Raw genomic sequence first — 271595 nt, 5'->3', positions numbered from 1 at the left:
ACCATTTGATTTCAGACCCGTAAGACTGACTTTATGCGGTGATGGGTTGGTCGAGATAGTCATCTTTGCACTTTGGTGAATGTACCGTTGACTCGCCACCCATTCACTGCTTCCGGCCAAACTCATGCTATGGTTTGACTCCTAGGACGAGTCGGAGGTTTCCAATTCCAACCGTTATCTTCAACTATTTGCAGCTTTCCTTTGACAGAATCCCTATCTACAAAGCCTAGCGGGGGATGCATCTTATGACTGAGTGGTTGTTGAATATCAAATTTCCGCTTGAATACATCATTGCTGATGAGTTTTCTCCTAATCACATTCAAGTATGTAGATTTTACACGGTGAACTATCCAGCGAGCATTAATACAAATTTCAAAACAGAGAACCTGACAATGTCATTAACGAGTTAAAAATTGTAATGCTTCCAATTTTTTTGACTTTCTGTGCTGAGATCAACTGGGGCTCTCGACTATGATATGGAATTATGAGCCTATTCATTATTCAGTGACAACGGTCATACATCAAAATAGAGGATGCTACCCACGAAGACTAGCCTCGGCCAACTTATAGCGTTACCGATGAATCAGACTGAGACGAAAGTTCATTCTTAATGAGATTTCCGACCCCGTAGTTAAAAAAACCGACCGACTACTCAGTCTAGCATGCTATGTGTCAAAGAACACAATACCCAGTGCTTCATAGTGCATCTAGTCTCATGAAGCTGATTTGGAGGGCCATCTCCCACTCATGACGGTAGAACTCATCTCGCAAGGCCCTAGGCCCCCTACTCGGAGCCGTAGAAAAGTGTAGTGCAGAGCACAGCGCAGCTAGTGGCCCATCAGTAAAACGGCAACTTTCTGGAGAAAATGGATCTTACTGACGCATTTTTTTAGTTTGCGTTGCAAGATAGGGAGCGTTTCTGGCTTCGGACTCAGCACATTAAACATGTCATGGCAGTACATGATGCATGCAGAGGTGGAGGCTATAGCCAGATGCTATTATCACAGTATCGATGGGAATTCCATAGCTGATATTTTGCACAGTCATACTATTTTACATATGCTGACGATGGAATTCTATATTCCTTGATTGGATGTACCAACAGGGCTTGGCTAACTTCAAAGCTCGGTCTGACTTTCAGTATTGACAAAGACTAGTAGAAAACCGGATAATTTGGATCCCAGCGTGTTTCTTGGGTTGTTCGTAAAATGTCCCCAACTGACTTTATTAAAGGAAAACCTAAAGTTTTGCTGGTTTCTCGTGGGATTTCTATCATTACATGAAACAAGATTCCCCATAGCTCTAAGCCCAAAAGTTTGAGTGCTCTAAACTCTGCTGTCTAACCGAAATGGGGCAGCAACTTGGTTGAACTAAATACAGCCGTCAGCTTCTCCAAATAACCAGAGTCGGGATCTTCCTCGGTGTGGAGGTCATCCTGCGTCCAGAGAGCGTCTAGCAAGTTCCGTATGTAAGTGAGCCCTCGATCGGGATTGGTGTTTTCAGTATCCGTGATAAGTTTCAATACGCGTAGCCTCTCGCTGTCTGTCCTCGCCTCGCAGCCAAGGATAAGCAACGGCAACGGTCTCTCACAGGTGCCTATATGCTCCATCATTTCCAAGCCCTTGACCACTAACACAGACATCTCGGGGGCCTGGATGAAGTCCTGTCCCGTTGCACGGTTCAAATACACGAGCGTCGAAAGCCGGTAAACCTCTGCTTTGGCTGCGGCTCTTTCGGCTTCGTGGTATGCCGGAATCCACGACGTGGGGATTGCAACTCTTTCGACCTTCTCTTTCAGGCGCCGCATCTTGGCTCTGTACTCGAAACCATGCGTTGTGGGGTCCCGAAACGGTCGAATCGCATCGACCACTTCGGATAACAAATGGAGAGGCTCAAAGAGTTGTTCAAACAGGAGAGGCCTGTGCACATGGATCATACTGGCCTCCTTATCATTCCTCGACCATACGTCTGATGGATATGTTGGTTCCACGTCATTCCGTAGCGTACTGACGCATGCTACCTTGTGGCTAGGTTGCGTGGAGTGGCGCAGGCTGAACTGGGCGAGGATCTCGTGATAGTATACCCACTCTAGCAAGACCGGAGCGTCTGCGTCTCTGCAAAATTGTTCTACCGTAATGCTATTGATGATATTTCTTGCGGCACGGAGATAGCATAGCCATTGGTTTGGGGAATCTGAGTTTTGCTGAGTCCAGGACGTCAACTTAGCATGGCGGTTACAGGGAAAGCGAAGGTAAGTTTACGGAACATCAAAATTTCCGAAGACTACATAACAACGGACGAAAGAATGGGGAAGTAACAGACCTCAAACATGCAGAGAGCCATCATAGCCGCAACATGGTGAGCCGCAGTCTGGACCTCTAGTGCGCCAGTGGCAGAAGCGGCAAGAGCACGAAGCGCAGACAGCTTCAATTCTTCTGCGCGGAATCCAGGACCGTATCTTTGCAGGGCAGCCACAGCCACCAATGCACGCTGCGCAGCGCCACCAGAAAGAGTGTCACCTGACGAGACAACCCGGAGCAGAACTTGGCCAAGTGGCTGGTTGCTAAAAGTTGACAGCTTGATTGAGACGCTGCGCTGAACTGATCAATTCCACAGTTAGCAGTTTGATTCATGCGGTGACGAAGCCCTTCATGCGTCGAGATTAGCTTACAGAACTGGAAAAGATCCTTTTCTGTTGCAGATATTCCGGACAATGACCAAGATAAGGCATATCTTGGGGTTGAAGTGATAGCGCTGCGCCTCATGCTGAGGTAATGGTACACCTCAATGTCCCAAGATGTCGCGTTGATCATGTAAAGTGGTTTTGACCCATGTCCATGCTGCTGGAAGCTTCCCGGACGGGAAACGACTTGGCCGACGACGGAACGCTTACGGTCGCCATCTCGCGGCCAGGATAAACGCAGCCCGTAGCCCTGGCAGATCCGGTTCGATCGAATACAGCTGGAGCACCTGGGAAGCCGGCGGTCACAACTAATCTTACGGTCTGAGCAAGTGAAACTCAATTAGCTTAGTTTTTTGTATGGGGATATGAGCAACACCTGCCGGGCATACCTATGCATGTCCCGCATCGTTTCTTCGATACAATGGGTCTATCGACCCCAGTCTCTTGTTTCTTTGTCGGCCCCATTTTGATCGGACATCTAAACAGTGAGAGGATAGGAAGAACAAACGATTTGGTGTTTCGCAAAAAGTTTCCTGAGTACAACGGAGGGGGGTATCGAAGGTGATTTCTAAGCTGGTAGGTGAGATTAGTGCTTACAGCCTCATATTGTTCCCCGCCCGCATCCGGTACTTGGCTGGGGTAATGTGGCATCTAATTGGTACGACCAAAAACAGTGCTTGGCAGCATCTAGCCTCTAGCGGAGACCAGCAACTATTTGCGAGGTGCGGGAATCAGCAAGGTTCTAATTCAGGCGCCGGCCAATAGGGCCTTGCACCAAGCCGAGAAGCATACTAGATTCTGATAGGACGCAACTTGTACGATGCATCTTTTTGCGAAGCTAGAATGGATCCGAAGTCCGCAGAGCGTCAAGTATCACAAGACTTCGGGCAAGTTCTGCGAAGCACAGGCATCATAGATTATCAATCAATTTTACAGGCATAATGATCATACGACAGGCATAATGATAGTATGGAAAGGTAGCTGCCAGATGTGTATATAAACCTTTGGCTCTCTACAAGCTCGTATTTTGTTTGAACCAGTTGCTCAACACGAACATTACAGCGACGATATCGAAAAGACTTCCCTGCAAAATCAACGCAAGAGCCTTGCATCAAAATACAAAATGCCTTCATACCTCGTAACTGGTGTAAACCGCGGTATTGGTGTAAGTTAAAAGAAGTTTTCTGTTTCAAACCGGTACACGATAGAAAATCTAACATCGTCTGGCACAACTAGTGGTCGTTTCTCCGCCAGATCTCCGACGACGCCAATAACACTGTCATTGGCACCGTCCGCAATAAATCGTCGATTGAAAAGAAAATTGCCGATGAACTAGGGGACAGGCCCAATCTCCACATCGTGGAAGCTGAGTTGGCCAGTTTTGACAGCATCAAGGTAAGCCAGAAAACCTTTGAAGTTGACGTCGGGGGGTTCTCCAACGCAAAGGGCTAACTCGAGTTATACAGGCCTCTGTCAATGAAGTTTCCAAGATAACAGGCGGCAAGCTTGACTACATCATTGCTAACGCTGGGCTGATCTCGGACTGGTCTGCTTATGACCCCATTGGCAAGCTGTCAGTCTACCTTGAATTATTGTTGCTATGTTGCGCATGTTGCATTACGTTAATGGTATCGTCTAACAAATTGCATTTACAGTGGCGAAACTCCCAAAGAGCTGGAAGAAGACCTTCTGCAGTGCTTCAGGGTCAATGTTGTCGGCAATGTTCATCTCTTCAACCTCTACATGCCCCTTATCATTCAAGGAAATGCCAAGAAAGTCATCGCCATCACCTCGGGTATGGCGGACATTGATCTCACCAATCAGTACCGTCTTGATGTTGGCGCGCCTTACTCCATCAGCAAGGGCGCTTTGAATCTTGCTGTTAGCAAGTTTCATGCCCAGTACGCTGATGACGGCGTCCTCTTCATGGGCATCTGCCCTGGATTGGTCGACACCGGCCATGATGCGAATTGTAAGTTCACAGAAACAGATGAAATTGAAATCCTAAGCATAAACTGTAGCTGACAACCACACAGTGAATGAGCACCAAATGAAGGGCCTCATGAGAACTGGTGCCAAATTCAATGAGTATGCTCCTGGCGTTAAGCCGGCAACTACGGAGGAATCTGTCACCGATGTGATGAAGGTCATCTATAACTCTAGCCTTGAAAATGGGCATGGAGGCGCCTATATCTCTCACTTGGGCACCAAGAGATGGTTGTAGGCTCTGGGGGTAGCAGGAATATGTCCTGGCAGTGCACAATAGAAATTGGGGGGGAGCGAATGTTCTTCTATGTTAGCGTAGTCACTACAGAGATGACTAGTACAAGAAATTTGAGGTTTTTGATCAAGGTATCTGACCATAATCCTCTCCAGCCAGTGTGACCGCTTTCATTTGGTTTTTTGAGAACTACATGGATCCACTCATCGATTCTTGCTTATCCCAATTTAGTGTTCGATTTGAAATATGTCAGCACTTTAAGAAATTGAAGTCTTTCTCAAAGAGGGGATCGGCAGGTTCAACCTCATCGACAGAACGAAAATGCAACATGGTCAAGATTTTGATAATCTTGTCAAAATTAAAGAAATGCAAATAAAAAGATGTGCGGTCATTGTGTTCAATAGGAAGCATTTCGTATGTTGTAATAAGCTCAGGACATGACTCGCGGTTCATGCACCTGATCAAAAGAAGATTCTTTCGACTCGCATCGCCACCTGCGATGCCAAGCCAACCATCCAACTACACTCTCCGGGGTAAACCAGTAGTAACAAACGTCATGAAATACCTCGCGCCACACCACATTAAATTGGAGAGAATTAGACAAGACACAATGAGCCCATGGACCTAGAAACTGGGTCAAACCAGATTCGCGCCGCCAAACCAGCCGGAAAAGGGGCCTTGGGTCCCGTGCGGGCCAAAAGTGGATTGAAAGACGTAACAAGAACTGCTGAATTTTCGTCCGCCGTCCGATTTTCTGGCGGAGGTACCGCATCCAGTAAGCCCTCCTGCTTTTAATCGTGTCAGAAAAACTGGTGCCGCCGACGATGTTCTCGCCTTGGGGGTCTTGTGGCGTGGCGAGGACTGCGAGTGAGTCAATCCAGACGGGAGAGATGGGAATGTCGTCCCTTTAAAGCAACCTTCCCTTGAACATATGCCGACGAGAACCGTACCGTATCAACACAGAATCCGGGGCCCCTCAAAGTTAAACGCTGCATGCAAGAGTTGTTTCTCCACCGCTCTGACCTGCATTTCATGTCGCCCTGTTGAATTCGCTCTCGTTTCTTTGGCCGCTCCACCGAGCGAAACAGGTTCCACCCTCTCCGCGTTCCCGGAAGCCAACTTGCGAGGGAATCGCGATCTGGCCCAACCGCCAGTCCACACCAGTCGGCTCCTACCGATCTGTACCCCGGATCATCCAACAAAGTCATCATGGGGAACGAGGCTGAGGCGATGAGGGCGCCTGTTGACCCCGAGCGCCAGGACGTGCCCAATCACCATCTCGGTTCTAAGGGCGCGGACCGTGACAATGAGCAAGATTCGACTGCGCCGCCTGCGTTTTCCAGCCATTCTGCTGGCATCATGGAGAAAGAGGAAGGAGAACTGATCGACTTCAAGACACTACACTGGCTGTGAGTTGCCCAATCGGGCACCCGTCACACGTGAACCTGCTGACATCAGTAAAGACAAGGCGGCATCGTGCTCGTCGCAGAGACTGTCTCTTTGGGAATTCTGTCTCTCCCATCCGTCCTCGCTACCCTCGGTCTTGTCCCTGGTGTCATCCTCATCTGTGTAATCAGCGCCTTGGCCACTTACTCCGGCCTCCTTCTCGCCGAATTTCGCAAGCAGTATCCTTTTGTCCAGAACTTTGGTGATGCGGTTGAGTTGATTGGAAAGCCTATTGGTATGGGGTCTGTTTTCCGGGAAGTCTTCGGATGGGCGCAGACCATCCTCCAGGTTTTCCTTATGGGAGGTCACATTCTCATGTGGACGATTTGCATGAACACCCTCACGAACGGGACCACTTGCACTGTTGTCTGGGCGGCCGTCGGCATGTTTGTATTCTGGGTCTTTAACGTGCCAAGGACCTTGAAGTGGACAAGTTGGATGTCGGCAACATGTAAGTTGATGCCATCATTGCTGGTCTCCCTGGATAAGTACTGATCCTCTCGAAGCTTGTGTCTCCATCGTGGTCGCCGTTTTCATCACAGTCATCGACGTCGCCATCGAAAAGCCCATCGGAAGTGGGTCAATCGAAGTCTTCAAGTCGCTCGGGTTTTCTCCTGCGTTCCTCGCAGTAACTAACATTGCCGGTGCCTTTTGTAAGTGGCTGCTGTCCACACGTCATCTGATGATACTCAAAGTCTAACAATGTTTCTTTTTTTAGCAAGCCACTCTATTTTCTTCAGCGTCATCGCCGAGTTCAAGAACCCCGATGATTGGCCGAAGGCGCTCGCCTTTCTTCAAATCACGGACACAACGCTCTACATCATCGCTGCGGTCATCATCTACGTCTACGTCGGGCCGGATGTTCCGTCCCCAGCGCTGTCTGCGGCGGGTAGCGCTACTATCCGTAAGGCAATTTGGGGAGTCGCGATCCCCACCATTGCTATTGCTGCTGTGATTTACGCCCACGTTGCATCCCAGTACGTCTTCACGCGCATCTTTGGCAACACCAAGCATGTCGTCAGAAGAACGAGGGTGTCTACTATCGCTTGGCTTCTCATCACTCTGGGTATCTGGGGAGTCGGCATGGTGATTTCCGAGTCCATCCCGGTGTTTAACAACTTGCTGGGGCTCGTTTCCGCCGCCTTCGCCAGTTGGTTTTCTTTCGGACTGCCAGGAATCTTTTGGCTTTGGATGCACCATGGAAACTGGTTCACCAACTGGAAGCAAACCTGTCGATTCGCTGCCACATCATTGCTTTTGGTCGTGGGAATAGTCCTGTGTGTTCTTGGGCTCTGGGTGTCCATCGAGGCTATTGCGACCAGTGACTCTGGTTCAAAGCCGTGGACTTGCGCTAGCAATGCTGCCGAGTAAAACATGTAGCTATTAGGGGGGAAAGGAGATTGGAGGGCAATCTCCGTGTAACAATACCATGTGATGTTTCCTGCAGACAGTCGCAAAAAAGCCGATGTGTGAAGAGGCAACCAAGTGACATAGGGCGGGCAGCCCAGCTAAGAGCAGAGACTAAAACAATACGGGACGACCTGGCTCGGTTACAGCGGAACGGCCCAGGTCTTTTTTGGAGCAGAGACAACCGCAAAACACGATCTGCTGGTGGCGGTGAGGCTTCGGGTTTCAATCCCGAGACGCCTGGCGTCACGTTGTGTCCGAGACAGCCTCTTGTCTCGTTCGGACCCTTTTGGGTTCGTCGGTTGTTTTCTGTGTATTATTCTACCCACTTACTGCACTATTGGCGCATTAGGAACGGAATACAGAAGAGGCGAAGTAAACCAAATACAAACACTTCAATCATCCGCCACACAGCCTGTATGTCTGTTGAGCATTGCGACCCCGACGCCATTGTAAGTGTCTCATACAGCGCACCTCAGCCTGAAATCAACTACATAAGACAAAGTACAATACACCTCCATGACACTAGTTGGAAATGGGAATGCATCAAAGGGCTAATCAAAAAAAGTTAGCTCAAAAAAAAAAAGCTTGCTCAAAACAATAGCAGGATCTGTGGAAGTAGATAGTCAATGTAAACAGGCTACCATGAAATCTATTGAAAGCCATTCGACACACTCACTTGATCACTGCTATTGTTGACTGACGTAAAGCAAAAGTCGCCAAGATTAACCGGTAAACTTTCCTCGTGGTGATGCGAGATAAGAATGTTTAATGAGGTGGAGAGACTGTCTGGCACCATACTATTTAGCCCGAAAGTTAGCGAAAGAGGCTTATAAGAGTCTGGTGTCTTGACCGTCCTGATTGAGAATTGGTTTTCGTGGTCGGCACTGTCCTACAATCGCCACAAGACGTGCCGTGTGCTGCTAGAGCAATAGACGAGATGGTTTCGTACTGGGACCGGCAAGGTCTTGGTTCTCCCGCTGTGCTCCGCATCTTGGATTGCGATCGTTGGCATCGTTACTTGATGTGTTTTCCCAGCTCGTATGTCTTCGGGCACGGCCATTTCACACAGGGCGAATGTGAAACTGACTCATATTCTTACGCGCATAGCCCACTTTCAGCTTTTATGTAGGGCGGCGGTTTTTCTTATTGCAGTCTGCTAGTGCAGATAAGATACGAACACCGGAACACTGGATTCTCGAAAGATCATGAGATCATGGTTAATGTACGGAATAAATTCATTAGGCACTCTTGTAGGTTAACTATTTGACTACACATTATTTGCAAGAACAGGCCCCTCCAGCGACAGAAAAATCATGACTTCATTGAGGTGCGCGCGTACGTAGGCAACCCCCTATAAACAAGAAGTTGGGACACATATGTGCAATGTTCCGGCCAGGAGACCCTCGGGGCTTGGTCGATTAAAGCTGCGCAGGGCAGATTTAGAGGACGAAGGCAGCGATGGCGGCGGCGATGCCAGCACCGGAGAAGGTGATGAAAGAAGCGCCGGCGGTGACGACGGGGCGGGAGTTGCCGGTGCCAGTGCCGGTGGGAGTGGAAGAGGCAGCGGGGGTGCCGGCAGCAGTAGCGTTTCCGTGGACGGTGGTAGAGCCAGTGGCAGCAGGGACAGCGGCCTTGGTGGTAGTGGCGGCGGCGTCGTCGACAGTGGCATTGGGGTCGCAGGCGGTCAGCTTCTCCTGCATGGTGGTGAAGATGCCGTTGAAGTGGGCGATCTCATCACCACCCTTTCCTCCGGCGGGGAACTTGGTGGAGATGGTGACCATGAGGGTGTTGACGTTGCTGCCTGTAAGAAGACGTCAGATATCGCGCCAATGATTGCTGCTAGGAAAGGCTGTTACTTACCGACTTGGGCGACCCAGGAGAGGGCGGTAGGGCAGGCGTCGCTCTGAGCAAAGATGGGAACCTTGCTCTCGAGGTCGACAAGGAGCTTGTCGCCGGCAGCGTTGAGCTGGTCGGAGAGGGGCTGGAAGGCAATGGCCTCATCGGTGCTCAAAGGCAACATGGCCGCAGCGTTGTTAGTGGCGTTGCGGATGATTTCGAGCATAGTGGCCGAGGCGTCCTGAAGCTCGGTTCCGGGGCCGCCGGTGTAGGCGAGGATGGAGCCGTCAAGGGACTGGATGCCGTTGAGAACGGTGGTCATGATGGTGTTGACCGTGGTGAGCTCACGAGCGCACAGGTCGGCGCTGGGGGCCGCGATGACGCCAGCGGCAGCGAGAACGATGGTGGTGAAGAACTGCATTTTGATAGCTGAGCGAGTGTATCAAAGAAAGACTGGTAGCGAATGTTGCTGAAGAGCGTAAGAGATGATGTTGAAGGCTGAAGGCTGTTGTGTGGATGCTGAGTGCTGTTCTGTTAGTTCAAGATCGGCGGACGATGTGCAGAGCTTATATATCCATGCGACTGTGCCGTGTCGATCGCTTTGACTTGCTTACTGGCCCCCTGAGTTACCCCAGATAATCTTAGCTGGTAGTGCCATCCTCACGTGTATGGATAATGGCCACAACAGCTAACATTTCTCAAACCGCGCCGGCTGCTTGTGCTATTTTTTCTGGTGCGGTTCCTTCCTCCTCTCTAGCCTTGTGCTTGGACGAGCTCAACATCTGAACACAATCCCATTTTGCTGCACGACAAATGAGCAACCGTGCGTGGTGAGGCAGCCACGGAGCGCGCTAGCAGAGCCGTTTCTTTTTCTGAAGACATAGCGCGGATCTTGTTGGATTGAAACAGGAACGCGCCATTTTCCTGCACGCCTCCGAATCTCCCCGCCGAGTCAGTTCTCAGAAATTGGGCGGGCATTTGCCTCTCGGCACTAGCATGCATGCAAGTCTAGCAATAATAAGCTCTTCCTTGCAGGCTTCCATGTCGAGACACTCGAGGGGCGGCCCAGGTGTCAGGGCCAGCCCAGCCATCCCAAGCCTGGCAGGTGTCCGGCCGAACAGTTCAGAAGGAATGCCTTGATAATTCGGATGGGTTTTTAGCTTACGCAGGGGCCTCATCAAGTACCACCTTATGCAACACGGCACTGGTCACATCGCTTGGCTTTGCAGGTTCTCGGCCTTACGCCGCTCAGGCTGTTGTTGTCGGTACGGTTGTTATGGGAGCGATGCAAGGAACCACAATCAATTACACACGCATCCAATCCGCATCGGGCGTGTTCCATTTGTCATATCTGGCAATTCTGGAAATCTCCCTTGCGCAAGAGTTGTGCCCAAACGTGGTTGCCCGGCTCGCGACTCGATTAGTGCGTTTGTGCACAGAACTTTCAGCCGCTCCCGCGACTCAAACTCGCTCCTTATTTTTTCCCACCACGGATCAGCGATCAGGTATCAGGAGTACGGCAGTCAATACTAGCTTCATAGCGCTGTCTTGCGGCTGAAGCCAACTCGGTGTTTCCTGAGGCAAGGCTAGCCACTCGCCTCTACCAACGTATGGCCAGAGCTGGGAATCGAAGCCTTGCGAGGCTTCTGGACCCGTCTAAGACCAAGGGCTGGAGCCTTTCACGGCCGCAAAGAGAAAATGGGCGACTCCCAAACGCTTCATTGCCTCAGTATTTTGAAATCACTGTCTTGAATACTTCTGGCCGGATCCAAAACAAGAAGGAATATCCCCGATTATGTGCTGAAACTAGGACTTGGACTTCAGTCAAACTTAGTAACACATCTATGCAGCTCGGCAAATGAATCAATCTCGGAAGCGAAGGAAGCTCCCTTGAGTCACAAATTAAAATGATCGCTGGATCGACTCTTTGTCGTACTATGATTGCCGGGTGCTTCTGGTGAATTTTTCTTCTCCATCGTCAGCCAGTTGACTTGAATGGACAGAGAGCACAGGCAGGAAAATTTGTGTAGAGCGTGCAGTCGCTTCTTAAATTCTGCGGCAGTATGGCATGAATGTGTTGAGTCGGAATATTCGCCTTGTTTTAGGGCCTCGAGGGAGTGTATGGCAATCCAAGCAGGGTTGCGGAGCCAGGCTATTATCTGTTCTAAAATACGACCAGCTGAGTGAGGTGCGATAGTATCTAGGAGGAAGCCAGGCTCGTTAGATTCAGTCGTGTTTTACCCCCTCTGTGGGTATGATCGTTCTTACGCTTCTTTTTGGTAAGTAAATTTAGGTAAATTTCGAGTGAAGACTGTTCAATCATGGCAACCCATATCCAAAATACACGAAACCGATGCAGCATTTGAAGAATACAATTTTAGGTTTGAAGCTCAAGGGATAAATAGATGCATCGGCCTGGTCTCCTTGGGAGCAAATCGATCATTTCTCGGATGATAATATGAATGGCTTTCTGGAATTCGTGATTCTGGGTGGCTAGGTGGTAGCCAATCAAGGGCCCCTGTCTTTGTCTTTCGACAATGGCCCGACTCTTGCGGGGCAATCGTCCAACCTTGCAACGGATAAAGTAAAAAAAATCGCGGGGAAGGGGGGCCACCCAGCAGGGTTGCATGCAGGAGGCAGATAAGACGCATACATGGTTTGTTGATTTCTCACAGTCAATTTGTTGAGATATGGGAACAGAAAAATATATTTACGATCGTGAGGTTTAGAACATACGTGTGACTTCAGATGGGACGCCTCGAAAGGGCGATGAAAGCAGCAAGGGAAAGGATGTTAATAGAATATAGTTCCTTATCGTCGTACGAATTTATTTACGATATTTGAGTCGTGGTAATATGTCATCGTGACTATTTTTTATAATACACGTCATATTGAACAAGTCCCAACCGATTTATTAATCCTCGTAAACCCGAGCATGAAAAATGCAACAGCGTCGTATTGGCGAGATGTCACCTTCGTAGTTCATCATCTTCTACTTGAAATCCCTGGGAAACTGATTGTGACTGATGAAAGCCAAGCTTAGTTGGGGATATATAGGGTGTGGGTGTAATACGGAATCGAGTACCTAGGAAAAGCCATGTATAGGCTGTTGAAGGTCGAATTTGTCTCTAAAGACACACATCAGACTCCAGAAGAAGCGACGGAATCATGATTGAATGTACTTGTGGTTGTCTGTTGCTGGCAATTAGCTGTCAAACAGGTCCGCAACCACTTTGTCAACCAACTCAGCCAGTTTCAACATGTCTATCGTATAAACAGTAAATTGTCAAGATGTCATACATTGAGCTGTAACAATGCTGCGCCATTCTGTGATAACTTTACGTTGCCTATTTCATATTCTTGATAGTTTACAAGCATCAAACACTATTTGAATGTTCAAAATACTTAAGAAATACGTTTCCAATAAAATATATTTCACCACGTATTAATTCTGGAATACCAGCAGCACACATAGCAAAGTGGGACCATTTCAATACAATGGGGTACCAGATCACATTCAGAAACATCCAAAGAGCAGATAGTATGCATTAACAGGCACCTTAAAAGACCGGAGAGAAAGGAATCGGTTGTACAATGTGAACTCCCTCATTGCTGTATAAAATCGCTAGTCACCAAAATCGGAAGGTGGGGACGATCACGTGGCAGAGCCGCCAACCTAATCAAGGACTACAGGAAGTAGTAGCGTACCGAGTACCAGTCACAACAATCATCATACAGCGGAGGAAAAGGAACATTTAACCCATTACATAATTCTTGACTGCACGTTAAGAGCAATCAGAAATATCATTTGCATTGTGGCCGAGCAGGGCCGCCTGCCCAGCAATAATTTAGCTTCGAGCTATGGACATGATCAGTCAAATGTGTACATACGAGTCCGAGTTGTCTATACTTCATGATTACAAAGTGTGCGTGGAAATTCTCGCAACTACTTCGTACAGAGAGACAGTAGAGCAATGTAGATTCCTTACAAATTGATTACCTGCTGACCGGGGACACTCACAACAGTCGGGTCAGAAGTGCTCAGATAGGTGGGTTGTGCATGCGGGACCCCGGCGAATGGAAGTCTGCGATCTACCCCATAAATCGGCACTACCATCTATGCGGCCGATGAAGATCATTGCATTGCGACCGCCTGGATACAACAACATCACCCACCACAGGAGACACGCACCGTCACAGGAGTTGATGGCACAGTTTCACAAACAAGTTAGCCTCCAGCAGAGACCACCATACCCGCCCCTCCCCCCGGGGGGGCACTGGACCCGGCCGCAACATTTCCGCAGGACCACAGCAATAGCCCTTCCGGGGCCCCACCCACCCCTCCTTCTCCGTCAACACGGTCCTGTCGATGCCCGGCGACGAGTGGAAGCACCAGAGCTTCTAGCGGAAGGAGAAACCCCCTGGGCCGTGGGGCCAGAACGAGCCCGCGGTAGTCATGGAAGATGCAGCACGGACACGGCCGCTCTCGCAAGGCCACTGCATTGCGGGCCGGCCGAGGAAAGCGACGAGATAAGCGTTGACCTGGTGTTCGGACGAGTGCGTTCAGACGGGGCGGCAGTGGGAGGGGGGAGAGGACGTGTGCGCATTACGGCTGCCGCGGGCCGCAACGTCCTTGGCGGAGGCAACAACACCACCGTTGGCTTTGGCATGCAGCAAGATTCACGTAGCACAGCGCTGGTTGTTTTTTTTGGTGATTGCCAAGAAGGCCCTGCCAGAATGAACGAAAGCTTGTCGCGGGAGGATGGGTTGGGGATGATGGGCCGCAGAGGATGCGGCCGGCGTGGGGAAGAATGTAAGTGCCTTGGCAGTGGCAATGGCCGAGGTTTGTTTCTTCGATGCCAAGAAGAACCACGCCTTCAATGGAGATATGCCGGATTTTTACCACATATTCATTTTGGTCCTTTTCAAGCTGCCTCGTTGCAACCCTGATCAGAAGACACAGGAAGCTCGAGAGCCACCCGGTGGCGAGGGTCAATCATGGACGACACCCTCACGCGGACCAGCTGGGACCAATCTGCCGATCCCGCATGGCCCGCCGGACCACCGCCGCATGTCTTGCTCGCCACCCTCCCATGCCGCAAAGCAGCCGCCCTTGTACAGCAGAAAGCGGCAATCAGTCCGGCAGCTTGCTATGCTATGGCACCCCCCCGATCATTCTAGCGTCCCAACTGAGTGCGAAACGGCCTTGGTGCGTCGCAAACGGCGCCAACTTATTATCGTCGGAGGGCTAGTCAAGTTAGCTCGCGAGAGCACACGGGCCGCCGTGCTCCCAGCTCTATTGATCCAATGAAGGGGCAGCGGTCCCAAAACCCGCGCGAACGGTCGAGGCGCAAGGACGTGGGGGGAGGGGGGAGGGGGGGGGAGGGAAGAAGAAAGAGAAGCGGGCAAAAAAAGAAAACAATGGGGACAAAGAGACAAAGAACCTAGACCCTGGAAATGGTGAGTGGGAAAAAACAATGAAGGCACGGAATGAGAGAGAGCAAGAGAGAGAGAGAGACCGATATAGCGCGCGCGTTGCACCGCGCTGCAGCACGATTGCTTTTCCATCTTGCCTACAGAATTATCATCAACGAAGAAAAAAAAAGGTCGAGCAATTTGATACCGACGGTCTGGATAAGTCTAATTACCTCTAGACGTTCCAGCCTCGGCTACAGCCAACCTGGCTGCACCGCCGTTTCCAACAAGAAGAAAAAAAACTCTCCCAAGGATCCCGACGCCTTCAAGAACAGACGGATCTTGTCGTGGCGTTAAGAAACTCACCCAAATGCCAAGGGTGGTGATTGATGGCTGTCTTTCCCTCCTTGCCCTGCCAAAACCCAAGACCCTCTAAAAAAAAAAAAAAAAAAAAGGGACGAAGAATTCAAAGATTAATTACTCTCCCCCCTCCATCTAGCGTCTGTGCTTTTCCTGCGCCGGCCACGACGGGAGGGCGAGGACTTTCTTACCCGACTCTCCTGATTCTGGAAATTCGACCCGCTGAGATTGCACACCTGCCCGCCCAATGTGCTGGTCCGGCGAAACATCCGGCATTTGAAATGCATCGTGTTGAATCATGTCGTTTGACCTTGTAACGCACCATGGCCTGATGCTACCCTCCAAAGACAAATTCGCACTCTGCACGGCCGGCGATTTCCGTCATCCTACACAAACAACGCCACAAAAGCGCCCAAATCTCCCCCACGCCCAAGCTACAATCCCCCTGACCGCCATTGTCTGCCCGTCGACATGGCACGGATCCCGGGGTCTGTGTTTTCAGCCGTTGCATGCAGTTGAGCTGAAAACAAAAGCCTGTGGTTGCCCGGCGTCGTCCGAAGCAGTGGGTCGACCACTGAAAAGTGCTCCAAACTTGAGCCTCCTATGGTTGGCTTCATCACAGGTATCGTGGCATCGTGACCACATCTTCGACCCCCCAGATCATTACCACCCACTCCTTTTTTCTCCAGATTCATTTAGAAGTACTCCTGCAAGACTCTCTCACGCTACCCATGGGCTTTCTAACCCCGGGCCGGAGGTGAGTTGGAGAATAAACAATATCAATATTACCGCTGCGCACTACGCTAACAATTTTTCTTGTCCAATTCGTTCACTGAATCATAACCCGTCAATTAATCATGCATTTCTTCCCAAGTCACATTTCCTTAAGGAAATCCTCAAACTCCGTCCTCGTCTTCATGTGGTTTGGCACCATCATCTCCTCCAAGACCGACGCGATGTTTCCCAGTGCATCGAGCTGATTTTGGTCAACTAACATGCAGACGTAGTGACGCCGGATCATATCCTCAGTCCACCGATCCGCCGGGTCCGAGGAAACCAAGTCGCTGATTTGTTTGAGGCGTAGCGTCAAGTCGTCTAGGGTCGTGGGATCGAGGCTGCTGAACTCGGCGTGCGACAGCAGTCCCATCTGGGCACGGCCAAGGTCGCTTTCTATCCATTCGGAGCCGTTGTTTGTCAAGGCAAGCGATGCAGCGTTGAAAGTCGACCCCAGAGATCGAACGACATCCGAGACTGTGTCCGAGGCAGATTGAGGGAGAAAAGCCTGGCTGGTGGCCAAAACATGGACCGTCTGCTCGATTTGGTCCTTCAAGGCATACATGGCTTTTCGCACTCTCGAAAGATTGTTTGTGGGCCGTGGAATATTGCCTCCTCGACTGGGACCACTGCCTACGTCGTCAATCTCTTCAGTTGGAAAAGTCATATTCTTCGTCCGATAATCGTTAAAGTCACTTTTCACGGGTAAGCTGGTGATCAAACGTCTTGTGAGGCGAAGGAGTAACACTTACACCTGTATGATAGGCAGGAAGTCATCCATCTGTCTGGTATGGTCGGAGAGCGCAGTTGCCAACTTTGCCAACGAAGACCGAACCTTTCTCTCCTCTGCTCCACTGGGGTGTAGACACCAGAGCTTGCTTTTCTTTCGAAGCTTCGACAGAATGCTTCTCAGAGACGACATCCACAAGGTAAGGCTAGGATCGAGCGGTATGTCCCTAGCGTCACCCATGGGCTTCTCCCATTGAGTTGCATACTCGGCGAGGATGGGAAGTAGCTCATTAACTTGGACCATCAAAGCCTGACAGTTGTTGCTGACCACTACCGCCTGATCGAACCCAGCAAGTTCCCTCCTGGTACGGTTGAATGTCTCCACGACATAGTCTCCAAGGGATTCCAGGGTCCTGCTGATAGATACAGGGTCGGTTGAGGACTCGCTGAGGTCTAGAGTTTCGCCCAGAGTTTCTTCTCGTTTGTTTGATGACTCTGCGTCCGCGTTGGGGCTTGCTCCCAGTGTAAGACCACCGATATCTCGGGTTGTTTGCTCAACGTCTCTCGAGACCCATGGCTTGCTTGCTGAGGTCTCGCCCTCCTTGGTTGTGTGACCAAAGCTCAACCCTGCAGGAGTTGTAAACTGTTGGCGACGGAGCGGTGCTCCTAGCAAGTCGAGAATACGTGAATGCTGGTTGGTGGCTTCAATCGTATTGGCCGAGGGTCGACTCGGTGTAGGGTGATATATAGGCGTCCTGATTGCCTCCGTTGCCCTACAATTGTTGGAGAAATATACCGGCTCGACAATGCCTCTAGCATCGGCTTCGCCTATTGGAGAGGCGTCCCGGAAACCTTGACTTAGGTGGGTAGTCGGAGGGGAGTATGGTTGGAAGCTATTTGAAGGTAGTTTGGAAGGGCTCGATGATGTTCGAGGAATTGACTGAGGTCCGATTTCGACATCAGATGGTACCGTCGTGTAAAGTGCGTCGAAAAGACGTGTTTGCGGGTCCTTAGTTCGTCCGATCTGTGGACGAGCAGATTGTCCATCGGGGGGAAGTGATGCTCGATCATCTGTGTAGACGGGAGGGGGCTCAAGGGGTGGTGAGGACGACGACGCATTCGGGGCATCGTCTTGCTCGTCGTCTGAGTTCGGCAGCGACACGACGGAGTAGTTGTCAGCGACCTCTTCCCAGTCATCATCAAGTGCCGGTTTGGCAGTGCTATGGCGTGTGGCCATGGTGACTGCGTGCTCGTGGCTGCTCTGTGACAGCCTGAGTGATTATGGAGATGGGATATACTGCTGGTGGTCAAGAGATGATGATACGATGGTGCCAGATACTGGGGGCTGACGATGCTGAAAAGGTCAGTCCTGATGGTGGGCGGGATGAAGAAAAGAAGTGTGGTGTGGTAGTACAGAGACGAGGTCGGACATCCAACGAGCCGAGGGGGAAAAGCAGAGATGGTCCGCACAAGGCAGCCAGGGTGCGTGCTGCTCGGTGCGTCCTGTTGAGGTGCGTCTTATCGAGGTGCTTCTTGCTGACGAAGAACGGCAGAAAGAATGAAAGAGATCCCTGGAGTGGCTGCTGAGGCGGCGATTTGAGCTGACGCGGAGTGGTCGCCAGAAGGTGCAGCCTGCTTTAGCGTAGGACAGGCGAAGAAAAGCAGCCGAGTACCTGAAGATGAGGTACCGTCGAGAGCCTCAGGTTTGATGGAAAAATTGATGCAAGAGCAAGAGGAGCCTAGCCACTGGATGGACGACGGTACCTTCAAAAGTGCCCGGCCAAAATCAGGCTAGGAGGGCACGAGAGGTGAGGCGACCTCTGCTGACTGCCAGGCTGCAGCTGCCCCTTGCCCAGAGCTTCCGTTCGTTGGCTGCTGGCTGCCGAAGCTCGAACCTATCAGTGAGCTCATGCGGGGTTCCTGCTGCCGATTATGCCTGTTTTCGGCCATGGAGAACCCCGCCGGCCTGTCACCCTGTAGATCCCACCCCCCGTCGCAGAAGCTCCTGGGCTGTGCTCACGCTCGCTTAATTGTCCGTAAATCTTATCGGAGACGTCTCGCGATAACGATAAGGCACCTCCAAACACCTAAATGCTGGGGCACACTCAACTTCATACTGTTGGGGTCGGTCATTTGTCATCCCGTCTTTTTCCCCCCCCAACATATCACACACACCAATTCTCCTTGATCATGATTGAGCTGTACAGTGTACGGGCGATACAGCAAGACCACCAATTCTATTAACCCTAACCTATGTGTCTGCTTGCACTTGTAATCCTACTCTGTCTGACCTCGATCACGATGCAAGGCGTGAGAGGAACCCCATCTAAACTCGCTGTCTCGCTCTCAGACCACAATTCTTTATGCCCAAAAGAAACAAAAGAAAATGGTCCCAAAAATCATAATGGCAGTAACGTTTCCATCCACGCCCAAACAACTCTATCGGCGTTGTGGACTGTTGGAGATGGCTGCGACTGCGACGCATCCAGATCCCAAAGTACCCTTGCCATATCAGGACCCCGGTCTAAATATTGAGCCGTTATATCCAATCTGCAACTGACAGATGAACCGTCTATGCGCTCATGATGCTATTCTCGCTCAGCAGCTTGCCGGGCCTTCTTCCAACCATGACGAGTTCGAGCCCGTTCTTGATAGGCGGCTCGCCGCGAAGCAGCAGGCCGATCTCGCTCGGGTGGAACCAGTTCATCCACACCATGACGAGGAACATCAACGTGGCATCGAAGATGAACACGTACACTTCGTTCGTCATGAGATGGCCCTTGTTGCCTTGCAGGTATTCAATGACACGGAAGACGCTTCGAACCCAGATCAAGACGCTGGTGACGTAGAGCGTCAGCAGGTAGTAGCCCCAGCGGATGTCTGGCTGGTGAGACTTCGCCGTCGGCATCAGGACCATTCGGCGGTGGAAGAGAGCGGCGGTGACGATGAAGAATCCGAAGATGGCAAGTTGCGTGAAGAGGCCGACGATGATTACGTTCTCTCCAATCTCCATCATGTTGTTGCCACTGCCAGCAGCGGCCATCATGCCACCACCTGAATTCAGTCAGCAAGTTGAATGACGGACAAATCTTGGGCGCAACAATGACATACCGCCAGATTGGAGCAGGAGAGACACGACGTCGCCGAAAACGAAGACCTTTGTCAACCAGCGTCTCTTGATCAACGCGTGACCCTCTCCATCGGTCAACTCAATGATCCGTCCGAGTATCATGTAGATGGAGGCTGCCATCAGTGCCGGCGCAATGAGAAGCAAGACATTCTGGATAATGTACGGGCCGAGAGTCCAGCATCCTGGCTCCTCCTGCGTGTTCTTTGCGCGAGTCGCATACCCGATAACTTCGCCTACATAGCCAATGACGTTAGTCCACGAGCACAGCTCAGGGTTTCTGATTGACTTACACAGTCCACCGGCGACAAAAGCCGTCATGTACCATGTCTTTGTCTTCACCAGTTGGAAGACATGGAGCGAGGTGGTGAGGATGTAGGCGATACAGAAGAAGATCGCCGCTGCTGTGGAAGGCTTGTATCGATAAAACGACCATTCGGCGTTTACATAATCGGCAACGCACTCTCGTGCCATTGTCGTCAATCGTCAAGTGCCACCTGGGACTCGTTGAATTGTGAGGAAGTCGAATCGGCAAAAATGGGAAGGATGGAAGTTCGAAAGCGAAAATTAGAGAAGCAAAGGATTCGAAATGAACGTCTGAAATGTGGGCTTTGTTGACGCAGGTGGTCTGGGTTACTTATTGACTGAACAGGGACAAAGGTAGAACTGTCTGTGGCTCTGCGGAGCGGAACAGGTTATGCTTATGTTCTCTTCAAGGATGGCGACCCACGTGTAGGATGCATCGAAAAGGGATAGAATTCAAGCCTGACGCCTGCCGCCTGCGCAGGCCATGGCTGATCTTACTGGCAAACGGTAGGTCTCGATGTCTTGCGTAGGGTTGGCTAAGAAGATTGATTGGTTTGCCCTAGAGCCCGAATATCACTGCGCCACGGGGCTCCATCATTCCGAGTATACGTCCCGATGGGATTCGGTGAGATGACAACGACCCGGCCGTACCGCCGTATCCTGTACGGCACCAATCATAAACAGAGGAGTACGGCTTGTGCATTTGTACGGGGCGCAGCGAGTGACGAGAACCGGGGCCGGGTCGATCGAACGCCCGGGAACGGTAGACCTCATATGGTAAGCCTCGGAAGACCCACAAGGCGCAGACGAGGGCCCCGCTATTGCGAGTATTCGCTTTTGTCTCGTATAGCGTGTTCCGTATTGGCTCCACTCTCAACTCTAATTCCCCGTCCGCATTCACTTTTATTGAATGCGAACCCGCGGGTTCGTACTCCCTTTTCGCCCAGATTCCTTCTGCATACCAGATAGACTCACTCGATCCGGTCGCCTATCTCCAAGATCTGGTACGCGAGGGCGGAGATTCCTTCTAAAACCCTGGACGGACGATCCTCCCCCCCTTCGAGCATTGCAGACTCCAGTCCCCAACCACCCAATGGCAACCCGTCGCTCCCATACCAAGTCCCGCAGTGGCTGTCGAGACTGTAAGCGTAGGAAAGTCAAGGTGAGTGACACTGCCGTTACCCGGCAGTGGGCGTCGGACACGCGCCAAAGGGCTCCGCCCCATCTACTCCGACCGGAGCGGCAAGCTCGACCTGGCCTCTTCCAGAACGAATTCAGCTTTGGGATCATGCTCACCAAACGCGACAGTGCGATGAGGCCTACCCATCCTGCTTCAACTGCAACAGGCACGGCCTCGTCTGCAGCTTGTTAACCTCGAAAAAGCCAGCAGCCAATATCGCCCTGCACCGTTCTTCTTCCACGCCATCCACCGACGACCAAGGCCTAGACATATGCTACAAACTCCTCGATGTGGCTGTGGACCGAACCAAGATTCCACCGCCAGCGCCGCCCATCGACTTTTGGGGTCACGGCTTGGAGCTGATGCACCACTTCTCCGTGGTCACTGCCAATTCCACCTCGATACGTCCTGACATGCAGTATGTATGGCGCGTCATCTTCCCGGAGATCGCATACGACTCCCCCTTCCTGATGCACGGCATCCTCACATTGGCGGCACTGCACAAGGCGCATTTAATACCTTCCGAGAGGGAAAGATATATCGAGCTCGCGACGTCCCATCAGAACTCAGGCCTCGCGGGCTTCCGCGCCCTGCTGCACACCATCGACGACGGCAATTGGAAACCATTCTTTTGCTTCGCTTCTATCGTGGTCTTTTACGTCTCCTCCCTACCCGTATGTATGGACAGCGAGGCGAAACCAGAGTCGGACATTTTCAGCATTTTTGTCTTTATACGAGGCGTCAGGGTGATTCTCGAACCCTTTCAAAAGCAACTCAAAAACACGATTTTTGCCCCGTTATCCTACGGCGTATGGATTATTGAGGAGGATGACCCCATGTACCTGTATGTCGGCCATGGGATATCTACTCGTTAACTTGGTTCGCACTAACCAGCGACGCACACAGACACCCGGCTTTACACCGCTCACCTCTACCACGAGACGTTTTCGAGGCCCTGAAAGACCTGTCAACCTTCTTCCAGGAAACCGTGGAAGAGCACCGTCGGGACAAGTACGCTGACGCCACCAAGGAGCTGGAGAAGGCCGTTTACCTCATGGCGCACGCCGGCGCCAACATCGAGTTTGGCATGGTCCTTTTCTGGCCCTACATCATCTCGGACAGCATCATAGCAGACATCCAGGCCACGACCCCGCACGCCATGGTCCTGTTGGCGTACTACGCAGTGTTCCTGCGCATACTGGAGCCGGGTTTTTGGTTCATGAGGGGCTGGTCGACGAGGCTCTTCGCCAAGGTCGACGAGCACCTGGCGGGCCACCCGGCATTTCTCGAGGCGGTGAAGTGGCCGAGGGAACAGGTCTTTGAGCGTTATGCTCAGTAGTGATGCTCTCTTTCCGGCTGTGCGCGACATGCGCCTGTCTGCAGGCTTGGGTGTGGTCTGGATCACCGACAAACCATGCCCTATGCCTGGAAGTGTCCCCAAAAACTGCGCGACCTCCCGGACCACGACCCAGAAATTGGCCATCAAGCGGGATCGAACGAGCCTTGGTAGGATTTCCTCGCCTGTCATCACCTCACCGAGCCCAGCATAGCCTCATATGAAACACGGCGTTGCTAAACAAATGGCGGCTGTGACGTAAATTTCACCGGCTCATCTCTATTAGAGCGCATGAGAATATGATCCATTGTCCCAGACATCGAATCGGAGCAAACCGCAAGATAGATCCGGAAGGAAGTACGGAGGAGGCTCGGCTGGGTGGGGTCAGTCCGGCACCGGATCTCGACCCCACTCCCGACCACTCGAGGTCGGATTCGGGATGCGCGGCGAGGACCTCGTTTTCCGTGGATAAGACGACACCGAGGCAAGGATGCCGCCCGCCCTCCCGCCTCAAAGGTCCAAAAAGCTTTTGCTGATGCCACTCTGCTCTAGAGGTGGCACGGCTTGTTTCCCGGCTCTTGCCTGGAAACCATTTCCCTCGACGCACATTCACTGGCCGGGGAGCACGTGAATGACAGACACAAGTGCAGATATGATGTTTGAAACGACCGGCGCATTCCAAAAGTGTATTTTTTCTGCATTATGCAAGCGGCCGCTGAGACGCAACGCCGTAAACACTTGCCGAGCTGGAAGTGTCGGCGATGGGCACTTGATTGTGCTTATAGACAGGGGCGGTCGAGCCCAAGAGCCCTCACATCAGAGACCTGGTGGATTTGTAAAACAAGAGATCTCTGCGCTGCTATTCTTTGTTAGACAGCGTCATTGCCAGACGGGCAATTCACTCGAACCACGTGTATTTTATTGTTCCAAGATAGTCTTCTTTCTTCTTTTTCTTCCTTTTCACCCTGAAATCAGCGTCCATTTAGACAGCATATCTTGGATTCATCGATTGGGACGGACGACTTTCTGGCCTCTGCTTCGGCTCACGGCCCTGGCGTGTATCGAGAAAGCAACCCTAACCCTAAATGCCTAGACTCTCAAGAGATCTTTTTTGTTCTTTTTTGCTCAAATTTTGCTTGTTCCGTGTCAAAATGTACTGGATGGCGGGAAATCTGATCATATAGCTTCCATCAAGAATCCGAAACCACGGCTTGTTCCATGGTTCCTGCAGGTCTCTGTGAAATACGAGATACTTGGTTTTACCAGTTGAGCTGCCGAGATTCGACCATGGATTGGATTCATAGATCGTGCTACTCCGACGGTGCCGCCTTTATTTACCGTGAGGCTTTGCAACTGACATATTCGTTCCAGAGACTCCGTCGAGACTACCAGAGATTAACGGCCAAAAGCCGATATAGACTTTGAACTATAAACGCAATAAACCGTCAAGTACATTGAACACTCAAGTACAGCGAACTAACAAACGCATCAACCTGTTAAACCAGGTGAACTGTACAACCAATCCTTTTCAAATCCGAGATGGAAAACTGTATTGCTTCCGTCGGCGCTCCACACCAGAGATAACTTTCTTTGCAATTAATACACGACAAGGAACCCTGCAGGTTCCGCCTTCCTCACATGACAAAAAGGTGACACACAAAGACTGGCCGCCAGCATCGGACACTTTGAGGGCCATCGTCCCCAAACCCGAACCACGGCGAGCAACTGCAGGAACGACTACAAGAAGCCAACTGCAGGGCGCCGGTCACTCGCGAGCCAAAAGGGCGGTCAGCCCCTCGAGCTGTGGGAAACTTTCGCGCGCCGGGCAGTATCTGGGGTTCCTTCGGAGCAATCAGCGCGCCGCAGGGGTAACACTGCAGTAAAGTTCCAAACTATAATTCCACCCGCAATCAGAGAAGACGAAGGAAATGAGATATGGGCAAGTACGGATGGGAACGCAGTCGGCCCGGCCTCGAAGCTACCGCAATGAGAGAGTATCCCGAAAAACCAGACGGCAGTTGCTCGTCCTCATGGTGGCTATCCACCACCCCCCCCCATCGCTCACTCTATCGCCCTCCTGTTCGTCTTATTTCTTTAGAATCCCGACAAACCCTACAAACCCCCCGTCCCCAAATGTTACCCTGATCGCCAAGGTATCCAAAGTCAAAAATGTCACCGAGAATCTGTACGGCGCCCGGAAGTCCCGGACACGCTGTGCTTTCCCACAAGCCCATTGCCAAAAAGCCATCTGCTGCAGGCCGACAAGAAGGGCAATGCGAGATCCAGAGCCCGCATATCCTCTATTTACCGCCCCCACCGCCCTCCTTCCCCCTGTGTGATGGGAACTCTGGAATGAGAGAGAGGATTGACAGACATTTGAAGCCCTCCCGCTTGACGCTAACGATGCTCCCCCGTCCCTCCCCGCCGAGCGTTGATCTCGATGGGACCCCCTCCCTCACCCCTTGATTTCCTCTTCTGGGAGAGTTTTTGAGATATTCAAACATAGGTACTGCCCCAGCAAGGTCGCCGTCCATGATGCCCATGCCCACCCCACCCCTTTCGATGGAATTGTAATCAGACATGAGAGTCTCGAGTTGGCACAAGCTCACCGACTGAGGCGCTCTCTTTGCCATATTAAACCCCCTTCGAACCCCCCTTTCACTGTGGTTTCTGCAAGTCAAGAGAGGACAGCGGATGTGGAATGACAGGATACTTCTGATGTTGGCCGTAATACAACATCTCACATATCACACACGCCTTCTTCAGAGACATCTCATCTATAAGGAGCCCCCTCCCCCACCGCTTCTTTCTTAGCCAGAGATATACTAGCCACAATATAGGAAGCCGTTGACACTTTAAGTGGGAATGCGCACACGCATACACCTACGCCCCCCCCTGGGCCAGCTGTCCCTACAGTTCCCTCGCATGCATGTGAGACGCCGCAAGATCATCGAGACATCACAATCCGCAAAGCTGACGGAACTCCCTCTCTCTCTCCCCGGTTCCCTCCCATGCGGATGAAAAAGAGAGAGAGAGAAAAAAGGAAACCCGCGCTCTCTTGATCCGGTTTAAGATGGGAGGCGCGGGATACCTAGACCAAGCCGGGGGGACTTGTTAGAGGCCGGAATGCACGACGTACCGTGACTTTATGATGATTTCTTTTCGTTGATTGGGCTTATTCAACGTGGGAATACCCGGGAACGGCAGCGATACTCGGCCAGCAAAAGGTTCTTCTGTCGCCAGCCTGCCTCCCTATGCAGAACACAGGAGACAAGAATACGAGCCGCTCCGCAAAGTAGACTTCTAGGAGGAGAGACAAACGTCCTTCATTACCAAGCACCCAAGCCCCTCCCCACCGGAAGATATCCGCCGGGGCCGCGCCTCACGAAAAGGGAAAGAGAAAAAAAAAGCAAAGAAGGGGACGGCAAAGTCGCCCATTCACCTGCCCCTCCACAGCCTCGTCCCCTTCCAGATACTGTCGAGCAGATCACAATCTCCAGCATTTCAGGAACGGGGCCGGAAGCAAGAGCCTAAACATTGTGCGAATGGCGACGTAGGCAAGGAATGGAACGCAGAGTGGGATGATTCACTGGCCGATTGCCTCGGGGGTCTTCTTTTTCTCGTACCCGGGAACGACAACAACAACGACACCCCCCTTCTCCTCCATCGACGATCGAGGTCACTGATTTACTAGTGCAGAGAGCGGATCACCATCCTTAACCGTCTGACATGGACAAGGGTGGAGGAGAAGGGGGGGGGCGAGGGCTGGGAGGCGGCTGCTTGTGTGATTTCACAATGATCTCATCAGCATCCGGGGGCGGATTGGCCCCCTTCTTGTTGTGCCTGATATTCCTGTCACACGCTCCAACTTGTTTGGGACGACACCTCTAGCCCCTTTTGATTCGTTACAGAGGGAGGCAAAGGAAGAGAGAGCGAGAGAGAGAAAGTAGAAATGACGGAGACAACCTTCCGGGTGTTGTTGTGGTCTTTCGCAGCAGGCAGGCAGGGGACGAACCGGCAACACTGTGCAGCCGAATAGGATGTGTTGCGGCCCGAGGGCGTCCAAGTCAGCAACGGTCATAACGACGCCATGCCGGGGCATACGGTCTGAACGGTGAGAGGTCACTTATCCTCCCCCCCAAATGGGTCCCCGGTGAAATTGCTTTTACGCTCCACGGAGTTTAGACAAGCCTTTGGCTGGCCCGGCCCTCCGCGGAGGGGCGTTGCCAAAGATGGAGCGGATGCCGAGAGGCCCTGGGCGGGAACGCTGAGAAGCTTCCGGTGGATATCATTCCGCCGGCGGGGAGTGACCGATCGCCTAGCTGTCCGTTCTCTCCAGCCGCTCGGGTTCGAAAGGACGGCCCCTGGGCAAAATAAAAGGCCCTCTCCCAGAATCTCTACCGCCGACTCAGCCTCGGATCCGACAGGCGTAGGCCCGCGGTGTCGGCCTCATGTGAGTTGTCGCGCACATGTTCCAACCGCAGCTGGCTCAGCCAATTTGTTAACCACTAACCCCCCTTCCTGTTTACAACGTCTTTACTGCCCTAGCTTTCTTGGCAGGTAACTTCCTTTTGGCATGAACGCGGGTGCACACACAACTGAAAGCCTAAACTGTGGAGCGGGTGTCCGTACCAGTAGTAATTGCGACCTGACCTGATAATTTCCCATAGTCGTCATTCACGGGGAGTAAAGAAGGTGACACCTCATGTAGTATAATGTAGTCAATCAGTCTTCAAGGGGAAAACCCTCCCGTGCCCGCGCCCTGCTTCAGAAGGGGGACGATCACTTGAAAGTGGATTGTGTTTTGTGTGAGAGAGTCAACGCGCGCGTTGGTGCCCAATGATCGGGCTTTCGTTGACGCTTCAGGGCCATGACCAAACCTGGTTGCCAAACGTCAAGACTAAAATTGCTCGAATTTCGGAATGAGACTCCAGCAGAGGACCGGCCGTGAGCTGGTTGGTCGGGAAACAGATCTAATCTAGAGATCCCGGGAAGCAGGTGCATTTTCCGGGGAGGGGCAAACAAGATGGGTAACCCGCCCTGACCACAATGACTTCATTGTGGGCATTTGCAGCCTTGCAAATGTGGAAACGCTTCTGGCTAACGGCCCCGGGGCCGGGAAGACCCAGGGCACACGGGTTGTAACATGGCAACCAACCTGCAACGGTCGCAAAGGGCCGGGGGATTGCCGGCCAAGGACGATCTCAAGACGTCAGGATAGCCAGGCTGCGTTTCAAAGAGCCAAGTTCTCGAAGTGCGTCGCTCACCAAAACCGCCCAAAACGGCTCATTTGAGAAGCCGATTCAAGGTCGTTCGTCTCGGGATGGCCATGGCCAATCATTCCACACATTCACAATGGCAAGCCACGTGCCAACTTGAGCTCCGTAGAGGCTCTTGGCCACACATCCTGCGGCAGCGTGTGGGAAGGCATGCCGGTCAGACCGTCGAATGACGTCAATGGTTGCTTTGCATGATGTTGGAGCTGTTGCGGGATTCTCTCGCAATTCGGCGCGCTTACAACTTGCAGCACTAGAAGGAAAGACGTACCGGTACTGTGTGGCATGCGGCGACCACCGGGGCCCGTTCCTAATAGGCACGACGATCACATCGGGGTGGCGTTCTACGCACCGGTACTGGGCCCGTAACTGTGATGTTTGTGGTGAAAGGACGTGTCACAATCTCGACCGAGTCAGCAGGCCTGTATATCAGGTTGAGGTCGGCTTGCTTTGAAATCGCAGTGGGCGTAGGACGGGCTGAAATCCAGGCAGCGAATGCCATTCATGCTCTACTGCTGATTGCCATGTCATGCGCGCCGTCCAGCGCCTGGTGGAAAGAACCCGACCCTGGCAGAGGCGGACGCCCCTTGGCCATGGTGTACTCAGAACTCACCTTGCCCGTTGCGCGCATGGGCCAGCCGAAGCAGGCCAGGCCAGGTATAGCTGCAAAACAAGAAAACCCCCGGACTGAACTAAGCACCGGGTGTAAGTACCGGGCAAGGGCTGAATATGGGCGTCCGATCAAAGGATCACTGCGGGCTGGCTAGCGTTCTTGCAGGAATGCCCCGATGCGAAACACAATCATCGTCGGCCGAGGGGATGTCTCGTAGCGGGACGAGGCTCGACGTTTGGAATAAGTGAGACGGATGCATTCAGAGGCGTGGTTGGTGGTATCGGCAAGGCAAGGCAAGGGGGGACAACCAAGGAGGGTGGCTTGTGCCTGTGGCGTACGCTGCAGAAAGGGTCCAGGAAATGGCAAGCGGCCACTGGGGGCAGGCATGCCAGAGGAAGGCCAGGATGGATGACGAAAGAAGGCTGCCCGAGCGGGGGCGGGGCCTAGGCCAGTCCACGAGGCGCTCATGGCTTTCTGGTGCTCTGCGCGCGGAATGTTGCAGGCGCGAGCGGGTGTCTTGAACAAGTGCGCCCAGCTAGCTACGGGTGAGTAGGGCCACGATCTGATCGGGCTCAAACCTTGGTGTTTGCCATTTGTCAGATATAGCCAAGGTGAAAGGAGGAAGGGGGAAGAGGGGGAGCGTCGCGGCCGTAAGGTGAACAAGCCGAGCTGCAGCTAGGAACGTTGGGGTTGGGGGGAGACGCGTGACGGTATGAGTGCGCGGCTGGTAAATTTAAGTAGGTAACGAACGCATGGCCAGCCAGTAGTAGAGGAAGTCGGCCAAGTCAAAAATAAATGATGATGGAGACGACCCAGCCAGCGAGGTTCCTGCGTCGGGTGGATGACGGCGGGAGGGTTCGCGTGGTCTCGCATAAGTTGCGCCGCTGAGGATTCAGGAGTTACTGGTAGTGTAGGCACACGACGTAGTCTGATACAAGGTAGCACACTGTATCCTCATCGGCATCGGCTCTGTATTGGTAGGCCGGACGGACAAGAGTTCGTCAGTGAAATAGACGTGGCGTGTGTGGCTTGCACATCGTCGCGCATCATCATTTGAAGGCATGTGGTTAGTCGCGGGGTGTTTTGGTACAGCGGGCAAGGTGATTGGCTGGGGTGATGAGCAGAGGGCGCATGCATGCGGTGCAATGATGTGGGAAGACGGACAGACAAGGACAAACAAAACGGCACTGGGCGTTTTTGGGGAAGACAGTCCGGTTTGGCAGAGCGAGAGAGACGGGCGATGGAGATGGAGAGCGAGGGAGAGAGAGGGAGACAGTGAGAGAGTGTGAAAATGGGTAATCCCTGCAAAAAAAAAAAGACATTTTTGGAGATGGGCGATTGTTGGGATGTCCCGGACAGGAATGAATCATGGGCTCTGACTGGCGCCGAGCCACGACGTCTCTGCACCATTGCTTCTATGCAGGCCTCAGGCAGAGAGCGGGCTCGTCATTACCCAATGGTGCAGCGCGGTGCAGCGATTACATCCCTGCAGGAAGCGGATATGACGAGAGAGCAGACGTCATAATGGGGGCCCCGCCATCCAAGCGACTGGAACAGGCTCCGATCCTGGAAGGGATGTGGATGGATGGGTGGAGGGGCTGCTATGATGCTGTGGTGTACGCAGTAAGCACCCTGCCCTGCTCTGCCCCAGGTCCCATGCCCCATGCTCCCCTGTTGCTTGCTCCTGGCTTCCTGGCTACCGGCTCGTGGGCAGCTGGCTGCTGCAGCCAGCTGCCCAATTCATGGAAAATGGGAAACACGGGCCCGGCAGAAGACGCAAACGGGCGGTTTTGCATGCTCAGTCAGCCCGGGACTCCCGACCTGGAACTCGGACTTGCTTCTGCAGCTCTTGTTTCTGCGTCCCTTGCTGGTACGGTATGTCTACCTAGCCAGGCTGCCAGCTGGGCGTCCTAGACGGACATGGAGAGGACGCGGGTGTCGGATACTATGTAATATGTATATACCGTAGCGTGCACTGGATGATGATGACTGGACTGCGAGGCAAGGGTGCCGCCGGCCCGCCTGCCTCTTGCTTGCATGCGAAGAATGACAGGGCCGAGCCAGAGAGCAGTGACACCGCTGTCAGAGGCACGCACACACGGTGCCGGTGCCGCGTCGAGTGTCATCCCAATCCATCAATGCGAGTAGCGTGTGCTGTGGAGGGTGGCCGAGGAGGACGCTTCGGCGCCCCTAGCGCAGCGAGCGCCCCTGAGTCTCGGTTCCTTGGCTGGATGGTAGCGGTAGTGGGCGGCCCTTTGACGACAGATGGGCCGCGAAGCAAAGCACCGTCGGTCGGCTGCGTGCACCGCACACTGTACCCGTAGACCGGCGAGAGAGGTGCTGTCGTTGTCCGTCTTGTTGTCTTGCAATGCCTTATGTCATGACTCTCCCGACCCCGACCCTTGGACCTGCAGAATGTGAGCCAGCAAGCGCAGATCGGGACTCGCCTTCATTCCCGCGGATATTCAAACGCCAACGGAGCCACATCCATGACCCCTTGCTTGCTTCTAGCCCTGTCCTGGCGTGGCCCCCTCCCTCCCCGCCGGGCCTGGCTTCCTGGTGCATGCCAGATGAGATGGGGGGGTGTCTGGGGTTTGCGAACTCTGCCTTGGGACGAAAGCAACAGTCAATGGCGGTAGAAACGGCCGTCTTGGGCCGAAAACGTCGTGATCAGATCGTGGCACGAGGCAAGTGGATGGCCTGGAGCGTTTTCTTTGCAACAACAACAACAATAACAAAAGGGCGCGGCTGGTCAGGAATTCCTCGGCAAAGCAAGGCACACCCACAGGTACACCCACAGAGACATGGAGAGAGGGAGAGAGAGGGAAATTCATCAGCGCATACTGTGTCCCTGTGTAGAGAAAGAAGAGTACGGGTCGCAGCGCTGGAGAGCAAGGACGGACAGAGCGCTCGTCTTGCTATCTAATTAATTGGTTAACGAATTACTTACCTGACCGCCTTCGCCTGTTCGTCGTTGGTGAGCATGAGCTAGCATTTTTAGCTGAGCTTTTGAACCAGCCCAGACTCTCTCATTCCTGGCTGTATCTATCTCACTCACCTCTCACCTCGGCCATTCAGCCGTTCCAGCATCCAAGAAACGGCCCGCTCTGGGGCGCAAGTGCGAGTGCAAGTGCAGGTAGGTGCATGTCTACGCCCGGTTCTACGCAGCCCACCACACCCGACGAAAGGAGGCAGAAAAGAAAAAGAAACCATAAAAAAACTAGAGCAGGAAAAATTTTTTTTGGGAAAAAAGGAAGGAAGAAAAGATTCCCTTTTCCCCTACGAAATTCCTGCCCATAACTGCATCGTCTGTGTGCTGGCTGTATTGTAGAATTGTGGTCTAGTGTACGTGTGCGTACGTGTTGGTAGTGTACCTATGCCTATGTAGGTACTCGGTCCCTGTGCGTGTGTTCTGCGTCCGATGTCCAAATCCACCCCACTGATGCCATTGATGGATGACTGTGGACTTTCTGCTTCTGCGCCGGCTTCTTCGTCTGCTTCTTCTTCTTCGTCTCCTTCTCCTTGCTTTTGCTGTCGACAAGCCACATTTCGTGCCATTGACTATCCCACCCCTCCCCTCCCCCCTCCCCCTCCCTTCCCTCTGCCCACTCCTCGCACAAACATAGCTCCAACAACGCTACCGGTCCATTACACACACTACCTTACCTATTACTACTGCTACGGCCACCACCACTACTACCACCGCACGTCCTCCCCTCTTCCCACCTCTGTCATCATCGCTTGCCAGCATCCCCCCCAAACGGCGCCAAATCCAGTCCTTGCGCACAGTGCTCCGTCATTGTCTACCCTTTTTTTTTTTTTTCTTTCCCTCCTTTTGCATGACCCTGCCTGTCGACCTGAACCTTCCACACACACCCCCGGCCAATCTCTCATCTCCCACCTTGCTTGCTCGGTAGCGTCTTTCAAACTCGCTTGCTTGCTTGCTTTGGCTTGGTCCCGTCCTAGACAAACGTGCTGCAGCCCGCCTTCCCGCCCGATCTGCCAGTTCCTTCAACTTCCGTCATCCGAGTCCACGTTGCCCCTCTGCCAACATCACCACCACCACCGCCGCCGCCGCCGTAGTCCACAAATCCCTCCTCCTCGCACCAATTTCTCCCTCTCGGCCGCTTTTCCCCCTCCCGATTCACAAAGAAGCAACCTTGCATCTCATCTCGCCCGCCGACTCGATACGCCCAATCCTCTCTCTACCTCCCGTGATACACACTCAATCAATCCACCACCACCAACCACTCTGCCCGCCCGCCGCTGCATGTAAGAAAGAATACCTTGCGCACAAAGCAAAAGGACATTTCCACGACTCGTGCCTCGCCTCCGCATTCATTACCAATCACTGCAAGAGTTCCCCCCTCAAACCGGGGCAGCTCGACTGATTCTATTCTCCCGCCCGCCCGCTGCGACCTGCGCTCCGTTGACACACGCTCGCGAATACCCTCACATCTCGTCGTCGCTCCTCTCGGCGGCCCCAGACTATCGCCATGTCGACGATACAGCAGCTTAAGAACTTTATCCGGCACGGTACGATAATCCCTCGTCCCTCTCCCCTTTCCTCTTCCAGTCCTTTCGCCCTCGCTAGATTCATTCGTGACGGCTGGCTCTTGCCCAGCCTCGCCCTGCCTCGCTCAATCCGCCCTTCCTCGTCTTCCAAACGGTGCTAATCTTGTTTGACTGCAGGAAAGCAAGCCCGAGCCTCCAACAATGACGACCCGGCAGCCAAGCAACAACACTCGCCTCCCCAAAAGGCACACGTGGGCATCTCCGAGCCCGCTTTAAACGCCGCCGCACCAGCCCAACAACTGCCCGAGGCCTACTCGGTCGCTGGCGATGGCCAGAACCGTGCTGCGCAAGCCGGCCACGCTGCTGCCCATGCTGTCGAGCCGAACCAGAACAAGACATCGAAGTCGAGTAAGAACATTGACAACACCCACATTGCCAAGCTCATTGCCGAGGAGAACGAGAGCAAGAGCAAATTCCCCAAATACCCTGGCTTGGAGAGGTGGAACTTGGTCGAGAAGATGGGCGATGGCGCCTTCAGCAACGTTTACCGCGCGCGCGACACCACGGGCGAGCATGGCGAGTGCGCCATCAAGGTCGTCCGCAAATACGAAATGAACAGCATGCAGGTGAGTTGACGCTTGGGTGGTTACGGCCGCGACCATGATTTTCTCGTTGTTTTTTCAGCATGCAGTTGTTCTTGTCTTTTTTTTCTTCCAATCGCTCCCATACCAACCAAAGCCAAACTTAGGGAAACAAGCATTTACACCCGGACTTCAAGAAGGTCCCAAAGGCTGCAGAGGTGCGAAAACTTTCCATTTTTCATTTGTCTTCTCGTTGGGCCATCTTAACTACTTTCGACGTTTATGTTGCTCCGTCATTATTGTCGCTTTCGAGGATGGCTCTCCATTTACTTCTTGGGCACCGTTACTGACCTCCGAGCAGAGAGCCAACATCTTGAAAGAGGTGCAAATCATGCGGCAACTTGACCATCCCAACATCATCAAGCTCATCGACTTTTCCGAATCGAGACAGTACTACTACATCATCCTCGAGCTGGCGCCTGGTGGCGAACTCTTCCACCAGATCGTCCGCCTGACGTACTTCAGCGAGGAGCTCTCGAGGCACGTCATTGTCCAGGTCGCCCAGGCCCTAGAGTATTTGCACGAGGAGAGAGGCGTTGTTCATCGGTATGTCCATGGAGCTCGAGCATTTCCCGTCATTCGGGCGACCCCGCTGTGTCTTTGACGCTGTGCGGGGATGCCTCGGTGGCTGAGGGGCCAAGTCCTTCTCAGCACCTCCCCCCCCCCCCCGATGACGTAATTTCTGTCGTGCGGCTCGCTAACGCATCGTTGCAGCGACATCAAGCCGGAAAACATCCTTTTCAGCCCGATCCCCGTGGTGCCGTCAAAGACCCCGAAACCCAAGCAGCCCGGTGACGAGGACAAGATCGACGAGGGCGAGTTTATTCCGGGTGTTGGCGCTGGTGGCATCGGCCAGATTAAAATCGCCGATTTTGGACTGTCCAAGATTGTCTGGGATAACCAGACCATGACGCCGTGCGGTACCGTCGGCTACACCGCCCCCGAGATTGTCAAGGATGAGCGGTATTCCAAGTCCGTCGACATGTGGGCCTTGGGATGCGTCCTCTACACGCTTCTGTGTGGTTTCCCCCCATTCTACGACGAGAGCATCGAGGTCTTGACGGAGAAGGTTGCCAAGGGACAGTACACGTTCTTGTCCCCTTGGTGGGATGATATCTCCAAGTCCGCCCAAGACCTCATCTCGCATCTCCTCACCGTAGATCCCGATAAGCGATATACCATCACCGAGTTCCTCGCGCACCCTTGGGTCAAGGGCTCTGGCCCGACACCCCGAGACGAGAAGAAGAACCAGCCGGACATGCTTCGCGCCTTTGACGCAACGAGAATCGCCGATGGCGACCGCCGCTACGATTTCCGCTCGCCGGGAGCCGTCAACCTTCGTGAAGTTTTCGATGTCGGTTACGCTGTTCACAGACAGGAGGAAGAGGCCAAGCGCCGGAAGCAGGTTGGCACCAAGTCTGGTGTCCCTGCACGCTTCATGAACAACCTCAACGAGGAGTCGGATGAGGAAGACCAGGAGATGACGGACGGCAAAGAGGCGGAATACGTCCACAAACCATCGCAGGCCACGCAGGCGCTCGAGCAAAGCATGCGCAATGCTCAGATCAAAGACCAGCAAGAACAGCAACGCGGACGCGAGCGCGAGCGGCAGGCCCCTCAGAACGAAAAGGGCTACGGCCAGCACTCTGCAGCCATCACGGCTGCTGCTCGGCAGCAGGTTAGGGACCGGAACCGGCAGAAGGGAGCTTTTGAGCTGAGCCTCGACGGTGCTACACTGTTGGGTCGGCGAAACAAGCAGCCTCTGGCGGCGCGAGCTGGCGGGGCGTAGGAGCCTCGAACTCCAAGCAGCAGCCCCCCAAGGGGGTTAGATTGCTCTTACGCGAAACCTCAAGACTACGAAGTAGACTAAGAAGGAGGTACTATGAACCATTGTGGGGTTTCCGGCGTACAGGTTAAAGGGATGGCATACCTCGGTCAAGTGATCGAGGACACTAGCGCAAGTCATGAGACGGACGTCGTGGATATCCAATTGTGTGTGTGTCAAAGTTGGGTTTTTGTTTGTGATGATTTCTTATCGGACGGGTTAGCTACGACTTCCATCTCCTTTTGCGGCATCATACATATATAGGCCTGGAGTTCATTGACAACGGGAGACCTAATTCCTCAATGCAACCAACAATGAATGAGATTTGCAACACGGTTCGACATTTTAATAATTCCTAGAACTCGCTTTCAGCTGAACCCATATGTTTCCATCCTAGGAGTGGGGAGCTTCAATTGATGATTTTGCCGTGCGTGAACTGATAATCTGTGCCTCCCCTCACTGCTTCCAACGCGGCATATGAATGATGTCGAAATGACTCGGGGTCACTAACCCTCCATGGTTCGGTCAATACATCAGATCCACTGATGACTGGAAAGCCTAGTCTAACCAGCTTTCCATGCCCCTCTCTCTCATCTCTCACTTTCTGCAGTGACTGCTGGCGTACTTGCCCCCCGTTTTTTCATGCGTGGGGCTCCTTGCTTTTTCGGCTGGTAAATACGACATTCGATGGAAGGAATCCTTAGATGTATTGAATCAAGGAAGGCATCGGTCTAGTCTTTCTGTTCATCACCATTGAGGAGAGGATAAGTGGTTGCTTGGCTTGACAGCGAGGTTAAATAAGAGCCCCCCCCCCCTTCCGCCCTTTTCCCGTTGACGCGGCCAAAATGCCTCTGCATTGGAGGGACAAGTGTTTGGGTATACGGTCAGTTTCATGAGAACTGATGGCTCACGCGAGAGGATGTCGATGTCGAGTTTGGAATTGGCCAGGTCGTGGAAAGTCGTGATATCCCCCTCCAGCTTTCGTGACTTGCTGCTGCCTGCCCAATGTCCCTGCCAAAGGAGGGTAAATGCACTTTCAGAATCTCGTTTGAAAAACTGCCAGCCAACACTTTACGGCCTGCCAAACAGCTTTGGCTATTCAGCCATGGCTCTTTCCCATCCTGCAAGTTTTATCGACTGCCCTTGCAGTCGGCTCGACACAGCAGCAATACGGTCCGCCCTTCCACACTCTCTCTGTTGTGCTTCTCGAAAACACCCCATGAAAACAATCATCTGTATGTTGTGCCGGCAATATCACGTGGGCACACTCTCCGGTAGCGGCTCGTCGGGCTGTCGCTGGATCCATTCTCGAGGTCGTCTTTCGTAATTAGACCGTCCGGTCGGGTGGGCAGAATCTCTCCGCGGTTGTCGCCAACCTGCAATATTTTCCCTTCAGTCTAGGCCCCTGGCTCCCTGTTAGCTCGTCTGGCTTGCTTTCCAGCACACGTTCCCGTAGACTCAGTCAGGTCAGTGCTGATGTTGTTTGTACAGACCTCAAAAGCTTCGGCTACTCGTTTGGCCGAGGCAGCCCGTCCGCTGCTCTGGCCCACGATCAACTTCGTAGGGGCGCCTTTCGCTGGGCCCATGCAAGTACCATGCAGGTCACCTCAGGGACGACACTTTCGCGAAAGTCTGCCGAACTAGACGAGACCATGTCAGAGGCCCCGGCGCCCCCGGCTGCATTCCTCTGTCTTGGGTACAACCCCGCGTCGAATACACCGCTCCCGGGCCAAACGGATGTCGGCAGGCCAAGACACATCCCCCTCCTTCGCCATCCCGAACCAATGCCGTTTCGAGATGCACAATTGCTGAAGAAGGGCGGAACGGCCCGCGCACCGGAGATAATCTCGAGCGGAGCTCACCGAGTGCATTGCTGGGGTGTCCAGGGCCCCCCATGGGTCCGATCGGATCTCAAGTCACGATCTCAAAGGGGCGCGCTTGCCCCAGATGGCGCAATTATGGGGTACTTGGCGCGATGCTCGTGGAGTTGCGCAACCGTTGCTCTTGAAATAGGCTCGTATTTCCGACGTCGACTTGGATGTCCAGGAGTTTTGGGGGCTTGAGATTTTGGACAATGCCCTCCAAGATGCACCTCACGATGCTGCGGGCTCGTCGCCCGGCAGTCGGTTGGAACCCCAACGGACGGGCGACAGCATATCCCTCGGACCCTGCTTGTGTAGACGTCAACTTGGCACCGCAGCGCAATGTTCGACTATCCAGCATTGGGGGATTTCACAAACTTAATCTTGACCGCTTGTCAACTCTAGCATTCTCCCAGAGCTCTGTTATACCAAACCCCATAGTGTGCGATGGGAAAGCAGCACGCTACATTTCTCTCTTGCCAGCCGACGGTGAACGACCTCGATTGATGCAACTTTCAACAATCAATTTCATTCAACGGCGGAGACACAGTGACTATCGACCTTATACGCCCAAGAAGCCATCAAACTGCTAATGGATACGATACGGCGTTTTGCACTGCTTTGGACATTGCCTAGACTGCACAACATCGAGACAACTCTAACCAAGCGAAACATAGACATATACTTCGTGCTACAGTGGCCAAATCGCTGTTCCGATTGTCTGTCAGCGAAAGATAAATCTGGAGGGATTTGATGCCTACGCATCTGATTGAGTTTCACCGACTTGGGTCAGCTCGACACTCAGCGGTGGCTTTGCATTCTCTATCCAGCACAACCGAAACACTCGCCAACATTGATTACTTCCCTCCTACCGAAGAAAGGAGTTACTTCGATTCCACCAGTTTTGAAAGACAGACAGACGGCTTTAATTCACAAGAGAGTGTCGAGAATGGTCACACGGCGCAAACGACTGAGAACCTTGATGACCTGCATTGATAAGAGCCTAATTGGGTCTTGTCTCAGGAACCCGGATGGCCTACCTTGATGGCCTCCCTTCGCACACAAAATCGGTCTCCGCCATCGCCTTCTCACCAACCATGGCTCGCGATACCGCTGGAAACGAGCAAGATAGCCAGCACATCCACCAAGCACGATCCGGTCAGGCGGCAGGACTCAGCGTCGGCGACGGGGGACGGATGCTGATGGACCGTTGTCTTGATGAGACAATTCTTGCTGGCCAGCTCGCGTTGCGTCCCCTTCTCACTGGGGAATGCCGTCTCTCCCTTCCACCGCCATTTCAACGTCCCAGGATAGAGAGTTGGTTGAGCACATAAAAGGGGCCCATCGTCCTGTCTCTTCCACTTGGCACACTCTTCTCGCCATCTCTTCATTTGTACACCCGCGACACCTTCAAGCTGACCAGCCCAAGGTCTGTCACCTGGCCACCGAGGGAGGCGGCGAGAGACTTGTCTTGAAGAGATGGAGAAGAGGGAGACGACATGCACACTGTGTCAGTCTGGGTTTCGTCCCTGTCTACTGATTCCTCATGATTTCCTCTCTCGGAAAGTCGGCTTCCTCGGCTGGGGCAAAGACTCTGAGAGCCCCCCACGGTAACGAGTCACAGTTTCTCATTCTTGTTATTTCCCTCCCTCGCCTCCTTTCCCCCCCTACTCACCGGTCTCTTCACCTCGAGACCGGGGGTATGAACTGATTGGGCAAACGGCCCCATCACGAGTTGTACGGCTTCGCCGGCGGCTATTTCGATGATTGGACAAACTGCACCGTTTAGCTAAGAGTTATTCCCTTCCTTTGTTCACAGAACATCCGATAGGGATTTTACCAGGATTCTTCTTCTCTGACAAGGTTCTTTTGATGCTCACCCAAGGGCGGAGCCGAGTAAGAGCTGAGGATTGGTGGAGAGAGCCTATAGTTTGGCCGGCGAGACCCCAGCTCTGAGCTGTCCTCCTTTTTTGAGGCTTTTACTTCACCATGACGATAGGTGACAAGGTCATCCGGCGTGGAGTTGTCTGCTGTCTTTCCTATCTTCCTCAGCTCTTGTGTCTATTCTTTGCATCTGTTCGGCAACGTTGCCTAGTAGGCAGACGGATCCCACTTGGATAACTGCTAGCCCCGTCTCTGGCCAATACGGGATGGCTGGGTCGCATCACCTGGAATCCCAAGTGCGGCATGGTACAAACTCTGTTTCGCGCGGGTGCCGCTGCCAAGCGCATCACAAGCAGATTTCCCTCTGCGTCGTCCTACATACATTGTTCGTGCATACACCATGACACACACGTCCAACCACGACGAGCAACACCGCCTCCGGCTTCCTCAGTCAGGCGCTGTGCCCCCAAAGCTGCCATCCCATCAATCCACCCGACAGTCCACAATCCAGACCGGCTCTGCCCACCATCCCACGTCCTCCATAGGCCGAATGTCTGACCGATCACGGGCGGGGCTACCCCGTCTAGCCCTTTCCGTCCACTCAGTAGTCGGCGATCGCTCCAAGTCACATCCATCATCCCATTCACAAGACCATGGCGACCATGCACGCTCCATCCTGTCGCCCTGCCACGGCTCGCCATGAATCTCGAACCCTCGCGCGTGGATGCCCAGCCCGCCTCACCTCGGTCCAATCATAGCAGCCTGTGCCCCCCGTTGTCGGGTGGATCCATCCCGAACGTGGCACCCTGCTCACCAACATCCGACCACACATGTCGTCGAGGCTTGCACCCGTAGACTCGGTTCCAAACCCCGCTTCCTTAACGGTCTGAACCCGCCAGCTCCTAGACCGCAGGCACCTATCTATTATGGATCAATCCATGGGAGTGCCAGCCTGATGCGGTAGCACACAACAGCCATGTCAACAATTTACCCCCAAGGAAGCTCGCGCGGCATTCGCGGTTTGCCTCTTCGAGCTATCCTGGGCCATGACGCCTCTTTCGGAGACGCCCGTCTTTCCCAGTAATCGCGAATGAAATCGCGCTTCCTCGTCAGATAGCCGTCTGGCACCCAGCTGACTGCGCGTGGGGGATCCTGCTTGACGGCTATATAAACCCCAGGACATCTCTGGATGTTTTGAGCTTTCTTCTTCATCCGACTCATCAGCTTCATCACTACATTCCAATATCAAACCAAACACTCAAGCTTTTTCGCTTAACCCAACAAACATTATCAAAATGGCCCCCTGGTGAGTGGCAGCCCCGCAGTCTTCTGCTCCAAAAAGAGTCGAGAGCTCAAGAGCCCGCGAATTTCCCAGCTGAGATTCTGGTCTCTTGAGCTCCGCAAATGAGAGCGAAGCCAAGCAATTCCTATATTCGGCGACGGTGCTAACTTGACTGATACAGCTCCTGCTCGTCTTGCGGTGCTAGCTGCGCTGGCTCCTGCAGCACCTGCTCCTGCGGCTCTTGCTCCGTAAGACATCCCATCCCCACACAACCATGACCGTGATGGAACCGAGCCGCTGACAAGATCTTCTCCTTATACAGCACTAAATTCAGCATGAACGCTTCTGCTCCCGCCACACTCTGACAACCTGAAAGAGGCTCGCTCGCCAAAATCCGTCAACCCTCATCCGAGCTGTGTGCCCTCCAGTCCATAACATGATCGTCGTTATCGGGTGGAAAGGATTTTGAAGGGACGTTGACATTGGGAGAGGGGTTTAGATTGCTGGAACGACAGGTTTGCCAACAACTGCCGAAACGGGGGGGATCCTCCTTTCATTGTGGAGAACGGCACGGCATCCACAGCATCAACCTGTCAGTACAGCATTTGTTGGTGAACTCTTGTCTAGAGACGAGGTTTCCTTCATTTTATTTTGACTTTTATTTATTTTGATCACCCTCGTCTCGTGGTAGGATAGTTACGTTTTGATGGTAATATGACAAGACACATAAGTACATTTTTGAGATGCCGAGAAATATAATGGGAATCGTACTTGTTTGAGTGATGATGCTATTCTTGATTCATTCGGCATTGTTTTCTTCTGCGACTCAAGCTTGTTATTTTTTGGGGGTGGGGGGTATGTCCTGAGATGGGATGGGATGGGCCAGGTCGGGTTGAATAGGATAAATAAGCCTTCCCCAGTTCTCCGAGAAAGCCAAGTTTGCGCGCGTTGTGAGGGGCACGAGGAGGGGAACGGGCAGGGGCAGGGGCATGGGGACAAAGGGTTTCTCCAAAGGAACAACAAAGCTCGGGGAGAGCTCGTGAATCGAATCAGACCTCGCCCTATCTCTCCCCCTCCCCCTCCCCCTCCCCCTCCCCCCACTTTAACATATACAGTACGTCCGTCGGGGATTGTGGTTCATGCGTGTTTTTTTCTTTTTCTTTTTGGTCCCGCACTAGAGAATTGGCGGGTGGAGCTGTCCGTGTTTGCCTGCCGGTTGTCTTTGGGCGTGTGTGCGTGCTTGCGTGAGTATTTTGTGTTTGTGTGATTGGGTCGGAGGGGGGAGGAGTTCGTGTCAGCTGACTGACTGACGGGGTCGGAGGATGTAGTAGGAGGTGCGGGTGTGTGTGTGAGTGGGAGGGAGGGGAGGTGAGTTTTGGGGGATGGGCTTGGACTTGCCGACTCGGGCAAGGCGGCGGCGGCGGCGGCCTTCTTATTGTGTGTTTGGCTGGGGCTCACCTTTTTTTCTTCTCACTCACTCACTCACTCACTCACTCCCGTCTCGCTCTCTGCTTCTCTTTCCTCTCTCTGCAAAAGGAATGCAGTGTGGGGGTTTATTAACCAAAGTAAACTTTGAAGAGAATGAGGGCGGAAGGTGTTTGTCTGGCAAGTGGTTCGTCCCATAACTTGCCCGACGGCTGTTCATCTCCAAAAGAAACCGGGATCTTCCTCGGACGCTTGCCTGCTTACATTCGTCGGGGTCGCGCGCTTGTGGTTTGTTTGTATATTTTGTGTTATTTGCCTTTGCGATTGGTTGAGGACGACGCTTGTCTCTGGAAGGGTTGTATTGGAGTCGCTGGCTGCAAATGGCCATTGGGGTTTACTTTTGCCGAAGGGGGTCGGGGAGGGGAGAACGCCAGGCAAGCAATAGAGTGTTGTCCTTTTCGAAAGCAAAATACACCTTTACCCCAACTACCGATGTCAAAAAGATTGTTTTAGTGACGTTAATTGGCTGCAAATGCTTTGGCCTCTTATTTCATACGTTTACCACTACCGGTACAATCGATCTAACGAGGAGCTCCTGAGCTCAGGCGGGGGAGGGGGGACGGAACGTAGTCGGACATTGATCATGTCGAGATTCCCGCCCCGATGTATCCGACAGGATCCAAAAAACCAGTTTCAGACTCGAGGAGGTGAACAAAGTAATAGGGTACGAGAAAAGCGGAGGGACGGCGGTTGGTTGGTCCGCTGTGCTGGAGATACCGGGAACCAATGCAGACCAACACAGTCTGCAGCGAGACAAGATAAAAGAAAAAGAAAAAAAGGGAGGAAAAGCTACAAAATCAAGTCCATGAGACAGAACCCCGGCCTTCCGCCCCGAGGTTGCAGCGTGGGCTCAATAGCACCCGCCGCTGTCGGGACTACCTATTCATCGAACATTTTCCCCATCCTTTTCCACTTTCCTTTTTTGGTTGTTATCCTTTTACGGCTTTGTCCCGGGGAGCCCGTTCTTCGGCGCCCGGGGCCTCATCGGAGCTGTCTAACTTCCCAGCGAGCAGCCGGCATCAACATGTTTTGCAAGGAAGATGCTAGCAACGACATAGATGGACGGGAATGAAGGGAGGGGCCGGAGCGGGACAAGGCCCCTTGGCCAAAGTGCCGATAAGGCTGGAGACGGAAGGCGAAAGTAGCGCATTCTCACGTACTCGCATAGCCAGTCGCAACCCCGAGCTTGCTTTGGCCGTGTTGCCTTGCTGTTGATGCCCGAGGGGGCAGTTCTGGGTCGGACAGAAGGACGGTTCCGGGCGGGCGAATCATTCGGGGGAGCATTCTGGTTTGGAGGGGGCAGGATGCTCGACATGTCAGCATGGAACACGCAAGCCCGCCTCGCATTGGGGAGGGGGGATCATCGACTTGGCAGGCGTTCGATTGGCGGCGTGGCCTGCACCCGCCGCTCGATCCGTTTCGGCTTGCAGTGGGCGACGCGACAACAGGTTGCTGATTTTTGCTTCGGAAGGGGCTTTGGGTGGGGGGATTTGCATCCGACGGCACGGCACGGGGGGGGGGGGGGGGGGGGGGGGGGGGCCGGTTTGGTTCGTCCTGTGTTTTATTCTATTTATTCCGCTGTAGGTCTAGAACCGTCGACATTTGAGACGTGGCTCTACATGGTGGCTTTTTTTTCCTTGGCGTTGTACAGCATGGATTCTTCACAGCTTCGGACGGAGCCTCGATTGGACGGCTGGGTAATGCCGCCGTTCGTCGGCGTACGCAAGCGTTGTTTGACACATGGTGTTGTGCCCATTCACCGTCTGAAGACGGCTTCCGATGACGGCGGGCTCCGCACCGCGCTGGCGAGCGTTGCTGGGGGCCCAAATGGACGCCTAACGGCCCAAGTTCTTCCATCATGCGGAGTTGCATGCTGCAGAGTCGCGAGTAGACATCCTGAAAGGATGACACGACTTGTGGAAATCCGTCAAAGGCTGGGCCTCGGACGGACCTTGGCAAGGCTGAACACGTCGGTCTAACTGAGCCGCGATGAACCTTTGTGTTGCTACGCGAGCATGGCTTTAGAGGCATGCATGGCGTCGCAGTTGCCAATATCAATTTCTCGTCAGTCGAGCGGCATTGCAACATGTTGTCCGCTTGCTACTGGGGAAGCCAGTATATGCTGTATAGCATCTCTGGCATCAGCCGAAGCGCCTGTGTCGGAGCTACAATTCAACATGGGATTTGGCGTCCCCTCAAATCGAAGCAACAAAACGGATACGGCGTTGCGATGTTAGGACGGCCAGATAAACACGCTGAAACACATCCTATCCTATCGACATTCATGCACCGTGCACTCAAAGTTGCGGGTCCCGGGAATTACTGGCTGTATGTTTCCGCCTTTGATCTACCCTATACACCTTGTACATGATGCCCGTAGATTTGCTGGTCTATATGAATATCAGAAAGAAAGAAAAAGTTCCTTTTATCATATGCTACTTTGTAGAGAGCCTTGGAAGGGGGTGGGTTGTTGCGCTCCGACTGTAGTTTCTGAGTTTGTTACACATTCGTCCCTCGTGCGATTGGAAAACTAGATTGTGTCCTGCCGCAGCCCGCCTGCCGTGCTGTATGTCCTCTCAAATCTCTGATCAGACCTCCAGGCTACTTATAAGAAAGCGAAAATGAAAGAACTAGTACTGGGCGGCGATGGTTGTGCATGCTCCCCTGGGCGTGGCTTACAATGCCTGTGGCGGTATTGAACCCGGTCATCTTAGTCCTGTTCAAGTATTTACTGTTGGATAGATGAATTAGAAACCACGGCATGACTGTCTGCTACTGGGCATGAAGGGTGAAGTAGGACCCAACCAATACGGTGGCGTTCCTTTGAGCATGGAATCCATTGAAGCTTGTCGGCAGTTGAACTAAGGTAGTTCGCACAAGAAACTCATCTCGGCAATTAAGGATACCAATATGCATCTATGAGAGAATAGCCACTCATACGTAGTTTAAATGCCATTTCAAATCATCTGACTAAGACCAAGGTATGAGCCTCATTCCTCAAGTTCCGTGCGGTTAAAAATACTTGTTCAGCCGGTAGTGTAAGGCCTGCTGATATGAATTGAGTATTATCCGGACAATGGCACTCTAGAAACAGAGCCTTTTCCCCGACAATAAATAGTACTCACCTTGCCATATGATTGAAATGAAATGCCTCGGGTCGAATGACTAAAGTCGTTTCTGCTACTGCCGCGCTTTACAAGCGAGTTTCTCACTGCTGGTAGTAATGCAGGCTGGTAATCCCATTACTCAAGAATTTCGGCCCGTATCCCCAGAAAAATAACGTTGAAATCAATCCAATGCAATATGTAGCGTTATTTTCCCTTTTAGCCGGCTTGAAAAAGCCAAGCGGTTGCAACCTCACTCTATGTCAACCAAAAGCAGAACTTGTGTCACAGGACGGGATTGGCTGCAGATGCATACAATGAGTAACATCGAGCTCGAAAACTCTTCTCTTCTCGCCTCGGACATGGTTTCATCTGAATGCTGCGGTTCTGGTGCCTGACAGCCTTTGGAAATCCTGAAAGCTTACTCGTTAACCGGCAGGGTTCGATCCTAGTTGAGTCTATCAGAAGACCAACTCAGATTGACCATTACGGCTATGGGTACTTTGTTATGCTTAAAAAGAAGTCGGCACATAAAAAATACAGGCAATGGTCCCTCGAATCCATTTGGGTACTCTGGGAATATCTTGCATTTATAACTTGCGGGGAACACCATAACGTAAATCTCATTCCGGCTCAACGGCAATGTAACCCGATGCGGCTTTGAATAGGCACGGCAGAAGTTCCTAAATGAAACCGGGGCCCCGTTCGGCTCTTAAGTCAATGGCTTGGACCATTCTTCATCCGTTGATAAAACGAACGATGAGCCTGGGTCCTTCTCCTTTTGTTGTGTGATTCATTTACTTACGAGGTTGCGCAAATCGTAAACGTTGATACCAGAAACCTCAAATCGTATTTCCAGTATGCTGGTTCCAAGCATCCCGGCCGTTGGCCTCGTTTTGGCCTTGGCAAGCCAAGCTATCGCTGGCCCGTACCCGCGAGACAGAGTCGACCAGTTGCAGGATGCTGGCCTGGAGAAGCTCAAGACGTATCTGGCGCAACACCCGCCTAAAAATGGATGCACAATCGAGAAAGCCATCAAAAGGAAAGAATGGTTGGTTTCAAGTTCCGCATTGTAATCCAGCTTTCAGACTAATGACCCAGGTCGTCGCTTACACTGGATGAGCGGAGGGAATACATCTCGGCTGTGAAGTGTCTCGCCTCGACGCCCCCGAAATTCTCCTCGTCAGTCGTCCCTGGATCAAGAAGCCGATACGATGATTTTGTGGCTACACACATTCAGCAGACGATGAGTATCCATGGCACTGTAAGTTTGAAAGCTGACCATGCTTTAAAGATGTGTATTGATCTGGCTCGGCGTAGGCGAACTTCCTGTCATGGCATCGATACTATGTCTGGGCCTACGAGAAAGCGTTGAGAGAAGAGTGTGGGTACAAAGGCTACCAGCCGGTTAGTCAATTCCTCCGTGTTTATGGCCTTTGGGTATAATCAGCACTAAGGCTTTGCAGTATGAGCATTGGCCCTACTATGCCTCCGACCCCCTCAACTCACCAGTTTTTAACGGCAACGAGACAAGCATGTCCGGGGATGGGTCCAAGGTTGCCCACCCGGGAATTGCCTTTGGCAGCTTGACGATCCAGCCAGCAAATGGCGGCGGCTGCATCATGAACGGGCCATTCAAAGAGTACGTCTTCGCTACATTTGCTCCGCATGTGCTTTTTTGCATCGCCGAAACTGACGTGCTGGGAAGCTTCAAAACAAACCTCGGCCCGGTGGCTCCGGTTTTGAACGACGTGCCGCGCAACCCACGCCAGGACGGGTTGGGATACAATCCTCGTTGCCTCCGTCGCGACATCAACCCCAACTCATCCAAGTTCACATCCGAGGCCTACACGTACGACCTCATCACTCAGAACCGCGACATCTATTGGTTCCAGACTGTGATGCAAGGAGAGGCGCAGAAAGGCAGCCCCGGCGTCCACGGCGGCGGACATTTCACCATTTCTGGTGATCCTGGCGGAGTGAGTCGCGCCGTTCAGGCCTACCGCCTATCATATAGGGACCAAGAGCCGCGCTAACATGGCCAACTACAGGACTTCTACAACTCACCAGCTGACCCGGCGTTTTGGCTTCATCACGGTATGATTGACCGTACTTGGTGGATCTGGCAGATGCAGGATCTCAACACTCGCTTGACGGCGGTGTCTGGCACGACGAGCATGGGTGGCTTCGGGGCGCCCAATGGCACTTTGAACGATGATATCGAGTTGGCCGTCAACGCGCCAAAGGTGAAGCTGGGTGACCTGCTCGATACGATGAATGGGCCGTTTTGCTATATTTATGTTTGAACTGGTAGTCGGACTCGACCTTTTGAAGGTTATATGGCAGCATATGCTTTGCCTTTTGGCCGTATCCGATGTCACATAACCTTTCCTCGGCTTCACAAGACTATGTCCGTCTCTCTTACGTGGTTCACTCAATAGGAAATTATTGAGCGTTTGGATTGGAATGTTATGCCGAGTATTTCAAGTCACATGTGTCATTTTGCAGAATAACTACAACAGAAGCAAGTGTTGAGTCGGCATTTGTCCCGCAAAAGTAGATCAGCCTGCATCAGGTGACATGTGCGGTTTTGATTCAATCTGTTGAAACGTTTTAGATGCAAATTTCAAAGTGTCCCCAACTTGGTAAGTCTCAAAAGTGGCATGGAGTGATTGCGGTGATCGATCGAGTATGGGAAAAGAAAAGGCATTCTGAACCGTTCGTGCTAATAGCACATGCTCTAGAAAGACGCAGCTTCTGCTATGCTATGCGAAGTTACACGGAACTATATTAAAGATTTTACTATATAATAGACGGGAATGAAGGCTGACGTTGTCAAGACTGCATCCTGTGCCAATCATTGCCATGTTTCAACGTGCAACGCTCAGGTGTTGGGATACGTTGGACAGATGCTGCACATTGAGCTGCGAGCCAGATGAAGGGCGTCATTTGATTATCGACATACAGGTACATAAAATCATTGATGCTTTTGATTGAACTATTCGATGTTCCTTGTCCGCACCTGGATGTGGTGCATCAGCTTTTGTGCTAAGTGGCTGCCATGGGTGACTAAATCAGGACCATCGGATGTCATCTGTGACGAAGCATTATAGACTACCAAACTATACCCTCAGTAAGTTCAATTATTTTCTTACGTCAAAATTGTTCAGTGGTGACTTAGGACCATTGCGTCCCATAACTAGGTAGCCACCCTGGCGGTTCGCCGAAGACCGTAGGCCTCAGACTGTGACCCGAGGTTCCTCGCGAAGAGTAACAGTTCCCCGAATGCGTAACCGAAATCAATACCTACCCTGTCGAGTATGGCTTTTCACTACGCGTTCTTTGGGCTGCTTGATCGACGCTGCAGTCTGTGGTCAGAAACTCGCGGCTGTTTGAGATGGTGTACCTGTGAGCCAGGAGACGAATGACAGGGCCTAGCTGGAGCAACTTGGTTACGCTATCGCTGACCCCTAGATTATGAATGGAAGGGTCATCTTTTTTGTCATCACATAAAAAGTGAAAAGTAGACAACGGATTTAAGGGCAGCTTCGGCAGAGGTTCATTCCATACTGTCTGGGTTGAATAGGATCAGCAGCTGAGACGGGACCAGAGGACCTAGTCTCGCTTGAATTTTTACGTATATTGCTTTGTCGGTCCGTCGATGACGTCCAACGCATCCTAAAATGTAGTTCACATGTCATCAGCACACGATGGCCGTGAATATTTGATGAGGCGTGTCGCTTTCGAGAGTCTAAATAGGAAGATTCTAAGGACGGGAATTTATCAACCGTCAGCATTTACCCCGAGGTTACTCGTCATATTCAACAAATTTGTCACCTTGGTCACGTCGTTGTGGAAAAGAAGACACGAGAAGGCGGGATGCAAAAGTAACCTGACTTTGAGCCGCCAAGCGCGAAGCGCCGAGCCTCACCAAGAAGCGCCCAGCGCCAGGTGGCCGCAAGGTCATCCAACAATCCCTGCTGGCCAAGCAGTCCCAAGAACACACAAGAACACAGGCGCCCTATGACAATGTCCGACCAAGACAATTCCTCCTTGGCCGGTTCAACGGTGGTCGTCACATCGGCAGCGCTGCCCGGCTTAACCAGCCACGCCGCCCTTGCTCCACTTCCACCTAGCGGAAAACAACAACAGGACCTGCTCCCTCCGCTTGGCGCCGAGGCTGCAGTGACACCGCCGTGAAATACGGGCTCCTCCGCCGAGAGTCTGAGGGCGGGCCACAAGCCTACTTTGACGACATTTTGTCCAATGACGACTCCGCTATCCGCCGACGGCCCTGGACGCCCAGTCACTTTGTTAAGACACTAAGATTCTTGTCCAATATTCGCCATTCTGGGCAGTCCACTCTATTTCTCTGGGCAGGTTTTGGCCGCCCCCCCTTATTGACAGTTACCTGACAATCTGTTTGCCTCAAGGAAGTAATGTTGTACCAGTTTCCCATACCTAAGCCCTCCCCGCGCGTATTGCGCGCTGTTCCCCGTGGTCGTCTCTTCGTCCCGTCTCCCACCTGTCGCCATCTCCGCCCGCCGCCCAAAATTTTCTTGGCATTCCGGGGAACGACATTCTACTTGACCTCAAAGCATTGACATTCAAAAATATGATCAGCCAACTCCATTGCAGTATTCGATTGAACTCGGAGACATGGACAGTGAGCCAAGCTACTTGGCTACTCATAAATCTCTCATATGCCACAGCAAGGAGAATCTGCTCAACTCCACACTCTCACATAGATACGGGTCTCCCAGGAGATTAACACTTACCGCCGTCCACTTGCGAGCTTCCATCTGAAGGCCTGTCACGGACCTCTCTGAAGCACTATAGACGCTGACATCAACCCCAGACTGCCAGCCAGCCATCTTGGCTTAACTCTGTGAGGTTTATGCGGTATCCGCCGTCTCCTTGCCTTCAGCCAGTTTCAAATTCTTCAAGGTCCAGTAGCGGGAGGTAAGACGCGTCCCTGCCCCCCACGGATTTTCGTCACGGAAACACCAACAATGACAAGCGCCTCCCTGACGAGACTTCTCGATGTAAGACACCTCCAGCCTAGTGTCCGAAATTGACCAGAAGGATGGCAAATCCAAATCTCGACTCGTAAGCAATGGCGTTTCGCCAGACGACGTTGCGACTTGGTGAACCAGACAGCGCCGCTCTTGGCTCATTCTTTTTTCTCTCTGACCCTCTTTCCGAGTGGGAGGTGCAATAGCCGGTGTCTCCCACCTAGGTACCTGACCAGGCCCTGTCTTCCCGTGCTTCTCCGAGGAAACCGTTCATAGCCACAGGTAGCAATAATCCGCTATCAGGATCTACGGGGTGTACTTGGCTCTGAATCAGAAGCGTTTGTGATCCATATTCCATTTCCAAAATAACATCCCCCCCCCGCGATCTGCGGCCAAGACGCTCCCTTTTGGTCCGTGGCCAAGTGCGTCCCTGGTAAACATACCACTGTTAAATAGACCGACTCTCGGCGCTGAGGAGGAATCACTCGCCCTTCCCGCCGCTCACCAGACCATTATCCATCAGCAGCGCTGGGGTACCGGGTGACCGTCATACCACAAGGAGCAAAGGAAACGTCTATGTCCCTCGTCATTTCAAGTTTTTGCTTTCTGACTTCATATCTTGCGGGATTTTCTTCATTCTCTAGACACACTGTTCATAATCCTTTATCTTCTCTTTCAGAACCTGGTTGAAATCTCTTGTCTTTTTTCTTTCCCCCAGACATTACAAGCATTCATCGTATGAGCACCAGCTAAAGAGATCTTCCCCCTACTCAAAGCCCTTGCCGGCCAAGGCAGCATACCTCATCACTCACACACCACGGCCTCTGGGCACACGGAGATCCAAAAGCTTGGAGGTGAAGCCACAATCAAACAGCCAAGATGCCTACTCTTGATCCTAGCGAACTGAATGTTGTGCTTGCCGTCTTTGGTGGGTACCCCAAGCCTTAGACCATTTGACTCTGACTAATCGTTGCTTTTTTCTGCAGGAGGGTTCATCATTCTCTATGGAATTCTCTCTGTGAAGATTAAAAATGCGTGGTACTTGGGCGAGGCCTGTAAGCTGTCCCCTGACGATCTATTTAACCTGGCCACTCTTGCATTGAAGATGCAGACATGCATCCTGACAAGCCAACATGCGCTGATATGTTGCTTCTTTTACAGTACCGGCCGTTGTGTTGGGTATTTGCCTTGGTCCAATAGCGGCCAAATTCCTCGATAGCGAGAGATGGGGCTCGGCCGTTGCTGGCCAAACTAATGACATCACTCTCGTACGTATAGCCACACCAGGTTCTCAGACGTAACATGGGAACACCGGGTTGTGGGCTATTGTACTGACTGGTTCTTCGTTTCATAGGGCCTCATGAGAGTTATGATTGGTATCCAGCTTGTCATGGCGGGCTACCAGCTTCCCGCGAAATACCAGAAGAACAAGTGGAAAGACATGCTCGTTCTCATGATCCCCATCATGACACTGATGTGGTTGGCTACCACCATCTGCATTCTTGCCACCATCCCGAAAGTAACCCTTTTGGGAGCCATGGTCATTGGATCCTGCGTCACCTCGACCGACCCAGTCTTGTCCCAGGCTGTAGCAAAGGGTCCCTTCTCCGACAAGTATGTTAGACGCTCATTGCGTGAGATCATTTCTTCGGAGGCCGGTGCAAACGACGGGTTCGGGTTTCCATTTTTGATGCTTGCCACATATCTCATGCGGCACGCAGAGGGTGCTGATGTGCACTCCGACGACTCGACTTTGCATGCCGTTGCCCGGACTCTCCTACCACGAGCAGGAGATGTTGCCCGCCAGGGCGGTGGTGTCGGTGTCGCGCTTTCAAACTGGTTCCTCGAAACCTGGCTGTACTTCGTTTTGATGAGCATAGCCTATGGAGTCGTGGTGGGAACGATGATTAGGTTTGCTCTGAAGTTTTCTGTCAAAAGGTAAAGTCATCGGGAGACAGAAGAGGCAGCGCAGCGGCGCTAATAGAAATACAGGAAGTGGATCGACTCCGAGAGCTACGTGCTCGTGCCAACCGCCATTGGTGTAAGCAGTCAGAGAAGGAGAAGATCTTCCAAGTCACTAACACCTCAATAGCTCTTCATGATGGGCACATCTGGAGCCATCGGAACCGACGATCTTTTATCCTGCTTCGTCGCTGGCAGCGCCCTCAACTGGGATGGAGAATATCTAGCCGAGGCGCAAAAGCGACACGACGAAGTGAACGCTAGCATCGATGTGCTTCTCAACTTCGGCGGTTTCATCTACCTTGGCACCATTATCCCGTGGAGCGAGTTCAATTCCGACATCACCGGCATCAGCCCTGGCCGCCTCTTCGGTCTTGGTGCGCTTGTCCTCGCTTTCCGTCGCATTCCCGCCGTGCTTCTTACTTATAAGCTTATGCCGAACACTATCAAAGACTGGAAAGAAGCACTCTTCATGGGATACTTTGGTCCAATTGGTGTTGGGGCTGCATTTTATGTTGAGCACGCCCGTCACTTGTTCCCCAAGCTCGACGAAGCAGCTGGGGATAGCGAGGTGACCGACTTGCTCCGTGCGATAGGACCAGTAGTTTACTGGCTTGCGCTCTTCTCGATTATCGTCCACGGACTTTCAATCCCTATTCTCAGCCTCATCTACGAGTACATGGGCATCCAGCCTATTCAAGAGGACCCCGTACAGCTCAGACGCCGGTCAGTCCGTGTGCCTCCACCTTCAAATGCTGTCGAGGCCGGCAGAGACACTATTATAGCATTCAACCGCTTCTCACGACCGAACCTTTCTACCGAGTCACTGTCCCACATGGGCGATGACGACTCAACCGTGGCAGATGAGAAGATAAGATACCCCGATCTCGAGTCAGGTCTACAGCAAGCTAGACAAAATGCCCAACTATCGCCTCGTCGAAGCTTCAACATCCCACGAATAATCCCACCTCGCAGCCTTAGTCGGCCACGAACGAGCGCTAGCCAAATCAGGTTCGACCAACCGCATGTGACGCAGGACTGATGATATGCGGGAGGGTCAGATGTCGCAGAAAGGATGAGAAAGTGAGGATTGGGCATAATTAATGCCAGATACCCTTGCAGCGCTGATTTGCAACAGCAATTATGTGTTAAGGTCCGATTGGAACTTCAACATATTCTCGCAGTCCAGTCATTACCGATGATCCCTAAAGTCGCTCGTTATCACTTCGAAGATAGACGGCTGTCTCGCGTGGATCCGGCATACCACAATGAGGTCAAAATTGAATAAATACTTTAAAAAAAAAATTGAAACATGTTACCCTTGATTACTAACACTTATATGCTATGCTCCTAGGAACTTTTATCCTTGATAAAACTATCCGCTGTCCACCCATTGACCTTGGAGTATGCATCAAAGCTAGTTGTTCCATTCAACACTTCGTAAGCCTTCTCCCGAGTACACGAATCCTTATTCGCAATGCACCCGGCAATTGCCTCACCTGCATTTTTACCTTCATACCAAGCGCCTTGTAGAAATCCAAAATACTGTGGATGAGTTGCCTCGCCAGCAAACCACAAGTTTCCAAGGTTGGCGCGCAGGTTCTGGTGCATTTCCAGGGTCAAGGAAGGCGGCCAGTTTGAATATGACCCGAATGCCCAAGGCTCCAAACTCCACCGAGGGTAGAAGAAATCAATGGGATCAGCGATATTCTCTCCAAACATGCGTCGTAGAACAGTCATAACTTGTTTCTGTGTAGTCTCGAGGTCCTGCGACTCGACTCGATATGCCTGTTGTTCAACAACTGTAACGAACAAAATACCGGAGCCAGGTTCAAATTCAGAGTGATCAAGCGACTGAAACAGTGGGAAGTAGCCTCGCTGCAACGAATCAGCATACAAGAAGAACTGGGTACCATGGTCCCAGAAGATATCGCTCTGTCGAAACTGCATGAATATTTTCGTGTAGGTGCCCATCGTCATGGAGTGAATAGCGGTCCGTTTCCACTTTGGCAACTCCGGCGAGAAATTTACCACCTCTTTTTGTAGTACACCTAATGAAAACGTACAAACGGCATAGTCGGCTACTATGCAGCTATCGTCGTTGTTGTAAATTTCGACCCCTTGGGATGTGTAGGTGATGTCCTCTACTATGGTGTTAAGTACTAATCGGGTATCGTTCTTTAGTAGAAACGTTGATGCTTCTTGTTTTATAAATGTAGAAAAGCCACGGGGGTCATGTACGAAATTGTTTTCCTCGGCCCAGCGGTAGAAGGTGGTGTTGAAGCTGACGACCGAGTATTGGTGGGACGTCTTCTCGGGCGGGTTCGCATACTCAAAGTCCATAGCAAGCCATTCAGTGGCTTGGGAGAGCGGATCATTTCCAGGTTTCCAGTTGGCTATAGAGAACCCCGCACGGGCACTGTGGTCTTGGAGGTTCTGGCGGAGAGTGTAGCCAGCGTCTTGTTCATACTGCCGATAGGCATCTTTGTACTTTTCATTCACGTCCTCGACATCGCCGGAGTCGACTTGCCCCTTCTCGGTGAATACCTTCAGGCTTTCGAAGTCTGAAAAGGTGTTGATGATTTGGTGTTTCTTTGCCAGAGTCCAAATTGGGTTCTCTTCGGTTGAGCTATTAGTGCCCTGTACCCTGTTTATGCATGTCAGTTGCCTGTTCATCATTTGCTCAGATGGATATCAATGCTGCATTACCAGTTCGCGCCCAGCTCGACGAAGTACTTGCCATTACCATCAGGACGGTTGCCGAATGGACGATTGAGCACACGTCCACCGATTCGATCGTTGTACTCGATAATGACAAAATCAGTCACGGATGCATTGGAGAGAGCCTGCGCCGCGGTAATCCCTGCGGTCCCTGCGCCTAGTATGGCCACTTGTGTCTTTCTGCACCGAGAGTTGCTGTTTGAAAAGCTTTCTGGTCTTGGGGCAGCTTGAACGGAGACAGTTAGCATGGCAATAATACCAGCTATCCATTTCAGTGTCGACATAGTATACGTCAAATGCTACCCTATAAGGGTCTTAGAATATATGAGTACTGGATTTTTAAATGTGGGAAAAAAAGAAAGAAAATAGTGGTCATGGGGCTGGGAGGCTATGCTTTAAGCCTTCTCTGTTGTTATACATAAGTAAAAAAAAATCTTGAAAAGTTACAATGGAGAGGCAATGTCTTATTAATAATTATGAAGGGCCTCATTTGTTTTCCAGTGCATTCTCTTACTATTGTTTGTTTTGGTTGATTTCGGTAATAAATTTCAACAGAATGCGAGGTTTCTCATGAGGTATGGCGTAGAGAACCTCAGCTGAGGGTGTTGGATTACTCAGCCAGAATACAGGGAGCTGGCCAGCAGCAGCAGCCGGCCGCGGCAACGGCCGCGGCAGCGGAACCCGGAGATCCAACCTCCGGGCTGGCAATAGTGATATCTTCACTACTGCTGCTGCTGCCAACCTACCTACTCTTCTACACACAAGACAACAGAAGAATACAGCACCAGTTTTGATCCTTTGATTATGTTCGATTACTCCCGTACGGGTACCCTGTGATTCCAACAGAGGGTTATCTTCCGAAACAGAGTGGGCGTTTTAACTCGTCCGGCACACCTCGAGGCGGACCGAACCGCTGGAAGTAAACGACTAGTGAAGTTTCGCTGAGTTTCTAGGCAACATTCCATGCTAATCTGCCAGATATGACAAGATCTCGGAATAAGCCCTGATTCATACCTGGGCTCTTGCGCTGCATACCACACAATTCTGAGTCTAAATTCCAGTTTTGGGTCTGTTTCGGATCAGCTTGGACTTTCCGGCAAAATATCAATTCAAAAGATTATCATGTAGAGATAGAGAGAAACACCAAATAATTCTGGGCAGATCACTGGTTTAACGGATCGAAAAAGATTTCGCGGCTCACCGCGCATTTTTGTATGTCTCCAAAAATGCTTCAGTTTTGTCTCGGACCCAATTGACTTTACATGTTAGAGAGAATAAAAGACTGCTCCTTGTGTGGTAAGGGAAGACTCATGAAGGGTAGTTAATGAGATACTAGATATATGTCATTAGATTTGATGTAACCAAACGGATGCTTTTTACCGATGCATTGATTTGCGACAACAATTCCACGTTAAGATCCGATTGGAACTTTGACATGTTCCCACAGTCCAGTCATTACCGATGGTCACCAAAGTCGCTCGTTGTCATTTAAGAAGTGGACGGCTCTCTTGCGTGGATTTGGTATACCACAATGAGATCAAAATTAAAGAGTTTTTTTAAAAATGAAAAACGAACCTAAGTCGTGGGCCATGAGATGAATTGGGACAGCGCGATGCCATTTCAGTCTGCGGTGGCCTGCCATCGCCGGACTTCACAAAGCTGAAAGAGTGGCAATTGTCGACCATTTGGGCTCCGGGGACTTGGGCTTCTCGATTACCTGAGTTGGCTGTCGTCGAGGTCGGAGAAAGGGTACTTATTGGCGTTCCCGGAATCCCGGCATCTAACTTCATTAGTCTTTATTTCTCTTCTTTGATAGGCTCAAGCCACGTGCAGCAACGTCTCTGCCCAGATACCAGAGTAGTCATTATTAAAATTGACATATTGGCTTTAGGCCACCAGTCGTAATAAATTTCTTGGTTTATAGTCTCATAAGGTAAGCACGCTTAAAACCGGACCCTCCGTCCCTGGAACCTACTATCTGTAGAGAGTGACTAGCCCGAAAGGAGAAAAAAGGTCATCAGGGCGAGTCATGAATCAGTGATGGGGATGGCGAAGGACGAAGAAATGACAAAATATGACAACACATCAATCAATTTTAATCCATAGAATTTTCATAAAGAGTCGGCATTAACAGCTTTCAGTTTTACCTATCGCCGGAAATGGTCTCTAAAGCGTACGGTGATTTGTAAGTCATATCTTCACAAGTAAATGCTCTCCTGCAACGGATCCACAGCGCCGTGTTGACTTCTTAAGTGAGTTGACTACATAAGTGAACCACTTTCCTCTCTTGCTTCCACTCGACTTTAGAATCCAACTCCTCAATATCGCACCATTTACCCTTGTGATAATAAGCAAGTGTTGTTTCTCATCATTATTTCTTTGAACCCCTCGCCTACGCAATCATGTCACGCTACGCTGAATCCCACGCTAAGCCAAACGGCCCTGGCGACGCGCGCCCAACAGCCCTGCAAATCATCAAAGACGAGGGCGTTGAAGACAAGCTCAAAGGCGAGGTCATTGTCATCACCGGTACATCTTCTGGCATCGGCATTGAAACTACTCGCGCCCTGGCCGCCACTGGCGCCACCCTCTTTCTCACGGCCCGAGACGTCGCCAAGGCCAAATCCGCTCTCGCTGGTATCTTTGAACCTTCCCGCATGGAGATTATCGAGATGAACCAGGCAAGCTTCTCTTCCGTCCACGCCGCCGCCGCCGCAATTCTCGCCAAAACCTCCAAGATCCATCTTCTTGTGAACAATGCTGGCATCATGGCCATTCCCGACCTGCGCCTAACCGCCGATGGCCACGAACTCCAGTTCGGCACGAACCACCTATCACACTTCCTATTCTATAAGCTCTTGGAACCCGCTCTGTTCGCTGCAGCCTCCCCCGAACTCCCGTCCCGCGTCGTCAATCTCTCTTCCTCGGCCCACAACGTCCACGGGATCAATGAATCCGACAACTACGACTTCCAGAAAGGCGGCTATGACGCCAGTGTGGCCTACGGCCAATCCAAGACGGCCAACATTTACATGGCCAACGAGATCGAGCGTCGCTATGGCTCGCGCCACCTACACTCCACGAGCGTCCATCCCGGCATTGTCCAGACAGGGCTAACCCAGCACATGCCTCCGGATGCCTTCAAGGGGATGGAGTTCTTATACCCCACCATGAAGAGTGTCGAGCAGGGTGCTGCAACCTCGGTGTGGGCGGCTGTCAGCAAAGCATGGGAACATGCAGGCGGCAAGTACCTTGTCAACTGCACTGTGGCAGAGCCGTACCAGGATGGGGATGACAAATTTTCTGCGCTCGGGTATGCCCAGCACGCCTATGATGTGGAAAAGGCGAAGCGGCTATGGAGGGACTCGCTTAAGCTTGTAGGATTGCCGGATGAGGAGTAGGGAACCAAGAGGGACTTAGCTCTGAGTATGCAGTCAAACTTATGATTTCCTTTGATAAAAATATCCCCATGAATCGTGGGGCCATACAATTCGTGATACTCTTGTGATTAAATGATACCGCCATTGCCTTACGCGGCGCCTATTTGCTAGACCGTGGTGCCACCGTAAAACTCCATTAGTCTTCGGGTCCTGTAAGCTTTATTGCACCAGGGCAGCTTGCTTTTCTCTCTCACACATACAGAACCAGGTTACAGCTTTGATTTTATTGCGTCGATTTTCCACTCACACGGGCATCCTGTGATACTGAAGGAAGTTTACGGAACCGTTTTCAGGGTCGCCGTTGGCCTATTTAAAGCTAAGGTATAATCCATGGTTAACAGTACTATAAGAATAGTTCCTATTACCCGTTTGCTGGCCATCTTTCACTTTCTTTGAGATATATTTAGCATAACGGCTACCTTGTCGGCTTGGAGAGACGCATAGGCTCCTCTCCTCTGAACAGTCTCCAGCGGTTACTAGCTTCAACTAGATCATCGCATCCCTCCACTACCCACGGCCACTTCGCAACAAAGCCGGGGGTGGCTTCCCAGTTTCGCATGTCATGCGGTTCGCCCCAAACAATAAGTCCCTTGCGGCCCGCAGTGACCTCGTCCTCATCACGTCCTGCTGTGAGGGGCAGTGTCCGCATAGGTTTGGGGTCGGAGACAGTGATGGTAATGGGTATACGCTGCCGTTTTTGAGCTGGTGTGACACTCATGAGCTCACCGATGAGATCTTGTAGCAGCTCCCAGTGATCGAAATTTCCTTCGTGCCTTATAAGATTGTCACGGACACATGGGAAGGGAAAAAGGTTGATCCACAGGGAGTGTAAGCGGGTCTGCTGGAGGTGGGTTGGAACGAGGGAAAAGGGAATATTGGGGTTCAGAGGGTAGACGGATGTGTCGTCACGGTACGGTCCGCTGATGGGACAGGTAGTTGGGGAGGGAGGTTTATCGGTCCACCCTGTGAGAAGGGTGTTGAGCGTGCGCTTGTTTGAGACGAAGGCGCGAAAGACATTGTATTGGACAAGATGGAGAAGATGATCCGCTGAAAGGGAGAAGACGAAGGACGGGGGTGTTAGGGACTTCTGGGCATGGACCGCGGCGGTGGGCGGTGGCCCTCGAAGGACACAGGCCCGTTCAGGTGTGAACCTTGATGCTCTGCCGTGAGCGTAAGGTGGCCGGGGGGAGACATGCGTGGCGGTTGGGCCTTGAGATGCTGAAGAGGCGTCTTGGGGGGGCCAATCATCAGGTTCGTCGAGGCGCCAGCGCTTGACTTGGAATAGGGGCGACGTCTGAACAAGTCCCGGGTCTTGTTCCTTAATCCGCAGACCTTCAAAGCTTATGAGCTCAGCATGGATTGAGACAATGACAGAAAGACTCACGGTGTGCTCTTTGGTTCCTCCGGTTTTGAAGCTTCCTGCGCTGCTTGTTGGCCCTGGCCTCGGCGTCGGCGTCGAGGTGGTTGGGATGATCGCCGACCCTGTCCGCTTCGCCCTCGCCTAGGGACGGAGAAAACACAATAACGGAGTCTTTCATCATTCTTAATTGCCGGGCATCTAGTTTGTGTCGTTGTTAAAACGTACTGGTAAGCAGTGAAGAAAGTAAACCGACCGGGCCTAGTCTTCAAAGTCGAAATGTGTCGTGCACTTAACAACGTCAATCAACATAAGCTAGACAAGGGTACGCACCATGCGTGCGTGAACCCTAGTCTGTGGGATCAGCTAGACTTAAGAAGGAGAAAATGTCATCGAGCGAAGCTAGGACAAAACCAAGGGGGCTTCGGGCCGCTTATTAAACTTTAGTAGAAGATACACTAGGCCGAAAGGGGCTAAAAAGTCATCACAACGAGTCATGGGTCTGCGATGTGAATGGTTAATGGCAGTACGGAGTATGAGGATCATATCAATTGATCTTGTCCGTGAAGCATCATTCATAGAACGGCATTAATTCGTGGATTTACCCCTATCGCCGGAAAGTCCTATGGCTCGGATGACACGGAAGCTAAAGTAAATGTGGGATAGTAACAATGTCATTCCGCTTGAAACCTGAATAGGCAACGCGATATACAATTACTGTTCTCTTTTTCTGATGCCCCACTGTCTTGAAAGGGGCACTAAAGAAGGTATATGTAAAATGGAGCTTATTTAGACTTTTGATTTCTTACTGTATACAAAATACAGCTTAGAAACTGCAGTGGCGAAGTTAACAGCGCCAAGAGTATCTGCTACGAGTGTATGCATAACCCCATTATGATCAGTTGTCGCAGCTTACCAAGCAGGCTGCTCGTCCCATCCATGCCCCTTGAGGGAAAGTCAAGTCAGGCACCCAGGTTGACTGCAAAGTTTCCAATTAGCTGATGTTAGATAATAAGGAGACCATCCTGCCGCATGTTCAAGTTAAATAGACGGCAAGCCCAACGTCTTTCAATTATTCCACTGCCTTCAACCACAATCCATATTTCCCTCAAGATTTCAAACGCTCGCTTCATCATGGCCTCCACTCCATCTTCTTCAGACATCAGAAAGTCAATCAAGGTTACAGCTGAAGCCTTCTTGGCATCATACGAAGACGGTGCAACTCAGAACGACCCCGCCATCATCAATCGCAACGTCACACCGGATTGCACCCGCCACCTACTTCCTTTATCAGTGCCTGAGGTCCTAGGCCTGCCGGCAGACTTCAGCATCGACAATGCGACATTCCAAGAGGTCTATGCGAAGGATATAAAATTCCTCAAGTTCCGCAACGGCGTCATCTCGAACTTGGTCATCGACACTGATGCCCGCCGGGCTGCGTTCACGTCTGTCTCGGAAGTTTTTGTAGTCAAGACTGAAGAGACGTACCCCTTTGAGTGCAGTTTCACCTTGTACTTCAATGAAGATGGGTCTAAGGTGAAGAAGGTGATTGAGTTCCTGGATAAGGATGGAACTTTAAAAATGGCAAAAGCTTCGAGTGTATAGATAGGCTGTTTCGAGTGACATGCATCCTTGAGATGCATCTAGCCTCCATCTTGAACAAGAGTTTCAGCGGCTATTGCTGTTCGATTTCTACAGCAAATTTAGGTTATTCGCATTCGTTTCTTGCATTAATCTAGTTCTTTACAATGCTAGTGAGTGTATTGGGAATATTTAGGCTGAAGTTCAACTTTTGAGTCCGTCTCCTTTCGAGTTTAGGGGGAGGGGGGGTTGTCCACGAGAATGCGGCCAGTCGCTATCCCAGAGACTCTACCAGGAGCTATCTAGAGCGCTTGATTAACATAAAGTAGTAGATGCTGAATTATATCAAACCTCGCGATCCTTACATGCTTAATCTGTGTCTTTATGCTAACCAATTATGCAAAAGTGCCAATATATCGAATCTGTTGGAATCACAGGTTACCCGTAAGGGAGTAATCGAACGTAATCAAAGGATCAAACTGGTACTGTATTCTTCTGTATATCTTGTGTTGTAGAAGAGTAGGTAGGTTGGCAGCAGCAGCAGTAGTGAAGATATCACTGTTGCCAGCCCGGAGGTTGGATCTCCGGGTTCCGCTGCCGCGGCCGTTGCCGCGGCCGGCTGCTGCTGCTGGCCAGCTCCCTGTATTCTGGCTGAGTAATCCAATAGGTTTCAAGTAAGTTGATTACCATTACTAAAGTGAGTAATAGAATCTCTAAGCCCGGCTGCTGCTGCTTCCTGCCGCTTAACCTCCTGGTCGTATTCTAGCCGGGTAACAAAACAGACTGTTACAGTTAGATATCCGACAGTAGGGTTTGTGTTAACAGGCGTTGAGGTTGATACTAAGAGCAGTGGTCGGACGTGCTGTAAGTTGTTGGGCTAGATCTAGGCTTCAGAAGGTATAGTGATTAATCATACAATCGACAAGGTCGGGGTACTAGTAATAGCACTAATAGAGGATATTAAGAGTTATATAAGAATAAATCACAAGTTGATTACTAAAGAGCTATAGAAGTCTAATCTCTAGCCTACCTGAGTTTATTCTATATATAAGTCCTTAATTACCCTTTAGCGTAATCTAGTAATCGTTACTGTAGGTATTCTATAATTGCTTATAGGTCTACTTTATAAGCGCTTATACATGCTAAGCTATAATTGCTTATAGATTCCCTACTTAACCGATTATTATCCTTATCTTATCTCTATGTAACTTGTACTATAGTTCTTTTGTATCTAAGTGAGACCTGCTTACTCTTCGTGCTTATATCCTGCTTAGCTGCTAGTTCCCTAGTGGGGTGTACCCTAGTCGGTTATGTTTGTTTCTAATAGGTTGTAACATTAGGTTTCTCCTTAAAAGGTCTAGTCCTTTAGACTAATATAAGTAGGTTGTATCCTTCTAGGTTTAGAGGGTTACTAAATTTTGCTATTGTCTTTAATTATGCTGCTAACAACATGTTGGAAGAATTTATAATTCCGTCTTCTAACACTAGTGCTGTTTACCTCTATCGTCTTTATTATTCCTTACGGATTACTAAGGAAGGTATTAACGTTATACCTTATACTTATTGTCGCTTAAAGGGGTATTATTACAAGATGTTACCTAGATCCTTAATTTACAGTAAGTGCGTTTATTCCAGGAAGACTATAAAGGTCTGTAATACGTTAGAAGATGTAATTTACACCTATAGGTTTTTTTTTTAAGGTCTTTTCGTTCTTTTTCTTACTGATTTTTCCTTATAGTTAAGCGTTTGCTAGTAGAGTTATATCGTCTTAATACTAAAGAAGAAGCTACTAAGGAAGTGTTTTATAAAAGAATAAAAGCTTTATAAAAAGTATAGGCTAATATAAATAAAGCGCTTGTAAAGTTGGAGTATATATAAAAAGAGAAGTAAATAGTTTTTAAGAAGGGTTAGGGGGTGTCTAACGTAGTAGGTAAGGATCCTATAGTAGAATCCTTTAAGTCTCCTTTAGCTTAAGAGGTGTAGTCTACTAGCGCCTTTAACGTAATTAATTAAGGTGCTATAGGTTTAGATAGTAAGCTAGCTGATTTTAACTTTAGTACTCTTAAAGTGCCTGTTAGGAGTATTAGAGGTTCTTAATTAGTTTCTAGAAATTATCTTTATACTTATAGCCTTTCTATTTAATTAGGTATTATTCTTTATTATCTTCTATATAGTAGTTAATAATTTATTTAACTTTATATTTTAGTTCGTTTAGTTCTATAATAATATAATCTTCTATATAAGATCCTTATAGTGCTGGTTTAAGGAGTAAGATGTAAAAAACGGGGTAGTATTTTATTATATCTAGAAGTTTAAGCTTATAGTTAACTAGCAAGATTTTTTTAAGAATTTTAAAAGGTCTAAGTTTTTTATAATCCAACTTATCGTTTAGTCGTTTTATTTTAATATTTCGTTATATAAGATACACGCTATCCCCCTCTTTAAAGGTTAGTCCTTTAATCCTTAAGGTGTTAGTATATCTTTTTATTTATTATCTAACGAATTCTAAGTCTTACTTAACTTTATTTTAGATCTTATAGATCTTAGTGATATCTACTACAGCCTTTAGGGCTTATAGTCCTGCTTGTAGTTTGCTGTATATAGTAGGTTGGTAGCTATAGTTAAGGTAGAAAGGTAAGTTAAGTATACTTTCTCCTATAGCACTATTATATATAAATTACGCTAGTAGTAATAGTAATATCTAGTTGTTTTAATTATAGTTTATATAGTATTTTAGGTATTATTCTAATATCTAGTTTATTTATTCTATTTATCTATTAGTTTATAAGTAGAAAGAGGTTAATAGTTTATAATCTACCTTAAGCTGTAAAATTAAAGATTTCTAGAACTTAGATGTAAACAGTTTATCCCTATCTAATATAATTTCTTTAGGTAATCTATAGTTACTAATAATATATTTTAAGAAGGTATAGGCAAGTTCTTCTACTATACTTACTTTAAGGTATAAGATAAAGTAGGCGTACTTAGTAAGTCTATCTACTATAACTAGTATACTATTATACTATACTTTACTAAGTAGTTCTTATAACTTAAGTAGTTTAATAATAAAGTCTAGTAAAATTAAGTGCTATGCTTTAGGTAGTATTAGTAATAGTTATAGTTCTCTATAGGGTTTATAAGGGCTGTTTTTACTTTTCCTATAGAGTTTATAGTCTTTAATAGCTGCTGCTACTTCTACTCTAGTAACACGTTTATTATAATATTATTAAATACGTTTAAATATTTTAGTAACTCCTTAGTAACTATATACTAGTATACTATAAATCTTTATAATTACTTTACTTATTATTCTACTAGTTAAGCTGGTATTAATATAAGTACTAATTATTAGAAGCTTCTATACTAGTATAAGGTCTCCTTATTAGTCTTGTTTAAGGATTACTAATATTTCTTTAGGTACTAGTGTTTTATAATCTAGTCTTTAGCTTAAGGCGTCTGCTTGCTTGTTTTCTATTCCTTTAACGTATATAATCCTAAAATAGAATTTAGATAAGAATTCTAACTATCTAATCTATTATTTATTAAGGACTTTTAATATAGTAAAGTAAGCTAGATTCTTATAGTCTATATAAACTTTAACTTTATGTTTTATTTCTAATAATTATAGTTTCTATTTCTTAAATGCTTTAATAATTACTATAAGTTCTTTATTATAGATTTAGTAATTTAGCTTAAGTCTACTAAGTTTTCTAGAGAAAAAGGCGTAGGGATGTAGTCTTCCTTCTTTATTATACTACCTAAGTTATCTATTAATAGTATAGTTTAAGGCGTTAGTTTTAAGTTTAAAAGGTTTAGTAGGGTCTAGAATAACTAAAACTAGTTTTAACAGCACTTATTACTTAATTTCTTAAAATACTTCTTTTTACTCTTCTATCTATTAGAAAGGAGTATCTTTTCTAGTAAGTTTAATAAGTAGGTTGATTTTACTAGAGTATCCTTTAAGGAATTATTAGTAAAAGTTAATAAATCTAAGGAATACTTAGATGTTTTTAACTGTTTTTAGTTGCAGCTAGTCTTTAACTACAGCAACTTTTCCTTCTTTTATATAGATTTCACCTAAAGTAATTATAAATCCTAAGAAGTTGACTTTCTTACTGTAGAACTCTGTTTTTTCTAATTCTACTAGGAGTTTAGCGTCCTATAGTTTCTATAATACTTTATATACGTATTCCTTATAGAGTTCTAAAGTAGGTAAGAAGATAAGGATGTTATCTAGATAGACAACTATAAAGATATCTAGAAATTCTTTTAGAATATAGTTAATTATAGTTTAAAAGGAAGTAGGTGCGTTTATAAGTTTAAAGGGTATTATAAGGTATTTAAAATATCCTTTCCTTATATAAAACGCTGTTTTCTATTCTTTACCTTCTTTAATCCTAATAAGGTTGTAGGCTCCTTTTAAGTTGAAGGCTGTAAACTATTTAGTGTTATACAGCTAGTCTCTAAGTTTTAAGATTAAGGGTAATAGGTAATAGTTTTTTATAGTAATTTCGTTAAGTTGTTAGTAGTTAATATAGAGTTGTAATTTTCTATTTTTCTTAAGTATAAACAGGATAAGGTATCCTGCTAGTAACGTTAAGGGTCTAATATAGCCCTTTTTTAGGTTTTCTTTAAGGTACTTATTAAATACCTCTCGCTTGGTTTCGTTAAGCCTATATATCTTGTAAAACTTTAGGTGTATCCCTTCCTTAAGGGGTATCTTGTAGTTATAGGAACTATATTCTAGTAATCCTGTTTCTAGTTTTCTAGTAAATAGTTTGTAATACTTATAGTACTCTTTTAGGATAGCTAAGAGTAGATTAGTTAGCGTTTTAATTTCTACTGCTACTAACATCCTAACTAGGTCTTCTACCCTTCTAATATATATAATATATCTTTATTTAGAAGTTACTAAAGGCTTGTTTAAGAACTAGCTTTTATAGTGCTGCTTAGTAACTAAGTCTTCCTATTAGAGTTAGCTTGTTCTCTAATTTATCTATAGGTTGTGTTTTTATAACTATAGTATCTCTAGGATGACGTTTATATCTCTTATCGTTATAATATTAAAGCTAAGTTGTTTATATTAGCTATAGGTAACTAAAGGGAGTTACACTATCTCTAAATTAATAGTACCTCTACTATACTTAACTATTACTCCTTTAATATTACGTAGCGTATATATATATTACTTCTTGTTCTATAGTATATTTAATTGGTTTACTATTTCTAGTAATATAAAGTTTCCTTATATACTACTATTAATTACTATAGCTACCTTTTATCTATTAATAAGGATTTTAATCTTTAGGTGTTTATTATTTCTACTTATAGTAGTATATAGAGACTTAGTTGTTGTAGTTAGCTATAGTCCCTTTATAGGTAACATCCTAAGTTTTTTACTAATCTTTTAGTATCTATTATAGCTTATACCTTAAGTTATAGAGGGCTAGGTTGGCCTTCTTTTACTTCTTTTATATATCTCTAGGCAGCTGCCTTAAAAATATAGTAGACCTTATACTAGTCCTTTTTATAGTTTTCCTAGTATAGGTTACTACCGTTAATATAGTATATAGGGTATTTAAGTAAAGGGGTAAAGGTTGTAAGTCCTCCTTTTATTCTTATAAGTACCTATTTAGGTAGCTGTTAGTTTAGGTAGATTTCCTCTCTAAGATAGACTTTAAATCAGTAGGGAAAGAATTAATAATTATGTTTCTCTAGCAGGTAGAAGGGGTATTCATCCTATATATATTCTATCTAGAATATAGTGTAGTAATACTAGTATCCTGGCTGCAGGCGTTTATAGTTGCCTTTAGTAAGGTGTCTGCTAGGGAATACTCTCCAGCCTGTTAGTAGAATTCTATAGAATTAGACTTCTTGCTTATCGTTATAAGGGTTAATATCCTTCTTAGTAATCTTAACGGGTATATTATATTTATCTTCTTCCTTATCTTCTATTTCTAAGTATTTATTACTAAGGGGTTTATATTAGTAGTTGTTAGTATATTTAATAATTTCTTATTATAGTTTAGGTTGTAGGGTTTCTAAGTATATACCTATATATTGTTAGTTCTAAAGTATTTCGTCTAGTTGCTTTATAGCTTTTCTAGTAAACCTAAAGCCTATTATAAGGGTTTTAGTTAGTTGTTCTTTATTAGAAATAGTATTCTTTTAAGTCTATAGGTATAAGTTGCTTACTTCCTCTAGAGTAAGGGTGTTTAAGCTTAATGTAAGTTGCCTGTTAAAAATAGCTATTACTATAATTCCTTTAATTTAAGCTTCTTCTTCCTTATTAGGTTTCTATAGGAAGTTCTAGAATTTAATAGCTTCTTCTTATATAGCCTTCTAGAGGTTGTTTGTAAGTTGTAACTATTTTAGAAGGCTTCCCTAGGTAGAGATTCTAGCTTGTAGTCGGCTTTTAATAGCTTTTAGAGTATCTGTTATATATAGCTTGTCTAGCTGTATAGCAGCTTGTTCTTTTATAATAACTAGCTTTATAATAAGTTTTTAGTTTTCTTCTTTAAGTTGTTAGATAAGTTCTTAGTTTTTATCTGTTTTTCGTTTAAGGAAGCAGCTCCTAATAGCTAGAATCTTGCTTATCGGTTTTAGGTATCAGCCTAATTATTCCTTACTATCTTAATAGGTGGTATAGTTGTCGTTAAAACAGGCTGTCTAAAAGAGTTGTTTATAGGGTGTTTCCTTTTAGGTAACTACTGCTTTATAGGTAGGTTTAATAGCGTCTATAGTAGTAACGTTTAGTCCTCTAGTAGCGACGTTAGTATACTTAGTTTTCTTAAGTATAGGTTGAAAGGCTAGTTGCTTAGGTTGTCTATATTCTTACGCTATATACCCTATCTAGTTGTAATTATAGTACTTAGTATTCTTTATATCCCTAAGGGGCTGTTTATTATTATAAATACCTACACTTAGGTCTATTAGTCTACTGTAGTACCTATAAGCGGTACTCTATTATAGTTAGTTAGGGTTTTAGAATCCTCTCCTTCTGTTTTAGTTGTTGTTTCTATAGTTAAAAGGCGTATATTTTTTAGATGTATTAGCAGGAGGTCTCCTGTTTTCCCTTTATTCCTTATAGCGTTTATACAGCCAGTTGTTAATCTTAATAGTAAGTTTAATATATTCTAGAAAGTTATTAGGTCTATTAAGTTTAATAATTTCGTCTTTAACGTCGTCCTTAAGGTTCTAGTAGAATATAAAGATCTTAAATTCATCCGTTAGGTTAAGTCTAGCGTTAAGTTGTTAGAATTTAGTAGTATAATATATAGCTAATTTAGTTTGTTTAAAGCTAGTAAGGTCTTATTCAGCTTGTTGTTTTTTATCTAGGTTTTAGAATAAAGACCTTAAGGCGTCTTTAAAGCCTTAAAAGCTTTTAAACATGCTTTAGGTCTTACTAGAATAGTATTCTAGCTGTTCTGTATTAAGGAATTCTTCTTAAAAAGGTTTAAACCACTATAAGGCTTATCCTCTAAGGAAGGTGGTAGTATAGATTACACGCTTGATTCTATTATAAAAGTTCCCTTTATAGAAGCTTTAGTAGTTTTTAACCTAAATTAGGAATCCCTTTAGGGTCCCTATAGTTCCGTTATAGGTAACAGGTGAGTTCAGCTTAAGTTTCTTACATCTGTCTGTAGGGGTAGTAATAATATTAGCTGTAGCCCTAAGGGTCTAAACCTCCTACTAGAGTACCTTAGCTTAGTCGGCCTTAGCCTTAAGTAGCTCTATACGTTGTATAAGTTTATTAATAAGGTTCTAGGTGGCAGCTAGATTATTATTATTACGTCCCAGCTTAATATAGATCTATTTATAGACTTTACTAGTAATAGTTACTTCTCTATTAGTATCCAGTTTAAGTTCCAGTAGGAGGTAGTCTTCTATAGTTTAATCCTCAGTAAGTTCTTCAGCCAGGCTTTTAGGTCTAACTAACGTATTAGAAGAGCTAGGGGTAGGTAACTTAGCTAAGGTATAAGAAGATATATTTATTATGTTTTACTATTTATTAGTATTAAGGTTAACTTACTAAATAAGAGTAATTAAAGTGTTATAGTTAGATATCTAATAGTAGGGTTTATATTAACAGGCGTTAAGGTTAATACTAAGAGTAGTAGTCGGACGTACTATAAGTCGTTAGGCTAGATCTAGACTTTAGAAGGTATAGTAATTAATTATATAATCAACAAGGTTAAGGTACTAGTAATAGCACTAATAGAGGATATTAAGAGTTATATAAGAATAAATTACAAGTTAATTACTAAAGAGCTATAGAAGTCTAATCTCTAGCCTACCTAAGTTTATTCTATATACAAGTCCTTAATTACCCTTTAGCGTAATCCAGTAATTATTACTATAGGTATTCTGTAATCGCTTATAGGTCTACTTTGTAAGCGCTTATATATACCAAGCTATAATCGCTTATAGATTCCCTACTTGACTGATTATTATCCTTATCTTATCTCCACGTGACTTGTACTATAGTTCTTCTGTATCCGAGTAAGACCTGCTTACTCTTCGTGCTTATATCCTGCTTAGCCGCCAGTTCCCCGGTGGGGTGTACCCTGGTCGGTTATGTTTGTTTCCAACGGGTTGTAACACAGACCTTCTCGGCAAGATATCAATTCAGCTATATCCTCTAGAAGTAGGAAAGGGAAAAACTAGATAGTTGTGAGCAAATTACTGGTTTTATTGATTGAGTAGAATTCAAAGCTTATACAATGGAATTTTGTACGTAAAGTGTATTCGAAAGTGCTTTAAATTCTTGAAATCTTCCCTCGGGCTTAACGCTATCAACACGTTAGAGAGAATATTAGACTGCTCCTTGCGGGTTATTAAAATAGTCATGAAGGGTACGCAGAAAATGACTAGATATATGTCACTATATCTAAAGTAACCAACTCGATTTATTCACTCCTCCTCTGAGGCCTGTTGGGTGTATTGGCGCTGTCCTTGGACGAGTGAGTTCATGGCATTCGGATTGCTAAATCAATCTTGGCGAAATCCGACCCGCGAATACCAAGTTTGATCCAGCAGGACATCGTGAATGGTATAGATTTGTAAGAATCGACTAAACAATTGTTTTGACGTAAATTTGTTGACGTGCAGGTGTTATTCGTCTTGGGTGACAATCCAAGCAAAGTTGACGAACAAGAGTCAATCATGTGGAACGTTAAGGTTGACATAGATTAGTCCTGAACGCATCACAACATAATCAATTTTTAAACCTGTGGAAGAGCTGACGTATGTATTATTATTCTGTACATTGAAAGATACCTGCAAATCAGGCTATTGCCGTGAAGGCTCTTGTCCGTATATTCCATTTTTACCACTTCTTGGGTGTTGGCATTTCCCATGAGTCCACATGCCTCAAGCCCAGGCGTTCCAAAGCCCTGTCCTGAATAGGTTTGAACACAAGGACTGCTCTGTTAAACCTCCATCCGATGACCGGAACCATGGCCCCAACCATGGCGTCAAGAATAAAGTGGTTTGCTGTAGCGACAATAGTGATAAACATGGCCAGTGGCCAGAAGGGAGCAATGAGACGGAGTGGCCGGTGAGGCGAAAAACGGCAAATGCACCACGCAAGAAACAGAGCAGTACCGCAGTGAAGACTCGGCATCGCGGCGATGGTCAACTGAAACTTGTTGTGAGTCCAAGCATTGCCCCCTCCCTTTGCTCCGTGGAGCACGTCCTCGAATCCATACTCGCCGGGCAGAAGGCGTGGCGGCATGCAACGCCAAAATGTTACGATGACAAACGCAATGGCATTATCGACGGCAATCGTTCGTCGAATCTTCTGGAACGTCCCGGGCGGTAGAAACGTGTAGGTGTAGATGATGAAGCAGATCCCCAAGCTGATATGGAAGTAGTAAATCTTGGCCAGATATGGCATCAACCATGGGATGCTCTTAAGGACATATTGCTGTACGCCAAGTTCAATATCCAAGCCAAGGCAGTGCTCCAACTTCAAAATGGAGATGGCGTGGTCTCGAGCTCGATCGAAAACGGCTTGGTTGCCGGCTATCATCCTCGCCGAGAATGCGCGGAGAAGCTGGTATACCCTGCCAAGGTGGTCAGCCATGCAAATCCAACCAAAGTAGTAAAAGGGAGGAACCAAGGGCCTTACCAGTATGTCAAGTTCCAGTACCAGATCTCAGACAGAAAAGGGAATGTCCGATAGAATCGTACAAGCACCCTTTCGTTGATGCGGGACGTCTTCGCGGCTTCTTCGCGCATCCCCGGCTTGAGGAGCGGAGAGGTGGGTCGTGACGAGATGGGGGAATCCTCCGATCCACGCTCGCAAGAGTCTACGTCATCGTCCCGGAACTGCCTACGGCGGTTGATGAGGGTACCGACGGTAAAAGCGAAGACAATGACTAAAAAAAGTGAAGAATTAGTATTTGTCTAGGACACTTGGGCAACATTAGGGTAGCATTTTGGTCTCAAGGAATGGTTGCCAGTCTCCAACGGGAAAGGTAGGGTGTAACATACAAGCAGGTTCCACTACATTTCTCAGTGCAGGTAAAGTGGAAGCCATGGCTAAGAGCAAATTCAGACTACAAGGCTGTGAAAAGATCGGCCTGGTTACCTAAGGGGCATCCGGTGTAAGTCGATGGTAAAACAGAGAGAGAAAGAGAGAGGCCAAGGGCGGAAACCGTTCTTGTCACGTACAAGAAAAAAGGAGTGGACAATCAAAGCTTCATACCAAGACAACGCCAAATCTTCACGCATGGGGGCATGCTCGGAAAAGGGGGAGGAACGGTGATGCTAATAAGAACTCTGGGCGTCTACGAAGAGGTAGCCGGGCGGAATAAACCCACATGGGCGGATGCGTCAGTGCTCTCAGCATTAGGACCAAGCATTGACAGATCGGCGCCCTGATGGTGGATATCCCATCAGCCTTGGACACACGCGTAGTGTAACCGCACAGAATCGTCTGATAGGATGAAGGGTGCGTCGAGAGGCGGAGCGGTATTGGAGACACGACTGACATCCCAGTCGTTGGGCTGGGCGCAGGAAGGGCACGCGACCAAGTACACCGAGCCATCTCGACGCGTGGTTACGCAGAGGCGCCCAGCAAACCCAGTTTTCAGTCTGCTGCGGCGGTACCTGCCCGCCCGGTCTCCACGTCCAACCACTGCAATCAGCATCAAAGTGACGGTGGGAAACGAAGGTGGGATGTGGGAGAAATTGGAGCTTTCTGTGGACCTCTACCGTTTCACCCATCGAATTCATTGGGTGCAGGCCGGGCCACTTCAACTCCTTTTCTCGGCAGCCGGATGAGGCGGAATTAATGCCAGGGCCAATCCTCGGACGCCAAGTCGCGCCCGGCAAAAGCCATGTAATCAAAAAGGAGTATCAAAAACCAACAGAGTGTTTTCGATCCACATACGGATGGTTTTCATGGGATTGTGGGCCCATTAATTAGATGTTTGGACTCTTGCCATTGTCGATGCAGGAACTCAATCGGGGTTTTCGAAGTTTGCTGAACTCGAGTCATGCCTTTGAGTAATTAATCGCCCCAAGAATAGGAGAACTCCCGCGCCTGTATTTTATCGCATGTTCCAAATCCAACATCTGCACACCACGCGTCCGAGCACGTATGCTAAAAATGTCGAAACATTACGCTCCCAGTTCACAGTAAAGAAAAGCCTTTCCCTTCGATCAAGCTAAAGCTTGTGTACTATACTATCTCACACAGCGCCATGGCCAACGACAAACTTTGTTTGCTTGGGACGAGCTGCAGGATCGACAGCTAGGCCAAAGGTTGGCATGCAGCGCAGCCACCCTTGGCGCCAGCTAGCCAGCACAGCAGTTCGGGTTGTCGACCAGGTTAGTGACTATACGACGACTGATACGCGGCTAATGAGGTCATCGGGAGTGCTGGCTGATGTGAGATCCCGATTATATCATCAAAGTGAAGCCCTATAAAACCCTGAGCGCCGGGATATCTATATCTGTAACTTGAAGCATTGGGGGTACGTGTCGTCATGATACTTTTGATCAACCGGACGTGATTGATAACGTCAGGCGAAGTAGAATATAGATGTATATGCAGCCAGAATCTCTACCGAATGGCTCGGACATCGGACTATTTAATGTCTGCGGGAGGAGCCTGGGCCTAATTATTGGTCCGTCGGGGCCTCATTACATCGGGGGCCGGGATCTCAACTCCCCGGCCTCGGCCGAGGTTCTTGTCAAAACAGCGCCAATTTAGTCACAACCCGGCGGAATTCATATGCTTTTAAAGCAACCCTAGAGTACCTTTGACAGGATTCTTGGCAATGGTCCGTGCCCGTGTAGAGCAAAAGCATGCTATTGTCAATAGGCGGCCATTGAGTAAATTCACGGCTACGCTAATGATGGAACAGTCCGTCATCATGCCGCCAAGACCGCTTCAATAATTCGGATAGGCCGGATCTGACTGCCAAGAACGATACCAGTCCTCAGAGCTCTTCTTCGTTCTCCTCAATCTCTTCGCAGCTGAAGCCCTCATCACTATCGACATTCTTGCAAAGCCATTTGTCCAGAACGACATCCTGACTGACGGGCGTCACGGCAAAGTTCTCGACAGTGAGGTTACTGCACCCGCCAGCCCCCGCGCTGCACCGGAAGAAGCCCGAGCTGGGCACATTGTCTGCAATGGTTCCGCTGAAGTCTTTCCAAACAACGTCCGCAATCTTGAAAGTCGATGAGTCGCACGACTCACCCGCATGGCCAGAGTAAGACTCGCATTGGGTGATGAAGAGAGGCTCACCCCTGGTACGGTCAAGTTTGATATCCTCCAGAACAATATTACGAGCGTATCCTGTTCCGCCCCCGCCTCCGTTTGGCGGATATCCGATCTGGATGCCGGACCACGTCTTGAAGTAGCAGCCCCGGAGAGTGTTGTGCAAGGTCACGTTTCTAGCCAAAAAGTTCTCGATATACTCGTATTGCCCGACGAATTGCCCGATCGATCCCATGGCTATACCGGTGCTCCCCCAAAATTCGCTGTCAAAGATAAAAATGTTGCTTGAATTAGCCTTCACAGCGATGGCGTCGTCGCCATTCACGACCACCCAACGCCGGAATGTGATGTTGTCCGAGTACATGGTGTCGGCACCGTCTGTATTGAGCGAGTTGTTCTCGGTGGACGACGTGCTGTTTACATAAATGTCCTCAAACACCAGGTTCTTTGAGTACATGATGTTCATCGTCCACATCTGGCTTTGGACGAAGCGAAGGCCCTTGACGACGGAGTTGGAGAAGTCCCGGAAGTTGATGTTCATCGGTCGATGAGGCATATTGGACCCTCCCTTGTTAAGATCGTACCAAACCTGGCCGTTGCCGTCAAACGTGCCGATTCCATGGCCTTCCCATACTACACGATTTCCGCCAAAGTGCCAGACAGTGCTCTGGTTCTGGAAACCGACGGGCATTGAAACTGAAAGCCAGTAGTCGGTGTCGTTACTCCAAAGGAGTCTGCCACGTTGATCAATAACCACATCGTCTAGTTCGGTTGTGACCATGGGCGAGTTGATGTGGTAGATTGGCCCAGAGAGCACGATGATACTCTTTTTCCGGCATTTGGCGTTCAAGGCGTCCAAAAGGGCTGGCGCGTCGTCCCCACCATTTGCGCTGGGTTCGACAATACAGAGGCTTCGTCCTTCTTTCTCGGCCCTTTCAGCCCAGTCGCCTGCACTTGGGATATTGGACCTGGCGATGGGAATTTGAGAAGCTGTTGAAAGCTGAAAGTTTCCAAATAACGCAGCAAAGTACCCGGCTACCGATGCGAAAGTTGCCAAGTCCCGCATGATGGATGAGGGGAGTTTGGGTCTGGAACCTAATGACAAGCCAGGGCGATAATGCGAGCTTTGCCACTCGCGAACAGACTGCAATCGGAACTATAACAACGTGATATGAGACGATCAAGAAAATATCGAGACTTCTGATGCTCTGCCTCCCAAGGGCACTGTTGACTACTGATATGGATGAATATGTTGGTCTGGTTGTCGAGTAGTAATTCATCGACAGACGTTGTTTCTGTGAAACGGGATACTGCATCAGGTGACGAACTTCAGGGGTTACAGCCGCCTACAACGAATGACATGCGCCAAGTATGGCGGGGTATGGCGTTAGGGTTCCCTTGTGGCGCCTCAATAGCCGTTCCCCGCATCCATTACGTCTTCTCCCTGCACGGTGTCCTGATGCTCTGACCTCGAAGTTCGGCATTTCAACGTTGTTAACATCGAATCACGGTAGGTTCTTGCAAGGAAATAGTTTTCCTCGTGGTTACTAAAAATGGAAAGAGTTTCCAGCAGCGTAGAATAGTATTTACGGGAAAAATACTGGCCAGTAGGCAGGTCCCGGAGGTTACAGTGAGACATCACGAGACAGAGGATCAGGTGCAGCAACGTTACATGATGGGTATAGACCGGGAAAGTGGAATGAACCCCCTATTTTACCTGCCGTTAATTGTTTGCGATTATGCATCCTCGTTATTACCGTCCATTGACGCAGTTCGCTTGGAGTCTGGATCGGCGGATTGCCAGGTCAGCCAACCCATCTTCAAGGCAGACCTACTTCGTAATGTAAGTGCGCTGTAACCGTACCAAGATGTTCGCAAGAAGTCAATATTATATGGACTCGAAGTAATTAATAACCTTGTGATAATTTTAACTTATTCTTGACTGCTTAACCTAAATTATTTGGTTTTGGTCGCCTACGCCATAGTAAAGAGTTTCGGAAAACCCACAGTTGGCTCGCTGATGAGCTTATGAGAGTTTATCAGACGGCCGCTTTGTCTTGATGGATTTAAATGCAGATAAAACACCCGCCAAAGCTCTTGGTCCGAGTGCTTTCTCTGGATCTAGTACCCTGTTCTTAGCCGCCTTCTTGCTGTTGGCAAACAAGTACCAAAGCCCAACAGTGAAGAATGTCAAACCAAGCGTCACAACAAAGTAGATCCAGAGATAGGGTGACACAGTCTCATTGGAATCATCAGGTATCCATTGAAAGAAAGTCATCGAAAAGAGTGACTGTCACAGTTAGCCTCCATCCACTGCGTAGAGTGAAGATTCTGTCACGCCTCTACTTTCACTTACCGCCACAAATGTAGCAGGGAGAAAAATCATCGTCAAAAGCGCTATAGATTTCATCTGACTTCCATCCAACTTTGTAGATATCGCTATCTCCATGTTTGCTTTGGTATGTGCCTATCAGCTGCTGTCAGTAATGTTTTCACAGCGACTCAAGACTGGTGAAGATGGGAGTTCGCACCAATGATGTTGCCAAGGTCATGCCTTCCATAATCATCTCACATTCTCGGATCTTCTCATCATAGTCGCATATAATCTCCCTTAGTCGTTCTTGTATTCTGACACCGGAATCTCGTGCCTTGAAATTGAGCTCGCCGTCATGGCCATGCACTAGGCCGGGCTGCACATTCCATCTTGTTGACAACTCCTCTGCGTGATCCACCATTTTCATGAGCTGTTCTTTCCAATTGTCCAACCCGTTCTTCAAGTAGTGGATCTCTAGCCACGGATCGATTGCATGGCGGGATTCGTCTTCTCCAGGCTCGATGGTTTCCCACTGAGTTCCGTGTCTGCTCAACGATGAAACTGTTTTGAGAAGGTCTTCTAAGCCTCTGGTTACGAGTCTGATCTGGCGCTTCCGCTCGATCTCACAAAAAATCCCTATCAAAAGTAGAGGATGGCAAAGACTGTCTTCAGCACTGCCCAATCTTCCACTGATTTCTTCCATTACTCGATCATCACATCCAAAGAAGATAGCGTGACTAGACCTAGTTTGTGGAAAGTAAGTCATTGACAAAGCAAGGTCACCAGGCCAATCGTGAGAAGAGCGACAGTTATAAACTTTCTAGTTGTTAACATAGACATATACTGAGTAAGCTTCATGGAATTCATGAACTTACCTAGCGCGGTCTCGCCTGGATCACCCAAGGCCACATGCGTCCGAGTAAAATTGGCATGACCACGATTAATGCTTCGAACCAAAGACCCATGGATCGAAAAAGTACTTATTATCTTGTCAAAGGTCGTTGGCGAAAACGGCATGTAGGACAAAAGCGCCGGATTGTGTGATTCATTGCTGATGTCTGTTTCACGCCGTCCCAATCTGACTGACAGTTAACAAGTCTCAGGGCCGCGTTTGACATGATTGATACGAACATGACAGCAACACCACCGCCGATTTTATGGTTTTTGATTGTTTGAAGATGGTTCTAAATGAAATTTTAGTCACAACAGGGGATCTAGATGAAAGAACAAAGCAAAATGCGCTCACCTCGCGAAACCATTCATCCCAATCCTCGTCTTTCGTGAGATCCTTCGAGTCTCTTTTCTGCACCATATGTCAGTCAGTAAATGTGTATTGATATCATTACATCTCAATTCATAAATACCTCGTTGACCCCTGTTATAGTGACAACCTTGCTGGATTTCAAGGCGTGTCGTAATGTTAACCTGTCCTTCGGACTAATATCTGGCTTGCTGCGAACCCAGTCCATTTTCTGGCGTAAACAAACAATATGATAGGATGTAAGAGGCAAAATTGAAGTCTGAATAGTCAAAGTTACATTATCCAAGAGTTTGGTTGCTGTCAAAATTCCCGGAGCTTCTTGGATTCTGAGAGTGTTAAAGTTCGTCGTCCAAGATCAGGCTATTCTCCGCTGCGGCACCGCCGGCAGGCTCCCGTTTTCACACAGCTGGCGTCCTTGGGCATTCCTTGTAAGCCAATAAAACCTCGGTGAGATGCCTAGCCCTGGTTTTCCGCAGCAGCTGAACAGGTGACACCTCAGTTGGCTCTTTTTGCGGCTGAACACTCCGGCGATACGCCAATGTAGAGGGAGGTTACACACCTGCATTTTGGAGGCACCCCTTACCGCGAGCGACCCAATAAAACCACAGCATGTCTCAAATTCTCTGTGCAGGATGGCGCAGCACCGGGCAAGCTTGGGCCTTTAGACTTCCAGATTTATAAAACATGTGACAATATTGTTTTCTAGGTCAGCCTACTGGTCAGCCTTGGGTAGACCACGGCATATTAGGCGGGCCCAATGTGGCAAACCATACCTTCACAGCCTGATGTAGAGCTTTTCTCCAATACAAACGATAGACGTAATTGAAAACCTCTCTAATATTTCACATACTCGGCATCTTTCTTATGGTTCAACGTTGTCTTGCAGCCCAAACCTCCACTGGATGCCAGCATGCCTTCTTCGAAGTCTACCCCCGTAACGAAGCTCGTCGAGCAGCAAGTTGCCATCGCCTATGGTGACAGGTCTATGCTCAACGATGAACTTAAAAAGATTTTCAATAACGAAGAATACAAAATCAAGGTGCCTCTTCGGAGCTATGCAATTAATTGAGACGTGAAGTGCTGACGGGAAAAGATCAAATGCGGATATTTTCATTTGCAAGTTCCCCGAGAACTTACGAGAGTCCGACCTCTATTATTCCACCTTTGATGCATTCGGCTAATTTATAGACAGGAAGAAGTTGACACTATTAATGAGCGGATTCGATGCCACTACCAGGATCGATACGAGGAGTTTTGATGGTGCTCTCAACGTTACAGGGGAAGAGTAAACATCTGGACATAAAGCCAAATCCCATCAAATATGAAATTCATGCTTTATTAAGAATTAAAAATTGTGTGCCGAAATTTGAAGCGATCCTGGGTATATGAGCATAAAAAAGCTAACGCCCTCCAATATGCGACACTAGAATATATCCTGATGTTCTTATGCATGAGTGTGTTCCCTTGATCCTCCCAGACAAAAACACCACATCTGACAAAATTTGTTTAGAACACCGAGGAAACCTTTGAACATAGCGACTGGCCTTGTCTTCCTACTCTTTTGGGGCGAAGGACTTCCGTTCTCTCCGAGAGCTCCATCCTTAACTTTAGTGAGGGCAGTGTTGAGAGCTTGCTCAGGGTTGAGAGTTTCAAGTGCTGTGATAACTTGAATACCGTTGTTGTCTGTGCTTTCTTTCTGGGCAGAAACTTTTCGTGTCGGTTCATCTCCCTCCGGTAAAGTTGAAGAATGATGGCTTTCGCTATAGAGCACGAGGGGCTTTTCTCCAACCGAAAACCTAACAACTTGGTTGATCTTGGGGGAAGTTTCCGCAACAGAGAAGTTTCGTTCTTTTCCCTTGTTTGACCTCAGGCTTGAAACGCGGGATGGCCCTGATTCGAGGCTCTGGCGCGGACTTTGCTGAATAGGTTTGTCAAGTATCGGCGCCTGGTGATGCTGGGTGTTGGTATCTGCAATACGCTTGGGGTGGCTACCATAATAAGGTTGCGGAGAAGGCGATCTTGTTTTCCGCGGTGCACTAGCCGTGCAGTATTTCTCATCCTCATGACAGCGCTTGCACATTGCGTCTAGCTTTTCGACCACAGAAGGACATTTGGCTCGCTGTTGAGGATCTGGCATGAGAAGGGATACCAGGATGAAATCCAACAGTTCGTGGAGGTAATCAGTGCAGTTGATATCAAAGTGAAGACCATCAATCCACTAAGAGGGACAATCTCGATTAGTATGGATATGGGAGAAAGCTGCTCGGTTTGAATCATCACTCACCCTCAGGACGGAGCGTTTCAGATAAGCAGCATTCTGTTCAATAGTGAAAAAAGTGTCTTCTTTCAGTTCCACGACTTCGCTGCTGCTGCCATCGCGGATTCGATGATCGGCAAACGTGTCATTCACCGCATCGGAACCTTTCAACACCCAGGTGATAAACTCGAGGTAAAGACAACCCAGAGCCCACATATCATATGATTGCGAAATCGAGTCTTCTGGCAAGTCGCATTCTGGTGGTCGGTACGTTGGCGTTCCATAAAGCTCTTTGTTTGGAATTCCAGACCGGGAGAGTCTGCTGTTGAATTGAGTGAGGCCAAAATCTGAAATCTTTAGGACACCACTAAACTTATCCAGGCTTTTGGGATCTTGAAACCAGAGGATATTCTCTGGTTTGATGTCGCTGTGTCTCCCGTATGGCTTTCGGTTGGAGGACGAGCCTGAGTCCACAGCAAGGTTCTTTGGGTCGGAACTCGATTGATAGTGATGGATTTTACTCAATCCAACAGCTAGACCATGGCATTGTCCCGCCATCCAGCGTGAGAGATTGCCGTCAATCTTGGGCTTTGGGTTTAGATCCCAAAACCTCCTAAGATTGCTGTCGGCCCAAGGAAAGATCAGGTGATAGCTATTGGCATGCTTATACGTTGCCAGAAGCTTGATGAGGTGCTTGTGCGAGTTAATGCTGAATCGTTTCAATGTGTCGACCTCTTGCTGGAATGCAGCTTCGTCGGATGACATTAATTTCTTAACCGCAAAGGATGGATTCTCGCCCTATAATTGCATGATTTAGTTGCGAATGTTTCCCAACGCTGTAGAATAACAGAATTTTACCTTGGGGGAGTCAAAGTTGTGATGAGCCTGGTGAATTCTGACCCTGAAAACCGTTCCATACCCACCCGACTGGGATGTTGCAAGTTTTCTCTCGTCAGATTCGATGAAGGGAAGCAGAATTTTGGTCTCCAGGGGGTAGTAGAAAACCTTATTTGCCTTGTCTGGTTTTGAGAAAAATGGCGAAAGCATGTACCACTGGTATGTCTCAAAATTTTCGATTGCTACATCTTTCCAGCCATGGAATGCTCTGATAGAGGTCCCGTTTTTGCGAGAAAGCCGAAGATCGCCGCCAGTGCGTTCTAGCTCAAATGGCAGGTCTTTGTCGCTCAGATTCTCAGCAATGAATTGTGTTATCGCCTCTGGCTTTTCAATCAGGAGAAGAATAGCGAATAACTTTCGGCCAGATGTGTATTTCTCTCCAGAGGTGGACCTTGACCCCATGTGGTGTTTTTTACACACAAAGTCGCTGATCTCCTCGAAGCTGACGCCATCGAGCTGCTTCAAGTCGGGTTTTGAACGATGAAGTTCGTCGATAACTGACTCAGGTGTAATGACACTGTCTAGGGCATCCAATGGAAGGAAGAACCCCTTCTCCTTGTGTGGATGATCAATGGTCTTTGCTCTTAAGCTCTTGCGCAGGCTCGAAAACTCCAGGTCACCGTCTATCGACGTTGGTTGTGATGGTTCATGGTCCTCAAAAATCTGACCTGTTTGGCCAACCAGATGATCTTTGTTCTCCTGAGTTAATACTCCACCAGGAACGGTGTTGAGACGTTGGCTTAGTCCATAATCGTGAACTGTGCTGCTTCCTTTTGATTCGTCGTCGTATTCAGACGGTTTCTTCCGGCGAACATCATCAATTACTCCAGTATTAACTATATCAGGTGTTGTCACAATGATTTCAGGTGTATGTTGGGCTTCACCAAAGGCCGGCACGAAATTTGTATTGCCTCCGCGAACTGCAGCCAGTGGAGGCGATGCTTCTGGCCGAGCTCTCTGAGCTCTTTTGTACTCTTCAGTAGTATCCGTTGGCACCTGAGAATATTGTTCAGTGCGTCCAAAAACCAGGAAAGCTCATTGTTAGTTAGAAGTACTCACGAAATCCAAGGTCGCGGCAGCATGCCCGTTCGGCTGTGATGACGTCGGTTGCTCACGTAATTTGAATCTGGGATGCAATTCTTCTGAATATTCAGAGCTAGGATAAAGACTCGTGCTTGCTCCATTTACAAGTTCTGAGTGAGAAGGATCTTGATGATCAGCCATATTGAAGTCGGCTATTGATCTTGTCACTTTCCCGGATGCGGGAGGCAGGAACGCGTCAAAGAATGTCATGCTTGTGATTCAGCACTGAAGGGCATTCATAAAGTACTCGAGGGTGATCAATTGAATGTGAGAGCCGCAAAAAATAGAGCCAGGCTGCCGAAACGCCGTGTGCCACCGGCCTAGCCGGGGGATGTGTGATCAGTATTGGTGGTGGCGATGCGCTATTGCTGCAAGGCAATGAGGGTGGGCAATAATGCAGGTAGACACACTCCACTAGCAAGACCAACCAGGCTTAGCAGAAGGTGGTGTGATGGCTTTCATTTCCAGCCTTGCGTATGTTCCCAGCGCGAAACAGATGGCCAGTACAGCAAAACCTTTTTTTCGCATAGAATTGTCAGGTAGTGTCAATCATCACTAAGAAACGTTGCGAAAATAACCATCCCGAATAGAAGAGGGACCTCTTCCGCATTTGCAACGTTTGTCATCGCGAGTTTCATAGGTAACACATGCTCTAATGAAGGGGAAACCAACCGGTCCAAGACAACAAACAGTATAAAGCCCGATTCAACAGCCCGCCTTCCGATTGTCCGTCTGTTTCCTGGAAAAAAACTTTAACAGGTCCTCTACCTTTCCCTTTTTTCTTGAGAATCAAAGGCAAGATATGACCCCTATATTTTACAGCTATCTGTGAACCCTCAGCCTCGATGGCTCGAAATGTCTTACCTGTCAGACTCTAGATGGAGCAGGAATTTTGGCATGGAACCGAGCCCCCACATCACAATGAACGCGGATGCAAGTTATCCATGCCCATGAGTATCGCATGGTGGAAGGAAAGATTGTCACAGGAAACTCATTCGGCATGATGGACATGCACGCATTAAATGGTCTGCGGTTTAGGGCCAAGAAAAGGATCAGGCTGTCCCTGATGCTAGATGAGCATCTCTGCATCCACCTCCGGGTGTCGATCCGTCTGACAAGAGTCCCAGAGTCCCCAACTTCTTCCGCACCGAGCCCTAGAAAGGTTAATAAAAAGGCCTCCTGGAGCTACCTATCGTTCAATTTATGGCCCCCAATTCAGCTGTACACTTGGACCAAAGACACGGTCTTGCGTGGAGTTTTTCCAGTTCGCCATACTTAGCCAGTGACTGCGGCTGTCGATGCCTGACTTCCTGACACGCCCATGCCTGAGACACATTATCCCTTGTCCACCCACACCGCCCAGTTTTGGCAGGAATGGGGTTTGAAGAGATAAGCCACAAAATAAAAGCTGGCAAATCACGGTTTATGGCGCCCAACCATCTCGAACGGAGATACGCGAATGAAGCGGAGTCAGGGCAGGTGGCGTTTGTACAGCCGCAAAGTCGATAATGCCTAACGAAGCCGGGCAAGTCAGCTGCCTCACTGGCTTCGAGCTGGTTGCCTTTCCTGACGTGAATACCCATGCATTTTGACATCGGAAGAAAAGGGGAAGGTGCCACCTTATCAACAGTTCATGTCATTCTTTGCGACAGGTATCTATGTATCAACTGGACGTCATTATGTGGCGTTTGCGGATGGGATTGTTGGTGTGGTCATTGAGACGCCCCTCTGCCACATGTACCACTCAATTGTGCCGTCAGGCAGATTTCTCAAGTGACCATTCCGCTAGACACGCTTTGAAAGTCGAGTGGTTCAATGTTTCGCATTCCTGGCCACCTTGCGTGGCCAGACTTTTCGATCCCAAAATCATGAGGCTTCAATGGCATGTTATCGATGTTAGCGGTTAGTCAAATTGGGCTCGTGCCGAGCGGTACTGCCTTGTGCGTCTGGCTTGACGTTGCACCCGCAAAACCCCGGAGCGGCTGAGCTTAGTAGATGTAGCAACCGGATTTATAAATTCCGATCATATCTCCTTTTCCCCTGTGTTAACAGCCTCACAGACTTGCAAGCTTAACCGGACATTTCCTCTGACGCTGCCACTTGCTCTGAAGCGACATACAACTGAGCAGCCAACTTATACTGTCATGAGCATCAATTGCGAGGTCCCGTTAGAAATAGAAACAGGTCCGACTTCAGATATTTGTGTCGGCCAACAAATGGAGGTGAAAGTCATTCACGCTCGATACATCAGAAATCCGTCAATATTATCTCAGAACCTTCGGAGTCTGTACGGGCCCGGAAACTTCGCCATAGAGGTTTGACCCTCCAAAAATACAGATGTGAAAAATGCTAACATCATCATAGATGCGCCATAACGTTTTCTCGATAAAAACCCCTCGGGCGATCCCTGACGATGTCCTGCAACCAAACTTACGAAGTCTAACAAAGGACACAACGGTGCAATTATGACCTTGACATAAAATCGGTTAAAGGGTTCAATGCTGCGGTATGAACGGGTATGGGAGACAGTATTGGGAACCAACATGCATTCAATTTGCACCGGGCTTGCTGTGGCACCTCTCTTTGATAATGTGTCCCATGATTTTCATGTCGTGTAACGTATTAGGACTACTCTCTTTCAGAAGCCTAGATTGCCCCGAGGAATACGTTTTGGAGTTTTATTGAACGTCAATCAACATCCTGATCAATTAAATGATGAATATTGAACCATAAATTCGGCATTTTGGGCCAAATTTCTCCCATTTTGGAATATTTGAGTGTTGATGTGCCTTTAGTATAGATACCCATCTTATTGAATACAACCATTGATTGAATTAGATAGCAATGCCAGGCGTATCTATACCAATATGCGACCATGTCTATATGTGTAGCTAACTGCTTCTCAGTTCAATTTTCCGTATCCCAATCTACCTCACAATTATGTTATCCAAGCAAAGCTTTCTTCACAATGTCAACCTCCTCAGCAGTTCCGCAAATCAACCCCGCTCTCCCATCACAGTCCACTGAAACCTTTTCCAAAATTGGTTTACCATCTTCAGGATCAATAGCTTTGCCTCCGGCGCACTCCATAATCAGGGCAATCGGGTACAATTCATACAGGAACCTGAGTTTCGCCAATGTGCCTGGCGAGACGGGTGAGACGTATACCCCATGGCCCTTTACCAGAGCATGCACAATATCGGGGACAAGTCCACCGCAGTACCGCAGCGTGTATTTCTCCCTGATGAACCGCGTAATCAAAGCGTTGTACTTCTCATTGTCCGCTGCGTGCCGGAGGTTTGCTGGTGCAAAGTACCGGGTCTTGAAGGGACCATCGGCCAACTTCACGACGGAGCGAATAATTTCGCAATCAACAATACCGTTCGGGCCAAATCCGACCTCGAAGCATGAGGAGGCGGTGCCGGGGATTCGCAACGCCACGATGGCGGTAGTCCGAGGTCCGATAACACCCATGACGGCTGCAATCTGCTTCTCAGCCGGCGACTGGCCCACCGCTGTCCGCCCATCCCAAATGCCGACGATTGTACCGACGGTCCAGTTTGGTGCAATAATTGAGCTACCGTCGAGGGGGTCGAATGCAACAGTGTATTCTTCCGCAGTTGCAGGGGTGTCGTTCGTGAGTGGCCTCGCGGGCTTCTCTACGGGGTCTTCTTCACTGCTTGCTGTGTATATCGACGGGCATTGTGCGATAGCCTCGCGGACAACGTTCTCGGATAGGACGTCGACATTGAGCTGATCATCTCCAAAAGAGTTGGCAGTTCCGGCCAGGGAAACGTGTTGGGAGGCATGCAAGGTCTTGGCAACGCCTGTTACGGCCTCGAGGATCGCAGGGATCACCTCCTCGCGAAGTGACTTGCGTTCATCCTGGGGAATGACACTTTCCAAGTATTGAACGAGGGCTGATGACGGAGACATGGTGAATAGATTGTGGTGTGAAGATGGCCAAAATTGTTGAGTCAGGACGTGCGTGAATGAGCTATTTTAGAACAGAAGTTGAGAGAATTTCGGATGGGACGCTATGTCTCAAGCGGCCCCCACACTCACTGAGCACTCTTCCCCTTGATCCACCAGTGAAGATCCTGTAGTGTTGGCCGTCTCAAACTCTATCTCACCTCTCTCCCCACGTGGAGGCCGATTCCAGCAGCAGGGGGCTACCCAGCAGCCAAGGAATTACCTCTGTTTTTATCCTGACTCCCTGTTACAAGTTTTGTGTCCCTTCCAAGATCATCCTAAGAGCTCAAACATCCTATTTGATGCTTCCATGATTTTTATCGAACCTTGGTTTTGTCTTATCATAGCCCCAACATGCCCACGTGCTATTCTGGTTGGTTGGCTGTCTTATCGTATCTGGCAGGTTGCCGATCCTTACGATTGCGAGCTCTCCTCGCTGTCATCTCTCCCGTTGCGCTTGAAACCACTATAAAAACGTCGTTCTTCAAAAACGTGGATGTCGTCGTCGAAATTGACTTTTCCGTGTTTTCTTGCCTTCAGAATCTTTCTCCTCACTCTCATCACATCGTATTCCGTGTTCCTAGTTAACCACCAAGTCCATAAGTTGGCGAGGAAAGAAGCGATAGTTGTTGCTGCCGCGATTGCGAAGCTCGTTTTGTAGCCATTGTATGCGAATCTGGACTGGAACAGCTGCGGACCAATCACACCACCTAATTGGGCAATGCCTGATTGCAACCCAAGAGTAAAGGCAGTCCCAGTCGAACCGGAAAGAGTAGCTGATCTCCAAGCCCAGAATGGGATAAAGTATGACTGATAAAACAATGTGCCTAAAATGCAAGCAATGTAAATCCCATACCGGTCTGTAATGGTGAAAAATAGCACAAAACAGACAACCATTCCAGACATAAGGATCCTGTGGTTTCCGTTAGACAAAGCCCAAGTAGTAAGAGTATACGAAAGACATACATGATGTATGCAGGTCGGACAATATAAGCCTTCGACATGAACCATGCCGAGAAGGCCAACCCGACGATAGCTGCAAAAGCGGGCGGCATATTAAGCAACTGATTTCTCGGTAGTCCCACGAAGCCAAGATTCGTTACAATGGTCGGCAAGTACCATGTTAAGGCATACCCGCCAATGTTGATGAGAGTCTGCGAAAGCATGAATGACCATATGAGCGGGGTCCTCAGGACTGCCCATATCTCCTTGCCGGCAAAGTCAGGATCATTCGTAAGTGGTGCATTCTCTGGTAGCCGGGCTTCAACAAACTCCTGCTCCCGCTCAGAAAGAAAGCGACTGGTACGTGGGGATTTGGGGTAATCGGGCAATAACCAAAAGACGACTCCTGAGAAGACGATTGTTGCCAACCCTTCAAGGAGATAAACCCATCTCCAAGCGCTAAGGCCTTGGATTCCATTCATATAGCTGATGCCGTAACATAAAAGAGACCCGACAATACCAGCCAAGTTCGACATGGCGAAGAACCAGGTCACCGGCTTGCCAATCTCGTCGGTACGGTACCAACTCGAAAGTTGTGCCATTACGCCGGGAAACATGCCTGCCTCGAACATTCTAGTTGAATGTCAGTATTACGTGTTTGAAACGAAGAAATCATTTCTTCAGGACCCACCCGAGCAAGAATCGCATTGCGTAGAGTTGGTGGCGGGTTTGTGCAGCAGCTTGGCAAGCAGTGATGATTCCCCAAGTAAGGAAAATTCGAGACTGCCAAAGGTGAGGACTCATACGCTTGAGCAAAAGGTTGCTTGGCGCTTCAAAAATAATGTAGGCAATCTGCAATTACGGTTAGTATTCAATACAGACAAATTACAGGTTTAGATCAGTGGCCTCTTACTCCATAGATGGAACCAACCCAGTTGTACTGATCGGATGTCATATCAAGTTCCTTCATGATATTCCGCGACTCCCCCACTTGAAGTACTCTGACATTTGCAGCATTGGATTGGTCAATCTGCAGCCCCAGTTAGCAAGTAATTCCCAACCAACGCTGTCTATGATATAACGAGACACACCGATTTGATCATGTACATGATCCCGATAAGAATTAAAAACGCCTTATCAATCTTATTAATGACGGATCTTTCTTCTTCTGCTGAAAATGTTGAAAGAAACGCTGCTCTCGCTTCGGGGTCATCTCGTAGATTCTCAACATTGGCTCGAGCCACAGCCGCGTTGGCCTGTTGCTTCCGGCTCGCAGCGGCCGCATCGTGGTCAATCTGTATCTCATCTGGTTGATTTGAAGAACTCATTGCGCCGTTGGATTGGAGACTTTCCGACAAAACACATGCATTTAGGACTAGATCCGAAAAAAGTCATCTTTATGCTCGGCGAATAAATCTCGTTAAGGAGTACCGATTCCGGGACATGTTCGTCATCTTCAACTGCAGAACAAGACCTTATCAGCGGGGATCCAGGGGCATGCGTATGATGTGCTCTAACACGAGATGGCGATATGGCTTTCGGCCTTCGACAGTTGGAGAAAATCACTGCCGGGGTTAGGTTGCACCTGTACATCATTCGCTGAGGCACGCCCAGAGGCTATGGCGAAATCTCGGCCCACCATTCCACCATTCGCGCAACGGCACTCTATTCACACCATCAGGCTTCGTCGCGGAAATTGACCGGCATTTTAAGGCTTAAACCCGTCTTGTTCGTTGCTATCTATCGGCTATTCATTTCAACAGGAGAAGTGAGGGGTTGTTTTCCAATGCCGATACAGGACTTGATGGCTGAAATATTCAAGGAACTCCGCATCAATGTTACACGAAAAGCAACCCGTAGGATTCAAATACGCAAATTGCGGGCCACATGACGCCAAAATACAAGACGGGGTATAAGAAGACCCTTACCTGAATATTGAGGCAAGAGTCAATTTCCATATTGAAAAATCTCGCAGAGAAACCATCATCGTATTGTAGTCATCTGTCATTTGTCTTGTCGACAAGTCAATTCTAGGCCTGACTTGGATTGTTCAAGATGTCATCCTCGGAAACTCAGAATGGTGCTGGGGACACCAAAGCAAAGAAACAGATTCTTCTCAATGCTTTCGACATGTTCACTGTTGGGCATTTGTCCTTCGGACAATGGCGTAATCCTAAGGATAGAGCGAAAGACAAACGACGGGACCTGACTTACTGGACCGACCTTGCCAAGCTCCTTGACAAGGGAGGTTTCGTGGGTTTGTTTTTGGCTGATACTTTCGGGCCATATGATACGTAAGCTTGGAAACTTCTGGGCAGTAATGACATCAAATTCATGTGCTAATGTCTCTTCTTCAGATACAAAGGGAGCGCAGAGCCATCTGTTCGAACGGGTGCCCAGTGGCCAATGGCTGACCCTGTTATTGTAAGTCTGTTCCCAAGTTTTGGACGTTTTAAAACATGGAATCACTCAGCTACTGACGCTGTTAGCCTGTCTCTGCAATGGCTGCTGTCACTAAGAACTTGGGGTTTGCCATAACAACATCCACTTCGTACGAACAGGCGTATGTTGTTGCGAAACGTTTCAGTACCCTCGACCACCTTACAAAGGGGCGGTTTGGATGGAATATTGTAACGAGCTGGAAAGAGTCCGCGTCAAAGGCTGTAAGTGTCTTCTCACCTCATATAATGCAGTAACATCTGACATGAACAACCAGGTCGGATTACCGCTAGTTGAGCATGACACTCGTTATGCAAACGCAGATGAATATCTGCGCGTCTTGTACAAGTAAGTTATTGAATGCATCAGGTTGATATTGCCTCTGCTAAGCAGTGATAAGACTATGGGAGGGTTCCTGGTCAGACACCGCATTGGTGGAGGACGCTGAGAAGGGCATCTATTCCGACTACTCCCAGATTCGGCCAATTCATCACCATGGCAAATTTCATGTAGATGCGCCATTCTTAACCGACCCCTCACCCCAACGTACTCCGGTTTTGTTTCAAGCTGGCACATCGCCGTAAGTTGCTTTTGTCTCCCGCGAAGTCAGAAGCTTACCTCCTTTGCCAGAGCGGGTATTAAATTCGGCTCCACTCACGCGGAAGGCATCTTCGTCGCTGGGCTCTCCCCTCATGTTGTTGCACCAAGGGTAAAGGCTATTCGCGAGGGAGCCATCGCCGCCGGCCGAGACCCATACTCCGTCAAAGTCTTTGCCATGATCACTCCCATTATTGGAAAGGACGAAGAGGACGCAAAACGGAAGTATGAAGAGGCTCTCAAGTACGTCCTTATTGAGGGCGGTCTCTCCCAGTTCTCGGCGACAACCGGTATCGACGTCTCGAAGTTCGACTTGGATCACGAGCTCACCGAGGAAGACGTTGCGAGTCACTTGCAGCGTATCCACTCATCGTTATATAACCTGCGTTACCGCGGTGACGACGTGCCTAAGCTGACGCCTCGCAACTTGGGAACAGTTACTGCCATTGGTGGAAACGGTGCAATGCCAGTTGGAACAGCCGCTCAGGTTGCGGATGTATTCCAAGAGTGGGTAGACATTGCAGACGTTGACGGTTTCAACATTGGATATGTCATCACCCCAGGAAGCTTTGAGGATGCTGTTGAGTATCTTGTCCCTGAGCTTAGAAACCGGGGCTTGTTGCCGGATCCCATCCCGGAGGGCGGTCCAGCGCCTACCTTCAGGGAGCAGATCTATGGTCTTGGTCAGAAGGGGTTGAGATCAGATCACCCGGGACATAAGTACAAGTATGATACCTATGAGGATACTATTGCAAAAGAAGAGGCTGCTCGGGCAGCAGCTTTGGGACAGTAGGTCTAGTTAGAGATTTAGGACCCAATTGACGCTTTGGTCTAGTCAGTCGTAGAAGAGGTGCTAACTTGCAACTTGCAAAATGCTGCGTGGAAGGAAAGCCAGAACTCATTCTCCCACAAGTAGTGTGATGAAACAGAAAGGCCTACGTCATACTAGTCTCACATGTAAAAAACCTTCCTACGACCATAATCAACGATTTTCGTCGTTGGTTGAGACAGAGAATCAGCCTGTCTATGAGGAGCCATCAAGGTTAGGAATGTCAAGAAATATGGAATCAACTTCTTCAGCAGATACCAATGTTTTCAGGCAACTGGTGCCTCGGAAGATTCTGCACAGGACCCCCGAGAAAAGATCCGCAACACAAACGCATCGGACGAAGATTTACAGGTTAACAGAAGAAAGGGAAAGTCTTATTTTCTATAGTAATTCAAGTCTCTCATCCACCCCCTTCGCAACTTCTATACTCTTTTCCATAATGTCTCGTTCATGATCTGTCAATTCTCGAGCATTTGTGCCTACCATGCAACTCATGTCCTTCTTTTTCGCCCCCTTGACCCATTGCTGGTCAATCATCCAATGTGTCGGCACCGCAAACTCTGTCGCGTTGCCCATCTTGTTCTTCAACAAGCCCCCATTGTACCACAGGAGGTTGTCTAACTCGTCCACATGCGCGATCACAAAGCTGCATACCTGCGTCATGTCTGTGTACCCTTTATCAAGTGGCTTTCGCCATCCGACCATGCCGCCGTAGTGCCTTGAGAAAGAGTACTTCGAGCCCGTCGTCTCCAGGCCGATCCACCATGTCTCCTTGTCGCCATAGGTGATCCGATAAGTCCACGAGTTGCGTACGGCATGAGAGTTCTGCCAGCAAATATGCAGCAAACCCATTAATACGTCCAAGCGACCCTTGTTGAGTACGACAATGCCAGAATCTCCTTCCTCAGCGTACCTCTCTGTCCACACGAGTGACTTTTGCATCTCCTCACTAGGGTGCTTGAGCATCTCGTGATACCACTCGTGCCTCTCCGGGAATTGGTCCTTCCAAAGCAAGCGGTCGTGGAAAAGCAACGCTCCCTTCTCCCGATAACTCCGTTGCTGCAGGAGCTGTTCGGGGGGTTGCAGGAACACGGCGTCCGCATCCAATAAAATGACTTCTTCGAATCGGCTGCCCAGCGCGGCAAATGGCTTGATGGCCCATCCGCCTTCGGCCAGTCTCAATGACGTGTCGTTAAAAACGGTCAAAATGTCCAGAAACTCAATATGGGCGTTGTCGCCCACGGCGGCAGCTTGGACAATCGAATCGCGGTCCTCTTCGGACAAATCTTCCTCGCCAGCGTACACAATTTGAATCGGTAGCGTGGTCTGGTGCACCTGTGTCAGAGACGCTACCAAGTGGCATGCGAAGCGCAGCGTGCCGCGACCGGTCGGAATAACGATGCCTGCGTTTCTGTGCAGACTGTCTGCGACCGGTTCCTCGCTTTCAGTGCCGGCGGTGCCGACTGCGCCATCGTCGACGCGCTGTTGTGTTGGCTGTCGTGCGGGGGCGTTGACATTGCGAAAGCTTCGCTGGAGATCTGCCAGGGGTGATAGGCTGTGGGGGTCTCTTGGCGGAGATTGCAGGTAAGGGAACAGGGATGTCGCGACTCGTTCGACTTGTTCAGCTAAGAATTTCCTCTCGCTCCCCACCAGACGCTGCCCCTTTCCGTTCTTCTCCTCTAGTGCTTCAATCCATGAGCGCAGCACCTTTGTTCGCCCGCCGAGTTCGCCAAAAACGTTCTTGTAGGGTGGTCCGAGGGGGTAGTCGACAAAATATTGGGCCGTTGAGTTTATCGCATCGAGGTTCAGTCCTGATGTTTTCGATGTCCTGAAGGTGAATGCTGGCGAGGTAAATGGCGTTATTTGGTCATTATATCGAAGGAAATAGATAACGCAGAGAGTAATGAAGGCGGCGGCCGCGATGATGGGCGTCGAGTGAGCGCCGATTCGCGGTGGAAGTAGAAGACGAACCATCCTACATTACCTTCGCAATACAAATGGATAAAATGTCGCGACAATGTGCGCGCAGATTAGAGAACATCGACTTCGAAATTCTTAGCTGGGCAGGCAGCCCTTTAAAGAGCCAAGACCCCCAGAGAGAAAGTCCATTTTTGGATTTAGCCAAAGCTTATTACGCAGACATCCCCTCCCCACGCGTCGACAGTTAATTTATCTGACTGGTGACACTTGCGTGGTGCGGCTCGCTTGTTCCGAATGTCTGCACGTATCATGCCAGGCCATCCCGTTTGTCGTTAGGGAGGCCGCGCCAGCATGCACAGCCATTGATTGGTGTGGCTTCGATTTGTCTGCTCCTTGCGACCTCTCAGTGCTAGGGTACCCATCCCACTCCGAGCTACCGGGACGAACACGCGTCTGGGATATAGCGTGGACCCACGGCGTCAGAGTCCAGGCCACCCGTCTCCCCCGCATACCGATGCTGACCTACCCCTTTTCCCATGTTCATACGGGGTAAGGGACTGAGTATTAGGTCAGCTGTCGGATGCTTTCCAGTCATTTGCGTATTGCGCCTGGAAGAGTGAAAGTCTAGGTTACGTGTTTGTCTCCGGCGTTCTTTGTTGCGTTCGTAACGGTTTAACTACCATTCGGCAACGCGTGGCCAAGTAGTTTCGGCTAGAAACCTTTGGTTGTTATTCGGGCAACATGTTCAAATCCGTTGACTCGAGACTGCGTGTATCACATTTGACCCGAAACTTATGATCAGTCAGCGCCTTAGGCAGCAGGCCTGTCATTTGGTATAGCCGCCCAGCTGCCCATCTAGGTCTAGCCATCATTTAAGGTGTCAAGGGGATGCTGCACGGGATGCTTCTGCAAAGGGTGCTAGCGGCACGGGCAAATGCTTGCTTGGGTGACCTGCCGGTCAAGAATGACTCGAGGGGCATGACTTGAAAGGTGTTATGCAAAGGCAGCATCCTGGGCCTTCTTTGACATTATCCAATTTTTCGCTTCCATGCGACTATCCGTGGCTATTAGAAATAACACTGTCACTCAGATGCCGTTGAACTAACAATGCTTTACGACAAAAATTATTCATTGCATTGGCTCATAACCTGGATAGGTTATGGTATTCTGGGTTTCTGACTGAATTCATGCATGATGTCCACTGGAAAGAAGTCAGGCTGAAATAAGAACGAACTAGATGGCGGCAACAGTGAACCGGAAGCTAACCTGGCTAGCATGTAGGTGTCAAGCATCATGGGTCGAGACCGCGAACTGGATTGATGCAGAAGCAGGGTATTTCAGTCTCATCCAGCAAAGGGAATAGAAAGGCACCATAAATGCACGTATAAAGTAGCACTAAAATATGGGGGGTGTGGCTATCAGGGAGTAGAAGTTCGAGTTCTTCTGAGTAGTACGGTTTAATTAAGAATTTCCCTACCTAAATACCAGATGTTCACTGACATCCCGTCATTATTCGGCCGACTCCGAATGCTGAGCCATGCACAACACCGCTTCGTATCGCTCGACTCACTCTACTCAGCAGACGCATATAATTTTGCACGCCTCAAGTAGGAGATTTGCTCCGAGAGAAGTAATCAGACCATATTAAGTAAATCTCAGCAATGATTAATCCTCACGACCATTGCAAAAATATAGCCAACCCCCTGTCAAAAACAAAGTAAGATTCGCATGGGTCTCCCTACACGTGCCCAAGGACTTCAGCCAAGAAACAGAAAGCTAAGGCCTGTCGAGTGCCACATATCTTAGTATTTTTTCTGAATTACCAGATGAACTGACTCTAATAATGTTTGACCAACTTTGATAACGTAAATATGCTATGAAATAAACACAAAACAAACACAAAAGACACGATGTCCTACTCAGCTAAGGAGACGGCCCATTCTAGCATTCAATCAGGCTTTACTGATAGTAACCTTTGTGGTCATCAGCTACTAATAACCAACGATAGCGTCTAATCATCCGATTCAAGAGTGTCAATGACCTCCTCTGCCACTCTCTTGCCTGAAGTGATGGCCCCCTCCAGGTAACCTTTCCATGCATATGCAGTCTCCCCCCCGCCAAAATGCAGGTTGCCGAAGGACTCTCTCAATGCAACGCCGTACTTCCGCAACATACCGGGCCCCATGGAGGAAGTCGGGGCCCCCCAGATGTACTCAGTCTTCGTCCATTCTACGGCATTGTACTCTGAGATATTGCGCGCATCCGCAGCCAGGTCCGAGCCCACGAGCGTGGCTAAGTGCTCGGTGATGGCCTTCTCGCGCTCCAGATCGGTTAACTCGTGCCACGCGGCGGCGATATTGCCCGCAACAAAAAGAGCAAGACTATACTGCTCCGTCTCGAGATCGGAAGTGTCCCAGCTGAAGCAAATCGGCCCAACTTCGGAGAAGAACTTGCCTACAAGGCCGGCATCTCGCCACCAGGGTGTCGAATAGCTAAGAATGACCTTGGCGTAGATTCCAGGCATGGTCTGTTTTGCCAAGCTGCTCTTAGAAGGCGGTAGCGGCGGCGTGAATTGGATGTAAGAGTACGTGTTGGTGGGGATAGCAATGATGACCTTCTTTGATTTGTACCTTTTTCCGCAGCTCGTCGTCACGAGAACCTTCTTATCATCGAGCTGCATGATACGATTCACGGGACTGTTCACCTTGACGCTTCCCTCGGGCATGGCACCGACAAGCGCTTCAGTTATCGCCGATGTTCCTATTCCGTGTTAACTGACGGCGCGTTTATGCAAAGCGGGCCTCAGGGAATACACTACCTTTTTTTATTTTGAGCGACTGGGCTCCAAACGAGCCTTCTGTAACCAGGCTCTCGAGGCCGTTTCCGGACTGCACGTAATCCAATAAGTAATGAGCCCCGACTTCTTGTGGCATGCGGCCGACAAGGGCGCTGGTCAGGCTTTCAGCCGCGGCCCGGACTTCGGGGTCACCCCAGAGTCCCTTTTGAGCCACCCACTCGGCCAGCGTGACATCTTCATCTTTCGGGAACTCGTCAAACTTGTAAATGTTGGTCTCGTTTGCAGCCTGAGCTATCAACAGATTAAACTGATCCACTGCGCTGAGTTCATCGGTCTTTGCCAGGAGGCCTATATCAGCATGTTTCTGCGATTTCACGGGAATTTCCCCTATAAAGGCTGTTTTGACTCACATGTTCGATACTCTGAGACCCCCGAATAACCGTTCCGTTATAGTCTTGACGAATGACGTCGCCGGTAGTGTACTGTTCCGCGGTCTCCAGGCCAAACTGTTCGCAAATGGCGTAGCTGAAAGGCTGAGTTATCTTATTGATCCAGGTCGCTCCCAACTCAATAAGCTTTTCCGGCGCGCTCTGCAACGGCTGCGTCTGGCTCCGGCCGCCGATGCGGTGCCTCGCCTCGAGCAGCAGAGTCTTGTACCCGGCCTGCGAAACATCATATGCTGCCATGACTCCGGAGAAACCACCGCCCACTATGATAACGTCGACTTCGATCTCAGGCGGCTCAGAGAAAGTTTCGATCACCGGGTTACTCGGCGTAGCACCGGGCACTGCGGTCGTCGAGCTCGTCCAAGGCTGACTGAGGACTGCATCTCTCGCCACACCAAGTCCGAAGACAGGCATGATGAGAATGAGAATTGCGACGGTGGGAGTAACGAGATTCATTAAAATGATCTCACTGAAAGGTGCAATGTAGAATCTGAGACAAACAATATCTTTGGGGACAGTGGAGAGGATGTTGGTAGGCTTAGCAAATGCTTTTTGAAGATTAAATGAGTATAGTATTAGGTAGTAGAAGATGTTCAAATATTGCTCTGAGATGAGTTGACATTAATTCCACGAAGTTTTCGAATGACTGCACTTATATACAACTTTCGCAAGCTTGCAACCCAGTCGTTCGCATTCGGACGACGCCTGTTGCTGGCCGTCTAAGCCCCAGCTCACCGACAACATCTGCGGTAGTTGGACATATCATTTGAGTAAGACAATTCTGGGCATTTTGCACTGCCTTGGTTGTTCTGCGAGTGGTTCTTGGTGAGGATGCATGGAGGTTTAGTTTGGAGTTGGAAAAGGTCAACAAATGAGGACCTTCGCTCACCCGCGGATGGCCGAAGGTCCGATCGGCGAATCTGGGCGCATTTTCCACGTATGCTTATCGCATTCGCATCCGCGTCGGTATGGCCGGCATATTAAGTTGACATATTTAATTGGTGATTGGCCTAACTGTGTCTCCTAGCGTAGCGTCCAGCGCCACCCCAGCCATAGGAACACTGCACAGCACGCCGTTTACGTCTGCCAACGTCAGAAGGATCATTACCCAATATAATGGACGCCCTGTTTCTTACAGTCGAGCTTTGATGCCGATTGTAAAAACGCTGCCCGTGTCTCTGGGTGATATTCTCACTGCCAAGATAACTATGACGATGTGGCAATCAGGGCTCAATAATATGAGCGCTTGTCAGCTTGTTGTTCCTAGGCGAGATGGACTTGCAGAGAAATAAAGCAAAATAGGTTCACATACAAGAAACTCCAGCTGTGCATCGACTGAATTCTGAAAAAGGAATCGTTCAGATACTGGACTGAGCTTGACATTATGCATCACAATGAAATTATTTACTTTCGTTTTTATATTTAGTTATATATAACTCATTATACGTTTCTCCATCCAATTAATCGGTTATACTGACTCCCCAGACCAGCTGATGAAATGTGGTAACCTTGACATTTTTACTACATCCATCTTCCTTTAGTTGACTCTGTTCTTGGAGTTCTTGGAATTCTTGGAGTTCTTGGAGTTTTGGGAGTTCTTGGAGTTTTGGGAGTTCTTGGAGTTTTGGGAGTTCTTGGAGTTTTGGGAGTTCTTGGAATTTTGCGAGTTCTTGGAGTTTTGCGAGTTCTGGGAGTTCCGAGAGTTCCGAGAGTCCCTTGCAACCTGCGAATGATACGAGTCGAGGGATCTAAGGCAAATCTCTCCGCAGTTGCCTCCAGCAAGCTTGGCTTCGTTGTCGTTGTAGTTCTTGACGTCGGCCGAAGTGTCGCTTCTTGCCTCGACGTCCGCAGCGGCGTTCTGCTGGAGTCCTTGCAACAATGAGGAATTGATGTCTGCCGGAGTCGCGACAGGCAGCGCAGTAACAGCGCCGCTGGCTGACAGAGTAACGAGTATCAGAGTTGAGAGGAAGCGCATATTTATGGCTGGATAGTTTTCTACGAATTAGGCTCCGTAAAGGCTACTAGTCCTAATGAACAAGGATGCTGAAGAGAGGTAGATGACTAGTGTTCTTAGGATTGAGAGGTGAAATTAATTAATGATGAAGAGAATTCCCTGGCAAAGGTGGGCCAACTCTGCCTTTAATTAGCAATGAAGCTCTGTATGCATTTAGCTCTCACTGCTACAAAAGTTGACTTAGCCGGCCCGACTCATAAGTTATTTTGTTACATGATATCGTCAGATGACAACGCTTTCGATACATAGCCTTGTGAAACAAAACCAGATGGTTTCGGGAAGCTAGCGTGTTTGTCAACTTAAGCTTTGAGGCGGAGATTTTCTTTTCCAGAGATTGCGATTAAAATATCGGCATGTGTTCGGCTTTGCCGTCGTGGGCTTCCTCTGGATCTGGGAAAACATGCCGGCGTTCCTTCCTGGTAGTTTTATTGAGACCGGGATATGAGGTCTAGATGTGATTTGCAGTAGGGGTGGCCCTAGGCCAAAGGTTCAGCGACGCTGACAAACAAGTTTTGCGCGAATTATGCTTAAGATCCGCCTCACCCCAGTAGATACTCTTCCTAAGTTGGACGTGTCAGCTTCGAAACGAAACGTCACGGAGTAGAATCAAAAGCATGACTGGCGATATTCAAGCCTGGTTCAGTACGTAGAGTATGATTATTTGGTTCATTGTCCCGTGTCTCAAAATTCTGTTACACCACCTGATTCTTGTATCATACAGCCGTCGGGATCTCATTGAGAGCTGCATGGCTCTACCTGTATTTCTATCTGATAAAACTATCCTATGTAAGCGATTAGCTTGTCAATGCAGATTGTCTCAAGTTCAATTTCATCTGGTTCTATACTTAGCAAACAATATGTCAAGATGTTCTCAAAGGGATGGCATGGACTCAGTCTTGGATAATCGGTAAGAACTGCCCAAAAAGTTTCCCGGGGTTTTCACAGTCGCAGAGTTTGTTTTCGCATTTTATTTCAATTATTGGTATCCTCTTAGCAATTCAGAGACCACCATCCGCCGGAGACTTTCAAGCTTTTACTGGTAGCATCGGAACTTCCAAGATTGAAACCCTTCCAACCTGAAATATTACATCTACAGCCAGTGTCTTCTGTGTAGTTGTTCTTGCAAGAATCCTGTTTGATTGCCTTTTCTCTCACTCAAAATGGGTAGCACCTGGTTTAAGTTCTATACCCTGTACCGGGGATTTTATTGACGAACGTGGGCAAATCCAATTGTGCACAAGTTCTATCACGCCGCGGAGAATGTAGTATTTTCCCTTGCAAAAGCCCCGGGTGAACAGGCAGGCTCAATTTAGAACCTTTGCTAATATTGCACTATCGGTATGCCCGAAGGTGATGGTAAATAGACACACTGTCGCAACATGCGAGCGCGAGGCTTACAAAATTGAATGTGCCTGAATCTTCGGACGGTCTCATCAGAAACAAGCACTCCATGCCCTTCAAAACAATGCAGGAGGTCCGATGGGGTTGTGTAAGGTGCACGGTTGGCTTTGATAGAACCGGTATGAATAATAAAGTAACAATATTTTTAAAGCGTTTTTGGCAAAAGCACGCATGTACCTGCCCAGCAAAACCCGGTTTCTGCCACGCATTCTTGTCCTATGCAAAGCAGCGAACTTCAACTCCGTCTTAAAGCCAAGCTGAGTACATGAACACAGAGTTTTCCTGGCCACGGAGTTGATGTAGGGACAAAACGCGTGGCCGGTACTCAGACATTCCCGAAATCCAACCGTATCGTCGGCAAATTCGGTTGGGGACATCATAAGAGCAAGCAGTATAGCCTAGATATGATACAAGCAGCTTTACATTACTCCTAACATGTACTTAAACCTCTTCCGAGATGATTCCACTGACACAAAGATTCTCCTGGACCAAAAGTTGTAACAGCGCATTAACCCGTCTTCGTTCCGATTCCTGTCCAAGATGAGGAGAAAGAACGACAATGGGGTTGAAAAGCATTCCCTGGAGCTTTCCGGAACTTTAAAATACGGTTAAGGGGCAATCAAATGGAGAACCCTTGAACGGTCATTACTCTAAACATACTCCAACACCAACAATGAACACCAAAATGGTTGTCTTTGCAAATTACAGCAGCACGTGGAAGCAGAGAATAAGTTTTAGGGGCAATTGCGGAGAGGATAATGGTAGGCATCTGCATCCAGTGTCTGGTGTTTTCATTTTGGGGGTTTCTATATGGCAGTGCTCCAAGCGTTACGAGCGGGTCAGGCAGGGCGACCAGCTGTGGCACAGAACAAAGGCGTCGGCCATGACAAATCCGTTGTCGTTATGGCCAACTGTGCTGACCGTAACACCAAGGTGACTTAATATAAGCTAGTGTTCATATAATCAACCAAAGACACGCCAGACCAGCTTGCAAATTGTTACCAAGAAGACAAAACATATCGGCGAATACGACAAATTAAACAGTGCGATGAGATATTATATCTAAGAGTCGACGATGAGAAATCGTATGAGTCTAGTGGCATGCTTTAATCAAACGTAAGAAGTTATTTTGCATCACCGTCGCGCAGTACATGTCGACAGGAAAGAAAAAGGGGAAAAAAAAAAGGAAACACCATTTTACCAGTGTCATCGTAGCTGGCATCTCGCACGCCAAATAACCGACAATCGGCTAAAGCTGCATGCTCAGTAAGTAGTTGTGTTGTTCTTGTGGTCGCATGACATAAACTTTGAAGGTGGAATGCAACTTCAAAGAAATATCAAAAAGATGCCCTTTTGGAAAAGGCTTAGAACCAACGCCAACGTCTACAAACCTAGTCGAACGCGTAATTTCGTCGGGTGATGTGGGATGCATCTGAGTCATGAAGGGTTCGACGTGCCTAAGAAAACCCCTGAATATAAGAAGCTGTGGAAAGCTTAAACTGAAGAATTGTTTGAAATAAATTGAAGCGACAGTCATTCGTGTGCTTGCCACCTCCAATCATCTTAGGCATTTAGAACTGAAAAAAAAATTCTTATAAGTGGTTAACATGCGTGCATTCAGCTCAAGCCCAAGTAGTTCAAACGCCCGTGGCATAGTACTTCACTGGGAAGGTAAAGAGCACGTATCAGTATCCAGGTACAACCTCACGTCCACTAGAGCTCTCACGCTTTATTGAAGAGTGTTCTGCAGCCAGAACCTTTGGGGTCTAGGCCCCGCTGTGTAAATCCAGGGCCACTATAACGATGAACTTTAAAAAAGCTCCTTATGAGGCCGGCTCCGGAGCTCTCGGAGTTTAAAAGTTGAACAATACCCTTCATTCTATCGTATCAGTGGACCGTAGGTCTGTTTGCTGTCTTGGCGCAATAGAACCATTTCCCAAGCGTGATGGTTCAGGTAGGGTGACCCCTACGAATCGTGATTGCACACAATCAAATCACACAGCACCCAACGCCTGGGAAATTTCTTTGCCTTCTCCCTTACGAGTCAAAAATATCTTTAAGCGACTTTCGAGTGAGTTAGCAAAGTATGTTAAAGAGAACCAGGACTTCTCCGCGCCATCTTACTGTCGTCACAAAGTGCCAAGACAGCATCATTCTCTGTGTAATTCCCGTTCCTGAAGAAGCTCCCGGGCGCAGCAATGAAGTCGTCATGCTCCTGATCTATAAAATCTTCACCATGCTCTCTCTCGACTTCAAGAACATTCCGTAGTATCACGACCAAAAATTTTTTACCCACGCTCATTAGGCATCGCAGGTCACTCGTTTTTCTGTTTTGTTTTTGCAACCAACTCATACGCTCTTTTTAACCACATCTTCAATATGTTGCTGCTTCCAGCAATCGTGTCTTGCCTTCCCTTGGCCCTGGCGGCAAACATTTACGTTTCTCCCACGGGAAACCCAACCCCGGACGGCAGCCAGTCGAAGCCTTATGGTGACATTCAGACGGCTGTGGATCTCTCACGCCCGGGTGATGTCATTACCCTCCGCGGTGGAACCTACGAATTGTTGAAGAACATTAACATCACCGTGAACGGCACGGCCCAAGCCCCGATTACTCTTCAAGCGGCCAAAGATGAGGAGGTTATCATTGATGGCGAGGGTCTCCCCGATACCCCGGCTCCCGTCGGTGCTTCTGTGGCCGGCAGGAACCGCGGTGTTCTCCACGTTGAGCGCATCCATTACTGGAACTTTGCCCGTCTGATTTTCACCCATGGCCCCTACGGAGTGTACGTGAAGGACTGCAGCAACTTGCGATTCAACCAGATCGTCACCCGTGACAACTACGAGAGCGGTTTCCACATGCAGGGTGCCCTTTCCAACAACGTCATTTCCTACCTCGACTCGTACGGCAACCGTGACCCGAGAAACAACGGCGAGAACGCCGACGGCATCGCCATTAAGGAGGGCAAGGGAGAAGGCAACATCATTGTCGGCAGCAGATTCTGGGACAACTCTGACGACGGCGTGGACTTCTGGTAAGTAGATGTCGCCGGAGCTCATGACACACATGCTAAATGATGGACCAGGGAGTTCCATTCCAAGTTGGTGATCAAGGACAGCATTGCCTGGGGCAACGGCTTTAACCGCTGGGTGAGTTGATCTACGCATACATCGTCAATATTCTTTTGGCGTTGCTCTCGTATATGCTAATGTACGGACAGAACCTGCCTGACTTCACTGGCAACGGTAACGGCTTCAAGCTCGGCGGCGGCAGTGCTGGCGACATTCTCTTCTCCGACCGCGACGTCATCAACTGCATCGCGTTCGGCAACAAGGCTAACGGTTTCACCGACAACTCGCAAACCGGAAACTTCCTCATTGAGCACAACACCTCGTGGATGAACGGCAGAGTTGGTTTCCGCAGCGTGAACGCGACGGGCACTCTCAAGCGCAACGTCGCCGCCGTGAACAACCCTGAGGCCCTGTCCAACGCCACCTATGGCGGACAGGTGACTCTGAGAGACGCGCAGACCTCCACCGGGAACTCGTGGGATCTTGAGGAGGTCGTGCTCACCAACGCAAGCTTCAAGAGCGTTGACATCAGCCTTGTTTCCGGACCTCGCGGCAAGAACGGAAAGATCACTCCCAGCAACTTCTTGGCTCTTGTCGATGGCGCCGATATGGGAGCTACCACTAACTGGAAATAAGTATGCAAAGCGTGGGTCCGCTGCATCCTCGTTACGCAGGCTAGGCTTTTGCATCTGGTCTAACCATGGGCACTCATCATACCATATTTGCTAGCAATTGCATTTAGGGTCTGAATACCAGGATCATGGACAACTCATACATTTCTACAAATGACTTATTGGCCAAGTGAACGCAAGGATGTGCACGCATTTGGGGGTGTGACGCAAGTTATTGTTGATGTATCCCACCACAGCAGAGCAGACCCATGTGAAGAACGTGTAACGACATTATCACATTTCGTATGTCACCGCTATCCAGTGTCCAACTTAAAGGTAACAAGGAACCCTCGGTCGGACAATTAGGACGCAAACCGGGGCCGAGGCGCCGGTGATCGACAAAGATTTGTTATACCAGCCGCCTTGAAATCGATTTGAAAGCCGTAGACCAGATGTCGAATGAAAAGGAAAGAGGGCGGGCTGCTAGATCGTGTGATCTTAGTAAGGCGTCGCTGTGGTAGGGAAGATGCCTGATAGGAGGTCTTAATAGTGGAAAGTGACGTAATGAGGATGTCAATGGGGCGGTCCCCTGCCAAGCGAGTTCCATGTCGTGAGGTGATTAAGCGTGTTAAGCGTGTCACGATCGCATCTTCTGATTCTATCTCATCCCATTTCGCTACTCATTTGAAGCGATACCCGAGTGGCATCTGAGAGGCCATCGACCAAATAAGCATCTTTTATCATCTGTTCTTCAAGACTGCACGTCCGATTAAGCTCTTATGTTGCAAAATGAAGTCGATCGGCATCTTCCCCGGCTCAGGCGCTCTTGGTGGGAGCACCTACGACTATCTACTTAAGCTTCTGCCTAGCGATCAAATCATTTTGATCAACCGACATCCGGAGAAGGTGCCAAAAGAGCACATAAAGAATGGCGTCCGGGCTCGTAAAGCATCGTATGAGTCAAGTCCCTCGGACCTTGAAGCTGTATTTGCTGGGATTGAGGTTCTCTTCCTCATTTCATACCCAAGCCATGTGCATGATTATCGGAAAAAGGTAAGACGAAACTGATCATTTGCACCAGTAAATATTTGATGAACTAAATATGACCAGGTGCAACTGCCAGCTATTGATGCAGCAAGACGGGCCGGGGTGAAGCACATTTTCTACAGCTCGCTAGCTTTCGCTGGAGATCTCCAGGACTCGTCTCTAGCAGAAGTGATGCAAGCTCACCTCGACTCTGAGCGCTACCTCGCCGAGGCTGCGGCATCCGACCCGAAGTTCACGTACACTGCCATTCGCGAGGGCCTGTACTCGGAATCTTACCCTATATACACGGCATTTTTCGACATCAACGCGCCAACGGACGAGATTCTCATCCCGCATGACGGCTCTGGACCGGGCGTTGCATGGGTCAAGCGGACCGAACTCGGCGAAGCGACGGCGAAACTCATCGCCAACTACTCGTGGGACCCCGAACAGTTCGCTCACGTCAACGAAAAGGTTCTCCTCACGGGTCCAAAGGCTTGGTCACTGGAAGATACGGTGAAGGTCCTCGGGCAGGTTGCGGGCAAGGACATTCGGATCCGAAAAGTGGACGTCGATGAGTACGTGAAGCTGCCGCAAGTACTTTCGCGGTTCGGGTCTCGGGAGAACGCGCGAACTTGGGCTACGGCATGGGAGGCGATCAGTGCTGGGGAGACTGCTGTTGTGACGGACAGCTTGAGAGAGATCATTGGGCGAGACCCTGAAGAGTTCGAGGTGACCATTCAGTGCTTGCAGCGCACGTAGGATCGGATTTGCAGCGCGCTGTTTGCTTGCTGGGGGGGGGGGGGGGGGGGGGGGGGAGCCCTTGAAAATCCGAGGCCCGCCAAAACGTCGGGCATTTTCCAAACTTTTGGGTGTGATTGCTGGCGAGCCACTACAGCATGTTCTCCAAGGACCGAAGATCGGGCACCAGACTTTACTTGGCAAGCAACAGTAGCTAGTGGCTCAGTGGGAGACATCAAAACACTTGTTATGGGGGCTAATTGGGGATGGGGTAAACAAGGCCGGTTTGGGCTTAGCCTGGATGGTGCTTCCCGCTTTGCACTATAGTTTCCAGCCAAGGCCTGTTTTTCAACAAGTTGGGCGATTGGTTTAGTGGTATAATGACCGCTTAGCATGCGGTAGGTCCAGGGTTCGATTCCCTGATCGTCCATTTCTTTTGCTGCTGCTACAAGTAATGCTAAAAGTTACATTTTGTATGTTGCACACTAATCTTATTAAACTACTCTATTTTGTCTCTAGTGCAGAGTATGAGCTGCCTTTTAACCTTTTGCAAACAAACATTTCGTCGAAATAAAGTATGTGCGCGTCGGCATTGATTCCGGACCACGGGCCGCAAGTTGTACCTGCACCCAAACATGTGCCTACAGTTGAGGGTGTCCTAGTTCAAAAATCGAAGGAAAAACGTTACTTATCGTTACGGTCCTATTCCGCACCGCCTCTCTTCGTCAGGAATGGCTTCGCGGATGAGCAAGCATACGCGGCGAGAATTTTGAATGACCCATAAAGCAAGTGTATTTTTTCCACGGGGTTTGGGCGTTAGGCGCAATAGAAAACGGAATCGTTTCTGATCACAAACGCACATCAATGGCTTGACCGGCATTCTCGCAGCCCATATTACCTGACCTCAGAGTTATTACTCTGCAATAAGGGGCTTGGTTGAGACTTGCAGGCCATACCATCAAGATGCGCTTGATGAGTTGCTGACATTGTCTTTTGTCGATGACAAATTCATGATTCCCTGATGAGACATCGGATTTAGAGTCGGAGAATTTAGAACCAGGGTAATGGTCAGAAAAGGAGAAGGAGAACGTGGATGATGTGGAGTAAGGCAATGACGCCAGCATTTCTATAGTACAATTTATCTCCTCTAAGTCGTGGGGGCTCAAGCATCTGACATGGACTGAAGGAACGAAGGGATCTAGCCTTTCAAGGACACCATGCTACCTACATACATGTAAGCGGGTAGTTCCGCGCAATCAATTAAAATCACACCGTTGTTGCCCAAAACTTGGGTTGGCAATGGCAGTTCAATAGCAGCTTTCATCACTGATGATACGACGACGGGGATGTTTGGTGACATTCAACGGGGACTGTCAATGTAGGTCCTAGGCTTACTGATGATTGAGCAGCCAGTTGCCGCCCTGTGAATGCCACACAAGATACTGCGGCGTCCGATTCTCGATGTCAATTTTTCCTACTTTGTAAACCGACGCCTGCGCCCGGGGCCATTGGACTCGTTCGCGCTGTGGCGGGTTAAATATCCCGGACATTCAATATCAGGCTATCTATCATGCAGGGCTTCGACTTGTAACTCATCTGTATCTACTTTCGGTTTAGTTAGGTTACTGAAAAGTTCACTAAACCTCAAACTTGACCTGGCTAAGCAAACCTCATCTGCATTCTCTCAATCAAGCTCTTATTGCAGGAGACGGCTCATGCATACGGGCCTAGGCTCCGTCTATTTCCTCCCAGCCCAACCCGCGATCGCCAATCCTTTCAATCCTTGCCGTCGCGCTACCCCAGTTCCGGCAGGTCGGCTGCGTGCAATCCGGCACTTGACCTCCACGGCCGCGGGGGTTGGGTGGCTTCGGCCCACTGCCAATCCTACCCGTCATTTATACTGACTTTCGCAACTGCTTAATCCAGCCATGATGCCGGCGAGCAAAAGAACCACTGGCAGCGTTCTGGTTTGTCCCACCCATTCCCCCAGCGGTGAACCAGTAAGCCTGTCAGCTCGGTTGCGCGATCATCCGATAGTACGGGCAGGTCCCTAGCCAACCTAAATCGACCCTTGGACCTTAGGCTCGTTTCCCCCTGAGATTCTAACCTTCCGTGCATTGAACCCCAGCATCCCCAGATCAGTGCGCCATTAAACACATAATCGCCAGCCAGAACCTGCTGAATACATCTATTTACCTTCCCCCTCTGAACTTAGAAGCAACTTGTGAGGTGGCTAGGGTTGCATGGCATCTGGACGCGGCGCCAAAAGCCACCCTGCCTCCCAACAAACGGAACTTTTGTGCAGTTTAACGCGGCGCGTCTTGTTTTGATCGGGCAGGTCTCAATTCCGATGGCCCGTGATATGTCGAAGAGAGAGTGCACCTCGTCGCGGTCGCAGTGATCAAAGCGGAAGGTGTTGTACTCTGCCCCGATGGTCCGACCCTCGTTGTCTATTCTGGCCCTGCATCTGCTCATCTCTTGTATGCCTCTGCCCCTCCCCTTCGTTTTCATGAATCGCAGACACACATAAAAGCCATCATTGCCCAACGCCGAGAATGCTCGCTCCCGTGTACGCTCGTTGATACCACTCACGGTCGCCAATACTTACGCCACAGGCAGAGTCTGTCCTTCGCTACAATGAAGTCCTTTGCTGCCCTTTTTGCCATCGTCGCCACGGCGTCTGCCGCCTCTGTTGCGGCACCTAGCGCCAAGCGCGTGAGCTATGATGGTACCAAGGTCTTCCGTCTGTCCGTCGGCGACGAGGTTGACAGGGTCAATGGTGTTGTCAACAAGCTGCAATTGACCACTTGGAAGGGGGCACCAAGGGCTGGTGCCTTTGCTGACATTGTCGTCCCATCGGGCGAGGTCGACGCATTCAAGGCCGAGATTGCCGGCATGAATGTGACCACGATGCACGAAGATCTTGGCGCTGCGATCGCGGACGAGTCTAGCTTCTCGCTTTATGCCGGTACGTGATCCCCTGGCTTTTCTCGAACGAAACTTCGTCAGAAGAGGCTTTTTCCGTCTTTTGAGTGCCTTTGCATATGATCGTCAAGTTAACCTTGCGCAGTCGGTTCTGCAAATGCTACCTGGTTTAACTCGTACCACGCGTACGCTGACCATCTTCAATTCCTCAAGGACTTGGTCGCTTCGTACCCGAACAACGCCGAGATCGTTACCGCGGGCAGCTCACTCCAAGGCAACGCCATCACCGGTATCCACATCTATGGCACGTCCAAGGGCACAAAGCCGGCCGTCGTTTTCCACAGCACCGTCCACGCTCGTGAATGGATCAGCACCATGGCCAACGAGTACATCGCCTGGAACCTGTTGAGCAAGTACTCCACCACCACCGAGATCAAGGGCTTCGTCGACAAGTACGACTTCTACATCTTCCCTGTCGTCAACCCTGACGGTAAGTGAATATCCGGCTAGTACCCTCTGTGAGAATTTGATGCTGATGTCTCCTTCAGGCTTCATTTACACCCAGACCACCAACCGCCTTTGGCGTAAGAACCGCCAAAGCACCAGCGGCAGCAGCTGCATCGGCCACGACATCAACCGAAACTGGCCCTACCAGTGGTCTGTTACCGGCGGTGCTTCCACCGACCCTTGTGCCGAGGATTTCAAGGGTCTCTCCCAGGGCGATGCTCCCGAGACCGCTGCTCTCTCCGCCTGGCTGGCAAAGATCAAGGCGGCCCAGGGCCTGAAGCTCTTCATCGACTTCCACGCCTACTCCCAATTGTTCATGACCCCCTACGGCTACTCTTGCACCGCCGTCTCTGCCAAGAACACCGAGCTGCAGTCTCTTGCTAAGGGCGCTGTCGCCGCCATCAAGGCTGTGCACGGCACCTCGTACCAGTACGGCCCCATCTGCACCACCATTTACAAGGCCACTGGCAGCAGTGTCGACTACGTCAACGATGTCGTCAAAGCTGACTACACCTTCACCCAAGAACTGCGTGACACTGGTAACTATGGCTTCGTTCTCCCTGCAAGCCAAATCGTCCCCACTAGCGAGGAGACATACGCCGGTGTCCGCTACCTTCTCGTGAACATGAAGTAAAGATAAGGATGGGTGGGCGATGGATTATAAAGGAATATATGATGCCTTTCATGTAATTAGCTACATGCCTTCTGTATTTCCTCTTTCTGAACATGGACACAATTGTCGTAAAACTCGCAAAGCTCAGTGGCATCGACCGTCTGTGTCCAAATCCAAGCTCAAATCGCCCTTTGTTCCCGCACGCCATGTTTCGCCAGCCACAGCCATAGACTCACGTTGTCGCGCGGGGGCCTCAAAGCACAACTGATCGTACGCTGATACGTCCTCCGTGACAGGGCCAACAAATATCGGACGAGTTTTCGGCAGCATGTGCAAAAGCGTCCTGCGCGGACATTGTATGGGGTCCCTGGATAAGGGAGGCCCTAGCAAACGACGCGGGATCGCAGGCCTAAATTCCGTTGGCGTGGCGTTTATTCCTGGACGTGCTCACCCCCGGATTACTTCATTGTTGTCTCACATTTTTCTGTGACCCTTTGAAACCTGCAACCAGTTGCAAACGCTGCAAACATTGCAAACACTTACCATCAACTCAGCATTTCATGCTCATGAAGGGCTTTTTCCGATTTCCCTTCACCAATTCAATATGCGCCGACCTTCGAGTTTAACGACACTGCTGGCAGGCTTGGTCCTGCCATTTACCTCAGTTGCAGAGATATCGCGACGTAATATCCAGCCTTTGCCACTGTCTGTCAATGACCAATGGATAGTCGACTCGAAGAATGCGACTGTGGCTCTCGTGGGTGTCAACTGGGCGGGCCATGAGAGGACCATGCTACCAGAAGGGTTGCAGTACCAGTCCATTTCGCACATCGTTACGAAAATCGCCGAGACTGGTTTCAATTCCGTTCGCATGACATTTGCAATCGAGATGGTTGACGACATTGTGGAAAGAGGGGGAGACGTCACTCTGAAGACAACCTTGCAGAATGCTTTGGGTCCAGAGAACGGCACAGCGGTCATGAATCAAATCATGAAGAACAACCCCAGCTTCAACGAAACCACAAAACGCCTAGATGTGTGGGATGCCGTGGCCGCAGAACTCGGCCGCCAGAACATTTATGTCCACCTCGATAATCATGTATCCAAGGCAGGGTGGTGCTGCACCCCGTATGATGGAAATGGATGGTTTGGCGACGCAAACTTCAATACGTCCAACTGGGTTCGAGGACTTTCGTTTATGGCGGAACATGTAAGTGTCAACGCTGTCCCATACCTGGTTTCTGCAACAAAAAACTGTATCTGACTAGTATCGTATAGGGAAAAGCAGCGAACTGGTCCTCATTTTCCAGCATGGGTCTCCGCAACGAACTCCGTGACCCCTTTTCAGCACCTTCATCTCCCAGTCTTGAGAATACGACATGGGCTACCTGGAAAAATCGCATGGTGCAGGGAGCCAACGCAATCCACGATGCGAACCCTGACCTCCTGATCTTCTTCGGTGGCCGCATTTTCGACTTTGACATCTCTGCACCCGTCCAGGGCAAGTTCCAGTCCGAACCCGAGTTTAACTTCTCCATCGCCGAGTTTCCGTTCAAGAAGAAATTTGTGTTCGAGCAGCATCAGTACGATCAAGGACTTGTCGATGACAATTGCAGCAGTTACAGAGAGATCTTGACTGCATTCGGATCGAATGCCATGTCCATTACCGATGCGGGATCAAACCGGGCGCCATTGGTCATGACAGAATGGGGCCACGACCAGACCGACGATAGTGCCATGTTCAAGAACAAGTTTCGCCGCTGCTTAATGGACTTTATGGTTGACAAGCAAATCAGCTGGATGGTTTGGGTTATGGGTGGAAGCTACTACACCCGCGAGGGCGTACAGGACAAGGATGAGCCTTGGGGTAAGTCTACATTATATCCCCCCAGATCTTCAGCAAACGGACAGGCTGTCTAACCTGCAACATTAGCTCTACTTGATCATAAATGGAGCGCGTACCGCGGAAAGTCCTCTATTAAGCAACTCCAACGCGATATAGAGAGAACTTATGAGGCTTTCAACCAAACCATGCCAGCGGCAGGGAAAAGCCCGGGTAATCAGCAAAGCAGTGCGGTATCAACTACCTCGTATAGCCCTTTGTCCGTGATTCTTAGTAGTCTGATCGGAACTATGGCTGCAATTATGGGCGTTTTATAAACATAATATAAAGGGAGCGAATATGCATATACAGCTATAGGTTTTCTTTGTTATCGTCGGTATTTCCAAGTATTGCAAAGGAGTTAAAGGTCATTGATCGCATACAAGCAATTTGAGTCTTCTTCTAGATGTGCCTCTGAATAATTGCCGTTGGCTCATTTAAATCACTAGGCAACTCGTGCACATGAGCAACATACCTTTCAAACCAAGCCCGTCACAGTTGTGTTCAGAGCGGCACTGAAACCATACCTGCAGTTGTCTTAGTTTTCTGCCATGAGTAAGAATTCAGGAGCAGCTCGAAAATAAGGAAAATAACAATACACCGTTTCCGTATTACTGGTAACGCAGGATCACTCGTGCTGGGATTCACTGTTAGATAAAGCTTAGAGAAGCCTCGTACGCTATTCTACGGTATGTAAGATGTTTGAAATAGTTCAGGGTTTCTTATGTATTATCTGGGAAAGCCTATGCTGTTGCGGAGAACACCTGCTTTCCGTCGAACCATGTCTCCAGCACTTTAGCCTGAAGCGCCTTCTTGGGCTCCCAATCAATATTCAGCACGGCCAAATCAGCCTTCTTGCCGACCTCCAAGGAGCCCACACGGTCTTCCAAAAAGCAACTCCTCGCCGCGCCTTCCGTGGCCCCAGCAATAACGTCACACAAAGACAGAGCAAAGTGAGGGTTTACAACGGTCTCAAACTCCGGCTCCCGGGCGGATCTACGCGTCGTAGCAATGTACAGGTTGCTCATGATGTGATGCGGTGCAGTGGGGGCATCCGATCCAATAGCCACCGGTGCACCCCCGTCGGCAAACTCACTGTACGCAAACGCACGCCCGCACCTGTGATCACCGATGAGTTTCGGCCAAGCACGGAGAATGGCTGGGTCGGAGTGTACGGGCTGGATAGAAGCCGTAATGCCGAGTTTGCCTAGGCGTTTCGCGTCCTCTTCGGTTGTGACTTCGAGATGCTCAATGCGGGGACGATACTCCGGACCAACGTACTTCTCGAGGACATCAATGGCGTTGGAAACAGTCCGGTCACCGATGGCGTGGAGCGCGACCTGCAGTCCATGCTTCGTGGCTGCCTCTACAACAGGCGCCATATGCTCCGGCGACCATACCGGGTCGCAGTTGTCGTTATTGTGGCTGTACGGCTCCTTCAGACTCGCTGTACATCCGTCGATGATTCCGTCGCAGACAAGCTTGATTCCGACGAGCCGGCAGTCAGGGTCGTTGTCGAAATTGAACTCCCGTGCAAGTTCGGCTGCCCTTTCAACTTGTTTGATGTTCTCGGCGTCGTTGTCTCGAGGCAAGATCATCCAATAGGCAGCAAAGCGCACGGGTAGTCTTCTCCCAGCTTCCCTCTCCTGTTTTCGATAATCCTGCAACGCACTCCATCCTTCTTCTTCCATGGCCATGTCGATTAGACCCGTGAAGCCGGCGCTGCTATAATCGTCGATGGCAGTCTTGATGGCAGAAATCCGATCCTCGGGTGTTGAGACGTTGGCCATATACAGAGGGATGAACTTCATGCTGGCGGCCTCGGAAAGTAGACCACTCGGCTTCCCGGTTTTGGGGTCACGCACAATTTCGCCTCCAGGAGGGTCCGGCTCGTTGTCCAAGTCCAGCTCGACCAGGGCTGCGGTGTTTGCCCATGTTGAGTGCAAGTCCTTTGCCGTGATCAGAATAGGTCGAGGATCCAAATCATCGATATGGGAGGCCAAGGCACCCTCGGGGGTCATGAAGTGCATCCAGCCGCTGCAGAAGATGCGCTTGTGATCCGGGTTGGCGACAGCGAAGTCCTTGATAGTCTTGCGAATATCCTCGAGACTCTTACAATCATCAAGTCGTAGTTTTTGTAGGGTTTGTCCGAGTTGAGTCAAGTGGATGTGTCCGTCAACAAGACCCGGGAGAACAGTATTACCGCCAACGTCATGGACCTTGGCCCCCGCGTCGGTGGCTGTCTTCACCTCCGTCGCGGATGCTTCACCAACGAATGTGATGATGCCATCTTTGACAATCAGGGCTTCCGCAAAGTCCGCCTCAGATCGCTGGCCCCGTGGCGCTTTGTTAGAGCGGAAGAACTTTCCGTTGCGGAAAACGATTGGTTGAGAAGTCGCCATGATGAAGCAACTGCCTGGACTATGAAGTTGGAATAGAGTTTCGTTCCCCAAGGCCAAAAGTAGCTCAAGTCAACTTTTAGCTCGAGGGCATTACTAAGTCTCCTTTCTACCTCGAGGACTATGCAATGTGGCAAGATGCAAGTGAGGGGTGAAGTGGCATGTCCTTCTTGATAGCTTAGATAGCCAAGATAGGCTGGGTTGCGGGGTTATGGCGGGGTTCATGTCCGACGTCTCGGCCGGGCGCTCGGTATACGTAGGGTGGCATTTTGTGGTGTCAGAAAACGACTCACTTCCTCCGTGATCGGTGTTTTGAAAATATAACGGTCTTGGCATTTTCCAGCCTGGAATTTGCAAGTCAATAAATAAAACTGGAAGATGTGGGTCACCAAAGTGATGTTGGGAGCGGATCTGCAAATTCTGGTCGCCGAGGTTCGACGGCGCAGTGTTACTTGCACAACGCCTGAATGCCAGAGTCGAATTTAGCGAGCTTCCTTTTCAGATTTTGTTTGGCGGCTCAAATACGAAACACGACATACCTACCTGACTGGTACTGTAAATAGCGATTCACACAACTAACAATAATCTGGCATGCTTGTTTATCTGCGCCCGCATTGCCTAACATCAATAAGTAATTGGGGTTGGCCGAGGAATATGTTAAAAGGGCCATAAGACTGCATAGACACGACCTGAGGTACCCAGGTGTTCTTGTTGTATCAGAAGCGAAAAAAAAATGAAAGATACAGACTACGGTCACCCACAGATTGAATCTCAACAATCGCCATTTTGAAGCCTCTTATACCGGAGGATTCTAAGTTATCGATACAATCCTTGCATTGCGTACGCTTTGTCCTCAAAGTGCTCCGGTCAGTGATTGCTCATTTTAAGGACAGACCACCCTAAGAATTCAGCAAAGAAATTCTGCTCCCTAATGAGTTGAAATTTGAGGTACTAAAGCTTTCCCCTAATTATACCTTCTTCGACCTGGGGACGTTCATCTAACAAGGTCGGCTGTGTCGATTAAATAGGCAACTAGTCTAAGGATCCACGACGGCCTGGCCAGTGCATCATCGGCGCTGGTGGATTCCACAGCCTTAAATGGACCCAGTGCTGAAAACTAAAAGAAAGACATTGGCTGTAGCCGTTCATCAAAGCCTTAGCAAGTGTTTTTAAAGTCTTTTCTTCTTAATACAGGTCTTGAGCCCCCTGGTGCATCAGCGACAACTTTTCGAGGCATGCCACTCTGATGCTCGGACCCCTTCAGCAACACTGACTAGGATCCTGGTAAACCTCCATTTGTAGTGTCATGTGACCACAGAAGTTTTTGTCCCGCAATTATGCGTGCTCTTGACACGCGATTGACTGTTTCCACCTATTTGGTCGCGCTGCAGAAAGGGTGGTGAATCCTGCCGTCCAGAACTGCCGTGACTGCCAAGATGGAGAAGAACAACCAAAAGCGAATATCGTAAGTCTGCTACCTAAAGCGGAACACCTTCATACGACATACGTGCTAATGCACATACAAGGTGCAAGCGATGCCAGCAGAGAAAGGTACCACCGTTGTTGGAAACCCCCAACTTCCGACATCACCCGGTGCCGGTTCGGTTCCGTTCCGGTCTGCAAGTTGCCACCGACTAATTAGGAAGACAGATCCGCTGCTCCCGTACATTTCCATGCTCCAATTGTTCCACAGCAACGGTCAAGTGCGAGTTCCGTGAGAGTGACTTCAAGCGACCACCAGTGTCACGTGAGTATGTTGCTGCTTTGGAGTCTCGCATCACGTCCTTGGAAAGTCTATTGAGTAGGCTCAAAGAGGTCGACGGCGACGAGCGCACCCGGATACTAGATGATTTGGAAGTCCAAGACCATGTGCCTTCTTTCTCGAGCTTACCATTAGAGGATGAAAGATCATTGAGTGAGGCTATGACCAGAGCCTCGTTCCAAGAAATGACCGACGGTAACTTAATTCCTGTGAATGCTTTTCACGCCACGTAGATGTGAAGTCACTAATGTTGTAGGATCGATGGTTTACCATGGGCCGACAAGCATTTTCCGAAATGAGGCTGGCAGCACGATGTATCCCACAAGCTCATCTGAGAACTCGAAGCCGTCGCCCTTCCAAGAGGATAAGAGCAATTTGACTAATCAGACCATACGTCTTTGCATTGGCCTCTTTTTCTTTTGGCAGTATCCGCTGTTTATGTTTATCGACAGAGAAGCCTTCATCCAAGAATTTGAGGATAACCCCATAGACGGTGACTTCTGTTCGCCGCCTCTGATTTACGCCGCAGCAGCGGTAGGGGCTCTTATGTCAACCGATCCGGAAGTTAAAGCAACATCTTCAGGCTTTGCGGAAATTGCGCAATCAATTCTGTTGACTGACGAACTGGGCGTCCCGAGACCGACATCCGTGCAGGCCTTACTTTGTCTCGCATATTATGAAGTAGGACAAGGCAATATGTCCAAGGGCTGGCTATTCTCTGGTAACTAACACCGGAAGTACGCTCGTGGTGATTGCCGTCTAAATTATAACAGGGATGGCCATCAGAATGGGCCAGGACCTTGGTTTTCAGAGAGATCCAACACATTACACCTCTGATGACAAAGAAACATCGTCCAGCCCGTTTCCATTCAATAGCGAGTATCGACGTCGGATCTACTGGGGTTCCTTCGTAACGGACAAGTAAGTCAAGTGGCTCAGAATCACCCGGTTCTTTCTGACCTTGATTACAGAATGTTCAGCCTATTCCTAGGTCGCCCGGCATTCATGTATGAGAACGATGCAGATGTTAATCTCAGCGAACCTCTACCGTGCGTTTCAACAATACGCAATGTTTGGCCAGTATCACTGCTAATGGCGTAAACAGACATGATCCACCTATATGGGAAAATTGGCTGGTCTCGCATGAGCTTGGGTTTCTGAAGACCAAGCATCCAGGTCCGAAGTTGACTTTGGTATTCAACCAGCAAGTAGAGTTGGCCCGTATTGTCCATGACATGCTCTCGCAGACATTTGCACCCAAGAAGATGAAGGATCCGCTTGCTAGGAGATGGAACGAAGTATCTCTGAATAAGATGAATGCTCGGCTCGTTGCATGGCATGAGGCATTGCCTAACATCATGCGATGGAAGAAGTGGTTCACCAACAAAGATATCTTGCAAATTAACGTTGCAATACTGCAGTAAGTTATCTAGATCTGATAGTACGAACATACTGACCTTGTCTTGCTATAGCATATTCTATCATAGCGCTCGCATTTGCCTGAACTTGCCCTTCATTGCATCTGTTAAGAACATCCCTTTCACTTCGGAAGAAAGCAACGAGACCTCAAACAACACACTCATAAAATCTTTCAAGATATGCCAGGCATCGGCGGAAGGTATGGTTGATGTTTTGCAGCGCTTCAAAAGTCAGCACACGCTCGGAAATGCTCCCCTTTTGTTCGTCGGCGCTACAATCGTCGCCATGAACGCAGTGCTAGTGACATCATTACGTCATGGTAGCCCACCGCAGTTTATGAAAGACACATTATTGCCTGTTTTGGACAGCGCTTTGGAGGAGATGTCCGTGTCGTGGAAGCTTGCGGAGGAGGCAAGGCTTAAGTTCAGAAATTCATTCGGACAGAAACAACACCAACATCCGGGGTCATCGTCCGAGACGACACAGTGCGATATTCAACCAGAAGCTGGGGGCCCCTATCATCACGAAATTCCGGTGGTGAACCCAGCTCAGGATCAACACCCTGTCAACGCTTCTGGGGTAGCTCAGGAAATAGGATCCTTGGGAGCTGCAACACAAAGGGCTGACATAGAAAGCCCGGAATTGCACGTATGGGAACCTTGGGGTGTGCTTGGCGATGAAGCTGCGTACTGGGTGGGCCTAGGTGACGGTTCCTATGTAGGTTCGAACTTGGCTTTGTTTGACGGCGTAATGGGGTTTGACTGGCCCGATCAACCACCGGCATCAGAGCCACATGAGCCTCCGGGGGAACAACCGTAGCGGCGTAATTAAACACAAGCGTTTCAATAAGTCTTGCTAGCCAAGCCATAAATCTTTACGCGGCCCATGGCCTCTACCATTTGTACTGGCAGTTTGTGCAGTTTTCGCAGTTCGATCCATGCCGAAACTCGTCGATGACACTGACTGGCTTCGTGTACCGCAGTGTAGACTTGTACTCGTGTGGCAGGCCGAAGACCTTAGGACCAGCAATCTCAAGTGCTCGTTCCGTAGCCCATAGTGGATGACCAGCCATTATCATAACGGCAACCTTGAGGCCGTATCTATACTCCTGGACGCCGATGGCCTCTCCCGTAGAAGTGTCAAGAAGGAAGATGAGATCAGGCACGGTTGCAAGTACCTAAAGGACGTGAAAGGTCAGTCTTTGAGCTGAAGATTGAGGATGGATTCCCTACCGTCTCGGTGCCATCTTCATGCTTGCCCAAAACTCCGAGGTTTTCGTTCATAAATGGCACCACAACCTCCTTCAATCCCTCACCAATCATGTCCGTCTCTGTTTCCATCTCGCTTTCACTCAGCCTCTCGACCGTCACCTTACCCAGGCTGTGTGCCGTTGTCGTCAAGGTGCTCTCCACGCCACGAATCTTTCCTTGGAAAAGTACCTTTGCGCTGCCGGGCCCGGCGGCTTCGATAATATCCTTGGTGACTGTCGAAACAGTGCCAGCTTGTTGCGCCAGAGCGACGACGCGTCCCAGTCGCCAGGCCAGAGAGTAGGTGTTTGGAATGCCAACCTCCCGCATAAGCTTTCCAGGTATGGGACGGCCAGCAGCGCCGGCAGCGGAGCCCATGGCGACACAAGCATCGCGGATGGCTATGCCCGCAGAAGTCTCGTCGGTCTGCGTGGCTGGAATGACGACATTGTGACCAGTGCCGCTGCAAAGAGTAACGGGAAGAAGTTCATTGATGGACTTGGCATGGATGTATTGCGAGACCATCTCAAATTGAGGGTAAGCTCTTCCTGAGAATCGCATGATAAGTCAGCATGTATCCAGGCATGATCGTTGATTTGAGGGGTCCTTACCCATCATATCGCCATCAACAGTGGGGATGTCATAATACCGCGAGCTTCCCCAGATCAAGGTAGCAACACCGTTGGCTCCTCCAATCTCGGTAGCGATGAGTTTCTCGAACTTCGTCTTCATCTCCTTCTCCATCTCTTGCATGGCATGCCAAACACCGTCGCCTCCTGGGCGTTCAATGCTTACGGCGGGCGTACCAACACTGGCAACCGGTGGCATCATCTCCTCATCCTTTAAGTCTTCGATCCGGACGATTTTCATCGACTCTCCTTCTGTCAGGAGCTGCTTCAGCTCGAGATAGGGCGCGTATGGGGAACCACCACCGCCGCATCCAAGGATGTAGCAGCCGATGGACAAGAATCTGAGATCGGTTTCAGAGAGTGTCCACAAACCATTAGCATCGACCTTGGGACGGTAATTCTTGAGGTCAACAGCCTCCTCTTCGGGAGACTCGTCGGCGTCTGCGGACTCATGCTTCTTTGTTTCCTCAAACATCTCCTCATCGACCAGTTGGTCTGGTGCAGCTGTCTTGATCATCTCAGAGTAGACCCTTGTGTGATCCGCGGGCAACGCAACCTCGATCTTGATGGACGTCTGATTCTCCACGTACGGCACGCCTGCGACCTCCTCGTGGAGAACGGTGACCGAGCTTGCATCTCCTCCCTTGGCCACGGCGTTTTGGATTGCCTGGGCTTTCACATCCTCGATTCCACCCTGGATATCCGAGCCATGGACAATGGTTTCTGCTGAGCCGCAAATCTTGGCAATCGCAGCACCGATCGCGTTGGCAACGCCAGCGTGCTCCGGTACTACGACCTTGCTGACCCCAGTTAGCTCCGACGGGCAAAGAATAGACCCACCGCCGACGAGGATAACAGTGCATGGTTCAGGGGACAGCTTGGCGCGGTCGATGCAAGCCTCGAGCATTTTCCTCAGCCGTGTCTTGCCCTTTTCAACAACATCGGTTGGCAGAGACACGGCAGTTTTGCCGACACTTGCTCCCGATGCGACAGCAATATCAGTTGCAGTTGGCACGTTGCCTCCGAAGCAAAGAGCCTTGGTGATAAGGTCATGGCCAACACTATCAGGCCCGACGGAAACTGAGCCGTCCTCGCCAATGTGCAGTATTGAGCCTCCACCCAGGCCAATGCTCTCAACTGAAGGCATCTCGAGATTGACCTTAACCCCGGCCAAGGCAGTATAGCTCTTAGACAATCTGGGATATCCGTTCTTCAGCAGGTATCCTACATCGGATGTCGTGCCACCAATGTCAACAACGATACTGCCAGACTGGTCTATGGCGTCTTGTGCGAGGAACGCAGCACCCCGGATTGAGTTTGTCGCGCCGGAAGAGAAGATCCTGATTGGGGCTTGCATGGCTTCCGAGAAGGGCAACAGGTGGCCCGAGTTGGAAGTCAAGTACAACGGGCACTGAAGACCGATACGACGCATAGCACCAATAAAAGCCCTGATTGTGCGCTGCGCGAAGTTGAGAATCGATGCGTTGAGAATTGTGGCATTTTCGCGGGCGAGCAGTCCGGGCCCAGCGATGTTGTGGGATAAAACGATGTTGACATCCTCGCCCAGCTCACTGCGCAAAATTTTGTGGACTTCATCTTCTTGATGGTAGTCTTTGTCAGTACAGCAGCCTATGCCGATGACAGCGACATTCTTGAGGCCTTTAGATTTGATCTGCTTAGCCTGCTCCCGAACCGCAGCTTCGTCGATGGGGCCGATAAGGGTGCCGTCAATATTGCAACCACCTGGGATAATGGTCGAGTGGCCATTGATAATGCGCTTCAGTGCCGAGGGCCAGTCCGCGAATGGAGGCGTTCCAGTAGAAAAGTTGTGAGAAGCCAATCGAAGTACCGCAACCTTCTCAACACGGGAAGTATCTCTCTCAATGATGGCGTTGAGGAAATGTGTTGTGCCGATGGCCAGCGCAGTTATGTTGGCCGGGTTCACGGTTGAAGTGTCCAACAGTGCTCTCAGAGTGGCATGGACGGAGAGAGTCACGTTAGAGGTTGTTGGGGCTTTGTGGGATGCAACAACAGCCTCGGTGCTAGATTTGGAAACATCTAGCAAAACACTGTCGGTGTTGGTGCCTAAAATATTAGTTAGTCGAGATGAAGGTCGTTGTGTAGGCAAGCCTATGATTCCTGGTGGACACTCACCTCCCACGTCAACTCCCACGACTAGCGTGCCGTCCGCTACACTCATTTTGTCCAACAAAACGTTTGGTGCGGTATTTTAAGGAGACTTGTCGGAATGGCTCGTGCCGTCAACAAGCTCAACTCTGATACAGTCTCGCAGCACGGTGGATGTTGTTTGAAGAGCGGGGGTTCAAAGCAAGAAAATTACCGTTTGTTTTGAATCATAGGGCAGTGATGATGTCCGTCAAATTCGACCATTAATTGATGCGGGGAGAATCAGCCGCGAGTGTGGTGTTCAAGTAACGGAATCTAACTCCGTTTATCGGCGACCCTATCTAATTCCGTCGCACTAAAGCCGAGGGACCCTCTCGCTAATGCATATGCAACCACTTTTGCCAGGGCATGCGTATACCCCGCCGGGGTTCTAAATTTTGGTTTCGCAACAAGATCCACGCAGTCAATTACAAGTGGGCTTATATTCTTGCAAGCTTCTCACCCAGTTCAAGTCACGCGACAACTCAGCCAGGTTAGACTCGGCTGGCATATTGCCTCGGGAATCTAGATCGATGCAGATGATTGGTATCACGTAACCGATACCATGTTATTTCCCAAACGTCTTGTTGAATGCATCTAACCATTAATAGAGACTTGCAGCAGATCATATTTCTTTGAGAATTCTGTTCCCCCGTGAAGCTAGTCGCAGGACTTTTGGACTACGGTGCCATTAAAGCAGTTGATTTAAATTAAAGTTGATGGTTTGGTTGAAGGAAGGTTGGAGAAGCACAGATCTAAGATCGATTGAAATCTTTACAAGTAATGCTGTCACTTTGATGGTGTATTGTAATTACTATTTCCAATTCACAATCCGGCGATTGACCGCGAGAACACTCCAATCACGGCCGTTAAATTATGTGTCTCTTACTTGTGTCTAAATAATAACTGCGAATGCAGTCACGATGGCCATAGCCAACGTCCAAGTCACGGGGTTATGAGCGGGAGCCGCTGGACTCCCCTGATCAGATGACCCTGTCGTGTTCACCCGCATGCAAAGCAACTCAGCATTACCTCCATTCTCAAAAGTATGGCTGATCATAAGAATATGCAGGCGACTCGCAGCAGCTAGATATTTCTCCGTTGCGTTGGACCCTTCGATTACTCCACTGTGTAATCCAACAAACCCCTCTCCACTCGAGATGCCTGCTGTCTTGTTCCGCGTATTGGTGCTATTGAGTCCGCTGTTCGTAGGATCGGGGCTGAGGTTAGCCGTAAATATACCAAATGACGCAAAAGTTTCTTGGTTCAGGCGAGCCCGTGCAGCGTACCCCAATGTCGCATTGCACTCAGGAATTTGACTCCATATAGTGCTCGGGGGGGTACACTTTTCTCTGAAGCTGATGTTGTTACCGATCCTCAAGATAGCTTGCACGCAGTCATCGCCCAGAACAGGCGTGCAATCTGTGCTGTTCGCGTTGTCCTCCGTATACAGATCGGTGACATTTTCTGGAAACACTACGTCGGGGCTAGAAATGCAGAATGGCCTTGTTGAGCCTTGTAGTGCCTCAGAAAGGTTTTCACCGCCAGGCCATTCAAAATCGTAGGTTGTGCTGATATGATGAGGGTCACTGACCGCAGCGAGATTTCCTTCAGGATCGACGGGCTCTATATCAGATGGAAAGGCGAACTCTGTTACGTTTATGCCTGGATGCATTAATAGTTAACCAAACAGGCGTTTCTTCAATATCTGATTCGATCAGGTACTTACGCCATGTCCATTCTCTGGGACTGCCGTCGGGCAGACGATCCAGAAAGTAGGGGAATGGGAAGAATTTAATGGATCGTGTCGCCCTAGGCTCCTGTATTGCTTTTCGGTAAACTTCGTCCGACCGATTGTCCCCAAAGTTAGGGTCAGAGCCATAGGGGCCAGCTGCAATAAGAGGCGATGTGTAGTATCTTGCTGCAGCCTGTGAGGCCATCAACACGGCGATAGCGGGGGCCTTCATCGCGCTGATCTCGAACAACTATCCGAAACTTAAAGAAACTTAAAGAATTTAAACATTTGATATCGAGGATCGCAGAAAGAGACGTCGTCTTATACTTCCAGAAAAATTTGCCGCCTTTCCTTAGCTACAATTCGTCTCGGCTGATCAGCTTGGCACTGCGCCCGGGAGGCGAGCCTGGGATGTGGTTAGTGCAGCCAAGCTACGTCTGCCAACCAAACAATGTCTCACCAATGATGCAATTATGTAGCATCCTAGCCGCCTGCCTAAGCACTAATAAAACAACAGGTTGGCATTTATCAACGCACCTGTTAGCCCTGGATAGGCAAACAGCTAACTAAGATAATCCAATTAGTCTTAACACCGCCGCAACCTCCCTCTGCGTCAGTACTCTCTCTTTGCTAGAACATAGTGAGGTTTGATGAGTACCATGGTACTTTCTGCTCCATATACCCCATATCAGAATACAACACCCTAAGTCGAGGTAGCCTGGGATATACCGCGGTTAACACCGATTAGGTCTAGTAGCAGACTTTGACTTCGGCCGATAGAAGTTTAAGCTCACATAGATCAGGATTATTCAATCTTATACTCCCCAAAGATGCAAAGCTGGACCCTTCAAGGACGAAAACCAAACTTCCTTGACATCACCTCGGCCTAAAAATTTCGCTTGAGCGCATTAATTCTTCGGTAATGACTTATCCAAATTATCTGGTTGGCGTAGGCTGTATACGTCTGTAATATCAAGGTGAACTCATTGATATAAATAGTACCTCCTGACTTGAAGGTAGCTTGCGTATTCGAAGTAACGTATTAGGTGGTTGCCATGATACGTTTTTGATTCGGTCCGAGGATGATGAGCATGGCAGAATACCATCCTCATCGAAGTCGGTAATTCTTTCATCTGCCATGATCGCTCCACAGCATGTGGATTTGATAGACTTTCACGAGTTACCACTTCGCAGACAAACCGAGACCAAAGTTCGTCAAACAGCGGTTCAATGACTATTCCTTCGGCACATTTGCCTTCGACACCTGATTGCCAAGATTTCATTTAGGGGTTGAACAGCGAGTTACAGATCGCTTGGCACACCTTTGCCTGCCTTATGAGGCTCCGAACGGCACAGCATATTGGCTAGGTAGGCATGGTATATACCTGATGTAAGACGCCACTGAAGGAACATATTACGGCCGCAGTGGCATTTTCTCCTACCTATTTCAGCGATTGTACACGTAACCTTGAGCCCTGCACATGCTCGAACACACACAGATATCAGTAGTGGAGGAGCTAATCAATTTGAAGACAAAGTTGGCCTGCGGCACAAGTCGACATCATGGTCTCATAGCCCTCCCAAATAGGTAGGTCTTTCATTTTCAATTGCTTTTACTCGTTATCCCGCCTTGGCTTCTAGAATCAACGGTAACATCGCAACAGCTTCGACCACTTGACATTGAACTCAAAGGCCCTCTTTTGTAAGCATTACAATCATCCAGTATTAAAACCATGGTTGCCAGCCGGTACTAGTTTACTGTTCCCTAGCATCCATACAAAAATACAAAAATAGCATCTTTACTGATAATATCCTCTCAGCTCTCACTTTATCGATACTGTACAGGGCATTAGTGCAATACGAGCATTCGGGTGGTCTCAACAGCACATTGGGCGGAACCACCAGCTTCTCGATGCGTCGCAACGTCATTCCTATCTTCTAGCCATGGTCCAGCAGTGGCTATCTCTGGTCTCGAATGTTTTTGTTCTTATTTTGGCCACGTTACTTACGTCTCTCACATTCGAGCTGCAGTCTAGCTTGGGGTTTACCGCTGTCGCAGTCGTTAATCTCATGTCCCTCAGTCAAATGCTGAGGTCGGTCATCGTGGGTTGGACATTGATGGAGACTTCTATCACGGCAGTTTCAAGAATAAAAGAGTTTGAGAAGGAAACACCTCGGGAACAGGATATGCCTGCAGGAATGTTGCCAGAGAGCTGGCCCCTCCTGGGTAGAGTTGAATATCAGAATTTGACTGTGTCCTATGGGTGAGTGAAACCTGCTAACTTTTATGGAGACTCCTTACCTCCAGATTGTCTAAATACTCATCAAGGTAACAGTTCAGAAGTCGATAATATGGCGCTTAGAAACGTAAGTTTTGTAGCCGAAGAAGGGAAGAAAATCGGCATCTGTGATCTTTAGTGGCATCGCTATTCCGGATGCTGGACACCCGACAAGGAAGAATTTTGGTCGATTCAACTGATATCAGCAAATGCTCCTTGGCCGGACTTCGATTGGGCATCAACGCTATCCCACAAGACCCCTTCTTTACAATTGGCACGTTCCGCACAAACCTCGATCCCTATGAAGCATCTACAGACTCGGCAATTGAACAAGCTTTACGTAGATTGCCTATGTTGGACGAAATTGTCGTTCAAGGCGGCTTGGATGGTGAAATGAAACCCGAAGCGTTCAGTCAGGGCCAGAAGCAACTATTGTCACTTGCAAGAGCGATACTTAGGCGTTGCAAGGTTGTCGTTCTTGACGAAGCTATCAGCAGGTGCGTTTAATAGTTTCCACCTGTAGGATTATCTGAGAGGGAAAATATGCTGACGCCATGCAATTGGTAGCCTGGACCCAGAGACGGAAAAGATTGTGTGGGATACACTGCAGGAAGTTTTCCCAGGCTGCACCATAATCGCCGTCGCACACAGACTTGAGACAGTCATGAATTTTGATAGCATCGTCGTTCTCGAAGACGGAATGGTTATCGAGCATGATGATCCTCGTACATTAATGCAACAGGACTCGACATTTGCGCGTATGTGGGCAGCCAGTAGAAAGGCCTGAGTTTTGGCATCACGAGTGTCAATCTAAAAAAGAAAATATAAGAATGCTTTTTCGCTTGATAACATTCCATAGTGATAGAATGAGTAGTAGACGCCATAGCACTGTGGCATAACTTGTAGCAAACTTCGGAAATATTGCCAGTACTAGCGGCCTTCTCTACCTACCACTGATAGGCAATGCCCCAAACGATGGTGAGGGAAACCTGGGTTCAAGGGTGGACCGCGTGATATCCGTCCCTTCTTGAAGGGTTTTTAATGCTGTAACTGTTCAAACATGAATGTGGAAGTGTGCTATGCCTCATTGCCTCTTGTGAAGCCTGGGTGTCCGGTTACAGTAAGGCTCCAGAAGATGGCAATCTCGTTATCCCAAAGTTGGTCTGATATCGGCGCTGGACGGGATTAATTTCCAAATCGAGGTGGTTTCTTCATCATTTTGGTAACAGGTCCAGTTTTATGACAGGAAGCGTAGTTGATGTGAACCACCATCCAACTAGCTTAATGCGACGTCGCTGGGGAAGCTTTTGGAAGTAATAGAACTCACACATAAGACGTATATGCACGGTGAAGTATTATCTCTAACAGCCCAATCGGGAGGAGTGCATATTGCAGGTGCAGAGTTGGCGGAGCGGTGAACTAGTATTATTGAGGGAATATAGCAGCTGTGCGACAAGGGATAGCACGAGAAGCGCGCATGCAGGGTATTGCCCCTCACCTATTTGCCGGTGCGATACGAAGATCTCCCCGCCTGTCTCATCATCTAAACCCGTTGCTCTCTAAAAACGTATACACTCACAGTGATGGGATTCGGCTCTTAATTAATTCAAGAGTCCTTTTGCCTGTGTTTGTAATAGCTAGCCGAGACACCTCCTCGTCCCTGTAAATCTTCAACGCAACGAGCCTGCCAAACCTAGTTGCTTGTGCTCTTCTACCGGAGGAAATTGATGCCAAACAGGCGCCCATGAGTTCTTGGGTCCCGAGTTGGAACCCCGGAGTGGACCGATGTGGTCTGGTTAACGTCTTTGGGGGCTGACATCGGAGATAGGAAGGCTATCTAAGGTGACCCCGGCTGAAATCAACTTCTGATATCGATCTACTACCACGGCTAGACAGCGATAAAGCCCACATATCCAGGTTTATAGCTCAGAACGGGGGTTCTGAAGGATTGACAGCATCCTACGTCGGTAAATACTAGCTACAGCCCCCCAGCACGCGCACTTGCACTGCAGATTCGGGAAAGGTTGCTCTGCCAGGCGCAGCATTGCCCACTGTTATTCGTCATACCAGTCGTCATGCGGACTGCAGCCAAAAATTGGCCGGCCGGGGAACACCGGTGCAATCTTGCCCGCGGTTGGTCGGCGGCCTGCTGCGTTCGCCGCCACCAGATGTTGCAGGGTTCCGCGGAGGCACTCAGCGCCGCATTAGGAAAGAGAATAGACCGCACGGGAGTGCGGCTTATCTTTCTTGGGCTATGCGCATGTTGACAGAGTACCTGCCCACGTCCCACAGACTCGATCCGGCTGAGTGGATACGCGCAACGTCGATGTAGCTCTCATAGTGGAAAGGGGTGGCATTGGAGGCGCAACACCCCTGTTTTACGGCTATATTCCCCGTAGGCCTTGCAGGAGGTAACTGGACATATGCGGCGCAAGACGAGAGTATTGTTGGAATTGATATGTTCGAGGCCTTCAGAGACTGTCGGGCTGAGGAGCCGCTATTCCCCTTCTCAGTCTCATGTCCGACGCAGTATCTTGTGGGATGATGCTGATGAGAGGGGTTTCTTAATCACACGATCAGAGAAGAGGTCCGAGCGGCTCGCAACCACTGGTGCGTTTGGATCCATCGGCCGCGCATCCAGACCTCATCTTTTCCCGTCCATCTCGAGTGCAGGTGGGATGTTTGATTATTCGATTAAGTCAATTACCATTGGGGGAACCGTAGTCCCTCGCGCTTATGGTGGTATTCGATACAAGTTTCATACTTTTCGTCACAACGAAGAACCCAACCGCTCGCTAACAAAGGAAATCAAAAGGGGGAGCCGCTTCTCCCGGTCTTTGAGCTGGAAGCCTCCAACTCCCGCATGTGCACCAAGCTCGTCTCGTCATGATAGTCCACCGTATACTCCTTGGTGTACATGATCCCGCTCGGGCTGTCGCCTGAACCTCCTGATTCGCGGTCGATAGTCTTGATTTTGGCCTCGTTGCCCAATGGCCGGTTTCGGCTTCGATGGTTACCACTCGATTGTATATAGTACTTCGCCGCGTTCGAAGTGCCGCGTCTTGTGGAGCCGAGGATCTTGGGGAAGAATCCGACGAGAATGATGCGTATGGAGGGCATGCATGCGCAAATGATGCCAACGTTAATTTCGACGGTGGACCAAAGCGCAACTTCGAACTGGTCCCATGTCGGGTTTTGGGACTTGGCAAATGCGACCAGGGACTGCAAACGCATAATACTGACAACGGTGACACTGCCGGCACGCATCAGCAAACAACACTCAAGCAGGAAATTTAAGGGGTTATGACTCACAAAGTGCCGACGAAGAACATCATGGCCACGCCGATCTTCTTCTTCCAGTGCAAGTTTAGGCTCTTGATCTGGGACAACGGAAGCGCAAGCATCCAAAAGTCCAGGACAATGCTGATACCGGCGTTGGCCCACGCAATGCCGTTGATATCCAGGCACTTTCCAGTGTGCTCCAAGTCCCACTTCGTCCAATAAAAGCTGATCGGCGTGCACTGGAAGATGGCAACAAAGATAAATGTCAAGCCAAAAATGCCGTTGAAGATGATGGTGCCCCAGATGAGTTTCTTGATGCTGCTCTGCGAGAAAATGCGCATGTAGAAGAAAAGAAGGGACATCTTTAGCAGCGTCACCTGGCCGAAATACATCGGCTCCATGACGAAAAACCAGTACCCAAAATTGGTGATTTTGTTGAACGGGACGGTCCAAACGTCCTTTCCGAGGCCGTTGGCGGTAAACCCTTGGGTGTTGATGACGGTGCCGGGGATTCCAGAGCCAAGGGTAATGAGGATGAACCAATCGTCCATTCCAAGGTCGCCCATTGTCGCAAACACTTTGTGAACCAGACGAATAATGACAAAAACACCAGACAGTGTGCCCATGGTGATCGAAATGGTGTTATACGCTGTGGAACGGTCTCTGGGAGTGGCGCCACATGTCGTCTGAGTGATGTTTTTGGTTGCTGCAGTGTCAAGGTTAGCCGAATGTCGTCGAGCCTATTTGGCGATCTGGAAAGGTTAAGCTACTCACAGAGGGCGTTCCGGAGGGTGCAATTTTGTAAGACACAAACTTCAACTTCGGCCTGCAAAGGAGCGTTCGTGCAGATGCACGTCTGGTTGGTTGGGGCGCATGGAGAGTTCAGGACTGCCGTCAAGAGACATGATTGCTGGCATAGGATGAGCACTCGGACTTCAGGAAAAGAGTAACTCGGCCGCAATACATACCGCACAGGTCGGGAGCGATGCCACTGCTGATGTGGCGTCGCCTTGGGCTGCAGCGCATGAGAGCACCGCAGCCAGAGGCAGAAACAGGGAGATGAACCTCATGGTGCGGTTTCCGTAAGAGAGATGAGGATTGGCCTCCCTCTTTCCAAAGGGTCGAGGGGAAAACGGTCGTCTTGCACGCTAAATATCTATCCCGTCGACCATGGCGTAGCGTATGAATCGGTTTGTCCGTCGCGATGGAGGCGTCGAAGGTTTTCTACAGGAGTGAAAGGGAGGGGGAGCGGGAGGGATTAAGGTTGTGGTGAAACGCCTGTCGCCTTCTGTCTTAGTCAACAGAGACCACTTGGGATGAGTGGTCTAGCGACATGCCAACACGGAGATGATGCTTGATGCAGCCGAGGGAGCATTCTACAGCGATCCACTTCGACATGCGGCCAACGCCACACTAGACCAGTGTGTCGGTAGCGTGCAATCTAGTCACCGCACGGTGGCCGGCCGTTGCAATCAGGTCGTATGACGGCTGTGGCAAGCAACGGCGCGGCCCCTTTCTTCATTGTACGCACTATGCAACTTTCAATGGTGGCGGTGGTTGACGGTGTTCGCCGTTCATTGACCGGGGATGATTTTCAGGGCCCTGGCTCCTAGCCCCCCCGGCGTGGCAACCAGGTATCCAGGACATAACCAAATATGGCAGGCGAGGGCTCCATGAAGAGTGAGACTGTGATACACTGACATGCAGGAGGCTCCCCGTCAACGTGGCATAGCAGCGGACCGAGGCCATGACAGGTCTAGAGTCGGTCCATGTCGGGTAGGGGACCAGGCATCGAGGGGCACCCCGTGAGATTGATTGAGCATGCGGATATAAGCCCGTCATCTGTACCACAAATCCACACATGGATGCATATCTTCAAGGAGAAAAGCCGCCCCCAGAAGGGGCCAGCCACAGCTAAACCAAGGCGAGCAAGGGTCGGGGAACATCGTGTGTGCAGGGATCAGCAACGGGCCCTGTGAGAAATTCTCCTCGGACACATCCTGAATGAGGGGCGCTCTCGTGCTTTGTGCAGAGCACGTATGCAGGGGCTAACATCCCAACGGGACTGATGAGATACAAAATATTGCCTGGATACCTGTTCGCGATAGAAGAGCGGAGCCGGATTAGTTGACCAACCTATTGCTACGCAGTACGGGTGAGACCGAAAACGTCGATGATATCTCGGAATAGATAACACGGGGAGGAAGGAACCTTCAAAGGAATGCCGCTTGCACGGCTAAAGGCTTGTTCGGTTGGAGGTTGGCTAAGGCCGGCGCGGGACTGCACAGCTGAGGCGAAGCTGCGTGTTCCCGAGGGACGGCTGTGGGTGACACAAAGAAGCAAAGTGCCGGATCCTGTTACCCAAGGCTAAAGGATTGACAGGAAACATCCGAAGATGACCCAGGGTTTTGTGTGACGGCTTTGGAAACTGGCATCGATGGACTTTCTGGAAAGCCTGCCCCCGACCTGCACAGTATCCCACGGTTTGGCCCTAACCTGTTACCCCTTGGGACGTTAAACCCGGGCGTCGCAGTTGGCCGGTGCTATCCCTATCCTGGTGGCACATCCGGCACGCTGTGTGTGGAGCTGATGGAGACGTTGAGGGTCTAACAAGGACGACACGCTATTGGTGGTCCTTGCGCGGTCCAAAGTTGGGACGGGAGGGAAAACGAAGTGCTCACGACGCAAGTTCTTGACCTTATCGCCGTTTTTATGACTCGGGTGGAGAAAAAAATTGGAGAAATGCGCCTGCCTTGGTCTGCGGATGCTCGCAGAGACAGATCGTGAGCATTCTCAAATGTCACATAGTATGGCACCCGGCCGAATCCTACGGCAGTCTACCCTGTCTTCGGCCCAATGGCCGACCTTCTCGGGTAATTCGCTACCCCTGATGAGCTGCCAAGGTTGTGGGCGGATCTCGACTCCTAGGGACGGGGATTGGGTGCGTTCCGATGCTACGCAGCTGATGAACGTGGTGTGAGGGCCCAGTCCCCCCAAATCCCCCGTCTTGGGGGAGGGGGCCGGCGATAGATTAATTGTTTCTGGCCAGTCGTCTAGTTCATCGTATTTACGTACCTACTCCAAGGGGGATCGCAGCTTTTGTTTGAATAGGTTTGAGCTGTGTGGAGAACAGGTGGAGGCTTGTAAGATTTCGCGTCCTTGTTATTGCTTTTTCTGCTGTCTTGCGTTCGTCATCTCATATGGGCGTTTGCGGCATCGCACGCGTTGTCAATGTGGCAATGACGAATAGCTTTGAGCGTTGAGTTATGCTAAAGAGAGACTAAAAGCACTAGAAAGGAGGGGAGGCGGGTGCAAGACAAAACGAGGCGCAGACTAGCTCATCATACCAGCACCTTTCCCACCTTCTAGTGCTCTTCTGGTGACAGCGGGCGTGCGCCGGTGTCGCATGAGTGCAAACCATTGACGGGAACTCGCCAGTCCGTCCTCCCCGGGCCGGGCATGTGGATTCCGCTCAGCTCGCGTCGGCCTTGTGGTTCTCTTTATCCTGCCTGCTCCTCAATCCCCGCCTCGTACGAGCCGGTGGGCTTACTCGATGTGTTTGCTCCATTTTGCTGATGCCATGTTCCTTGCTTCAATCGCATCGGGATCGGGTTCCGGCCGCCTGTGAGCGAGAGGGGCGGGTCAGGGTGGCAGCGAATACCCAGCTCCAGGGCAAGCCACGCGGCGGCAGACCTTGGTTCCGAGCGGCGATATTGGGGGCCGCAAAATTGGACTTCGCGACAAGCCATTAGTTCCGGCGATTGGGCTGAAATGGAGTGTCACTCGTCTGTATTAGGACCATGATTTCGTGTTTTCGGGGATTTGACATGCCCATGGCTGAGATATCCCAAAGAAAGGCATTTGCAGGTTCTCGATCGGACCTTGGCCGGGGATGTATGCCGAATCAAACCAGCAATAACATGTTTCATGCGTTGTGTGCATCTGCCCCGGCGAATTGCCGGCTCGCGTCTGGCATCTCATGGCATAGCCGGCTGCTCAGCCTGATGATTCGTCGACTGCCTTTTCCACAGCCACTTTAGCTTCGCAGGAAGATCGATGCTGGCGGCGGCGACTGGTTCATGCAAACACGGGCAGTCCTTGATCAGGACCCATTATTCTGCCCAGTTCGATCTCACACTACATGTGGACCCGCCCTGGTCCATGGTTCTTTACCTCCTTGCTTACTGAGGTTTTGTCAGAACCGCTCGGTCAATGAGTTGTCAGACATTGACAGATGACCCTTTTTTTTTCCTTGCCTCCTTCCCCTTTCCATCCTGTCGCCTGGTGTCTAGCTTATTCGGTCCTTTCATTCGAATCCTTCCAACGAACCAAGACTGAGGGCGGGTGCTGGAGGAACGAGTAGACCCGGGAGGGTCCAGCAACCCGGTTTTGTGTTTTTTGATGCTCCGATGTATGTCTGCCTGACCCGTACTTTTGGGGACATCTTGCCTGCGGCGTCTTTATTTTCTCGGCCTGTTCAGATGATTGGTTTATTGGCGAGGGTACGCAATCATGTTACTTTAATCATTTACCAATACTCGGAAATGGCTACCGGAGTGCTGGTTGAATGCTTCCTCAATTTGATAGAATCGCCAGGAACCAAACTGAAATCTGCCGAGAGTTCAAGCTATTGTCGGACTTGGCTTCCTTTCCGATGCTATTGCGACATTAGTGTGGTCATTAAGGTTTTGACAGCTGTTGACAGTCTCGCCGCTCCGAGATGGATGCAAATGGTTTCGTATGTGGCATCTCGGAAATTTCATGTACTACAGCGCAGCACTACAGATAATTGTGCACTGTAAAATCAAAGCGAGGGGTAACCAAGGCGATTGGCCATCGACCACGTTGCTGTTCTACAGGGCAGCTTGGAACATATATACATATTTCGGGGGTTTTCATGTACAACTCACCACTTGGCAAGGGTCTAGATCTCGTATGAATGACCCAGTATTTAAGCTTCCCAAGAAGGCGAAATGGATCTCCTGAAAATATACTTTCCCTGTTGCATGTATTACAATGATACTGATCGTCAAGTTCATGTCTTTGGTGGGAGCTTCGTAGCCCTATTCTGTCTTCGAGAACTGGATCTTGTCTTTTGGCGGAGTTATTTTCGGGACTGACCCCGCTGGCTGCGATTTCTTCAGCTTGTGGTCCACTGACAGACTGGCCAGGCATGACCCGCAACTTGCAGGCTTGGTAGGTCTTGCTGGCGCACAATAATTTTATCGCATTTCGGGGGCGTGGTTTAGTGGTATAATGCATCCTTAGCATGGATGAGGTCCGGCGTTCGATTCGCCGCGTCTCCAAGACAAGCACCTGCGTCGCAGGTGTGCATAACTTTTGACTTTTTTTTTTTTTGCCTTGGGTGGCTTGCTTCGAATTTCTTTCTAATGGAACGCACTCACACGTGCATGTTTCATGTGGTGACTCGCAATGCATGATGTTGCGAAATATGTTGTTGGCAGCAGTACTACAAGATGAGCCCTCTGAGGAACGGCATAAGTATTCACAAGCCGGACAATTGTTTGATCTTTGAAATGGCTGGCTTCATACTGTATTCGTCTCAGAGAACTGATCCGCTCTAAAACTGTACATCGGGAGGTATGGTTTGTGTTAATAACAAATCACGAGATACCAAGCGGTAACAAACAAACGATTTCTAAATTCATGAGCTAGCTATACTACGATCAAGTGGCTTAAGATTCAAATGCGGCAATTCTCTTCAACTATGGTATTGATCCTGGTGGGCATAGATAGGGCTAGCCATTGCTGCCAGCAGTAGTTTAATCCTGCTACCGTGGATAATGATTGCCGGAATGCCAGACGTGGACAAGCTCCCAGAAAATAATCAAAGAACAAACTAGAAATTTTCCGGACAATAAATGAGTGTGACAAACTCTGCATTCCAAAGAACTATCACTAGCGTGACACGCAGTATGTATGTAGCGTAAATGCGAGAGACAGCATATGGAAAGGAGTCAAAAGAAAGTGATATATAAAAACAAAAATAGAACAAAAAACAAAAAGCATGTGATCAGTGGGAGGCTTGAACTCCCGGCCTTGGCATTACACAACATGTTGGGTAACATATTAGTACCACGCTCTAACCAACTGAGCTAACCGACCCGGTTATTGTTACTGACATTGTCCCGTGTGTCTTTATGTAGGTGCCACGCAACCAGAATACCCACAGAGCGGACTCTGCCTACTTCGCCTCGCCTCAGTCAAGTATTAATACTTAAAATGATTTCTTGAGTGCCGATGCAGATAATTCCATTCGGTAATTTCAATGAGTAGTTCGGTGCAATTGCGCCTCCCAAACATCATAAACAGTTCCTACGCTATTAATCTAAGTCCGCGAAGGCACATCACTCCAAGAAAACTCCGGTCGCATCCACTCAAAAGTGTCCAAAAGGTCAAAGTTGAAGTCCAGCTGCGCTGAGAAATCCCACTCCATTGCATCCGCAGAAGGGTTGTCGCTGGCCGTCATATTGAGCGTCTCGTCGAGCACACGCTGGACAATATTCCTGCAACCAATGCAAGTACCACCGTTGGCTTCCTTGGGGCTCACCCACTTCAAAAACCCAACCAAAAGGCTAAGGACCTGTACGATACTGGATCTGGTGATTCTGTTTCCGGTGCTATCGGTTGGGACTCCATCACCGCTGTTCATGGTCACTGATGGCTTTAACAGCTCCAGACAAAGGATGCCGCCACCAGGGGCGGCGTAGGCCATTACCTGATTTTTCGAGTTAGCATTTTGTGCTGAAGGTAGACCCCGTCAAGAAAGAACATCCCGTCTGTGGTTCCAGGATGGAACCAATAGTTCGGCGAACCTCGGGGTCGATGAAGCTTACTTACCAGCCATTTGAAGTCTTCGCACAACATGCCAAGTCCGTCCATATTAGTCCAAAACAGCATCGTGGTTGATGTCATCTCGAAGCTGACCGACAGCAACTCCCTGTTATTGGCGCTGCCACAACGGTGCAGAAGCCGTTCGATGAAGAACATGTTCTGCAGGTGCTCCAGTAGCATGAGCAGCCTGACATGGAGCGTCTGAGAACTGATTCCAGGGTCTCTCACATCCGACTCTATGAATCGCATGATGGCTGGCATCTCTGCTGCCGCTTTTAGTTCCTTCGCTTTGAGGGCACTTCGCGGGTTGGATTAGCACACGTCAAGAAGACGAGCAAATGGGAAGCGTCGGGTGCAATTAACTCACTGCAGGGTCTCTACCAGGATGGCGGCCTCAGGTCCTAGGGCGATCTCAAAGATCTCATCCCGGATGACCATGAGCTGATATCGAGCGCGCCAAAATGTGACTGAATAAAGCGCACCGTCGGAATTCCAACCTTTGCTATCAAGGGCGCCAACCGCATCATCAAGCGCCTCGTCATTCGACATCAAGTATTCGTCTTTCAGGTCCAAAGGTAGGGGCGTCAAGACGTATCGACGACTCAGCGAAGGCGGTCTTCCTGTGATTGCAGCACCTACTTTGTCTAGGACGAAAACATTGAGGAGCAATCGTCTTCGTAGCTCTGATGCTACAGTTGGTTTATATGGCTCCTTGGTCGATTCGACGTGAACGCCAAGGAATGTGAGTAACGCTACCGTCTCGCCATTCGACATCCAGGTAGAAAGACCTTGTATCATAAATCTTAGTATCGGGGGTGCCGGGGGGGAATATCATAATGCTGATGTGTATACCCGTTAAGAGCAAGGTTGTTTTTTTCATCGAGTGGGAAATGACAGCACGCAAACATAAATGTACTCACTGGTGTCTCCATCAACGATGGATTCGATGATCATCTTCCTGAAGTAAAGGTAGAGTAGCAAAGTGTTTCCTACTTCAGTGGCTTGCCGCGTCAAAACTACGCAGTCGGCAATACATCTCCTGAAGGCACTCTTTGTTCCATACCCCATAGTGCCGCCTTCTGTGCGGGCAAAATGATCATTCCTAGCCTTGAGCTCCCAGTAGGTGAACAGTAGGCCTAACGTTTCCCATCGTGTGTTGATTCCTGTGAACTGGGCCATCCACACTTCTGGATCTGTCTCATGTTCGGAGAAAGGGCGGGCAGAGTTGCAGCATAGAATGCGGGCAAACTCTGAAAGCTGCGAGTCATCCCGGACGGGTCCCAGAAAGTGACCAAATGTCCCATATAATGTATCTAGAGCCCGTTGTCCAACGGGGTGAATGAAGGCGTTGTGGGGGTCAAAATGCATGGCGAACAGCTTCCGCCCCTCATGTTCTTCGGGAACGTCTCGTAAAACAGCTAGGCAAGTTACTAGTGTTGTGTTATCTGTGGCAAGACTTGTGGTGTCCTTCCGGATGTTGTGTGTCCGACCATCGGTTTGCGAAACGTTATTGGCTTGAGAGTCATGGCCGGATAAACCGTTACCAACCTCCTTGTATACATCACTCCATGAAGTGAACCCAAGATGGCCAGACAATGTTGCCTGGGCACCTATCTCATGACTATGTGCTCGCCGATCTAGAGGCCCCTTTTCGCTATGGAATGGACTTCTTTCCGGGGGTTGTCCAACGAGAGTGGACGCGGTTGCGGGTTCGTATTGTTCGGCGCCCGTCTCCGAACCCGTTATGCTGGAGGAGTGTGGCGTGTGTATTGACTCAGTGGAGGGTCGCATCTGAGCCGGCTTGACCATGGTATATTCGCATGTCTCAGTCCGTCGCCTTCTTTTACAGTTACTACATACGGGACGAGCATGGTCGCAGGCGACTTTCCGACGGCGACAGGGGTCGCATGCTTGGAGCCGACCGTTTTTTCGGTAACGTCGCGGCGAAGTTATGGGCTCCATATTGATGCCGACGATACCGGAAGCCGAAAATGAAATAATACTTAAACGAAGAACAATCCGGGATGGTAAAGTTTGAGGTTCTCGCTGTGGTCGGTTTTCTCGTCGGTGTTGTCGTCGAAGGATTCAGTAGTGAAGTCGACAAGCCGAACTTCTTCCCGAACATCCTCCCGAACTTGTGTCGGAAAACCGGCTTCGGGTAGTCCCACCATCTCGGGAAGCGCTAAACCCTGAAAGGTCAACTCCCGATTTCGTTTTCCGCCTTCCAGTTTTGCTTACCTCCACATTTTAGTGTACTCCAACCTTTGCGGGTCCTGGATGCTATTAAAACGTCTTCGACTGGCTCGACAGGGCAACCTTTGCCGATGTCGATTGCGCCTTAGAGGGCCGCCCTTCCTCATGGACTCTGCCAGTTCATCCCGACGCCGGCCTCCAGTTTCGGCGCGGGGCCCCAGTTGCCATTGTGATGTTTTTTTTCGTGATTGAACGAGCAGCCATTATGTTTCAACATAGGATGTATCAATACACACTCAGTGCACATACTTGTGTCCAATTCAACATCGAGCGTGTTGCCATCTTTGTAACTCGTTTCTATTGAACTGGGCTGAGTATTGAATATATTCTCATCATGTCTATCAAAGGCGCCTCTGAGAGAACGCCTCCGCACTCGGAACGTACTTCCGGACCCGACATAATAACCACACCGTCAAAAAATTGCGTTACCGCAGCCGTGGGCGAGAATGCCGATGTTGCGAGTTGTCCTCGAGACGGCGGTCGTTTGGCCTGGCTGCAAGTCGCAGGTTCATTCTTTTTATTCTTCAACTCTTGGTCAGCATACTTCATTAATTTTGACCTGCCAGTTATCCAGGTCGTGAAGGATAAGCGAACAATTGCTAACCCTTCTCACAGGGGCATCGTCAGCTCCTACGGTGTCTTTCAGACATACTACCAGGAGCACCTCAAAGACAGTTCAGCCGACTCAATCGCCTGGATTGGCTCCATTCAATCCTCTCTCCTCCTCTTCGTCGGAGTTCTCATAGGCCCGCTCTACGATGCGGGATACTTCCGAAGCCTAACCCTAACGGGTATCGTTCTTATATTCCTCGGGATGACAATGACGAGTATCGCAACCCAATACTGGCAAGTGTTGCTTGCTCAGGCATTTTGTGTTGGTCTGGGTGCCGGATGCATATACATCCCGTCGGTTGCCATTATTCCACAATACTTCACCGAGCGTCGTGCCTTGGCCACCGGAATCGTCGCAACGGGAAGCAGCCTTGGCGGTGTCACCTACCCTCTCATCTTTCAGAGCCTACTCCCGCGGGTGGGTTTCCCATGGGCCACGCGAGTACTAGCCTTCGTATCTCTTGCCACAAATGCATTTTCGTTCGCTGTGCTGCGCCAACGAACCGATCCAAACGCCGGGAAACGCCGGCGCCTCATGCTGGACCTCTCCGCATACCGGAACGTTTCGTTCGTCGTCTTCTCCGCAGCCATGTTCTTCAACTTTTTCTCATACATGGCCCCCATATACTACCTACAACAGTACGCCCTCGCCCATGGGTTAGCCAGTCAAGGTTCATCTGGGTTGGGATACTACCTAGTGGCTATCCTTAATGCGGGCGCTATCCTCGGCAGGGTATTTCCCGCATGGCTGGCCGGTCGTTTTGGGTCAATAAACATTCTTCTCGCTGTATCCGTCTCCGTCGCCGTCGTCGCGATGTGTTGGCTGGCTGTACGCGACGGCGCGGGTAGCGTGGCGTTTGCGATCGCTTATGGGTTTGCCTCCGGCGGGCTCGTCTCGCTGCCGCCTACCGTAACCTCGACTCTCGTGCCGGATCTCAGCTTACATGGAACGTGGCTGGGCATGTTGTCCACGACGAATGCATTCGGCTCGCTGGCCGGGCCACCTATTGCGGGTGCTCTTCTTGAAGCCACCGGGAGCTACCTGGGCGTGCAATTGTTGTCGGGTCTTGGTATGACTATGATGACGATATTGGTGGTGGTTTTAAGGATAACCAGGGTCGGTAAAGGTCGGACTTGGATTGTCTAAGGGAAGCAGTACCTCTTGTAGGCAGAGGGTTGTTGTTCACATCGTGAGAAGGCATCATGTGCGTTTGAATAAAGATACATGAGTTCTGTGACAATACACATAGACCTTTACATGCACAGCGGTAGGGTTTCAGTCAAAAGTGGTCGTAGGATCAATCAAGCATATTTAATGATGAGCAGAAATTGGACTTAGGTCTCCTCAGTCTGTTATGCAGACGCCTACTTACAACCCTTCGATTTTCGAGACTTATAACCCACACCCCCATATCATTTCTTCCAGTCGGTAGTGGGGCTCCCATATCAATATCTAACTTGTCGTCGCCGAACCAAACTCGCGCCCCCGACTCTCTCACGCCTAGTCGTGTATTAAGCACGACGACTAAGCACGAAATCACCTTCCTACCGAAACCGTTGGTGGCTGGACAAGCATTCATGCCGACACCAAAAGGCATGTATGCATTCTTTTAGTCTTGCATCCATGTGCCGAAGCGGCTGGGTCGCAACTCAAGAGCATCAAGACTCCACCTTCGTTCATCGTGATGCATAGATTCAACGTCGGCTGCTAATTTCTGCCAGGGCGAGGCCTGGCAAACACGCTTAGTGGGTGGATATAATTGGAGAGCTTCGTAATATATTGGATGATTAGCGTAAATTGCTCCTTCTTGTGACGCCTATATCTTATAAACCATATGGAGCGTTGAGGCACGGCGAGGATGGCACGAACTCGCGCAAAATTGTCAACAGCTGGATGGAGTTGCGTCCCTACTCCACCATCCCGAGACACAATAATTGTAACGAATTTGTTGCTTCAGATTTTGGTGGCTGGAGGGTCGACTCACTCATCGTTTGTTCAGTCACAAATATTGCTTTTCAGAAGCTTAGCAACAAATACCAGGTGGGTGCAATCAACAGAATGGATATCTGACTGATCTTCTCTTCTCTACCCATTCGTAGCGTACGACCCGCAGCCACACTGAACAGATACATTCAATAACATGTTACTGTTAGACTGTTCAGCCAGAATACGGGCAGGCGGTCAGCAGTAGCCGGCAGGCGGCCGCAGCATCGGTAGTGGAACCCAGAGATACCACCTCCGGCCAGCCAACATCAATATCTTCACTGCTGCTGCTGCTGCTGCTGCTGATTTTCTTACTTTCTTTCCCTTTAATAGTCAATAAAACAGAACCAAATTACAGCCTTGAATTTACTACGTTGCCGTACGGGATCCTGTAATACCAACAGTTATTCTCTAAAGCCATGAGGTCAGACTTCGGTCTTGAACCTGGCTTGGACCCTAGCTCTTCCGGCCGAGCATTGCCCAGAAAACCCCCTTACTTTTCTAACTGTATGCTGTGCATAGTCCCAAAAGAACTACCGGGCTCGACCTGCCTGCATTTCCTGGGGTCCCCGCATTTACCCCGCAACACCCTCATGAACGAACCCTAGTCTGCGTGGACATCACCTACAGCTGTGCCAAGAAGCACAACGATGACGGGCGCGGCTGTAGTGGTTGTAGTCTAAAACAGAAGATACCGAGGGATGGGGGAAATATGGGGCTACTTTCGGTGTAGACAAAGGTCGGTGGTCTGGCATTTATGGGCGGAGGGATGGTACATACTAGGACTGTGACTGGTCCGCTTGGAGGAGTTTGGAAATTCGGAGGGAGTTGGCACATGTGCGAGGTAACCAAATACGTGTATGGCCGTTCTTGATTCGATGTTTGTTTTGTCCATTCATTTATTGGTGCCAACTTCACCCCGAATGTCCCAGGTGCGCATCCGCACGGCCGTCTCCTTACTCGGCCGAGACCATCCATATTGTGTGATAACTTTTCAACTTAACAAACAGCGCGAACGATGCTTAGCCTCCAATCCGACAAAAACCTATAGCGTGCTAAGCATACCTGACTATATATCGTAGTGCTGAGTACCTGGTATTGACGCGTCTTTAGTGGCGTCTACGCTATACAGAAACAAAGCTCCAGAACTGATTCACCAGTCGGGAAATTTTATCTCCTGCACTGACGCCGCCCATACCATATTTCATATAACATCCATTTTCTTCTAGATGTAAAGTCCACGCATACACTCTAGCTTACTGAGCTACATACTCCCATTACTTCACCCCAATAATACGACTTTCGGTGCCGGTTTTCCGTTTTATATTACGACCCCGCACCCTAGACCATTTCGGCCACCCCGCTGCGTGAGCTTCATCGAGAATGACACGCCATCATCGTGAGTCGAATGGGACGTGTGCTACCAGTGGGGAAGGTAGCAACTGCACTAGTACTGTATCTATAGTTATTGGAGGAAATTCTTGGCGCCCTGGGACCTTATGTTACCCTCGTTCGAGAAGACGGACGGACATCTTGACTGGTTGAACGATGATGATGGTAGGATAGAATAGACACTACGCGGCTTAAAAGCCCACGACGGACGAGCTTCTCGACGATGAATTCAAGAAGCTCACCGGCGTTTCTCTCTCACCGTCCTGACTTCTGAAAGTGATCAAACATGTTCTCACAACCAAGCTTCCAGCGCGCCCATGTGCTCGCCTTAAGCTTTGCAGCCATGGGCTCCGTTGTCGCCGCTGGGCCCTGCGACATCTACTCCTCCGGCGGCACGCCTTGCATTGCCGCACACAGCACCACTCGCGCCCTGTACAGCGCCTATAGCGGCTCACTCTACCAGGTGAAACGCGGCTCCGATGGTGCCACGACGGATATCAAGCCGCTGTCTGCCGGCGGCGTTGCGAACGCCGCTACCCAGGACACCTTTTGCGCCCAAACAACGTGCCTCATCACGGTCATTTACGATCAGTCCGGACGCGGTAACCACCTTACCCAAGCTCCGCCCGGTGGCTTCAGCGGCCCGGATGTCAACGGCAACGACAACCTGGCCAGCGCGATTGGCGCACCGGTTACGCTGAACGGCCAGAAGGCGTACGGCGTCTTCGTCTCGCCCGGCACTGGTTACCGTAATAATGCTGCCAGCGGCACAGCCAGAGGAGACGCGGCGGAGGGAATGTATGCCGTTCTCGACGGAACCCATTATAACGGCGGTTGCTGTTTTGACTATGGCAACGCCGAGACCAATAGTCTCGATACGGGCAACGGACACATGGAGGCCATTTACTTTGGCGACAGCACCGCCTGGGGCTCCGGCTCCGGCAGCGGCCCCTGGATCATGGCCGATCTTGAGAACGGCCTGTTCTCTGGCTCCAGCTCTGGCAACAATGCTGGCGACCCGTCCATCTCCAACCGGTTCCTCACCGCGGTCGTCAAGGGCGGGCCAAACCTGTGGGCGATCCGCGGAGCCAACGCTGCGTCTGGCTCGCTGTCAACCTTTTACAGCGGCGCGCGCCCAAGCGCGTCCGGCTACAACCCGATGAGCAAGGAGGGCGCCATCATTCTCGGCATCGGCGGCGACAACAGCGTCAGCGCCCAGGGGACTTTCTACGAGGGCGTCATGACCTCCGGCTATCCGTCCGACGCCACCGAGAACTCAGTACAGGCCAACATCGTGGCGGCCAAATACGCCATCACGTCGTTGACAAGCGGTCCGGCGCTCACCGTCGGCTCCTCGGTTTCGCTGCGGGCCACCACGGCTTGCTGCACGACACGCTACCTCGCACATACCGGCTCGACCGTGAACACCCAGGTCGTCTCGTCGTCCAGCACAACCGCTCTCAAACAGCAGGCCAGTTGGACGGTTCGCACCGGCCTTGGGAATAGCGCCTGCTTCTCGTTCGAGTCCAAGGACACCGCCGGCAGCTACATACGGCACTACAACTTCGGTCTCGTGCTGAACGCCAACGACGGCACCAAGCAGTTCCGCGAAGACGCCACATTCTGCCCGGAGGCCGGTCTCAACGGACAAGGTAACTCGATTCGGGTTTGGAACTATCCTACCCGCTATTTCCGTCACTACGACAACGTGGCCTACGCCGCGAACAACGGCGGCGTTCACACCTTTGACGCCGCTGCCTCATTCAACGACGACGTAAGCTGGGTCATCGGCACCAGCTTCGCGTGAGAAACTCAGCCCAATCCATGCAAGAGTCTCGTGTATCTAGCATCTGGACGATTCCGCTGTTCACACAGTAGTAACATACCCACGAGGAATTTTCCAGCCACCTCCAAGTCATAGCTATAGGAGCTAAGCCACTAGAGGGCCGTTCTCTTCTAACGAATGATGTATTGTTTCCTGTTACAGTGCAGGCATCCCAGTAATAATAACAAGATAATCATCTATCGAAATTTCTTATCAATTTGAACTACATGAAACTATCTTCAAAACTCGCTGATGGGTGAACGACGCATCTGCTGGCTAGAACACCAAGTTTGCCCCCCGAACCTAGTTCAAGCTACGTCCGAGAGCAACCTAAGTTAGGATAATGATCCTTAATTCTCTCCTGGCTTTTACCCTGCCTACAGCGTGTTCACCTTTCCCACCCTTGCTCGCTTAAGTATTGTTGAGCGCACATGGAACTCCATTTTATACCTCTATGGTCGTATATATGAGAGGGATTGAAAAGACAACTGGCTCAGAATTCGTCCCGGTTTCCAGGGCCAATACATCCTAGAAAGGCCAAAAGACATGATATCAACGCTTACAAGTTCTCTAATTCCTTCATTTTACGCCTCAAGTCAAGTCTTGTTCTGCATACCAAACAAGCATTGCTTTCTCACGTTCGGTCATCTAAAATCAAGAGCATCCGCGTATTCCGATGTAGGAGTGGAGACATCTGTCTCGTAGCCTTCTCCCCTGGCTTTATCCCCAGCTCTAGATACGCGAATCATCTCAATGAGTCGCAATCTCCATTCGAACGCACTCCCAACCCTTTGTGTCACCAGGTCCATCGCCGTTGTTCCATCTCTACGCTTCTGCTCCGCGTCGACATTCCCGAGCGGAACTCCAGCGAGCACGTCAAGGACTTCCAAACCACTGTAAAGGGCCAGATAGTGCCAGATAGAAGCGTGGTCTTTGTCCGAGCTATGGTAATCCGCACCGGACTGGAGGAGCAAACGCACTATAGAAGGCCGGTTATACATGATGGCATATAGCACACACGGCCTTTTGTGGTTGTCACCAATGTTAGGGTTGGCGCCTCTCTCAAGAAGATATTTTACCTTTGCAACATTGTCATTACGAATAGCGTAATGTAGCGCAGTATATCCTTCCGACCCCTGTGCATTAATGTCGGCACCGGCTTTGAGCAGAGCTGCGTAGTACGGTTCGCTGTTTTCTCCACAATAGTCGCTGATCACATGCAAAGCATTGCGGCCTGAATGAGATGTGGTGTGGACGTCGGCGCCGAATGCCAGCAGCTGCTCTAGACAAGACGGCAACATGGATGCTGCGACCAAAAATGGGCTGTAACCGTAGAGAGTCTTGATGTTGGGATTGGCGCCGGCATGCAAGAGCTTCATTACGATCTCTATCTTGCCACTTGTGACTGCATAGTGGAGTGCGGTACGTCCATCTGAATCAAGAGCATTGACGTCTGTAGATTCAAGTTTCAGTTCTTGGTCTATGTCCCCGTCTTGACGGGCAACAATGAGTTGAAGTCGAGAGAGGCCCTTTGTTTCAGGCACTTCCATGGCTTGCGGAGCCAGACACCGCAAAGCACTGTTAAGTTGCGGATCCCTATTGGTAATCATTTTCGTCCACATAAGATCGACTGGAGATCTACCAAGCTTCTTAGCCTTTGCTTTTTTCTTTTTCTTCTCGACCTGTGTACTCACTGAAATGTGTCATCCTCCTGGTGGATATCAGCGCCGGCTGAGAGCAGGATTTGAACCACTTCAAGAGACTTATTCTCCTTGAGTATATCAATAGCATACTAGAGCAGCTGTGAGCTTCATTATCAGGGAGGGTTATTGCGAGCCAAAAACATACCCAGAGCGCTGATCGGTTTAAAGTAGTAACATCAAGGACCGATGCCTTCCCAGTAGCTAGAAGAAGCCTGGTTGCTTCAGCGTCGCCTCTCCGGATACTCGAGAACAACGGATCATCCGGCGGTCGGACTCTGAGTACTCGTAGTAGGAATTCGGGTCCATGATGGCGCGAAATGCTTAACGATACAAGGAGCACGCGCGCGAAAAACCACCTTGGAAACGCATATTTGACACGCACAGTTGAGTGAGGATGAGTGCGGCAGCTCGCGATGTTGCATTGTCTGATCTTGTGTGACCCTCCCAAAAATAGCATCGACACGGAGCCAAAGAAGTTGTGTATGGACAGAGGCGCCTTTAGAAAGGTTTTGATATGACAGACACAAGGGCAAAACCAAGTATAATCCCTGCGCATCTGCAACAGAGGCTGGAAGTCTAGAGTGCTCTCTGCCTGGCCGTCCAGCTTTGGGCTTTTCTCAGTCAGCGTATCTGTTTCTGTATACACCAGTGATTTTGGGGTCTCTTGGTTGTCATCGATGCTTGTGTCCATGTTGGGAGCATCGGGGAGAAGTGGCGGGCCGGAGATTTGAGCAAAGACGAGTTGCTGTGCGATATGCCCTTGTAATGTGTTGCAATGGGCGAGAATAAAGCTAGTTCTGACCCCAATGTCTTCAACTACTTGCTTCATCTTTGCTTGCGACGACCTGATTTATTAGCGTTGCACGACTCCTCCAGACATGAGAAGAATTCAAACAATGACTTACAAGTTGAGAGAACAGGCTTGCAGCATGATCGTCAGTTCGAGATCCTTAAGCTTCCTCCGTAAAGCTTGCGTATTGCCTAATTTCCTCGCCCATAGAACCCTGTGGACCTTGATCCCACTTTCTTTATCTTGAGCAGATCGAAGAAAAGTATCGACCAAGGTCTCCAGCTCCAGAATTACATTACCAGCATCGTCTACGAGCTTGCGTAGGCTCCCACATACTGGTATAAGTGGGGCACTGGCAACATCCGCCTCAATACAATCAACTGCATCTCTGAGATGCTGCAATACCCGTGTAAGATCATTGAGCTCATTGATCAATGCTTCAATATCACGTGGCGCGCTCCACAAGGGCTTGAGCTTCTGGAGCAGGCCACTAAGGCGGTCACCAGCTTGTATGACGGCGATGATGCTGGCAACAACAGACAGTGGTTCCATCACACCCTGATGACCGAAGTCAGAAAAGGCAAATCCACAATTCAATGCACCTGGTTGTGGATGTAAGAAGGCTGGTTACCTGACCTACTAGGTGAGCTGCTAGGTCACGGTATTTATGTGGTAAGCGCGGGGTAGGGATGCGAGGCAACTTGCAGAGCCTCATCCACCTAGAAACAAGGCAAGTGGCCGCCCACCCCAAGGCGACATCTTTTAAAGCCACTGGTGGAATCGATACCAAACAGGAGGCACATCCGCCAATCGTCTATAGTTCACCCAGCACATGTCTCAGGCACGTAAGCTGTGGCTGACACGTGTGCCAATCAAACTACCGTTAACCACTGATCCGCATAATCCCAACCCAATAGATTCCCATCCGGGCGAACTAGCTCGCCAGAAGTGTAGTACGGAGTGTGATATGTAGAAAGTGCACTGCCAGCCGCACCGATCTTTCTGAGATACGATTGATGGTGTTGATGCCTTGTGTAGCAACGGCTGACAGTAACCAACTCTTTCCCCCTTTTTTTCTTTTCTTTTTCCCAATTTCCTCCTTGGGCTTCTTTCATGCCGAAACAATGTTTCTAGACACTCCAAATATTTCCAATAGCATCCGCGTCCAGGGGAAAGGATACAACCTCCCTTCCACTCCTTTGGCAGTGGCAGTCTCACCAGAGGAGGTCAAAACGAATGCTCTCGGCTGGAGAAATCTTGAAATCGCCACCAGGGCGCTCCACCGCGATGGAATTGTTATCCTGCAAGACGTCATCGACCATTCCAAGCTAGGCTTCTTGAACGACAAGATGCTCGGTGATGCAGAGCTGCTGCAGAAAGCCGACTATCCAATACCGTACAATTTTCACAAAGGGTTTGCAGCTACTTTTTTCCGTCCCTTCGTCGGATGACAAAAGACTCAGCAGATTTTGGTAACAGGAATGTCCAGCAAAACCCGCCCATTACCAAAACCTACTTCGACCCAGAGATCTTCCTAAACCCCCTTGTAGTACAGGTCACATCTTCCATTCTCGGCCCGCGACCGCGCCTGTCGTTTGTTTCGGGCAACACGGCGCTCGCTCACAGCCCAACCAGACCCCCGCAATCCCAACCAATCCATTCTGACGCCGATTTCGAGCACCCGAACTGTCCATTTGCATTTGTTATTAACATCGGGCTTGTGGAGATGAACCCCAAGAACGGTAGCACAGAGTTTTGGTTGGGGACTCAGAATGAGGGTTTTGAAAGTCAAGAAGAAGTGAGAGGTGAGAGGACGAGGATAAGGACAGACGTGTTAGACAGCAGAAGAAAAGTCAGAGCGCCGGTTCAGCCGACTGTCGCCACAGGATCAGTCATTATTAGAGACATGAGGTTATGGCATGGCGGAAAACCTAACTATTCAGATGGGAACAGAATTATGCTAGCCATGATTCACTTCGCTCCATGGTATCGGTCAGTGGTAGTGTTCATTGTGAAAGATATATACTAACAACCTCTCTAGGAATCCCATGACTTTTACAGCCGCAGAGGAACTAAAGCCTTTAATAGATAAGTATAAGGATACACTTCAGGTCCAGGTAAAGTTCGCTGTGGAGGAGGAGGTACTGAAGCAGTACCTGAGAAATTGCCAGGACCATAAATATGATTTTGGTCAGCAAGATGAAATCGACGATGGAGTGTTTGTGGGCATTCTGTTTGAAGAACATAATGGTATGCTCGAAGGCTAGGTGGATTTTCAAGTTTACCGTCAGTCGAACCCTATACCAAAGCTATTCCTTTCGTAACATACATGTACGGGTTAATATCAGTCATCCTGTAACGGTTCCTGACCTGTTCCAGTTGTCCTGTCGCGCTGTGCCCTAGACTTGACACAGACCTATACGTCCTGTCATATCCTTATAGCTCAATTTTGACAGACTGGACCGATGACACAAGTGTGGCCAGGTCAGGCATCAATCAAGTACAGTAGAAGAAACGATCAATGAAGTTGGCAGCGAGGAGGAGGAAAATGCTTAGCTCCTGGCTAAGGAGGCCACCCTGTCTCCTCGAGGACTTTAGTCCCTGTCATAGAGTGTGGATGGAGTTTAGGCAAGGTACTACTGACTGCTCCGTGTCCCCCTTGTTGTTATTGTCAATCTCACGTATAGCGGGACTCGGTAGCATTCCCTTCATGGACATTATTTATATCTATTAAAAATCATGTCTAGTTGTCGCTAACATGTATGCGCCGCGCAATGCATCGTCTATAACCGCAAGAAAGAATAGAAAAAAAGCAAACGACGACCCCTCGCTCACGGGCTTCTCGCTTGCGCCTCGGCGGCCTTCTCCGCGTCCTGCTTCTGCTCTCGCCGGTTCCGGAACTCCCTCGCCAGGAACAACAGCGCGACGCACAGTCCCAGCCCGGAGAGCCCGACGCCCATGTACAGCGCGCCGCGGAACCCCTTGAACTGCTCGGCCTTGGAGCCCGCCCCCTTGCTGACGTGCACCTCGACCGTGCCGGCGAAGCCGACGCCCAGGGCGATGCCGTAGTTGACGACCGTGTTCACCAGGCTCGCGCCGATGCCCTGGTGCTCCCGCTTGACGGCGTTGGACAGGATCAGCGTCGCGGCGGGGAAGCTCATGTCCATGCCGAAGGGCATGATGATCATGGACACGAAGATCTGCGCCCAGTAGGTCTGGTTCTCGGGCGCCGTGGCCGTGAGGATGACGCCGATGGTGAAGGCGACGAGGGCGAGCGTCATGACGATGGGGGGGCGGACCTTCAGGGGCCCGAGGAGCTTGCCGGTGATGACGGCGGCGAGGCCGCCCGTGACCACGACGGGCGAGAACCACGCGCACGTGAGCAGGGGCGAGAGGGTGCGGATCTCTTGCAGGATCTGGACGAGGTAGAGCGTCCACACGCCAAAGGTCGCCCAGCCGCAGACGACGGCCGCCAGCACGAAGGCGACGTCGGCGTTGACGGCCTCGAAGGGCAGCAGCGGCTTCGGGGCGAACTTGAACTCGATGGCGGCGAAGAGGGCGAAGAGGCCGAGGCCGAGGATGAGGGGGACGAGGACCTCGGGCGTCTTCCACCCCTCGATCGGGGCCTGGTTCCAGGCGAAGTTGAACAGCACCAGCGCGACGATTCCCGTGACGGCGCCGGGGATGTCCAGGTCGATGCACAGGTTCTTGAACCCCCTCGGGGCGCGCATCTTCTTGGGCGGCTCCGGGATGATGAACCAGCCGGCGACGGCCAGGATGGCGAGCCAGATGGACAGCGCCCAGAGGGCCCACGGCCACCACTCCAGCTGCAGCACGGACGCGACGGCGGCGCCGACGACGCCTCCCATGGGCGCGACGGCGCCGAAGAAGGAAAACACCATGGCCTTGCGGTGGCCCGGGCGGTACGCGGCGCCGAAGAGGGCGAGGGCGTTGGGGAGGCAGATGGCCGGGCCGATGCCCTGCAGCACGCGCGAGAAGACGGCGAGGGTGAAGTCCGAGTACACGCTGAGGCCGGCGATGAGGGACCAGACGGAGAACCAGGAGAAGCCGATGATGAGCATGCGCTTATAGCCGAAGGCGTCGCCGAGACGGCCGGAGAAGAGGATGAAGGTGCCGACGGTCAGCGAGTAGCCTGCGACGAGCCAGGCGAGGCGGGCCGGGTTGTCCACGTGGAAGGAGTCGCCGATTACGTGGAGGAGGATGAGGGTTTCCATGTACGCGGCCTCTGGAGGGTCTTGTCAGTCTCGTCTGGATCCGGCGTGTGAATCGTGTATACATGCGCGTGGGGGGTTCAACTCACGGGTGCAGAACTGCGCCATGCAGCAAATGATGATGAAGAGCACTTCGCGAGGGAAAGACATGGTCTCGGCGACCCAGATAGAAGAGGCATTGGACTCTTGCGGCGCGAGCTCGTTGCCATTGTCGTCGGTGGAACCGTCCCTGCTGGATCGTTCGGGGTATTCGCTCGGGTCGTCGTTGTTAATCTGCTTCTCTTCCTTCAACGTTTTGAAGTCGGGCGTCGCAGTGGCCGTCCTGTCCTCGGAGAAGGTGTCGGTGCTCTTCCGAGGAGCATGCTGCTTCTCGGATGATGATGGAGACGCCATCGTGACTGCTGTTTCCTCCTTTTCTCGACTCGACTCGTCTTGGACTGCACTGGGACTAGAACGAGAGACCAGACAGACGCAGCCACAACGGGCGACAGTCGGAGCTGGAGTATTATGTAGCAAAGAATGATGTGCCCCAGTGACGCCAGCGGCAGAGCCAGGCGGGAGCCCACAAAGGGAATCCCTAGCAGGACCCGTTACAATTTACAAATTCGCCATTCCCGAACTAGGGGACGAGACTAAGAGATGAAAGACCCCCCGAATCGGCGAGTTCAAACTCCCCCCCCAAGTGTGTGCCAGGTCTTTGAAAGGCACGTGGGATTGGTGAGTTGGGCCCCGTTCTAGGTCCATTGTGCAGCAATTTGTAAGGACCGGTTGTCCACCGCCAGGGGGGGGGGGGGGGGGACTGGATGGATATGGGGACTTTTTGATGGAGCCCATGAAAATTGCCTCTCTTCGTTCGTCAACCAACCCAGCCCATCTAGTGTATCCGTATGTGCAGAGTGCACTAGGGACGCTTATCATACATACACTACATGCCAACGCCCAGCACGCGGCATACGAGTCGGCATTCCTTCCGTCCAACTCTACTCTTTCCGTCTGTGCGTCTCCCACACTCCATTGACAGCGGTTCATGGAGCCCCATCAGGATAATTTTCCTCTTTTAGGACTACTGGCGCCAGAGAATGGATCTAATCAGATCCATTCCCGCTGACTCAAAACGCCGAGAAGCATGGGATACGACGCTCCCAATTCGTAAAATTTGAACATGTCGGCGACAGCAGCATAAGGCAAAGGACTGCTTCCAGAACATGCCGAGGCCGCCCACCGGCTTGCTTCCCGGACAGCTGCGCTTGACAGGGGGATGGCGAGACCGCTCAAAGCTGAAAGAAGAGAGGGGGGAGGGGAGGCAAGGAACCTAAACAAGGCCCCAAACCATCGGTGCATCCGCCCACCTGGGGGCAGCTACTAGTCGCTTAGATCTATGGCTTACTCCCTCCAACCCCCAGCCATCCCAGCACAGCTTCTGGTCACACGAGCAGGCCTAGGCTACGTCGGGCTGGCGCGCCCTCCTGCAGACTGCTTAGCCTATTGCCTATTGGGGGGGAGGAGCTTAACATGCACAGGGCTGAAGAGAGAGCACAGAGAGTAAGCAGCGGGCTGGGTTGGCCTAGTGCGGAAGACGCAAGTCCTGTGGCGTCCATTCCCCGCGCGCGTTGCGTCGACGCCATCCCGCCGGGGCATTGTGACAGCGTCAAAGAAAAAGCTTGGGCCTGAGTCAAGACATTCTGGCAGTTGCCCAACGGGGGGGGGAGACGCCAAAACATTCTGGAGCGACGGCCACCCACTTGGCATTGTCTTATCGCCTACCGCCCGTTACGGAGAAACGGCGCGGGGAGAGAGGTTCACGGCATGAGAATGCGGGAGTCGAAGACCTGAAGCTGGGTGTGTGTGTGTAGGTGTGTGTAGGTGTGTGTATGTGTATGTGCGTGTTTGTTTGTCAATCCTACCACGCCAGCCCACCTCTTGTCCCTGTCCCTTTGCACGTCTGAACTTTTGAACCTTGACTCGACCGCATATCGGGACGAACCCGATAAACCCTATCTCCCCTCGAGATTCCGGCTGCCGGCTTTTTGAAAAATGCCTGCCCGCCCGGCCGCATCCTGCAGCCAAGACATCGAACCGGCCCAGCAAATGGTTTACCGTGTGCTAGCCAAGCGCACCGGAAGCGCACCGGGGGCCGGAGAAAATTCCCTGGCATGAACGAGTCAACCATTATTTCAGATGAGTCAGGATGCCGCCAGGTTTAGTTGTTTTATTTCCGTATTTCCGTTTCCGTTATTCCGACAAGCCGATGGCGAGGGAGGCAGGGGAGGGGGGCCCGGGCCATATGCTAAGTCACCGTCAACGTCAGAATAGCGTGCGTGCCCGCCGTCAAATCCCCGCCCGGCGTGTTGGTGGGAAAGATGCGCAGGGTCCGACCCGAGTCTGCTGCATCATCGCAACCCACCCTCGACCGGGCCCCGAGGACCCCTTTGAAGCTGGAGGGGCCGGCCGCCTGAATGTGTGCTTCCAAAGACGTCACAAAACCTCCATAGAGAGGTCAACCTCAACAGGACTTGATCGAAGACGCCGGCCCATCATCACCAAGGCTGGGCTCTGCAGCATCTAGCACCGGCGCTACTAGCCCGTTCGTGACCTGCCCCCGGATGAATGGTTTACCGGCCACCCCAAGCTTTCTTTTTTTGAGCCGGTGCCCCCCACATGATTTAGCCCGGGCTGGATGTAAGCGTGCTTACAAACGTTATTAAGCTACGAAACCACGCCTCGGGTGCGGAGGAGGCATATAACCTTGATCTGGAGCCAGGACTATGAGGGCCTAGAACGAGACGAAAGATCCAAGGTCGCGCAGGAAAATCAGGGTGGCAAAGCAAAGGAGCGGTATCAACAGTGTTGAGGGCAAGGGGGTGGGCATCTATCTCATCGGTTTTGAGAAGTGAATTCCTTCCAAGTCATTCATTAAGTCTAAATGCGAACTCTAATATTGTGCAGTGTGGGAATATCTTCCAAGTTTCCCCATTTTGGCCGGCTCATCCTTCCAAAGGTCCTACGAGAACAGAATCTCCCCGGCCCTTTATTGAGAGTTATTGAGAGCAGCCCGGCAGAGCTCGTCTCCCCTAGATGGGGTATATGAACTGCTTGTTCTGCAGGTCCGTCAGGTCCAGCACGGCAATGTCGACCTTGACCCGGACGACCTCGCCGTTCTCGTCGACCTGCTCCACCCAGCCCTCGCGCTCGTCGTCGCTCAGGCCGGCAATGTACTCGAGCCGCTCGGCGTTCCTCCGCGCCAGGATGAAGCGGATGACCCACAGGATGAGCGGCGTGCCGACCCAGCTGACGGTGATCATGGAGATCCACGCGCCGTAGAACCGCGGTCCGTTGCCCGCCACCCAGATCTGCGGCGAGACGAGGTTGCCGACGCTGTAGCCCAGCATGAACATGACGTTGCGCGTCAGCTTCTTGGTGTACCCGGCCGCCGTCGACGTCGTCCAGCCCAGCGCGATGATGTACGTGACGCCGTACGTCGACGCCGCCAGGATCAGGCACCCGAGCAGCCCGACCTTCTGGCCCCAGTCGACCGTCGTCATGGCGATGCCGCCCGCCACCGCCGGCAGGCACCACACCGTGCCGTGCAGCGCCAGGTTGCGCGGCCAGCGCCGCAGCGCGAGCGTCGCGACGACGCAGCACGCCACGCCGAAGCCGCCGCCGGCCGCCGCCACGAGCGTCGACCCGAGCGGCTTGATGCCGATGGACGTGGTGATGAGGTTCTTCTGCCCGTAGTTGAGGTTGTTGGAGTACATGAGCGTGAACGACTGCAGCGCAAAGAGCCACGACACGGGGTCCTTCATCGTCTCGACGAACTGCTCCTTCTTGAACTGCTTCTGCTCGATGGAGCTCTGGTTGGCCTGGTGCACCCGGCGGATGACGTGCACCTTCTCCTCGAGCGTGAGGAACCGCGCCTCGGCCGGGTTGCTGGGGTAGTCGCGCCACACCCAGACGGCGAGCACCAGCGTGAGGCACCCCGTGACGATGTGGAGGAGCTTCCAGGGGAGGACGGGCCCCGTGGTCCAGAGCAGGCCGTACGAGAGGAAGCCCGTCACGACGGGCGCCGCCTGGCAGGTGATCCAGAGCACCGGCTGCAGGAATGACTGCTCGTGGCGGTTGAAGAACATGCCGATCGTGATCTCCATGGCCGGCACGATGACCGCCTCGGCCGCCCCGAGCGCGAGGCGCATCACGACGAGCCCGGCGTACCGCGTCGCGACGCAGTGCAGGAAGATGATGACGGACCAGGCGAAGATCGTCACGGCCACGTACTTGCCGAACGGCAGCCTCTGCATCAGATAATGGCCGGGCCACTGGAACGCCAGGTATCCTGGAAGGACGCACGACCCGATTGTCAGCACTGGCAGGTGAAGGGGGAGGAGGGGGAGGGTTGCACATACCGACGTAGAACATGGTGTTCAGGTTATTGTACTGGGCCTGCCTGATTCCAGTCTCCTCGAACAAGCCCAGGATGGCGGCATACCCGAGTGTTGACTTGTCGACCTTTATTGACGAGCATTGATGGTAAGCGAGCTGCGCCTGCACTCGGCACGGGGGCCGTCCCCTCGACTTACAAATAGCATGATGTTGATTGCGGACAGGAGAGTCATGACGCGGAGGTAAAGCTTCCTGCGCAGCTTCTTCTCCGCCTCGGGCGTGAGCGGGCCAAACTCGTCGCCATGCTGCTCGAGGAGCCGCAGCGTCACGTCGGCGTTCTTCTCCGTGACGGTCTTGCCCTTGGACGGCGCCGCCACCTGGGGCGTCACCTCCTTCTCGTCAGCCATATTGTTTTTGGACACTTTTCTGGCGGCGAGGTTATCCGTAGGCTGGGTTTCGTGTTGGTTCAAGAGACGCAGATAACCAGCAACCAATGACCCGGCTTACAGTGTCGTATTGAAGGCGCGCCGCAACGACAAGCCCGAAAGGTCGACCGCGGCGTTTAGACTTATATCACACATCGCGCAGGCGGGGGGGGAGAGAGGGAAGGCTGTGGAGCCATCAGATGTCGTTATCAAAGGATGCAATAGTTGGAGGTTACTGTCGTTCCATTGTTTGGTTTCCGGTCAGGCTAGGGACCGCCAAGGCCCCAGTGCGCGATGCCTCTCCGCTATCACGCAATATCCTGCGGTGATTAATCGATGAATCCTTCACTTGGGGGCGGCCGCTGTGGGCTTTTTTTTCCTGTTCCCCTCGACGGTCATTGGGGCTTCTGATGGTGCAATGCATTAGCCGGAGATGCCCCGGCTCCCAGTATCTTGGTTACGGTTCGGGGTTGGTGAAATCGGCAGTGTGAGATGCAGGGCGGGGGCCGAGTTTGTACAGGAATGCGAGATCCAACCACAGGGCTTCAAGCTGCAATGTGACAAGGTGGGAGTATCCTCTGTGGCTTCAAGTCCCAGGGACATGGGAACTGCTAGTTCGGGCGGTCTAGACCGACAATCCCGTCAATGGTACGACTATCTACGCGCCCTAAAACTATGCGCCGATGTCCAACATGGAGACGAAGCGAGAATAAACCCTTCCGGTAATCGTTCGGATGGAGGAATCGGGCTACCGGATGCCTGGCCTGACTCGGGCGGGACCCACCGGGGACCGTTTCCTCGGCTTTGAGCAGGAGTACTCCGAGCTGACTGACGCCCACCATACGCCCTTTGAAGAACATCTTACAGACATTGGGAATACCACTGGTTCGCTGCCTGGCAGGTGTACGGGCTCGCGCATGCGGTGCACCCGCTCCAGCCACTCCCGCCGCACTGCCCCCACCGGGCCACCGTGCAGCCGCCTCCACCCGGCGCCGTCGAAGTCGCCGGAGGCGGCGCCGTGCTCTGCGTCGTCGTCGGCGGCGGCGTCGAGCCGCCCTAAAGATCAAAAGTCAGCTTCTTTTTGGACTGTTCTCCTCGCACAACCGTGTTTTGATTTGTTTTTCCAGAGACTGGTGAAGGAGCCAGTGGGAAGAAAAGAGCAAGTTGGAGGAACAAAGGAGAAGAGAAAAAAGGGGGGAAAGGACGAAGCTCACCGTGATCCCGAACCACTTCAGGTCCTCGGCCCCCATGACCGGGACGCTGTGCCCGACGCCCGTGCCGTAGATGCCCTCGAGGTTCGGCCCGTACACGTACTTGGTGTACTGGCCGCTCGGCGTCCCGGGCAGCGTCTGCTGCGCCGTGAGGCTGTACCCGAACACGCCCGTCCACTGCTTGATGGTCTCGTTCCAGTTCTGCGGGTACAGCGTCGTGTCGGCGCTGCCGTGGTAGATCTGCATCCGGGGCCGCGCGCCCGCGTAGCCCGGGTACATGTTGAGCGCCGTCTGCGCCCAGACGGCCTGCGTCGAGATGGAGTTGCCCTGGCTGCACGTCGAGTTCCAGCCGTTGACGGTGCCCGTGTAGAAGCAGCCCGCCGGGACCCCCGAGTAGGCGATGCCGGCGGCGAAGAGCTCCGGGTAGGTTGCCGCCATGACATTCTGCCGTCCGCGTTAGCTCTGTTCTTTCACTCACTCTCTCTCTCTCCGCGCACTCTGCTGTTTGGTAAACCAGACCGACTGCAATCATCGACAACGAGCAGGCATTCGTCCCCGGCTTGAGAAGTCCGTCCGCTACCCCGAATCCCCCGGGCAACTTACCGTCATCATGGCCCCCGACGACGTCCCCGTCACGAACACCTTGCTCCGGTCCCCGCTGTACTTGTCAAGCGTGTACGTGACCATGTTCGCAATGGCATTGCTGTTCCCGCCGCCGTTGTGCGTCAGCGACGCCGGCGAGCTCACGTCCCAGCACGTCCCGCTGTACGGCGACTCCGGGTAGATGACAATCAGCCCGTACGTGTCGGCGTACCCCTTGTAGGGCGTGTTGGAGTAGTAGGCGCTCGCCGTGCCGGAGCAGTAGTGGATCGCGACGATGACGGCGGGGCTGGTGGCGAGGCGGTCCGGGACGTAGATGTACATCTTGGCGCCCGAGGGGTTGGCGCCGAAGGAGGTGACTTGCTGGAGGGAGGCCGCGCTCGCGAGGGAGCACAGGCCCGTGAAGGCGGCGGCGAGGAGGGTAAAGGGGCGCATTGTGGGAGATGGGGCCCTGCGATGGAGGGTCTTTGGGCGGGAGGGGGCGATTTGAGCTAGATTGGGGGGAGGTAAACGCGGGTGGCATCCTTGGGTTCGGGAGTTGCGGAGAGCATTATATACACGACGTCTTGTTCGCAGTTGTTGTCAATGAGGCAGCGGACGTGATGATTCCGGTGGAGGGCTGGCTGGTGGCTGCAACCTCCTCCCCATTTGAGGTTCTCGGGGCCCCTCCGGGGCAAGATGCGACCATCCCGGCCCCAAGTCTCGGGGCCACCGACATGGGTCTTGGATGGCAGATGTCTGCATTGGGTCTATGTGCGCCCCCCTTTCTACTGAAAGCCGGGTTTTGATGGTTGTCAACTCGTCTTTTGATAACTCGAGCACTGGTCCTGTTCCTGGAGCACCTTTTTGAGATAGCACGCCCATCACCGCAAAATCCTCAAGTACGAGCCTTTGTTATCAAGCCGCCAGGTCGCATTACGAAAGAACTACGGACCACAGTTCCATGCCTCCGATCCCCGAACGGAAGTATTCTTCTCCATGAGTGGATCCCCGGGATTCCGCCAATGAAGCCGACCGGAAGCCTCTCGCAGCTAGAACAATGGGGGGAGGACACCCGCGATGGGACGCGTGTTATCAAAACCAGGTTATCAGGACAAGAACCCCCCAAACAGGTTCAACTTCATTTGCAGAAACTCAACTTTAACCAGAATGTAGGGTCGTCGACGCTCCAGATGGCCCACCCTCTCGGCCAGGGCCATTATTCCATTGTTTCCCTCCCCTCACCTCGACGTCACGGCCGGCTCTTTGCCCGCTAGTCTCCGTTACCTTCTTGAGTGCTCGCTGCAACGTTCTCCAATTTTTTTCTTATCCTTTTTTCCCCGGATGAAGGGAAGCCGCCCTGGACGTCCCCGTCGAGGGACACGATTCCCAATGTTTGGTAGTCCACGTGGAAAGACACATCACCCGTCATTTAGCCTGAATTCGAAAAGCGGTTGAGCCTCTCTGCAATATACAGCCGGAGACCTCGAAAGAGGAAGCTTGCATGATTGATTGATGTACATACAAGGACGCTACAATGCCAAAATGCTTGTCCCAGCCAGGGAGGTTGGGGGGGAATAGAAAGAAGAAAAAAAAAAAGTAGAAAAAAATGCATCCAACAATTTTTTGGTATCCGCTCGATGCTCCCCTGCAGCCAAACAAAATGATGCCCTGTACTAACACCGCGCAATGAATCCCCCGCATACCCGTCGTCGTCCCCTGCTCACCGTCCCGTCCGGCTCCGGAGCGTCTTCAGCCCCGTCTTGTGCTCCGTGTGGTTCTTGCTCAGCTGTTTCTGCCTGACAAACAGGCTCATGATAAGCCCCACGCCGGCGAACGTGGCGTAGACGATGTACATCGTCTTCAGACTGCTCAGGTACGCGCCGCGCGCGATCCTGCCCTGCTCCCCCTCGAGGCCCGCCACGACACCCACGCTCGACGCCGCGCTCGAGCCAGACAGCATGTCCGCCAGCTCCGGGCCCAGCTGCTCCCTCAGCCGCGGGTACTGCTGCTGCATCTCGTTGTTGAACACGACGCCGCCGATGACGACGGAGATGGACGTCGCCATCTGCCGGATGAAGCCAAAGGTCGACGTCGCCGCGGCGATGTCGCGCGGCTCGACCGAGGTCTGGACGGCGATCAGGGGCGACTGGAAGTTGGGCCCGATGCCGAGGCCGGCGACCATCTGGTAGAGAACGATCTTTGTCAAGTTGCGTTCCAGCGGGAGGTCGTTGAAGAGGCCGAAGCCGAGGGTCGAGACGAACATGCCGCCGATGATGAGGTAGAGGTAGTTGCCAGTCTTGCGGATCAGGATGCCGGCGAGGGCGGACATGAGAGAGAGCGAGAGGACGTAGGGGAGGAGGTAGACGCCCGAGAGGAGGGACGAGACGCCCTGCACGCCCTGGAAGTACAGGGGCAGCCAGTAGCTCCCGGAGATGAAGGCGAAGGCGTGGCAGAAGGCCGTGGCGAAGGCGGCCAGGTTGGACCAGCTCCGGAACAGGTGCATGGGGATGACGGGGTAGCGGGCGTACTTCCACTCGTTGACGATGAAGATGCCGATGGTGAGGATGCCGAAGACGATGAGGCAGATGACGGTGGGCGAGCTCCAGGGGTAGGTGACGCCGCCGAACTCGAGACCGAAGAGGAACATGAGGGTGCCGCCAATGATTGTGACGGTGCCGATCCAGTCGATGGCCTTGAGGCCTTCGACGGCCGGCGTCCGCGGGTTGTGCAGCTTGAGCACGAAGAACAGAATTATTATACCCACGCCCGAGATGGGCAGGTTGATGTAGAAGCACCACCGCCACGTAACCTGGCTCGTGAACACGCCGCCCACGACCGGCCCAACCGCCGAGGCCACGGCCCAGACCATGCCCATGATGCCAAAGTAGACGCCGCGCTGTCGCATGGAGAACAAGTCACTGATGCAGATATTGACCAGCACAATGATGCCTCCTCCACCTATGCCCTGGATTGCCCTCGCCCCAATGAGCATCCCCATGCTCGTAGCCAGCCCGCAGATCAGCGATCCGACCCAGAAGACGCCGACGGCGGACAGGAGCACGGGCTTGCGGCCCCAAATGTCGGAAATCTTGCCCCAGGTCGGCACGAAGGCGGCGTTGGCAAGCAGGTAGGCGCTGCCGATCCAGATGTAGCCGATGTTGCTGTTGAACTCCTCCGCGATGGTGGGCACGGCGGTGGTGATGATGGTCACGTCCAGCGCCGCCAGGAAGAGAGCCGCGCAGAGGGAGAGCACGATGAGGGTGGTCTCGAGCTTCGTGCGGCCGGCTTCCGGGTCGTGTGCGGCGCCGGGAGGGGCTCCTTGCGCCGTCTGCGCCTCGGACGCCCCTTTTGTCTCGGCGGTCGTGCCACCCGCCACAGGAGTGGCGGTGTTGGCCAACTCTGCCTTGGCATCTCCGGCGGCGTCGTCGGCGCCGTGGTTGCTGCGGGTCGTCGTCACCGAGTCGCTGCTGTTTGTGGGCGTGCCATCCTCGGTCTGGGAGCCTGCGGCGCGTTCAATGTCGTCGACTTTTTCGTCGTCGAGGACCTCGCGATGATCCTTGGTTGTCATCTGTGCTGGTCTGGTAGAGTTGAAGGGCGTATCCCGAGCAACTCGGTGTTTGTTAAGATGTCAGTCTTCTTGGTTGGATGCTACGGCCGGAGGGCTCTGGTTCATGAGAAGAGATGGCGAAGGTGAGCAGAAAAATTCGTGATATGAGATTGATTCAACGGAAATTAGATGAGTTCACAAAGCCCAGCTCCAAGAGCATGAGAGAGAAAAAATGCTTGGGCAAGGAAAGCGAAAGAGCAGGCTTGGTTATTAGCCAGTTCAGGGACCCAGGTTGGCAGAGAAAGCGAAATCAAAAATTGACAAAGAAAGATTCGTCCGTCATGGTCGTCGCGAAAGAGCGAAGGAGCGGCGGCGCGCGCAGCAGATTTCCATTACAAAGTCAATGACAAGCACCTCCACTCTCCACTTGCTGCTCCAACTCGAACCCCGGCACCATGGCGAGCATCGGGAAAAGTGGGAATCGGGACTGGTCTCGAAGCAGCGGCCAAACCAGAGAAGGGTGTGTGGGAGCTAATGTGCTGAGCAATGTGACCGGGGGGCGTGGTTGGGGTCGGCGGAATGGTTTGCTGCTAGCCAAGTCGTGAACGTCGACGACGTCCAGATTGGCGTTGCCGCGTTGCCGAACCGGCAAACTTTTGGCGTTTGCTCATGTTCATGTTCGACCGTGCGGCCGGCCCATTGGGACGTGTTGGACTGGGGCAAATGCGACTTCGGATTTAACAGGGCGGACCCGGTGTCAGTGGCGGCGTCTTTGGCCAACGAACTCTTCGTCGTCGTTAATTTGTTAGTGTAGGTGTAGTGGTGGTCCCGGAGCAGCTCTTCCTGCGTCACACGACCTACCCGATTTGTCTCGCCGATTCGTTTCCCCCTCTTGTTCGAGTGCTGGCTTTGTAAGCGGAGGAATTCAGGTGCAGAGATGCTCGGAGAAGGAGTTGGGAGGTTGACGTTTGATGAGAAGATGCGTGAGACAATCTAAATGGTAGAGACATGGGCATCTGTGTCAGCCCAACAGAGCCATAGTCGCCCAGAAACCGACAGCAGAAACAAAATAGCTTGCTGTTGTTGACCACATCTACAACAACCTTGCTGCAAATCTACGACTTGGCCTGCGTTGAAGGAGAAAAAAAAACGCCCAGATCCAAGACAAGACTTCCCGTGCAGGTGCTTTGCAGCGGGATGCAAGGGAGTCCCCGCGACACATGTTCCCCGCGTGTAAGGGCGCACCCTTGAAAAGTTGGGTAGGGCGCCTGTAAGCATCATCACTATCGTTCTGCGTCAGACTGCTTGCTCTACGATACCCAGTGGAGTGGCATATTTCTGCAGTCATCGCGCATGCCAATCAGCCACGGCACTTATCCGAAGACATATTGTGCGATGCATGGTAGCATTGACGTGATTGCGTATCCTTCCCTTAGACGACTCGCTCGTGGGTTTGACATTCGACAAGGATGCTGATGGGCTAGGTAGCTGATGAGACGATGCACGATGCTTCTTCTCAGGGGTCCGTCCCAAGAGAGCACTCGAGCGTTCGTTTTTGTCTCTCCATGTGAAATGTGAGACTCGGCTCGAATTTGAAAGGATTTTACATGGGCGAATGTTGAGCAAGTGCTGCTGCTGCTGGATGAGCATGTAGGCGTCTTGTAATTGGGAAACAGCAGCTTTGAAGTGGAGTTCCTTCCGCCGGGCTCACTTAAATAACCTCATCTCTAGTGGGAACTCACCTTAAAGCCTCATCACTCGATGAGAACTTAATTCCAGCCTCATATCGCCAGATTCAACCACGAGCCTCAGATATGCTTTTTTAAACGTCGTGGTCGACCCCTCTTTATAAATTCCCCTCATGAGGCGCATCCTCCTGCGGCCAGCCTCTGCCCAATCTCACTTCGTCAAGCACACCCTCTCACTCCACGCGCACCGCCGGGCCGTCGTCACCATGGCCTCCCCAGCCTCGTCCCGCACTTACACCGACGCCCTGAACCTCCTAAACACCCTCATCCCCAACCTCAAAATCCACGCCCTCTTCGGCGGCGGCTCCAAGGACGCCAAGGCCGGCCCCGCCCCCGCCGCCAACGGCCCCCAGGATGCCGGCCCCAAACCCGACCCGAACCTCCTCGCCATCCCCGAGATGCGCGCCTGGCTCTCCCGCGCCGCCCTGACGCCCGAGGCCCTCTCCTCCCTGTCCTACATCCACGTCGCCGGCACCAAGGGCAAGGGCTCCGTCACCGCCCTCGCCACCGCCGCCCTGCTCTCGTCCCCGGCCGCCGCCGGCCGCGTCGGGACCTACACGTCGCCGCACCTCGTCTCCCCCCGCGAGCGCATCGCCCTCGACGGCCGCCCCGTGTCACAGGACCTCTTCGCGCGCCACTTCTTCGAGCTGTGGGACGCCCTGTCCCGCGCGCCCGCCGACGAGCCGCTCGGCATCGAGGCCGGCTCCAAGCCCTTCTACTTCCGCTACCTCACCCTCCTCGCCCTGCGCATCTTCCTGGCCGAGGGCGTCCGCTCCGCCGTCGTCGAGTGCGGCATCGGCGGCGAGTACGACGCCACCAACGTCATCCCCGCCGCCGCCGTCACCGCCGCCGTCGTCACCCAGCTGGGCATCGACCACGTCGCCATGCTGGGCTCCACCGCCGAGCGCATCGCCTGGCACAAGGCCGGCGTCATGAAGCCCGGCGTCGCCGCCTTCACCCGCAGGCTCGACGACCAGCCGGGCGTCATGGACGTCCTGCGCTCCCGCGCCCGCGACGCCGGCGCCGACCTCGTCGAGGTCCCCGACGACGACGTCGCGGCTTGGGCCGGCGTGCCCGGGGCCAAGCTGCCCGGGGGCGACTTCCAGAAGAGGAACCAGGCCCTCGCCGCCCTCGCCGCAAGCCACCACCTGCGGGTGCTCGAGGCCCGGGACGCGAGGCCCGCGCCCCCGTCGCTCCGGGACGTCTCCGAGACCATCATCTCCGGGCTGAGGGAGGCGACGCTGCGGGGCCGGCACGAGGTCATCAAGCGGGAGGGCGTGTCGTGGCACCTCGACGGCGCGCACAACACGGACAGCCTGGCCGAGGTGGCGCGGTGGATAGCCCCCGTCGTCGCGGCCGAGCAGGCCGGGTTCGTGCTCGTCTTCAACCAGCAGGAGCGGGACGCCGCCGAGCTTCTCCTGGGGCTCTTGGAGGCGATCAAGGCCGCGGGCGCGGACCTCGGGTCGCGCCTGACAAACGTTATCATCACCAGAAACGACAAGACCAAGATCGCAGAGGACGTGGACCTGAGCGTCCAGCAGAAGTGCGCGGACGCGCTGAGAGAGGCGTATCCCGGCGCGGTGTCTACGGTATGCCCGGACCTGGCCGCGATGAAGAGCGCCGTGGACGCCATCGCTGTCGAGCAATCAAAAAAGGGTCACGAAACCAGGGTCCTCGTGACGGGGAGCATGTATCTCGTCGGCAATGTCATCGGCTTGTTGGAGCCTGACGGTTTATTATAAGAACCAAAAAAACAAAAACAAAAACCGGAAGAGAAAAGGAAAGTCTCTAGAGTTGAATCCGTGAGGAAGATGCACCGCCAGCCATTTTATACCCCGTAGTAACCCCCCGTTCTATACCCCGTTCTATCCCATCCGTATGCATGTTTCCGAGTTTCAGTCTCTTACAGAGCATCCGCCCCTTCCAAGATCCCCAGAGCGCCACCAACAAGGTGCAAACTGCCCGTCACGAAGGCCTGCACGGTCTCGCCCTCCTTGGCCCCCTCGCTGATGCCGCGGACGTGGTTCAGCGCCTCCTCTATCGTCGGGATAACCCGCACATCCGCCTTGGGGTCCAGCTTCGACCACCGCTCCGCGAACTGCCTCTGCACGGTCATGGCCTCGATGGCCTTGGCGTCGTACTGGTGGTTGACAAAGTCTAAGTCCATCGTCAGCCAGTCCTCCAAAATACAACCTCTGGTTCAAATAAACAGAAGGGAAAAAGGAAAAGAGAGAGTAACACTCCTCCTCCATAGAAAAAGAAAAAAAAAGGACTCACCTCGCTTGTATCCCGTCTGGGCATACGTGACATTCGTGCAAAACACCACACTCTCGAACGCGGTTCCGTCCTCCCTCTTGACCGCGTTATACACCCCGTCCAGGAAGTCGATCGCCTCCGTCCGGCCCTGCTGGTTGAACACCAGCGCCCGGGGCCCCTTCCTCCCCCTCTGCCCGGTCTCGTCCACGAACCACCGGGCCGCCATCTTGAGGCTGTCCGTCGTGTGTGCCCCGTCGACGTGCCAGACAATCTTGCCCTCATCCTTGACCTCGCACCGCCCGCGCCAGACGACCTGCTCCAGCCCATCAACGAAGTCCCGCGGCAGCCTCTCCGGGTCGACCCGGAACTCCGGGTCCAGCCTCTGCAGCGCCGTCTCGGCGAGCCGGATGGCCAGGCTGGCGTTCCGCTTCTGGAACGCCGCGTCCGGCTTGATCCCGACGCCCGCGAGCCGGGCGTCGACGCCCACCGTCTCCATCTCAACACCCTTCTCCCCGGCGCGCTTCTCCAGCACGGCCTGCGCCTCGGGCACCTGCTCGACCGTGAACGCCCTGCTCCCCTTCTTCATGATGCCCGCCTTGTGCCACGCAATCTTGCCCACCGTGTCCCCCAGCGCGAAGACGTGGTCGATGCCCAGCGTCGTGATGCCCGTTGCCACGGGCCGCGCCACCAAGTTCGTGGCGTCGTACTCGCCTCCGATGCCCGTCTCAAGGATGGCCACGTCGACGCCCTCCTGCAGGAAGGCGTGGTAGCTCACCAGCGTCAGGTACCGCGAGTAGATGGGCCTCGTGCCCAGCGCCACTTCCTCCTCCAGCGCCGTGCTCTCCCCCAGCCGGTCCCACACCTCGAAGAAGTACCGCGCGAACAGGTCCTCGGATATCGGCGTCCCGTTGATGCGGATGCGCTCGCGCACGGCGATGAGATGCGGCGAGATGAGCAGCCCGACCTTGCCGGGGATGGCGCGCGGCGAGGCGGCGCGGTGGCGGGCGAGGATGGCGTCGGTGAAGGCGCAGGTGCTGCCCTTGCCCTTTGTGCCGGCGACGTGGATCACGTTGAGGCTGTCGAGGTCCGAAATCTGTTTCGCGCGCGCCCGAAAAATAAGGGGCCCCAGGTTAGCAATTTGCTTCCTTCACCTGTCCCCGAGAAAGGAGAGGTCGAATTGGGCCATGTCCGTACCGAGTACCCGACGCGCGCGAGGTATGCGCGCATCTCCTTGACGGAAGCTTCATCCGGTCGGATTCCCGCCTTGCGGCGCGCCTCGATGACGGCAAAGGGCGTCTGCAGCGTGTTCAGTGCATCGATGGCATCCTGCGCGCGCGCAATCAATCGTCAGCTTGAGCTTCCTTCTACGACCTCTACGGCACCACCCCGCCTCACCCCCTGTCGCCCAGCAGCAGAGCGGCGCTGGTCGCGGGTTGTGCAGCTGGGCTCCGACGTCGGAGTGAAGCCGAAGGGCGGCGGGTTTGCGGCCTACTAACGTTGTATGTCCGGCCACCGGTGGCCATTGTGCGGATCAAGAAGCTTGCGCGCTGGAATATGGGATTGCTGAGGCGCAAAACGCGACGGGACGCATGATGCATCAAGAGATTTGTGGGCAGGCCGGCGCAGCCTGGAGGGGTTCGGAGAGGTCCCTTGGAGTATGGCGAAATGTCGGGGGGGAAGCTCTGCTGCGTGGGCCGGTCGGTAGGGGGGGGTGAGAAGCCCCCACTTGCCGCTCGCTCGGGCGGTGGCCTCGGAAGCTGAACCGGCCAGCGCCCTAGGCAGGCTCGGCGTTGGTCCCGTCTTTTGTTAACGAGGCCCGTGGTGCCCGTCTTCTAGCATGTCGTATCTTGATATCGAATCTCTATTCCAACCCACAGAGAATCAACATTTCTGCCGAAGTACCTATGCGATGATGATGCCGAATTACATCAACGGCGTCACACCCGAAAGCATGCGGTTTATCACAAGATTACAAGTAGACAGTTTTGATAAAATACACTGCCTTCATTCAAGTCTATGGCTATGTCTTACACAGACCAGAGGTCTAGGCTCTCTCTAAGCATATCTGGAGCCCACTGTCCTTGACAAAAGAAAAGTTTCCGTCCATTATTCTATCTTGAGACTCTGCAGGCGCGCTTCTGTCGCAATGACCTAAGAATGGTGTTAGTTGCCGGAGATCACATGAAGCACTTCCAAGGGGGATACTCACATCGAGAGCTTGCTGAACCTCAAGAACCTTCCTCACCTCGCCGAGCCAATCTCTGCTCAGCGTCTTCGCCCAGCCGTTAAGACCGTTCATCTCACGGGCAGCGCCATCCAGGTTGCCCTCCTCCAAAAGCGTCTGTGTGCGCGTCAAGATGCTCTCGACATCATCACCGTCGGCCAAGCCCTGCTTCTTGAACATGACCTTGCTGAGAAGGTAGCTGGAAGCGTGGCTAGCGACGCCGGCCTCTTCGGGGAGAAGAGAGGCCTTGCGCACCTCGTTGGCGACTATCCGGAATCTGTCAATAAGCTGGGCGGCGTTGGAAAGACCGCGCTGGTAGGCGGAGGGGTTGATGGAGGCGATGGCGGCGTTGACAACGGGGTCCTCAGCGGCAATCTCCTTGAGAGCGACAAGCTCGCGGGTGAAGGGCTTGGGGTGGTTGGCGTTCTCGAGGCTGGCACGAACGGCGTCGACGGCGACGTGAAGCTGCTGGGTGCGGAGGGTAGTATCGACAACCTCGTTCCAGCCGGTAGTAAGCTTCTCGAGGTCGGCGACGGCAGCGGACAGCGTGTCCAGCTTGCCCAGGCGACCCTCGCGCTCGGACTCGACGTGGTTCTGGACCTCGGCGACAAACTCCTTCTTGAGAGCAAGGGCCTGCTCCAGCAACTGGTTGTTGAGACGCTCCTCGTTAAGCTGCTTCTCACGCTCCAACAGAAGCTTGACGCGCTCGTCGTAGCTCTGCTTCACCTTGTTCATTTCCTCCTCGAAGTCCTTCTTCCACTGACCCTCCTGAGCGACCATGGCGGACTCAACACGGGCAATCAGATCGTTGGCGGCCTTGTCGAAGTCGGCAACCTTGGCCTGGACCTCAGCGGCAGCCTTCTCCTCGACCGAGGACTTGATAGCCTTGATCTTGCTTCCGACCTTGCTCAGCTCGCCCTTGGCCTTGGTGATGGTAGGGGAGTAGCGGCCGTGGGCCTTGTCGGCGTTGATGACGGTAATGATGTCGTTGAGCATGCGGACAAGATCCTGGACAACCGGCTCCGTGGCATCCTCGATCTTCAGGGCGTCAATCGGGGCAATGGGAGGGAATCGCGAGGGCTCGTTGACCTCGGGGGCCTTGAACGCAACCGGCTCCTCCTTGGGCGCAGCAGGCTTGGCCTCCTTGACGGGCACAGGCGCGGGCTTGGGGGGCTCCGGTGCCTTGGACTTCTCGACGGGCTTGCTCTGCTCCTCCTTGACAGCGATCACCTTGGCAGCAGCCTTGTCAACGGCGCTCGACTGGCGACCAGCCGGCTCTCCGTTATCAGCTACTCTCCAGGATGCGCCGCTCTGGGCGGGGATCTTGACCTGGCTTCCAGTATCTCTTCCCTTGATCTTGCTCGTGATGTTGGGGAATCGCTTGCGGAAGTCCATCTCCTCGAAGTAGAGGACAGCCTGCTCGCCAAAGGGAACATACGCGGTGAAGAAGTCGTGGAAGCTGTCGTTGACGCGAGAGTACCAGACACCGCCGCCGAAACCGACAGCGCCGAGGATGGCGAGGGTCAGGACGAGGTTTCTCAATCGGCGGAAGAAGCCCTTCTTCTTGGGGGCAGCGGCAGCGGGCGACTGGGGCGGAGGCGCGGCAGCCTCTGACGCCGTGCTGGTGATGATCGGGGTCGGGGGAGCGAGAGGAACATCTTCCTTCGGGATCGTCGGCTCGACGGCTCCGACCTCGGGGACGGCGCTCTTCTCTGCGGTGATGGTCTCTGATGCCGGCAGGACAGCTGGTTTGGACGGGTCAGGCTTCTTTTCGTCGGCAAAATACCTCCGGCGGGCGGCGGCGACCTGCCATTGGCGGCCGACAACGGCCGCCGCAGGCCTGTGGCCGAGCACCCTCACGGATCGAATCGACGTTCGCAACATGAGGGGATGCAATGGGCCGACAAGGCGGATTTGGGGGGGGATGATGTCGAGATGTTGGTGGTGGAGGAGGTGATGGAATCCAGGCACAAAAAAGCTCAGGGAAAAGTTCGGCTAAAAGTGGTCAAGCTCTCCCAGCCGCGCTGGTCCGCTGCGAGCGAGCGCAACCCGAGCGGCAGGAACCGGGATGGCCAGTGGCCTCACGTCACTGAGGACCCAGCCAGCCAGCCCAGCTGTTGTTTCTGCTCATCAATTTGTTGAATCAACACACGGCGAATCAAGACAGTACATTTGACTCCCGAAATGTTCCAGAGTAGCAAGTATCTGGTCTGGCACTTGATAGCTATCTGGCTTTCTATTTCGCCCGGCAACAGCTGTACCTTACAGGGCCAAGAAAGAAAAGGCTGCATCCCGCCTCACCCGCCTCTTTCATCCTTCCTAGTCGGCCATTTACATGACAAGCTGCATCGGCATGGATGAGGTGCACATCCCGTCACGTCTCGATATTGATCAATCAATCTCACACATTCACCCACAGCCAAAAAAGAAACCTCCTGGAATCAATAGAAAATTGTATACGGCCTCATCCTTGGAAACAGTTGCCTCTATCGCATACTGTACATCAGAAAAATGCTGCAGGATGCTTCCCCCAGTAAAGTGAATCCGTTCCCATACACCGTCTTATTCCAGGACTGTCCCTACACCCGAGTTGCCACAACCGAATGACCAGCGCAATGAAGACACGAAATGTAAATCACACTCTCGAAAAACGTACTGTTGATATTAAAAAGCTGGGCCTGGCATACCCTTCCTCGGTGTAGGGTCTGCGACAACGCTGTCAAACCCCGTGCAGCCAAAAACGCCGTCGTGTACGTGCTTGTCCGGTGCTTGGCTGACAGGTCGCCTTGAGCAGTCTGCCAATTGGAGCCTGCTTCGTTTCGACGAAATACCCATCTCTCGTGGGTTCTCTTGGCTCGTTTAATGTACGATGATGCTTTGCATCGAGCTCATCTAGCAGCTGCACGGTCCACCGACGTTGCTGCCAGGCGTCTCGGGCTGGAGGCTGACGCCTTGTCGCTGGCCTGGTCGGGTATGCCTAGGACCGGCCTGGTCGAGCGGCAACTTCTTGGCGATGGCCGTGAAGAGGTCGCCAACGTTCTCGGCCGTCTTGGCCGACGTCTCGAAGAAGAGGAGGCCGGCCTCGCGTGCGTAGGCCTCGGCATCTGCTGTGGGAACGGCGCGCTTATCAGGTTGCTCGGTGACCAAATCCAGCTTGTTGCCGGCAAGGGCGATGATGATGTTTTCGTTCGCTTGTCTCTGCAACTCCTTGACCCACGCCTTCGCCTTATCCAGCGACGCCTTGAACGCAGTTAGTACGTTGATAACAGAGATACATCGTTGGCGCCGTATAACCTACAGATTGGGTGATGTCGTAGACGACAACGGCACAGTTGGCATTACGGTAGTACATGGGTGCGAGCGACTTGTATCGCTCCTGGCCAGCCGTATCCCAGATCTCGAACTTGACTGTGGTGTTCTCATCGAGAGAAATGGTCTGCGTCAAGAATGCGGCGCCGATAGTAGATTCGCGGTAGGAGTCAAATTGGTCCTATGACGGGAGATTGTGAGCGGCGTGGTCTATCGGAGCTGGGCAGCAACATGCATCGGCCACTTACCTTGACGAATCGCAGCACGATAGAACTCTGGAAAGCAAGTCAGTAAATATGGCGGCAAACAATCGTTGAGGCCAGAGCAGAATACCTTTCCAACAGCGGACTCGCCTGTGCATCGTTGCCGTCAGCTAACTTGTTCATGGAAACCACACCCGGGAGACAGCATACCTAGCAAGACGAGCTTGAACTGCGCGAAGCGCGTGTTCATTCCGCGAGCACCGGGAGCACCAGGGCCTCGAGCTGACATTTTGCGTGGCTTGGAAGATTCGTGGGGAGAAACGGGCGGACGTGGAAGGCAGGCTGTTGGGCAAGCCTAGCAGACGGACAGACTGAGGACCGCTCTATCGAAAGTTGCCGGACGGAGTCGGTCGCCTTCGGACAGGTCGTCGAAATGGGAGAAATGGGTTGTGGAGAATAGACAGGATGCAGATCGAGGTCGCGAAGCAACAGTCGTGGATCAAGTTCGTGGTGGTTGCGCGGCGGGGGGGGGCGAGACGAGGTGAAGTGGGAAGCAGTGGGAGAGAGACACTGGCGTTGATGGTAAATCGGGTCCTGGAATAATGTGACTGCCTTGGGTTGGGGGTGTCAGTGATGAAGCTCGATGTTGAATGGCTGGGCGGGAACACTGCACACGTCAGGCCTGGGAGGCAACGGGGGAGAGCAGCGCAAATGAAATGGGGTCCTTTTCTGCTCTGCTGGAAACGCCGAGAGGCGGACGGACCACGGCGTACTAGGTAACTATGGCAAGGTGCTGCGTAAGGTAGTGCGTAGTGCGTACCTTGGCTTGGGTGCGTGAGTGGTGCTGCTGCTGCTGCTGGGCTGTCAGGTGGATGCGAGAGAGACGGACGGGGCCACCTATGACCCCGATGGGCTTCTGACCCCAAGTGCAAGCGCTTTTGCACTGAATCCTGATTAGCTGGCGGACGACGGGTTACCTAAGCTCTTCCGAGTGTTTGCCTCCCGTCCTTTCCCTTCGGGGCAGCCATTGTTGAAGCTCAACCCGCTATCGTCAGAGGTACGTACCGACTACGTACCTGCTACCTCCAGGCGCCCCCAGTGACATGAATCTGCGCCATTGTCGCAGCACAGAGCAGAGGGAGAAACAAAACAGCATGCATTATGTAATCCATGTGAGACCGGTGCACCTCGGCTGCTCATTGGACCAAAGCTCTCCAGATGCGGTCCGTGTCCAAGCCCGTCCCTCTTTCACAAGCCCGGAGTCCCAGTTCCAGTTTCCGGTCTTAATTACAGCGCCCAGCCCACCCCTCGCTCCAGTCCAGTGCAGCAGGCAAGGAGACGCAGGGCACACAAACGCTGAGGTCGAGGTCGAGGCCCGGTGTGTCAAGGGGGGTGGGTGCTACAGCTAGCCAGCTACGTAGCTGCTAAGCTGCTCTGCTGCCGCTGCCCCGTCCAGCAGCTCACAGGCCCTGTCGCATTTCCCATGTGGACGGGAGGGTCCCCAAACCTGCCCAGGTTGTGCTTGTCGCTGCAAAGTGACGACAGCTATTTTTATTGGGGTTCGCTCCCAGTTGTAACCAACCAAAGCCTCAAGCTGTCCTCAAGGCTCCGGGCTGTGCTTTTTGCGACCGTCGACAACGCCCCCCGTTGAACGACAATAAGGGCATCAAGACGTCCTTTTTTTTCTCCCCATCCATTCGCTTGCTTATTGTCTTGTCTTGTCTCGTCTTGCCTACCTTTCTCGCCATTTCTGCTTCTTCCCGCCACTGTCTCCCCATCCGCCTCCCGCCGCCGACACCATGGCGCCGACTCTGCCCTATCGCGACATCAACGTCAAGGTCGCCCCGGATTCCTACATCTTCACTTCGCCATCTTCCCCCGATGCTCCCGCCCTGGTATTTGACCGGCCGACCGGAGACCTCCGCCTCGGCGACGCAGGCCTGGGCAAGAGAGTTTCCCGTGTTTCGAGCGTTGCCGGCATCCTGGGCGTTATCCAGCTTAGACTTGGTGAGAACCCCTCCAACCCGAGCTTCCGGAGGGGGATCCGCGCTGACCTGACCTGCCTTGCCTAGACAAGTATGTCATCGTAATCACCAAGGCCCAGCCCATGGGCCGCCTCAAGGGCCATATGATCTACAAGGTCGTGGCCACCGAGATCCTGCCCATGCGCGAGCGCCAGATCCGAGACCCCGACGAGGATACCTTCATCGCCCTGCTTGAGACCTTCATGAAGAACGGCCCCATGTACTTCTCCTACTCCCTCGACCTCACAAACTCGTTCCAGCGCCAGGCCTCGGCCGACACTTCTCTCCCGCTCTGGCAGCGAGCAGACGATCGCTTCTTCTTCAACCGCTTCATCCAATCAGACCTGATCGACTTCCGAACCAAGGGCGCAAGAGGCCATGTTGGGCCCCAGCCCGGTATCGACGCCTTCATTCTCCCCGTCATCTTCGGCATGTTGGAGATTCGCCCGACGACGTTCAAGGGAACCCCCGTGACCGTCACCCTCATCTCTCGCAGATCGAGACACCGCGGAGGAACCAGATACTTCACCCGAGGCGTCGACGACGAGGGCCACGCCGCCAACTACAACGAGACGGAACAAATCACCATCTTCAACGATTCGGGGAGCGGCATGGGCGGTTTCGCCGGCAGCAGCGACATGCAAAGTGGCAAGTACGGTGCCGGCGGCAAGGAGGCGCAGATCATGTCCTACGTCCAAACCCGTGGTAGTGTGCCCACCTACTGGGCTGAGATCAACAGCCTGCGCTACGTCCCCAAGCTGCAAATCCGCGGCATTGACAGCGCCCTCCCTGCTGCGAAGGCGCATTTCGAGGAGCAGATCCGCATCTACGGCGATAACTACCTCATCAACCTTGTCAACCAGAAGGGTCGTGAGCAGCGCGTCAAGAGCTCGTATGAGCAAATGGTCGAGAAGCTCATCTCGTCTCCCAAGGAGCGGACCGAGGGCGACCGCGTCACCGAGGAGAAGTTCACTACAATCCAGCCCGAGAAGCGTGCCGTCGAGTTTGACCGTCTGCACTACGTGTACTTCGACTACCACCACGAGACCAAGGGCATGAAGATGCATCGCGCCTACGCTCTCGTTGAGAAGCTCCAGGACGCCCTCAACACCCAGGGCTACTTCCGCGCCGTGGACATGCCCGGGGCCAACGACGGTCGTCTCGAGCCGCGCAGCTACCAGACCAGCGTCATGCGTACAAACTGCATGGACTGTCTGGATCGCACAAACGTCGTCCAGTCCATGTTCGCCCGTCACATGCTGGACCGCATCTTTGAGGAGATGGGCCTGATGACCCGCGGCTCATCCTTCCGCGACGAGGACCCGGCCTTCGAGCACATGTTCCGGAACTTGTGGGCAGACAACGCTGATGTCGTTTCTTGCTCCTACTCCGGCACCGGCGCCATGAAGACCGATGTCACCCGCACGGGCAACCGCACAAAGGCCGGTGCCCTCCAGGACGCCCGCATCGGCGTCACCCGATACTTCAAGAACAACTTCTTTGACGGTCCCCGCCAGGACTCGTACGACTTGTTCCTGGGCGTCTACCTGCCAGGCACCGCAAATATCGGCGGCTCCCTCGTCTTCGCCGACCGCCGGCCCATCCTCATCCAGTCCGTCCCCTACCTCCTCGCCTTCAGCTTCTTCCTCGTCCTCGTCGGGCTGTTCTCCAAGACCGAAGCCGTCGTTACCATCCGCCTCTTCATTCTTTTCTGGCTCGCTGTCGCCGCCTGGTGCCTCAGCTTCGTCTTCAGCCATGGCATGCTCTACGTAAGTTTAAACCCGTGATTCTTCATTATACCGGTTCTAGTCCGGCTCACACTTATCCAGGTCAACTGGCCCAAGCTCAACCCCAGACCATGGGCCAACGAGGGCTACGCCGAGCACATGTCCAAGGCCCGCAAGGACTCTGTACTTGGCTCTTTTGTCGCCCGCCACGAGCGCGGCCTCAGCACGGCGAGATATATGAACGCCGAGGAAGGCAAGAAGAGAATTGAGTAGAGGCCCGTCCCTTTGCGGGGCCCCCTTCTCTTCTCCTCTGGATGCCAACAGGGGTTTTGCATATTAATCAGCCCCCTTTATTTACTTCCTTTGTATTGATCACGACTCCCAAAACAAAAACAAAATGTACACCTCCACCACACAAACCCCCGAAGCCGGCTCTGCCGTAACTGCCCTGGTCCGGTACCTCATTTGTCAGGAGGTTCACCCAGAAATCATCTCCCCCACCCTCCCCAATTCGCTTTCCTGATGCTGAGCAGGGGAGTTTGAAAGGCAGCGGCATGGATTAGATGTCGCAAATTACGCCTTGCCTAGAACTGAATAATACACTAGTTTCTTTTTCTCGTTCAAGCCCGTTGTGATCCCCACTGTTCCCCCCCTGGTCTGCCGCGTGAAGACCTTAAAACTCGATTGGGCCAAAAACGTCCTGTCCCGGTCCCGAAATACATCCATCTGCCCAGGTAATCTGTTCTCGTTGCTGCTATCCTGCTATCCCCGGGCTCAGCGTTTCCCCTGTCTTTTTCTGCAGTTCTTGCACGGTTCGGGCCGCGGTGCCTAGAGTCATCCAACCCTCGTCCGTAAGCCGTATCGGCCTCCAGCTCGGGGAAGGGCCGTCTCACATCGATATCATCACGTGTCTGTCCTCGGGAAAACCAGCAGCTGGAGAAAGTTTAAAGTATGTAACATTATATGTATATATCGGTCCTAATGCTCCCGAGAAGCCCTCCCTGCAGGTGGGCAAAATAATCCCACTCGAGTGCGCCGAAAGGGAGGAATATGTATACGCACTGAGGGCAAACAAAGCAACAGAAAAGTGACTCCAAAAAGAGTCAAAGCAGTAGGGAATGTCTTCATGGTCCCCCACTCCTTCGGGTATCATCACCTCTCTCTCTCTCTCTCTCTCTCTCTCTCTCTTCCCCATCGCGACCTCCTCTTTTAGTTCGCCTTTTCCATTTGCCGTATCCAAAGAAAATAAGAAAGTTATTGTCTGCGCAAACCGGCACTAGATATGACTCCCGAGCGCACACATTCTTGCGCCGTCTGCTATGCATAGTAATGACAGTGCTTGCAGGTGAGAATAGTAGGAATAGCTTGAGACGGAGCAGATGAAAAAAAGAAAAGGAAAAGTGTTGGATCCGTTGACGTGGAAAGGGACGGATGTTCGTTCACAGCCACAACAACCACCTCGCTGCTCCTATGACTCCCTGCCCCACGCCCCAGAATACTCGCAGGATCATGACCACGAACCAGACGTACCACATGAATCCCACAAGCACCCACTCGACAGCGAGCCACATGGCGCGACGAACCCAACGGAACCGGCGTCTACGGCGCCGCAGCATCTTCTCAATGACGTCGAGCGTGTGCTTGATTTTGAGTCTCTGACCCAGCGTGAGGTCGCGACTCGTCTCGTCCGCCTCGTCAGCGGCTGCGCGCGTCATGGCCGAGAGGTCCGTGGCCACACGTGTACGAACATCTTCCACGCGCCGGTGCAAGGAGGGGATGGTGTCGGACACGAAGAGATCAGCGGTATTCTGCCATTCTTGGCCGGCAGACTGGATAGAGTTGCCGAGGGTTTTGGCGGCGAACTGATACAGCTCCGTTTGGGGGACTGCTTTGCTGCGCAGGCTGTCGGGATCGGGGCTAAGCTTTGCAATCTCGGGCCAAAATACATTGGCGACTTGAACATCGGTTCGAGTCGGTTGCTGCCGATTTGCAAACACCAGGTGGGGCTCGTTGGCACGTCGGGTTATCTCCATGGCTTTGATACCCGAGCTCAACACCAGGGCTCGGAGCCTGGCGACTTCTCTCTTCGACATTGGGGCTCGGTCCGGCGCGGGACTGTGATCGGAAATTGACCAGTGTCGGCCACGGTTGGACGCGGATCCAGGACGCCCGTCAGCCGCAAGTGAAGGCGGAATGGCCATGATAGAGTTTAAGCGCTTATCCGCTTCCTTCACACCCCCAATAAAGCTGCCTGATAGCGGTTCACCTTCAGAGACGTCTGACAAACGCTTGGCTGAGGCGGGCGATGAGGTTGGTGATGCAGTCATGATGTCGATGCGGGGTGGCTTCAGCCTATCGAAACGAGGCGACTTACGGCTTGCCGATGGCGGCGAATTGTTTGGGAGGTTGGCTGGCTCGCTCTCCGTGTGTCTCAACTTCTCGTGAGACGACTCAAAGGCCGGCATGATATCCAGGTAGTTCTTGGCGTTTTGCTGGCGTAGTCCTTGGCCTTTGATAGACGACCTCCTTGATAATGGCGTCTCACCTCTTCTCCTGCCTCTCTGCTCCGTGTCCGATTCGTCCGTCGTGGTAACCTCCGCTTCAGAAGGAGTATCGCCATTATCAGACTCCTTACGCCAGATCAAATCGCCTAGTTTCGATACTCCACCGCGAATAACATGGTCAATGCGAGCTCCCTTGAAGATTCCTCGGACACTCGGATCATCACTGCGCAGCCTGACGCTACCAACACTGCGATGAGACTTGTGACTATCACCCGTCTGACTTTGCACCATCTTCCGAGACGGGCTTCTGGACAGCCCTCGCCTGTCAATAGATCTCCGTTCTCCTGATGACTCCGGCGACGCTTCCAATGGAGTCTTTGGTGCGCTGGCCAGATCCTCGGCACTGGATTTTTCTTCTGAAATTCGGTCGCTTCCTCTTTCCTTGCTACGTTCGCGGAAGATTTGCTTAACCTTAGAAAAGGGGTTCCGGGTAGGAGAATTGGCACGACTGGATCCCGGTGAAAGGTCTCCGCCAAGCGCTGGGATGAATGGATCTCCACGATTTCCACCATCGGGAGAATTGGGGAGGGATGAGTCGACATCAAAGGAGCTTCTTCTGGCTGGCACTGGGATCTCCAGACTAGTCCTTCCCGGGCGCTGGAGGTACGTCGGGGTAAACCGAGACTTATCCTTACTCTTCCTCTCGTCAGACTCGCTCACGTCCACGATGGACGCCTTTCGACTGTGTTGCCGGGACTGCGGATGCGACTTGACTCCAACATCTCGCTCAGGTGTCATGTATCCCGACTCATCTGATCTCTTTGGACCATGTTCAATTGCCTCCCTGGCAATCATCTCCAGCATCTGCTTCTCTAGGATGTCTTGATGGCTGCTAGTAAGTGTGCCCTTCCGGTTTCTCTTTTCCTTCTTTGATTTTCCCTCGTTCTCGCTGTCCGACAGGTCAGAGACAGACGACCTGCCAAGCCGCCAGTCTTGATGGCTGTGTATCGAGTTACTGTGGCGATGGTGATGATGTCCTGTAAGATTGTGTAACTTCTGACGAGCACGATCTCGAGTGCTCCCTTGGGAGTGGTCTGTGTCTGACTTGGCAAGCTTTGGATTGTTGGTCTTTGGGTCGATGGTGGGCCCTGCCTCTCCGTTCTCTTTGCGTCCTGGTGTCTGCCCAGGTTCACTCCCATACTCCTCGTTCTGTCTCGACAGGGGTCTGTAAATGTCGACGTTCTGAGGGAATATGCGGCGCCAGTGACGATCTTCAATCAGCTGCTTGTGATGGTCCTGCTCCAACCAGTACGCATCGGCGAGTAGGTCTGCCGGGTCTATGGACCAATCAAGCCTTGGCCGTCTTGGCTTGTTGGCGTTTGCCGCAAGCTGAATAGCATTCTGATGTTCCGAAGCATCGGCGTCTGTGAAAGGCGGAAGTATGCAGCCGTCTGTGTTCATCTGGCCTGTCGCAGCCCATTTCGCCACGTCGTCGACCCAGTCGGCTACCTTCATGATGTCTCCGAAACCTTGCCCGTCACCATCAATCGCCTTGCGCTCTCGAGCCCGAACCTTTCTGTTCCGTATATACTGCAACGGGTTGTACTGGCGCCCAAGCCGCACGCTGGCCTCGGAACTACCGTAGGTCGGAGTTCGGTTTATCCCTCCTGAAGATGTTGGCGGGCTGGCGGTCGTCGGGCGGCTTTGATGATGATGTGGTTGTATAGGGGGCACTAGCTCCAATAAGCGTCTATACTGGGCCATAAGCTCCAGATGCTCTTTTGCCTTCTGCGCTCTGGCCAGGGTTGACGCAGTAAAATGGCTGCGAAAGGTGCCTTCACGACTCAAGTCGAATGTCGCCTGCAGGGGGCTGCTAAGCATCCCAGCGGAGGGCAGTCGCGGAGTCAGCGCCTTTTCAGGCCCAGGAGACCTGGTTCGCGATATCCTCCTTTGCTGCTGGTAGTGGGTTTTGAGATTGGCTCCTGTCGTCGCATCTGGGAGCTGTGCCAGAGTCGGTACCGCCTGGGGTGCAATCCTTCGCGAAACCTGCCTTCTCGATTCGCTCAAATTCAAAGCCATATTCACAATTTGTGCTGAATCGATGTCAAGCGTCGGGTCTGTCAGCGGCGTGAAGCTTGCTCCTGTCATGGGTCTACCATGTGACACATCCCGTTTCCTGACCGTCAAGTTATGTGTCGGTTGGGTTGGCGAGGAGTCTCCATTTCGTTTTGGCGAGCCATCAAGCCTTTGTCCGGGTCTAGCCTCGCGGCCAGCGCTGGAACCTGACGTGTCAGACACTCTTCCCGAGTCTTTCGTCCTGCGGCCAGATGGGAGGTTGCGTGGATGCCTCTGTCGAACCCCTTGGTCTCGGTCGGAATCATCGTCGTTACGGATAGCATCTTGCAGCAGGAAGGCGCCGTTAGAGCGATGCCTGGGCGTTCTTTGCTTCCTCGCATCCCTTCCAAGATATCCACTGTTGTGTTCCGCGTCTCTAAGGCTCGAAGAAAGTGGACGGCGACCGCTCGACTCGTCTGGAGAGGGCAAAAGTGTTGTGTCGTTGAGGATGCTGCCAGTGGCGCTCGACTCGCCCGTCTCGTAGCTGCCCCTACTGCTTCCCCTATCGCCAGGTGTCGAATGTGGGCTTAGCTTCCTCGTGAGAATGGCACGCTGCTGAGCGGCATCCTTCTCCGTCATGGCGACGAAGCCACTCGCATGGCCGTCGCGGGGTTGAAGAGAGCCAAGCCGTCGTCGTCGTCGGTATCGCCGTTGGTGTACTGGCCTTTGTCGATGTCGTCCCGTCAACAGTGGATGCACTGAGGAGGGTGTTGGAGAAAAGGCGTTAGCAGGTCGCGCAAGCCGGCGTCGTCAAGTTGATGCAAGGGGGTGGGAGATGCAAGACAGTTAGAAATGGAAGCACCCCATGTGAAGGGACGAAAGGTAACGAAGATTTCAAGTATGTTGGCGCTGATTCGTCCGAGCCGAAACAGGGCATTGACATGTGCCAGCTGAGCATACTACGACGCCGGTTGGTGTCGATCTTGCAGCCCAGGATCGTGGCAGCAACGCCCAGCAGCGAACACACGGACAATACACGGTCCAGTATCCCAGCCAGCGCCCTTCCCATCGCCCAGTAGCTCTGCTGTGGAGGCAGGACCCGACAGCGCCATTAGCTCCACCTTGTGACCCCACAATGTGACTCCATCCAATTCGGCAATCGCCGGAGCGGATTATCCTGTAACCCCGGTGTGTTTGGCGGGGCGGGAGGGGACCGGCAACGGCTCAGCAGCCACGAACCTTTGTTCCGCAGGATTTCAAGCCTGCAAGGTTTACGGCGTGGTCGCCGTTGAGCGCGCTAAGCCGGCAAGTAAATGGGTCTCGATCTGCACTAACTTTACGGATCAGACCGCCATTGCATTTGAAAGGGTCCTCCTAGTCTACATATGTTCGACATCCATCTCAACTTCAGCTTGGCAACCCCACGATTACCGCCGCCCAGAACTGCCGTCCCTTGGTCTTTTCTTATCGATTTCAACTGGTGCTGTAACAAATGCACATCATACGGAATCAACTCCTCACCGACTTCTCATCGCCAGGTCATTGGATGGGCCTTTCGTGCTCAAATGGTCAAATGGTTCAAAGTCAAAGGCAATGAAACTCTGTGAAATATCAAAAACGAAGAAAATTTCAAGTTAGGTATTTTATATGCTCCCAATGGGGCCTGTTACCAACATCGTCCCTCAGAGCCTCCCCCTCCCATTCTGTGAACCGACGAAAAAAGACATGCAAGAAAAGCTCAGGGCCCAAATCGTGTGCTCGGACTCCAATTTCATCAACACAGCGCAAACTCTTTCTCTCGCATAGGGTGGCCTGGGGTATTGGGGTATCGCACCCTAGCCAACTAAACGTGAACGGGGGACTTGTACTCAGAGAAGAAACGCTCATGGATTCTTCCAATGTATTCGATCAAAGCAGGCTTTTCACGGATAAGAGCCGCGTGAACCGGATTACTATGTACACCCCGTTAGCTCGTCTCTTCTTTACTGTCGACTCATTCGGAATAGAACATCAGAGGCATTCAGCACTTACACAGAGGTGCCTAGACAAGTGACGAGATTGCCATAGACTAGAAAGTCGGCCTCAGACGGCCGCTGCCCGCCCAAGATCCAGAAAGGCTCCCGAGCCTCCCGTGATTCAAGACTCAGCTTCGACAGCGCAGTCTCGCAGAAGCCGTCCAGGGACATGATAACATCGGAAGCGAAGCCCTTCACTTCCTCATCGTTATAGCGACCGACTCCTTGGAACCACAGCTGCGAGTTGACATAACCGCGTGTGGCTTGTGTTGAGATCTGCTTGGCGCCCCAGACGAAATGGGAGAAAGGGCCGTCATGCGTCATTGCCGCGTACTGGCCACGCCATCTCTCGTACAGCTATGTATATCATCAGCACTGCCACTTAGCTTCTCTCACAGTGCGATGGGCATCTCCTTACAACGAGGAAGTAGGCGCGATCCTCCAGCATGGCTCGGATGCAAGCATCCTTGGCCTGGTCGGCAGGGGAAAGCTCCTTGTTCAAGTCCTGCAACTTGCCGGTCTGCACAAGGCGCTTAATGATGAACTGCGACTCGCCGACAAGCTCGTCTGAATCCGCAAGCTTGACATACGGGACCCTGTACATTGGTGCTTGGAAAATGTTGGCGGCGCGGTCCTTGTGTTGGATGCCGGCGTGACGGAGACGAAGGCGCAACTGAATCGAGAATGGTGTGTATCCATACTGGCCGTTCGGGCGGTCAAAGCTGTAAATGATTAAGTCGTGCCCGACACCCTTCTCTATGGCGTTCTCGTCCTCGGCAGCTTCTCTAAGCTTGCGGGGGAGGTATCGCTTGAGGGCCAACGCATTCTGCTTGGCGTTCTGGGCTGCTGGGGGGGTCTTCATTGTGAATAAATACTGCTACTAGGGAGGGTATCTCTGGGTATCTCTGGGTATTCGAAGGATAACTGTTCTATGCATCTGGCTTCGTGGAGGCTCCGGACTCTATTATTTATTATTTTCGGTGCTGTATTACAGTTGTTCGACACGGACGGCCTTCTCGGAGCTGATGGAGCTTTACAACATGGTAGGTGCTGGTGGCAATGCCCTTGGCTCCCGAAACATAGCCTGACTCAGACGGACTAGTAAAGCGAGGACAAAGCTGAAATATCCCATGTCTGGCTTGCATGAATGCAAAATCAGATGGACTATCGCAAGTGGATGGGGAAGGAAGCCTCGCAAATGAATAATCTGCTAGCGGCCACGTCATAGCTGTTCCAAGTTGAGTTGGCGGACACGCCCATGAACGAGGCTAAAAGGCAGTGGTGTTGTCTGGAGACATCTGGATTTGAGCATAACCCCATCTTCTTTGTAGGGATACCGCAGTCATCCAAAAGCCTCGTCTTCCCGGCCGACTTCTTGGTTCCCAGTGGATCCCTAGCTGCAACGATGCTGCCCATACAACCGCTATACCACCTGACGCCAGGTTCAATGCCTAATTCAAACTTAAAACACAGTGACCGTATTAACATGATCGTTCTTCAGTACCTCAAACACGAGACCTGGGAATCCGAATAGAGTAGTGGTTGAATCGTCGCTACCGTCGAACCTTTTAGCACCGCTGTCTTCCCATCCTCCAAGAAACTCGCAGCTGCTACCGGGACTATCTCCCCAGCCCCGATTGAGGACCATGCCTCTTTGGGGAACTTTTGAGTCGCCGTCGGGATATGCGCTGTTCCACCTTTCGTTCAACCTCTCTTTGATCTCACTGAATTTGGTCTCCGAGTCTGCGGTTGCACCAGATGAGCCATCATCTAGATAGCTAACCTCCCAACGGCAGCGGCGATGTCTGTTGAACTCATACGATCCAGGCACGTTTCCATGGAGAACCAGCTTTGTAGCAACTAGACGGTCTGGAGACTCTGACTTTGTGGGTTTGCCGGGCGGCACCTGGAACTCGTGCTGTGCTGGCGGCGGTCTCGACGGCACTGAGGGCGTCGACACAAGCACATCAAACCCCAAGTAGAAGTAATTGTAGAAACATTCGCCAGAGACATTTCCGGCAATGTCTTCCTCGACAGCTTCATCGTTGGAGTCATCAGACCCAGTGTTTGCCGACGACTGGTCAGTATCGGTAAGGTCGTCTGGGCGACTAAGATCAACACCGTGCGACCGAGCCCTGCTGTGACTCGCCGTCCGAAGCTTGTGTATTGTCATTCTCTGGTCGTTCTTCCGATATGTGGCGTTGGGGGGACCAAGCTCCGCAATCAACTCCTGCGGGCTGGTTTCTCCCAGGATGATCCAAATCGAGGAGTTGGTCCACTTCCGAAATAGCTGGAGCTTCCCACCTCCATGGATCTTGACCAGCGATATTTCATCAGGAACCACGTCCTTCCCTCTTGGGAGAACGGGAACGGTCTTGACACTGGGGAGGATTTCAGTCCAGAGGCTCTCTCGCGCTTGGGCCCATGAGTCTCCGCTGAAGACCGCCATGGATGTGGGCACCTGGCTCGCAGCGGAGGACAGAAGCGATACAACATCCTTATTGGGCGAGTACGCAGATTCGGCAAGTCGGAATGTAAAAGCAACACCGGGGTAGGAAAGTATGTAGTTGCCCAGACCGTCGGCAGCATCGGGTGTTGGCGGTATGTATTCTCCGCCGTATGTTGGGCCAAGCAGTCTGTGATAGATTTGTCGGAAGGTTGGGCCGGAGCTAGATTCTCCGGGGATGGGTGACGAGGGCGGCCCTTGCGAGTTGGCGGGTTTGACTAGATCGCGATCCTTAAACGTGACATGGTTCTTGGTGAAGTCGACAATCTCTATCAGACGCAAACGCTGCTCTGGGCCGTCGAACCGCAGTCGAATACCGTTGGCAGGGAGGCTTAGCGTTACGGGCTGCTGAACAGGCTGTTCGCGGGAGTAGGCGAGATCGAGTTGCGGAAAGCGTTGCGGCTCGGCCTTCAGTCGGGTCAAGACATCATGCAAGGATGCTCCGAGAACTAAATGACAGCAATAAGGTTAGTGTCCGAGAGTGTGCTCTAGCAGGCAGAGTTCATGCAAACCGAGAAATCCCAAAGCCCGCCCTGGGTGCAATTGCGCGGTGAAGAGTGACATGGTCGGCGATCGGGTTGGAGCTCAGCGCGGGGTCCGCGAGGTGTTCAAGGCGGCGTCGTTGCAGGAACTATTATGGGTTCCGATGTGAACAGGGGGTGTATGACGGGTCTACCGAATGCTTGTGTGGTTTATGGATGAGTTTGAAGGAGAAATGCTCCGAGAGGCAGCCGTACAGTAGCAGCGGCGCAAGTTGTCTGTTGTTATCCACGGGTCCCGACGGAGGGGTTCGTTCATGTGATGCTGCAGCAGTGACAACGGATTAGCGGGGCGTGGGGTCAAAGATGAGACGTCATTCGGCTAGTGGAGGTACAAGTACAAGTACATAGTACACGTACAAATGGGGGAAGTTGGAGCTGGCTGCGGGCAGGTGAGATGGATGCATGGCACTATCGAATCAGCAGCGCTATCGGCTTACCATACCATATGTATCAACCCCACCTGCCAGGTCGGGGTCAACAGCTCTTATCTTATCTGTCGGCAAGACCGGGGGGCAGCTGCGTCGACAAGAGGCTGGAGCTTTCCCATCGCAAGAACGGTGCTATGCGATCCGAAGGAATGGGAAAGTGAGGCGGCGGCAGACCACGCAAAAGAAGTTCACTATTGAGCCGTCATAAAAGCGATTGTCACTATCTACTTTCGTTTCTGCTGCTACCGTCCTCCAAACCAACGATGCCTCAGTTTTCAGACGGTAGTCGAATCTAGAATATCAGCCAACCAGCATTGTAATTAAGTGTCAGGAATGTAAGGTCAGGTCATTTCAGGTGCCTAATGCGCAGAACGTTAAACTTCTGTACTTTTGTGCCTGGGATCTCCTAACACGCTTCAAGGTTCCATCGATCGACTCCGTCTCCCGTCTCGCTCCCGCATCACTAGACACGGAGCGGCAGCCAACTGTTTATCTGACTTTGTCCGAGAATAACATAACACGACACTAGGTGCCTTGCCGCAGGGCATCTCCCGCAAGACTTCCTTACTCTTTGTTGACTCCAAGTCTCTCCCAGCTCCGCATGGAAACGCTCACCCCTCTATTTGCATCAAGTTTGCATAACCACCCAACGACGGACTTCCTTTAGGCCTTCCTGCGCTCTCGCCTGAAGCACACAGTAGGGCACGGAGAAATCCCAAGGCTTGGTACACACAGACCTTCATTCAACGAACTTTCACTCCGTTTCACCTATTCTTGTAAGTTCAATTTGCCGATTTGCAAGGATGAGCCATCACCGCTATGCACTTGCAAAGCCATTCATTTCTACCATCCCTCCATTACGGCTCGCCCGGAGACAACATCGACTTATGAGCTGCCACATCTGTCTCTGTGGTACTCACTCTGTGGCAAGGACCACGCCGCAAGCCATCATTGCAGCCTATCATCATGAATTCATGGCCCTCATGCTCGCCATGCGTCGTCCTACCGTTGCCGTCATTGTCAAGGACGCTCACTTAATGTGCTCTTACCACCGACTTGCTTGCCTCATTTTTGACGAGAGTCTTGCCTCATGACGTCGAGATCACAACCAAGCAACTACGTACCGTACTCTCTCAGCTTCCCAATGTGTCATGCCTTTACCACTAACATTGCACCAATCGTCTTTTTTTGGGACTCGTATCTCGTCTTCGGATTTTCTTTTGGCATTCTGAATCCACATTTTAAATGTTTTCTCCTTCAGTTAGCTTTTCTATGCTCTCGGACTGGGTCAAACCGGAGAGCTGCTCATGCTCAAGACGGTAAACTCCACAACCAGGGAGACTCCATCAGTGTCCAAGGTCTACTAGTGTTCCGGCAGGCTGGGTCATTCTTCTTGAGGCCAACATAGTGGACAACTGCTAACCCAAACTCCATCAAATAGCCATGCGTATTCCACAATGTCATCTTCTTGATAACCACCGAGGCACTCTCCGAATGAGGCCTATAATTACCACTAACTGTATCATGCACTGATGTTTCCAACCAAGTCTTAATGATGGATTCAATAGCCATGTGAGAGTTTGATTCATCTCATAGAAACAAGCAGTACTAATGAAAGACAGGTCGCTCTGGGTTAATCGAATGAACCCGGCTACGGCACATTGACTAGTAAGGAACTATACCTTCACCAAACTACGCGAGGTTCACTCCCCACCACATGGAGACCTTCTGCCGTTCAGCCATCATCGAGTTTTGAAAGATTCCGATTGCTTGGTTGCATCTTCCGCGTCAGAGTATTTCAGGTGATGCCTGTCACGCCCCGCAGTGCTAGGCGGTGTTACCGGTCAGGGGCAGCTTGCATGCCTTCAAAAGGGATTTATATGCATGCGTGTGGTTTTACAAATGGAAACACCCACAGGCCCATGCAACGCCTGCACGCTCAGCTTCGAGACTATTCCGATGAGAAAAATCAAAGCAGCTCAAACCGAACAAGGCCTACGCCGCCCAACGACTTTTCTGTATTCATATACCCACGATATATCTGCCTCTGTCATTTCCACCAATGGACTCGACACTCTGGCAACACTGTTGAGTCTACAATCCCGTTCACGAATCGTCGGTCAGTGTTGCCATCAACGGGCAGTTTCATGATACCCGCGTGGACCAACCGTGCGGTCACGCACAGAGATGGCTTCCGAATCCACTTGCGGGCACCCGGTGACTGTACTTACTAGGGCCAGATTTCTGCCTGCTTTATGTTGTTGGAAGCGAGGGTTTACGCCTTATGGCATTCTTTTTTGGGACCTCCATAAACACATCAAGTCTCGGACACAAGTTCAGTTCATCAGACGATGCCGATATGATTGGGTTTTCAGGTTCCAATGCAGGTTCCAGGAAGGGAGATATGACACCCTGCCTGCCTTGTCAGCACCGAACGTGCTGGGTAATACCTACATGGATTGCAGACCTCAGCTAAGACTGGCTGTGTTGCAGCCCTGATGGAGTTTTACTGCCCCTTACCGAACAAGTACTTCGCCTAGCACTACCACAGACGCAAGCCTGCCCGCACGATGCCTGGTTCAATTTTTAAGCCAAGAAGTGTCACAGTTTGGTCTAGAGTCCTAGCCGGAAAGTGATGGGGCCAACCCATGCAAAGTCGTTCACTGGCAACGAATGGAGGCTCGTGGACCACAACCATGTGCCCAAGTCGGCCAGTCCGTCTTGTTTCGGGACCATGCCAGCTCCCGCTCACGAGATCGTCCAATAATCAGCGAGACCATATTTCGAAGGATACAGATCCCGTAACCTGGCGTCGACCGTTGAGCCCAAGCAGGATAAATGGAGTCGGCCCCTGGACACAAGCGCGGCCGGCTTTGACCCCCCCGGTTCCACATTCATGCCCGATTCCGAGATCGTTTTCGATCTTGAGGAAGATTTCCTTGTGGATTCTGAGTTGCCAGAATTCGGAGGAAGTGACGGCCCTGCAGATGACGGTCTTGCCCATGAATCGGCATAAGCTGCTGGTTTAGTTTCTGACATCGGCAATGGTCCGTAATGGAGACAGGCCCATTGTTGAGGGGTGACGAATGACCAAAATCGGTCCAACTTTTTAAGATCTATTTCGAGATCCTCAAAATGACAGCTCAGAACTTCCATTATGGGGTGCAGGAGGACGCCACATCGCGCGACTCGAATGAATCTCTACTCGAGGCAGTGTCCGATGTTGGAGAGCCGATATGACGTAGCTCAGCCGTGATAACCTGCCCCCCATTCTCGTTTGTTCTGAGAGTGTTCTTCAATGGCTGCCACGGACATTGAGATTACCCTGTCTTCTTAACCTCAGACAAAACCCCAATACTGTCCCCCTTGGGCGTCCCCTGCATTGCTCAAAGTGGAGTTTCATGAAGTTTGAAGGTTTTTGAATATCTGACATTGCAGAACTTGACTTGTGCTTACTTTAAAAGTTTTTAGATACAGCGGTGATCAATGTTCAATATTGATGTCGAGATCTTAAACTGTACGAACAGCTCTCAGGTTTGCTGTTAGATCTGCCTAATAAAATTCAACAATCTAACCAAACTGTGGCATTGAGATCCTACATAGTGGATATTGAGCGAGCATCAAGAGGCTGGTCGATTCTAATCGCTTTGTTATGACCGAGGCAGATGTTGTCCGAATACCACGCGACTCGAAAGGTATCGCCGGCGATGATTACACCTGTTACGGCGAAATTCTTCTGATATACAATCTTTCCACCATCTATGACGCCGGCAGCTGCATACTCAAATACCCCCAACTTCCTCGCCTCAAACTGCGGCATCTTTATTTTCGTTGCATGATGTTTGAACCTTTTGGTATTGCCCATGTATCTTGCCCAAGTTGACTGAAAAGACTGGTTTGCCTTCTCCTCATCCAGCTTTCGTCTGCGTACATTGGTTTGTTGAAGCCCGTTGAAGTGAAGTAGACACCTGCATAGTGTCGCCGTCATTATCTTCTCAAAAGGGCGTAAAAGCCATCACATACAAAGTCGAATGCAGTATCACGGGAAGCGAGGTTGGCCAAGCACTGGCGGCTAATAGCTTTATAAGCAGGGTATTTGTACCTCATGCCATCTTGACATCTTCCCCTTCCCCCCAGCACCTACAAACTCACTCATTGACTTTCAAGTCCCCAGGAATGTCCAAAATGCACGTGAGGAATGGGGGAGAGTTCTCCCCCGATGAAGACGCCGCCTTCATCGTGGAGGCCTTCGATTCGACCCTCCCGCACCTTGCGGCAATCGGCAGCGGTGAGATGTGGGGCTCCCAACCATTCAGTCAAAAAGACGGCTTTGCTGAGGAGACGACCAAGGACGTTGAGGCGTCGGAACGATACCGGGTGACGGGCGAGGGAGACGCATTGCGCGTTTTCATTGCCGAGGTTGAAGTCGACACTTCTGCAGCAGCGGCGCAACACGATTCCGAGAACCCTGGTCTGCGCTACCGAACCGACAGTGACGGGACGCGGTTTCTCTCCGTTGGGGCCGCGTTTGTCCGCGAGGATTGGCTGCCGGGCCACGTGAGGACGCATTTTCACGTGGAGAGTGTCCGGACGGAGTTCGAAGGCAGAGAGGACTTTGTGTATCTTGATGTCATGATCACGGATTATAGGACGGGCCAGTATCGCAAGGGAACCGGGCAGGCACTCATCCAGAGAGCGAAGGAGTACGGCGCCGAGAAAAGGAAGAAGGTGCTTTACGCCGAGGCTTGGGGTGGGAATGAAAGAAAGCTGGTCAAGTAAGTCCTCGAGCCGGACTTTGGAGGGGGGGAGGGTGCGGTAGGAGTATTGAATGCTAACGGAAGACAGATTCTATGAACAGCAAGGGTTCAGTGTTGTCGCTGAGTTTATGATGAAGCGTGCTAACGGCACGATTTGGCCGGGAGCAATTCTGCGTATGGAACTGGACGGTTGATGGCTACACAAGGTGACAGCGCATGCCATATTACGTAGCCTCCTCACCAAGGCACATCTGTAGGATGCAACTGGTCCCTCGTTATCAAAGCAGTGGGAAACAACCCGGGGGTCATTGGTAAAGAAAGGCCCGTAAAGCGTGATGAGTTGTTGCACCAAGATCCTTTTCAAGGGACAATTCAGTCTATATTGTATTATTCAAACTACTATCAGACCGTTCTGGTTTGTAGCTGTATTGAATACGCCTTCTGATACCATCGATGCTTCCATGGATCGCATTTCGAAGCTGGGTAGGAGAATTCACATCTTTTTTAGCATACACTTTGCCATTCGCTCCGCTAGCGCGTATCGTTCAATACAAGTACTGAACAAAGAAATCCCACAATAAATAAAATGGTTTCCAGCATGGAACAACCCAAATCCCCACCCTTTTTCGACGATGGACTTTTGGGATAACCCGTGTTCTCGGTGAGCGACCCCAGACTCGGTGAGGATTGACCACAAAAACAGCAGGAAAAACAGTCAAGCCCAAGGTGGTGGGGCCGTTGTCCGGGTGATGACAGCCTCCGCCGACCAACCGTAGCGCTTCACCCCACTTAGCGCGCATGTTCTATTTACTTACCCTGGCACCTGTCAACACACCACAACCTGCCGACTCCCAATACCCTATCTTACTTTAAATCATTCACGCGGAACACGCTTCTCCAATCTTTGGCAGGCTTTTTGGACCCCCGAATTCGACATTGCTCTGCTCAGTCTTTTATCTCGCCCACAACAATTACTCACACCACCCCATTATGAGCTCCAAACGGGAGCTGACGAGGCCGACCTCGTCGAACCTGCGTACCGGCGCCGCCAATCGCGCGAGCGTGCGACCAGGAACGAGGACCTCGAACTTGCGATACCAGCATGGCCCTTCCAAACTCGACAGGAGCGGTGCCGTATCACCCGCCGAGTCTGTAAACTCGATTGCCACGAACGCGACGAAGCGCAAAGAGCGCGAGTACGATTTCGATGCACCGGGCCAAGAGACCAACATCAACGTTGTCGTCAGATGCAGAGGCCGGAACGACCGTGAAGTCCGCGAGAACAGCGCCGTTGTTGTCCAAGCCGACGGCGCAAAGGGCACCAATGTCGAGCTGAAGCTTGGTCCCAATGCGCTGAGCAACAAGACATACAACTTTGACCGCGTCTTTTCTGCCGCGGCCGACCAGACCATGGTTTTTGATGATGTTGTCAAGCCCATCTTGGATGAGGTGCGTTACGGAAAGAAGTCATATACTCCTAGATCTTATTTGACTGACACAACATAGATGCTCGCTGGCTTCAACTGCACCATTTTCGCCTACGGACAGACAGGCACCGGCAAGACGTATACCATGTCTGGAGATATGACAGAGACCCTGGGACTTCTATCCGACGGCGCTGGCATCATACCTAGAGCCCTCCACGCTTTGTTCAACAAACTCGAAGTCGATGACACCGAGAGCTGCGTCAAGTGCTCTTTTATCGAGCTGTACAACGAAGAATTGCGCGACTTGATCTCTGTCGAAGAAGGCCCCAAGTTGAAGATCTTTGACGACACATCGAGAAGAGGACATGCGACTACAGTGGTGCAGGGCATGGAGGAGAGACACATTAGAACCGCCGGCGAGGGCATCAAGGTTCTTCAGGATGGAAGCTTGAAGCGACAAGTCGCGGCCACAAAATGCAACGATCTCAGTAGTCGAAGTCACACAGTCTTCACTGTCACCGCATACGTCCGAAAGAAGGGTGAAGACGGCAGCGAGGACTACGTCAGCGCTGGCAAGCTCAACCTGGTTGATTTGGCTGGCAGCGAAAACATTCAACGATCCGGAGCGGAAAACAAGAGAGCTGCCGAGGCAGGCTTGATCAACAAGAGTCTTTTGACACTCGGCCGAGTCATCAATGCTTTGGTCGACAAGGGCCAGCATATCCCCTACAGAGAGTCGAAGCTCACCCGACTTCTCCAAGATTCTCTTGGAGGACAGACAAAAACCTGCATCATCGCCACCATTTCGCCCGCGAAGAGCAATCTGGAGGAGACGATTTCAACACTCGACTACGCCTTCAGAGCGAAGAACATTCGTAACAAGCCGCAAGTCAACGCTTTGATCAACAAGAGGATGCTTCTCAGGGACTTCGCGACGGAGATCGAGAGGCTGAAGAGCGAGCTGATCACAACCCGGCAGCGCAACGGTGTTTACCTTTCAAACGAAAGTTACGAGGAGATGACAGCTCAAAGCGAATCTCGACGCATCGTCATGGAGGAGCTGGCAGCCAAGATGGAGACTCTGGAGGGCAACCTCAAGAACAAGGTTCAGGAGCTCTTTGCCCTGACATCCAACTTTATGGGGTTGCGGAAGGACCACGAAGGCACCAAGGCCGAGCTTGACGAGACCCAGGGTGTTCTGGAACAGACTGAGGTTGTCCTCAAGGCCACCCGAAAGAGTCTTGCCGAGGAGACCCACCTCCGTAAGGCCCATCAGGAAACTGAGGAGAAACTGGCAGAAGTTGGCGGTGAGCTGATTGCTACCCTGCAAAAGACGGTCCACGACGTGGATGGTCTCCGGGCCAAGAACAAGCGAAAGTCCGATCTTCAGTCCATCAACCGAAGCGCATGGGGCACTGCGCAGGCCGAGGTCTCTGAGGTGACGACTCTGGTGGAGGAGCGAGTGCAGAGCTTCCAGGACAAGCAGCGTCAGAACATCTCGGGTATCTCTGAGCGCATGAACAGCTTTGTCAGCAAGGAACTGAACAAGCTGTCCGTCACGCAGAAGTTCCTCGATGAACAACTGGAATCCTTCGCCGAGTCAAAACGAGAGCTTCTGGAACAGAAGGAGAAGTCTAAAGACGAAATGGACGACGTTCTCGAGGAGATCAAGGTTGTTCGCGACACTGTCAAGGAGCAGGTTGGGGAGAGTCTGCAGGCGATTGCCGGTGCTGCAGAGCGTATTGCTGCGGATGTTCTCAACGAGCTTGACACATTCCACAACCAGGTAGGACATCTGAGTATTCCCAAGTGGATCACGACAACAGCTAACATATGCATAGTTGCACTCTTCGTACAGCTCCTTGGGCAAGGAATTCAAGGGCATCTTTGAGGACCTCATGAAGCACATTACAGAACAACGAGCTGAATCCGATAGGCTCAGACAACAGCTCCAGACTGCGACAGACACCATTGTCGAGCAGAATGCCAGTATTTCGACTCAGATGCAGCAGGTGTTGGACGAAGAGAGAAACCAGGCGGCGCAAGACCGAAAGAACCTCCTGGCTCAGATCACAACTCTCATCAACACCCAGGCGGAGACTCAAGAGTCCCGGTTGGCCGAGAAGACTCACCAGCTGCAAAAGACTGTTTTGGACTCCAACGCCACTCTGCAAGGCAGTGTGGCGCAGTACTCTGAAGATATGGAGGCCTGGGATACCAAGGAGGGCCAGCTTCTGGACAACGTAGCCAAGTCCCGTGACGAGATGAAGACCAAGCTGAAGGATGACTGGAACGTGAGTAGACCGCATTTAACCATAGCTGACCAAATCGATGCTGACCAACAACAGACTGCAAATGAGCACAGCACTGCCATCCAAGCAACTACGAAGTCGGTCCATGCCGAGACCGTTCGTGTCGTGGACGAGCAGCTGAAGGATCTCGACGTCCAGATGGAGGCACTGGACGACTTCGTTACCCGCGCCCGATCCGAGAACGCCTCGCATCACGAGCGACATGGCGAGTCTATGCAAGGACTGTCATCCACTGTGGAGAGCTCTTTCGACAACATCTCGAACCACTTCAAGACAACCTTTGACCGTGTCAAGGACCTGGGTGAGGAGATGGAGACCGAGACAGAGGAGATGCAGCAGGGCTTGGAGCCGTTGGCACAGCAGCTGTCTCGGCCTCTGGCTGCCCTGCGGGAGGACATTGAATCCACGACTATCCAGGAGTACCGCCCCACGGGTGAAACCCCGATGAAGATTCAATATCACTACCCGACAGACCTTCCCCGGACCGAGGCGCACGACGCTCTGCTGGCCGAGTTCAACGACGGATCCACTCCAACCAAGCTGGGAACTGAATCCATGGTCCTCCACGACCTCGAAGAACACGACATGCCTCGCTCACCACCGGCGCGCGCGTCGACTCGTATGTCGGCCCTTAGCATGATTTCGGAAATGCCCCCTTTTAACATGAGCCTCCGCGAAGTGAACCTCAACACGACCGGCAACCTTGCCCACGACGCCCCATCAAGCATGATGTCCATCAACGAGAACACGGCGCCTCTTCTGTTCAACAGGCGCACTTCGACTAGGCATCCGCAAAAGGGACGTAAGCAGAGCAGCATGCTTCCCCTCGAGGGACGGGAGAACCTGCCCCTCACCTCGTTCTCGTCAAGCCTGGGACCTCGCAGGAAGAGCCCTCGGTTGAACTAGGGAGTAAATATGGGACGGTATATTGTTGTTTAAAGGGATACGGTGTTTTGAGGGAGGGGCTCAGGGGTTCTCTTCCCCTTGTTTTAATTTGGAGTTGACAGAGTTTATACTGGTTGAAACTGTACGTACGGATGGCGATCACGGACGGGGGTGTCCAGGGTTGGTTGGCTGGTTCTCTTTTTGGTTTGGGTGTAGGCTTACTGGTATTCTTGATACCCTTGGCTTCTATTATTAAGGATTTTTTTGAGTTTGAGAAACTTTAGTTTTTTTGCGCATGAACAGTTTTCTCTTCTTCGCTTGATTGACTTTTGTGTCTGCCGGCGTACAAGCCTGCCTACCTACCTACCCTGAGCTGTCTCTGGGTTGCACGTCCACCTTAGCTAAAACTCGACGTTGCTTTAAGATGAGAAGCCACTATGGATTGGCGAAGCACAAACGTAGTAGCACTGACCGTAGAGCATCTTAGGGGCTCAGCAGCAACAGAGTAGGGTAGTAGGGTAGAGCTGGTGGACATGTTCTGGAGGGGCAGGGTATCTTCCTTGATTCGATTTTTTATCCGACTATTATACAAGCATGGCTTTTTTCTATAAATCTATATTCTTACAGGCTCGGCACGACGTCCTCGCAACGTCCGCACAAAGCGTCCTCCTCGGGTGCTATGTACCGCCAGCAACGAGAGCACTTGTGCTCCTTTGGCGGCAAGACGGAGACGGTGCCCTTGGCGCCGTTGACCTCGAACGCCTCGTCGTAGCGCCACTCGCTCTCGGCGGGTGTCTCGGTGTTGGTTTCGACCGACGACACGACGAACATGGCGTCCAGCTCGTGCGCGTACTTGCCCAGCACGCCGGCGACGGCATGGTCTTGGGTGGTGACGATGACGGAGGACTGCAGTGAGGAGCCGAGGACCTTGGCCGCGCGGCCCTTTTCGAGGGCTGCTTTCACGGCGCTGTGGACGGACATGAGGACTGGCAGGTCCTTGCGGAGGGATGCCTCCCCGATGGGGGACGGGGTGCGGTTGTGGATCGGCGCGTCGTAGGCGGTATACAGCGGGTGGGGGATAGAGCTGTCAGCTTTCATCCACTCCGGGCGGTGGTCCCATGCCTCCTCGACCAGGAGCGGGGTCATGGGCGACAGCATCCGAAGGAAGCCGAGGAAAATGGGCTCCAATACACCGCCGCCGTCGCCGCAGTAAAGGCGGTCCTTCATGGCCTCCAGGTAGAAGGCTGACAAGTCGTTGGCAACCCAGCGGTTCAGGGCGCTGAAACCCTTGTAGAACTCGTGCGCTGCGAAGGCCTTCTCAACTTCTTCCATAACATCTCTCAGCTGAACGAGGGCGATGTGGTCCAGGGTCGTCGTCGGGGCAGCGCGTGCAGACTCGTGCATCGAGCCCGTCAGCATCTTGATAATGGTACGATATTTCACTAGGACGGTGTGGACAGATTTGAGGACGGCCTGGCCGACGGCGACGTCTCTGGTATACTCGGAGCTAGCGGCCCAGAGACGGAGGGCGTCTGGGCCCAGGGCCTCATAGGTTGGACCGACGTTGGCCACCTTAGCCTTGCCTCGGACCTTGATCGGGGGTAGCAGGGTGCCATCCATAATTTGAGCAGGCGTGATGGTGTTTCCGATCGATTTTGACATCTTCTTGCCAGTATGGTCCAGTGTGAAGCCATGGGTGATCAGAGTCTTGAAAGGAGACTTGGGCTGACCTCGAGATGCCGCGTCATTCTCGGCTCTCTGGGCGGCTACGTAGGAGAGAAGACTTGACTGGAACCAACCACGGTGTTGGTCAGAGCCTTCGAGGTAGACATCTGCTTGGCCGTTGCTTTCGGTCCAACTACTTCCACTGTCGAACCAGACATCCATGGTGTCAGTACCGCGACGGTACTGCCCCTTCAAGGACGGCGCAACCCAAGCAGGCTCATCGGGGGCATCGGAGAACCAGGCGTCAATGCCGCGTTCCTGGATCACAGAAATGATGTGGTCGACTGATTCCCCAGTCACCACGGCCTCTCCGTTGGCATCATAAAGAGCAGGAATCGGCACTCCCCATGCACGCTGACGCGAGATGCACCACTCACTACGACCGACGACAAAGCTTTCAAGGCGGTTTCGCCCTGAGGCCGGTACGAACTTGACATCTTTCAACGCATTGATGGCATCTTCCTTGATGCTGTCGACATCAGCGAACCATTGAGCCGTAGACCTCATGACAACGGGCTGCTTCGTCCGCCAGTCGTAGGGGTACTTGTGCTTGTACTTTGCTGATTGCAGCACGTCGTCCTCAATCAGAGCCAAAACTGCCTTGCTGCCGCCCTTGAGGATCGACGATGCCTGTGTCAACTTCTCGGGCGCATCCGGGAAAGCCTCTCGCGTGAAGTTGCCCTCGTCATCAATAGGCGCGAAGGCGTCAATACCTAATTCAGCACAAGCCTGATAGTCCTCAAATCCGTGGCCGGGAGCGATATGAACGAGGCCGGTTCCGGAGTCGGCGGACACGAAATTTGCATGAATGACGGGCTGGAGAGCCGATTCAGCTCCTTGCAACCTGTTTCGGTACTTCAAGCCCCTCAACTCGGATCCCTTGATAGAAGCGAGGATGACCTGAGGCTCATCCTCGGTAAATAGACCCTTGACAGCCTCGAGGCGGCTGACTGCAGTGAGATATGCGCTTCCGTTGACAGAAATGATGGCGTATTCTAGATCGTCGTGGATGGCAATGGCCTTGTTCGCCGGAAGTGTCCAGGGTGTCGTAGTCCAAATGATGGCATAAAGCTGTCCCGAGAAGCCGCCCAACGACGGACCGCCGATGACAGGATACCTGACATAAGCTGCCGTCGAAACATGGTTTTCATTGTACTCCAACTCAGCTTCAGCCAGTGCGGTTCTCGATGATGGCGACCAGTAGACGGGCTTGCTCTTGCGGTATATCAGGCCACGGCGAACCATTTGCTGGAACAAGCGCAATTGTCTGATCTCGAAGTCCGGATCCATGGTGGTCCACCGGGCATCCCAGTCGCCCATGACACCGTATGATCGAAAGCCTTCCATTTGCTCCAGTACCGTGGTTGAGGCGAGCTGTCTAGCAGCTTTGCGAATCTCGACGGCGGTCATGTCCTTGCCGCCAGAGGTGCCAACCGCCTTCATCTCGATGGGGAGGCCATGGCAATCCCAGCCGGGCCTATAGCGTATGCGAAATCCTGGAATCACAAGGGATTAGCCGACAATTTCTTGGTGTTACAGAGCCAGGTCTCTCCAACCTTGCTGGACCTTGACGCGGTTGATCATGTCCTTCAAGATTTTGTTCAGGGCATGGCCGACATGAAGGCCCCCGTTCGCATAAGGAGGGCCATCGTGCAAAGTGAAGCTCGGCCTGGAATCATTGGATTCTTGCCACTTATAGAAATCGTCGGCGCATCGGCGCAGGTACTCGGCACGGAACTGCGGGAGCGGGCGCGGTCTGGGACGGACCCGGTCAGCTAAAGCCGGAGCCGGCGCGGAGGGTGGAAGACGTGAGGAGCAAAGCTTACGGGAAGGTGGACTTGGGCAACCTCAGTGTCGATGCCCATGACTTCGACATGATCGCTCCGTAAGCATCACTGCGGAAGCAAGGGCGCTGGAGGTGTATTGAGCCGCTTTGCGTACTTGGGATTGGGCTACTGTCTGCTCCAGCTCGGCACGACACGACCTACCCAGAGAATTGGACGCGCAGATTGTCCGAGAAAATTAAAGCGGGTCATCGCCAATTGACCAAGAGCAGGGCATCGTTGCTGCTGACCAGAGGGAGCTGCCTGAGGTCGCCACTATGAGTGCGTGTATCGTGCAGCGGCCCCGCATGCACAGGCGCACGGGCGCGTTGCTGCCACTGCAACTCGGCTCCAGTGGAGGGCTGCTCAGTTACCAGAGGTATCTGCCGCCGCGGGAGAAGTACACCTCCCTTGCTCGGCCGTAGTTACATGCAGCGTGGGCCGGGAAAGGTACATCGGCGAAGTGGGACCATCCTACCCAACGTCACAACGTAAAGTCGACCGGCACTCACTCACCTCGGTCGGAACGACCTTCCAACATTGCATGCCCTTTTTTTAAACCTTTAACTTCTTGAACCTATCTGTCTCGGTCTATATCTTCACTGGGGGTTTCTTCCCTCGACTTCAGTGCTTGACTCGGTTCCGTAGCATCAACCACACCCCGCTGCAAACCCTAATCCTTAATCTGCTCTGTCGCAACACCTTTTTGTCCAAGCCGCGTCCGATCTCATTCTGCACACGCCATACTGTGATACCGCCCTCGAGGAACCACTCCAAGTAATGGCGCCTTTACGCCGCTATTTGAGGATCACCAAGTACTCCGTGCTTGAATGCCGCATCTATCTCGATAACCCCGCCCTGGCACAAAGCTGGCTTCTGAACCCGCGAAATCCCATCTTGCCCAAGGTCATCGAGAGTGTTCGGCATCTGGTCCTGCCTAAGCTCCGTGAAGAAAAGGAGAGAGAAAGAACCAAGAAGAAGAGCTCGAAGAAGAAGAGTATCAAGGATGTCGTTGTTCAAGGTTTGTCGTCCTGTTTCGCAGCCTTACACATTGCCACTGCCCATCCCTACTCTGCCACTTCTCATGGTTGCAATCAGCCCGACCCAGACCCCCTCAACGCGGAGTTTGGCTGACTATAGCATTGACTAGACGAGTTCGAGGTCTCCATGTTTTTGACTGAGACAAGTACGCGCCATTCGCTGCTCACTAAGCACAAGCATTTCCGCGACAATGCACCTAGCAAGTTGCAGTCCAACTCTAATAAGCTCATTAACGAAACAAATGATGTACCCATTGACCTGGACTTGGAGGCCGAAGGCACCGATACGGCGGGGCATATTCGGCGCGAGAGTGAGTCAGAGGACGAAGCCGTCGGCCTTTCCCGCATCCCCGCTGTCGATGAAACAAGCCGGCCTCAGCGATCCAAGAGGCAGCGCGGGGAACCTCTCAACCAGGATGTCGATTACGAGATGCCTTCGGAGGAGGATGTCGAGGCGGAGATCTCGGCGATCGAGATAGACTCCGACGACGATGCTCCCCGGCCGTTCAAGCGCATGAAAAAACAAGAGACTGGGTCCGATGTCGACCAGGACGGGGATGACAAGAAGAAGATGGCCATGGACGTCTCGTATGAGGGGTTCGCTATTTACGGTCGTGTTCTTTGCCTTGTTGTCAAGAAACGCCAAGGTCTAAGATTAGCAGCTTCGAGCGGTGCTGGCAACGCCAAGCAACCTGCTGGTCAAGCCAGCATGGAGAACTGGATTAGCTCAACCCAGATGCCTAACCCAGGTGCAGAGGACGACGCGTAGCGAGGCGCAAGCAAGCAGCCACCAAGTCAATGGAAAGGAGAGTTGTGTAAGGCGCACAATACGCAGCGTCCTCTTGACAGCACAGCCTGACCATGCTCTCAAGTGGCACGGTTAACGAACGGCATGATGTCAGCCTTCCTCAGATCAATCTACACATGGCACTATGGTCATATCATGCGTATTATAGTATGCGTCGTACGTGTTGGCCACCGAATGCTGACGACGGGGCTATTGCCAACTAGTTGTTTCGTGTGTCTGAACTAGCCAAGTCTTTTCTCTCTCTCTTTCAATAAACGCGTAACGATCACGAGACGTTCTCTTTATCAGAGATCGAGATCTGGGGGGTGTAGCAGAATTGGCAACTATGCTGGGCGGTTGTTTCGAGAAAGCGCCCTAGCTGCGCATAACGATAACGAAGTGATTCAAGAATCAGAACAATGACACGCGCTTCAGGGTTGAAGATACGCCAAGCTTTAGGATATGCTGCGGGGTAACATGATGATCCTGAACTCAATCATCGGACAGTCTAAGAGACCGTCTGCGCCGTCTGTGCCGGTGCCCAGGACGGGGCAGGGGCATGCATGTATTCGCCGGCCTATCCGCCGGGAGAGTCCCGGGCTCGTTACGGCATAGTGCCGAGGTGTCGACTCTAAAAGAGCCATGGACAACAGTTGCTGAACCGCACGGTCGAAGATCCTTGGCCAGGTCGGCGACAACTGAAACGAACTCTGCGGAAGGCGGAGAGCTGGCAGATGCCATTCCAGCCTCGTGGCTTGAGGCTAATAGAGGTTATGACGTTACGAATGGAATTCGGATGCTACCGCCAAGGTCCACGCTAGCCTTACGAGCTCCCCGTCCTACTACCGGTAGAACCATTGAGCGGTCAGCTGGCGTTTACACCCATTTTGGATTTTTGGACCTATCGACCCCTCTTCTTGATCGACTCGGGTTCTTGGCATGAACTATTAACCCGGGTGCTCTACCTCACCGTAACGGCACCCGACGATCATGGCTTATCAGGTAGTCGGAAACCCTAGCCGGACTCTCTGGGGTTGAGGGCCTTTGTAACCGCCGTCATGATTAAGGTTCTCAGTTGCTACTAATCAATGGTTGGCCGAGGCTGCCGGACCCGAAAGCGATCGGAGAATACGGTAGGTATACCACTGAATGACAAAATGGCGTAAACGTGCGTCGACTATCTCGAGAGTCGCATATGCCAGGCAACGGTGCTTGTATTTCCTAAAAGGTCTATCACGAGCCGAGGAATAGCAGATTTATAAATCGTATATACAAGCAGGGATGTTGTAAGCCACCAGTTCCTGGATGGGAACATCGACGTTACCCTTGCCAAACACGCGATGGAAGGTTGATCTCACGGACAGACGTAGTACCAAGAAAAGATACATATCCACCAAGTACCAATATCCAATTCTCACGAAAGCGTTAAGAGTCCCAACCACTCACTCGGTGGCGTTAGCAACAACACGCTGCCGTGGGATCCTTGATCGAACTGCTGCACACCACCTGGTTTGCATACCAAGTGGCTTAGAATTGCGATAACGACAGCCTAACCAGAGTTGACCCGGCCGGTCACAACTCACAGCCGGCTTATGGTCGGGCAGAAGCACGCTAGCCTCCCGTCTAAGCCGCCCTCCGGATTCATGGTCGGACGATTTGACGACTTTCGTAGCTTTCTCGATCTGTTCAGTCCGGCGGCATGAGTATCGTACCAGCCCCGCCGGAAGGGAAGTGCACAGCATTTCATGGCTGACGAACACCATGGGGTTGATGATGGGAGAGCATGGGGTTCGACGAGGATGTGATGATCTTTACCCGTTACCCGGCTAAGCTGACAGTTTAGAATTGATTGGATTTATGGCGTCAGCGAGGCACAGCAAATCATCCATCGAAATGTGACCCATCGTCTTGAGTGCAGCTGACCGCCCGCTACCATGAGGTGCCCGTCGGAGAGGGTGTGGACCATCGTGGATCAGCGATAAGACGAGTTCCAATCTATCGGGCTACTAATGCACCAAAAGGCATGAAGCCGAGGAACGTGGGCATACGATTTGGCCTCTTCCCAATGTGTCGAGGTGCTGTGCCCGCTGGTCGAGACACCGCTACTCGCCCAATCACGCCCCGGTCGGTTGGTGGTCGTTTTCCGAACGGTTAAGGACCGGACGAAACCGTTTTCGATGGCCCGTAAAGTGCTTACGGATTACCGTTTTGACGGGACGTGCAGGTATCTGATGCAGGAAAAGCCCATAGGTTGCTCGTCTCAGAAACACCTTCGGTGCAAGGGTACCGCGCCCGGAGTTAGGATCGAGACATTTCTCAGCGATCTGCCCAAAATGGCAGTGTCTTACCGCAGCTCCCTCCCGGATTACATTTTTTCGACATGCTCGGCCGGTAGACATTGTGAGGCGGAACACTGAGATGGGCTATCGCCAGGACCGCGACTGAGGCGGCATCGTATGAGGCAGATGTGTGCTGTGTGCTCACACCAGAAAAAAAACCAACCAAGTCAGCTTCTCTGCGTTGTGAGTCGCTCTAGGGATCTCTGGCACTCCAAGCCTCGTACTCCACGACGTGTCCCTTGCTGAAGCGAGAAATTGGAACAGCTCCAAGGGGTTATGGGAGCTGTCTCGAGAAGCGAGAGTGACCAATGCGAATTGGACAAACCCCGAGATGAATTTCTACTCATTGCCTCTTGCCACAGTACCTACCTGCAAAGGTGGTTGATCAATTGGTAGGGCAGGGGATCTATTGGAACTAACAGCACCAGCTGATCAGCACCAGCAGCAGCAAAAACCCAGCAAAGCAGACGCCAAGCGGGATGCCTGACATTGTCCATCAATGAGCTGCTGCAGTGCGTATCCGTCTGCCTTGCCGCCTATCATGGCTGGCTCGGGGTCCGGGCGTCGCAATCGCTCCATAAATCCCTGCCCGGGGTGTGATCGTCAGGGGTGGTGGTTGCTCGTCAACCCGTCCCTTGCTGAGCACCACGTGGGAATACGGTGACTAACCGACCTAGCGGGCGCGGGCTTGGACGTGGGGTGGGGATGTTGGGCGTTGTGCTCTCTCTGTCATCTTGGGGGCTTGCGTCGCACTCGTGTCACTGCGGAGCGAGAAGGAGAGCATGTTTCAGATGTCTCTCTATTGCCTGGCCTCTGTGCCGTTTCATTGGCTGCTCAAACGAGCAGTCGCCTCAATTGTCTCTCTCCAAACCGACGATGCCGAGGCTGCCGATGATGCTGCATTGGCTGTCTGCCAATGAGACTTTGTCCCGCGGAAAACATAACAGGAACAGCGATCATTGGCAGACGCCTCTGCGGTGTCAAAGAAACAATCACGAGGTACGGAGCCGCGAGAGCATTCCAACGTACACAGGCTGTCTGAGACTCGTAAGGTGAGTGTAACGGTCACTCCGTCGATGAAGCAGCTTTCCGAGACTTCTCCCTGGCGTACCACACAAAAATAGCACCTATCGGTCGCCTCAACTCAGGCAACAATGTCACCATCGTGAAGCCATTGAGGGGGGAGGGAGGCTGCCTGTACGACGCGCCAGCCGCGCACAATCTATGACGGAATGCCTGCATATGCTGTGACACTTACTGGGCGTCCTGCTCGACCTCGCTTCGCTCAACTATTGATGCAGCATTTCCTTTGCGGCAATTGTCCGACAGCCTTCCTGCATATTTCGCTGAGTGAGTGTACATTGCATACACTCTAAAAACGCCCTGTATTGCCCAGGCTAGCCGAAGATGCTGGGACCTGCAGGCATGGCGCAGCGAGGCGTTTGCCGGTTTTGATCTCCCGTTATCGAGGCTGTGATGCTTGCCAGTTGCAGGCAGAACAGCGCGTGGAATCCGAGATTGGCTCACCGAAGAGGTGGGCTGTTGTAGGGCTGCAAGCCGGCCACGCAAGGGTTTCTCCGGGGCGACATGCCTGCATCCTGCGCTTCAGCCACTCGAACCATCCGTACATTGCCCTGATGCTCTTCGTCGGAGCGGGCTTGTCACAGATTCATCCTCACAATGGTACGAGAATTGTCATCTGCGCCGGGCGAACGAGAATCGGTCATCAGCCATCGGTCGACTGTCTCAATGCGGACATCGTCGCCCAACAAGGTAACCGTCGACCGTCAGCTCTACGACGGGAACAGACCCTCGGAGGCATGGTTGAGACGTTGAGACATGCCAATGTTTTGTCTGCACAACATGCAAGTTCGCGTCGACACATCGCCCCATCGTTTCGTTCATCAATGCCACTCGTGAACTCCTAGCTCAATCGGGACAATAACACCTCTAACAATCAATCGCCGCCTTTCTTGATCTTGACTCCGTTGTATCTGCCATGTCCTTTTGTATGGAGTGTTGCGTGTGTGCGTGCGTATGTGCACTGCTTCCCCGGGTCTTCAGGTACCATCTATACTGGGATTGAAGGCTATGTGGAATCAAGAAACTGGAGAACCACGATCTTGGCGTGCCTGGCATGCTCGTCAATACCTGGTCAAGCACCCCAAACGACTGCAAAAGGCTCGCCTGCAGCCTAGCGGTGGGTACGGCCGGCGAATGGGAGACAGATCGTGATCATGTGCGCACGTCCCTGGCGACCAAGCTACGTTTTGCGACGGCGCAATGCATCCAGCGGTGACAGCGTTAACCACAAGAAATCCGACCGCAGAGCCGAATTCCAAGCAAAAGACCCCGCGTCAAAACAGGGTTTGCGATGGGAATATCGATCAGATGATGGCCTCCCTGGCAACAAGCGACCCTCTCGGAACAAACACGCAGCCCTTTTCAGCAACTTTTTCCTGGTTCGTCACCAACAGATACAAGGATGATAACAGGGATGTTTCTCCAAAGGCGAGTGCTGCTGTACTGTACATAGGATTACCCATCTGGGCAGCCCGCCAAATGGGCGATTGAGATGTGACATGAATATTTCGTGTCAATGACAGCTTTCCGACGTCGATAGCCCCCCCATCAATCATGGGGGGAAAGCAACCTTACCTATTCGTACACCACGATTGCGGAGATTCGACTGAACAGGACGGCTGAACAGGAGGAGCTCCGACAACGACTGGATCAGACACAGTTTCTGACCCTGCTACCGGTAATCAAAGGTGACAGTCAGAGGATGCGCCTACAGTGGCGCTAGACACACGAGACAAAAAGACGCGAGACAATTTCGTCTATTTGTGTCGATCATCATGGAGTGTTGCGTGGATCGAGACATGCAAATGCTGGCACGGACCCTTTGTTCCTGACGCTTCTCGACGAGGTACCTGACCGGCTAGAGAAACTGGCAATATTGTCGACTAGCGAACGTAAGCACTTTAACCTTCTGACATTCGGGCTGTGTGTGTGGGGAGGGGACGGCGTTTCTACACACTGCGACCATGGTGGTAGAGCAAAAGTACTATGTAAGCGTGGTTGGTATGTTACAGACGCCCCGGGGACGGGCAAATGGCTACGTCAAAAAGCACCCTCACCGAGATGGGACGGGGATGGTGCTGCGCATTTCCAACTTTTTGGATGGTACCGGCCCATTGGAACTGTCACGGGACACACCGATGCGACGCTGCATCTGCAGGAGGGGGCCTGGCACGGCTGACACGGCTGACCCCAAAGTTCTGTGCCCCTCGGCCGCCGGTCGTGATGACTTGATTTTTTTTTTTTACGAGACGATGAAACCCTGACCGGGTTCCGGGAGTCGGTGTACGGCCACTGTCCGTCCGGCGTGCCAACGTTCTGAGAACGCACTATGCTGACAGGAGGATCGACTTACGTCGTGGGTCAGATGACGATGTTATTTTCCCACCGTCCGTATGGGATTCACCGCAAACGGATATGTCCCCTGCAGGCCGCCCCCCTCCCCAACAAGCACCGAACCCAACCCGCCGGTCGGTGACGGGCTGCTGGGTCCGGAGGCAGCCTGGGAGCACCCCAATTTCGATGGAAGTGGAGGCTGGGAGTAACATGCTGTGGAATAGTAAGCCGGTCCTGCCTTGGAATTTCCACAGAATACTCGGATCCGAGATCCATCATCCCAGCAGGAACTTTGTGGTTGCCGACCAAATTCCCACAATCTTTTCAAGAATTTCTTTTCTTTTTTTCACCGGACGGACAGGGTACAGGGGATGTCGGACTCGGTGCTCGAGGGACAGCAACAGGAGCAAGGACGGAGTGCAGAGACGTGGCCTGTGGCGAAGCGGCTCTTTCGCCTACCGACTGTACCGAAGCGCGAAGAAGACGTCTTGAGACCTGCGAGGTTGACCAGTCACACCGAGGACATGCAATGTGACAAAAGGCCAGTGTTCGTGTCGGAGGTTCCTCTCAGCCTGTCCGAGCCCCGTGCTATTCTTGTGCTGCCGAGGGGCCGCGTCTCGTCCGTCGATTGCCTGACCCGGTACCCACGTCCCCCCCATCTGCCGAGCTCCTGGCCGCCGGAGACTTATCAGACGAAAAGGGAAGACAAAAAAAAAAAAAGTGAATGGCGCGGCGTTGAACGGATGAAACGAAACAACTGCCGCAGTGTCACAACAATAGAACACGTCAACAAAGCGGAAATGCAACTGAAGCAAAGGCCAACGTAAGAGGGGGGTGTGTGTAAGTATGTGCGCGAGCACAGGCAGAAGGAAACACGGCCGAATCGGAGGAGGACGCTGAATACGGCCGCGAATCTGCGTGAGGAGGATGAAATTTCGATGGCGCTTTTCTTTCTTTCTCCCAGCGTTGTGGTACGCTTGAGGGGGGGAGATTTGATGGACGCCCTCCGCGGAATCGTTGCCATCCGGCACTTTTGGTCGGGGGTTAAATCGTGTCTTTTTGGGTTGGCGTGTTGGTCGACACGTTGCGTGGCAATGCTGGGGGTGGCACTCGACGCCGTTTATTTTCCCTCCCAAACTCTCGATTGCCCTTACCCCTTTCCGGGTGGCGAGTCTCAATGTTTGAGAGAAAGAGAGCGGCCTTTGCAATTTCATCGGGATTTGGTCCCTTGGTCCGGGCACTCACTAGGAGAAAGAGAGAATAAACGAGGCCATTGCCAAAGCGGAAGAAAAAAGGGGCGGCGCGCCGTCGTTGAGGACAATTTGGGCAAATTTGTCTGAGCCAACGAACCAAACCTCTCTTTTGAGCTAAACCCGCGCTTAGGACACGGCTTGACGCTCCGTCAGATTTTGATTGACACCTCTCAGGAGCAAATTACCTGTAAATCTAGCGAAACTTATTTCGCGTTACGGGCGATGGGGAGGCGCCGATAGTTCTTCGGGGTGAGTAAGGTACGTGCTCCCCTCGTACCGTACTGGCCCCTCCTCCCCTTAGACTGAGCGCGCTCCATCGCACAGCTTTACACTACCGCTACAGTCTCTCTACACTACCGCGGCCTGCCTACCCGGCCGCTCAGCTGGGCGCTAGGCTGAAGGATACACACCCTCCCCCGCCAGATCCATTGGCGTTCCGTGGGCGTGGGAACGGCGCCGCCGAAATGAACAGGAACGCCTCTGCGACAAGGGAGAACCGTCGAGGCGGGTGCAAGCAGCAGATCACGGGAGCTGACCCAACGGAGCGGATACGGAGTGCAACTAGGCGTACAGGTCTCTCTGCCCCAACACGAAAGGGGGGGGGTTGGGGGGTTGGAAGATGAGGCTCAACGGTACGGTGTGGTTAACTGGGGAAGACAAGGTCGGACCGGGGGTGTGTCGTGTGTGCGAATCTCACCGAACCGGGTCGGGTTCGGGGGTTGCACGGCCGTGGGACATTCTCCCAGCGGTGAGACTCGGTCTGGTCTTCGTCTCAAGTTATTTCGCCCTGACCGAGGCAGGGGAACGCCTGGCAGAGCACAGAGTGGAAAAAAACCCACCTCCTTATTCGTATGACGCCCCCGACAACGTTATCCCAGCCTTGCTGTCGTGTCGCCCTAAAACGAAGGGGCAGGAGGAGGGTCCTGTCGTTCCATGGGCCGCTCCGCTCTTTCTAGACGTTTTCCTGCTTTTCCATGTGGAGGGGGTCTGTCTCTCTCTCGCGCTCGCTTGCTCTCCACCGCTTCTCCGGGGTCGAAAGCGAGGAATGTCCAAATGTCGGTTCTTTGGGATGTCCTCTGGGTCCACGTCGCACCCAAAGCGGCGCCGTTCCCATATATTCTCTTTTCTGCCTTGCCCTCTTGATTTTGCTTGTTGGTGCGCATTCCTTGGAAGACCCTCCCAGAGGAGAGGGTCCTTGGCGGGCTTTCACATGTATGGAAAATAATCATCACGAAGGGGAGAAACCCACACCGTCTCTCTCTCTCTCTGCTCTTTTCGGGGCCTGAGCCCAGCTCACGAGCTAAGAATGTAGGAGTACCTAACGGGCAGACATACGCGCCAACATGGGGCCCGCATTCCCTCCCAGATGGGGACGACATGCGGTGCACACAAACGCACGTCTCGTGGAGTCTCAGCCTTGAATACCGAGCGAGGGAAGCCAGCCATGCTCTCTCGCGCACAGGAAAGCAAATAAGCAAAACAACAGAACCGAAGCCTGGAAAATGCCCGAGGTCGTTCTTCCGGGCCTCCCATTGGCCCGTCGGGAAGGGGACGAAGGGATGGGATTGGCGGGCGGGCGGGCGGGGGCCCTGGGCCAGCTGTTCATGGGCCACTTTCTCGTTTGATGAGGTGCACTCTCTTTCTCTCTCGCTCTCCGGCCGCCTGGCGATCGCCCTGTGACTCACAATGAGCTGGCTGGCTGACCGCCTCTGCAAACGTTCCTGGAGACACGCTGTGGCCCTGCCCGGGGGGGTGTAATGGTCTTGGCATGGGGCCGGGGGTGGGAAGGGGGAGAATGAGAATGGTAATGTGTGTGAACTTTTTTTTTCGGTGCGCTCGGCACGGGATTCCAGGGATTTGACATCAGTTCGTCAGCGATCCGAACGACGAAAAAAAAAAAAAAGAGAGCCAAGAATTCCTGCAAGTGACTTTTTTCGATGGAGCTCCTTTTGGGGTGGAGAGCAGCCGACGAGTGGAGATCGAGGGGGGGCGTGTGTGTTGTATGCGCGGTGCGCTTGCTTGTGAGTGAGAGGGAGAGAGAGTGCGTGCATATCTGTTCGTCGGTGTGTAAACAGACACGACAGACAGACACAACGTGGCCGTGGAATCTTGGGCCCACCGCCCTCTCTCTCTGCCTCTCTCCACCCCGGCGGTTCAGTTCGGTTCATGTACGGACGGATGGGCTTGTGGAGGCGCCATCATCATCATGAGAGGAGGAATTCACCACATAACCCCGTGCAAAGAGGGTGGATCCCCCACCTATGACTGGTTCGGTGTGTGTGTGTGTGTGTGTGTGTGTGTGTGTGTGTGTGTGACGGGCGCGTTGTCGTCGCTTCGCTCGCGAGGAGTTCCCACTCAGGCAGCCATGAGACCATTCAACACACGCCCCGAGTTCGAGGATAAGGCTGCATGGGAGAGGATCACCGCCGCCATGCAGCAGCAGCAGCAGCAGCCAGCCATGTGTCATCACAGACTCGTTGGACACACACGGGCGGTGGTGGTTTGGCATTCTCGGGGTGGAAACACCCCTTGTCAACCCAGGCCCAACGTTTGCTTCGCGAACTGACTAACCACGCACGCCCCCCCCCCCCCCCCCCCCGAAGAGAAAACGGTTCGTGGAGTTTGGAGTTTGGAGGAGGAGGGAACTTGCAGGACATGTACCCTTCGGCGAGCGAGCGAGAGAGGGCCGTTTCGTTGGAATTTTCATTTTCGGAATCTTTCTTAAAAATTTTTTTTATAATTTTGGCCACGCACGTTTTGTTGTATTGGGTCTTGGTCCCTCCGTAATCTTTGCACGTACGGACGGTTTGTCTCGCAACCTGGTGTAACACCACCGCCGCCCACCACCGCCGGCCGTGCAGCCCGGACTGGCATCTCCCGCTCCGCCCCTCCATCTCGTCGGCGTTGGTGTTAGTGCCTGTCAGCAGCCGGGGCTGTTTGGTGCTTACGGTGACACAGCGTTGGCAAGGCAGCAACGGAGGCAGCAGCATCAGCACCCAGAAACAGCAGCAAGGAGCAGCAAAACGACAATGGAACAGTTGTTTTTTTTAAAATTCGGAAGGGGGTAGGGGTGGTGGTGGTGGTGGTGGTGGGTGGCGCATGTCAGCCCGCAGGTGGCTGTGTGGTGCGTGTCTCGACGACACGAGGTGATGGGACGCTCAATAAGCTTCTGACAGGCAAAACAACGAGTCCCCGTCCCGAGCCTCCGTGCCCTCGCCGCCGGAACGAACGGGGAGACGTCCCTCGGGACGTGGGCCGGGGCCCTCGTTTTCGTTCCCGGTCTCATCGTCGCGTTTTTGCACTTTTGATGTCTCGAGGAGAGAGAGAGAGGAATGGGGCGGGGCGGGCGCGTGTAACGAGACCGAGCTCTGCCGAATGGGCGAGTCCAGAAATCAACAGAAACAAGACTCGCGGGCTTGCTTGGGCGGAGGGAGGTTTCCTTTGCAAGACAGTTCAGCAAGACTGGGGGGGGGGGGGGGGGGGGGGTTGTTCCGGGACGTTGGAATCGCGTGGTGGTGGCCGTTGGGTTTGATGGGTGGGCGGGGAAGGAACGTGTCGGTCACACACACTGACACACTTACACACCACTCTCGCAAAGCCACAACCCCAAAATCCCGCCGCCACACACAGAGTCCCCTTGGGAAGGGTGGGTTTGGAACATCGCCAATGGGTTTCTGTCCCGCGATGGGTGAATGGTGTGGGGGAGATGTTTCGATGTGCAGGACCAGAGGCGCATCCCGTCCGCGGTCCAGACCCGGTGCAGCATCGAGTTGGAACGCAGAATCGCCGTGATGCTTCAGCCCGTTTTGTTTTCTGTGCTACCATGGCTGGGTTTACAAACACATGGCAAATGGACGGGCCGAGGGCCAGTGGTATCAATAGGCACGCAGTAGTAGTAGTATCACAATGGGGGCCGATCACGACCAAAAAAAAAAAAAAAAAGGCCCATTCCAATGACGGGCTCAGTCAGCCACCATCCCGAAGGCCAGGGGGGTGATGGAGGGGTGGTGAGGCCATCATCTATCTTTCCTTTGTTGTTAAGATTGCTTTGGGTGTGGCTTCGTCGTCCGTCTGGAGCGCGGCTTATCGGAGCTTGCACGTAAGGAGGATATGCCGCGAGGGGACGAACGCCTTTTGCCTATTCCCCTCTCGAAACACATCCACATACTTTCTGCTGCTACGCGTGGCGTGAGACCAACTATTCAGACCACGTTTCGTTCCATTTTCCCACGAGCCGTTGGTCCGCCACCATCAGCAAACCCCCCCTCGGCCGGCACGCAAAGGGCATCGAACGGCGTCTTCCGGCGTCTTCCGGCGTCGGGGGGAATTGCGGTTTCGATTTAGCGGGCATCGTGGCATTGGCAGAACCCTCCTGATCATCACACGATGACGATGACGATTCCGCAGGCCCGGTAAGGATGGGCTCTTGTCCTTCTTCTCGTTAAAGCAGCACCGGTTCGTGTGGCCCTATCGCCAGGTCTGGTTTACGAGGTCCCGGTAGGTTGTTTTGGGATACGCAGGCTCGCAGGCTTGGCCGGGCGGTTTGATGGTGGCTAAGCCACCATCGCCCAATGGCGACAGCTCCGACGGCTGGACGGCGGTGTTACGGTACCCGGGGGAGCTTCCTCTCCCCTCTGCCACGCTGTACGTGGGATGCAGCAGCTCAGCACCAGATGTGTCCAAGGGTGCGATCCCCCGGGTAGGGGTGGCAGGCTTCGGGAGTTGTTTGGTCCCGTCAGCAGACAGGAGCGTCAGCATCGGTACCGGGCCCTGAGCATCAAAAACCCAGGAGGACGGGTAATGGGCGAACTGAACGGACGGACAACGTGGCAACGGAAGATGCTAGGCTGCGGCGGGCGGGAATCATGGACATGGGTGGAGTTGGTGTGTGTGTGTGTGTGGATGGGGTGGGCGAGTGGGTGTGCTGATGCGAGAGCTGCAGGTTTCCTTGGTTGCTTTCCTCCCGTTACATTCTTCTCTTGCTCTCGAGGGTGTTGTTTTTTTTGGGAGGGGGATGGGTTGGTAGGGCCAGCTGACCACGAACCTGCAGGCCTGGGCGAGCCGGGGTTCGACGCGCCCGCGCCTGCGCACGTTTTCCTGCTTTGAGGGCTTGTTGCATGGGTGGGAATTGGAATTGGAATTGGAGTCGGCGGAAGCAGTTTGGTCATGTTTGTTTGATGTGATGATGATGTTCGCATTACGGTCTACACTAGAGAAAAGGGCCCAGGCCTACCTAGCCGTAGGGTGGATGGTGGAGCTCCATGTCTCGCTGCTACGAAACGTCGGGAGCTCTGCGACGGGTGCATGGAAACGGCGGGGAGCGGAGGCTGTTTATCGGACCGGTCCAGTTCCCAGTTCGTCTGCTCCTCTTGGCGCCTTGATTTGGAGGGAGTTGCGACATTTGTGGTATTCTGCGCCAATAGATGGGGTGTTTGTCGCAGACATGGGAAGGGGAAAGGAATGGAGGCTGTCATGTACGAGGAATAAGAAAAGGGACCAAAATAGTGTAAAAAGAAGAAAGGATGGAAAAAGCACAGGCAGTAATAGCGCGGGGATCAGCATCCCGGGGGTGGCTTTCAGCTCCGTTCCTTCACCGGTGAGGGTTCGGAGAGGGCAGCTGGGGCGGCGCAGAGACACGGAAAAAGCAATGCTCAAGCTGAATCCAAATGGCTGAATGGCTGGATAGCTGAAGGATGAGAGACAACCGGTGAAGATAGAGACACCGAAAAATAAAGCCTTTGTCTCATTGGCAATGGTCCCAGGGGAACAGGGGAGGCCAAGCATCGATCCCAAAGGCGCGGGAATAGACAGAGAGAAAGAGAGTGAGAGATGGAGACGCGGCTCAGGACGAGGCTGCTATTATTGTCCCAATGTCTTGACCGTCTGCCACGCACCCCTCCCCCCCCTCCCCCCTCCTTCTCGGGAATCCTACACGGCTTGCTGATCTGACCCAGCCGTTTGGAATTCCGACGGTTCCTTTTTCTGTCGTCGTCGACTTTGTCAGCAGAGAACGACATGTCTTGGTCTCATCAACCGTCATCTTCTCCACGTTTTATTTTCATTTTCCATCATCCGTATGCCTCATGTCTCTGGTTCTCGGTGAGCCGAGCTTTTGGAATTTTTGCGCCGCACGCCCATGGTCACTCCTTCCCTGCAAGGCATTCGGACCATGTTTATTTCCCCGTCTTTTCCGCGCGCGCCCGAGTTTTGGGCTGTCGTTGTTGTGGCCGTTTAGTGCTGCTCTCCCTGTTTGTTGGCTTACTGTGGCTCTGCTCGGATTTCCAGGGTCCAGGGCTGCAGCGAGGAAAGTTTGCGTGGATGATAATCTCCGGTTTCCTTTTTGTCTTGTGCCAATGTGGTGGGATGAAAATCGGGGGTCGGCAGAGAGAGAAAGAGGCGAAAATGACTGGCCCGCGGGGGTCAAGAACCAGCCAGTGCTTCTCCGGGGAGGGGCGCTGACCAATTCAACAAACCTATCAAACCCAAAATAAAAAGCTTACGCTGTGTGTGTGTGTGTGTGTGTGTGAGAGAGAGAGAGAGAGAGAAGCACTGGTGTGCGCCGCCCCGTCTGGGATGGCAGGGATAGCCTCACCGGATTCGCGCACGCATGTAGGATGGCGAAGGTCCGAAGCCCGCTGGAATGGATGACCCCAGACGGCGATGGAAGACTTCAGAGGAGAAGGAAATCACATGGAATAAAAACGACAAAATTAAGGGTCTCTGTCTAAGTGGTGGTTCGAACAGGTCGTCGGAGTGCGACAAGGCTGAGTGAGATGAGATTAAGCATACGGGGCCCTTAGTCATGAGAGCAAGATTTTCTCCCTAATTAAATGAGACAGACTGCCGGTCCAGGGTCGTTGGGGGTGTGGGCTGCCAACTGCTCCGTACAGCCTGTTGCACAAAAATTTTCACTTTTCTTCATTTTATTTTTCGACCTCGCGCCTGGAATTGTGAAGTCGTATCGTGACCGCCTCTCTCCCTCTCTCAAGACGGTTTCCACTCTGTCCTCTCTCTCACACATACACCCCCCCCTGCCCTGACTGGGCTGGGCTGGGCTGGGCTGGCTGAGGATGGAGATGGGAGATTGGCAGATGGAGACGTTGGAACAAGTTGGAGGCGGTGGAAGTCTTCCATGAGAGCTTCCATGCATGAGGCGGGCTGGGGGCGGAACTCCTGCGACTCCATTCCTCACGGTCCTTGATATTGGGCGAGATCCAATTTCTCCATGTTGAGTGGGAAAGCGGGTCGCCAGTTCGGTTCGTTCGCTTCACTGCTCCCGATTCTGATGATTCAACAGAGTCCGTGTTCCCTGGCCCTTGCTCCTCGTCCCCTGTCCGTCGTGCTGCAAGATGGGCGATTTCGACTGGAGCCGCCGGGCCCCTTGAAGCGCTCATGACAGGCAGCCTTTCTAATTTGATGATGATTGTCACCCTTGCGCTGCCTTCTTCAGCTTGCCATGTTTAAGCCCTCCCAGGCAGCGCCGCTACCCGAGCGAGGTAAAAAAGCACACCAAGGCTCACCAGGGGGGTGAAGCGGGGGGGGCAGTGTGCAGTAGTGTTAGCTGGCTGACTGACTGCGGCCACGACTGCGAGCAACACTGCAGCAGAAAAGAAGAAAAAAAGAAGCCCCCCTGAAGAAATTGTATTTTGGCTGCACCTGATGCAACAGACGGTCATTCTCCACGGGGTCGCTGGCCCCGCTATGCGCAGCAGGAATGTGCTGATTTCAGCTCGCTCGAAATGCGCGGTTGCGGGCTGCGTGTCCTACGTGCGGCCGGAGTCCAACGCTGTAATTACCGCGCCGAAGGGAAAAGGCAAAACAAAGCAAACCAAAAATAAGGCCGCGAATCTACTACGGGCGCAACGTTTGATGGCTGAGCCGCGTCGCGAGATGTAAGCCCGCAGCCCGTCGGGGATTACGCGGACAAGGGGTGTGCTCCCGTCAGAGGCTCTGAGAGGGAGCCGCGGGAGAGTTTGACACAGTTGAGACGGTGAGCTGGCTAGATGATTAAGCGAAGGCTCGTTCGTCGTCGTCGTCAAGCCGAATCCCAGGCTGGTCGCAACTTTATGTTGTCCCTGTAGCCGGTTGATTGGCGTCGTCTGAAGTTGCAGGAATAAAGGAGCTTTGGTTTTTTGTGTGCGACGAGTGTACTGGGCTGGCCGTGTTTGAGCGGTGAGCGTCGCAATCTCCCTGACCGTTTGAGGTTGAACCGTAACAGGAAAGTAGGGACAGGGGTGGCATTGGCAGAGACGGCGGTGCCGAACCTGTCTCCTTTTTTCTCCTCTGACGGCCCCTTTACCTTAATCTGGACGGTTCGCGCTGGCGTAGCTGGCACCAATGGCACGGACGGCCGGAGCAGCAGCCAATCTCTCCGTCTCCGTTCCTGCCGACTGAGAGGCCACGTCCAAGATGGTGAGAGGCGAGTGGATACGGTGGTGGTGTTGGGTTGGTGGTGGTGGTGCCAAGGCCTGGGCTGCTGTGACAGGGGGGGAGGAGGGGAGGCACCACATGTTCAGTTGTTCAGGGCAGTGACACTCACTTTGCGTACCTACTTTGCTCTCCTCGCTCGCACACCCCTGTACGCGTGCTTGTTTCATTTCCTTGTGTTGCGGCGGTCAAGACCCCACGGTGACTCTGGCGCTGCGTCACCGCCAAATGGGGGAAAGGGAGACGGGGGGGGGAGGAGGGGAGGGGCAGCGAAACTGGAAGTGGAAGATGAGACGAGACGATAACGGTGCCCGCTGGGGACGGAGGCGAAATACGGTCATTATTTTTGGACGTCCCCACCGTCCCGGCTCAGCCAATTTTGTCCTTTTTTCGCTGCCGAAAGGGATCGGAAAGTAGTGTAGGGTAGGTGCGCGCTGACGAGAGAATTGCGATACGGAGGGAGCCCCACCCCCTCGCCCATTCCACCCGTTCCACTCATTCCACACAAGACACACACACACACAACCGTCCAGTCCACGCACCGTTCACCAAGGCACCACCGCACTACCACCACCAGCGCAAGCTTTAATTTTGGCAGCGTAAGCGTCAGGTACAAGGGGTCAAAGTACTGACGTACTCGACCCAGACGGCATTTCCCACCAAATTCCTTTCTTCACCTTCACTTTACCGTCACACCCCTGCCCCGTCCACGCCCCCCTCCAATTACCCCTGGACTTGCCCATGAACGCCCACCAGCTCACACCCCCCTCCCCCCCCTGGCCCCAAGAGAGACACCAGTGCCCGATCCAAGGTCAAGCTGGGCTAATACCCTGGCAAGGTTTCTGGCTGTTCCAAAATTGCAGAGTCTCGGACAGCGAGCTCTGCAAACAGGTGCCAGCCAAAATGTCCTCCCCCACGGCCGCATTCGTACATACATAAGGCACCCGACTCCCCCCCTAGTATCATCTAGCTACGAACTCTTGATCAGATCAACCACTTCACAGACTAATTCAGACGACTCTCCAGCCTACTACTACTACTACTACAACCTCTTGGTTACTTATCCCTCTCAAGTCCTCCTTCTCAGAAATACTCTTTGTCTCATTTCAACGGCTTACAACCACCGCAACAACTCTCTCCAAGGCTACTCTCACGCAGCCTTAACCCAAACCTCCTACCACCAAAACAACTCCATACCCTAGGCAGCTCTTCCCAGCTGTCTCAACACCGTCAAACTGGCTTCTTCCGCAAACAACGACTTCGTCACCATGCCCGCCCAGCGCCCCTCGCAACTGCCTCCCTGCCCCGGCCCCCCGCCTCAGCGCCCTCTCCCTCCTCTGCCCACCCGGGGTTAAGAGTGCCAGGCCCTCAGGCCTCGCGCAACTACCGACAATGGCCATTTATTTGCCTTTGCCCTTTGGATTCGCTGCTCCCTAGAGCAGCGATATGAACAAAACCCCCCCTCGGATTGGAGCTGGCACCGGTGTCTTTGCAGTCGACAATACGGATCGTAGGGACTCTCCCACAGCTCCCAGGACATCAATTGCGAACGAAACAACACAGAAACCCCACCCGGCGGACGACACAGTCAGGAATTCGTCGGCCCGTTCTGGCATCCCGCATGGGACGAGATTACCACGCTTTCGGTCATGCATGCCATCGCCTCCCATGTGCTGGCCATGCATGCACCACCCACACCACCCACCCATGACGGAGGAACTCACATCTCAGCCGCCCTCGCGAACCCGGACAAATGCAATTGCCCCTCTCCCGGCGCGGGCAACATCATCTCTGCATCACGATAACGTCCGCGGTCACGAGTTGTCCCGAGGCGGTCTCCCGAATGGGCCTCCCAAACACACAATCCCGCCAACCACCCTCATTTTCCTTGCTTTCGTGCCGGCCCGCGTCTTTAGGAGCTGGGCTCTGCACGCAACGCCAAGAACAACCCCACGAACACGCAACAACCCACCTACTTGGCTTCGTCACTGATTGCAAAGACCTGCAATATTTCCGCCATACCACCTTGTATTACCACCCTCGCACTTCTTAAACCGCTCAAACGAGTGGTGTCTACGAGACACACAAACAAACCAAACCATCTTTAATCTACGACCTACAACGGAACGAGCAAAGCATCATTACGGGACCAGGAACACATCAACGTCTTTATCACGCGCCATTTTCACAACCTCTACAAACATGTATCATTAGAATATTGTCAGGGAGGCTCTCACATGAGCCTCACCCTTTTTTTCCCACTTTGTCGTCGCCGATACCCCCCTTCCCCTTCTCAGAGAGATGGATGGGTTCGACGGAAAGTATGAGCGAAGTCTTTTCGGAGCTTGAAGTAACTTGGGATACACAACTCAAAAAGTTGAGAGGAGTTTCATTCTTACACATCGCACACACGGATTGGCCACTGAGTGAGCTCAGCATTTGGACCAATCTAGATGAGAGAGAGAAAGTTATATAATATCACAAATAATTCTTCAAAATCACTTGACCCTCATTCGCCGGTGCCCCATCGTGACTTGTCCAAATCTCTCTCCTCCGCCCCCTCACTCACTCACACTCAATTCACACTCACACACCCACACAGTCTCATTCCAAATGCAGTCGTCCGCCATGGGTCATGAGGCGGTACCGAGCTCTTGCCCCCTCACCTTGTGAGACAGCATGGCGCGAGCAACCATCCCACTCACGCACGACATTCCAGATTCTCCCTTTACCCGTCCAAGCCGCAAGAGCGCGGGGTCCGCCAGCCGATCTTCCCAACCGAGAACCCCCGTGCATCCCGACCACCCCCAATGAGGGGAGGGGGGGGGGGGGAGAAGAGGAGGAGTTCGCGTTGCCGATGTTACGGTGCGGCGGCCCATTCGGACGACCATCTACAATAATACCACCTACCGCACCTACCATGTTCCCCCCAGGCCACGCATAACCGACCCGACCCGAGCAGCAGCCGCATTCGCAAACGGACGCGGTCATATCTCATGGCCCGGCCCATTCGCCGTCCAAGGCAAAGGGAAAATCACTCAGTCCTGTTACAGCATTTTCATGGGGCAGAGTGCGTGCGTGTGTGCATCAAACCACAACCCCGGCCCGGCGGGCGGTCCACGTATCTCTCTCTCTCTCCGCACCTGCAACGGAGGAACCAGACATCTACGGACATGCGTCGACGGGAATCCTTTCCTTTCCGTCTACGTGATACATGGCACCGACGAAGAAGGGGGGCCGCCTAGGGGGCCCCAGGGAGGGGGGCGGGAGGGAAATCGATGCCAATTGAGGGCAAACCGAGGGGTGGATAAGAGATCATCTGAGATCTTCCGTCCCATACCCTCATGATTTCACCGTCATTTTGCAAGGGGGGGTCGGGCGGAGGAGGGTGTTGAGATGTGCGGGTAGGGCGGCCAGTGACGGTCTGCACGTTGCGCACATGGACGAGCCGATTGTGTGCGAACCGGGCTGGCTGAGCTGGGCTTGGCCGGGCTGGGCTGGGTGGTGGTTGTGATTCGGCTTTTCTTCAGCGTTGCTCATCTCGCCTAAGTGAGGATGCAGGACAAACACATGCCTTAGGGCGGATCAGTGTTTTTTTTGTTGTTTTTATTTTTTTTTGTTCCCCCGGTACTGATTACTATTCCGTCCTGCTTCAAGGATTCATGGGTAGGGTGCCGCGATGCGCGGTTGTTTGTTTTAATCCCCTCCCCCCCCCCCAGCCTCTCCCCCCTCCCCTCCCTTATCGTGTGATAATCTGCCAGAACATGAGGCCATGTTGAGCGTCGAGCGAGCTGAACATTGAGCGCGCGCTGCGTGGTGATTGAACGCCCGCCGCCTCCGCCCCCCCATGTTATTGCGTGCGTGTTGCTCACCCTCACGGGCCGAAGAGAGAGGCCTCGCGAGGCGGGCGGGACGATGGTGGGCGCAATTTCATTTCTCGGGTATCGACGAACTGCCGTTCGCCCTAGCCTACGGGGTGTACACGCAAAAGAAGTGCAGGCGCAAAGGATGGAGAGCTATCGAAGGGTTCACCAGGACCCCTAATTTTGTTGTCCTCTACCTCCCTCCCCCGAGAGGCATTGCGATAGAATGAGGCTCGCAGGGAGGGAGACACAGACAGAGACGGGAAAGGGGTGGGGGCGGGAGAGCGGAATGTTGGACCCCTAATTCCAACTCCCCCTCCCTCCCCCAACTGGGAGCAATTTGACGTCGTAGACGGTTCTCGACGCCGTCGTTTATGGGCCCTTAACCAGCCGTCCTCCTTCATTACGTCGCACGGGAGGCTGTGTGCTAAGCAACCCAAGCATTACGGCGTAATTAAAATGAGCCCTCACTCTTTGCCGCTAGCGTGTTTGGCAGGGAGAAGGGCATGCGTGAGTTTGTGTGTGGAAATGGGGCCGGTATGGCATGGGCTGCCGAGAGTTTGTAGCGGCGGCGAGGCGGCGGCGTCGCGCCAAAATGGAAATAAAAACGGAGCCGCCGTGGGCGGAAACCGTCAAACGTGGTGCGGCAGCATCGTGGGGTCCACCGCCACAACAGTTTTCCCCTTTTTATCTTTATTATTTTGTTGGTCGTTGTCCTCCCCCCTTTGTTACTGCCATTTACATGTTCTCCTCGGGGCGCGCCCACTCCACTCTAGCAAGCCAAAGATATTTTGGTCCGAGTACGAGGATGAATTCGTAACGCGTAGTTTAAACTATGCTGGGTTAGGGTAAAGTGCGGTACGGTATGGATGGCATGGTGCATCCATGGGGGACCCCTTTCATCAGAGTGACACCCGTCAGCTACCCCGGGATGGGTATAACAAAATGCAAAATGCGATGCCCCTCGTCGCAGTTTTGCCCGTGGATCTATGGGTTCACGGATTTATTTTACCTCTGGCCGTCCTCCACCCCCCACTTGACGAGCTTGACGGGTTTGTTTGAATCTGTATGAAACAGGGGCGGTGTTGGTCCATTGTTCTCCAGAGCTCGATCTGCCTGTCAATCTGTTTCCGTTTGGTATGTTTCTAGTGCGTCTGAAATTCAGACGATTTAGATTGCTGAGATTCCTGCGCCGCGGGCCCCGGTGGGTTCGGCAGGTTGCGTACCTGCCTTAGCGGTGGCGAAGCTCTGCCCATGTCGTCGCAGTCGTCGTCAAGCAATACGGTTTAGTCGGGAGGCAAACCGTCGTGGAGGTGTGGGGGAGGAGTGTGATACGGATGCTGCTGGACCGCGAGGAATTCTGAAACGGTACCATCTTGTCGACGAGGGCCGAAATAACAAATTTACAACAAGAATAATTTACTTGATGATCTGCCTGCGGCGACGTTGTTTTGCAGGTTTCAAGGCCGGATCGTCAGGGGGTGGTGGTTGACATTGCCCAGGAATGGTAACCCGCCTTCGATGCAGGTCCGGGGCGCCGTGGGTGGCAAACGGGCGGGAAGGCAAGACATTGGACCGGGCGGGTAGCAGATCGGCCCCCCCCAACCCCAGAACCGCTATCAGCTTATCATCACGTGATCTCGCGCCGAGGTCGCAACAACCTTTTCCTTTCAAGCTCGGACGGGATCGTCGCGGCGCATCAGGCGATGAAAGGAATGCAGGGGTTCCTTTTTTTTTTTTGACAACCCCCCAGGCACGTACACTACATCACTAAAAGTGCCTTACCGTGCTGCTGCCTTCCGGATCATCAGGGTCGTCTCTCGCCGTGCGCTGAAACTATTGAGTCATCGCCAAAGCTAGAAAGCCTCCGTCGCCGTCATCGACTCTCGGTCGCATTTCAAACCACCTTTGCGCCCGCACGCTAAGACTTGAATTGATCAGGGTCCGGGACTGAGAGGACAAGACGAAAGAACAGCGTGAATCCGGTACCTGGGAACCGCACGCCCGCCGCCCGCATACGTTGACGTTTACCTGGCACTCCTCACGCACACGCAATGGATGTCCTCGAGCTCCACGTCTGGGGCCCGGCTTTCGACCTCCCCTCCATCGACGCCGAGTGCCTGGCCGCTATCGCATACCTGCACACTGCCCTCCCAAGCTCCCAATGGCGCCTGGTCCCGAGCAATGACCCTGCCGTCGACTCATCAAGTAAGGCCTCACCTCTGCCTCATCTCACACTTACACACCTGCACCCCAATCCCACCCCCACCCCTCTTCCCTGTCTTCACCCCTCTCTCTGCCTCTAACCTCCCGAGGTCACCGTTAATTTCGCCCACCCACGCGGCCTCGTCCCACCATGACTCCCCCTTCACAAAGAATCACACAAAGAGTCACACAAAGAGTCACAAAGGACCCGAGAAACAATGCGGCCTCGCTAACCACCCCCTAGACCGCCTCCCCGCCCTCAACGCCAACGGCGTCTGGGTAACGGGCTACGCCTCCATCGTCGCCCACCTGGCCTCACTCTCGCCCGAGTCCCCGTCTTGGGACCTGGACCTGGACTCCCGCCTCACCGCGTCCCAGCGCGCCGACGCCCTCGCCTACGGCGCCTACGTCGAGGCCCAGCTCGCCCCGTTGCTTGACGCCGCCCTGTTCAGCACCCACGAGAACTGGACCACTGTGACACGTCCCGCCTTCAGCCAGCTGCTCGGCTTCCCCCTGAGCTGGACCGTACCAGGCCTCCTCCGCACCCAGGCCGTGGCCCGGTCCGCGCACCTCGGGCTCGACGGGCTCGGGGCCGATGACGACGAGGACGGCAACGCTGAGGCCCAGGGCGGCGCCCTGGACCGCGCGATGAAGCACCTGCCCGTCTCCGGGAAGAAGAGCGTGCTGGAGGAGATGAAGGCGGGCACGGCGCGGGGCATCAGGCTGCACGCCGTCACCGTCGACGCGCTCGCGCCCCTGGAGGAGCTGAGGGCGCGCGACGAGGAGTCGCAAGGGGAGAAGAAGCGCTTCTTCGACGGCGAGGTGCCGACGTCCCTCGACTGCCTCGTCCTCGGCTACCTCTCCCTCATCCAGGCGGTCCGCCTGCCCCAGGACTGGCTGCGGACGATCCTCGCCAAGAAGTTCCCGCACCTCAGCGCCATGGCCGCGGACCTCCGCAACGAGTGCCTCACGAGCCCCGGCGCCCTCCCCTGGGTCGCCGCGCCGTCCTCGTCGCTCCGCACCGCTACCCGCTTCCTCGACAACGTCGCCCAGGTGACGCCGAACCTCGGTGAGGCGTACCTGAACGAGTGGCGGCGGCGCGCCGAGAAGAAGGCCCAGGGCGTCGCCGACCGGAGGACGCTCGCGCTGGCCGGCGGGGTGCTGGCCGCCGGCACCGCCATCGCCTACGGCGTCTGGGTGTACCGGAGCCTGCCGCCGTGGGGCATGCGGACCCAGACGTGGATGGCGGAGAAGAGGGGCCTGAGCAGGTTCGGCGACCTGGGCGCGATGCTCGACTTCTCCCTGGGGCTCGCGGACCCGGTGCCGCAGGCGAGCCCGTCCGCCGGGTGGGGGGGAAGCTTGGACACGGGGGCGACGGAGCAGAGGGTGGTCGAGTCGGAGCTGAGCGTCGACTAGAGGATGGCCGCAAGCCCATTAATGCAAGTATCACTGCGCCCGCCGGAAGCTGTTTGTTTGGGCGGATGGGCCGTTGAGAAAACAGAAGGAGGCCGGCCAGCTTTACGTCGTTTCAAGTAGCAGGGAGCAGAAGAAGGGAAATCAAAATAACGCAGCTCTGGAGAAATGGATACGAGGGCACGTCACAAGGACATGAAAAAAAGGCACAAACTCTGTACAATACTGTCTCGATTATTTTGGGTTACATTAAGCGTCCATCATACACCATGCACCCCTTGTTTTCTCTTTAATCTGAAAATGCTGCCGATGTGTAGCCCGCCCAACACCCTCCGGCTAGTGTAACAGATAACATGTTGTCTCAGTTGCGTGCGGCATGCGGCGTAGGCGGGTCGCCGGCTAGATCTGCCGGATCTCCTTTCCGACCATGTCGGGCCGCTCGACCTCCCACTCGTCACGCAGGACGGCAAACGTCAGGTCGCTGACGAGCAGGCTCTGCCCCAGGCTCCAGACAAGGGTGATGGCGTAGAAGAAGTTTGCGTTCCCGCTGCCGGCGTAGATCCACAAGTGGTAGAAGGCCGGGCCGAGGAAGGAGGCGTACATGATGGTCGCAGCGCCGACGAACGTGTAGCGCATCAGAGGGACCACGTGGCGGAAGAGGGGGAGCATGGCCAGGAACAGGCTCGCGTCGGCGATGGAGGGGTACGGCTTGAAGATGGAGAAAATGCCGAGGAGGAGCGTGAGGACCACCAGCGGCTGGCTGCGGATGCGGATGGTCAGGGGGCCGACGTAGCTCGAGAGGTGGAGCCAGAAGACGGCGAGGAAGAAGGGCCGGAAGGAGTCGAACATTTCGACGAAGAAGTACCACCACAGCCCCACGTTGGGCGTCAGGTCGTTGAGGGTGATCTGGGCGCCGTAGGTGCTGGAGAGGAACTCCCAGGAGTCGCCCGTCACGAGGAAGGACATGATGAAAAGGGCGCCGAGGACGCCCGACACGACGGCGACATTCGTGGCGGCGAAGCTCGCGGTCGAGGCGATGCGGCGGGAGGGGTCCTGACGGTCGTACGCGAGGAGGACGAGGGGCGGGAGGAGCAGTACGGGATACATCGACAGGTAGGTCGCGAAGGAGAGCGCGACCATTGCGCCGAGGGGCGCGCCGGAGATGGCTTTCGCGATGGCGTGGAGGATGGCGCATGTTGAGAAGACGGAGGTGGAGCGGCCGACGCAAGTTGCTATTGTGAAGGGGTTGAAGAGATAGCTATGCAGGATGTCAGACGAGAGCTTCGCGATGGAAGGGGGGGATAGGGCGCCGTCTTACAGTGATGCGACCACGAGACCACTCCACCTCTTGCTACGGCGCGGTGAGGTGAAGAGGCGCGAGGACCCGGCCTCGCCCGAGTCGGCAATTCTAGAAAGGGCATCTGCGCTCAGAACGTCGATGAGGATATAGAGGAGGTAGGTGAAGATCGGGAACGACTTCGGGTCCGGGAGGAGGGAGAAGAGGGGGAGGAAGAGGGGCGCCTGGTGGTAGACGCCGCCGTCGTAAGGAGAGACGTTATGGTTGTAGAGGAATAGACCTTCTTGAACTGCGCGCACATGGGCTCATTAGCTGGTTGCTCTTCCGAATATCTGGGGGGGTGGGCAGAACTCACGTCGTTTGAAGCTAGTGACGGGGGTCGAGATCTCGACGCGGCCGGTGAGCAGGTCCGGCAGACCGGGGAACGAAACGAACAGCAACAGACGCAGCGCGGCTGCAGCGGCGTAGACGCCCGTCTTGTTGCCTCCCTGAGTCATTGTACCGCCGGTAACTGTTCAGTCCATGACCCGACGGGATGGGGGGGAGAAGCGGGTGACAGAGGGGCCGGAAGATGGCGAGGTGTTGATGCTCCCGGAGCTTGAGGTTCGCGGTCGTGGGAGTTCGGGCGGGAGTCGGGATGGACCAGGTATGGGACGGGGGTTGACGTGAGGTGGATGACACCTGGCTGGACCGGGGCGCATGCCCGCTGGGGAGGCGGGAAGCTTGCCAGCGAATAATGGCCTGGCTTTCAGCGCAGTTGTCCTGCCTTTAGTGGATCGAACCCCTAGAGCTGGGGCCATTCCACCGATTAGATAAGAATGGCCAATCGACAGCCACCTGATGTCCCACTAGGCCTATCTGGGGGAACTTCGGGGCGGTCAGACATTGGCAGAAAATTTCAATGGAAAAAAAAGTTCTGAGAGAAAGTCGAAAGTGGTGCCCCGCCACGGTCAGAAGTCTTTGATAGCTTCTAAACCCGCCCAAACACCTTTTTCTCCCATTCACTCAGACAACCACCACACCAATTCGCCAAGATGGGTAAAATCAAGAAGAAGGGACAGGCCGGAGCGGCCAAGAACTATGTCACCAGAAACCAGGCTATCCGCAAGCTGCAAATCAGCCTGCCCGACTTCCGCAAGCTTTGCATCTGGAAGGGTATCTACCCTCGCGAGCCGCGCAGCAAAAAGAAGGTCTCCAAGTCCTCGACCGCCTCGACGACCTTCTACTATGCCAAAGACATTCAGTACCTCCTTCACGAGCCGCTGCTTCAAAAGTTCCGCGACCAAAAGGCCCTCGAGAAGAAGATTTCGAAGGCGCTCGGCCGAGGAGACGTTGGCGATGCGAAGAGGCTGGAGAAGAACGCCGCCAGGCCCGAGGAGACCGGCAAGCCGAGATACACCCTCGACCATGTCATCAGAGAGCGATACCCGACCTTCGTTGACGCCGTGAGAGATCTTGACGACTGCCTCTCCATGCTGTTCCTCTTCGCCAACCTGCCTTCGACGTCCTCCGTCCCGGCCAAGATGATTGCGCGCTGCGAGCGTCTTACCCTCGAGTTCCAGCACTACCTGATTGTGTCGCAAAGCGTTACCAAGTCTTTCCTGTCGATCAAGGGTATCTACTACCAGGCGAACATCCTCGGCGAGGACGTCTTGTGGCTGGCGCCTTACAAGTTCAACCAGAGGGTGGTCGGCGACGTCGACTTCCGCATCATGGGCACTTTCGTCGAGTTCTACATGACCCTGTTGGGCTTCATCAACTTCCGTCTGTACACGTCCCTCGGCCTCAAGTACCCGCCCAAGTTCGACCAGACCAAGGACGACCAGTCTGGCGAGCTCGGTGCCTTTACCCTCGAGGGCCAGAACCTTGCCGCGCCCGAGGAGAAGAAGCAGATCACCAACAGCGAGGCCGAGCACCAGGTTGACCCCAAGACTCAGGCTGCAGTTGACAAGGTCATCAAGAAGCTTAAGGACTCCGATGTCAACGACGACGCAAAGTCGGAGGAGCAGGCCGAGTCCAGCGAAGAAGCTACCAATGCCATCGACAAGTTCGAGCCTGCGGCGCCCGGCGGCGACGTCCTGCCGCAGCCCGAAAACTCGAGCTCGGACAGAGCCAAGCTGTTCTCCAACTGCACCTTCTTCCTCTCCCGTGAATCCCCCAGACAACCCCTGGAGTTCCTTCTGCGGTCGTTCGGCTGCAAGCGCATCGGCTGGGACGCCGTCCTCGGCGAGGGCGCCTTCACAACCAACGAGCGCGACCCCGCCATCACTCACCAGATCGTCGATCGTCCTCAGATCTACGCCGGCAACGACGAGGAGGCCGACGGAGAGGACAACCAGACATCTCAGAAGCTGGCGCCCAACCAGCGCATTCCCGGCAGGATATACGTCCAGCCCCAGTGGGTCTGGGACAGCATCAACGAGGAGGAGCTGAAGCAGCCGGACCAGTACGCCCCCGGCGCGCAGCTCCCGCCCCATCTCAGCCCCTTCGTCAGGCAAGTGCAGGGTGCATACGACCCTACCGTGCCTCTCGAGGAGCAGGAGCCCGAAGGCGAGGCTCTTGCCGAGAGCGACGAGGAGATGGCCGAGGACGCTGGCGACATGGACGTTGCCGGTTCCGACGACGAAGATGAGGAGGGCGGCGAAGGCTCTGACCTTGGTGACGCCTCTGAAGATGAGGAGGAGGCTGGCTCTGACGACGACGATGCCGAGGCACAGCGCCAGCTCGAGCTCGAGGCTGAGCTCACTGGCGGCAACGTCAAGGCGAAGGAGACGAAGCCCAAGTCCAAGAAGGAGGCGGCGCGCAAGGCGCACGCCAAGAAGGTGGCCGAGGAGGCCGAGGATATCGAGCGGGCCAAGGGCATGCTGAGCAAGAAGAAGAGAAAGCTGTTTGAGCAGATGCAATACACTAATAACAAGAAGAGCGCCGAGGACGAGAAGCTCAGAGCCAAGAGGAGGAGGCTGGAGAAGCAGCTCAACAACAAGAAGGCAAAGGCGTAAAAGAACTCTTTTCTGTTTTTCTAGACTGTAGTTGGCGTATGTTATACCATAATTGTGGTGTTGGGAAAAGAAATTCATTTGCTTGAGACACTGGTCGTAAATTTTGCAAAGTCTTATTGATGTTCTGCTTGTGTCTGTACCGCGAAAGGCTTGCCTGACGTTAAAGTGACTTTTGATGCCATGTGGGCGGGTCCAATTTTTTCTTCACTCTGCACCTTACTTCATCAACCCAATCAAAAGAACTACCGTTCATACACTGATACCCTTATTTTTTGTTTTCTGTTCTCAAGGCGCTTATTCCACCCCGTTTTCCTTCATTTTTGCGTCACTGCAATTATTACAGATTTGGTGTTGAGCCATGACAACAAACGAGGAATCATGGGATCTGGACACCGATGAAATCCGTTCAGTCGACTCGGAAGAGCTCTATGAGACCAGACCCAATCGTTGGAGGGGTAGCAAAGCAACATGGCAGACCTACACACAGGAGGAGCGACTGCTTCACCGGTCCATGGAACAACTCCGAAATCGCGATTTATCTGTGCACCTGTACAATGCATTCGCGTTGAAAAACCGTCCTGTACGACCGTCGGTGACCTCGGGACCCGAGGCAGAGGTGAACAACCCAACACAAATACATGCTTGTCCGAGGCACTGACTAGCCAAATAGGATGCGGATAGACCGTTGGAAGAGGTCGTTGACAGTGGCGATTGGCGGCCGCCGAATCTGTGGACGGCGTGGCCCATGGACTCGACAACCGTGCCGGGCGACGATTTCATGAAGGAGACCCACGATGGGGACGACGAGTTTACTATTCGATCAAAGGGAGGGCAGCTCCCCAGCACAGCTTTGGAGGAGGAGGTTACGGCCACAATCCTGCGCCAGGCCAAGGAGCGTTTTCGACGGCGGCAGCAAAAGTACAAAAAGAAAGAGGCTGCCAGGGCCCACCAAGAATCCGCCCGCGAAACAACGCCAGCGTCCTCTCAGTCTGCTCACTCAGCCATCACTTCTGATGATGGCAGCGACGCGCTTTCCGACGCAGAGGGCTCAAGGCCACGTCTGGATGCAAACGATCAGAAGATGAAGCGCTCCAAAACTTACGAGGCAGTCGTCTCTGCTAATGACGAGCTCTCCTCGGACCTTCTGCGTCCGTCGGTACGGCATATCCTCTCCACACTCGACCGCACCCTTACGACGCTCCACAACTCACGGCTCGCCGGTTTGAGCTACATGACTGACTCCTCGGCATCTGCAACGGATGCATCGGACGCCTCGGACGCTGCTAGCGACTCGTCCGTCGTGTCGCGAGCCTCGTCGGCAAACAAGCGTAGCCGGAAAGGTCGGCCGCGTAGTAAAGCACCGCGCACACCGGAGCCTGAGCAACGGACATCGGAGAGGAGGGGCAGGCCGAAGAAGGCGCAGCTTCCACTTCCCGGCGAGACGGAGAAAGACATGAAGATCCGCTTGGCCAGGGAGAACAAGAAGCGCATCCCTTTTTCATCGGATGAGGAGGACAACGACGACGAAAAGGGCGATAAAGGAAAGGAATCTGCGGCTGCATCACGGCCGTCTAGATCGCCACGTAAGAAGCGCGACCTGCCGCCTGAGGCCCGGATGGAAGCCAGGGTCAAAGCCCGGGAGGAGATGCTGGGAAATTGGGGGCTCAGGGACTGGAGCGACGTCATTGGCGCGGCTTCTCTCTCCGGTTTCAAGCCCGAGGTTGTCGCAAGAGCGGCGCAAAGGTGTGCTGATCTGTTTGGTCAGGGGATGGAAATGCAGACGCTTCTTGAGGGGCCGGCTTCTAAAGGGCCGAAGCCTCAAAAGACTCGCTATCTCCCTAGCGACCGACGCCGCGCCCCGTCGGTATCCAGCTCAGACTCTGAGAATGATAGACCCGCAGCACGGCGCCGCGTTCTGAGTCGGCAGGGGAGTCTCGGACGAGATAGCATTCCACCCAGTGACTCCGACGTAGCACGCGGCCGCGGATCCCGGGCTCCTAGTAGAGGACGCAGTACATCGCGCACATCCTCCATCGGGCTATTTTACTGCCCTGTAGCCGACTGCGAACGTGCTGCGGAGGGCTTTGGGCGGAGGGCGAATCTGCAGAGGCACATGGCGCGGGTGCATCCCGGACAGGCGGTCAACGTTGAAGAGGTGGAGAGCGAGGATGAGATGTATGGCGCAGTGCATGTGGACGGGTTCTTGAAGCCCATCCGGCCGCGAAAGGGATGGAGAGCCGAGGATACGGGCACAAGGAAGCGGAAGAGACATTACCGTGGGCGGAGAACGAACGAGAGCGGTGCGAGTGAGGGAAGCGCTGTTGGGGAGGAGTCGGTTTGGGATTCTACTTGATGAGCTTACATCGGCGGTGCTCCTATCCAGTTACTCAGATGACGCGCAAATACTATTCCAAGTTTCATACGACTATTTCAAGCAGTCTTATCGCGAAACTGCTTGTCCACCTCCCTCGCAAAGTCCCCGATCGTATCAAACCGCCACTCAAAAGCAACGTCGTCTTTCAACTTCTCATAATCGCCCCCCACGCCTTCGCCGTTCTTCTTTTCGCCACCGCGGGAGATCCAAACGCTCCTCAATCCAATCTGCTTCGCGGGCACGTGGTCTGCTGTCAGACTCCTCGCGACGTGTAGCAGGTCCCCCTTCTCCCGCTCCACGCCGAGTTCATCCCTAGCATGGGCGAACAAGTACTCAAAGTTGCCGTGCGAGGGCTTGTAGCTGCCGATCTTCTGCGCTGTGTACACTCCGTCAAACTCGACCGTAGGCCGGAAGTGTTTGAGAGTGGCGGCGATGTTATCCTGGTCAATGTTGGAGAGGATGATGAGCTTGTAATGGCTTTTCAGGATCTCTAGCCCCGCGACGGTGTCGGGGAAGGGCGTCCACGTTCCAGGAAGAGACCCGAATTTCCTCGCTTCCTCCTCAGAGACTGCCACGTCCAGCTCCTCGGCTAGTCGCGAGAAGGAGCGAGACAGGTTCAGGTCGTAGCGTAACCTTGGGTCGGATACCTGTGTGTCTCTAGAGAGCGTGTCGAAACGCTGTGCAAGGAGAGTTGGGTTCTTTGCATGCGGGCTATTAGGCGGGAGCCTTGAGATTATGGGCTCGAGGCCAGCAAGGAGGCCGGACTCCCAGTCTATTAGCGTTCCATAGCAGTCGAATGATAGGGCCTTGAAGGCGGTAAGATCAGGATGAGACATGATCAACAATGGAAATACAGGATTTGGTGAGCAAAACAGTCAGATCGATGATTGAATAATCATGTGAATAATCTCTGAACATATATTGTAAATCTAATTACATTAACAGAAAGTTCTCATCTTTTATACACGGCCCAATGTTTCTGGGAGGCGTGCGCGGGTGATCATCAAGCAAGGGCGCGGTTGACGAGCGGGGAGATCACCGGCAACTGCGCGTTCTTGCTGCCTCATATTCATCATCGCCTCGTCATCTTCCGCAATTCGATGAAATACAATTTGGCTCGTTTTTCTTTGAAACAATTGTTACAAGAATTGTGTCGAAACCGTTCAAATGTGGTGCTGACGGCTCACCTTGAAGATTACGAATATCTGAAAGGAAGTCAATCTTGCGGCATACATACACCGCTAATAGCCTTCTTCGTGTTGTTTCTAACGTTCATTTTGATACCATGTTACATTTTAAGCCTACATCGGAATACTTTTTATTTTGACCGGCGTCGTGAACCGCCATCATTTGGCATTTTGCCATGTCTAAAATTCCCGGGTGCGAACACACTTTCGGAAGACGTTTGGTGTCGGAGAGCACAACGGTGGTATGGAAGCAAGATTTAAACATCTCTATCTGCCTGTGGTATTAAATGGGGGTTTTTCTTCTTCTTTTTTTCCCTTTTCCCTCTTCATATGGCACTTGAGCGACTGGCTACACATTACCAACAGGAAAGAAAATAAAGCCAGGACTTCGATACCCAAAGATATCAAGAGGTCAGACATTATAGGCGACGTGCAGCCATATTGCAGAGGGCGAGCCTGCCAAGATACAAAACTAACAAATGAAGAACTATCACTCTATCAAGTGAGACCTTGAGACTATATGCGCTCCTTCGTCATGGTATGTGTATCTCCTGGAAGCTGGGTTTCGTTTGATTATACGTTACCAAAGTTCATCACTTTTCTTGTCAAATGTTGGTACATTGTTTCGAAATTATATATCCTTGCTAGGTCTCCTGAAAGTAGCAATGATTACAGGTCTCCAAGGTTGGATAGTCAACCTGCTTGAGTCTTTTCCAAGCGGCCTAGCAGCAATCCTCAAGCTTCTCTCCACCACAACACTCGCTTGTTGAACACTCTACCAACTCCGCTACTATTCATTTGAAAATCTTGCACATATTGAACCGGGGGTATTTTGAGCCTTTCATTGTTGTATGGGGAGGTCTGAATGAGTGGTCAGGACCTAGGTATGAATGGGTATTGAATGGCGATAGGCTAGAGCCCAAGCTCAATATGGACCTCATACGCAGAAGCTGGTAGGTTTTTGGCCAATAGAGTTTCGGGTATTTCCTCCTCCGTAACCATTGTTCAATTTTTCAAATCTAGTTCGGCATGTGTTAAATTGGCATACCATCTTCCGTTGGCAAGTAGGCCAGGTGCTAGCGATTTGTCAATGTGAACTAATACATGAACCTGTAACTAGGGTCTTGAGGGGCTCCGCACAGGGAGAAGACTGTGCGGGCACTGTCCGCGTCTCCACTTTAAAAATTCCATGTCCATTACGGTCGTAGCAAAGGCTTCAAGCACTTTGACTTAAATTCTGCACGCTCAACCATGGATATCCTCAAAGTTCTGTCGCGCGGCATCAAGCAGGCTCCCAGAGGCCCCAAGACAGCCAACAAGGCGGCGGCAAACCTGCCGTCGGCCGGCAACCGGACGAACCCACAGCTTTTCCACGACGAAGTGCCCTCGGCGCGGGGGAACAAGAGGAAGCGAGGCAAAGAAGAGGTTGAGGAGAAGGAGGAGGAGCAGCTCCCCGAGGTCGACTTCTTCGCGCCCAAGCCAGAGCCCTCCAAGGAAGCAGAAAAGGTGAAAGCGGCCTCCAAAAAAGAGAAAGATGCCGCCCAAGCGCCCGCAGTCGAGCCGACTCTGCTCCCCGAAGACGAGTGCCGACAGATCCTCCGCTCCCACCGATTGAAGCTCACCCTCCTCTCCGAGCGTCACAAGAAGGCGTCCAAGGTCACCAAGAGCAAGAAGAAGAAGGTTGCCGTCGAGGTGGAGAAGGAGACGAACCAGATTCACCCGCAAACTCTGACGTCTTTCCGCGAGCTTCGGACGAACTACAACATCTCGCCGCTACTGGCAGACAACCTGGCACACCAGGGATACAAGGTGCCGACCGAAGTGCAGCTGGGCAGCTTGCCTCTGCTGTTGCGACCCGATATTGCCTTGAAGGAGGTTCCTCACAATGAAGAGCTTGGAGACGTTTCCAGAGGTATTGATTTCCTCGCTGTTGCACCGACAGGCAGCGGAAAGACGATCAGCTTTTTGATTCCCGCTATCAACACGATTTTACAAAAGAGGACATCCGACGAGGAGAAGGATGAACATGAGCTCTCCGCGATTGTTATTGCGCCGACAAGAGAACTCGTCTTCCAAATTGTCAATGAGGCGCGCAAGCTAGCCCAGGGCTCTGGCATCAAAGTCGTCGGCATGAAGAAGGGCATGCGCATAGCCTCCGAGGAAGAGGCAAAGTCTGAGAGCGAAGATGAGGAAGACGATGAGAGTGAAAAGTCGGATGAAGATGACGAGGACAGTGAGACGGAGCCCGCCAACACAAAACAGGCCATGAAGGTCGACATCCTTGTCACAACACCAGCACTGTTCTTCAACTTCCTCACGTCAGGGTCATCAAAGACCAATCGCAAGCTTCCGACTGTCGAATCTCTGATTCTCGACGAGGCAGACGTTCTCCTGGACCCCATATTCCGCGAGCAGACCATGGCCATCTGGTCTGCCTGCCCCAACCCTGAGTTGAGAACTACCTTCTGGTCCGCCACCTTTGGCTCCAATATCGAGACTTTGGTCACGGAGACGAGGGAGGCCAAGTCAGCATCCAAACCTTTGATTCGCCTGGTGGTCGGTCTGAAAGACACGGCCGTCCCCAACGTCACCCACAAGCTGGTCTACACCGCAACGGAGAAGGGAAAGCTCCTAGGTCTCCGTCAACTCCTTCATCCCACAGCAGGAGATGATTCTGGCCCGCCTCTCCGGCCCCCGTTCTTGGTCTTCACTCAAACTATCGAGCGTGCCACAGCGCTCGAAGAGGAACTGAAATACGATATCCCACTTGCGGCCGGCGGCTCCACCAGAATCGCTGCTCTGCACAGCGGCCTCCCGGACTCCGCCCGAGCAGGGATCATGCGCCGCTTCCGTGCCGGTGAGATCTGGATCCTGATTACGACTGATGTTCTCGCCCGCGGCGTTGACTTCGCGGGTGTCAACGGCGTCGTAAACTACGATGTTCCCGGGTCCAGCGCCGCCTACGTCCACCGTGCGGGACGGACGGGTCGCGCAGGCCGTGAGGGCGGCGTCGCCGTCACCTTCTACACGACGGACGATATCCCCTTTGTTAAGAGCGTTGCCAACGTCATTGCCGCCAGCGAAAAGCAGGCTGGCAAGACGGGCGAGGAGGCTAATGTCCAGAAGTGGCTTCTTGATGCTTTGCCCAACGTAAGCAAGGCGGACAAGAAGAAGCTGAAGGAGAAGGGTGTCGAAGCTAGACGCAGCCATGGCGCCGCCATGATTTCCTCCAAGAGCAAGTGGGAGCGACGTAAGGACACCAACAGACAGGGAGCTACCGTGGCGAGCAAGGAGAGGAAGAAGCACGCCAGGAGAGATGATAATGACGGTGGTGAATGGGGTGGAATTGATGACTGAGCAGTTCGTATAGTAGAATGCAACTTCTCAATGGCTATCACAACCGATCCCGTGTACTCCTGACGATGCTGTAACTGTAATCTCCCCAACAACAACAAAAACCCCTAGTACGACCACGAATACTCTAGTGAATATCATCTAATGGCTTCTATGTGCACACTCTCTTAAAAACATTAGGAAACCATCTACTTTTCGTTCAAGACGGCCACTTATGTTACATGTTCGAGCCCTCCTCGATGCTTCGTGGGCCACGTAACGCTTCCTCCACCACTCGCCAGCGTTTTTCGGCCGAATTTCTGAGGTACAGCGGAATGCCCCCAACCTCAATCTTCCATCTGGCAACGTCTTTGACAAGTTGATCCCGATATGCACCATTGGGGATTGGCATGTTGGTCTTCGCACGGCTGCCTAGGAGCAGACCGGTGAAGCCCATCCAATCCCAGAGAGAATCAATCCCTAGCGCAACGTGATAAGCGGTGAGCCCGTCCTTGTTGCACATGTTTACTAGCGCTTTACCCTTTTCATGCTCTAGAAGTTCTTTAACCTGCCCCTTGTTGGGTCCGTGGACCAGGCGGTGCAGGATAGTGTTGCCGTTCTCATCGTAATTTTCCAGACGGGCACCGCAGTCTATGAGCGCATGCAAAACGTCGGTGGTGTACCAGAGCATAGTGTGCCCGTGGTTGTCGCGAAGGTTCACGTCGCAGCCATTATCTACGAGACCTCTTAGGAGCACTTCCCTGAGCTTACGTTTTCCAAAACGCGGATGGCTTGTAGCGTCTCCCTTGAGGAGGAAGACATTTGCGCCGTAGTCTTGAGAGAGGGATCGACCGCCGCGCAACAAGAAGCCGATGACTCGCTTCAGGCTTGGGTCGGCCTGAGGGCATAGCAAAGTTGTTGGGTTAAAGCCCCAGCCAGTGAGATGCTGCGCTTCTATGCCTTCTGTCTCCATCCAATTGACGACAGCCTCGAGGCACGTCGAGGCTTTCGGGGCGCAGAGACGTTCGTACGCATTTTTTGTCTCAACGTTCTTAATCGAGGCGAGTAGAAACTTTTGAACATGTCCCTTTTTCCAACTGTCATCGGCTCCCGAGACCAAGCCAAGTAGAAGTTCTACCTGGTAGGTACTCCCAGTTTCAATGTTGCTCAGAATCAAAGAGTTGGCCACGCGGCTTCGGACCTGGCCATCGGCCTTTCTCAAAACCGAAACAATGAAGTTGTACCAGAATAGGCTCTGGTCGCCCCAGTCCACTCTGGCGATCCCGTTTGCCATGTTTTCAAGATCATCGCGGCGATAAAGATGCCATTTCGAAAAACCCGGCATGGTTTCCAGCTGCTCTCGTACTTCTCCGAGAGTAAGGGGTAGAGGATTGTTATTGCCGAATGACTGTCCTTTGGAGGGGAATTCCATCACCCCTGAAAAGATTAGTTGCTCTGCACAGGCTCCGCCGCATTGAATGCAAACTTTGGCATTATTTGTACAGTCCGAACAAAATATGTGTCTGCATGGCAGTATTCTGACAGGAAGATAACATGAGTTAGTGTCACCGCCAGGTACGATTAATATCCGGCCACTTACGCCATGTTGCACATGTTGCTCTGGCATTGAGGGCACAGGACTATTCCACGTTTTGCTTTGAGTTCATTGGAAGCTTTGAGATCCAATGCACTGATGTACTGCAAATTTGGCGTTTTAGACATAACTTCTGAGCGGGTGGATGCCCCTTCGATAATAGGCATGTGCAATGTAAGTTGCCGCTGCTGATAACTCTTCAACGAGACTGGAGTCCAGGCGGGAATGCCAGTGACGAACTTGAAAGCAGGTGCGTTGAGGATTTGAATATTGACTACGCAGGCGTTCTTCCAGTCCCACGCTCGGTGAGAGGCCTTGTGAAGATGTTGTAGGAGTCGTGCCCCGGAACCCATGGCCATCTCCCAGGTCTGCTGTCGAGGGGCATTATCTGAGGTGGAAGGATACGGCGAATATTGCTGCTGAAATAGGCGACCGGGATGTGTTCGGGTGCAGACAACGCGTAGTTCACCCGATGATAATGAGAAAGACATCGGCAGAGGCCGGAAAGGACTATGCCCAACAGGCCCCCACATACTATATTCTCCTTGTTGCTGTGTCTCAAATTTCCATCCTGGTTGAACCATGTACAACTTGGTACACTTCTGACATTTTCCACAGTCGAGGTTGTGATGGTGAATACGCCGCTCGACGAGAGAGCCGGGCTCGAGAAAGGGGGAGCACTTCAGGACTTCTACAACTTCGAGGCCTTGCTCAGTTACTATCTTAAGAACAATGACCAATGGGAGAACAGCACGGAGACGAATGGGGGTAGAAGGCGTAGCCGACGGTTTCCTGGTACTCTGTAGAATGTCCTGGACGGTAGTCGCTCGGTAGTCGCTTCGATCGATGGGATACAGTAGCGATTCTCTCGGCCAGCGCCAGACCGTCGTCGGATACGGCTTGTCTTTCTTGTCGAACAGGTTTAGTTCGGGGTCAAAGTCAGTCATAACAAGCTTATCTCCGACTTTGAGTCCTAGTTCCGTGGCACTGGCCATGTAGCTCAAGGACTCCCCAAAGTCCCAGAGGTTCTTGAAACGGCGAAACTCGACGTGATTCCGAAGGCGAGACGCTATCTCCAGCTGTATTCCACCAACATTTTCCGCCCCCGACACTTGGTGCTCAACAGAATAATTCCATCCAAGAGGCATAGTAACGAACTGTCTGGTGCTCCCGTCGGCAGACTGATAGCCATCCAGTCTGAGCTGCCTGGGACAAACCACGTAGTCCTGCCCAGTTCCTTCTCTTTCCTAGGCTGCTCCGCTGGAGAGGCAATTAACGGCACCGAAGTATACCTTGATTGCAAACTTTTCTTTGTCAAGCCCCAAAGATGCACGGGAAGGTTCCCCGTAAGCGAAATCGAGTGCCAAAGCCTCTCGCTGGAACATCGGGAAGAAAACGCCTCCCTTCAGCGCCATCTCTGGCGGGAGCCTCGACTTGAACTCATCTGTCTTGAATAGTGGAAAAGTACCAAGAAATTCCGAAGTGCCATGGTCTCGCTCATCCTCTGGCAACCTCAGAGTTCTTTGGAAAGCAATGGAGGCAGAGCAGCCAGGGTCCAAAACGTCTCGCAACGCAAGAGCGGATTTGGTTTTTTCCACATGCGGACATCTTGCGACCCGGATACCGACGAGTTTGCGTAAGCACTCATTGTAAAAGTCTATGAGCCTCTCACTATGATTGACCTGCAGTCCGACGTCAACATCATAGGAACTCTTTCCTTCCGTGACGACTATAATCGATGTATTCCATGGCATGAATGGGGTGAATTGAGTCCCTTCATTCTCATCCGTGAAGCCGCAGATTTCGCCGTATCCTTGTGATTTGTTAGAAGAGTTAAAGCCTGGTGCTTAGAAACGCATACCCTCCTGGTTGAGCTGGGAGATAATATCGTGCAGTGGTGTTTTGAGCGTTGTGCCGATATTTTGTGCCACCATTCCTTGAGATCCTGATTTTTTAAGACCTTCTACGTGCAATAGAAGATTTGCTGTCTCACTCCCTGGAGCCGATAGCTCTGGTTGTGGAAGGCCGTCATTCAAAGACATATCGTTCGGTATCCCTAAGGAGCTGTCTTTGTCCTCTGCAGAGACAGTCCAGGTTGATAGCCAGTCTTCAAACGTGGGATATGTATGTACCAGGTTTTTATCCGCCGAATCAGAGCGGCTACTAGCCATGATGGTGGTTAGGCCGTCATGCTGGAGAGGAGTAAAGCCATTTGTATCTAGCTCTGCCTTCTCTCGTAGTTTGTCAATGGCAGCAAATATCTTGTTCAGCAACATGGACTGGCTTTCTCCTGAGCAGTTTCTACAAGAGGACTATTAGAAAACACAGCAGCGCGGGGTGACTCGAATAGCCCACTTACTGCATTGCGATGAGCAGCGTCGTTTTCTGAACCTCCAGGGATGCCTGCAATCTTTTGATTTCTTTCAAAGCTTCGGGGCGAGCTACCATGCGGCGGATCTTGGTCAGAGAGAGCTCCGCTCCGGGCCTGGCCGTGCCTTCCAAGTCTAGCTTGTGGAACTGAGTTTCGATTTCTCGCAACGTCTGCGTACACGACTCAATCGATGTCCGCAGCGCCTCTTCTTTAATGCCGGCAAATGATCCCTCCTTGATATCTCCTGACATTTCGTAGAGGGTGTTTCCAAGGGCTTCAACGTTGCTTTTGGTCGAAGCAGCAGCTTGCTCAGTGTAACGGTCCGTCATCGCCTTGGCCAATTTTGCGGTAGACGCAGCCAGAGTAATGAGGCCAGCAACGCTGGCCGCAATGGACAGAGGATCTGCCATTGCCTACTCCGTTCAGACAATCATGCAGGTAAAGAAGAGGGGTGTGGGAGCTTAGATGGCCAACATATTCTCCGGGTCGCAGAGGCAGTTTTAAAGAAATGGTGGTAGGAATCAGGCTGAATGAGGTTGTTCCATAAGGCTTGACCATCAACCGTAACTGCCCTGACATTGGGCAGACTGCAAGGCATACAGATCAAATTGTGTGATGCACCAATAAGAATGACCCCAAGGATTATGAGTTGGGCTTTTCTTGCAGTGCCATGCTTTCATTCGTCCTTGACGCGCAGAAACGATGTGAGAGGTGCCTGATAACATATCAACACGTGGGCGTTGAATCAATTCAGTTTTAGGTTGGGGCAAGCAAACTTGATTTTATCATGCTATTCTCAAGTGCGATCAATTAGAGAACATGTAGTGGGATAGTGCTACGGGCAGTTGTATGTTTTGTGGGATATCCCCCAAGGTTTTTAAAGCTAAAATATTCAGATTGGCCTATAACTGTTGATTTATCTGGCTGGTAAAGAGTTAACTACATTGCTGTTAGGTAGGAATGAAGACAAAGTTGGATGTAAAGGTGGAAGGCGGCGACAAAAGGATCGTATTTTCCAGCTGAGCCATGCGTTCGCAATGACCCAAGCGACACGACATACAAGTCTTCCCACAAAAACGGATGAATAAGTGTAAGCGCGCAAGTTTGTCGGCAATCATCAGTCGCCGTCCAATATCGAGACGATTCATCCTGCTAAAGAACATCCATGACGATAGGTGCCGTGGTTACTTGCACTCTCTGTGTGTTTTAGGTGGTGAATACTGGGTGGCAGACACATATGAAAGTGGAGTTCGCGAACGTGCTGTGACTAGCAGACCTACATCATACCGCCACAGTGGTTTATTGTCATCAATCACCTCTGGAAGGGTGGCCGAGTTGGTTATGGCGCCAGGTTAAGGTCAGCTTAACATCTGTTTCCTGGTGGGGCAACCCGCGCGAGTTCGAGTCTCGTCCCTTTCAAGATTTACTTTTGCATTTTTCTCTGATCGATGCGCACCATTTTTCCTTCTCATTTTTTTTTCTAATAATCGGTTCGTAGCGAATAAAAGAACCTGACTTGCTGCATATGAAGTAGAAAATTTAAATGCATACATATATGCATGCGCCTGGGGATTTAAACGGTTGTCCATGAATCATCCGACTGGCGAGACATAGTCATCGTGATAAAGTTACTCGACAGAAAAATGGTCGGTCGTTTTGGCACCCTTGTTTTCCGTTTGGGCTATAACAATCTTTAATACATGGTTCATTCGATGGCCAAACCAATCAATAACTTCAGCTTTAAACGGATTTTGTTCTTTGTGCGCCAGGCCTAGCTAGCACTGACGCATCAGGGAGATATATATGTACAAGAGTAATGATGCTCAACTAAGGTCTGTCGCCGCCCCCTTTAATCCTACACTGAAAGTCTGGACCTGGACGTTGCTTGCCGCCGCATCGTATCGCTCGCTCACCACTCGCTCACCTCGCCAGCCTTGGGCGGTTGCACTCTGACAATCTTATCGCAGTTGAGCAGGCAGAGAGGGTCGAGGGCCTTCTTGATCTGTGGGGTTATCCATTGTTAGAGATGCCGTTCGTCTAGTACCGCCACAAAAGGGGGAGGGAAGAAGGGGGGGGGGCGGGTTCGACTCACCTGTCTCATGGTGTCGACTGTCGACTCGCCCAGCTCGTGAGGGAGGTAGTCTCTCTTGACGAGACCAACACCGTGCTCGCCCTACGTTTGTATGTTAGCGATGGGGCCTTCTCGGCATTCAGGAAAGCCGTTCAAAACTTACCGTGACGGTGCCCTCCATCTCGACGGCCCTCTTGACCATGTTGTGCACCAAGTGCTCGGCCCTCTTGCGCTCCTGGTCGTTGTAAAGCAGGATCGCTGCGTACATGTTAGCCCTTGGCTCTTCTTCCTTTCGAATCCCCGCTCCATGCATCAACGGCAGACAGGGCAACACTTACTGTGGAAGTTTCCGTCACCGACGTGGCCGACAATGGTGCCAAACAGCCCGCTCTTGGCCATGGCCTCCTTCGTCTCCTCGATGATCTCGGGCAGCCTGCTGGTCGGCACCGCGACGTCGCCGGTCCAGACGTGGTCGCCCTCCCGCTTGACCGCCATGGTGCTCCACAGTGCCTCCTTCCGCGCGCTCCAGAGCTCCTGCTGCTCCTCCTCGTTCTTGGCGAAGTCGAACGTCTTGCTGCCCGTCTTGGACGCCAGCTGCTTGACGAGCGCGACCTGCTCCTTGACGCCCGTCTCCGTGCCCGCGAACTTGAAGAAGAGCGTCGGCGCCTCGGCCCACGCCTTGCTCGTCATGCCCGCCTTGTTGATGCACTGCATCTGCAGGTCGTCGAGGATCTCGACGGCGGCCACGGGGATGCCGGCCGCGACCACCTTGGAGACGCAGTTGGCGGCGTCGCGGATCGACGGGAACGCGGACACGGCGACCGAGGTGAATGCGGGCTTGGTGGTGACCTTGAGCGTGGCCTCAGTCACGAGGCCCAGGGTGCCCTCGGAGCCGATGAAGAGCTTGGTGAGGTCGTAGCCGGCGGAGCTCTTGCGCGGGCGCTGGCGCGTCTTGATGACCGTGCCGTCGGCCAGCACGACCGTTAGGCTCAGCACCCACTCGCGCATGGTGCCGTAGCGGTAGGCGTTGGTGCCGCTGCAGCCGGTGCCGATCATGCCGCCGATCATGGCGCCCGGGCCCGGGTCCGGCGGGAAGAAGAGTCCAGACTGCGCGAGCTGGTCGTTGAGTGACTCCCAGCCGACGGCCGGCTGCACGACGACGTCGAGGTCCTCCTGGTGCAGCTTCAGGACCTTGTTCATGCGGCCAAAGTCAATGGAGATGCCGCCACGGGTGGGCGTGAAGTGGCCCTCCAGGCTGGTGCCGCCGCTGTATCCGACGACGGGGATGCGCCGTTGGTGGCAGATCTTCATGATCTGGGAAACCTCCTCGGTGGAGTTGGGGAACACGATGCAGAAGGGCCGCTCGTCGGGCTTGGCCGAGTGCGAGGACCAGTCCGAGTCGGCGTGGTGCTGGATGTCGGGGGCCGACGTGCTGACGTTCTCCTTGCCGACAATGTTGACGAAGTCGGCCCAGGCGGCCTCGAGGTTCTCCTTGTTCAGCTTGTGTACCGGCGCAATCGTCTTCGCCAGCGGCAGGGTCGAGTCTTCGCTGGGGCTGGAGGGGACGAGAGTTCCCAGGTAGTATGAGACACCCATCGTAGTCAGTAGCACTGTCGGCAGCGACGCGTTAGCTGCTGCACACAACCCCCAATTGGACGACGGCACAGGTGTAGGACTCCGACTCACCAAAGGTGTAGGCAAGGTTTCTGCTGTTGTTCGACTTCTCGCGCTCAGCAGCGAACCTCTCGCGCTCCGCCTTCTCGCGCGCCAATCGCTGCGAGATACTGCCGACGACCTGGCCCTGGAAGGTCCGGCCGTGCTTGTCCTCGTTCGTCGTCGGCCTCTCAGGCTTGCGCTCGCTCGACATGTGCCGCGAGGCCCCGGTGAGGGCGACGCATTGCCGGCGCGGGGCCGGGCTCGCGGCCCTCAAGCCCTGCAGAGCTGCTTGGGGAGCTCGAGCTCTGAGATGCGCCATTGCGCTTGTACGATGGGGAGGCGATGGGACCGAGATGCGTTTTGCTCGAGGAAGCAGACGAGGCTTCGATTAATTGGCAGGTGCGAGGCAGCTTTCAAGCCGTCCGTGTTCGGAGCTCTGGGAGTGCTTGGGATCGTGAGGAGGTGCGGTAGGTTCTGGTAAAGATTATTTGTAGCTGGGTGGATCTGCACCCGTCTTAGCACTTCTGGAGCTCGGATGGCGAAATGGAATCCATGCACAGTCCTGCAGAAAAGTACCCTGCCAGCGCCTGTAAACCTGTCGGGGATAAGGATTGGCCGGCCCGGAAGCGGGGAAGTTGTGGATCTCCGCTGCACACCCGGCCGGTGCAACTCCACATTTCACCGTGGTACTACTCTCCCCTTCCGCCGCTTACCAAGACCGAGGCGAAGCCTGGCTAATCGGATTGCGTGCTTACGGGGAGGGCACCCTGACATTGAGCGATATTCGAGATACCGGAGACGTGCTCATTGGCTTTCGGTCATGCATTGTTTCGTTCTGAATGTCTTATCCGACGGCAAGTCCCCGACTCGACCCTTTTCAAGGCAGTCGGGCATGCTGTCCAGTACCGGCATCGGCCTGCCCCGCTCTCATGTAGCAGGCGACGCAGCGTCGCAGCTCGACAACATCTAGTATTATGTACATCGTTATCGTGATCATGCTATGTGCTCCCTCCCTCCCTCCCTCCCAACCAAGGTTAAACTGCGCAGCAGCTTGCGACACCTCAACCCGCCTTCCATCCGGGTACGAGCTGCACATTGAACGTCGGGGTTGCGCCCTGCAGATGCGCCAAGTACGCCGCCAGCTCGGGATCTTGGTCGATCTGTAAAGGCATCTCCCCGCCCTTGCCATCCTTCAACACGCCCTCGACTCTTAGGCAAATGGATCCAGGAAACTTGCTAGCTGCCACGTGCCGCAACTCCTGTACCGAGTGCGAACTCACCGTCGCGATCCACAGACTGGCATTGACCACAAAAGTGGACGACGGGTGCAGCCTCAAGAAGACGGCCACGCTTGTGGACGCCGGTGCATGAAACACAGGCTGCGCGGCAGTGAATTGCTGCGCGTACTGCTGGTCCACGAAGGCCGCTTGTGCGTTGGCCGCCAACAGAAGTGAGGATCCCATATGAGACTCGAGTGCCATGTTCGCCTGCCCGAGAAGAGCAGAAGACAATATCCGCGCTGCAGAATGGCCCATATGGTCAGCAGCGGCCTGGGCTTGCATGGATACAGGCAGGAGCATCTGGGCCTGGCTGTCTCCTGAGCTGGGTACTAGGCCCATGGACGACACCTGGCCGGCATTGCCATACTGGCCACTCAAGTTACTCTGCTCCTGTATATCAACCAGCTCTGGCTGCACGTGTTGGTCCGCTTGCGTCTCCTGTTCGTGGCGAGGCTCCGCCACATTCGGCCGAGCCCCTTTTGCAGGGGCCCGTTTCCTTGGCTGGTCCCTTCTCGACATGTCATCCCGTAACCTCTTCATCACATCTCGAGCGATGACATCCAAGGCGCGTACCTTTTCTGCGTGAACGAGGTCTCCAGCTCCAAGGGCAAAAATGCGCTGGATCAGCGCCGACCCGGCCTCCCACCTCCTCTTGAGGTCGTTCCACTGTTCAGGCCCGGCCTCCGACTTGCAGCTGAGGCCCTCGTCTTTCAAGATCTGATCAAAAGCAGCGCGGAGATCTCTCGCCTCCTCCGGGTTGATCCCGAGTATGTTTTTCGCCTCTGCGAGAGTGATACGCTTGTCCAGCGTTCGCGCCCGCTTTGTGATGTCTGTGCAAATGATATCGAGCGCCAGTTTCTTGGACTCGTGATTGTCCGTAGACTGCCACATGGCGGCTTGAAGCTGCGGCATATCGCTGATCAGGCGGTCCTTGACAGCCTCCCACCTGTCGGGGCCAGCAATGGTCTTCTTGACGATATCTGACTCTTCGCAGAGCCGGGCAAATGTGGTCCGCACCTGTCGATAAATGTCGTTTGTCAGACCAAGAATGACTTTGGCCTCGTCGATCGTAGTCTCGGAGGGAAAGCGCGGTGCCAGTGGCGCGTCTTCCGCGGCACCCTCCCACGCCTTCAGCCGCCGCCTCTTCCTCCTGTTACTCTCCTGGTCCCAGGATGTACCGGCTTCGTTGGGCAGTGTCCCAAGCATCTCCTGGTCTGTCAAAGTGTCGGGCGTCATGTCTCCTGCGCCATTTAGCAGCCGTTGGCTGCTGTTCTGGGCCTCGAAGCCATGGTTGGTTGTCAGCGCGGGCGGCAAATCCGAGTCACTGGACTCTTTGGGCCGCTCGCCATTTGCCGCCTTCAGAAGCCATCGGTTTTTCGTCCTTACACGGATCAGCTCGCGCTTCTTGATGTCGAACCCGTCTTCTTTCAGGACGACCAGCATCTCCCTCTGCGACATGTTCCGCTCCCATAGCTCCTTCACGCGGGCGACCAGCCGGTCGTTCTTGTACGCGGGGTTCTGTTTCGAGGGGAAATCCCATTTGCGGAACTGGGTCTGAAAGGCTCGTTTGCTGCATACGTCATGGTTTGGTTAGTCCACAGCTGCCCCAGATTCTCTTCAAATTGACCGAAGCTTGTTGGGTGGATCGGACGGTCCGGCCGGCGAGAGAACCACGAAGTGCGGAGTGGCCGGCGAGCCAACATACGCGGCAGAGGGGGGGGGGGGCTCACCATGGGGCAAAGTTATGGTGGATTTTGAGGTAATCCATAATGTCCTCGAGGGACTTCTTCTCGTTGATGTACAGCTGGAAACATAGCTTCTCGTGGGCATCCCAATCATAGACCATGCTCTTCAATGTGCAATACCCCTACGCATCGGCGTCGAATGCGTCTTTGGTCGAGAATGGCAGGGACTCGGGCGTTGTTGCACAAGTGGTTGGTTGAGTCAGCCGTACTGTGCCGAGGGTATCCCACACGGTTTCCGGACTGTCCTGTTATCGTGGTCTTATCGCCGGTGGGACTTGCTCAGCTTCGGTAAGAGGCCGCCATCGACCACCGTCTGTCTGCCCTTTGTCGCCATCAACACTCCATTCATCGACGTTGTCTGTGCTACCCAACGACTGTCACTATGTCTCCATTGAATAATTAACTTTGAAAATAATTAGTGTTACCAAGGCGACCCTTGAAGACGACAGAGTTCGCCAAGTGGCGTTCACTCACTGCCATACCGGACCTCGGCATCCGGTTGTAAGCGCATTGTCCCTCTAACCCCCCCCATCTCATATCTCATGGTACAACCTAATGAAGCTGTATCTCAACTTCACATGAGCTTCATATTCCAACATCAGCCCAACCGTCTCTCTGCAACCGCTGAGCTCATACAAGGGATAACAGCCGCACCACCTTGTTTCACAAAATCGCCTCAACTCTCCAAACAGTGAATTCCCGTCAACCCACTCATTTTGAACCATCACCATGTCCAACCTCGTAGACAGTTACAACACCCTCAGCCTCCCCCAAATCCGCCTCTCCCACCACCCCTCTACCTCACCCACCCCGACGCCCGTGATAATCCTGGCCCTCGACCGCCCCTCGGCCCGCAATGCCTTCACCGACCAGATGGCCTCCTCCCTCGCCCGCGCCTACGCCCTCCTCTCCTCGGACCCGCGCGTGAAGTGCGTGGTCCTCACGGGTTCCGACCCGGAAAACAAGACCTTCTGCGCCGGCATGGACCTCCACTCCCCCGTCGCCCTCCCCGGCACCCGCGACGCCCACCGCGACACGGGCGGCGTCGTCGCCCTGGCGATGCACAACTGCGCGAAGCCCGTCATCGCCGCGATAAACGGCTCCGCCGTCGGCGTCGGCATCACCATGACGCTCCCCGCGTCCGTCAGGGTCGTGTCGCGGTCGGCGAGGGTCGGCTTCGTCTTCGCGCGAAGGGGCTTCAACATGGAGGCGTGCTCGTCATTCTACCTGCCGCGGCTCGTCGGCGCAGGGCCGGCGCTGCATCTCGTCACTACGGGCGCCGTGTACCCCGCCGATAGTCCTCTACTGCGCAACCTTTTCAGCGAGATCGTGGAGCCCAACCAGGTCCTGCCGCGGGCGCTGGCCATTGCGGAAGACGTTGCTGCTAACACGAGTACGGTTGCTGTCAGGGTCATGCGGGACATGATCCTCAGGGGGCCGGACTCGCCCGAGGAGGCACACTTGCTTGAGAGCAAGATCTTTTTTGACTTGTTCAACGGGAAAGACAGCAAGGAGGGCATGGACAGTTTTATGCAGAAACGGCCGCCTCACTTTGAAGGGACCTTGGAAAAAGATGCGCCGAGTGCCTATCCATGGTGGAAGGAAAGGGATGTGAAAGCCAAAATATAAAATCCATGTGTTCAAGTCAAAATTAAATCATAATACGAGAAGAATTAGCTACGTTTCCAACGCAGCCCAGAGCTGCCACTCCATTCCGATGCCACCGCCCATAAACCAAGCACGCTTATTTTCAAGGCCTGTACTTCCACAGACTGGGATCAAAGATGATATCGTACTCATTCTTGCTGAACGAACCGATTGCGCAGCTCAGGTCATGGTATCCCTCCAGTCCCGTGACCGGCAGGTCCTGCTCGGCATCGCTCTCTTCGTGCAAGTTCCAGCTTCCAGCAAGTCTGCCATCTCGGGTGAAAAAGATGTCAACATTGATCCTGCCGCCCTGGGTCGTGAATGACATGCCGGCACCAAGCGTCTCGCCTGGACGGAAAGGCTCTGTAAACGCCTTGCCGCCCCACCGATCGTTGATGTACTTGTGTCCATCATCACCATGAACTGCCAAACTTCCACGGTGCCACCCGGGGAGTCTGAAGTTGGGGTAGGGGAGGGCAGTAAACCCCAGGGCTAGATCAACTTCCCTCGCTGCGCCGCGGACCTTTACTTCGTAGTAAATCTGGAAAGGACGACCAGTGGCAAGAGGAGAATGTGTTTTCACAGAATAGAGAGGGGGGAAGCCGATGATGGTGCTATCCGGTGCGTTTCTCTGCGTTGTAACCTCCCATCTACCCGAGACTGGCTGGTTGAGTGTCCCACGGAAACTTTGAGGCTGGAGCAACCATATTCTGTGTGTGCGCAGAGCCTCTAGAGCGGTAGCATCGAGGTCAATAGGTTGTACAAGCGGGTACTGGTTGACCCACGCCTCGCCCGCCTCGGCCTCCTGTTCAGTGGAGTTATTCGCAGGCGAACGGTCAAACCCGCTGAAGAAGGCGGGTGGCGGAGGGAAGAGGGTGGTATCCGGTACAGCAGCTTCCCAGTCATGCTTCGGCTTCGAGTCCGATGGCGGAGGACCGGGCGGGGGTGCTGTGTAGTCGTTGCGGACAGGCGGAGGGCCCGGCGGTGCGGCATATTCATCCTGCTGGTGCGAAGGAGGTGGTCCAGGGGGAGGAGCATATTGATGGCTGGGTGGAGGGCCGGGCGGGGGTGCAAAGTCGTCGTCACTTCGGCCCGGCGGTGGGCCACTCGGAGGTGCGTACGACTGACTCGGAGGCGGGCCGGGTGGGGGAGCGTAGGACTCTCCCGAACCTTGGCCAGGCGGTGGTCCAGTCGGGGGCGCGTACTGATGCTGCTGGTTGCTGCTCATCTTGCTGTCTCGCTGGGCTGAAGGGGGACGTTGTGCAGGTCGCGGGGCAGGGTTATCATCCCTGTCAGCTTTTTTACCGAAACACATCTCCAAAAGAAGAAGGAAAGAAGGTTTTTGAGCGTTATCCGGGAGGGGAGTTTATTATGCAGTTCGTCCAGTGTCGGACCGTTAGTTTCGTCGCGGAACAACGTTTCGGAGGGGTCAATGCCGCGCGGGGGCGCCTTGACGTCGAAATAGAGCTCGAGGTCGAGCTTCAGCGAAGCTCTTCGCAACTGAAACACTAAGGAGGCTCAAGAGAATCGAGGACGCTCTAAGGGTAGTAATTCGAAAAGAGAAGAACCACCGATTCTCCAGTGTCGCGAACGATGTAGATGCAATGCGTTAATGATGCAGACTGGGGGCGATTGGGGCGTGATATGAACAGCTGAAGAAAGGGTGGCTGTGTTGCTGATTCGATGTGGGTGAGTCTGGGCAAGTTGGCTGACGAAAGAACCATTGTGAAGCTGTCCGCATTAGGTAAGTGATCCACCTTTCTTTCGGCGCAGCTGCCCCGCAGGGCGCTGCAGCTCCCCCGCAGCGACAGACACTTTGCTCAAGTCTTGGTAACTTCTCATTGTCCTTCACACTGTCTGCGGCAATGTGGGCAACAATGCGCGACCAACAGGCATTTCCCATATGCTTTACAAACAATTCGGCATGAGTCGGTCTGTTCCAAGCAGACATAGAAAGTACATTTTGGCGTATCCTACGATTCCTCAATCAACTCGTATCCAAGACAAAAGATCCCAACCCCCACCGCATTGGGGAGGCCGCCCGCCAAGTTGGAGACCCTGATTACGACCGGCTCAGCCGGGCGAAGCTGGGTGGGGGTTGTTCGGCGCAGCTAACTTTTAAGCTTACCCGGTGGGCCAGGAATCCATCATGTCGATGTCATCGAGAAATGGTAGATTCAACTTGCAAATATGTCAAGCCTGGTACTTGGTACCAACGGTCATCTTCGATCGGCGATCCATCCATCGTCTAGGTGAAAAGACTATTGACAGATACCGTCTTTTTGCCACAGATCATAAAGAAGACTCCAAAATCTTGATAAAAGCCACTCGGCTACCCGGGCAACATTCGGCGATATAAATCGGCTGGCTACACTGCTTCTAAAGGGAGGACCATATGTATGTAGTCTTCATGCATAGAGCCTGAAAGGCGCATTATACTCTATCATTTGTCTGTAATAAAAATGTGGAAATGTTGATCGATTTGAAGGTGCTTATTGTAATCAAGGTGAAAGCAAGCCTTTCGCGAACACAGCATGGAGGTAGAGCATGTCTTTTGCCATAATGATCTCGTGCACCTGGCTCCTAATAGAAAACAAGCCACACGCGATCCTTTTCGTACAGAATCTATGAGAGACCCCCCACTCTTTGTAAGGTTTCTTGTTCTTGTATCCCCAATGTGTGCCTATTTTCGTAGTTGCATTTATGCATTCATATCTAGTAACATCTCCAGGTGAAGGAAAGGAAGCCGAGACAAGCGACGAGTGTAAGCCAAACAGAGAAGAAAAGAACAGAAGGGAAGAAAGGAGAGATACACCTGCAGCAACGATGCCCGCTCCCTCCTCTGACGGACCAAACCTCCAATGGCGTTGTCCTCGAGGCTCTTCGGAACTTGCTTGCGAGCACACAAAGGTATCCAGATACCTGTCGTCAAGGACAGAATACGACTTCAAGTCATCGCTTGAGGCGTGAGGGCACATGCATGCAAGGGGAGGGGACCAGATGATTATACATACATCAAGTGCCTATTTCGGGCGCTTTCAGATTCTGCGTTGGACACGTTTAGTTTTGAAAATAAAATAAAATAAATTATGTATTCGGCGTCGAGTGACCTGTTCGTACTATGAGAACATGGCCCAGCACCGCTAACATCTGCTGCCATTTTTGGCTTGACTAGCATTGTTACAAAGTTTTGAAAGGTAACGCCCCAATCCTAAATCGTCCCCGAGTCCAAAGGGCTGTTTGGCATGTTCGTGATGCCGAAATAGCTGCGTAGAAGTACAAATAGTCGTAAAACTTCGTAAGTTGCCCTTCACCGACAACTCATCCTCCACCAATACCCCCCTCCAATCGAGGGGTTGAGAAATGTAATCAAATCCTAAAGGATTAGGCGCCCAAAGAGCTAGCCTCGTCCGAATTGGGATAAAAGAACGCGACCACAGCGATGATAATGTACGCCGCGCAAAGCAAGGCGCCCTCGAGGTAGTTACTCCTGCCGTCCAGAACCAAAAAGTTGACGATGAAGGTCGACACGAAGAGACAAACCGTCTCGAAGAGTGTGAAGTATAGCGACATGTCGCGGTCCAGGGCCCAGCCGATAATAACGACGATCGGCGTGATGAACAGGGCAATCTGGATAGAACTACCAACGGCGACACCGATAGCCAAGTCCATCTTGTTTTTCATGGCGACCGTGATAGCCGTGACATGCTCTGCCGCGTTACCGACAATGGGCAAAATAATCAGACCGATGAAAATCTCGCCGAGGGGGCTCGTAGCGACGACCTCGTTGATGGAGTCGACGAGGAACTCGGCACAGACAGCGACGAGACCAGTTGAGAACAACAAGAGAAGGATAGCGGCGGTACGCGAGAGATGATCATCGTCGACGACCTTATCATCAACGCTAATGCCGCTGTTCACTGAAGCCATTGGGATTTGGGCGGGGAACATCGCACCGGGGGGCCTGATGTTGCTTTGCTGGTTGAGTCGGTCGGGCAAAGAATTGGTGCGGCGGATGCCAAAACGGACGCGGGGGACCGGGCCGGCCGGGGCAGGGCCGGTGGCTGGGGAGTCGGGAGGCGCGGTGAAAACCGCAGGTGCAAAATTCTTGATGGACAGACCACGAAGGCCAGACACAGGTCGACGGCCATTTTGAGCCGCATCGGTCGTTGAATCCGTGGGTCCAGCGTTCTGATCAGCGAAATCGAGACGGCGGGGTTCGCCATTCTGGAAGGTATTTTCGGATCGTCCGCTGAATTCGGCTTCATTGTCGTCGGTGTCGATGAGGTTGGCATCGTTCCTCTTCTTCGACTTCTTGTGATGGCTGTGACGACACTTGCGAGACTTTCGATGCTTGCGAGGCTTTTCCTCCTCTGCTTCGTCGCTACCGGCAATCGAGTTGAAGCGTGGCATAGCAGGGCGGCTAGCGGACCCCTCGGATCCATGCGAAGTGCCAATGGAGGAATTGCGAGTTCTAGGGAGTCCCTCGGTGTTGACAGACCCTGAGCTAGACTTGCGCCTTCTACCGGCGCGCATGACCTTTCTCATCGTCTTGCGGACGGTACCGGCGGAACTGTCGGAACTATTCGAGTCGGAGTCGGAGTCTGAGCTGCTCTCGGAGCTCGAGTCTAACCAGCCAACTGCCGGACCCGGAGCGGATTCAGCATCCACAATGTGCTGTGGAGTAGACTCGTACATGTACGCGTGGGACTTGAGCTGGAAGAGCAGGTACAAAATGTACACCAGCAGGAGGATCTATTGAAAATGAGCATACGAACTAACAAACGTCATCAAGATTCCAGTTACTCACCACACTGGTACCACGACTAATTTTAAGGGTCTGATCTTCAGCCTTGAAAGTGTTTGAAAAGGAAGCGTGAAAGGCAGTCTGAAAGGAAAGAAAAACCCAAAGTTAGCTTCTTTAAGTCTTTAATCGCCTGGAGAAACGTACGGGAAGAACCAGACTGATGACACTCAAACTGAGCAGGCAAGCACTCATCTGCGTGACGGTGCTGTTGTAAATCTGTTGGCCTTCGTCAGTACGAGATTTAGGAGAACCACCGGGTTGCTCCGACTAACCTGCTCTCGGTAGCGCAAACCACCGAGGAAAAAGGACATGCCCAAAATGAGCAGGAGGTTGGCCAGAATAGAGCCAAGGAGCGAGGCCTGGACGATACGGATTTCATTCTGTTCTTCAATTTAGTCTAACAACCCCAAGGATGGGAGTCGGAATACCTCTCACCTTAACCAGAGCAAGACTGGAGAGTCACAACACATGTTCATGTCAGTTACACAGTTATACGACGATACTCAAAGTGGCAGCATGTGCATGGACAGAGGGCGAAAACGGGATGGAAATCTGCATGATTTGGGACTCGATTGATGTGATAGTGTCTTTTTGCATCGACTTCTCTTCTCTTTCTCGCCTTGATCACCCGCAGAGGGGTAGAGACATACATGCTAGATTAGAGAATTAAGCATTAGCCAAGACTGTGCCAAGAGATTGGAGGGGCTGCAAGGTTGGAGGGTGACTGGAGCCAAGATCCAGGGTGCGAGGCGGCCAAGACAAAGGCCAAGCCACGCCAAAAGCACGTCGGATCTTGTGGTTCCTCCACAAGTCTATCTCAGCGCCATCATTCGAGTGATTCCCCAGAAATGGTGGCGGTAGTTTGCATGGGGAGTAAGATAAGAGGAAAATACTTACAAAATAATCAACTCCACGGCATTGCCAAAGGTTACGTTCAAGAGGGCACCGACGGTGTCGCCTAGCTTGCTGGCTACGGACTCGGTGGCGTGGCTGAGCAGGCCGGCAAGCGGGATGATAGCGATGGCATTCATGGCGAAGACGATACCCGGGCTGACGTGCAGGGCTTGTACGACGATGCCGACAGGCACGAAGACGAGCAGCAGGTTGACCCAGCTGTGAAACAGGATCATCTTACAGGTGAGGTAGAAGCGGGTAAAAACGCCGAGTTTCTGCTTCTCATGGGGGTTGGTTTGGTTGGTTTCCTGCGATTCGGCCCCGTCACCTACGACAGGCCTCTGCCGCGAAGCCTTCGTAGATCCATCACCCTTCTCGAGGGCGTGGGCCTCGGACTTGTCATCGGGGGAGGTGAAGACGACAGTGTTGCTCGTGGAAGAGCTAGTGTTGTGGGACGAGATGCCGTGGGCGCCATCATTGCTGCTGGCGCTGGAAGCAGTGTTGTTCGTGTTGTTTCGCTGGGCGGAAATGCTGTCCAGGTTGTTGTTGTTCGGGTCCTCGATTATGGGAGCCGGTTTGCCGTTGGATCGCGTGGAGGGACTACGACGGACGCCATGCGCGGTTCCTGCTGCACCAGAGCGTCTGCTGTCTATATTGGAGGGATCAGAGGAGGCTTTCTTCATCGAAATTGATGACCGGACACTCGTGTCTCGGTGGAAGGGGTTGGTTCTTTGTGGGGGTGGAAGAAGTGTGTGTTTTTGCGGTACAAAGAAGGGTGAAGGACGCAAACAGTCAAATAATTCAAGCTTCGGGTGGGGGGGGGGAGGTGTGGTCGATAAGAGAGAAAGAAGACCAAAGGAAATGCGATGGGCCTCAATGCGAAAGATGGAGGATGCTTTAAAGGCGGAGGTGGGAATGGGCACTCACGGTAGAGGCAACGTCCTAGTCCCTGGGCGGAGCGAGGACGTACCTCACCGCACTTCGCCCTGCAACGTTGGGACGGCGGGAACGGGGAACTCTACCGCTGCAAGGAGATAGACGTAGGTACTTCGGGGGCCCATGATGCGCAAAACAAGCAAGCCTCCAATGAAGGAGGGACGAAGGTGCCCCCCCCCCCGGCGTCTCCCTCCCCAAAGCAGGGACTCCCTGTCGCGCCGCCTGGCATGCCCGGATCCAATCGCCAACGTCGAAACGTCCTAGTGGATGAACCGCTTGTGAAGCTTAGTGCCAGATACAGTAAGTGGCCGAAGGTCATGTGCCTCAGGCACTAGCGGCGCGCCCACTATTTCTCCATCATTCTTTCCCACTGTCTCTGTCAGCTGCCGTTGGTCGGGCAAGCGTTGAGTCGCGGCCCCTCTGCGGTACCATTCGTTGCATTTCCATGTTTCTCCTGTTTTCTGAGAACCGGATCCCCGAGTGATACGCACTCCGTTCTGCTGGTTGTCCGTTGTGTTGCAGGTTGAGGGTTCTGGGCCCGTGGTTGTACCAAGCTTTCGCCATGCAACGGGGCTTCCACAGAAGACTTGGTATTGATTGCCTGCGGCAGGGGTCCAGTGCATAGTGTACATTACATAGCACCCATATGCATGTTGTCACTGTCACTCCCCATACATAGTACATGCTCCATCATCATCATCAGCAGTAGCATCATAATCCACGATCCAACTCATCAAATGATATCACAACCTACCAATCCGTTGCAAGGGGAGGAGGCCTCTGTTCGGTCTGGCGCTTGCCCCCTCACCAACGATGCCTCACCCGCCACTTCTTTGTTTCTAGCCCATCCTCGGCTTCTCGACTCGACTTGACAAAGGGCATACCCATGCTCCGTCGAAATACCGAACCCATCCAGAGGAGTCACAGTGGATACGCTAACGAGTATTAACCTACCTAGACGCAGGGAAAATGACTTGACGGAAAGTGGTATGTTCCCCTCCCCTCCCTCCCTCCCTCCCTCCCTCCCTACTCTCCTCTCACCAGAACCCTCTCCGCTCCGCCAGGCAGGACAGGGCGGCTGAGCCTCAACAGGAGTCAGAGTCCACGACACGGAACTCGCGTACAGTCCACAGTCTTCTCTCGCCCCCGTCCCATCGCCAGCCGGGAAGCAACCCCATTGCAGCTAGCCCACAGCACCCCCAAAAGCGAATTTTAACCTACGCCACACTGACGCCCACCGTCCCAAAAATGGAAACTCGACATGTTCGAGACCAAAGGTCGGTATGGGAGGAGGTGGTCCAAACCGGATGGGAACCAAGCGGCCCACCCAACCGCTCGAGCCTCAATTCGCACTTGCCCGTGAACCTCTACAGAAACGGCGACGACTCTGTTTTTCCTGTTCCAAAATCTCCCGACTCATCTCGCAACGTGTGCCAAGCTTCGCCAAGCCAAAACAGTCCGGATGACGGGTGAGGGAATCTCGAAACAGGATCGGAACCCGGGCAACTCATTTCTACGTTGTCGGATCAAAATATACCTCGGGCAACCTTGGGTTGATATGCGCACGCGGCCGGGAAAGAACTGTAAAGAAGCTAACAGAGACTACACCATGTGTTATCAAGAGGTAAACTAGAAACCCACAATGCCACAGTCGGCTGGTTCCTCAGAGTACAGAACCTCATCAGGCGCCGATCACAGTCGCGAAATTCGTAGTTGACGCAACCCCGTCGCGAGGTCTTGGGTAACTACACACGTGCGCCCCGGGTGTCTCAACGCGAGGTGATCGTCCTTTGGCGGCGGCAAGGTATTCTCGCCCCGGACTAATCACACCTTCCAGCGGTCTACGACTTCCAGAATAAGGTGTACCGGGGGGTAGCGGAACACACAAGAGTCATGACCGTTCAAACAAAACACACAAACGCTCGGGGCTCAAGTGCACGGGCACGGAACACCCAAGCTTCCCAAGCTTCCCGGACCACATCTCTCTCTCCTTAGTTTGTTTCCTTTCCCCCAGAGTCCCAAACAGGGAAATCTTTCGTTGCCCTCTGGTCCAGATTTGATTCGCTCTTGGCCATTTTCTTCGCATTGCTTTCTCCAACCCAACCCCAGGCGGGGGGGGGGGGGAGGAAAGAAATCACCCCTCCCTTCTTCAAGATGACAGAATTCCACGACTTGGCCTCCCTCCATGTTTGCGAAAACGGGCGCAGACGCGTCATCCCGAAAAGAAAACTCCCTCCCCCGGGCACTGCAGGAAATGTATTTCAAGCTCGTTTGTCTTAATCTAGCACCTAAATACCCATCACGGAAAACAGCCAATGGGGGTCTCCAGAATTTCCAAGCCGGGGGACTCGTGCCGAAAGTGACGTCAAACTACAGGAGTCCCTGGAGTCCCTCGAGAGGCCCATCACCGTGTTTGCACTGCGCCACAACCAGCCACACAAACACATCGAGAATACAGGGGGGAGGGAGGAGGGGCGGGCCAAACAACGCAATGACAACCAACTAAAAGGGAATCAGGGAAACATCCGGACTTCAACAAAGGAACAGGTCCATCTTGGCCACTGCCAAGACATCTTGTGGGCCATCCCGTCATTGGGGAGGTTGATCCGATGAGCTCTCCGGATGGCACCGTTGGCTCTGCTTCCTTCACTCTTTTAACATGCCTTTTTGAGAAAGCCGCCAAGAGCCCGTGACTTCGTTACGCACAGGGGATGATGACAAGGTTGGCCATTCAATAAAGCTCTCAATATACTTCAACACTATCCGAAGACGCTACACCTTCCCTCAGCCAATTAGGCAGGTCTTCTTCTACTTCGCTACACGATACGCTAACAACCCAATCACCCTTCTCTGCTTCTTCTGTGTCCCGTACGCCTTTGCCGCCGCCAGCAGGCAATCTGGATTGCTGCTGTGATGCCATCAAATTAGAGGGAAATGACGAGTTGAACCAACGACAAGAAAAGGCCCCTATTTGCAGGGGAAGAAAAACCACCAATCCATCTCTACCGAAAAACCAGTCCCATGAACCGTCGTTAATAGACGCAACAAAAATCAACAAGTTTCCCTATTACGCGAAGAGAGAACCACGAAAGAAACTCCTCCCACCGTTCTATCCCGGTTCGCCAACAATGCAGCAGGCCGTCAAGACAACTTGAATATCTGACAATGAAGCCAAGCGACCACCGTGTCCCCCTTGGCTTGGTATTCACACATTATAGCCTCAAACATTGTAGAAACGAGGGACAAGTGTCATCTCGTATCCTTCGCCTCAGCGCTCGACGCGACGAGTTGGAGACAAACTCATCTGTGACGACCGGGGACCGCACAAAGGTCGGGATCCCGGCGCAACAGGTGACGAGCAATCGAGAGCATCGAGAGTTCTCTATCTCTCTTCTCCGCCCCTCGCCTTGCCGCGCCTCCGGAAAAAGTCCATGACTCTCTTGGCGGCTCCGCTGGTACCTTGGTGGCCGTGATATTGGTCCTGGCCGTAGGCGTCCGTAAATCTCTTATTCTTCTGCAGCACGCCGGATCGGCCGTTCCCTCTAGAAGCCCCAAACTGGCTTCCGTCGTAGCCTTCAGATTCGGAGAATCCACCACCCTGGTATGGCACGCCAGACTGCCTCCGTTGCTGGCTGTTCTCGAATGATGATTCGGATCCAGTGTTTAGAACTGCACCTTGCTGCATGTAGGAGGGTACCGCACTTGGTTGACCAATCGGGCCAACGTGTTGAGGTTGCTGGTAGCCTTGTTGCTGCTGCTGCTGGTCCTGCCATCCTTGGCGCTGTAGTTGCGGTGCTGAATTGGAGCCCGGCTGCTGCTGGTAACCCTGATCATGTCCACCATCGTACCCACGAGACTGACCTCGTTGGTCCACGTAACGTCCGTGCTCATCGACCTCGGGGGGGTCTTGAATCGGCAAGTCGGGTTGGGATTGAGGCTCCGATGGTGGCGGGTCGTAATCTCTGCCGAGGCCAATAGCCTTCAATGAGAATGACTGCGGGATGAGAGAAAATCGTCTGTTTGGCTTCTCATGGGAAGTCTGAGAACCAGCGATACTACCGCTACGCTTCTTTCCGAGACCCAGGGAGAAGGACCGCCTAGAGGCCCTAGAATCCATCGAGGGACGTGGCTGGCTTTCCATCGCCATGTTGTTAGGCATGCTGACGGGTGGATACTTCCGGTTCTTGTCCGCGCTCTGAGAATCAGGCCTTTTATTGCGATTCTTACCCCCAAAAATAGACCCGTTCCGGCCTAACAACTTGGAACCGATGTCACCGATGGTGTTGGATCGTTTGTGCCCATGGCTCCTACCATCGCTCGACTGAGATGGGGTTTGAGTCTGCGCGGGTTGTTGCTCGGGGGCAAACCCGGCAACCTTGGCAAACTTGACGGGCACGCTGACGCTAGGACGTCCCATGGCCTGAGAGTCTTGGGCAGTAGGTTGTTGAATCCTTCCATGAGCATTAGTACCTGCGACGGCCGGGGGGGTTGGTTGGCCGTACGATCCGCGAGCGCCCGCGCCCAGTCCCATTGTGCCTGATGCCATCGAGCCTCCCGTCTGAGGTCTTGCGGTTGGCGGTGGGTTCGAAGTGGAGGATGTAAATACGTTGTCCGAGGTCGCGCGCGTATCGCGGGCCGGTCTTGAAGGTGCCGCGGCGGTGTTCCGATGAGAACTTGGTGGGCGCGTTCCCTGTCGGCTGGCTCTGTACGAGTCCCTTGAAACAGGCGGGTCTCGGGGAAGAGGCTTCTCCTGGGGAGACGACTGGGCTTCCGCAATCTCGACCGGACCCTGGCTGTTTGACCGTGCTCGTGACTTGCTCCCTCCTGTAGTTACCTCTCCTCTTTGGGTCTGTGTCGTGGGCGCCACGTACTCGACCTGGACAGTGCGACGCTTGTTGTCCTTCTGCTGCTTCGCAACGGCTGCCGCCTCGGCATCGGCATCGATCTTGGCATGCTTGCTCGCGAGCCCTCCCACCGAAGTAGGATTGGTGGCTTTGGTCTTGGATGATTCGCGAACTGACGCACTGCGTCCAATACCAGGTGCGTCGGCAAAGTCCTCCGAGGGCACTGTCGTATTTTGAATCTCGCTGTGCGTCGTGGTACTACTAGTAATGAACTCCACGACATGGGCGTACTCGCTCAGCCAACTATGCCGGGCCACCTCAAATAGATCTGCTCGTTTCCTGGGGTTGGGCACGAGGATTCGTCGGAGAAGGTCGCGTGCGTGGGGGGTGACATATTCGGGAAACGTGAGGGGTGTGTTAACGATGTACTTGTACAAGAGATTAATGTTGTCGCCTTCGGGGTTCGCTGGATCGTCGTCGAACGGAAGGTAACCCGCGAGCATAGCGTACTAATTTCTGGTCAGTTTGTCATGACAAGGGTCTTTGACAGACACTACTCACCAAGATTACACCGCAGCTCCAAACGTCAACCTTGCGGCCGGTGTACAGAGAGTCACTGACAACGAGTTCAGGAGCAGCGTAGCAAGGACTGCCGCAGCTGGTCTGCATCAGATCGCCTTTCCTGGTGCCATTGGTCTTGATTCGATCCAGTCCCAGCTTCTTGACGAATTCGCGGTCGCTGAGATTCAGCTCCTCCTCCTCAGAGAGCTCATCCTCGGCGTCAAACGTGTTGGCAAAGCCAAAATCAGTAATGATGATGTTGCGATTCCGGTCCAGAAGCAGATTTTCCAACTTGAGATCTCTGTGGACAATGCCCTTCTTGTGCAAATAGCCCACGCCAGAGACAAGCTGGGCGAAGAGTCTCCGCGCAGCATTGTCCTTGAGGTATCGATGATTTAAGATGTAGTCGAACAATTCACCTCCGGAAGCGTATTCGAGAATGATGCCAATGTGTCTCTCGGTTTCAACCATCTCATGTAGACGGACAATGTTAGGGTGAGAAATACCCCTGAGAATGGCAATCTCACGATAAATCTTGGCCAGTCTGGAGGGGTTGTTGCCGACACTGTCTCGCTTGATCAACTTGATGGCAACCTGTTTCAATTCTTGTGAGAAATGCTCTCGAGCGTTCTTTGGTGGGTCAACTTACTTGTACACCGCCATCTTGTTTCCAGCCAAGCTTGACTTTTCCGAACTCACCCTCGCCGATGGTGTTTCCGAGAACGTAGTCGCCGAATCTGACCACCTTGTCACGCTTCCCGGAATGGTCATGCCGACTTCTGCTTCCTCGTCTACCGTCATCGTGCTCTGACATGCTAACAACGGGGGGCGGTGCGGCGTCATCATGGGACGACCCGATACGAGCAGGCTGGGCCTCTGCTAACCGCTCCTTTTCGCGAGTGGCGTCTACTTCGGGTTGAGAGACGACCATTCTGTTGAGAACCTCGCTTGCCTCGCGCGTGGGCTGCTTGGGAGATGTAGTCGCCTGTGCTGCCACATGCGATCTTACGGGAATCACCGTCGGCTGGCTTCCCGGACGGTTACCGCTCGACCGATGCGGCGAGTCTGGTGCCATTTGCTGGTGTGATCTTCTGCTGCGGGAACCGGCAGCGTCGTCTGAGTAGGTGTAGTCGGCATTGCCATTTGTGCCGTCTGCTTGACCGCGTCGCGGTGAAGAGGCGGCCTTTTCAGATGCGTGGTCGCGTCTTTTTGTGGTAGCGGTAGTAGTAGTCGAGCCCGAGTAGTTCGTCGAAGACGTTCGAGGGGGGGCGACTGGGGGCATGTTTCTGCGTCGTTCTGAAGATGAAGATTGTGACTGATAGTCTGGGGAGGAAGGCGCGACGGCAACGGGACTGGCGGGGGTAGGGACAGCTCGGGACGTCATGGGCGAAAATGGGTCCGTATTGTTTACAGACGCGCCGGTTCCGCTCGGTCGGCTCGAAGGACGCTGTGAGGATGCAGATGGAGCAGAGATGTTTTGCAGATTGGCATTGTACGCCTCGCGGGTCGGGGAGGAGTGGTTCGACGTGTACTGGGGGCTGTTTAGTGAGGCTGTGACTTGAGGCGGTGACGCCAAAGCTGGAGTTTGATGGGCAGGCTGCAAAGCGGCCGAGGACATGCTTTTGCGACACAGGAGACGCAAGCGCGCAGAAAAATAGAGTTCAGCTGCGCAGCCGTCCTGTTTTGGTGTGGTCTGTGTCGCGGATGTCGCTAACCAGTCGGTCTGCGATGTTGGTGCGTTTTGGAAGTGGCCTAGGGAGGCAGGATTGTTGGCGGAGAATTGAGAAACGCGGAAGTAAGCGGTGCTCCTCTGCAGAGCGAGGTAGAGTTGCTTGCTGGGTAGCAGGTTTCAGGACGCAGGAATTAATGAGCTGCAGGAATTAATTCGGCCAGAATTGGAATGGGACGGACGAGCCCGATTGGAGGTATTATGGTCCTTAGGTCGTGTCGTGTCTGTTTGCTGTACCAATGAATCGGCTCTGTCTATTTCATGGCGCGGGTGGAAGGGTCGGTTGTTTTTTTTCCCCCTGGGCGTGGACTGCGATTTGTTGTTTATCGTACCTTGACCCAGATGAAGGGTGTCGGCGACGATCGTCTTTGGGGGGTCGAGTCAATGCAGCAGCAACACTGAGAATCAGACGCGACAAGGGGTAATCGCGCACGCACGCACTTTGTTGTGAAAGGCTGTGCGGCTGGTTGATACGGCTTTGAACCTGTCTCCTCTTGTCCGTCTGTCTTGCCCTTGGCACCGTCCGAGACCAAACGGAGGTGCAGAAGGAAGGGATGGCAGATAGATAGCGAGAAAGAGAGAGAGAGAGGGAAAGAGAGCCGAAGCTGTGTCGGTGAGATAGCCTGTCGAGGGAGAACGCGGGCTGGAATTTGGCGGTGGGAGGCCGATGCTGTGTCGGGTACCCCTTTTGGCGGTCCAATTGTGGCTGTCTGGCCTAAAGTCGGAGCCGAAGAGCTCTTACCACACAGGACCAGATTTCAATGATAATGGGCGCGCGGGCCCTTGTCTGGGTGTCGACTTTTTGTCGACTGTCGATGCTGTCGAGGTTGTTGTCGATGGCGCGCTGCTCTGCCTTTCGCGGGTTCGAGACTAGCGGCAGGCTATCGGAGCGAGGTAGGATCGTCGGTCGGAAAAACAGTACAACACTGACAGCGAAGGGGGTACAGTCGGGTCAGGTACAGGTGGGATAAGGCACGGCGAGGGCCCAACCTGAAGCGAGAGGCGGTGGCAGGAGATGTGGAGGGGGGACTGGAGTCGACCAGACCAGAACGAGTGAAAGACAGGCGGTAATGGGAATGGGCCTTGTCTTGGCTTGGACGAGGGAGAAAGAAAGAACGAACGGTCGGACTCTCTCGCTCTCGTTGGAGTGGAATTGACGAGATGAGACTTGGGACGAGCCGGTTGCAGGGCGCCCAATATTAGGATTCGGGACAGCGCAACTCGGAGCGTGACGAGGAATAGCCCAGAGCGCGGGAGCCCCAGAGAGATTGGAGACGGGACTCTCGATGCTCAAGCTGAGGGGGCGGGCGGGCGGGAGAGTACTGCGGTAAGAGCGAGAGTGAGGAGACTGAAGATCCCGGTCCAGGTCCAGGTCCAGGCAAGGTGCCAGGGGTATCGTGTACTTGCAGGGGTGCAGGCGAATGCAAGTACCGCCCAAAGAAAGTGAAGGCGGAGATGTGCGTGGGCCTCAAGGGGGGAGAAGCGGGAAAAAGGGAGCAGCTGCGGTACATGCAACTAGGAACGGATGCAGGTACCAGATACTCCTCGCTAATATCCGCTAATGCTGCCACTACTGCGACTGCAACTTCGACTGCTACTGCGACTGCGACTTGGGCAGGCGACAGGTTGGTCGAGGTTATTGCCAAGGTCGAGTCCACCGGCTGCGATGCAAATGGAAGGAGAGAATGCAGGAGGAAGCTACTCTGCAATGACCGTCAAAGGTCGAGGTCGAGGTCGAGGTCGAGGGTTGCCAAGGTAGGGTTGAGGCTGTATTCGATCCGTACCAGCTTCGTGTTCCCGCCTCAACTGAAGTTGACCGAGGCGCGCTCAGACTATACGGGGAGGATGGAAAATGAGGAGATGCCGTCTTCGTTTAATTATCTCGCTCACGGCTGTCCAAGCAACACCGACTCTTTTAGAGGAAGGCGGGCAGCTGGCGGCTTTGTCGTTTCTTTTCTCCCTTGGAGGAGGAGGAGGGGCTTTCCAATTGAGCTAGGTCGGTTCCTTGGTTCCGTAACTTCTTGGCTTGGGTTGCTGGCCCGAGAGTATTAATCACACCTCCAATAATCTCGTCAATGCAGCGAGGCCGGAATGATTGGCTTGTCCCTTCGTGTCTGTCGAGATGGAACTGGCGTGGGGGATTCGATGAAAGATGGGCCAGGGCGAGCTGGTGCAACCGCTTGAACGACGTGTCGAACAATGAATGTCTTCCAGTCTCGGTAGGAATCGTCGGGCCAGGTTCGACCTGCTATGTCTGAGGTTCAGGTCTCAGCCTAAGCAGGAGCCTGTGTGAGTTTGGAGGTAAATTGTGTAAGACTGGGCGGGTCGCACAACAGCCGAAACGTGGATGTGGCTGGTGCTGGCGCCGATTCTTGATAATTTGACGCTGATAGTGGTGTCCTTGGTCTTGACTCAAGCTAACGTATCCAGCTTGTGAATGTGAAAGGGAGCGGTGGAATTCAACGTCGACCGGGTTTCAGTCCAGTGCAGATACAACAGTCAGTCGTTGGCCCGAGAGGGATGCGAAGGATCGAGGTTCTCCGTACGGTACGGGGAGGGAGAGGAAGACGGGGGGAGAGAGAAAAGGAAGGAGAGGTACAGGCTGACTGGCAGACAAAGCCGAGTGCGCGCCTGCATTGGACTACTCTCCCGCACGAAATATATGGCCAATTTGCTTTTTCCTTTGAAATTTCTCTCCCGTCATCTCATCTTCTGAACCTCTCACCGTCTCCACGACTCAATCTATGCCGCTCGCTCTAGCTCCTCTAGCTTCTCCATCACGTCGGGATCTGGCTTCAGGATGGCACCGAACCTGCACTCGGAGTTCGAGCTCTGCCTGGTGAGCTCAGGCACATATAGCACAAGGCACCGAGTTGACGGAACGGGCAGCAACCTCAGATTACGCCATATCGAGTCGGCCAAGCAAGCCGGCATCAAGCCTCGACGCCGCGATCCACTTCGTTCGAGAAGCCCGAGAGCTGCCATTTCACAGGCTGTGGTGAGAAGCCAACTTCATGCCCGACCCCATGTGCTTTGAGATGGGATGGCCATTCAGCAAGGGTTACCGCGGATCATGCAGCCTATCTGCCCGTCGCTCGCCTGTCGCCCGTCGGCCCATCTGTCTCCATCTTATTATTCGACATGTGTCCTACTTTGGGAGGACACCAAGAAGAGAAGCTCGCAAGCTCGGGAGCTGTCAGCGGCTGGTGAATAGGACGAGAACCCAGCCATTAACACCACCTGCCAAGTTGGCCCCCATCTACATTGCATCGCGTCACAATCCCTCTGTGCAACAGGATATCAGTAGGGTGAGATGAGATGCGATGTACATTGCCGGATGCATTTTGGTTGCAAATAATGCAAACCGCAGCTTCTCACTATCCGCAGCAAGTGCTAATTGCTATCTGACTCTGGACCTCAGTGCCAATCCCACCGTCAGACTGCATTGCGGTTATTTACCTTCTTCTAATGCGGCACCAGACGGACGCGGGAGCACAGAGTCGCATCGCGATTTACCTCTGTATGTCTAGCCGGCCTCAGTCAAACGAAACGACTGCCATCCCTGTTCGTAGGCTGGGCATCCAAACGACCAGGACCAGGACAGGGGCATGGTCCAGGGGTCTTGTCATTCCCACTTGTCATCATCACCATCAGCTCAAGCGCCACAAAAGCAGCAAGGCCAGCCGCCAGCAACGATTGAATTTCGTCTGATGGAATCCTGCCTTCCTGTGTCCCCTCATTGACTAAGGTATGGCCAATTTGGTCAATCGATCGCGTCCGATACACCAGCTGGCGTATCTCCTATATACTCCACCATCCACGACACAATTATGCGAAGACAGGATCGTCCTGTTTTTTGGTGGTAGAGATGCAAAGGCTTGCTTGTTTACGCGCTGAAGGCCGCAGCGAAGTCCCTTGCTTTGACGTGGCTTGTTGCACATGTCCAAATTACCGTCCAGAGCCTGACTGGTTGGCGACCAGCGTTTGCGAGACCGGATGGCCGACTTCCCCCCTCGCTTTCAAACGACAGATCGCGCGTTTGCGCATCGCATCGCATTTCATTTGGCACCTTGACCTCCACACACCCTTTTTGACTTTGCCGGTGCCATTTTGTCTTCACTTCCTTATGCGCACCAAACCGCTAGAGTTGATGCTTGCTTATGTATGAGTTGAGGTTCAATTACGCGCAGCATTGCTCAACCTTGACGCAACATCCTTCGCCATAATAAAAGACCCAGGTATAATACTCATTACAAGGTACGCACGTATTCTAGTACAAGTATCTCTACCTTCCTTTCAGCCTTTTTCTTCTTCGTACCATTGTGCTCCTCTCCCCTGATTCGTTCGTCTCATACTTATCGCAATGCCTTGCCATACAACCTTCCCCCCCTCACGGGCGAGATCCCGTTATGCAGGTCCAGCCCGGCTCCGTTGCACCTTAATGTTCGCTTGTCTTGAATCCTCAGATCCACTGACGAGAAACACACCAATAAAATCATGTGGCTGAGGTACTGTACGAGGCGTCCGTCGTCTTATGTAAGACATAGCGCCTTTTGCTACGTCTTTACTGGGGTTGTTGTTCAAGCATGACGCTAGGCCTTTTTTTTTTCTTTTTCTTTTTTGGCTTGTCCCGAAGCTAACGCTTGGAAAAAAATTTAAAAAATTTAAAAAATAAAAATAAAATAAAAAGAAGAGTCAAGCCCTTGGTACGCATTAGCATCTTGCTCCCGTCCAAAAGCAAGGCAAAGCTTAGGGTAAAGTTGCTTGGAAATACGATGTACGCTATTCCGTTGACAACTGGACCAGTCTATTCGCGAACAGAGGCATTGATGTCGGAGATGAGGCGCCCAGCGTGCGACAAGGGTCTGCCTGCCCCGGCGCAGGGCTCAAATCAAGACGATGTCCCCTATGAACAGCCCTCTGGTTCAACCTGTCAATCGAGCGGAACGGATGCAGGCCGCAAGTCATGTTCTTTGACATGGCGCTGTCGCATCTCCAGGCCTCTCGCATCCTGCGAACCCACGTGCTGATGAAGCATGCCGGTTTATTTTGACTGCCCAATGACTTTCGGCCAGGCCATTCCGGCTGCCATCATCCATCGTTAACCTAAACCGTTCTCTTATTTGTCTCCCCGATTCTAGAGCAAGCGGTCTGCCCCATGAAGAAACTCCCTGGGTTAACCCAGCCAGACTCGGCACTTGCGCCCCAGTGGTGTTGTTCAGTGACATCATCCCAGTACATTTCTAGTGTAGACTACGCGACGTTCATCACCGACCCGGTCGAGCCGTTGAGTATGGCCTCATTGTCGGCCGGCCAGACCCTGGGATTTTCGGGGTACAATGGCCCCCTCGCTCAACATCCTCGCCAACCAAACCGGCCGAGTCTTGTCGGCGACGACCGGTTTTGCGGGCAGCCTGGTACTTTTAGTACAGCACCAAGATGTGCATGTTTATGCCGTCCCATTGACGAACCCCCATAGATGATCCTCATGGACGATCCCACTTACACAGACCCGGAAAAAGGAAAACGAAAAAATAAGTCGCGATTATCGCGACGCGTCCTATCCACCCCACCACCCCCATCCATTTTCCAATCAGCCATTACTAAACTAAACACCATCATGAATACGGAGGCGGCCAGTTCGTGGTCCGCAGGGGCCACCCTGGCAGGCCTGCAACCACTTTCACTTGAATATCGTGTTCGTTTCCAGTGCCTGACGTCTAGTGAAGAAAACCACGCAGCATGCAGTCCACGCGTTCAACTATGCAAAGTGGCCGAAATGCGAGATGCCCAACGGGGTTCCCGACGATCTAGTCACGGGCCCGGTCGTATTCATGTTTGCCAAGTTTGCCCTCTAGCAAGGTTCCCAACCCGGCTGCTGGGTGGACGGCCACAATGGGCCGAGCGGGCAGGCTTTTCAGGAGACCTCAGTGCAAGGGATCACGCGTAGTCTTTGTGGGAAGATGAGCAATGTCGGTCAGGTTGTGACAACCCCTCACCGTAATTGTACACCCTGACATGCATGTTTACCTTACTATCAGTAGTTAGCCTCTGGAACAGTTCCTCCTGCAAGCACTTCAGCATCTTAGGTGGTCAACTGATCGTAGTTTGCCGACGGCCCCGCCCCATCAAACCGTCGCCCCGGGTATGTCGGGGCTGGGCTTGTGATTTCATGGGTATAGCCTCTAATCCCTCGTACAGCGTACCAGCGTCATATACTTCAAATGCAGAGGGCACATGTTGGGAGTTGAGGTCTAGTCGAACTGTGTATCCATTTGGATCGTCTTGGTCGCTCCAGGCTCGTAGGTCTTGAACGCCTTCCGGATTACACTTTGGCGGAAGAATCACATGGCTGATATATATGTTGATCTCATATTCGCAGATGTACATATTGTAAGGTGTTCTCTACAACTTGATGGAGATGTTATACGCGTCCAGACCTAGGGCAATACCCGTGATTGCTCCGCTGTATGCGACCAAGACACCCATGGTAGCTAGCGGCCCAACATGTAGAGTCGGCACTGTCATATTGACCAGGCCCGTCAAGACGTTGGCAATGAGGAACAAGAACAAGCCGTTGCGGTTGTAGGCGCGGAACACTCTGCTCGTCGCAGTCTCATACGCCTCCTTTTCTGTCTTTGCGTCGGTGGCGTTGTAAAACGACGGGAAGAAGATAGTATCTACAACGGCGTATGCCAGCAGTTGTGTCGAGTTGAATGCTGCTGTCCACAACACATAAGGGAGGTTGGCGAGGCGGCGCGAAACACTGAGGCCGTCACCGTAGCTGTAGCTGGTAGTCAGGAAGTACAGCCCAGCCCACACGGCAGACCATATCGTCATCATCATGAGGAGCGTCTTCCGCTGCGTAGAAGGGGTGCTATCGCTCTTGGGGTTGAGGCTCCGCGGCAGGACGTACATGCCCGTGTCTTGCCCTGCCAAGAAGATGGCCAGGTAGCCAAAGAAGCTGAAAATTCCTTCGCGGTTCATGGAGATCAAGTCGGTTCTCGGTGCAGTCAAGATGTATGCCTTCAGATCGGTGCTCTCCAGAGCGATCTGATATAGCACGCTGAGAATAATGGCCAGAGCGGCGTAGCTGGGTATGATCTTGAGGGCAGACTGGAATATGGCGACGAAAGGGGGGAGGAAGCCCAGTGTGAAAAAGAAGTTCCAATGCACGCCATATTCGGACACATGCTCAGCGTAGTCCAAACCCTTGACACTAAGCAGACGGATGACGCCCAGCACAAGCAGCGGTAGGGAATGGCGCATCGAGTTTTTGAGGCGCGTTATCAGCGGGATGGAACGGCCTTCGGCGCGCTCCTTTAGAACCGGACGTGCAGCGACGACACCGGCGCTGTAGACGAAAGATCCGACGCCCATATCCATAAGAGAGGTTCCCCAAGTTTCTACCTTGGCGAAACGGCGCGGGAAGAGTCGGAAGTCGACGGCGAGGATGGCGATGCAGGTAACGACCAGCATGCTGCCCCGGTAATGGGTGAGGAAGGGCTTGACGGGTAGCACGGGTAGCGGTCCCGTGGCGGCAGCCCCCTTCGCATTGGGGGGTATGGCGGGCTTCTTGCGACGCGCGCCAAGGTTTGGAGGAAGACCGTACACGAGGACGGCCGGCGCCAGGAGGAGGGCGCTCAGGAGCAGGGGTGAGGAGGCGTAGATGGTCGTGGAGAGGAGGATGGCGGTGACGTTGAGGAGGTAGTCGACAAGACCTCCCAGAGCCGTGTATGGTTTGAAGAAGGACTGACGAGATTGAAGGACAGACCAGAGGAGAACAGCTACCTGAAGCGGTGGGAGGCGGGCGTTAGCTTGCTTTGTCTTGATGCATGCGCGCGGTGGGAGGGGCCAGGAAGAGAAGGGCAAGACAAGGCTTCAAAGAGGTAGTTACGCACGGGGGCGACAGCGGTCACGTAGTTGACCTCGGCGACGGAGCCACCGGAGAGGTTGGAGACAAAGTCCTCCTTGAGCTTCTTGTAGCTCGCGGCCGTAGAGTCGGACATGTTTGCGATGGTTCAAAAGAGAGTGTTTGTGGGGGAAACGAGGCTGTTCAGTGCATGCCCGACAAAAAGAAGAAAAAGCGTGTTTTTAAAGCCGTGAGCATTTCTTTCGCCGGGGTCCAGGGAAAAGAACAAGTAGACCGTCGATGCTCTCCGACGATGTGGTCTCTTTCGCCTTGCCGCAACTGCAACGTCAGTCGTTCCCACCAAAGGACGAAAGATTTCTGGCCTGAAGGTCCAGAGAAGGGAAGGGCGCGTGGTCCAAGCTCCCACTGCCAGGCGGCAGGCGCAGAGCCCAGGGCCACATAGCAAAGCTCTAGCAAGATCCAATCATCAGCTCATGCCTCAACAACGTGTGGGCCCCATTCCGGAATGGCTTCGGAGGAGGGCCGGGGGTGTGGGGTGGGAAGCCTCGCCTGACGCTGATACCGATGCCCTCCGTGTCTTTCCACGTCAAAGAGAACCCCGGGGCAGACAAGCAACCCAACCCAACGCAAAAGGCAGACTCGCCACAAACTTCAAGTTGCCGGGGAGTACAGGTACATCAATCCAGCAATCTTCCCGTATGTCGCCGATGTTCGGTACCCACACACAACACAAATCATTTAGGAATCCATCAGAAATCCGTTGCAGTCACGTTTCCCATTTTGCCATCGCGGACGCACCCGTCCAAGACAGCGACGCCGTTGATGTCCCGCCTCCACATTTTGCCTTCGGCCTCACTGCGGCAACTGAAGACAGCTCCAGAAGAGCTGCAGCCTACACATATCTCGACGGATACAGCCATGCCAAGTGCGACAAGCGCGAGTGTAAATGCAAGTGCAGCCCACCAACGCCAGCCCTCACAGGGTTGGCTGGTGGTTGTCTTGTCTTGCTTGCTGTCAGCCCCGGCCCGAACTCAACCTGTCGGTCAGAGAGAGAGAAAAGGCAGATGAGAATGTGCGTCAAAACCCAGACTGGGGTATTCCAAGACTCGTGGCAAAGGCAGCAGGAATGATGGGCGAGTGCCTCGTCAGAAACATGGCGAATCAAGGTCGAGATAAGCCACCTTTCTTTGTTCCCCCCTGTGCCCATATCCCAGAAATTCAAGTTCAAGCCCACCGTGACCCATGGGTTTGCTCCGACAACACGCACGCCGCTAACTCTGCCTCCTTTGTTCTCGCGTGCAGTGAGAGGGCAATGGCTGTTGGTTCTTGGCCGCAACCGCCCATTGTCGCATGAAAGTGGACGACTGCATTCTCACTACCCTCCCATCGGCGCTGGGGACCAAAGGAGGGACAGCGGCCGTGGCCGTTCTTTACACACCCTGTCTCTGTCAGTATGTCTCTTTCGTTCGTATCTTGGCTGTCTTTCTGTCCTTTGAGAAGGACTACCAATCCTTTCATTTCCCGATCCCGGCAATGGGCGCAAGTATCTTTTATTTTTCTCTTCCTCTGGCGCGAAGAAAGGAAGCGGGCGGGGCCCGACAGGTAGAAAGACGACAAGGTCGTCCATCTCGATATTAATTACCCTCTTGTCCCTCCACCCCCCTCCCAGACATAAGGAAGCTGTCTCCCTTAAGATATCCTTGCAGGGCTGCAGACTCTCGCTTCCATCAACATCCTTATCTCGGTTGCACATCCCGATCCCTGGGTCGATTCGTTGTTACTCCAAGTTTGATCTGACCTCTTCATTCGCAATAAACCCTTGGAATCCATCAGAAGCTTGTGTGGTGTTCCATCTTCATCACGGCGGACATCATGACCACTCCCGTTGAAAATCTCCCTCGCCCCGGCCTTCATCCTCTGTGGAGCTCTCAGTATAATCTCGGCGGCTTCCCTCGCTCATCAGGCAGACCTGCCCCCAGTTCCTATTACAGCCCCTCCCCTCGTTCGCCCAAAAGCTTGCCTGCTCCCGTATTCCCCTCAAACGATGGATCCATGAGACAGCACGAGCGGGCCATGGTCGACCGCCTCGGCCATAGACTCCGACAAGCACAGCATGCCGACCTCAGTCCGCCAAGGTCTACATCTCGGCCGAGACCTTTGTCGCCTCTCGCAGAGCACTCAGCCGGTGGTGCCAGACGGTATTCGGCCGCGCCTATAAGCCCACGCCGTCCAGGACCACCACTTTCAGCAACTCCTGTCTCGCCACGCATGGCCAGCGGCCGCAGGCAAACACTCGCAGCGGAAAATCGATCTATGCTCCTTGCCGGTCTGGGCGAAGAGTCGCAACGTCGACAATCTGTTGCAGGTGCCGGTTACTTTGCCAGATCCAAAGACGCCGAGAAACGACTCCATCTCGAACAGCTACGAGCATGGGGCCACGTCTATCTGGGCGATGCCAAAACCTCTGATGTTTTTGTCCAGGCAGTATCTCTCCGGCGACAATCCGATGCCAGCACCAACTCGGATAACTCAGCCGACGATTCCTCGTCCCCGAATATGCCGCCTACGCCTACGGTTCCATCCAACCACACCGCTATTCGAGCTCGCGTGCGCCCTCGGGCTCTGGAACGCAAGCCATTTCTCATCCAGCGCACCTTCGACATTGAGCAGCTGCGGTCCACCGTCTCAGGCCCGTTGCCAAGCTCTTCTCCGGCCGACCAGAGGAGGCGACCTTCCTTGGCAGCCTTGCCATTGCCAAAACCCATGTCTCCTCGGCCGAGCGCGGCACGACGGAGGTCAAGCAGCGCGGTGCATAGCCCTCTTCCTTACAGTCGTGGGTTGAAATCTGGAGATTCCCGAGGCCCGTCGCGCGGCGCCACCACCATGCCAATTCGTAAGTAATGTCTCACCAAGGTTTATCCCGCTCTTGACGTTTGCGGACTTGGGCCTTTTTGGCCTTAGCTCCCAGACTGGCCATTCTCCTCCCCAGGCAGACAAGCTAACCCCCAACCCACCCACAGATCTCCAATACGCAAGGTCCTCACTCCCGGTGTTGGCAGCTCTCATTGTCTCTGGACACATCACCACGGGCGACGTTATCGATCTGCCACTGCCCCATCCCGAGGTCTGGGCCAACACAGTAGCCTACGTGTATACGGGACAAGGGGAGTTGACGGATGCGGTCAAAGAAAACATCCTATATCTTGGTGGAAAAGTCTAACACGCGCGATGCTTTTTGTTCACGATTTATGACTTTCCTGTTCCTTTCTTGCTTCTTTCTCTCGTCTTTCTACTCCTTTCTGGGTCCACGAATGCGGCATTCTGTATGCTTGGTCGTCCATCATCCTGCGGAGATACATAGGGGCAGCGATTGTGTGGGCCGTTTGTCTTTTTCTCCCATCATTCTTCTTCGTTATCCCTCCTTTGTCCGCATGTACGGAGGACACCATCTTTACTTTACGACTTTTCTTTAGCATCTTACCTATATTATGAGCCATGTAGTTTAATGGATTCCTTCCAGCGAGGAGAATCTACTGTCCTTTTCTCCTAAGTACAAAGATTCTCGTGGAAAATCAACCGCAATCAACTGTTGCTCTGTGACTCTCTCTGGGTGATTGATTTCCTGTGCCAACAACCAGCCCACGAGACATGGCAAGCCACACGATAGTTGGCACCGCCTCTTCTGAAGCGGAACTTTTTCCATAGTGCCAAAGTTCTGGATCAAAGCGAAAGTGCTCCATCACGTCCGCAAACGTGGTGAGAGAGGCCGCAACGCATGGTGTCCCCACAAGGACGTTTTCTCCCACGGCCCTTTGACCCAAAGCGACGCTCTTGACCGGCACTGCAAAGATTCTTTATGCGCTGCTTCTTGGTCCTTGGGAAAGATCTGCGTTGCTGCGAGCTTGTACTGGTTGGAATGGACGTTTTCATGTCCTTGCCCCTCCCCCGTTCACTTTGTAATTTTCCTGTAATTCTTCTTCCCATGTCTTCGTTCGCCCATCTTCTATGCCAACGCCCTTCCGTACCAACCCTTAGCTTGTCGATCTCCGATTAGGATCGCGGCATATGATTATTTGGCGTCCTTGGGAACTGCTGTCATGTGGAGACAGAGACTTTCTAGGCGCGACCACGAGTTTCTGTGGCAGATGCGGTGGTCTCGATGCTCTTTTAGGCATGGACAAAGACCTACATCCAGGTAGGCAGACAGGTTTGCAGGCATGGCCGCATCTCCTTTTACTCTTTCAGCTCCATAGCTGTTGCCTCACACGCCCTTTCCTACCCTCCCCGTTGTCGTTTCCCAAGCACATCGTACAGCGCACATCGTCCGTACGACGCCCCCCCCCAACCAACCAACCAACCCTCGGGCCTTGAAAAACTGCCCGAACTTTCGGCTAGCTGTGACATTCGGGCACTTCGATGACGTGGTGCCTAGAGGCATGGCGACGCTGCATCCGTCAGGGTTCATTGTTTATTTCGAAGCCCGCCCCAAGATGCTGCGGCTGACTCCCCAGCTGTCATCTGCAGCTTGTTTTCGGAGCCCCCTCCGGATAGTGACTCACTCTCACTCCTCTGGTGCGGTCTGTTGCGGGTTGCGAGGCTGGCTCACCTTATTCTATGATGTTTCCAGCGCGGCGAGGATGCTGCCACGTGCCCGTGAATCGCGGGCAGCGGAGGATCTGCTCCGTCCTGAGCCCCCGTTAGACATGCGAACTCTGGACGGGCGGGTGTACTCGAATCCTTTGCGCAATAGAAGGATAAATGTATGTTTAGGAACCACATCCTCCCTATCACCCTAGAGTTCCAAAGTCTTCATCTAGACAGTCGCTCCTTAGCCCGGGTTCAGAACCATCAAGCGGCCGCGGTCGAGCTCCTTTGCTATAAGCTGACCCATACGACGGCACGCCATAACATGACATACAAAACACAAGCTTTCGCACATAATATTTGTGTTAGCCGAGTAAACCATGTGGCGCCTTCGCTGCCAATCACATTAGCAACCGAGAGACCTGGTGGTATGCTTGGAATGTTGCAATGTTTCATTCCCCATGAACAAAATGCTCGATGCCACACAGATGACCACTAGAGCCACGCTCCTGAACCTGGTAGGACGAGCGCCAAAGCAGACAAAGAACACTTGGCTCGCAAGGCCTGAGGTCAGACTAGACAGACTGGTACCAAAGGCGACGATATAAGAAGGTCTTGGGGCCTTCTCATAGTTTCGGGAGCTTGGGGGAAAGACAGTGAAGAATACCTTGTTGCCACCCGAGATCGGTTGGTTGGCTGTTTTGTCGCAGCAACGATGTGAATGGCTAGCTTGCCTTACCGAAAGCCGTGAAAGCTAAACACCTCTCGAGAAACGCTATGAAACTCTCTCGTTATACAAATCTGTGGTTGTGTAGGCTGTCGCTCTCAAATCTCCAACCCGATAAATCGGACCTTGGCCAAAAGAACAAGCAGCGGAACCTCAAGTTGGCCGACCATCTTGCAAAGGCAACCTATAATTATGCATATATACAAGTTGCGCAATGAGAGTGTAGACACACACACATTGGAAATCTATTGATGAAGGTGGACTAAGGAGGCATCGAACAGCTTTTATTCATGCCTTAGATCTTGAAGAAACACCCACATTCTGAAAATAAAGCTTTCAGCAACCTCTCATTCTCTTTTCAGGTTAATAGTGACCTGTAAGTTGCCTACATGGCAAAAATTTCTAGTAAAAGAACCTTTCTCGTTCACTTCAACGTCCAGAACCTGCCAATCCTTGCGGGTTGATATGGCTCATGAGGCGTTGGACTGTCCTACTAAA

At 52.6% G+C, this 271595-nt stretch overlaps 67 protein-coding genes across 67 annotated transcripts; 27 read left to right on the top strand and 40 right to left on the bottom strand.

Moving 5' to 3' along the window:
* Window positions 1-1339: 1339 nt before the first annotated feature.
* On the bottom strand, window positions 1340-3148 carry EsH8_VII_000883 (Zn(II)2Cys6 transcription factor; the record flags this gene model as incomplete). The annotated part of the gene is made up of 4 exons (XM_083271016.1): window positions 1340-2203; window positions 2323-2600; window positions 2672-3004; window positions 3073-3148. 4 exons carry the CDS (start codon window positions 3146-3148, stop codon window positions 1340-1342), a joined length of 1551 nt encoding a protein of 516 aa, XP_083128573.1.
* A 658-nt stretch (window positions 3149-3806) lies between these two features.
* On the top strand, window positions 3807-7721 carry EsH8_VII_000882 (uncharacterized protein; the record flags this gene model as incomplete). The annotated part of the gene is made up of 10 exons (XM_083271015.1): window positions 3807-3848; window positions 3920-4078; window positions 4150-4256; window positions 4339-4655; window positions 4720-4771; window positions 5709-5771; window positions 6059-6313; window positions 6368-6801; window positions 6857-7003; window positions 7069-7721. The coding sequence occupies 10 exons, from the start codon at window positions 3807-3809 to the stop codon at window positions 7719-7721; spliced, it is 2229 nt and encodes a 742-aa protein (XP_083128572.1).
* A 1478-nt stretch (window positions 7722-9199) lies between these two features.
* On the bottom strand, window positions 9200-10017 carry EsH8_VII_000881 (cell wall mannoprotein 1 family protein; the record flags this gene model as incomplete). The annotated part of the gene is made up of 2 exons (XM_083271014.1): window positions 9200-9561; window positions 9621-10017. The coding sequence occupies 2 exons, from the start codon at window positions 10015-10017 to the stop codon at window positions 9200-9202; spliced, it is 759 nt and encodes a 252-aa protein (XP_083128571.1).
* Window positions 10018-16245: 6228 nt separating this feature from the next.
* On the bottom strand, window positions 16246-18111 carry EsH8_VII_000880 (uncharacterized protein; the record flags this gene model as incomplete). The annotated part of the gene is made up of 2 exons (XM_083271013.1): window positions 16246-16840; window positions 16898-18111. The coding sequence occupies 2 exons, from the start codon at window positions 18109-18111 to the stop codon at window positions 16246-16248; spliced, it is 1809 nt and encodes a 602-aa protein (XP_083128570.1).
* Window positions 18112-19446: 1335 nt separating this feature from the next.
* Window positions 19447-20475, bottom strand: EsH8_VII_000879 (RTA1 like protein-domain-containing protein; the record flags this gene model as incomplete). The annotated part of the gene is made up of 3 exons (XM_083271012.1): window positions 19447-19928; window positions 19986-20237; window positions 20295-20475. 3 exons carry the CDS (start codon window positions 20473-20475, stop codon window positions 19447-19449), a joined length of 915 nt encoding a protein of 304 aa, XP_083128569.1.
* Window positions 20476-21400: 925 nt separating this feature from the next.
* EsH8_VII_000878 (Zn(II)2Cys6 transcription factor domain-containing protein) lies at window positions 21401-22826 on the top strand (the record flags this gene model as incomplete). The annotated part of the gene is made up of 3 exons (XM_083271011.1): window positions 21401-21469; window positions 21616-22331; window positions 22394-22826. The coding sequence occupies 3 exons, from the start codon at window positions 21401-21403 to the stop codon at window positions 22824-22826; spliced, it is 1218 nt and encodes a 405-aa protein (XP_083128568.1).
* Window positions 22827-33208: 10382 nt separating this feature from the next.
* Window positions 33209-35657, top strand: EsH8_VII_000877 (kinase-like domain-containing protein; the record flags this gene model as incomplete). Its single annotated transcript, XM_083271010.1, has 4 exons — window positions 33209-33248; window positions 33405-33853; window positions 34170-34414; window positions 34583-35657. 4 exons carry the CDS (start codon window positions 33209-33211, stop codon window positions 35655-35657), a joined length of 1809 nt encoding a protein of 602 aa, XP_083128567.1.
* Window positions 35658-46170: 10513 nt separating this feature from the next.
* Window positions 46171-47616, top strand: EsH8_VII_000876 (tyrosinase family protein; the record flags this gene model as incomplete). Its single annotated transcript, XM_083271009.1, has 5 exons — window positions 46171-46361; window positions 46412-46574; window positions 46631-46717; window positions 46777-47289; window positions 47362-47616. 5 exons carry the CDS (start codon window positions 46171-46173, stop codon window positions 47614-47616), a joined length of 1209 nt encoding a protein of 402 aa, XP_083128566.1.
* A 3588-nt stretch (window positions 47617-51204) lies between these two features.
* On the top strand, window positions 51205-53329 carry EsH8_VII_000875 (Cation/H+ exchanger; the record flags this gene model as incomplete). Its single annotated transcript, XM_083271008.1, has 6 exons — window positions 51205-51253; window positions 51312-51380; window positions 51487-51593; window positions 51680-52236; window positions 52318-52366; window positions 52418-53329. The coding sequence occupies 6 exons, from the start codon at window positions 51205-51207 to the stop codon at window positions 53327-53329; spliced, it is 1743 nt and encodes a 580-aa protein (XP_083128565.1).
* Window positions 53330-53637: 308 nt separating this feature from the next.
* On the bottom strand, window positions 53638-55292 carry EsH8_VII_000874 (uncharacterized protein; the record flags this gene model as incomplete). The annotated part of the gene is made up of 2 exons (XM_083271007.1): window positions 53638-54934; window positions 54997-55292. The coding sequence occupies 2 exons, from the start codon at window positions 55290-55292 to the stop codon at window positions 53638-53640; spliced, it is 1593 nt and encodes a 530-aa protein (XP_083128564.1).
* A 2118-nt stretch (window positions 55293-57410) lies between these two features.
* Window positions 57411-58409, top strand: EsH8_VII_000873 (uncharacterized protein; the record flags this gene model as incomplete). The annotated part of the gene is made up of 1 exon (XM_083271006.1): window positions 57411-58409. The coding sequence occupies one exon, from the start codon at window positions 57411-57413 to the stop codon at window positions 58407-58409; it is 999 nt and encodes a 332-aa protein (XP_083128563.1).
* Window positions 58410-58863: 454 nt separating this feature from the next.
* Window positions 58864-59989, bottom strand: EsH8_VII_000872 (uncharacterized protein; the record flags this gene model as incomplete). Its single annotated transcript, XM_083271005.1, has 2 exons — window positions 58864-59780; window positions 59833-59989. The coding sequence occupies 2 exons, from the start codon at window positions 59987-59989 to the stop codon at window positions 58864-58866; spliced, it is 1074 nt and encodes a 357-aa protein (XP_083128562.1).
* Window positions 59990-60939: 950 nt separating this feature from the next.
* On the top strand, window positions 60940-61410 carry EsH8_VII_000871 (uncharacterized protein; the record flags this gene model as incomplete). Its single annotated transcript, XM_083271004.1, has 1 exon — window positions 60940-61410. One exon carries the CDS (start codon window positions 60940-60942, stop codon window positions 61408-61410), a length of 471 nt encoding a protein of 156 aa, XP_083128561.1.
* A 9304-nt stretch (window positions 61411-70714) lies between these two features.
* EsH8_VII_000870 (PAP2 superfamily-domain-containing protein) lies at window positions 70715-71628 on the bottom strand (the record flags this gene model as incomplete). Its single annotated transcript, XM_083271003.1, has 2 exons — window positions 70715-71453; window positions 71519-71628. The coding sequence occupies 2 exons, from the start codon at window positions 71626-71628 to the stop codon at window positions 70715-70717; spliced, it is 849 nt and encodes a 282-aa protein (XP_083128560.1).
* Window positions 71629-73838: 2210 nt separating this feature from the next.
* On the bottom strand, window positions 73839-75188 carry EsH8_VII_000869 (uncharacterized protein; the record flags this gene model as incomplete). Its single annotated transcript, XM_083271002.1, has 1 exon — window positions 73839-75188. The coding sequence occupies one exon, from the start codon at window positions 75186-75188 to the stop codon at window positions 73839-73841; it is 1350 nt and encodes a 449-aa protein (XP_083128559.1).
* A 1426-nt stretch (window positions 75189-76614) lies between these two features.
* On the bottom strand, window positions 76615-82075 carry EsH8_VII_000868 (uncharacterized protein; the record flags this gene model as incomplete). The annotated part of the gene is made up of 5 exons (XM_083271001.1): window positions 76615-76968; window positions 77683-77739; window positions 79982-80752; window positions 80813-81847; window positions 81911-82075. The coding sequence occupies 5 exons, from the start codon at window positions 82073-82075 to the stop codon at window positions 76615-76617; spliced, it is 2382 nt and encodes a 793-aa protein (XP_083128558.1).
* Window positions 82076-84877: 2802 nt separating this feature from the next.
* Window positions 84878-85870, bottom strand: EsH8_VII_000867 (fructose-1,6-bisphosphatase; the record flags this gene model as incomplete). Its single annotated transcript, XM_083271000.1, has 1 exon — window positions 84878-85870. The coding sequence occupies one exon, from the start codon at window positions 85868-85870 to the stop codon at window positions 84878-84880; it is 993 nt and encodes a 330-aa protein (XP_083128557.1).
* Window positions 85871-86320: 450 nt separating this feature from the next.
* On the bottom strand, window positions 86321-88176 carry EsH8_VII_000866 (uncharacterized protein; the record flags this gene model as incomplete). Its single annotated transcript, XM_083270999.1, has 5 exons — window positions 86321-86819; window positions 86873-87481; window positions 87540-87700; window positions 87762-87878; window positions 87940-88176. 5 exons carry the CDS (start codon window positions 88174-88176, stop codon window positions 86321-86323), a joined length of 1623 nt encoding a protein of 540 aa, XP_083128556.1.
* Window positions 88177-88903: 727 nt separating this feature from the next.
* Window positions 88904-90677, top strand: EsH8_VII_000865 (uncharacterized protein; the record flags this gene model as incomplete). The annotated part of the gene is made up of 6 exons (XM_083270998.1): window positions 88904-89142; window positions 89206-89272; window positions 89338-89511; window positions 89565-89635; window positions 89688-89867; window positions 89918-90677. 6 exons carry the CDS (start codon window positions 88904-88906, stop codon window positions 90675-90677), a joined length of 1491 nt encoding a protein of 496 aa, XP_083128555.1.
* A 42-nt stretch (window positions 90678-90719) lies between these two features.
* On the bottom strand, window positions 90720-92687 carry EsH8_VII_000864 (uncharacterized protein; the record flags this gene model as incomplete). The annotated part of the gene is made up of 2 exons (XM_083270997.1): window positions 90720-90737; window positions 91197-92687. 2 exons carry the CDS (start codon window positions 92685-92687, stop codon window positions 90720-90722), a joined length of 1509 nt encoding a protein of 502 aa, XP_083128554.1.
* Window positions 92688-94644: 1957 nt separating this feature from the next.
* Window positions 94645-96290, bottom strand: EsH8_VII_000863 (flavin monoamine oxidase family protein; the record flags this gene model as incomplete). Its single annotated transcript, XM_083270996.1, has 3 exons — window positions 94645-95393; window positions 95452-95764; window positions 95841-96290. 3 exons carry the CDS (start codon window positions 96288-96290, stop codon window positions 94645-94647), a joined length of 1512 nt encoding a protein of 503 aa, XP_083128553.1.
* A 1123-nt stretch (window positions 96291-97413) lies between these two features.
* EsH8_VII_000862 (uncharacterized protein) lies at window positions 97414-97851 on the bottom strand (the record flags this gene model as incomplete). The annotated part of the gene is made up of 1 exon (XM_083270995.1): window positions 97414-97851. The coding sequence occupies one exon, from the start codon at window positions 97849-97851 to the stop codon at window positions 97414-97416; it is 438 nt and encodes a 145-aa protein (XP_083128552.1).
* A 3819-nt stretch (window positions 97852-101670) lies between these two features.
* EsH8_VII_000861 (uncharacterized protein) lies at window positions 101671-102998 on the top strand (the record flags this gene model as incomplete). The annotated part of the gene is made up of 3 exons (XM_083270994.1): window positions 101671-102326; window positions 102378-102441; window positions 102513-102998. The coding sequence occupies 3 exons, from the start codon at window positions 101671-101673 to the stop codon at window positions 102996-102998; spliced, it is 1206 nt and encodes a 401-aa protein (XP_083128551.1).
* Window positions 102999-103763: 765 nt separating this feature from the next.
* Window positions 103764-104762, top strand: EsH8_VII_000860 (uncharacterized protein; the record flags this gene model as incomplete). The annotated part of the gene is made up of 2 exons (XM_083270993.1): window positions 103764-104027; window positions 104085-104762. The coding sequence occupies 2 exons, from the start codon at window positions 103764-103766 to the stop codon at window positions 104760-104762; spliced, it is 942 nt and encodes a 313-aa protein (XP_083128550.1).
* Window positions 104763-107378: 2616 nt separating this feature from the next.
* EsH8_VII_000859 (M14 family metallopeptidase) lies at window positions 107379-108807 on the top strand (the record flags this gene model as incomplete). Its single annotated transcript, XM_083270992.1, has 3 exons — window positions 107379-107709; window positions 107812-108156; window positions 108215-108807. The coding sequence occupies 3 exons, from the start codon at window positions 107379-107381 to the stop codon at window positions 108805-108807; spliced, it is 1269 nt and encodes a 422-aa protein (XP_083128549.1).
* A 583-nt stretch (window positions 108808-109390) lies between these two features.
* On the top strand, window positions 109391-110911 carry EsH8_VII_000858 (uncharacterized protein; the record flags this gene model as incomplete). The annotated part of the gene is made up of 3 exons (XM_083270991.1): window positions 109391-109996; window positions 110065-110653; window positions 110907-110911. The coding sequence occupies 3 exons, from the start codon at window positions 109391-109393 to the stop codon at window positions 110909-110911; spliced, it is 1200 nt and encodes a 399-aa protein (XP_083128548.1).
* Window positions 110912-111411: 500 nt separating this feature from the next.
* On the bottom strand, window positions 111412-113070 carry EsH8_VII_000857 (amidohydrolase; the record flags this gene model as incomplete). Its single annotated transcript, XM_083270990.1, has 1 exon — window positions 111412-113070. One exon carries the CDS (start codon window positions 113068-113070, stop codon window positions 111412-111414), a length of 1659 nt encoding a protein of 552 aa, XP_083128547.1.
* A 1433-nt stretch (window positions 113071-114503) lies between these two features.
* EsH8_VII_000856 (uncharacterized protein) lies at window positions 114504-116253 on the top strand (the record flags this gene model as incomplete). The annotated part of the gene is made up of 7 exons (XM_083270989.1): window positions 114504-114532; window positions 114594-114618; window positions 114718-115024; window positions 115086-115550; window positions 115603-115750; window positions 115801-115878; window positions 115935-116253. The coding sequence occupies 7 exons, from the start codon at window positions 114504-114506 to the stop codon at window positions 116251-116253; spliced, it is 1371 nt and encodes a 456-aa protein (XP_083128546.1).
* Window positions 116254-117140: 887 nt separating this feature from the next.
* EsH8_VII_000855 (hydantoinase/oxoprolinase family protein) lies at window positions 117141-120324 on the bottom strand (the record flags this gene model as incomplete). Its single annotated transcript, XM_083270988.1, has 4 exons — window positions 117141-117425; window positions 117481-118043; window positions 118107-120209; window positions 120279-120324. The coding sequence occupies 4 exons, from the start codon at window positions 120322-120324 to the stop codon at window positions 117141-117143; spliced, it is 2997 nt and encodes a 998-aa protein (XP_083128545.1).
* A 6788-nt stretch (window positions 120325-127112) lies between these two features.
* Window positions 127113-128656, bottom strand: EsH8_VII_000854 (CFEM domain-containing protein; the record flags this gene model as incomplete). The annotated part of the gene is made up of 4 exons (XM_083270987.1): window positions 127113-127557; window positions 127617-128292; window positions 128361-128496; window positions 128555-128656. 4 exons carry the CDS (start codon window positions 128654-128656, stop codon window positions 127113-127115), a joined length of 1359 nt encoding a protein of 452 aa, XP_083128544.1.
* A 5279-nt stretch (window positions 128657-133935) lies between these two features.
* Window positions 133936-135809, bottom strand: EsH8_VII_000853 (fungal specific transcription factor domain-containing protein; the record flags this gene model as incomplete). Its single annotated transcript, XM_083270986.1, has 4 exons — window positions 133936-134325; window positions 134448-134739; window positions 134809-135229; window positions 135362-135809. 4 exons carry the CDS (start codon window positions 135807-135809, stop codon window positions 133936-133938), a joined length of 1551 nt encoding a protein of 516 aa, XP_083128543.1.
* A 1219-nt stretch (window positions 135810-137028) lies between these two features.
* On the top strand, window positions 137029-138453 carry EsH8_VII_000852 (MCT family MFS transporter; the record flags this gene model as incomplete). Its single annotated transcript, XM_083270985.1, has 2 exons — window positions 137029-137228; window positions 137310-138453. The coding sequence occupies 2 exons, from the start codon at window positions 137029-137031 to the stop codon at window positions 138451-138453; spliced, it is 1344 nt and encodes a 447-aa protein (XP_083128542.1).
* A 2515-nt stretch (window positions 138454-140968) lies between these two features.
* Window positions 140969-142489, top strand: EsH8_VII_000851 (alpha-L-arabinofuranosidase B, catalytic-domain-containing protein; the record flags this gene model as incomplete). Its single annotated transcript, XM_083270984.1, has 1 exon — window positions 140969-142489. The coding sequence occupies one exon, from the start codon at window positions 140969-140971 to the stop codon at window positions 142487-142489; it is 1521 nt and encodes a 506-aa protein (XP_083128541.1).
* Window positions 142490-143151: 662 nt separating this feature from the next.
* On the bottom strand, window positions 143152-145552 carry EsH8_VII_000850 (ankyrin repeat domain-containing protein; the record flags this gene model as incomplete). Its single annotated transcript, XM_083270983.1, has 4 exons — window positions 143152-144145; window positions 144202-144299; window positions 144356-145055; window positions 145116-145552. 4 exons carry the CDS (start codon window positions 145550-145552, stop codon window positions 143152-143154), a joined length of 2229 nt encoding a protein of 742 aa, XP_083128540.1.
* Window positions 145553-146124: 572 nt separating this feature from the next.
* Window positions 146125-147267, top strand: EsH8_VII_000849 (phytanoyl-CoA dioxygenase family protein; the record flags this gene model as incomplete). Its single annotated transcript, XM_083270982.1, has 3 exons — window positions 146125-146414; window positions 146480-146992; window positions 147042-147267. The coding sequence occupies 3 exons, from the start codon at window positions 146125-146127 to the stop codon at window positions 147265-147267; spliced, it is 1029 nt and encodes a 342-aa protein (XP_083128539.1).
* Window positions 147268-147831: 564 nt separating this feature from the next.
* On the bottom strand, window positions 147832-149625 carry EsH8_VII_000848 (major facilitator superfamily domain-containing protein; the record flags this gene model as incomplete). The annotated part of the gene is made up of 2 exons (XM_083270981.1): window positions 147832-149246; window positions 149322-149625. 2 exons carry the CDS (start codon window positions 149623-149625, stop codon window positions 147832-147834), a joined length of 1719 nt encoding a protein of 572 aa, XP_083128538.1.
* A 2678-nt stretch (window positions 149626-152303) lies between these two features.
* EsH8_VII_000847 (major facilitator superfamily domain-containing protein) lies at window positions 152304-154016 on the bottom strand (the record flags this gene model as incomplete). The annotated part of the gene is made up of 3 exons (XM_083270980.1): window positions 152304-153562; window positions 153633-153735; window positions 153807-154016. 3 exons carry the CDS (start codon window positions 154014-154016, stop codon window positions 152304-152306), a joined length of 1572 nt encoding a protein of 523 aa, XP_083128537.1.
* Window positions 154017-154895: 879 nt separating this feature from the next.
* Window positions 154896-156280, bottom strand: EsH8_VII_000846 (CE1 family esterase; the record flags this gene model as incomplete). The annotated part of the gene is made up of 3 exons (XM_083270979.1): window positions 154896-155090; window positions 155249-155689; window positions 155849-156280. 3 exons carry the CDS (start codon window positions 156278-156280, stop codon window positions 154896-154898), a joined length of 1068 nt encoding a protein of 355 aa, XP_083128536.1.
* Window positions 156281-157547: 1267 nt separating this feature from the next.
* EsH8_VII_000845 (major facilitator superfamily-domain-containing protein) lies at window positions 157548-159395 on the bottom strand (the record flags this gene model as incomplete). The annotated part of the gene is made up of 1 exon (XM_083270978.1): window positions 157548-159395. The coding sequence occupies one exon, from the start codon at window positions 159393-159395 to the stop codon at window positions 157548-157550; it is 1848 nt and encodes a 615-aa protein (XP_083128535.1).
* Window positions 159396-161235: 1840 nt separating this feature from the next.
* On the top strand, window positions 161236-162864 carry EsH8_VII_000844 (Mur ligase; the record flags this gene model as incomplete). The annotated part of the gene is made up of 1 exon (XM_083270977.1): window positions 161236-162864. The coding sequence occupies one exon, from the start codon at window positions 161236-161238 to the stop codon at window positions 162862-162864; it is 1629 nt and encodes a 542-aa protein (XP_083128534.1).
* A 161-nt stretch (window positions 162865-163025) lies between these two features.
* Window positions 163026-164901, bottom strand: EsH8_VII_000843 (Mur ligase; the record flags this gene model as incomplete). Its single annotated transcript, XM_083270976.1, has 4 exons — window positions 163026-163279; window positions 163400-164471; window positions 164573-164704; window positions 164875-164901. The coding sequence occupies 4 exons, from the start codon at window positions 164899-164901 to the stop codon at window positions 163026-163028; spliced, it is 1485 nt and encodes a 494-aa protein (XP_083128533.1).
* A 583-nt stretch (window positions 164902-165484) lies between these two features.
* Window positions 165485-167486, bottom strand: EsH8_VII_000842 (mitochondrial inner membrane protein Mitofilin; the record flags this gene model as incomplete). Its single annotated transcript, XM_083270975.1, has 2 exons — window positions 165485-165529; window positions 165588-167486. 2 exons carry the CDS (start codon window positions 167484-167486, stop codon window positions 165485-165487), a joined length of 1944 nt encoding a protein of 647 aa, XP_083128532.1.
* A 1008-nt stretch (window positions 167487-168494) lies between these two features.
* Window positions 168495-169403, bottom strand: EsH8_VII_000841 (ras family-domain-containing protein; the record flags this gene model as incomplete). The annotated part of the gene is made up of 5 exons (XM_083270974.1): window positions 168495-168842; window positions 168901-169092; window positions 169160-169186; window positions 169245-169264; window positions 169325-169403. The coding sequence occupies 5 exons, from the start codon at window positions 169401-169403 to the stop codon at window positions 168495-168497; spliced, it is 666 nt and encodes a 221-aa protein (XP_083128531.1).
* A 1510-nt stretch (window positions 169404-170913) lies between these two features.
* EsH8_VII_000840 (SacI homology domain-containing protein) lies at window positions 170914-173138 on the top strand (the record flags this gene model as incomplete). Its single annotated transcript, XM_083270973.1, has 3 exons — window positions 170914-171121; window positions 171187-172907; window positions 172968-173138. The coding sequence occupies 3 exons, from the start codon at window positions 170914-170916 to the stop codon at window positions 173136-173138; spliced, it is 2100 nt and encodes a 699-aa protein (XP_083128530.1).
* Window positions 173139-174304: 1166 nt separating this feature from the next.
* EsH8_VII_000839 (uncharacterized protein) lies at window positions 174305-178063 on the bottom strand (the record flags this gene model as incomplete). Its single annotated transcript, XM_083270972.1, has 1 exon — window positions 174305-178063. The coding sequence occupies one exon, from the start codon at window positions 178061-178063 to the stop codon at window positions 174305-174307; it is 3759 nt and encodes a 1252-aa protein (XP_083128529.1).
* Window positions 178064-179267: 1204 nt separating this feature from the next.
* Window positions 179268-180301, bottom strand: EsH8_VII_000838 (glutathione S-transferase family protein; the record flags this gene model as incomplete). The annotated part of the gene is made up of 3 exons (XM_083270971.1): window positions 179268-179376; window positions 179456-179796; window positions 179858-180301. 3 exons carry the CDS (start codon window positions 180299-180301, stop codon window positions 179268-179270), a joined length of 894 nt encoding a protein of 297 aa, XP_083128528.1.
* A 600-nt stretch (window positions 180302-180901) lies between these two features.
* Window positions 180902-182509, bottom strand: EsH8_VII_000837 (uncharacterized protein; the record flags this gene model as incomplete). The annotated part of the gene is made up of 2 exons (XM_083270970.1): window positions 180902-182394; window positions 182458-182509. The coding sequence occupies 2 exons, from the start codon at window positions 182507-182509 to the stop codon at window positions 180902-180904; spliced, it is 1545 nt and encodes a 514-aa protein (XP_083128527.1).
* A 4591-nt stretch (window positions 182510-187100) lies between these two features.
* EsH8_VII_000836 (GNAT family N-acetyltransferase) lies at window positions 187101-187866 on the top strand (the record flags this gene model as incomplete). The annotated part of the gene is made up of 2 exons (XM_083270969.1): window positions 187101-187690; window positions 187761-187866. 2 exons carry the CDS (start codon window positions 187101-187103, stop codon window positions 187864-187866), a joined length of 696 nt encoding a protein of 231 aa, XP_083128526.1.
* Window positions 187867-188662: 796 nt separating this feature from the next.
* Window positions 188663-192317, top strand: EsH8_VII_000835 (P-loop containing nucleoside triphosphate hydrolase protein; the record flags this gene model as incomplete). The annotated part of the gene is made up of 4 exons (XM_083270968.1): window positions 188663-189121; window positions 189179-190885; window positions 190941-191393; window positions 191448-192317. The coding sequence occupies 4 exons, from the start codon at window positions 188663-188665 to the stop codon at window positions 192315-192317; spliced, it is 3489 nt and encodes a 1162-aa protein (XP_083128525.1).
* A 600-nt stretch (window positions 192318-192917) lies between these two features.
* Window positions 192918-195897, bottom strand: EsH8_VII_000834 (isoleucine--tRNA ligase ISM1; the record flags this gene model as incomplete). Its single annotated transcript, XM_083270967.1, has 3 exons — window positions 192918-195498; window positions 195559-195777; window positions 195848-195897. The coding sequence occupies 3 exons, from the start codon at window positions 195895-195897 to the stop codon at window positions 192918-192920; spliced, it is 2850 nt and encodes a 949-aa protein (XP_083128524.1).
* Window positions 195898-196624: 727 nt separating this feature from the next.
* On the top strand, window positions 196625-197653 carry EsH8_VII_000833 (uncharacterized protein; the record flags this gene model as incomplete). Its single annotated transcript, XM_083270966.1, has 2 exons — window positions 196625-196865; window positions 196995-197653. The coding sequence occupies 2 exons, from the start codon at window positions 196625-196627 to the stop codon at window positions 197651-197653; spliced, it is 900 nt and encodes a 299-aa protein (XP_083128523.1).
* Window positions 197654-219024: 21371 nt separating this feature from the next.
* On the top strand, window positions 219025-220591 carry EsH8_VII_000832 (SAM complex subunit SAM37; the record flags this gene model as incomplete). Its single annotated transcript, XM_083270965.1, has 2 exons — window positions 219025-219178; window positions 219420-220591. The coding sequence occupies 2 exons, from the start codon at window positions 219025-219027 to the stop codon at window positions 220589-220591; spliced, it is 1326 nt and encodes a 441-aa protein (XP_083128522.1).
* Window positions 220592-220987: 396 nt separating this feature from the next.
* Window positions 220988-222382, bottom strand: EsH8_VII_000831 (GPI-anchor transamidase subunit GAB1; the record flags this gene model as incomplete). Its single annotated transcript, XM_083270964.1, has 3 exons — window positions 220988-221846; window positions 221907-222174; window positions 222241-222382. 3 exons carry the CDS (start codon window positions 222380-222382, stop codon window positions 220988-220990), a joined length of 1269 nt encoding a protein of 422 aa, XP_083128521.1.
* A 537-nt stretch (window positions 222383-222919) lies between these two features.
* EsH8_VII_000830 (mRNA-binding ribosome synthesis protein NOP7) lies at window positions 222920-224884 on the top strand (the record flags this gene model as incomplete). Its single annotated transcript, XM_083270963.1, has 1 exon — window positions 222920-224884. The coding sequence occupies one exon, from the start codon at window positions 222920-222922 to the stop codon at window positions 224882-224884; it is 1965 nt and encodes a 654-aa protein (XP_083128520.1).
* A 358-nt stretch (window positions 224885-225242) lies between these two features.
* Window positions 225243-227237, top strand: EsH8_VII_000829 (uncharacterized protein; the record flags this gene model as incomplete). The annotated part of the gene is made up of 2 exons (XM_083270962.1): window positions 225243-225500; window positions 225555-227237. 2 exons carry the CDS (start codon window positions 225243-225245, stop codon window positions 227235-227237), a joined length of 1941 nt encoding a protein of 646 aa, XP_083128519.1.
* A 77-nt stretch (window positions 227238-227314) lies between these two features.
* EsH8_VII_000828 (HAD-like domain-containing protein) lies at window positions 227315-228094 on the bottom strand (the record flags this gene model as incomplete). Its single annotated transcript, XM_083270961.1, has 1 exon — window positions 227315-228094. One exon carries the CDS (start codon window positions 228092-228094, stop codon window positions 227315-227317), a length of 780 nt encoding a protein of 259 aa, XP_083128518.1.
* Window positions 228095-229696: 1602 nt separating this feature from the next.
* EsH8_VII_000827 (RNA-dependent ATPase ROK1) lies at window positions 229697-231802 on the top strand (the record flags this gene model as incomplete). The annotated part of the gene is made up of 1 exon (XM_083270960.1): window positions 229697-231802. The coding sequence occupies one exon, from the start codon at window positions 229697-229699 to the stop codon at window positions 231800-231802; it is 2106 nt and encodes a 701-aa protein (XP_083128517.1).
* A 214-nt stretch (window positions 231803-232016) lies between these two features.
* EsH8_VII_000826 (ankyrin repeat domain-containing protein) lies at window positions 232017-233123 on the bottom strand (the record flags this gene model as incomplete). The annotated part of the gene is made up of 1 exon (XM_083270959.1): window positions 232017-233123. The coding sequence occupies one exon, from the start codon at window positions 233121-233123 to the stop codon at window positions 232017-232019; it is 1107 nt and encodes a 368-aa protein (XP_083128516.1).
* Window positions 233124-235727: 2604 nt separating this feature from the next.
* Window positions 235728-236153, bottom strand: EsH8_VII_000825 (uncharacterized protein; the record flags this gene model as incomplete). Its single annotated transcript, XM_083270958.1, has 1 exon — window positions 235728-236153. One exon carries the CDS (start codon window positions 236151-236153, stop codon window positions 235728-235730), a length of 426 nt encoding a protein of 141 aa, XP_083128515.1.
* A 1499-nt stretch (window positions 236154-237652) lies between these two features.
* Window positions 237653-239789, bottom strand: EsH8_VII_000824 (FAD-binding oxidoreductase; the record flags this gene model as incomplete). Its single annotated transcript, XM_083270957.1, has 5 exons — window positions 237653-237745; window positions 237836-237916; window positions 237978-238072; window positions 238153-239424; window positions 239501-239789. The coding sequence occupies 5 exons, from the start codon at window positions 239787-239789 to the stop codon at window positions 237653-237655; spliced, it is 1830 nt and encodes a 609-aa protein (XP_083128514.1).
* A 742-nt stretch (window positions 239790-240531) lies between these two features.
* On the bottom strand, window positions 240532-242596 carry EsH8_VII_000823 (Clr5 domain-containing protein; the record flags this gene model as incomplete). Its single annotated transcript, XM_083270956.1, has 2 exons — window positions 240532-242320; window positions 242481-242596. The coding sequence occupies 2 exons, from the start codon at window positions 242594-242596 to the stop codon at window positions 240532-240534; spliced, it is 1905 nt and encodes a 634-aa protein (XP_083128513.1).
* Window positions 242597-243224: 628 nt separating this feature from the next.
* Window positions 243225-244124, top strand: EsH8_VII_000822 (ClpP/crotonase-like domain-containing protein; the record flags this gene model as incomplete). Its single annotated transcript, XM_083270955.1, has 1 exon — window positions 243225-244124. One exon carries the CDS (start codon window positions 243225-243227, stop codon window positions 244122-244124), a length of 900 nt encoding a protein of 299 aa, XP_083128512.1.
* Window positions 244125-244245: 121 nt separating this feature from the next.
* Window positions 244246-245370, bottom strand: EsH8_VII_000821 (SSH4 family protein; the record flags this gene model as incomplete). The annotated part of the gene is made up of 1 exon (XM_083270954.1): window positions 244246-245370. One exon carries the CDS (start codon window positions 245368-245370, stop codon window positions 244246-244248), a length of 1125 nt encoding a protein of 374 aa, XP_083128511.1.
* A 2156-nt stretch (window positions 245371-247526) lies between these two features.
* On the bottom strand, window positions 247527-250526 carry EsH8_VII_000820 (uncharacterized protein; the record flags this gene model as incomplete). Its single annotated transcript, XM_083270953.1, has 6 exons — window positions 247527-248897; window positions 248953-249030; window positions 249094-249165; window positions 249222-249329; window positions 249385-249400; window positions 249847-250526. The coding sequence occupies 6 exons, from the start codon at window positions 250524-250526 to the stop codon at window positions 247527-247529; spliced, it is 2325 nt and encodes a 774-aa protein (XP_083128510.1).
* A 3635-nt stretch (window positions 250527-254161) lies between these two features.
* Window positions 254162-257802, bottom strand: EsH8_VII_000819 (uncharacterized protein; the record flags this gene model as incomplete). Its single annotated transcript, XM_083270952.1, has 4 exons — window positions 254162-255230; window positions 255282-256132; window positions 256185-256778; window positions 256834-257802. 4 exons carry the CDS (start codon window positions 257800-257802, stop codon window positions 254162-254164), a joined length of 3483 nt encoding a protein of 1160 aa, XP_083128509.1.
* Window positions 257803-264318: 6516 nt separating this feature from the next.
* EsH8_VII_000818 (glucosaminyl-phosphotidylinositol O-acyltransferase) lies at window positions 264319-265922 on the bottom strand (the record flags this gene model as incomplete). Its single annotated transcript, XM_083270951.1, has 2 exons — window positions 264319-265704; window positions 265815-265922. The coding sequence occupies 2 exons, from the start codon at window positions 265920-265922 to the stop codon at window positions 264319-264321; spliced, it is 1494 nt and encodes a 497-aa protein (XP_083128508.1).
* Window positions 265923-267658: 1736 nt separating this feature from the next.
* On the top strand, window positions 267659-269006 carry EsH8_VII_000817 (uncharacterized protein; the record flags this gene model as incomplete). The annotated part of the gene is made up of 2 exons (XM_083270950.1): window positions 267659-268679; window positions 268807-269006. 2 exons carry the CDS (start codon window positions 267659-267661, stop codon window positions 269004-269006), a joined length of 1221 nt encoding a protein of 406 aa, XP_083128507.1.
* Window positions 269007-271595: the final 2589 nt, after the last annotated feature.

This window comes from Colletotrichum jinshuiense, chromosome 7 (genome assembly GCF_051148585.1).
Source record: "Colletotrichum jinshuiense chromosome 7, complete sequence".
NCBI classification, from domain to species: Eukaryota; Fungi; Ascomycota; class Sordariomycetes; order Glomerellales; family Glomerellaceae; genus Colletotrichum; species Colletotrichum jinshuiense.
Note: the sequence above shows the minus strand (reverse complement) of the source record. Positions and strands in the feature narration are given on the sequence as shown.